The 288358-nt window shown below is 43.3% G+C and overlaps 4 protein-coding genes across 7 annotated transcripts; all 4 read right to left on the minus strand.

The window, feature by feature from the left end:
- Positions 1 to 4373: 4373 nt before the first annotated feature.
- On the minus strand, positions 4374 to 85334 carry LOC106582408 (kinesin heavy chain). Its single transcript, XM_082966902.1, is given in 25 exon segments — positions 4374 to 4524; positions 5533 to 5637; positions 6739 to 6811; positions 6935 to 6994; positions 7771 to 7872; positions 8015 to 8124; positions 8283 to 8536; positions 8539 to 8551; positions 8729 to 8817; positions 8820 to 8910; positions 9058 to 9201; positions 9515 to 9675; positions 9678 to 9708; positions 19201 to 19269; positions 19767 to 19945; positions 25548 to 25647; positions 29466 to 29590; positions 29737 to 29824; positions 30003 to 30058; positions 30156 to 30200; positions 33841 to 33949; positions 36093 to 36166; positions 36295 to 36382; positions 84859 to 84916; positions 84918 to 85334. Coding segments are annotated over 25 exon segments (2388 nt in total). The 5' UTR covers positions 84974 to 85334; the 3' UTR covers positions 4374 to 4416.
- Positions 85335 to 86348: 1014 nt separating this feature from the next.
- On the minus strand, positions 86349 to 98861 carry LOC106582412 (enhancer of polycomb homolog 2). 3 transcript variants are annotated; one of them, XM_014165506.3, is made up of 14 exons: positions 98441 to 98860; positions 97287 to 97446; positions 96815 to 96960; positions 94982 to 95188; positions 94247 to 94395; positions 92720 to 92855; positions 92261 to 92473; positions 92038 to 92145; positions 91720 to 91868; positions 91194 to 91519; positions 90493 to 90629; positions 90171 to 90321; positions 89697 to 89976; positions 86349 to 87639 (listed from the first exon to the last, which is right to left on the minus strand). In XM_014165506.3, the coding sequence occupies exons 1-14, from the start codon at positions 98591 to 98593 to the stop codon at positions 87567 to 87569; spliced, it is 2388 nt and encodes a 795-aa protein (XP_014020981.1). In that variant the 5' UTR covers positions 98594 to 98860; the 3' UTR covers positions 86349 to 87566. The 3 variants fall into 3 exon arrangements, with proteins under 3 accessions (XP_014020981.1, XP_014020982.1, XP_014020983.1); XM_014165507.3 differs by having other exon boundaries at positions 92062 to 92145; positions 98441 to 98859; XM_014165508.3 differs by lacking the exon at positions 86349 to 87639 and having other exon boundaries at positions 89788 to 90024; positions 98441 to 98861.
- Positions 98862 to 99249: 388 nt separating this feature from the next.
- LOC106582411 (methyl-CpG-binding domain protein 5) lies at positions 99250 to 150814 on the minus strand. 2 transcript variants are annotated; one of them, XM_014165504.3, is made up of 10 exons: positions 150455 to 150814; positions 138530 to 139217; positions 115551 to 115653; positions 115169 to 115349; positions 112197 to 114341; positions 106762 to 106997; positions 105595 to 106626; positions 104519 to 104595; positions 102197 to 102272; positions 99250 to 102027 (listed from the first exon to the last, which is right to left on the minus strand). In XM_014165504.3, the coding sequence occupies exons 2-10, from the start codon at positions 138637 to 138639 to the stop codon at positions 101965 to 101967; spliced, it is 4023 nt and encodes a 1340-aa protein (XP_014020979.2). In that variant the 5' UTR covers positions 138640 to 139217; positions 150455 to 150814; the 3' UTR covers positions 99250 to 101964. The 2 variants fall into 2 exon arrangements, 1 of the variants encoding a protein (XP_014020979.2); XR_006761225.2 differs by lacking the exon at positions 99250 to 102027 and having other exon boundaries at positions 102243 to 102272; positions 105827 to 106626.
- Positions 150815 to 155124: 4310 nt separating this feature from the next.
- LOC106582410 (activin receptor type-2A) lies at positions 155125 to 214218 on the minus strand. Its single transcript, XM_082967214.1, has 11 exons — positions 213028 to 214218; positions 191599 to 191821; positions 188576 to 188688; positions 185925 to 186079; positions 163988 to 164131; positions 163492 to 163635; positions 162973 to 163118; positions 162150 to 162264; positions 161668 to 161806; positions 160273 to 160403; positions 155125 to 158458 (listed from the first exon to the last, which is right to left on the minus strand). The coding sequence occupies exons 1-11, from the start codon at positions 213080 to 213082 to the stop codon at positions 158264 to 158266; spliced, it is 1560 nt and encodes a 519-aa protein (XP_082823340.1). The 5' UTR covers positions 213083 to 214218; the 3' UTR covers positions 155125 to 158263.
- Positions 214219 to 288358: the final 74140 nt, after the last annotated feature.

The raw sequence follows: 288358 nt of genomic DNA on the forward strand, positions 1-288358 counted from the left end.
CACTTGCAGTGCATTGTTGCCTCAGAAACACTTGCTTTACAAACCTATCAATCATACAAAGAGTTAGGCCTACTAACAGTGCCCAAAGACACTTGAGAGACAAAGAGAGAGAGGCGATCAGATAAATTAAATTAAAAACAGGAAATGACGTTTAGCTCAGTATTTTGACAGAAGACAGGAGTCATCATTCAGTCATCATGATAATACCTTAAGGACAGGTCAATCATATTTATAAGACATCAAATCAGGAACATAAATAAATTGATGACTTTCACCAGGAAGCAAGTATGAAGGGTAAAGAATGCCATATACCCTGTTCAAAGACACCGTAATAGAACACAACAGCATAATGTGGTGGGCTATTTGAGACTGCCTTTTTTTATACCTCGTACAAAGTTCAGCAAAACACTTGGCTTTGTGAACTAGAATGAAAGAAGCATCGATATGAACAAAGCATTGATATCAGCAAAGCATCGATATCAACAAAGCATCGATATCAGCAAAGCATCGATATCAGCAAAGCATCGATATCAGCAAAGCATCGATATCAGCAAAGCATTGAAATCAGCAAAGAATCGATATCAACAAAGCATCGATATCAACAAAGCATCGATATCAACAAAGCATCGATATCAACAAAGCATCGATATCAACAAAGCACTTCATTTGATACATTAGACAGAGCCTATATCTACATAAACATTTGTCTGACTATCACTTAGCACCGTGAATACAAGTGGATCACAAGTGGACAAGTGACATGGAGGAAATAGACCAGTGATAACAATGACAACCATTTATCATTTATAAACCATTCTGATTGTGTTACTTCTTTCGAAGGGAGAGCATAAATCCAAAAAGACCAAACATGAAATCCCTGATAAACCCTATAACTCAAATACTCCAGTTCAGACAACGCATACACTGCAAGATGTGCTGATTGGATGATCAGCATCATGGCAGAACCAACCAATCACAGGTCTCATCATCTCATCAACTTCGGAATACCACAGGTATTCAATCATCTTTTTGGTCCATGTTTCTATACCTTCATTTACAAAAGGTCAGTTATTCACAATGCACTCTGCTTTAAATAACAACCTGGTATGTGCAATGTTCTAGTCTAAAACACCAACATGAAATCCAGCAAAGGAAGGAATATAATAAGCATCTTTTAGTTCTAATTCCTCACGTTTGAATATTTTCCTAAGCTGTATGATCCCTCAGTTTTGGCTTCGTATCACCTCATTCCCGTATTTCGACTCGGTTTGCATGTGACACATATTAAAAGATTCAACTCCCCCTGAAACCTAAGAAGAAATTCAAGGTTCTCTCTCAACAATCTATGCACCAATGCTGTTTTAGACTGTTGCTACTGTAGCTTGACAATGATTAAACACATATTGGATACATAATCGGAATTCTAAAAGTTCACAATGAGATAGTTGTTCTGTATCTTACCCATGTTCTTCTCAAACACATATGAGAAACATACTGTATATATAGAGTAGATTAGTCATCTCTGATCATAAACTCTTCATGTTACTTCAGTGGTGTGTGATGTTGTCAAAGCAAATTTTCAAATGACTAACATCAATGTTGCATGAATAAAATGTCTAAAATAAATTGCCGATATCAAAGTTGTGTAAATAGTGAAATCAACAAAATTCACTATGAAATAAAGTGGTACTTTCAAAACACTAACATCTACTATTGAAAGTGATCCAGACAGCCATCAGTAACACTACGTGAGTTCTAAAACACACTACAATCCTAACAGTGTCTTTTAATCTTTAACAACGTCTGTGGCCATTCTAGTGTTTTTGAGGGTATTGGTGTCAGGCAGAAACCCCTAAACAACCATATTCAGTGTGAGCCTCCAAACCTTCTTTTCTCATAATTTCTATAGGAAAACCAGTCTGTTTCACAAGATACAACAATGAACGAGCATCAGAGAGAGAGGAACCTCAACAACATACAGTAGCTCATTACACAATTTCACTCAGGGAGAAAGAGAAAGAGAGAAAGAGAGAGAGAAAGAGCGAGAGAGAAACAGAGAGAGAGAGCGAGAGAAAGAGCGAGAGAGGAGAGAGAGAGAGAAAGAGTGAGAGAGAAAGAGCGAGAGAGAGAGAGAAAGAGAGAGAGAGAGAGAGAGAGAGAGAGAGCACCAGACACAGAGGTAAAGTAAGAGCGATTCAAGGAGGAGATAGAGATGAAAAGAACTTGTTCAGCATTAAGGAGCCTCTCTTTCCTCTTGGCTATGAGGAGAGGAGACCTTAATAAGGATATCTGGCGTACAGAGTGTTTGGGAATGAGGCGTCTGAAGTCCCAGTAAAGGCATGGTGGTGAGAGAAGGAGAGGAGGATTGTTCCCAGTGGTTAGAAAGACAGGTCCATGGAGAAAGAGAATATCAGAGACAGTCCCAGTGTGGGTTCAGGTCCAGAACGGAGAGAAGAGAATATCTGTACATCCAACAGGAAAAAACAGCTGCCACCTGCTGCTATTAAAAAACAAAAGAGAAACAGACTAAGGGAGACTCAGAAATATATTGTTTATGGGTCTATTGACTAATATTGCACTGTAAGTGTGAGTTAATGTCATAAGATTGGTGATGCACAGTATATCCGATAGCATGAGGTTATGAAAGGGACAAAAACACAGTTCTGATTTTATAGACATGTGCTGCCCCCTTTTGGACCAATACTGAACTTTACATTTGAGATTTAGAGGCTAAAGTGCCTCTGAACACTTTCCTGGGGACCCTAAGTGCTCCGAGACACCAATAGCGTTTGATGGCCGAGAGTACTTAGCACGTCTGGAGGTAATTTGACAAACGAGTGTGAACCGATTTTACATGTAGAATCGCATGAACAATGTTAGCCGTCTACAGCAGGTGCTCCATAAAACACAGCGTGCTGAACGATCGCCCGACGAATGCTAGATCCATATTCAGCGCGATGTGTACGAGACTTAATGCTCTTTAATATTTAAATCTCTTGTACTTGTTTCTAGAATAGAGCGAATGCTTTGGTCCTGACATGGCTATTGGCACCAACGCAGATGTCAGTGAGGCCTTTGGATTTCTCTGTAAAACTCAAACTGGTTCAAGCCTGAATTAAAGCCTTTGAAACTACATTAATTAATAGCTGGTTTCCTGACTGTCATTCATTTTTTCAAAAGGCCAACAGCACCAGAGTGGGCCAACTCCAGAGTCCAACATCAATCAGACCAATATGATTAATTCATGCTAAACGCATGACACAAAGAGACGTGGCCACACAGCTGGCCACAGGGTTCTAACACAGATATTTCTTCTAAGATGTGATTTGGCTGAATCAAGCGTTCAAGAGGTGTATTGTTTCAATCTGGTTGTTGAAAATGGAGCAGTGTGGGAAGTAGGACTTTGGAAACTTGGAAAGGTCATTGGAGTCTATCAGAGAGAAGTGAACTACTAAGCTTTCTGGAGCAATCGCTAAGCACACCCACCTGTTTGACCTCACTAAGTGTTAAGTTCATGTTTTAAGTATCCCTATATTTCTGTTATTACAGTGCTACCACTCTGTTATTAGTACGCCTGCGCAGTAGTCTCACTGGAGATGGACCTGGCCTGAGTGTGATGGCGACTATGTACTGTGGTAATACGGTGAAGCAAACGTTGTTAAACTGGAGCCTAGTCGTTGTGTCATTTTGAGTTAACATTGGTAGTAGAGGATGGTTAATAACTACAATATGCCACCACGCTTCGACGAGAAGAGGTCGTACGAAAGTTGGAAAAATTTACTTGGAATCTGGACACGGGTTACTAATCTGGACGATAAAAAGCAAGCACTCGCGGTGGTATTATTGCTTGAGGGAAGAGCGAGAGCTACAGCACTGGAAATATCCGTTGAGGATTTGAACAAGGGTGATGGTATGGGAACTGATCAGAGCACTGGATTCTGTGTTTCTTAAAGAAGAGGGAGACCGTGCCTACAAGGCATATTCAAACTTTGACAGTGTTACTAGAGACATTTCGGTTGCAATGACGGACTACATAATTGATTTCGAACAGAGGTACAACAGGATGCGCAAGTACAAGAAAGATTTTTGGTGAAAAGACGTCAGTCGGGCCAATAACATGGAATGCAAGTGAGTGACGCAGCATATTACACTGAGCAGCAGAGAAAAGGCACCAACAGGTCACGTTCTCAATACAACCAGACGAGGGCGTCATTGCCCGGCACAAATCCACTGGGCAGGTATGGAAGGAGATCAAAATGTCAAAATTTTTGATTTCTGGTTCCAACCGCTGTGTCTTTGTGAGACTCATAGTAGGTGAACGGATGATCTCCACATGTGTGGTTCCCACCGTGAAGCATGGAGGAGGTGGTGTGATGGTGTGGGGGTGCTTTGCTGGTGACACTGTCAGTGATTTATTTAGAATTCAAGGCACACTGCCTTGAATTTTACCCTCTCGGCAGTGGCCCACAGACGCTTCTCCAGCTTGGGAAGCTCGCAGTGCAGGTCGGCGTTATCACGCACCAACTGGAGAGACGAGTCACGGGGGATATGAAGTTCTGTTATGTGTTTTAAGTTTCAAGTTTTATTGTCACATATGCAGGTACAGTGAAATGCCTTTCTTGCCAGCTCTTTCCAAACAATGCAGTAATCAATATCAGAAGTACTATAAAATCAAGTAGAACAAAAACACACGAGAACTAGAAATAAAAAAAAAACATTTACCATATTTCCAATGTGTAGAGATACTGGAGTGATAGAGGTAGGTATGTATAGGGGTAAGGTGACTAGGCATCAGGATTTATGATGAACAGAGTAGCAGCAGCATATATGAGGATTGAATGTGAGTGTGTATGCTTGTGTATATAGTATGTATGAATGTATGTGTAACGGGTGTCGTAAGGATCAGACCAAAACGCAGCGGGAACGTGTATACTCATCTTTTTAATGTGAAGAAGGAAAAACAAACAAATCACGTACACAATACAAACGAACGACACTAACAGTCCAATCAGGTGCTCAGACACTAAACAGGAGACAACTACCCACAAATACCATAGAACAAACACCCCTCTTAAATAAGACCTTCAATTAGAAGCAACGAGAGGCAGCTGCTTGCAATTGAAGGTCAACCCCATTAACTAAACATAGACATAGAACGACTAGAACTAACATAGAAATAAACTAACAAGAACATAGCCCAAAAACCCCGGAACACTCTAAACAAACACCCCTCTTACATAATAACATAACCCAACAATCCCCGAACCACATAAAACAAACACCCCCTGCCACGTCCTGACCAAACTACAATAACAAATAACCCCTTTACTGGTCAGTATGTATGTATGTATGTATGTATGTATGTATGTATGTATGTATGTGTGTGTGTGTGTGTGTGTGTGTGTGTGTGTGTGTGTGTGTGTGTGTGTGTGTGTGTGTGTGTGTGTGTGTGTGTGTGTGTGTGTGTGTGTGTGTGCGTGTGCGTGTACGTGTGCGTGTGTGTGCGTGTGCGTGTGTGTGTGTATGTCGTACCTGTTTGTGGACCTTGGTGAGCTGCTCCAGGTTGTTCTCCAGGAAGGTAATCCTCTGTCTCTGAGCCAGACTACCCACAGCCTCATCATTATCCATCTCTGCACTCTGATTGGACAGAAACAGGGAAGTGACTTCACACAACATACTTACTAACTGAATTCCTTGCATAACATAGGCTATGAACAAACCCCATCCAAGCAATTGCTTCACACAACTTACACATGAATAAATGTCAACATTCCCACATGGGACTTTAGTGTGAGAACAGACACATGAAGTTATTTCCTAAAGGAAACAACAGCCCAACACAAATCAGTAACAGCAAACGCAGTGTCATCAAATACAGCCTGCGGCACTTTACACTGTGAGACCAGAGTGATGTCACCTTTCTCAGCAGGGAGGGACACACCACAACTGCTAACATTTACAATACATGTCTGAAAAAGTGGTTTCTAAGGTCTACTTGTTTTGTGGTTTGCCTTCCTCTTCTGGTCTTAGATAATGATAACACTGAACCAAACAACATCCTGTTAGTTGTCAGCTGGTTTTAGATAGTGATAACACTGAACCAAACAACATCCTGTTAGTTGTCAGCTGGTTTTAGATAGTGATAACACTGAACCAAACAACAGCCTGTTAGTTGTCAGCTGGTTTTAGATAGTGATGACACTGAACCAAACAACATCCTGTTAGTTGTCAGCTGGTTTTAGATAGTGATGACACTGAACCAAACAACAGCCTGTTAGTTGTCAGCTGGTTTTAGATAGTGATGACACTGAACCAAACAACAGCCTGTTAGTTGTCAGCTGGTTTTAGATAGTGATGACACTGAACCAAACAACAGCCTGTTAGTTGTCAGCTGGTTTTAGATAGTGATGACACTGAACCAAACAATATCCTGTTAGTTGTCAGCTGGTTTTAGATAGTGATAACACTGAACCAAACAACGGCCTGTTAGTTGTCAGCTGGTTTTAGATAGTGATGACACTGAACCAAACAATATCCTGTTAGTTGTCAGCTGGTTTTAGATAGTGATAACACTGAACCAAACAACAGCCTGTTAGTTGTCAGCATAGACGCTGGATGATATAAGGCATACAGCATGCCCACAAATGGGTGACTATGTGATAGTTTACAGAGTGGAAACATTGTAGCTGAGATTTACGGACATTTCTCCCCCAAATAGCCTATCCTTCCTGTACTTACCATGCTGATGCGGCAGGTCAGCTCTTGGATGAAGAGCCTGCACAGGTTGTGCAGAGGTCTGAAGCTCCTTGGCCTGGAGGAAGGGGCAAATCTCTCATCGTCAATGAGTTCAACATCTATCAACACCTGAGATGTATTTAAAAAAAAGCCAGCACAAGTAAGTCAGATTAACTACATTATGTTAACTCCACTCAGCACAGTGTCTTCTAGACCCTTCAGAACCTCCTTGGCCTGCTCTCGCTTCTCATTGATGAAGCTACAGCAGAGACATGCAGAGGACTGATGAGGATCTGACCATGTTATGACCATGCTATGGCCCATCTATACAGTCTAAGCCTGGGGGGTTGAGGGAGGGATGGGGTGCTGCTAAACTGACATATGGAATTGTTTTAATAAGGTCATACCAAGGACCATTTAGCTATTGGATGTTGAATTGTAAAACCCCTTGAAGTATAAAAAAAAAATGGTTTGATGAAACATTGAATTTGGCCGTACTGCTATTAGCCCATACAAACACACTGAATAACACATTCACTACATGGAACAACAGACAGTCCCCCAAAACATCTAAAGGAAGTTCGTCCTGAAGTGTCTGTTCTATATCTGAGAAATATAAAAAAGATCAGGAAACTATTCCTTTTTGTTATACTTCAGCCGAGTCCCAAGACGCGTGTGGGGGTTGTAGAGAACCCTGTCGTGTTCGTGAGAGTCATGCCTTTCCATAGAGGGGTCATAATAGTTTTGTAGGCCAAACCGTTCAGATGCTACAGTGAGAAGACTGATTTTCGGGATGACAAACACTGCTTTAGCTCTGCCACCTTTCACTGCAGATACGGAAGTGGTGGATTGAGACACATCCAATCCCCAGTTTAAAATGGATTTTGATGGATATTTTTTTCTTATGCCAATTAGATTTCTGTGGGGCTGCAGAAATCAACCCTAGGGGTTTATGACCATGTTATGATTATGCTATGACCATTTCTGAGGAGAACCAAACAGAGCTGTGGCAGATACTGTAATAAATAGACTTGCACAAGTTTCTGCAGTTGCTCGTCCTTCTGCTGCTCCTCAGCCTTCAGTTTGTCATAGTCTGACTGCAGCTTCCTCTGTTCCAGCTGAAGGCCCTGGTTCAGACTAGAGGAGAGCAGATGGGTTGTATACAGTAGAGTACAAATCAATGCTATACTGTACATGGCGTAATTATCTCCTGGGACTGTGTTCACTACCTGAAATGAGACTTGAAAAAGACCTGCAAATGAAATAAAATCTCTCTTACTCCTTGAGCTCCTCCAAGACCCTCTGCTTGTGGTCGATCTCATCTCTCCGACGGGACAGCTGCTTCTGATGGACCTCTCTATGGTTCTCCATCTGTTCCTCTAGGGTCTTCTATAGAGTGCAGAAGGGAACACAGGGTCAAGGGTCAAGTTGAATTGATTTACCTTTCACAGGAATTTGAAGAGTGGGGGAAAAAAGAAAGGGGGATAAAGGGGGAGGGATGGAAGGAGGGGAGAGAGGGAGGATGAGAGAGATAGAGAGATCTTTACCTTCATCACTACTGCATCCTGCAGTTTGGTCAGGTGCTCCTTCTGTTTATCCATCACATGCACCTCCTTCATTTTGTCTGTGGAGACAAAGCAAGCGACATTGTTTGTTTTGTTCATGTGACATAATGATTGATGACAGGCTTGTTTGTGTTTGGGGGTCTCTCTGCGTTTCTCAGCCTGTGTGTGTAGAGTCTGAACCTCCTCCACGAGGGAGCCCTGGGTCTCCTCTAGCTGTCTCTTCTTCTGCTCTACGTGATCTTAGCCTGGTGCTGCATGGAGGACCCCATCAGGCAGGGACAGGGTTAACAGCTGAGGAAAAGAATGCTGACACTGTCTCTCTTTCCAACCAAGCTGCATGAACACAATAGTCTACTGAATAAAGGAAAATATTCCATACTATTTTTTTCAAGATATCGAAATGGATGTTAAATCCACTTCCTGGTTACCTGGGCGATGAGTAACTGACAGGAGGCCAGCTCCTTCTCATTGGCCTGCATCCTGCGGGAGGTGTCGGCCAGGGAGCTCTCCAGCTGCGGTTCACCAGAGACTTTACCTCTGATTTCATCTTACTGATGTAGAGACGAGCCATGGTGAACTCCTCCTCAATGACCTCATTCACCTCCATCATCTGAAGAGCAGAGAGATCAGGACTGAGTGTGTGTGTGTGTGTGTGTATGATTACCTGTTACAAACAGTTTATGTCTGTCTAAATAACAGTGTGTATATGTGTGTATGATTCTAATTGCGTAATTGTTTAATTGTATGTCCTTATAGCCTTGAGGTCACTGGTGCCGATGATGCCTCCTATCTCACTGAGGTCTCGGAGCAGTAGACTGAGAATCTCTACTGCTCTCTTCTTATGATGACTACTGAGCTCCTGTAGACTGGTCAGCTCCCTCTGTAACCGCGCCAGAGTGGTCTGAGACACATTGACGGATTTAAAAGTGGACAGATGAGTGGACCTACAGAGTACTTAGATTATGACCCCAGCCCTACCTTTTCCACAAATCCTCTCAGCTGTACACAACAGCAATCTTTACTCCTACACATAACTTGTCGTATGTCCTCCTCACTGCGCCCTCCTCACCTGTCCAAAGTGACTTCCAAACCTGTCAACCTTGACAGTGACACATCAATGTAAACAGTATATTCACTTTATGTGGGCCATGCGGAAATCAAACCTATAACCAGAACTATTAGAACCCATCTCGTTTCCTCCCAGAGTGACTCACAGTCTTCTGGTTGAGCTGGTTGTTGGAGCGGTTCTCGTTCTCCCCCTCCTGGCTCTTGTGGTCGTAGTTAACAGCCAGTTCTTCCAGGGCCTGCAGAACCTCCTTTACCTCTTCCTTGGCCGCCTCGTTCTCCCTCTGCAGACGGGACAGGTCCTCCTGGAGTTCTCATAGTCCTTACGGGTCGAAGCCAGCAGCTGGATGTACAGGAAGGTGAGTAAATAACACACACACACAAATACATACAGGCGAACACATACAGGCGAACACACACAGGCGAATACAAACAGGTGAATACACACAGGTGAATACACACAGGTGAATACACACACACGTGAATACACACACACGTGAATACACACAGGTGAATACACACACGTGAACACACACAAGTGAATACACACAGGTGAATACACACAGGTGAATACACACAGGTGAACACATACAGGTGAACACACACATGTGAACACACACAGGTGAACACACACAGGTGAACACACACAGGTGAACACACACAGGTGAACATACACATGTGAACACACACAGGTGAATACACACAGGTGAACACACACAGGTGAACATACAGGTGAATACATACAGGTGAATACATACAGGTGAATACACACAGGTGAACACACACAGGTGAACACACACATGTGAACACACACAGGTGAACACACACATGTGAACACACACAGGTGAACATACAGGTGAATACATACAGGTGAATACACACAGGTGAATACACACAGGTGAATACACACACACGTGAATACACACACACGTGAATACACACAGGTGAATACACACACGTGAACACACACAAGTGAATACACACAGGTGAATACACACAGGTGAATACACACAGGTGAACACACACAGGTGAACACACACAGGTGAACACACACATGTGAACACACACAGGTGAACACACACAGGTGAACACACACAGGTGAACACACACGTGAATACACACAGGTGAACACACACAGGTGAACATACAGGTGAATACATACAGGTGAACACACACATGTGAACACACACAGGTGAATACATACAGATGAATACACACAGGTGAACGAACACACACAGGTGAACACACACACAGGTGAACACACACAGGTGAACACACACAGGTGAATACACACAGGTGAATACACACAGGTGAACACACACAGGTGAATACACACAGGTGAACACACACAGGTGAATACACACAGATGAACACATACAGGTGAATACACACCGGTGAATACACACAGGTGAATACATACAGGTGAACATACACAGGTGAACGAACACACACAGGTGAACACACACAGGTGAACACACACAGTTGAATACACACAGGTGAACACACAGGTGAACGAACACAGGTGAACGAACACACACAGGTGAACGAATACACACAGGTGAACGAACACACACAGGTGAACGAACACACACAGGTGAACACACAGGTGAATACATACAGGTGAACACACACAGGTGAACGAACACACACAGGTGAACGAACACACACAGGTGAACACACAGGTGAATACACACACGTGAACACACACAGGTGAACACACAGGTGAATACATACAGGTGAATACACACAGGTGAACGAACACAGGTGAATACACACAGGTGAACACACACAGGTGAATACACACAGGTGAACACACACAGGTGAACACACACAGGTGAACACACACAGGTGAACACACAGGTGAACACACAGGTGAATACACACAGGTGAATGAACACACGCAGGTGAACGAACACACACAGGTGAACACACACAGGTGAACACACACAGGTGAACACACAGGTGAATACACAGGTGAACACACAGGTGAATACACAGGTGAATACATGTACAGACACATTCTGCTTAAATTAAATAAAACACCCAGCAATGTGCTTCGACTCCCCAACAAAACACCAGAATACCAGCATCTTATTGTCTCTGGCACAAGAACAGGTTTTAGAAATCCACATCTCAGAATGAAAGCACTTTACAGGAGGACAAGATGCAGAATGGCTTAAAAGCTATTGTTTCTCTCAGCAGTTAGATCGTGCCCTGCTCCACCTTTCAATACCTTGACTATTTGCCAACTGAGAGGAATAGATGTGTTACCATGGAAATGTTCTCATTCAAATCACTTTCTATAACTGCTGCTTATCAGGTAATCAGTGCTTTAAAAACCATTTAGGAAAGGTAATCACTGCTTTAAAAAACATGAATGAAAGGTAATCACTGCTTTAAAAAACATTAAAGAAAGGTAATCACTGCTTTAAAAACCATTAAGGAATGGTAATCACTGCTTTAAAAACCATTAAATAAAGGTCATCACTGCTTTAAAAAACATTAAAGAAAGGTCATCACTGCTTTAAAAACCATTAAGGAAAGGTAATCACTGCTTTAAAAACCATTAAGGAAAGGTAATCACTGCTTTAAAAACCATTAAGGAAAGGTAACCACTGCTTTATAAAAACCATTAAGGAAAGGTAACCACTGCTTTAAAAACCATTAAGGAAAGGTAACCACTGCTTTATAAAAACCATTAAGGAAAGGTAACCACTGCTTTAAAAAACATTAAGGAAAGGTAATCACTGCTTTATAAAAACCATTAAGGAAAGGTAACCACTGCTTTATAAAAACCATTAAGGAAAGGTAATCACTGCTTTAAAAAACATTAAGGAAAGGTAATCACTGCTTTATAAAAACCATTAAGGAAAGGTAACCACTGCTTTAAAAAACATTAAGGAAAGGTAATCACTGCTTTATAAAAACCATTAAGGAAAGGTAACCACTGCTTTAAAAAACATTAAGGAAAGGTAATCACTGCTTTAAAAACCATTAAGGAAAGGTAATCACTGCTTTATAAAAACCATTAAGGAAAGGTAACCACTGCTTTATAAAAACCATTAAGGAAAGGTAACCACTGCTTTAAAAACCATTAAGGAAAGGTAATCACTGCTTTAAAAAACATTAAGGAAAGGTAACCACTGCTTTATAAAAACCATTAAGGAAAGGTAACCACTGCTTTATAAAAACCATTAAGGAAAGGTAACCACTGCTTTAAAAAACATTAAGGAAAGGTAATCACTGCTTTATAAAAACCATTAAGGAAAGGTAACCACTGCTTTAAAAAACATTAAGGAAAGGTAATCACTGCTTTATAAAAACCATTAAGGAAAGGTAACCACTGCTTTAAAAAACATTAAGGAAAGGTAACCACTGCTTTATAAAAACCATTAAGGAAAAGTAACCACTGCTTTATAAAAACCATTAAGGAAAGGTAACCACTGCTTTATAAAAACCATTAAGGAAAGGTAATCACTGCTTTATAAAAACCATTAAGGAAAGGTAACCACTGCTTTATAAAAACCATTAAGGAAAGGTAACCACTGCTTTATAAAAACCATTAAGGAAAGGTAACCACTGCTTTATAAAAACCATTAAGGAAAGGTAACCACTGCTTTATAAAAACCATTAAGGAAAGGTAATCACTGCTTTATAAAAACCATTAAGGAAAGGTAACCACTGCTTTAAAAAACATTAAGGAAAGGTAACCACTGCTTTATAAAAACCACTAAGGAAAGGTAACCACTGCTTTAAAAAACATTAAGGAAAGGTAATCACTGCTTTATAAAAACCATTAAGGAAAGGTAACCACTGCTTTATAAAAACCATTAAGGAAAGGTAACCACTGCTTTATAAAAACCATTAAGGAAAGGTAACCACTGCTTTATAAAAACCATTAAGGAAAGGTAACCACTGCTTTATAAAAACCATTAAGGAAAGGTAATCACTGCTTTATAAAAACCATTAAGGAAAGGTAATCACTGCTTTATAAAAACCATTAAGGAAAGGTAACCACTGCTTTATAAAAACCATTAAGGAAAGGTAATCACTGCTTTAAAAACCATTAAGGAAAGGTAATCACTGCTTTATAAAAACCATTAAGGAAAGGTAACCACTGCTTTATAAAAACCATTAAGGAAAGGTAACCACTGCTTTAAAAAACATTAAGGAAAGGTAATCACTGCTTTAAAAACCATTAAGGAAAGGTAATCACTGCTTTATAAAAACCATTAAGGAAAGGTAACCACTGCTTTATAAAAACCATTAAGGAAAGGTAACCACTGCTTTAAAAACCATTAAGGAAAGGTAATCACTGCTTTATAAAAACCATTAAGGAAAGGTAACCACTGCTTTATAAAAACCATTAAGGAAAGGTAACCACTGCTTTATAAAAACCATTAAGGAAAGGTAATCACTGCTTTATAAAAACCATTAAGGAAAGGTAATCACTGCTTTATAAAAACCATTAAGGAAAGGTAATCACTGCTTTATAAAAACCATTAAATAAAGGTAATCACTGCTTTATAAAAACCATTAAGGAAAGGTAATCACTGCTTTAAAAACCATTAAGGAAAGGTAATCACTGCTTTATAAAAACCATTAAGGAAAGGTAATCACTGCTTTAAAAAACATTAAGGAAAGGTAACCACTGCTTTAAAAAACATTAAGGAAAGGTAATCACTGCTTTATAAAAACCATTAAGGAAAGGTAACCACTGCTTTAAAAACCATTAAGGAAAGGTAACCACTGCTTTATAAAAACCATTAAGGAAAGGTAACCACTGCTTTATAAAAACCATTAAGGAAAGGTAACCACTGCTTTAAAAAACATTAAGGAAAGGTAATCACTGCTTTAAAAACCATTAAGGAAAGGTAATCACTGCTTTATAAAAACCATTAAGGAAAGGTAACCACTGCTTTATAAAAACCATTAAGGAAAGGTAACCACTGCTTTAAAAAACATTAAGGAAAGGTAACCACTGCTTTATAAAAACCATTAAGGAAAGGTAATCACTGCTTTATAAAAACCATTAAGGAAAGGTAACCACTGCTTTATAAAAACCATTAAGGAAAGGTAACCACTGCTTTAAAAACCATTAAGGAAAGGTAACCACTGCTTTATAAAAACCATTAAGGAAAGGTAACCACTGCTTTATAAAAACCATTAAGGAAAGGTAACCACTGCTTTATAAAAACCATTAAGGAAAGGTAATCACTGCTTTAAAAACCATTAAGGAAAGGTAACCACTGCTTTATAAAAACCATTAAGGAAAGGTAATCACTGCTTTATAAAAACCATTAAGGAAAGGTAACCACTGCTTTAAAAACCATTAAGGAAAGGTAATCACTGCTTTATAAAAACCATTAAGGAAAGGTAACCACTGCTTTATAAAAACCATTAAGGAAAGGTAACCACTGCTTTATAAAAACCATTAAGGAAAGGTAACCACTGCTTTAAAAACCATTAAGGAAAGGTAATCACTGCTTTATAAAAACCATTAAGGAAAGGTAACCACTGCTTTATAAAAACCATTAAGGAAAGGTAACCACTGCTTTAAAAAACATTTGTATTTTTTATGGATCCCCATTAGCTACTGCCAAGGCAACAGCTACTCTTCCTGTGGTCCAGCACAATTAAGGCAGTTATACAATTTTAATAACATTATAATACATTCACAACAGATTTCACAACACATTAAGTGTGTTCCCTCAGACCCCTACTCTACTACCACATACAGTACCAGTCAAAACTTTGGACACACATTGTAGAATAATAGTGAAGACATCAAAACTGTGAAATAACATATATGGAATCATATAGTAACCAAAAAAGTGTAAAATAAATCAAAATATAGACATCTGCCCTGGGCATTTCTGATTCTACCTGGATTATGTTGGAGAAGCTTGCATTAAAGAACACCGTCTGTGTTCTGCTAGACAGGTAACTCTTTATCCACAATATAGCAGGGGGTGTAAAGCCGTAACACATACGTTTTTCCAGCAGCAGATTATGATCGATAATGTCAAAAGCCACACTGAAGTCCAACAAAACAGCCCCCCCAATCTTTTTATCATCAATTTCTCTCAGCCAATCATCAGTCATTTGGGAAAGGTATGCATTGCTTTAAAAAAAACATTAAGGAAAGGTAATTGCAGATTTAAAAACCATTAAGGAAAGAACACTTGTATCTGATATCACTCACAGAGTAGGCAGCTTACTGAGTGACTAATTCTACTACTACATCATGTTCATAGCTTGCACTTTGCCAGAAGAAACAAAGCTCTACCAGATTTATATCTAATGCAGATACATTTCTGACCACTAGATGGCAATAAACACAAACTAAAAAGTTTTGCACTCTAAAAACATGTACAGTGCATTCGGAATGTTTTCAGACCCCTTGACTTTTTCCACATTTTGTTAAGTTATAACCTTATTCTAAAATGTATTAAATATTTTTTTCCCCCTCATCAATCTACACGAAATACCCCATAATGACAAAGGAAAAACTGTTCTTTAGATTTTTTACAAACAAACTGAAATATCACATTTACATAAGTATTCTGACCCTTTACTCAGTACTTTGTTGAAGCACCTTTGGCAGCGATAACAGCCTAGAGTATTCTTGGGTATGACACTACAAGCTTGGCACACCTGTATTTGGGGAGTTTCTCCCATTCCTCTCTGCAGATCCTCTCAAGCTCTGTCAGGTTGGATGGGGAGCGTCACTGCAAAGCTATTTTTAGGTCTCTCCAGAGATGTTCGATTGGGTTCATGTCCGGGCTCTGCCTGGGCCACTCAAGGACATTCAGAGACTTGTCCCGAAGCCACTCCTGCATTGTCTTGGCTGTGTGCTTAGGGTTGTTGTCCCGTTGGAAGGTGAACCTTCGCCCCCAGTCTGAGGTCCTGAGTGCTCTGGAGCAGGTTTTCATCTCTCTGTACTTTGCTCCGTTCATCTTTCCCTCGATCCTGACTAGCCTCCCAGTCCCTGCCGCTGAAAAACATCCCCACAGCATGATGCTGCCACCACCATACTTCACCGTAGGGATGGTCCCAGGTTTCCTCCAGACGTGACACTTGGCATTCAGGCCAAAGACTTCAATCTTGGTTTCATCAGAGCAGAGAATCTTGTTTCTCATGGTCTGAGAGTCCTTTAGGTGCCTTTTGGCAAACTTCAAGAGGGCTGTCATGTGCCTTTTACTGAGGAGTGGCTTCCGTCTGGCCACTCTACCATAAAGGCCTGATTGGTGGAGTGCTGCAGAGATGGTTGTTCTTCTGGAAGTTTCTCCCATCTCCACAGAGGAACTCTGGAGCTCTGACAGCGTGACCATCGGGTTCTTGGTCACCTCCCTTGGTCAACTCCCCCGATTGCTCAGTTTGGCTGGTTGGCCAGCTCTAGGAAGAGTCTTGGTGGTTTGAAACTTCTTCCATTTAAGAATGATGGAGGCCACTTTGTTCTTGGGGACCTTCAATGCGGCAGACATTTTTTGGTACCCTTCCCCAGCTCTACAGACAATTCCTTCGACCTTATGGCTTGGTTTTTGCTCTGACATGCACTGTCAACTGTGGGACCTTATATAGACAGGTGTGTGCCTTTTCAAATAATGTCCAATCAATTGCATTTACCACAGGTGGACTCCAAACAAGTTGTAGAAACATCTCAAGGATGATCAATGGAAACAGGATGCACCTGAGCTCAATTTCGAATCTCATATTAAAGGGTCTGAATACTTATGTATTTATTTTTTTACACATTTGCAAACATTTCTGAAAACCTGTTTTCGACATTGTCATTTGTCATTATTTAGAGTAAGGCTGTAAAGTAACAAAATGTGGAAAAAAAATTCAAGGGGTCTGAATACTTTCCGAATGCCTTTGCTCAATGCACTAATTAAATGCAATGAAAACCTTGAATCTCATCAAGTTATACCATGTCAATCTATGATTATTACGGAATGTAGATGAAGAAGATGTGTTGTATAGGGTTGGATGAGCTCACCTCATCTAGATGAAGGAGATGTGTTGTATAGGGTTGGATGAGCTCACCTCATCTAGATGAAGGAGATGTGTTGTATAGGGTTGGATGAGCTCACCTCATCTAGATGAAGGAGATGTGTTGTATAGGGTTGGATGAGCTCACCTCATCTAGATGAAGGAGATGTGTTGTATAGGGTTGGATGAGCTCACCTCATCTAGATGAAGGAGATGTGTTGTATAGGGTTGGATGAGCTCACCTCATCTAGATGAAGGAGATGTGTTGTATAGGGTTGGATGAGCTCACCTCATCTAGATGAAGGAGATGTGTTGTATAGGGTTGGATGAGCTCACCTCATCTAGATGAAGTAGATGTGTTGTATAGGGTTGGATGAGCTCACCTCATCTAGATGAAGGAGATGTGTTGTATAGGGTTGGATGAGCTCACCTCATCTAGATGAAGGAGATGTGTTGTATAGGGTTGGATGAGCTCACCTCATCTAGATGAAGGAGATGTGTTGTATAGGGTTGGATGAGCTCACCTCATCTAGATGAAGTAGATGTGTTGTATAGGGTTGGATGAGCTCACCTCATCTAGATGAAGGAGATGTGTTGTATAGGGTTGGATGAGCTCACCTCATCTAGATGAAGGAGATGTGTTGTATAGGGTTGGATGAGCTCACCTCATCTAGATGAAGGAGATGTGTTGTATAGGGTTGGATGAGCTCACCTCATCTAGATGAAGGAGATGTGTTGTATAGGGTTGGATGAGCTCACCTCATCTAGATGAAGGAGATGTGTTGTATAGGGTTGGATGAGCTCACCTCATCTAGATGAAGGAGATGTGTTGTATAGGGTTGGATGAGCTCACCTCATCTAGATGAAGTAGATGTGTTGTATAGGGTTGGATGAGCTCACCTCATCTAGATGAAGGAGATGTGTTGTATAGGGTTGGATGAGCTCACCTCATCTAGATGAAGGAGATGTGTTGTATAGGGTTGGATGAGCTCACCTCATCTAGATGAAGGAGATGTGTTGTATAGGGTTGGATGAGCTCACCTCATCTAGATGAAGTAGATGTGTTGTATAGGGTTGGATGAGCTCACCTCATCTAGATGAAGGAGATGTGTTGTATAGGGTTGGATGAGCTCACCTCATCTAGATGAAGGAGATGTGTTGTATAGGGTTGGATGAGCTCACCTCATCTAGATGAAGGAGATGTGTTGTATAGGGTTGGATGAGCTCACCTCATCTAGATGAAGGAGATGTGTTGTATAGGGTTGGATGAGCTCACCTCATCTAGATGAAGGAGATGTGTTGTATAGGGTTGGATGAGCTCACCTCATCTAGATGAAGGAGATGTGTTGTATAGGGTTGGATGAGCTCACCTCATCTAGATGAAGGAGATGTGTTGTATAGGGTTGGATGAGCTCACCTCATCTAGATGAAGGAGATGTGTTGTATAGGGTTGGATGAGCTCACCTCATCTAGATGAAGGAGATGTGTTGTATAGGGTTGGATGAGCTCACCTCATCTAGATGAAGGAGATGTGTTGTATAGGGTTGGATGAGCTCACCTCATCTAGATGAAGGAGATGTGTTGTATAGGGTTGGATGAGCTCACCTCATCTAGATGAAGGAGATGTGTTGTATAGGGTTGGATGAGCTCACCTCATCTAGATGAAGGAGATGTGTTGTATAGGGTTGGATAAGCTCACCTCATCTAGATGAAGGAGATGTGTTGTATAGGGTTGGATGAGCTCACCTCATCTAGATGAAGGAGATGTGTTGTATAGGGTTGGATGAGCTCACCTCATCTAGATGAAGTAGATCTGTTGTATAGGGTTGGATAAGCTGACCTCATCTTGATCGATCATCTGCTCCTTGAACTTCTCTGCCCACTGGCTGTGTTGGTTGATCTCATCATCCTGAGATAGGAGCAAAGAAGAAAGATATGTTTCAATAGAAAAATGTTGCATTCATGTTTGGATTTACCAAGACTCTGTAATCCACTTTTTTGGGGGCAGCTAGCAGGGCTATGGCTTTTACTGTGAGAGGGATTTGTGTTTACACCAATATGTTCATTTTCCCAACAGTTAATTGGTTAGACCATTATGACCATGGCAAACAAACCTAATAATCCCTCATTAAGTTAATGGTTGGGTGATTAAAACAGATTTAATATAATTCCTACAGAATTATGCATATATGCTATTGTATAGTATTTGCATATGATTAAATACATTAACTGTGGTTAATTATATCTATAAAACATCAACCACAGACACAGCCCCTTTCCAGTCATCCATGACCATGAACCTTCATCCCAGAGGGAATCATCCTGCTATATGTGCTCTTGGAATGATCGGAAACTGGGAACATTCGGAAAGGGAAGCTCCATCCCTTCCTACCCAGCCACACCCACCTTGTCATCCAGCTGCTGGTATATGTCGGTGATGAGCCCCTCGTATCGGGTCTTCTCCTCGTCCAATAGCGGGACATGGGGCGGGGCTATGGTGTTGATCATGGGTGTGGCCGTGGTGTCACCACTACTGTCTTTCTTCTCCTTACTGCTCAGCTGCTCCTCCACTGGAACAGCCTCACCTGGGATAGAGAGGGAGGGTTGAGACGGAGGGAGGGAGGGATGGAGGGAGGGAGGGAGCGGGGGAGGAGAGACGGGGGGAGAAATGGAATGACAGAGGCAGGAGGGAGACAGGAGGGAGGAAGGGGGAGAGGGAGGAGGGAGGGAGGGAGGGAGCGGGGGAGGAGAGATGGGGAGAAATGGAATGACAGAGGCAGGAGGGAGACAGGAGGGAGGAAGGGGGAGAGGGAGGAGGGAGGGAGGGAGGGAGCGGGGAAGGAGAGATGGGGAGAAATGGAATGACAGAGGCAGGAGGGAGACAGGAGGGAGGAAGGGGGAGAGGGAGGAGGGAGGAGAGAGGGAGGGAGCGGGGGAGGAGAGATGGGGAGAAATGGAATGACAGAGGCAGGAGGGAGACAGGAGGGAGGAAGAGGGAGAGGGAGGAGGGAGGAGAGAGGGAGGGAGCGGGGGAGGAGAGACGGGGGAGAAATGGAATGACAGAGGCAGGAGGGAGACAGGAGGGAGGAAGGGGGGGGGAGGGAGGGAGGGAGGGAGGGAGGGGGAGGGAGGGAGGGAGGGGGAGGGAGGGAGGGAGGGAGGGAGGGAGGGAGGGGAGGGGGAGCGGGGGAGGAGAGACGGGGGGAGAAATGGAATGACAGAGGCAGGAGGGAGACAGGGGGAGGAAGGGTGAGAGGGAGGAGGGAGGAGAGAGGGAGGGAGGGAGCGGGGGAGAGGAGAGGGAGGGAGGGAGGGAGCGGGGGAGGAGAGACGGGGGGAGAAATAGAATGACAGAGGCAGGAGGGAGACGGGGGAGGAGGGGGGGAGGAGGAGGGGGGGGAGGGAGGGGAGGGGGAGGGAGGGAGGGAGGGAGGGGAGGGAGGGAGGGAGGGAGGGAGGGAGGGAGGGAGGGAGGGAGGGAGGGAGGGAGGGGGCAGCAGTGGTTAGAGTGATGGACCTCAACCAAACATGTAAGTTGTGGGTTATGGAGAGGGGCAGCAGGGACAGCACTGACAGATTTTAGCTCACTAAATGTGCCTACACATCCTTATCACATTCATCAAGTGAGTGTGTGAGAAAATGCACTAAATAAACTGTACAGAAACCTAGTTCAGAGGAGAACAATATCTGCTATCTGTGTCTACGATCCTTCCATTCCGTCTTTCATGATTTGTTAGTTGTATTGAAAAGCGCTATACAAATAAAGTTATTATTATTATAAATACAACACATCCTAGCACAAACCACTAACATTTCTACAGGATCCAGGGATATATTGGGACATGATTATGAGGCAACTTCTTAGGGATCGTAAATCATGCAGCGTGTTATGTCAAGATCACAGATTTTAGAGAAACAACAAATGTCGGTACATATAAGTGTTTAATATCGGCTGAAAGCTTCAATTCTTGTTAATATAACTGCACTGTCCAATTTACAGTAGCTATTAATGCGATAAAAAAAATGACATGTTATTGTTTGAGGAGAGCTCCTAACAACAAAACACTTTTTTCAACGCGATAGGTTTGATAAATTCACCTCTGAAGGTGAATTTTGCTCTGATTTATCATCCAAAGGGTCCCAGAGATAACATGAAGTGTCGTTTTGTTAGATAAAATCATTTTTCATATCCTAAAAAGGTCCATATAGCACGCGCAATCGATTTTGTATTTCCACTCGTTCAATTTGCAAAGAAAGGAATCTGTGAAAATCGCACCCTAAATGTTGTTTGAACGAGTCAAATCACGTTCATCTCTATTCCTCAGAGATCCTAGAAGGTAACAAGACTTCACTATTTCATTAGGGGTGTAGTATATCCTATAGGACACCATATTTGGTCAGAGAGCGACGCCTTCATGGCACACAGATGACGCGGGTGGCCATCACTTGAAGGACTGTATCTTTGACAAAAAAGCACCAATCGGGGTCAAACAAAGCTAGCTAGATAGCCGGAAACCCCGTCTCGGTCGCAAAATGTAGGCGCTAACCTTTTGCGACAGCATGCCTTTTCCTTTTGGACACAACGTATAAGAATATTCAGAGTTATGAAGTTATGAAAACTGGTTGTTTTGCAAATGTTGAAATTATAATATGGCTACTAATACTTGAAAAGCTAAATCAAAGTCCAAGTATACAGATTTTACGATATTCTTGCCGAAAAAAATGGAATATGAATGCGAATGTCCCCTTCACGATTTGTCCAAATGTACCTGGGGACTTGGTATTCTTGTTCACTCATTTTTCAAGTTATCCATCTGAAACTTTGCACATACACTGCTGCCATCTTGTGGACACTATCGGAATTACAACCAGATTGATGGCTATAACTATGACCTTTTTCTTGCATTTCACAGATGGTGGTAGAAAAATACCGGTTGGTTTTTTCTTTGTATTATTTTCGACCAGATCTATTGTGTTATATTCTCCTACATTCAATTCACATTTCCACAAACTCGAAAGTGTTTCCTTTCAAATGGTACCAATAATATGCATATCGTTGCTTCAGGGCCTGAGCTACCGGCAGTTAGATATGGGTATGTCATTTAGGCAAAAATTGAAAGAAAGGGGGCTATCCCTAATAACCTCCGACCGTGTCGACCAGCCAAACACCACCACACTCTGAAATAATCAACACCACACATAATCGTCTCAGTGCTGGGCAGCTCTCATGTAGACCCTGAGATAAGACAGGAAAGCAAGGGATGGGGTTGTGGGGAGGAGGGTGGAGGTAGAGTTACGAGAGGACAGAGAGAGTGGGGAGGAAGGGGGGAGGTAGAGTTACCAGAGGACAGAGAGAGTGGGGAGGAAGGGGGAGGTAGAGTTACCAGAGGACAGAGAGAGTGGGGAGGAAGGGGGGAGGTAGAGTTACCAGAGGACAGAGAGAGAGTGGGGAGGAAGGGGGGAGGTAGAGTTACCAGAGGACAGAGAGAGTGGGGAGGAAGGGGGGAGGTAGAGTTACCAGAGGACAGAGAGAGTGGGGAGGAAGGGGGGAGGTAGAGTTACCAGAGGACAGAGAGAGTGGGGAGGAAGGGGGGAGGTAGAGTTACCAGAGGACAGAGAGAGTGGGGAGGAGGGTGGAGGTAGAGTTACCAGAGGACAGAGAGAGTGGGGAGGAAGGGGGGAGGTAGAGTTACCAGAGGACAGAGAGAGTGGGGAGGAAGGGGGAGGTAGAGTTACCAGAGGACAGAGAGAGTGGGGAGGAAGGGGGGAGGTAGAGTTACCAGAGGACAGAGAGAGAGTGGGGAGGAAGGGGGGAGGTAGAGTTACCAGAGGACAGAGAGAGTGGGGAGGAAGGGGGGAGGTAGAGTTACCAGAGGACAGAGAGAGTGGGGAGGAAGGGGGAGGTAGAGTTACCAGAGGACAGAGAGAGTGGGGAGGAAGGGGGGAGGTAGAGTTACCAGAGGACAGAGAGAGTGGGGAGGAAGGGGGAGGTAGAGTTACCAGAGGACAGAGAGAGTGGGGAGGAAGGGGGGAGGTAGAGTTACCAGAGGACAGAGAGAGTGGGGAGGAAGGGGGAGGTAGAGTTACCAGAGGACAGAGAGAGTGGGGAGGAAGGGGGGAGGTAGAGTTACCAGAGGACAGAGAGAGTGGGGAGGAGGGGGGAGGTAGAGTTACCAGAGGACAGAGAGAGTGGGGAGGAAGGGGGAGGTAGAGTTACCAGAGGACAGAGAGAGTGGGGAGGAAGGGGGAGGTAGAGTTACCAGAGGACAGAGATCGCGGTGTCTGTATCTGTAGCTGTGTCTGTAGCTGTTACTGTGTCGGTGTCTGTAGATGTGTCTGTGTATATAGCTGTGTCTGTAACTATCTGTGTCTGTAGCATTGTCTGTAACTGTGTCTGTAACTGTGTCTGTGTATGTGGCTGTGTATGTTGCTGTGTCTGTAGCTGTGTATGTAGCTGTGTCTGTAGCCGTGTCTGTAACTATCTGTGTATGTAGCTGTGTCTGTATGTAGCTATGTCTGTAGCTTTGTCTGTAACTGTGCCTGTAGCTAATGGTCTTCACATGTGGAAGGGGTAAACAGGGGTAAACAGTGTCCCCCATTTGGGAGAATCAACAATCTGTTTGCATTATTATACATTATCTTGCAATGCAAATTGGAGATACTTATATATATAGTGTATGTGGACAACCCTTCAAATGCGTGGATTCGGCTGTTGCTGACAGGTGTATAAAATCGAGCACACACCATGCAATCTCCATAGACAAACATTGTCAGTAGAATGGCCTTACTGAATTATTTTTCTTTGAAGAGCTCAGTGACTTTCAACGTGGCACCGTCACCTTTCCAACAAATCAGTTCTTCACATTTCTGCCCTGCTAGAGCTGCACCGGTGAAGTATAAGTTCTGTTATTGTGAAGTGGAAATGTCTACGAGCAGTGGAAACGCATTTTCTGGAGGGATGAATCACGCTTCACAATCTGGCAGTCTGATGAACGAATCTGGGTTTGGCGGATGCCAGGAGAATGCTACCTGACCCAATGCATAGTGCCAACTGTAAAGTTTGGTGGAGGAGGAATAATGGTCTGGGGCTGTTTTACATGGTTCGGGTTAGGCCCCTTAGTTCCAGTGAAGGGAAATATTAACCCTACAGCATACAAGACATTCTAGATGATTCTGTGTTTCCAACTTTGTGGCAACAGTTTGGGGATGGCCTGTTTCAGCATGACAATGCCCCAGTCCACAAAGCGAGGTCCATACAGAAATGGTTTGTCGGTGTGGAAGCACTTGACTGGCCTGCACAAAGCCCTGACCTCAACTCCATCGAACACCTTTGGGAGGAATTGGAACACCGACGGTGAGCCAGGCCTAATTGCCCAACATCAGTGACCTCAAATAATGCTCATGACTGAATGGAAGCAAGTTCCTGCAGCAATGTTCCAATATCAAGTTGAAGCCTTCCCAGAAGAGAGGAGGTTGTTATAGCAGCAAAGGGGGAGACTAGCTCCAAATTAATGCCCATGATTTTGGAATGAGATGCTCGACGAGCAGGTGTCCACATACTTTTGACGATGTAGTGTATATGTTTCATTTATATCAAGCACAATCTCAAAAATACAAAAGCACTGTATAAAAGGAGGCAAGTCTGCACAGCAGGTTGCTGGCTGACTAATGAGTACTGAGAGGAGGGTCGTGATCATGGCTACAAATCCAGCATCCAGAAAGTATATCATGATGAACATACTGTTGTTGAAAACAACTAAATATGTCAGTTTGTTTGACAGACAACCTCCATCCAGGTCAGAACAGAACCCAGCCCAAACTGAGATGACAAATTGCCTGTTGCTTAAAATCCCAACATCAACTGACCTATTTATTCTAACAAGGATTTTATTTGGAAAAAACAAAGCTTGCAAAGGGGGAATAATCAGTGAGTAAATGAGAAAACTGGAAACAGAATGAGTGAACGGATGAGTAGTTTGGGAAAACATGTCCAGTCCCCATCCTACCTTATTAGTGAAGCCTATTCTACACGTGTTCAGTGACCAGGATGAACAAAACCCCTCTGGGTCATCCACAGGTCTTCTATATGACTTTCATTAAAGCAATTTCATCAACTGAAAACAAAGTTTCATCAGTAACAATGTTGGTTTATCTAGACACATGCCCTACAACCCCATGGCCTCTAACTGTCAGTGAAGACCTTAGCGTTCATAGGACAGGAGAAGAAGGTGGGAGATGTGTGGAAACAGTTTCTGATGCTCCCAGAGAAGGTTGTGTAGTAGAGTAACTGGGTTCACAATATATTCAATTGGTTTGCGTAAATTATCATTATTTACTGTGTATGCCTTGCAGTCGAGATGTACTCATAAGAATTCTAGTCTCGTTAGACCATAATTGCTACAGCTCCTCCGCTTTCGTTCGTGCTCTCTCTGTCTCTCTATATTTTTCTGAAGCTACTGTCTGTCTCTATCTCTATTTTTCTCACTCCTGTTCTCTCTCTCTCTCTCTCTCTCCTCCAGTCCTCTACTCTCAACAAAATAGGAAAAATGCCAAGGGGGTGAATACTTTCGCAAGCCACTGTATATATAAACTCAGCAAAAAATGAAACGTCCTCTCACTGTCAACTGCGTTTATTTTCAGCAAACTTAACATGTGTAAATATTTGTTTGAACATAACAAGATTCAACAACTGAGACATAAACTGAACAAGTTCCACAGACATGTGATTAACAGAAATTGAATGTGTCCCTGAACAAAGGGGGGGTCAAAATCAAAAGTAACAGTCAGTATCTGGTGTGGCCACCAGCTGCATTAAGTGCTGCAGTGCATCTCCTCCTCATGGACTGCACCAGATTTGCCAGTTCTTGCTGTGAGATGTTACCCCACTCTTCCACCAAGGTACCTGCAAGTTCCCGGACATTTTGGGGGGGAATGGCCCTAGCCCTCACCCTCCAATCAAACAGGTCCCAGACGTGCTCAATGGGTCTGAGATCCGGGCTCTTCGCTGGCCATGGCAGAACACTGACATTCCTGTCTTGCAGGAAATCACGCACAGAATGAGCAGTATGGCTGGTGGCATTGTCATGCTGCAGGGTCATGTCAGGATGAGCCTGCAGGAAGGGTACCACATGAGGGAGGAGGATGTCTTCCCTGTAACGCACAGCGTTGAGATTGCCTGCAATGACAACAAGCTCAGTCCGATGATGCTGTGACACACCGCCCCAGACCATGATGGACCCTCCACCTCCAAATCGATCCCGCTCCAGAGTACAGGCCTCGGTGTAACACTCATTCCTTCGACGATAAACGCAAATCCGACCATCACCTTTGGTGAGACAAAACCGCGACTCGTCAGTGAAGAGCACTTTTTGTCAGTCCTGTCTGGTCCAGTGACGGCGAGTTTGTGCCCATAGGCGACGTTGTTGCCGGTGGTGTCTGGTGAGGACCTGCCTTACAACAGGCCTACAAGCCCTCAGTCTAGCCTCTCTCAGCCTACTGCGGACAGTCTGGGCACTGATGGAGGGATTGTGCGTTCCTGGTGTAACTCAGACAGTTGTTGTTGCCATGCTGTCATTAATTGTTTATGGTTCATTGAACAAGCATCGGAAACAGTGTTTAAACCCTTTTCAATGAAGATCTGTGAAGTTATTTGGATTTTTACGAAATATCTTTGAAAGACAGGGTCCTGAAAAAGGGACGTTTCTTTTTTTGCTGAGTTTATATACACTGAGTATACCAAACATTTGGAAAACCTTCCTAATATTGAAAACTCAATTCGTCGGGGCATGGACTCTACAAGGTGTCGAAGCATTGCACAGGGATGCTGGCCCATGTTGACTCCAATGCTTCCCACAGATGTGTGAAGTTGGCTTGATGTCTTTTGGGTGATGGACCGTTCTTGATACACACGGGAAACTGTTGAGCGTGAAAAACCCACTAGCGTTGTAGTTCTTGCCATAAATCGGTGCGCCTGGCACCTACTACCATACCCCGTTCAAAGGCACCTAAATCTTTTGTCTTGCCCCCTCTGAATGGCACACATACACAATCCATGTAACAATTGTCTCAAGGCTTAAAAATCCTTCTTTAACCTTCAGCTACACTGGTTGAAGTGGATTTAACAAGTGACATCAATAAGGGATCATATCTTTCACCTGGATTCACCTGTTCAGTCGATGTCATGGAAATAACAGGTGTTCTTAATGTTTTGTATACTCAGTATATATTTGTATTTATTATGGATCCCCATTAACTGTTGCCAAGGTAGTAGCTACTCTTCCTGGGGTCCAGAAACATTAAGGCAGATATATACAATCAAAAATATTACATGACATTACATTTCATAACACTTTTCACAACACATTGTGTGCCCTCAGGCCACTACTCTGCTACCACATATCTACAATACAAAATCCATGTGTGTGTAGAGTACATGTGTTAGCATGTGTACGTGTGTATCTCTTCACAGTCCCTGCTGTTCCATAAGGTGTATTTTTATCATTTTTTTCAATCTGATTCTACTGCTTGCATCAGTTATCTGATGTGGAATAGAGTTCCATGTAGTCATGGCTCTATATAGTACTGTGTGCCTCCCATAGTCTGTTCTGGACTTGGGATTTTAAAGAGACCTCTGGTGGCATGTCTTGTGGGGTATGCATGGGTGTAAAGATGATTCGTTGAAAAATATGATTTATTGAAGAGAGAGAAGGAGAGGCAGGGGAGAGAGAGAGAGAGAGAGAGAGAGAGAGAGAGAGAGAGAGAGAGAGAGAGAGAGAAAAGGAGAGGCAGGGGAGAGAGAGAGAAAAGGAGAGGCACGGGAGAGAGAGAGAAAAGGAGAGGCACGGGAGAGAGAGAGAAAGGGAGAGGCACGGGAGAGAGAGAGAAAAGGAGAGGCACGGGAGAGAGAGAAAAGGAGAGGCACGGGAGAGAGAGAAAAGGAGAGGCGGGGAGAGAGAGAGAGCAGGAGAGGCAGGGGAGAGAGAGAAGGAGAGGCAGGGGAGAGAGGTGAGGAAAGGAAGAGGAGGGAGAGAAGGAGAGGCAGGAGTGAGAGAGAGAGAGAGAAGGAGAGGCAGGAGAGAGAGAGAGAGAGAGAGAGAAGGAGAGGCAGGGGAGAGAGAGAGAGAGGAGAGGCAGGGGGAGAGAGAGAGAAGGAGCGGTAGGGGAGAGAGGTGAGGAAAGGAAGAAGAGAGTGAGAAGTGGGGTGGGAGGGAAGAGAGGAAGGGAAGACCAAGTGAGTGAAGGAGATGAGAGGGATGAGAGGGATGAGAGGCAGAGAGGGAGGGTAGTAAGAGGGAAGACCACTCACCTTCACATTCCCAGCCAAATCCACCAGGTAGACTTCTCACCTTCTCACTACAAGCCAGATCCACCAGGTAGACTTCGCACCTTCTCACTACAAGCCAGATCCACCAGGTAGACTTCTCACCTTCTCAATACCTGCCAGATCCACCAGGTAGACTTCTCACCTTCTCAATACCTGCCAGATCCACCAGGTAGACTTCTCACCTTCTCAATACCTGCCAGATCCACCAGGTAGACTTCTCACCTTCTCAATACCTGCCAGATCCACCAGGTAGACTTCTCACCTTCTCAATACCTGCCAGATCCACCAGGTAGACTTCTCACCTTCTCAATACCTGCCAGATCCACCAGGTAGACTTCTCACCTTCTCAATACCTGCCAGATCCACCAGGTAGACTTCTCACCTTCTCAATACCTGCCAGATCCACCAGGTAGACTTCTCACCTTCTCAATACCTGCCAGATCCACCAGGTAGACTTCTCACCTTCTCAATACCTGCCAGATCCACCAGGTAGACTTCTCACCTTCTCAATACCTGCCAGATCCACCAGGTAGACTTCTCACCTTATCAATACCTGCCAGATCCACCAGGTAGACTTCTCACCTTCTCAATACCTGCCAGATCCACCAGGTAGACTTCTCACCTTCTCAATACCTGCCAGATCCACCAGGTAGACTTCTCACCTTCTCAATACCTGCCAGATCCACCAGGTAGACTTCTCACCTTATCAATACCTGCCAGATCCACCAGGTAGACTTCTCACCTTCTCAATACCTGCCAGATCCACCAGGTAGACTTCTCACCTTCTCAATACCTGCCAGATCCACCAGGTAAAGTTTTCCTGACAGCTTCTGTTCTGTCTCTCTGTGCTCCTGCTTGATGTTGATCAGGAAGATGCTGTGACTGCGAGAACTGTGCTCATTCATGTCTGTGTGGACGAATAAACAGCAGCACAACATTTGAGTGGTAGCAAAGAAAATGGGCAGTCTTTTGCTGAATCACTGGATATCAAATGTAGTTAAAATGTATTTATTCATTAAATGTGTGATTCCAGAGGAAAAGAGAAGCACTTACTTGTAACAGCCACGTGACGATTGGACTTTCCCTCATCGATGACATCCATAACCTCTTCTGGACTGGACACAAAGCGTTCCGTACAGACCTGTGTGTGAAAGTGGGAATGTGTGTGAAGCTGAGGTAAATGTTGCATCAGAACCACAATATTGTGGGGTATTTACCTGAAATATTATTTACTGTGCTTAGTGAATGAACAATAATATTATCAACAATTGAAATCATTTCTGTTTATAGCACTTTAGTAACAGAGATTGGATACCCACCTTAACATAGGGCACCTTGTTTTTGTCCTCATGCACCGCCAGGTTGGTCTTTGACACTGAAAAAGAAAAAAGGCAGAAAATATTTAAATCAGAATTGTCCACCTCACTTTTCAGAAATCCAAACTTTATTAAAACTAGAAAGTCTTTACTCACCATCCAATAAGTCTCTGATTTTGTCTAAGTAGATGTCAAAGTAGTAGACGTATAAAGACAGAACATACACTATATATACAAAAGTATGTGGACACCACTTCAAAATTAGTGGAGTCGGCTATTTCAGCCACACCTGTTGCTGACAGGTGTATAAAATTGAGCACACAGCCATGCGCTCTCCATAGACAAACATTGGCAAAATAATGGCCTTACTGAGGAGCTCAGTGCCTTTCAACGTGGCGCCATCATAGGATGCCACCCTTCTTCAAATTTCTGCACTGCTAGGGCTGCCCTAGTCAACTGTAAGTGCGGTTATTGTGATGTGGAAATGTCTAGGAGCAACAATGGCTCAGCCGCGAAGTGGTAGGCAACACAAGCTCACAGAATGGGACAGCCAAGTGCTGAAGCATGTAGCGCGTAAAAATTGTCTGTCCTCGGTTGCAACACTCTCTACCGAATTTCAAACTGCCTCTGGAAGCAGTGCCAGAACAAGATGTGTTCGTCGGGGGCTTCATGAAATGGGTTTCCATGGCTGAGCAGCCATACACAAGCCCAAGATCACCATGCGCAATGCCAAGTGTCGGCTGGAGTGGTGTAAAGATCGCCGCCATTGGACTCTGGAGCAGTGGAAACGCATTCTCTGGAGTGATGAATCATGCTTCACCATCTGGCAGTCTGACGGACGAATATGGTTTTGGCAGATGCCAGGAGAACGTTACCTGCCTGAATGCATAGTGCCAACGGTAAAGTTTGGTGGAGGAGGAACAATGTTCTGGGGCTGTTTTTCATGGTTTGGGCTAGGCCCCTTAGTTCCAGTGAAAGGAATTCTTAAAGCCACAGCAGACAATGACATTCTAGATGATTCTGTGCTTCCAACTGTGCTTCCAACTTTGTGGGGAAGGCCCTTTCCTGTTTCAGCATGACAATGCCCCACTGCACAAAGCGAGGTCCATACAGAAATGGTTTGTCGAGATTGGTGTGGAAGAACTTTACTGGCCTGCACAGAGCCCTGACCTCAACCCCATCAAAGACCTTTGGGATAAATTGGAACTCCGACTGCGAGCCAGGCCTAATCACCCAACATCAGTGCCCAACCTCACTAATGCTCTTATAGCTGAATGGAAGCAAGTCCCTGCAGCATTGTTCCAACATCTAATGGAAAGCCTTCCCAGAAGAGTGGAGGCTGTTATAGCAGCAAAGGGGGACCAACTCTATATTAATGCCCATGATTTTGGAAAGTGATGTTTGACAAGCAGGTGTCTACATAATTTTTGGTCATGTAGTGTATATCACACACTGCATATAAAAAACCGTTAATAAACCGGACTATGACAGCATTACTCCTGTGCCAGTCTTGTCCTTGGTGAAGTACTCACTATTCTAACAGATGAGCACTCGGGTTCCTAGGCTTTTGTGTTGTGACCTTCCATTTGGGTTACTTGAGGACCACACAGCCCACAGTCACCAGTTGGATGTGTCACTACTGTGACCATATGGTACTTGTAACCTACTCCAGCAGAGCAAGCACCATAGTGGACGCCTGGCTCTGTGGGTCCTGTCACTAACACTAGCACAGTAAAGAGCACTGGACTATCCCTCAGCCACCACAGCACCTGTTCCATTCACATTGTATATGGTACACAGAATGCACTGCTCTTACACTTTCATAACATCTTATTATACATTCTCATATATTGACAAATCCTGCAAAATGATATCTTAACATAGACTATTTGCTGTGAAGGCAAGCTAACCTAAATTACATGGACACTGAGCACCTAGCCAGGGTTCCAGAGGGGCCATGGTGTGTCTGTTATCTTAATGTGGAACCTAGCCAGGGTTCCAGAGGGGCCATAGTGTGTCTGTTATCTTGATGTGGAACCTAGCCAGGGTTCCAGAGGGGCCATAGTGTGTCTGTTATCTTAATGTGGAACCTAGCCAGGGTTCCAGAGGGGCCATGGTGTGTCTGTTATCTTAATGTGGAACCTAGCCAGGGTTCCAGAGGGGCCATAGTGTGTCTGTTATCTTGATGTGGAACCTAGCCAGGGTTCCAGAGGGGCCATAGTGTGTCTGTTATCTTGATGTGGAACCTAGCCAGGGTTCCAGAGGGGCCATAGTGTGTCTGTTATCTTAATGTGGAACCTAGCCAGGGTTCCAGAGGGGCCATAGTGTGTCTGTTATCTTGATGTGGAACCTAGCCAGGGTTCCAGAGGGGCCATGGTGTGTCTGTTATCTTAATGTGGAACCTAGCCAGGGTTCCAGAGGGGCCATGGTGTGTCTGTTATCTTAATGTGGAACCTAGCCAGGGTTCCAGAGGGGCCATGGTGTGTCTGTTATCTTAATGTGGAACCTAGCCAGGGTTCCAGAGGGGCCATAGTGTGTCTGTTATCTTGATGTGGAACCTAGCCAGGGTTCCAGAGGGGCCATGGTGTGTCTGTTATCTTAATGTGGAACCTAGCCAGGGTTCCAGAGGGGCCATAGTGTGTCTGTTATCTTAATGTGGAACCTAGCCAGGGTTCCAGAGGGGCCATGGTGTGTCTGTTATCTTGATGTGGAACCTAGCCAGGGTTCCAGAGGGGCCATAGTGTGTCTGTTACCTTAATGTGGAACCTAGCCAGGGTTCCAGAGGGGCCATGGTGTGTCTGTTATCTTAATGTGGAACCTAGCCAGGGTTCCAGAGGGGCCATAGTGTGTCTGTTATCTTGATGTGGAACCTAGCCAGGGTTCCAGAGGGGCCATAGTGTGTCTGTTATCTTGATGTGGAACCTAGCCAGGGTTCCAGAGGGGCCATAGTGTGTCTGTTATCTTAATGTGGAACCTAGCCAGGGTTCCAGAGGGGCCATAGTGTGTCTGTTATCTTGATGTGGAACCTAGCCAGGGTTCCAGAGGGGCCATGGTGTGTCTGTTATCTTAATGTGGAACCTAGCCAGGGTTCCAGAGGGGCCATGGTGTGTCTGTTATCTTAATGTGGAACCTAGCCAGGGTTCCAGAGGGGCCATGGTGTGTCTGTTATCTTAATGTGGAACCTAGCCAGGGTTCCAGAGGGGCCATGGTGTGTCTGTTATCTTAATGTGGAACCTAGCCAGGGTTCCAGAGGGGCCATGGTGTGTCTGTTATCTTAATGTGGAACCTAGCCAGGGTTCCAGAGGGGCCATGGTGTATCTGTTACCTTAATGTGGAACCTAGCCAGGGTTCCAGAGGGGCCATGGTGTGTCTGTTACCTTAATGTGGAACCTAGCCAGGGTTCCAGAGGGGCCATAGTGTGTCTGTTACCTTAATGTGGAACCTAGCCAGGGTTCCAGAGGGGCCATGGTGTGTCTGTTATCTTAATGTGGAACCTAGCCAGGGTTCCAGAGGGGCCATGGTGTGTCTGTTATCTTGATGTGGAACCTAGCCAGGGTTCCAGAGGGGCCATGGTGTGTCTGTTACCTTAATGTGGAACCTAGCCAGGGTTCCAGAGGGGCCATAGTGTGTCTGTTACCTTAATGTGGAACCTAGCCAGGGTTCCAGAGGGGCCATGGTGTGTCTGTTATCTTAATGTGGAACCTAGCCAGGGTTCCAGAGGGGCCATAGTGTGTCTGTTATCTTAATGTGGAACCTAGCCAGGGTTCCAGAGGGGCCATAGTGTGTCTGTTACCTTAATGTGGAACCTAGCCAGGGTTCCAGAGGGGCCATGGTGTGTCTGTTACCTTGATGTGGAACTCCAGGTTCTCGTCCATGGAGTAGATGTGGTCAAAGATGTCCCTGCTGATACGGGGGATAATACCCATCTGCTGGGAGTCATGTAGCTTGCCCTGGGAAAAAACACACTCCTGATCAAATAAACAAGATAGACGACAACATTTAGCATTCCCAAAAGTTGAAATGGCAAGTAGCAATACAGATTCATTACAGAGGGAAAAAGCACTCACCATTTCTCCTCAAACAAAGGCCTTAACCCTCTTAGCTTTCATAAGGCCTGGGTCCTCATATTGATCAGAAATACACATGCTACCTCAAGGGGGTTTCATTCCTTTGCCAGCCTGAACTTCCTTTACTTTAGTCCCCTCATCCCCCACCTCAATTTCATTCAGTCTTACCTCTCCTTATCCAGCCCAAACATAATAAAAATAATATTGACTTGACAATAAAAATGTAATGGACTATCACAGTCTGTCATTCGCCTCAGGGCTGATGCCATTCATATGGTAATATGATGCTGGCTAGGTAGACGAGGATAGGGAGATGTATAATAGCATCATAGATTAAGCACATAACAAGGATAGTTTTACATTCTGGTCAGGCTGGCAGCGTGGAAGCTAATCATACTGCCACCATCGCTTCCCCGCCCTTCCATTAGCTGCTGAGGAATAATGGAATAAATGTTTTCCAATTTTATCCTGAGGCTTGCTGAAGGCTCTCTGGGCTGTTTCCAGGGCAACGGCTGCAGCTGAATAGGAGGCTATTGTATGTATGTGTAATCGCATGGTGGCACATCATGTGAACCGTGGCGGAGTAACACCTCACTGCTATTTTGGCGTGCCGTCTGGCATAGGCAGTCAGCCTAAATAAAGGTATGCCAGTAAGGAAGACGCAGCAGGAGGGAAGGACTGTTGGGAATGTTCCCATTCAAGGAGAACCAGAAATGTTCTTCCACAACACAAGCATGAGAGAGATTTTTGCTGAAAAGTCTGTTGTTGGTGATTTATTGTATATGCATACTGACTGGCACCTCCCTTTAAATGAAGCAAACATGTTTGACAATCTCAAGTGTCTGCCGCCTGAGTAACTACAGCACAATTTTGATCCGCCTGTAAAAAACATGTTTCTGCAACACTATGTTAAATAGTCTAAAACTCGCTTTTGAAATCATGTTAGGATTATGACTGAGGTAATCATCTTAAAGGGATAGTTCATGCAAAATATATATATATATATATGTGTGTTATATATGTGTGTTAAATTACCCTTACCTTGAGTTGTGTCTTAAGGCCCATGGTGACAGAATCCACAATAATCCATTATTTACTTCTGGCTACAGCCTGGATTTAGCATATTAGCATCGTCAGATTTCATGAATGGAAACAGCCGAACCGATGTAAGCAAACCTGCACTGCAAGACGAAACTTCTTCAAAAACGCTTCAAACTAAGTTTGGTAGAGTCAATACTCGCGAAGAACCTGTCCAGGTGTTCTTCCACGCGAGAAACATTTTAAATGCTCTGATACTTCCTATGGTTTACAGGTTTCTATGTTTATCTGGAAAGCAATCCACGTCTAAGTGCCTGCCCCAGGAGGACATCATCAATGGAAGACACATACAGATGCCCTGTGCTGTTGCTACGTGAGGTAATAATTTCAGTTCTGAGGAACTAAGTTCCAGCAATTATTTTAGCAGTATAAACGTTTTAAAAAATCCCTGCTAACTCCACTAACTACCGAATTTAGTGTGTTTCTGATGAAGTCTCGGCTTGCAGTGCAGCTTTGCTAACATCGGTCCGGCTGTTGCCATTCATGAAATCTGACGATGCTAGCATGCCAACTCTAGGCTGTAGACAGAAGTATATAATGGATTATTGTGGATTCTGTCACCATGGGCCTTCAAACACAAATCAAGGTAAAGGTAATTTAATCCAAATATAGATTTTGCATGAACTATTCCTTTAAACTCCAGTCACTACCAGCTCAGCCAATGGGTCACTAGATCACCTACAGATGCAGGTAGCGAGGCCAAAAGTTAAACCTGATTCTAGTCTGTACCTCTGGCTCCTCTTTAAACGGTTTTATGTCCCATGAGCCTCTCCTTTGTACTGCCTTGTAAAAATGGCTGCTAATGGTTATACTTGCACAGTAGCTTCACTGAAGCCTAATGTCTGCTATCCTTAATCTAATCTCTAAAAGAATCTCTTTGGTTCCAGCACAAATCCCAGTGAGGCATCAAAATGTCCTTCTGACTTACCTCCATGGTCTGGGTCTTTCCTGTTGAGGTCTGGCCATAGGCAAAGATTGTTCCATTGTACCCGCCCAGCACATCTCCAAAATGCAGAAACTGGGGTTACGGCTTTCATAATAGCTCTGGAGCTGAGTTGATATGATGATGAAATGACGGTGGGGAGGAGAGGAGGTCAGATAAAGAGACTGCAGGACAGAGTGTCTCTGACCTTTGACGATCTGCTTGGCACAGGCATCGTAGACTTGCTCCTGGGCTGTGTTGGGTGGCAGGACTCGGTCAAACACATAGGGCTTACTCTGCAAGGGACGAAATAAAGCAACTGTCAATAGTCTAATTTCACCGTTAGTCCATTCCTGAGGAACCGTTGTGAGTTATTTTCAGCAACAAAACTGAATGTAAGAACATGAATAAAGCCTAAACATTTTCCACCTCAGACATTTTGTCACTGTTGAATCTTTTGACTGCAAGCAGGGTGTGACAATCTGACAAGGTGAGAAAATAGAGTCCGTATTACATCAAGCAAGGTTCCATGACTGTGGTGACCTTGTTCCCTCCAGATCTCTTTCAGAGTAAGTGTGTCTAGGAGGTGTCACACTAAACCAGTCTCCTCCTGCTCTGAGGTACAGCCGGAGCAACTCTAAACGGACCTCAGATCAGTTATTCAGTCTGTCTAGGAGGTGTCACACTAAACCAGTCTCCTCCTGCTCTGAGGTACAGCCGGAGCAACTCTAAACTGACCTCAGATCAGTTATTCAGTCTGTCTAGGAGGTGTCACACTAAACCAGTCTCCTCCTGCTCTGAGGTACAGCCGGAGCAACTCTAAACTGACCTCAGATCAGTTATTCAGACTGTCTAGGTGTCACACTAAACCAGTCTCCTTCTGCTCTGAGGTACAGCCGGAGCAACTCTAAACTGACCTCAGATCAGTTATTCTGTCTGTCTAGGAGGTGTCACACTAAACCAGTCTCCTCCTGCTCTGAGGTACAGCCGGAGCAACTCTAAACTGACCTCAGATCAGTTATTCAGTCTGTCTAGGTGTCACACTAAACCAGTCTCCTCCTGCTCTGAGGTACAGCCGGAGCAACTCTAAACTGACCTCAGATCAGTTATTCAGTCTGTCTAGGTGTCACACTAAACCAGTCTCCTCCTGCTCTGAGGTACAGCTGGAGCAACTCTAAACGGACCTCAGATCAGTTATCCTGTCACAACAGTACGCCTGTCTGATTATTCACTTAGTATAGGACAGATAACCTGTCTCGTTACACTGTGGCTGTTACGGATACAGGTATCCTGTGTGTATTTGTTTTCTCTCCTTCTGCCCTAGTCACAGGTGGCAGTCATCAGTCGCCAATCAGTCGCCAATCTGAAGACACACCTGCTCCTTTTCTCTTACCCAATCACATCCCCTTTCCCTTGGTTTAAAATAAACCCAATCAGTTGTCTCTGGAGCTATCTCTCTTTTGTTTTTGTGCCTACATCTCACATTGTCTGTTATCGTGTGAGTATGTATTGCTGTGGTGTATGGCTGTTTGTTTGTTGGCGGGAAAAGAAAAGGGGACACCAAGCCAAGTCGCCCTTGTGCATACATTACCTGTAGGAAAACTTTGTCTAAGTACCCTAGTTAGAACTGGGCGGACCACCCACTGTATTTTATTGGTTAGTTGGCTAGCTGTTCTTGAAGCAGGCAAGACTAGCTTCGTTTTTTTTCTTTAAATAGTTATTTCCTTGGGTCCAGCTCAGCCCCTTTACCCCCCTCCCCACATTACCGTGTGTTTAAAAAATACGGTAAATAAATCTACCGTCAAGTGTTTGACGGTAGATTTAGGTTGTCTGTTTTTAGTTCTCACTGTTCTTTTTTTACTGTCATGATTTGCATGAGATATGTTACAGGTCTCGTTTCCATCCCCCCTGGACTGCAGGGCCAAAGGGATTCGTAACAGTGGGCCTGGAGGTTACTTTGGAGACAGAGACAACCACAGATTTTCTGTTAATAGCATCCTGGGATGGGCTTGAATGAAGCAGGCCCACAAACAGTTACACAGGAAAACAAAGGATGGAGAGGAGACATTTTCAAGACAAGATTTGTATTTATGGATCCCCATTTCCTGGGGTCCAGCAAAATTAAGGCAGTTATACAATTTTCAAAGCACACGAAATGTGTGTCCTCAGGCCGCTACACCACTACCACATATCTACAACAAAATCCATGTGTACGTGTGTGTATAGTGCTATCGTGTGTGTGTGTGTATGCATGTCTCTGCCTATGTTAGTTTTGCTTCATTTACATTTAAGTCATTTAGCAGACGCTCTTATCCAGAGCGACTTACAAATTGGAGAGTTCCTGCTGTTCCATAAGGCGTATTTTTATGTTTTTTAAATCTAATTTTACTGCTTGCATCTGTTACCTGATGTGGAATAGAGTTCCATGTAGTCATGGCTCTATATAGTACTGTGTGCCTCCCATAGTCTGTTCTGGACTTGGGGACTGTGAAGAGACCTCTAGTGGCATGTCTTGTGGGGTATGCATGGGTGTCTGAGCTGTGTGCTAGTAGTTTAAACAGGCAGCTCAGTGCTTTCAACAAGTCAATACCTCTCACAAATACAAGTAGTGAAGTCAGTCACTCCTCTACTTTGAGATGGTGGGTTATGAGTGTTTTAGAACTTGTGTGTAGGAGCGTGTGTAGTTGTGTATGTCTCTCATCCCTCTTGGAGACAGGCCCCCACCAGACACTACTCTATACTGCTGTAGGAGTGAAATATTACTTCCCACTTTGTTGTTGTCCTGCTAGTCTAATCTAAAAAGAAATATATCTGGGACAGTTGACATTCGGTCAGTGTCACGTTCGTAGTTAGAAGGAGACCAAGGCGCAGCGTTTCACATCATTTAATAAATGAAACTCAAACAAAAAAGCACAAATGAAATGTGACAAATGGCGTGCTCACAGACAACTAACCAAAAAACAAGATCCCACAACACCCAGTGGGAAAATGCTGCCTAATTATGATCCCCAATCAGAGACAACGAATGACAGCTGCCTCTGATTGGGAACCATATCAGGCCAACATAGAAATACAAAAACAGATGTTCCCATCTGAGTCACACCCTGACCTAACCAAACAGAGAATAATAAGGATCTCTAAGGTCATGGCGTGACAGTCAGACTGATTTCAAACCCATGTAATTACCTTAGTTTAACAAAGGAGATGATTTGAAAAGCAGCAGAATTGATGGATCTTAAAATGGGAGGTTCCTCCTGGCTAAGAGTGGGTTTACTCACCCTGGGGCTTTGGAGTGAGGTGGGGGTGGGATTCATTCAACTGAAGGTCATATGCATTTTCCCCGTCAAGCAACAGAGTTTCTAGCTATCCTCCAGAGTCATGTTCATCAAAGCCCTTGAATAAGTACAGTGCATTCGGAAAGTATTCAGACCACTTGACTTTTCCTCCCTCATCAATCTACACACAGTACTCCATAATGACGAAGCAAAAACATTTAAAAATAAATAAATAAAACCGAAATATCAAATTTACGTAAGTATTCAGACCCTTTACTCAGTACTTTGTTGAAGCACCTTTGGCAGCGATTACAGCCTTGAGTCTTCTTGGGTATGACGCTACAAGCTTGGCACACCTGTATTTGGGGAGTTTCTCCCATTCTTCTCTGCAGATCCTCTCAAGCTCTGTCTGGTTGGATAGTGAGTATCGCTGCTCAGCTATTTTCAGGTCTCTCCAGAGATGTTCGATCAGGTTCAAGTCCGGGCTCTGGCTGGGCCATTCAAGGACATTCAGAGACTTGTTACATTTACGTCATTTAGCAGACGCTCTTATCCAGAGCGACTTACAGTAGTGAATGCATACATTTCATACATTTTTTTTTTCTGTGCTGGCCCCCCGTGGGAATCGAACCCACAATCCTGGTGTTGCAAACACCATGCTCTACCAACTGAGCTACAGGGAATGTCCCAAAGCCACTCCTGCGTTGTCTTGGCTGTGTGCTTAGGGTCGTTGTCCTGTTGGAAGTTGAACCGTCACCCCCAGTCTGAGGTCCTGAGTGCTCTGGAGAAGGTTTTCGTCAAGGAGCTCTCTGTACTTTGCTCCGTTCATCTTTCCCTCGATCCTGACTAGTCTCCCACATCATAATGCTGCCACCAACATGCTTCACCGTTGAGATGGTCCCATGTTTCCTCCAGACGTGACGCTTGGCATTCAGGCCAAAGAGTTCAATCTTGGCTTCATCACACCAGAGAATCTTGTTTATCATGGTCTGAGAGTCCTTTTGGCAAACTCAAAGCGGGCTGTCATGTGCCTTTTTACTGAGGAGTTCCTTCCGTCTGGCCACACTAACAAAAAGGCCTGATTGATGGAATGTTGCAGAGATGGTTGTCCTTCTGGAAGGTTTTCCCATTTCCACAGAGGAACTCTGGAGTTCTGTCAGTGACCATCGGGTTCTTGGTCACCTCCCCGACTAAGGCCCTTCTCCCCCAAATGCTCAGTTTGGCTGGGCAGCCAGTTCTAGGGGTTAGTCTTGGTGGTTCCAAACTTCTTCTATTTAAGAATGATGGAGGCCACAGTGTTCTTGGAGACCTTCAATGCTGCAGCCCATTTTTGGGACCCTACCCCAGATCTGTGTCTCGACACAATCCTACCTCGGAGCTCTACGGACAATTCCTTCGACCTCATGGCTTGGTTTTTGCTCTGACATGCACTGTCAACTGTGGGACCTTATATAGACAGGTGTGTGCCTTTTCAAATCATGTCCAATCCACTGAATTTACCACAGGTGGACTTCAATCAAGTTGTAGAAACATCAAGGATAATCAATGGAAACAGGATGCACCTGAGCTGAATTTCGAGTCTCATAGCAAACGGTCTGAATAGTTACGTAAATAAGGTATCTGTTTTTTTATATTTAATACATTTGCAAACATTTCTAAAAACCTGTTTGCACTTTGTCATTATGGGGTATTGTGTGTAGATTGATGAGGAAAATGTTTTATTTCATCCATTTTAGAATAAGGCTGTAGCGTAACAAAAGGAGAAGGGGCCCGAATACTTTCCAGCAGTGACCATGTAGCTAGAATGCTAACATACTCTAGTCTAGTTTATATTGTTTTGTCAGCATAGTAGTTTAAATTAATAGAAAGTTGGTAAACAGAATGACAAACAAATTAGATGTTGGACAACTGGAGACAACACACCCTAAAAATTGACTGAAATGAAATACAGTAGAATTCCACAGAATAACTTATGCCTGTAGGGAGAGATTGGCTGGTGTGACGGCTTTCACATTCTCCACTGTGTCACAGTAGTTTGTGAAGACTACACCCTACACTACTACGCCTAATTCCCCCGTGGCCGGCTACAGCCAGGGAGCCAATAGGAACGTCAGGGCTGCTTTACTGTGATGAAACACTTATTTGAGCTGCGCTGTCACGCTACCCAGATAGGAGCGTGAAATGTCTTAATGAGTTCAGAACGCTCTCCTCCTGTCTACCTACACTCGGGGGAGGCCAGTGCTCCATACAGTTGAACAGTAACACATGGAATTGAAAGTTCACAGACCCCAGTATTTAGTGCTGGCCCTCAACTTCACATGACTGTCTGTTCATGTTGGGCAATAGCTCTATGTACCTTGGTTTCAGGGGGCATTGTTGTACGATGTTTATTTATGGGTCTCAAACTCCATCTGTAACTGCAACACTGATCCACAACATTGAGCCATAAAAGTATTTTATCTCTGCCTGTCTTTGTTCTGGACCAGCTTTCTGACAGAGGAGCGATTTTTCTTTTATAGCGCAGGCAAGGGGTCAAGGACCCCAACAGTGGGAGAGAGAGAAAGCTGTTCTAACAAGGACCCGGTCACCACGGAAACTTACTCCCAAATCGAGAGTCTTGTGCTGATTGGATGTCGGCCAGCTGTTGAGTGATGCAGACTTATCTCTCTCACCTTGCTCTCCCACTCTTCCCCTCTCTACCCCCCCCCCCCCCCCTCCCTCTCTGTGACAGGAAGGCTGTCTGCTGTGTCTCAATCTCTTGTTCAGTCGAGACCAAGATCTTCCCAGCATTGTTAAGGTACTGCTTTGTGTCCTATGACGGTTCTAATGCTACAACAACTGTCAAAGAGACAAGGTTGCCACTCTCAACCATTCCAACTGTGAAAGAGACAAGGTTGTCACTCTCAACCATTCCAACTGTCAGAGACAAGGTTGTCACTCTCAACCATTCCAACTGTCAAAGAGACAAGGTTGTCACTCTCAACCATTCCAACTGTGAAAGAGACAAGGTTGTCACTCTCAACCATTCCAACTGTGAAAGAGACAAGGTTGTCACTCTCAACCATTCCAACTGTCAGAGACAAGGTTGTCACTCTCAACCATTCCAACTGTCAAAGAGACAAGGTTGTCACTCTCAACCATTCCAACTGTGAAAGAGACAAGGTTGTCACTCTCAACCATTCCAACTGTCAGAGACAAGGTTGTCACTCTCAACCATTCCAACTGTCAGAGAGACAAGGTTGTCACTCTCAACCATTCCAACTGTCAGAGACAAGGTTGTCACTCTCAACCATTCCAACTGTCAGAGAGACAAGGTTGTCACTCTCAACCATTCCAACTGTCAGAGAGACAAGGTTGTCACTCTCAACCATTCCAACTGTCAGAGACAAGGTTGTCACTCTCAACCATTCCAACTGTCAAAGACAAGGTTGTCACTCTTAACCATTCCAACTGTCAGAGACAAGGTTGTCACTCTTAACCATTCCAACTGTGAAAGAGACAAGGTTGTCACTCTTAACCATTCCAACTGTCAGAGACAAGGTTGTCACTCTTAACCATTCCAACTGTGAAAGAGACAAGGTTGTCACTCTCAACCATTCCAACTGTCAGAGAGACAAGGTTGTCACTCTCAACCATTCCAACTGTGAAAGAGACAACGTTGTCACTCTCAACCATTCCAACTGTCAGAGAGACAAGGTTGTCACTCTCAACCATTCCAACTGTCAGAGAGACAAGGTTGTCACTCTCAACCATTCCAACTGTCAAAGAGACAAGGTTGTCACTCTCAACCATTCCAACTGTCAGAGACAAGGTTGTCACTCTCAACCATTCCAACTGTCAGAGAGACAAGGTTGTCACTCTCAACCATTCCAACTGTCAGAGACAAGGTTGTCACTCTCAACCATTCCAACTGTGAGAGACAAGGTTGTCACTCTCAACCATTCCAACTGTGAAAGAGACAAGGTTGTCACTCTCAACCATTCCAACTGTCAAAGACAAGGTTGTCACTCTCAACCATTCCAACTGTCAGAGAGACAAGGTTGTCACTCTCAACCATTCCAACTGTCAAAGAGACAAGGTTGTCACTCTCAACCATTCCAACTGTGAGAGACAAGGTTGTCACTCTCAACCATTCCAACTGTCAAAGACAAGGTTGTCACTCTCAACCATTCCAACTGTCAAAGACAAGGTTGTCACTCTCAACCATTCCAACTGTCAAAGACAAGGTTGTCACTCTCAACCATTCCAACTGTCAGAGAGACAAGGTTGTCACTCTCAACCATTCCAACTGTCAGAGACAAGGTTGTCACTCTCAACCATTCCAACTGTCAGAGACAAGGTTGTCACTCTCAACCATTCCAACTGTCAGAGAGACAAGGTTGTCACTCTCAACCATTCCAACTGTCAGAGAGACAAGGTTGTCACTCTCAACCATTCCAACTGTCAGAGAGACAAGGTTGTCACTCTCAACCATTCCAACTGTCAGAGAGACAAGGTTGCCACTCTCAACCATTCCAACTGTGAAAGAGACAAGGTTGTCACTCTCAACCATTCCAACTGTCAGAGAGACAAGGTTGTCACTCTCAACCATTCCAACTGTCAAAGAGACAAGGTTGTCACTCTCAACCATTCCAACTGTCAGAGACAAGGTTGTCACTCTCAACCATTCCAACTGTGAAAGAGACAAGGTTGCCACTCTCAACCATTCCAACTGTGAAAGAGACAAGGTTGTCACTCTCAACCATTCCAACTGTCAGAGACAAGGTTGTCACTCTCAACCATTCCAACTGTCAAAGAGACAAGGTTGTCACTCTCAACCATTCCAACTGTGAAAGAGACAAGGTTGTCACTCTCAACCATTCCAACTGTGAAAGAGACAAGGTTGTCACTCTCAACCATTCCAACTGTCAGAGACAAGGTTGTCACTCTCAACCATTCCAACTGTCAAAGAGACAAGGTTGTCACTCTCAACCATTCCAACTGTGAAAGAGACAAGGTTGTCACTCTCAACCATTCCAACTGTCAGAGACAAGGTTGTCACTCTCAACCATTCCAACTGTCAGAGAGACAAGGTTGTCACTCTCAACCATTCCAACTGTCAGAGACAAGGTTGTCACTCTCAACCATTCCAACTGTCAGAGAGACAAGGTTGTCACTCTCAACCATTCCAACTGTCAGAGAGACAAGGTTGTCACTCTCAACCATTCCAACTGTCAGAGACAAGGTTGTCACTCTCAACCATTCCAACTGTCAAAGACAAGGTTGTCACTCTTAACCATTCCAACTGTCAGAGACAAGGTTGTCACTCTTAACCATTCCAACTGTGAAAGAGACAAGGTTGTCACTCTTAACCATTCCAACTGTCAGAGACAAGGTTGTCACTCTTAACCATTCCAACTGTGAAAGAGACAAGGTTGTCACTCTCAACCATTCCAACTGTCAGAGAGACAAGGTTGTCACTCTCAACCATTCCAACTGTGAAAGAGACAACGTTGTCACTCTCAACCATTCCAACTGTCAGAGAGACAAGGTTGTCACTCTCAACCATTCCAACTGTCAGAGAGACAAGGTTGTCACTCTCAACCATTCCAACTGTCAAAGAGACAAGGTTGTCACTCTCAACCATTCCAACTGTCAGAGACAAGGTTGTCACTCTCAACCATTCCAACTGTCAGAGAGACAAGGTTGTCACTCTCAACCATTCCAACTGTCAAAGAGACAAGGTTGTCACTCTCAACCATTCCAACTGTCAAAGAGACAAGGTTGTCACTCTCAACCATTCCAACTGTCAAAGAGACAAGGTTGTCACTCTCAACCATTCCAACTGTCAGAGAGACAAGGTTGTCACTCTCAACCATTCCAACTGTCAGAGAGACAAGGTTGTCACTCTCAACCATTCCAACTGTCAGAGAGACAAGGTTGTCACTCTCAACCATTCCAACTGTCAGAGACAAGGTTGTCACTCTCAACCATTCCAACTGTCAGAGACAAGGTTGTCACTCTCAACCATTCCAACTGTCAGAGAGACAAGGTTGTCACTCTCAACCATTCCAACTGTCAGAGAGACAAGGTTGTCACTCTCAACCATTCCAACTGTCAGAGAGACAAGGTTGTCACTCTCAACCATTCCAACTGTCAGAGAGACAAGGTTGCCACTCTCAACCATTCCAACTGTGAAAGAGACAAGGTTGTCACTCTCAACCATTCCAACTGTCAGAGAGACAAGGTTGTCACTCTCAACCATTCCAACTGTCAAAGAGACAAGGTTGTCACTCTCAACCATTCCAACTGTCAGAGACAAGGTTGTCACTCTCAACCATTCCAACTGTGAAAGAGACAAGGTTGCCACTCTCAACCATTCCAACTGTGAAAGAGACAAGGTTGTCACTCTCAACCATTCCAACTGTCAGAGACAAGGTTGTCACTCTCAACCATTCCAACTGTCAAAGAGACAAGGTTGTCACTCTCAACCATTCCAACTGTGAAAGAGACAAGGTTGTCACTCTCAACCATTCCAACTGTGAAAGAGACAAGGTTGTCACTCTCAACCATTCCAACTGTCAGAGACAAGGTTGTCACTCTCAACCATTCCAACTGTCAAAGAGACAAGGTTGTCACTCTCAACCATTCCAACTGTCAGAGACAAGGTTGTCACTCTCAACCATTCCAACTGTGAAAGAGACAAGGTTGCCACTCTCAACCATTCCAACTGTGAAAGAGACAAGGTTGTCACTCTCAACCATTCCAACTGTCAGAGACAAGGTTGTCACTCTCAACCATTCCAACTGTCAAAGAGACAAGGTTGTCACTCTCAACCATTCCAACTGTGAAAGAGACAAGGTTGTCACTCTCAACCATTCCAACTGTGAAAGAGACAAGGTTGTCACTCTCAACCATTCCAACTGTCAGAGACAAGGTTGTCACTCTCAACCATTCCAACTGTCAGAGAGACAAGGTTGTCACTCTCAACCATTCCAACTGTCAGAGACAAGGTTGTCACTCTCAACCATTCCAACTGTCAGAGAGACAAGGTTGTCACTCTCAACCATTCCAACTGTCAGAGAGACAAGGTTGTCACTCTCAACCATTCCAACTGTCAGAGACAAGGTTGTCACTCTCAACCATTCCAACTGTCAGAGACAAGGTTGTCACTCTTAACCATTCCAACTGTCAGAGACAAGGTTGTCACTCTTAACCATTCCAACTGTGAAAGAGACAAGGTTGTCACTCTCAACCATTCCAACTGTCAGAGAGACAAGGTTGTCACTCTCAACCATTCCAACTGTGAAAGAGACAACGTTGTCACTCTCAACCATTCCAACTGTCAGAGAGACAAGGTTGTCACTCTCAACCATTCCAACTGTCAGAGAGACAAGGTTGTCACTCTCAACCATTCCAACTGTCAAAGAGACAAGGTTGTCACTCTCAACCATTCCAACTGTCAGAGACAAGGTTGTCACTCTCAACCATTCCAACTGTCAGAGAGACAAGGTTGTCACTCTCAACCATTCCAACTGTCAAAGAGACAAGGTTGTCACTCTCAACCATTCCAACTGTCAAAGAGACAAGGTTGTCACTCTCAACCATTCCAACTGTCAAAGAGACAAGGTTGTCACTCTCAACCATTCCAACTGTCAGAGAGACAAGGTTGTCACTCTCAACCATTCCAACTGTCAGAGAGACAAGGTTGTCACTCTCAACCATTCCAACTGTCAGAGAGACAAGGTTGTCACTCTCAACCATTCCAACTGTCAGAGACAAGGTTGTCACTCTCAACCATTCCAACTGTCAGAGACAAGGTTGTCACTCTCAACCATTCCAACTGTCAGAGAGACAAGGTTGTCACTCTCAACCATTCCAACTGTCAGAGAGACAAGGTTGTCACTCTCAACCATTCCAACTGTCAGAGAGACAAGGTTGTCACTCTCAACCATTCCAACTGTCAGAGAGACAAGGTTGCCACTCTCAACCATTCCAACTGTGAAAGAGACAAGGTTGTCACTCTCAACCATTACAACTGTCAGAGAGACAAGGTTGTCACTCTCAACCATTCCAACTGTCAAAGAGACAAGGTTGTCACTCTCAACCATTCCAACTGTCAGAGACAAGGTTGTCACTCTCAACCATTCCAACTGTGAAAGAGACAAGGTTGCCACTCTCAACCATTCCAACTGTGAAAGAGACAAGGTTGTCACTCTCAACCATTCCAACTGTCAGAGACAAGGTTGTCACTCTCAACCATTCCAACTGTCAAAGAGACAAGGTTGTCACTCTCAACCATTCCAACTGTGAAAGAGACAAGGTTGTCACTCTCAACCATTCCAACTGTGAAAGAGACAAGGTTGTCACTCTCAACCATTCCAACTGTCAGAGACAAGGTTGTCACTCTCAACCATTCCAACTGTCAAAGAGACAAGGTTGTCACTCTCAACCATTCCAACTGTGAAAGAGACAAGGTTGTCACTCTCAACCATTCCAACTGTCAGAGAGACAAGGTTGTCACTCTCAACCATTCCAACTGTCAGAGACAAGGTTGTCACTCTCAACCATTCCAACTGTCAGAGAGACAAGGTTGTCACTCTCAACCATTCCAACTGTCAGAGAGACAAGGTTGTCACTCTCAACCATTCCAACTGTCAGAGACAAGGTTGTCACTCTCAACCATTCCAACTGTCAAAGACAAGGTTGTCACTCTTAACCATTCCAACTGTCAGAGACAAGGTTGTCACTCTTAACCATTCCAACTGTGAAAGAGACAAGGTTGTCACTCTTAACCATTCCAACTGTCAGAGACAAGGTTGTCACTCTTAACCATTCCAACTGTGAAAGAGACAAGGTTGTCACTCTCAACCATTCCAACTGTCAGAGAGACAAGGTTGTCACTCTCAACCATTCCAACTGTGAAAGAGACAACGTTGTCACTCTCAACCATTCCAACTGTCAGAGAGACAAGGTTGTCACTCTCAACCATTCCAACTGTCAGAGAGACAAGGTTGTCACTCTCAACCATTCCAACTGTCAAAGAGACAAGGTTGTCACTCTCAACCATTCCAACTGTCAGAGACAAGGTTGTCACTCTCAACCATTCCAACTGTCAGAGAGACAAGGTTGTCACTCTCAACCATTCCAACTGTCAAAGAGACAAGGTTGTCACTCTCAACCATTCCAACTGTCAAAGAGACAAGGTTGTCACTCTCAACCATTCCAACTGTCAAAGAGACAAGGTTGTCACTCTCAACCATTCCAACTGTCAGAGAGACAAGGTTGTCACTCTCAACCATTCCAACTGTCAGAGAGACAAGGTTGTCACTCTCAACCATTCCAACTGTCAGAGAGACAAGGTTGTCACTCTCAACCATTCCAACTGTCAGAGACAAGGTTGTCACTCTCAACCATTCCAACTGTCAGAGACAAGGTTGTCACTCTCAACCATTCCAACTGTCAGAGAGACAAGGTTGTCACTCTCAACCATTCCAACTGTCAAAGAGACAAGGTTGTCACTCTCAACCATTCCAACTGTCAAAGAGACAAGGTTGTCACTCTCAACCATTCCAACTGTCAAAGAGACAAGGTTGTCACTCTCAACCATTCCAACTGTCAAAGACAAGGTTGTCACTCTCAACCATTCCAACTGTCAAAGAGACAAGGTTGTCACTCTCAACCATTCCAACTGTCAGAGACAAGGTTGTCACTCTCAACCATTCCAACTGTCAGAGACAAGGTTGTCACTCTCAACCATTCCAACTGTCAAAGAGACAAGGTTGTCACTCTCAACCATTCCAACTGTGAGAGACAAGGTTGTCACTCTCAACCATTCCAACTGTCAGAGAGACAAGGTTGTCACTCTCAACCATTCCAACTGTCAGAGACAAGGTTGTCACTCTCAACCATTCCAACTGTCAAAGACAAGGTTGTCACTCTCAACCATTCCAACTGTCAAGAGACAAGGTTGTCACTCTCAACCATTCCAACTGTCAGAGAGACAAGGTTGTCACTCTCAACCATTCCAACTGTCAGAGACAAGGTTGTCACTCTCAACCATTCCAACTGTCAGAGACAAGGTTGTCACTCTCAACCATTCCAACTGTCAGAGAGACAAGGTTGTCACTCTCAACCATTCCAACTGTCAGAGAGACAAGGTTGTCACTCTCAACCATTCCAACTGTCAGAGAGACAAGGTTGTCACTCTCAACCATTCCAACTGTCAGAGAGACAAGGTTGTCACTCTCAACCATTCCAACTGTGAAAGAGACAAGGTTGTCACTCTCAACCATTCCAACTGTCAGAGAGACAAGGTTGTCACTCTCAACCATTCCAACTGTCAAAGAGACAAGGTTGTCACTCTCAACCATTCCAACTGTCAGAGACAAGGTTGTCACTCTCAACCATTCCAACTGTGAAAGAGACAAGGTTGTCACTCTCAACCATTCCAACTGTCAGAGAGACAAGGTTGTCACTCTCAACCATTCCAACTGTCAAAGAGACAAGGTTGTCACTCTCAACCATTCCAACTGTCAGAGACAAGGTTGTCACTCTCAACCATTCCAACTGTCAGAGACAAGGTTGTCACTCTCAACCATTCCAACTGTCAGAGAGACAAGGTTGTCACTCTCAACCATTCCAACTGTCAGAGACAAGGTTGTCACTCTCAACCATTCCAACTGTCAAAGAGACAAGGTTGTCACTCTCAACCATTCCAACTGTGAAAGAGACAAGGTTGTCACTCTCAACCATTCCAACTGTCAGAGACAAGGTTGTCACTCTCAACCATTCCAACTGTCAAAGAGACAAGGTTGTCACTCTCAACCATTCCAACTGTCAAAGAGACAAGGTTGTCACTCTCAACCATTCCAACTGTGAAAGAGACAAGGTTGTCACTCTCAACCATTCCAACTGTCAGAGACAAGGTTGTCACTCTCAACCATTCCAACTGTCAAAGAGACAAGGTTGTCACTCTCAACCATTCCAACTGTCAGAGACAAGGTTGTCACTCTCAACCATTCCAACTGTCAGAGAGACAAGGTTGTCACTCTCAACCATTCCAACTGTCAAAGAGACAAGGTTGTCACTCTCAACCATTCCAACTGTCAAAGAGACAAGGTTGTCACTCTCAACCATTCCAACTGTCAAAGAGACAAGGTTGTCACTCTCAACCATTCCAACTGTCAGAGAGACAAGGTTGTCACTCTCAACCATTCCAACTGTCAGAGAGACAAGGTTGTCACTCTCAACCATTCCAACTGTCAGAGAGACAAGGTTGTCACTCTCAACCATTCCAACTGTCAGAGACAAGGTTGTCACTCTCAACCATTCCAACTGTCAGAGACAAGGTTGTCACTCTCAACCATTCCAACTGTCAGAGAGACAAGGTTGTCACTCTCAACCATTCCAACTGTCAAAGAGACAAGGTTGTCACTCTCAACCATTCCAACTGTCAAAGAGACAAGGTTGTCACTCTCAACCATTCCAACTGTCAAAGAGACAAGGTTGTCACTCTCAACCATTCCAACTGTCAAGAGACAAGGTTGTCACTCTCAACCATTCCAACTGTCAAAGAGACAAGGTTGTCACTCTCAACCATTCCAACTGTCAGAGACAAGGTTGTCACTCTCAACCATTCCAACTGTCAGAGACAAGGTTGTCACTCTCAACCATTCCAACTGTCAAAGAGACAAGGTTGTCACTCTCAACCATTCCAACTGTGAGAGACAAGGTTGTCACTCTCAACCATTCCAACTGTCAGAGAGACAAGGTTGTCACTCTCAACCATTCCAACTGTCAGAGACAAGGTTGTCACTCTCAACCATTCCAACTGTCAAAGACAAGGTTGTCACTCTCAACCATTCCAACTGTCAAGAGACAAGGTTGTCACTCTCAACCATTCCAACTGTCAGAGAGACAAGGTTGTCACTCTCAACCATTCCAACTGTCAGAGACAAGGTTGTCACTCTCAACCATTCCAACTGTCAGAGACAAGGTTGTCACTCTCAACCATTCCAACTGTCAGAGAGACAAGGTTGTCACTCTCAACCATTCCAACTGTCAGAGAGACAAGGTTGTCACTCTCAACCATTCCAACTGTCAGAGAGACAAGGTTGTCACTCTCAACCATTCCAACTGTCAGAGAGACAAGGTTGCCACTCTCAACCATTCCAACTGTGAAAGAGACAAGGTTGTCACTCTCAACCATTCCAACTGTCAGAGAGACAAGGTTGTCACTCTCAACCATTCCAACTGTCAAAGAGACAAGGTTGTCACTCTCAACCATTCCAACTGTCAGAGACAAGGTTGTCACTCTCAACCATTCCAACTGTGAAAGAGACAAGGTTGTCACTCTCAACCATTCCAACTGTCAGAGAGACAAGGTTGTCACTCTCAACCATTCCAACTGTCAAAGAGACAAGGTTGTCACTCTCAACCATTCCAACTGTCAGAGACAAGGTTGTCACTCTCAACCATTCCAACTGTCAGAGACAAGGTTGTCACTCTCAACCATTCCAACTGTCAGAGAGACAAGGTTGTCACTCTCAACCATTCCAACTGTCAGAGACAAGGTTGTCACTCTCAACCATTCCAACTGTCAAAGAGACAAGGTTGTCACTCTCAACCATTCCAACTGTGAAAGAGACAAGGTTGTCACTCTCAACCATTCCAACTGTCAGAGACAAGGTTGTCACTCTCAACCATTCCAACTGTCAAAGAGACAAGGTTGTCACTCTCAACCATTCCAACTGTCAGAGACAAGGTTGTCACTCTCAACCATTCCAACTGTCAGAGAGACAAGGTTGTCACTCTCAACCATTCCAACTGTCAGAGAGACAAGGTTGTCACTCTCAACCATTCCAACTGTCAAAGAGACAAGGTTGTCACTCTCAACCATTCCAACTGTCAAAGAGACAAGGTTGTCACTCTCAACCATTCCAACTGTCAGAGACAAGGTTGTCACTCTCAACCATTCCAACTGTCAGAGAGACAAGGTTGTCACTCTCAACCATTCCAACTGTCAGAGAGACAAGGTTGTCACTCTCAACCATTCCAACTGTGAAAGAGACAAGGTTGTCACTCTCAACCATTCCAACTGTCAAAGAGACAAGGTTGTCACTCTCAACCATTCCAACTGTCAGAGACAAGGTTGTCACTCTCAACCATTCCAACTGTCAAAGAGACAAGGTTGTCACTCTCAACCATTCCAACTGTCAAAGAGACAAGGTTGTCACTCTCAACCATTCCAACTGTCAAAGACAAGGTTGTCACTCTCAACCATTCCAACTGTCAAAGAGACAAGGTTGTCACTCTCAACCATTCCAACTGTGAAAGAGACAAGGTTGTCACTCTCAACCATTCCAACTGTCAAAGACAAGGTTGTCACTCTCAACCATTCCAACTGTCAAAGACAAGGTTGTCACTCTCAACCATTCCAACTGTCAGAGAGACAAGGTTGTCACTCTCAACCATTCCAACTGTCAGAGACAAGGTTGTCACTCTCAACCATTCCAACTGTCAGAGACAAGGTTGTCACTCTCAACCATTCCAACTGTCAGAGAGACAAGGTTGTCACTCTCAACCATTCCAACTGTCAGAGAGACAAGGTTGTCACTCTCAACCATTCCAACTGTCAGAGAGACAAGGTTGTCACTCTCAACCATTCCAACTGTCAGAGAGACAAGGTTGCCACTCTCAACCATTCCAACTGTGAAAGAGACAAGGTTGTCACTCTCAACCATTCCAACTGTCAGAGAGACAAGGTTGTCACTCTCAACCATTCCAACTGTCAAAGAGACAAGGTTGTCACTCTCAACCATTCCAACTGTCAGAGACAAGGTTGTCACTCTCAACCATTCCAACTGTGAAAGAGACAAGGTTGCCACTCTCAACCATTCCAACTGTGAAAGAGACAAGGTTGTCACTCTCAACCATTCCAACTGTCAGAGAGACAAGGTTGTCACTCTCAACCATTCCAACTGTCAAAGAGACAAGGTTGTCACTCTCAACCATTCCAACTGTCAGAGACAAGGTTGTCACTCTCAACCATTCCAACTGTCAGAGACAAGGTTGTCACTCTCAACCATTCCAACTGTCAGAGAGACAAGGTTGTCACTCTCAACCATTCCAACTGTCAGAGACAAGGTTGTCACTCTCAACCATTCCAACTGTCAAAGAGACAAGGTTGTCACTCTCAACCATTCCAACTGTGAAAGAGACAAGGTTGTCACTCTCAACCATTCCAACTGTCAGAGAGACAAGGTTGTCACTCTCAACCATTCCAACTGTCAGAGAGACAAGGTTGTCACTCTCAACCATTCCAACTGTCAAAGAGACAAGGTTGTCACTCTCAACCATTCCAACTGTCAAAGAGACAAGGTTGTCACTCTCAACCATTCCAACTGTCAAAGAGACAAGGTTGTCACTCTCAACCATTCCAACTGTCAAAGACAAGGTTGTCACTCTCAACCATTCCAACTGTCAAAGAGACAAGGTTGTCACTCTCAACCATTCCAACTGTCAGAGACAAGGTTGTCACTCTCAACCATTCCAACTGTCAGAGACAAGGTTGTCACTCTCAACCATTCCAACTGTCAGAGACAAGGTTGTCACTCTCAACCATTCCAACTGTCAAAGAGACAAGGTTGTCACTCTCAACCATTCCAACTGTGAGAGACAAGGTTGTCACTCTCAACCATTCCAACTGTCAGAGAGACAAGGTTGTCACTCTCAACCATTCCAACTGTCAGAGACAAGGTTGTCACTCTCAACCATTCCAACTGTCAAAGACAAGGTTGTCACTCTCAACCATTCCAACTGTCAAAGACAAGGTTGTCACTCTCAACCATTCCAACTGTCAGAGAGACAAGGTTGTCACTCTCAACCATTCCAACTGTCAGAGACAAGGTTGTCACTCTCAACCATTCCAACTGTCAGAGACAAGGTTGTCACTCTCAACCATTCCAACTGTCAGAGAGACAAGGTTGTCACTCTCAACCATTCCAACTGTCAGAGAGACAAGGTTGTCACTCTCAACCATTCCAACTGTCAGAGAGACAAGGTTGTCACTCTCAACCATTCCAACTGTCAGAGAGACAAGGTTGCCACTCTCAACCATTCCAACTGTGAAAGAGACAAGGTTGTCACTCTCAACCATTCCAACTGTCAGAGAGACAAGGTTGTCACTCTCAACCATTCCAACTGTCAAAGAGACAAGGTTGTCACTCTCAACCATTCCAACTGTCAGAGACAAGGTTGTCACTCTCAACCATTCCAACTGTGAAAGAGACAAGGTTGTCACTCTCAACCATTCCAACTGTCAGAGAGACAAGGTTGTCACTCTCAACCATTCCAACTGTCAAAGAGACAAGGTTGTCACTCTCAACCATTCCAACTGTCAGAGACAAGGTTGTCACTCTCAACCATTCCAACTGTCAGAGACAAGGTTGTCACTCTCAACCATTCCAACTGTCAGAGAGACAAGGTTGTCACTCTCAACCATTCCAACTGTCAGAGACAAGGTTGTCACTCTCAACCATTCCAACTGTCAAAGAGACAAGGTTGTCACTCTCAACCATTCCAACTGTGAAAGAGACAAGGTTGTCACTCTCAACCATTCCAACTGTCAGAGACAAGGTTGTCACTCTCAACCATTCCAACTGTCAAAGAGACAAGGTTGTCACTCTCAACCATTCCAACTGTCAGAGACAAGGTTGTCACTCTCAACCATTCCAACTGTCAGAGAGACAAGGTTGTCACTCTCAACCATTCCAACTGTCAGAGAGACAAGGTTGTCACTCTCAACCATTCCAACTGTCAAAGAGACAAGGTTGTCACTCTCAACCATTCCAACTGTCAAAGAGACAAGGTTGTCACTCTCAACCATTCCAACTGTCAGAGACAAGGTTGTCACTCTCAACCATTCCAACTGTCAGAGAGACAAGGTTGTCACTCTCAACCATTCCAACTGTCAGAGAGACAAGGTTGTCACTCTCAACCATTCCAACTGTGAAAGAGACAAGGTTGTCACTCTCAACCATTCCAACTGTCAAAGAGACAAGGTTGTCACTCTCAACCATTCCAACTGTCAGAGACAAGGTTGTCACTCTCAACCATTCCAACTGTCAAAGAGACAAGGTTGTCACTCTCAACCATTCCAACTGTCAAAGAGACAAGGTTGTCACTCTCAACCATTCCAACTGTCAAAGACAAGGTTGTCACTCTCAACCATTCCAACTGTCAAAGAGACAAGGTTGTCACTCTCAACCATTCCAACTGTGAAAGAGACAAGGTTGTCACTCTCAACCATTCCAACTGTCAAAGACAAGGTTGTCACTCTCAACCATTCCAACTGTCAAAGACAAGGTTGTCACTCTCAACCATTCCAACTGTCAGAGAGACAAGGTTGTCACTCTCAACCATTCCAACTGTCAGAGACAAGGTTGTCACTCTCAACCATTCCAACTGTCAGAGACAAGGTTGTCACTCTCAACCATTCCAACTGTCAGAGAGACAAGGTTGTCACTCTCAACCATTCCAACTGTCAGAGAGACAAGGTTGTCACTCTCAACCATTCCAACTGTCAGAGAGACAAGGTTGTCACTCTCAACCATTCCAACTGTCAGAGAGACAAGGTTGTCACTCTCAACCATTCCAACTGTGAAAGAGACAAGGTTGTCACTCTCAACCATTCCAACTGTCAGAGAGACAAGGTTGTCACTCTCAACCATTCCAACTGTCAAAGAGACAAGGTTGTCACTCTCAACCATTCCAACTGTCAGAGACAAGGTTGTCACTCTCAACCATTCCAACTGTGAAAGAGACAAGGTTGCCACTCTCAACCATTCCAACTGTGAAAGAGACAAGGTTGTCACTCTCAACCATTCCAACTGTCAGAGAGACAAGGTTGTCACTCTCAACCATTCCAACTGTCAAAGAGACAAGGTTGTCACTCTCAACCATTCCAACTGTCAGAGACAAGGTTGTCACTCTCAACCATTCCAACTGTCAGAGACAAGGTTGTCACTCTCAACCATTCCAACTGTCAGAGAGACAAGGTTGTCACTCTCAACCATTCCAACTGTCAGAGACAAGGTTGTCACTCTCAACCATTCCAACTGTCAAAGAGACAAGGTTGTCACTCTCAACCATTCCAACTGTGAAAGAGACAAGGTTGTCACTCTCAACCATTCCAACTGTCAGAGACAAGGTTGTCACTCTCAACCATTCCAACTGTCAAAGAGACAAGGTTGTCACTCTCAACCATTCCAACTGTCAGAGACAAGGTTGTCACTCTCAACCATTCCAACTGTCAGAGAGACAAGGTTGTCACTCTCAACCATTCCAACTGTCAGAGAGACAAGGTTGTCACTCTCAACCATTCCAACTGTCAAAGAGACAAGGTTGTCACTCTCAACCATTCCAACTGTCAAAGAGACAAGGTTGTCACTCTCAACCATTCCAACTGTCAGAGACAAGGTTGTCACTCTCAACCATTCCAACTGTCAGAGAGACAAGGTTGTCACTCTCAACCATTCCAACTGTCAGAGAGACAAGGTTGTCACTCTCAACCATTCCAACTGTGAAAGAGACAAGGTTGTCACTCTCAACCATTCCAACTGTCAAAGAGACAAGGTTGTCACTCTCAACCATTCCAACTGTCAGAGACAAGGTTGTCACTCTCAACCATTCCAACTGTCAAAGAGACAAGGTTGTCACTCTCAACCATTCCAACTGTCAAGAGACAAGGTTGTCACTCTCAACCATTCCAACTGTCAAAGAGACAAGGTTGTCACTCTCAACCATTCCAACTGTCAGAGACAAGGTTGTCACTCTCAACCATTCCAACTGTCAGAGAGACAAGGTTGTCACTCTCAACCATTCCAACTGTCAAAGAGACAAGGTTGTCACTCTCAACCATTCCAACTGTCAAGAGACAAGGTTGTCACTCTCAACCATTCCAACTGTCAAAGAGACAAGGTTGTCACTCTCAACCATTCCAACTGTCAAAGAGACAAGGTTGTCACTCTCAACCATTCCAACTGTCAAGAGACAAGGTTGTCACTCTCAACCATTCCAACTGTCAAAGAGACAAGGTTGTCACTCTCAACCATTCCAACTGTCAGAGACAAGGTTGTCACTCTCAACCATTCCAACTGTGAAAGAGACAAGGTTGTCACTCTCAACCATTCCAACTGTGAGAGACAAGGTTGTCACTCTCAACCATTCCAACTGTCAGAGAGACAAGGTTGTCACTCTCAACCATTCCAACTGTCAGAGACAAGGTTGTCACTCTCAACCATTCCAACTGTCAGAGACAAGGTTGTCACTCTCAACCATTCCAACTGTCAGAGACAAGGTTGTCACTCTCAACCATTCCAACTGTCAGAGAGACAAGGTTGTCACTCTCAACCATTCCAACTGTCAGAGACAAGGTTGTCACTCTCAACCATTCCAACTGTCAGAGAGACAAGGTTGTCACTCTCAACCATTCCAACTGTCAGAGACAAGGTTGTCACTCTCAACCATTCCAACTGTCAGAGACAAGGTTGTCACTCTCAACCATTCCAACTGTCAAAGAGACAAGGTTGTCACTCTCAACCATTCCAACTGTCAGAGAGACAAGGTTGTCACTCTCAACCATTCCAACTGTCAGAGACAAGGTTGTCACTCTCAACCATTCCAACTGTCAGAGACAAGGTTGTCACTCTCAACCATTCCAACTGTCAGAGACAAGGTTGTCACTCTCAACCATTCCAACTGTCAGAGAGACAAGGTTGTCACTCTCAACCATTCCAACTGTGAAAGAGACAAGGTTGTCACTCTCAACCATTCCAACTGTCAGAGAGACAAGGTTGTCACTCTCAACCATTCCAACTGTCAGAGACAAGGTTGTCACTCTCAACCATTCCAACTGTCAGAGACAAGGTTGTCACTCTCAACCATTCCAACTGTGAAAGAGACAAGGTTGTCACTCTCAACCATTCCAACTGTCAGAGAGACAAGGTTGTCACTCTCAACCATTCCAACTGTCAGAGACAAGGTTGTCACTCTCAACCATTCCAACTGTCAGAGAGACAAGGTTGTCACTCTCAACCATTCCAACTGTCAGAGACAAGGTTGTCACTCTCAACCATTCCAACTGTCAGAGAGACAAGGTTGTCACTCTCAACCATTCCAACTGTCAGAGAGACAAGGTTGTCACTCTCAACCATTCCAACTGTCAGAGACAAGGTTGTCACTCTCAACCATTCCAACTGTCAAGAGACAAGGTTGTCACTCTCAACCATTCCAACTGTCAGAGACAAGGTTGTCACTCTCAACCATTCCAACTGTGAAAGAGACAAGGTTGTCACTCTCAACCATTCCAACTGTCAGAGACAAGGTTGTCACTCTCAACCATTCCAACTGTCAAAGAGACAAGGTTGTCACTCTCAACCATTCCAACTGTCAAAGAGACAAGGTTGTCACTCTCAACCATTCCAACTGTCAGAGAGACAAGGTTGTCACTCTCAACCATTCCAACTGTCAGAGAGACAAGGTTGTCACTCTCAACCATTCCAACTGTCAGAGACAAGGTTGTCACTCTCAACCATTCCAACTGTCAGAGACAAGGTTGTCACTCTCAACCATTCCAACTGTCAGAGAGACAAGGTTGTCACTCTCAACCATTCCAACTGTCAAAGAGACAAGGTTGTCACTCTCAACCATTCCAACTGTCAAGAGACAAGGTTGTCACTCTCAACCATTCCAACTGTCAAAGAGACAAGGTTGTCACTCTCAACCATTCCAACTGTCAAGAGACAAGGTTGTCACTCTCAACCATTCCAACTGTCAAAGAGACAAGGTTGTCACTCTCAACCATTCCAACTGTCAGAGACAAGGTTGTCACTCTCAACCATTCCAACTGTCAGAGACAAGGTTGTCACTCTCAACCATTCCAACTGTCAGAGACAAGGTTGTCACTCTCAACCATTCCAACTGTCAAAGAGACAAGGTTGTCACTCTCAACCATTCCAACTGTCAGAGACAAGGTTGTCACTCTCAACCATTCCAACTGTCAGAGAGACAAGGTTGTCACTCTCAACCATTCCAACTGTCAGAGACAAGGTTGTCACTCTCAACCATTCCAACTGTCAAGAGACAAGGTTGTCACTCTCAACCATTCCAACTGTCAGAGAGACAAGGTTGTCACTCTCAACCATTCCAACTGTCAGAGACAAGGTTGTCACTCTCAACCATTCCAACTGTCAGAGACAAGGTTGTCACTCTCAACCATTCCAACTGTCAGAGAGACAAGGTTGTCACTCTCAACCATTCCAACTGTCAGAGAGACAAGGTTGTCACTCTCAACCATTCCAACTGTCAGAGAGACAAGGTTGTCACTCTCAACCATTCCAACTGTCAGAGAGACAAGGTTGTCACTCTCAACCATTCCAACTGTGAAAGAGACAAGGTTGTCACTCTCAACCATTCCAACTGTCAGAGAGACAAGGTTGTCACTCTCAACCATTCCAACTGTCAAAGAGACAAGGTTGTCACTCTCAACCATTCCAACTGTCAGAGACAAGGTTGTCACTCTCAACCATTCCAACTGTGAAAGAGACAAGGTTGTCACTCTCAACCATTCCAACTGTGAAAGAGACAAGGTTGTCACTCTCAACCATTCCAACTGTCAGAGAGACAAGGTTGTCACTCTCAACCATTCCAACTGTCAAAGAGACAAGGTTGTCACTCTCAACCATTCCAACTGTCAGAGACAAGGTTGTCACTCTCAACCATTCCAACTGTCAGAGACAAGGTTGTCACTCTCAACCATTCCAACTGTCAGAGAGACAAGGTTGTCACTCTCAACCATTCCAACTGTCAGAGACAAGGTTGTCACTCTCAACCATTCCAACTGTCAAAGAGACAAGGTTGTCACTCTCAACCATTCCAACTGTGAAAGAGACAAGGTTGTCACTCTCAACCATTCCAACTGTCAGAGACAAGGTTGTCACTCTCAACCATTCCAACTGTCAAAGAGACAAGGTTGTCACTCTCAACCATTCCAACTGTCAGAGACAAGGTTGTCACTCTCAACCATTCCAACTGTCAGAGAGACAAGGTTGTCACTCTCAACCATTCCAACTGTCAGAGAGACAAGGTTGTCACTCTCAACCATTCCAACTGTCAAGAGACAAGGTTGTCACTCTCAACCATTCCAACTGTCAAAGAGACAAGGTTGTCACTCTCAACCATTCCAACTGTCAGAGACAAGGTTGTCACTCTCAACCATTCCAACTGTCAGAGAGACAAGGTTGTCACTCTCAACCATTCCAACTGTCAGAGAGACAAGGTTGTCACTCTCAACCATTCCAACTGTGAAAGAGACAAGGTTGTCACTCTCAACCATTCCAACTGTCAAAGAGACAAGGTTGTCACTCTCAACCATTCCAACTGTCAGAGACAAGGTTGTCACTCTCAACCATTCCAACTGTCAAAGAGACAAGGTTGTCACTCTCAACCATTCCAACTGTCAAAGAGACAAGGTTGTCACTCTCAACCATTCCAACTGTCAAAGACAAGGTTGTCACTCTCAACCATTCCAACTGTCAAAGAGACAAGGTTGTCACTCTCAACCATTCCAACTGTCAGAGACAAGGTTGTCACTCTCAACCATTCCAACTGTCAGAGAGACAAGGTTGTCACTCTCAACCATTCCAACTGTCAAAGAGACAAGGTTGTCACTCTCAACCATTCCAACTGTCAAGAGACAAGGTTGTCACTCTCAACCATTCCAACTGTCAAAGAGACAAGGTTGTCACTCTCAACCATTCCAACTGTCAAAGAGACAAGGTTGTCACTCTCAACCATTCCAACTGTCAAGAGACAAGGTTGTCACTCTCAACCATTCCAACTGTCAAAGAGACAAGGTTGTCACTCTCAACCATTCCAACTGTCAGAGACAAGGTTGTCACTCTCAACCATTCCAACTGTGAAAGAGACAAGGTTGTCACTCTCAACCATTCCAACTGTGAGAGACAAGGTTGTCACTCTCAACCATTCCAACTGTCAGAGAGACAAGGTTGTCACTCTCAACCATTCCAACTGTCAGAGACAAGGTTGTCACTCTCAACCATTCCAACTGTCAGAGACAAGGTTGTCACTCTCAACCATTCCAACTGTCAGAGACAAGGTTGTCACTCTCAACCATTCCAACTGTCAGAGAGACAAGGTTGTCACTCTCAACCATTCCAACTGTCAGAGACAAGGTTGTCACTCTCAACCATTCCAACTGTCAGAGAGACAAGGTTGTCACTCTCAACCATTCCAACTGTCAGAGACAAGGTTGTCACTCTCAACCATTCCAACTGTCAGAGACAAGGTTGTCACTCTCAACCATTCCAACTGTCAAGAGACAAGGTTGTCACTCTCAACCATTCCAACTGTCAGAGAGACAAGGTTGTCACTCTCAACCATTCCAACTGTCAGAGACAAGGTTGTCACTCTCAACCATTCCAACTGTCAGAGACAAGGTTGTCACTCTCAACCATTCCAACTGTCAGAGACAAGGTTGTCACTCTCAACCATTCCAACTGTCAGAGAGACAAGGTTGTCACTCTCAACCATTCCAACTGTGAAAGAGACAAGGTTGTCACTCTCAACCATTCCAACTGTTAGAGACAAGGTTGTCACTCTTAACCATTCCAACTGTCAGAGACAAGGTTGTCACTCTCAACCATTCCAACTGTGAAAGAGACAAGGTTGTCACTCTTAACCATTCCAACTGTCAGAGACAAGGTTGTCACTCTCAACCATTCCAACTGTCAAAGAGACAAGGTTGTCACTCTCAACCATTCCAACTGTCAAAGAGACAAGGTTGTCACTCTCAACCATTCCAACTGTCAGAGAGACAAGGTTGTCACTCTCAACCATTCCAACTGTCAGAGAGACAAGGTTGTCACTCTCAACCATTCCAACTGTCAGAGACAAGGTTGTCACTCTCAACCATTCCAACTGTCAGAGACAAGGTTGTCACTCTCAACCATTCCAACTGTCAGAGAGACAAGGTTGTCACTCTCAACCATTCCAACTGTCAAAGAGACAAGGTTGTCACTCTCAACCATTCCAACTGTCAAAGAGACAAGGTTGTCACTCTCAACCATTCCAACTGTCAAAGAGACAAGGTTGTCACTCTCAACCATTCCAACTGTCAAGAGACAAGGTTGTCACTCTCAACCATTCCAACTGTCAAAGAGACAAGGTTGTCACTCTCAACCATTCCAACTGTCAGAGACAAGGTTGTCACTCTCAACCATTCCAACTGTCAGAGACAAGGTTGTCACTCTCAACCATTCCAACTGTCAGAGACAAGGTTGTCACTCTCAACCATTCCAACTGTCAAAGAGACAAGGTTGTCACTCTCAACCATTCCAACTGTCGAGAGACAAGGTTGTCACTCTCAACCATTCCAACTGTCAGAGAGACAAGGTTGTCACTCTCAACCATTCCAACTGTCAGAGACAAGGTTGTCACTCTCAACCATTCCAACTGTCAAGAGACAAGGTTGTCACTCTCAACCATTCCAACTGTCAGAGAGACAAGGTTGTCACTCTCAACCATTCCAACTGTCAGAGACAAGGTTGTCACTCTCAACCATTCCAACTGTCAGAGACAAGGTTGTCACTCTCAACCATTCCAACTGTCAGAGAGACAAGGTTGTCACTCTCAACCATTCCAACTGTCAGAGAGACAAGGTTGTCACTCTCAACCATTCCAACTGTCAGAGAGACAAGGTTGTCACTCTCAACCATTCCAACTGTCAGAGAGACAAGGTTGTCACTCTCAACCATTCCAACTGTGAAAGAGACAAGGTTGTCACTCTCAACCATTCCAACTGTCAGAGAGACAAGGTTGTCACTCTCAACCATTCCAACTGTCAGAGACAAGGTTGTCACTCTCAACCATTCCAACTGTCAGAGAGACAAGGTTGTCACTCTCAACCATTCCAACTGTCAGAGACAAGGTTGTCACTCTCAACCATTCCAACTGTCAGAGAGACAAGGTTGTCACTCTCAACCATTCCAACTGTCAGAGACAAGGTTGTCACTCTCAACCATTCCAACTGTCAGAGACAAGGTTGTCACTCTCAACCATTCCAACTGTCAAAGAGACAAGGTTGTCACTCTCAACCATTCCAACTGTCAGAGAGACAAGGTTGTCACTCTCAACCATTCCAACTGTCAGAGACAAGGTTGTCACTCTCAACCATTCCAACTGTCAGAGACAAGGTTGTCACTCTCAACCATTCCAACTGTCAGAGACAAGGTTGTCACTCTCAACCATTCCAACTGTCAGAGAGACAAGGTTGTCACTCTCAACCATTCCAACTGTGAAAGAGACAAGGTTGTCACTCTCAACCATTCCAACTGTCTAGAGACAAGGTTGTCACTCTTAACCATTCCAACTGTCAGAGACAAGGTTGTCACTCTCAACCATTCCAACTGTGAAAGAGACAAGGTTGTCACTCTCAACCATTCCAACTGTCAGAGACAAGGTTGTCACTCTCAACCATTCCAACTGTCAAAGAGACAAGGTTGTCACTCTCAACCATTCCAACTGTCAAAGAGACAAGGTTGTCACTCTCAACCATTCCAACTGTCAGAGAGACAAGGTTGTCACTCTCAACCATTCCAACTGTCAGAGAGACAAGGTTGTCACTCTCAACCATTCCAACTGTCAGAGACAAGGTTGTCACTCTCAACCATTCCAACTGTCAGAGACAAGGTTGTCACTCTCAACCATTCCAACTGTCAGAGAGACAAGGTTGTCACTCTCAACCATTCCAACTGTCAAAGAGACAAGGTTGTCACTCTCAACCATTCCAACTGTCAAAGAGACAAGGTTGTCACTCTCAACCATTCCAACTGTCAAAGAGACAAGGTTGTCACTCTCAACCATTCCAACTGTCAAAGACAAGGTTGTCACTCTCAACCATTCCAACTGTCAAAGAGACAAGGTTGTCACTCTCAACCATTCCAACTGTCAGAGACAAGGTTGTCACTCTCAACCATTCCAACTGTCAGAGACAAGGTTGTCACTCTCAACCATTCCAACTGTCAGAGACAAGGTTGTCACTCTCAACCATTCCAACTGTCAAAGAGACAAGGTTGTCACTCTCAACCATTCCAACTGTGAGAGACAAGGTTGTCACTCTCAACCATTCCAACTGTCAGAGAGACAAGGTTGTCACTCTCAACCATTCCAACTGTCAGAGACAAGGTTGTCACTCTCAACCATTCCAACTGTCAAAGACAAGGTTGTCACTCTCAACCATTCCAACTGTCAGAGAGACAAGGTTGTCACTCTCAACCATTCCAACTGTCAGAGACAAGGTTGTCACTCTCAACCATTCCAACTGTCAGAGACAAGGTTGTCACTCTCAACCATTCCAACTGTCAGAGAGACAAGGTTGTCACTCTCAACCATTCCAACTGTCAGAGAGACAAGGTTGTCACTCTCAACCATTCCAACTGTCAGAGAGACAAGGTTGTCACTCTCAACCATTCCAACTGTCAGAGAGACAAGGTTGCCACTCTCAACCATTCCAACTGTGAAAGAGACAAGGTTGTCACTCTCAACCATTCCAACTGTCAGAGAGACAAGGTTGTCACTCTCAACCATTCCAACTGTCAAAGAGACAAGGTTGTCACTCTCAACCATTCCAACTGTCAGAGACAAGGTTGTCACTCTCAACCATTCCAACTGTGAAAGAGACAAGGTTGCCACTCTCAACCATTCCAACTGTGAAAGAGACAAGGTTGTCACTCTCAACCATTCCAACTGTCAGAGAGACAAGGTTGTCACTCTCAACCATTCCAACTGTCAAAGAGACAAGGTTGTCACTCTCAACCATTCCAACTGTCAGAGACAAGGTTGTCACTCTCAACCATTCCAACTGTCAGAGACAAGGTTGTCACTCTCAACCATTCCAACTGTCAGAGAGACAAGGTTGTCACTCTCAACCATTCCAACTGTCAGAGACAAGGTTGTCACTCTCAACCATTCCAACTGTCAAAGAGACAAGGTTGTCACTCTCAACCATTCCAACTGTGAAAGAGACAAGGTTGTCACTCTCAACCATTCCAACTGTCAGAGACAAGGTTGTCACTCTCAACCATTCCAACTGTCAAAGAGACAAGGTTGTCACTCTCAACCATTCCAACTGTCAGAGACAAGGTTGTCACTCTCAACCATTCCAACTGTCAGAGAGACAAGGTTGTCACTCTCAACCATTCCAACTGTCAGAGAGACAAGGTTGTCACTCTCAACCATTCCAACTGTCAAAGAGACAAGGTTGTCACTCTCAACCATTCCAACTGTCAAAGAGACAAGGTTGTCACTCTCAACCATTCCAACTGTCAGAGACAAGGTTGTCACTCTCAACCATTCCAACTGTCAGAGAGACAAGGTTGTCACTCTCAACCATTCCAACTGTCAGAGAGACAAGGTTGTCACTCTCAACCATTCCAACTGTGCAAGAGACAAGGTTGTCACTCTCAACCATTCCAACTGTCAAAGAGACAAGGTTGTCACTCTCAACCATTCCAACTGTCAGAGACAAGGTTGTCACTCTCAACCATTCCAACTGTCAAAGAGACAAGGTTGTCACTCTCAACCATTCCAACTGTCAAAGAGACAAGGTTGTCACTCTCAACCATTCCAACTGTCAAAGACAAGGTTGTCACTCTCAACCATTCCAACTGTCAAAGAGACAAGGTTGTCACTCTCAACCATTCCAACTGTCAGAGACAAGGTTGTCACTCTCAACCATTCCAACTGTCAGAGAGACAAGGTTGTCACTCTCAACCATTCCAACTGTCAAAGAGACAAGGTTGTCACTCTCAACCATTCCAACTGTCAAGAGACAAGGTTGTCACTCTCAACCATTCCAACTGTCAAAGAGACAAGGTTGTCACTCTCAACCATTCCAACTGTCAAAGAGACAAGGTTGTCACTCTCAACCATTCCAACTGTCAAGAGACAAGGTTGTCACTCTCAACCATTCCAACTGTCAAAGAGACAAGGTTGTCACTCTCAACCATTCCAACTGTCAGAGACAAGGTTGTCACTCTCAACCATTCCAACTGTGAAAGAGACAAGGTTGTCACTCTCAACCATTCCAACTGTCGAGAGACAAGGTTGTCACTCTCAACCATTCCAACTGTCAGAGAGACAAGGTTGTCACTCTCAACCATTCCAACTGTCAGAGACAAGGTTGTCACTCTCAACCATTCCAACTGTCAGAGACAAGGTTGTCACTCTCAACCATTCCAACTGTCAGAGACAAGGTTGTCACTCTCAACCATTCCAACTGTCAGAGAGACAAGGTTGTCACTCTCAACCATTCCAACTGTCAGAGACAAGGTTGTCACTCTCAACCATTCCAACTGTCAGAGAGACAAGGTTGTCACTCTCAACCATTCCAACTGTCAGAGACAAGGTTGTCACTCTCAACCATTCCAACTGTCAGAGACAAGGTTGTCACTCTCAACCATTCCAACTGTCAAAGAGACAAGGTTGTCACTCTCAACCATTCCAACTGTCAGAGAGACAAGGTTGTCACTCTCAACCATTCCAACTGTCAGAGACAAGGTTGTCACTCTCAACCATTCCAACTGTCAGAGACAAGGTTGTCACTCTCAACCATTCCAACTGTCAGAGACAAGGTTGTCACTCTCAACCATTCCAACTGTCAGAGAGACAAGGTTGTCACTCTCAACCATTCCAACTGTGCAAGAGACAAGGTTGTCACTCTCAACCATTCCAACTGTCAGAGAGACAAGGTTGTCACTCTCAACCATTCCAACTGTCAGAGACAAGGTTGTCACTCTCAACCATTCCAACTGTCAGAGACAAGGTTGTCACTCTCAACCATTCCAACTGTGAAAGAGACAAGGTTGTCACTCTCAACCATTCCAACTGTCAGAGAGACAAGGTTGTCACTCTCAACCATTCCAACTGTCAGAGACAAGGTTGTCACTCTCAACCATTCCAACTGTCAGAGAGACAAGGTTGTCACTCTCAACCATTCCAACTGTCAGAGAGACAAGGTTGTCACTCTCAACCATTCCAACTGTCAGAGACAAGGTTGTCACTCTCAACCATTCCAACTGTCAGAGACAAGGTTGTCACTCTCAACCATTCCAACTGTCAGAGACAAGGTTGTCACTCTCAACCATTCCAACTGTCAGAGAGACAAGGTTGTCACTCTCAACCATTCCAACTGTCAGAGAGACAAGGTTGTCACTCTCAACCATTCCAACTGTCAGAGACAAGGTTGTCACTCTCAACCATTCCAACTGTCAGAGACAAGGTTGTCACTCTCAACCATTCCAACTGTCAGAGAGACAAGGTTGTCACTCTCAACCATTCCAACTGTCAGAGAGACAAGGTTGTCACTCTCAACCATTCCAACTGTCAGAGAGACAAGGTTGTCACTCTCAACCATTCCAACTGTCAAGAGACAAGGTTGTCACTCTCAACCATTCCAACTGTCAGAGACAAGGTTGTCACTCTCAACCATTCCAACTGTCAGAGAGACAAGGTTGTCACTCTCAACCATTCCAACTGTCAGAGAGACAAGGTTGTCACTCTCAACCATTCCAACTGTGAAAGAGACAAGGTTGTCACTCTCAACCATTCCAACTGTGAAAGAGACAAGGTTGTCACTCTCAACCATTCCAACTGTGAAAGAGACAAGGTTGTCACTCTCAACCATTCCAACTGTCAGAGACAAGGTTGTCACTCTCAACCATTCCAACTGTCAGAGAGACAAGGTTGTCACTCTCAACCATTCCAACTGTCAGAGAGACAAGGTTGTCACTCTCAACCATTCCAACTGTCAGAGAGACAAGGTTGTCACTCTCAACCATTCCAACTGTCAAAGAGACAAGGTTGTCACTCTCAACCATTCCAACTGTCAGAGAGACAAGGTTGTCACTCTCAACCATTCCAACTGTCAGAGACAAGGTTGTCACTCTCAACCATTCCAACTGTCAAAGAGACAAGGTTGTCACTCTCAACCATTCCAACTGTCAGAGAGACAAGGTTGTCACTCTCAACCATTCCAACTGTCAGAGACAAGGTTGTCACTCTCAACCATTCCAACTGTCAAAGAGACAAGGTTGTCACTCTCAACCATTCCAACTGTCAGAGACAAGGTTGTCACTCTCAACCATTCCAACTGTCAAAGAGACAAGGTTGTCACTCTCAACCATTCCAACTGTCAAAGACAAGGTTGTCACTCTCAACCATTCCAACTGTCAGAGAGACAAGGTTGTCACTCTCAACCATTCCAACTGTCAGAGAGACAAGGTTGTCACTCTCAACCATTCCAACTGTCAGAGACAAGGTTGTCACTCTCAACCATTCCAACTGTCAGAGAGACAAGGTTGTCACTCTCAACCATTCCAACTGTCAAGAGACAAGGTTGTCACTCTCAACCATTCCAACTGTCAAAGAGACAAGGTTGTCACTCTCAACCATTCCAACTGTCAGAGAGACAAGGTTGTCACTCTCAACCATTCCAACTGTCAGAGAGACAAGGTTGTCACTCTCAACCATTCCAACTGTCAAGAGACAAGGTTGTCACTCTCAACCATTCCAACTGTGAAGAGAGACAAGGTTGTCACTCTCAACCATTCCAACTGTGAAAGAGACAAGGTTGTCACTCTCAACCATTCCAACTGTCAAAGAGACAAGGTTGTCACTCTCAACCATTCCAACTGTCAGAGACAAGGTTGTCACTCTCAACCATTCCAACTGTCAGAGAGACAAGGTTGTCACTCTCAACCATTCCAACTGTCAGAGAGACAAGGTTGTCACTCTCAACCATTCCAACTGTCAGAGACAAGGTTGTCACTCTCAACCATTCCAACTGTCAGAGACAAGGTTGTCACTCTCAACCATTCCAACTGTCAGAGACAAGGTTGTCACTCTCAACCATTCCAACTGTCAGAGACAAGGTTGTCACTCTCAACCATTCCAACTGTCAAAGAGACAAGGTTGTCACTCTCAACCATTCCAACTGTCAGAGACAAGGTTGTCACTCTCAACCATTCCAACTGTCAAAGAGACAAGGTTGTCACTCTCAACCATTCCAACTGTCAGAGAGACAAGGTTGTCACTCTCAACCATTCCAACTGTCAAAGAGACAAGGTTGTCACTCTCAACCATTCCAACTGTCAGAGACAAGGTTGTCACTCTCAACCATTCCAACTGTCAGAGACAAGGTTGTCACTCTCAACCATTCCAACTGTCAAGAGACAAGGTTGTCACTCTCAACCATTCCAACTGTCAGAGACAAGGTTGTCACTCTCAACCATTCCAACTGTCAGAGACAAGGTTGTCACTCTCAACCATTCCAACTGTCAAGAGACAAGGTTGTCACTCTCAACCATTCCAACTGTCAGAGAGACAAGGTTGTCACTCTCAACCATTCCAACTGTCAAAGAGACAAGGTTGTCACTCTCAACCATTCCAACTGTCAAGAGACAAGGTTGTCACTCTCAACCATTCCAACTGTCAGAGAGACAAGGTTGTCACTCTCAACCATTCCAACTGTCAAAGAGACAAGGTTGTCACTCTCAACCATTCCAACTGTCAAGAGACAAGGTTGTCACTCTCAACCATTCCAACTGTCAGAGAGACAAGGTTGTCACTCTCAACCATTCCAACTGTCAGAGACAAGGTTGTCACTCTCAACCATTCCAACTGTCAAAGAGACAAGGTTGTCACTCTCAACCATTCCACCTGTCAGAGACAAGGTTGTCACTCTCAACCATTCCACCTGTCAGAGACAAGGTTGTCACTCTCAACCATTCCAACTGTCAGAGAGACAAGGTTGTCACTCTCAACCATTCCAACTGTCAAAGAGACAAGGTTGTCACTCTCAACCATTCCAACTGTCAGAGAGACAAGGTTGTCACTCTCAACCATTCCAACTGTCAAAGAGACAAGGTTGTCACTCTCAACCATTCCAACTGTCAGAGAGACAAGGTTGTCACTCTCAACCATTCCAACTGTCAGAGACAAGGTTGTCACTCTCAACCATTCCAACTGTCAGAGAGACAAGGTTGTCACTCTCAACCATTCCAACTGTCAGAGAGACAAGGTTGTCACTCTCAACCATTCCAACTGTCAGAGAGACAAGGTTGTCACTCTCAACCATTCCAACTGTGAAAGAGACAAGGTTGTCACTCTCAACCATTCCAACTGTCAGAGAGACAAGGTTGTCACTCTCAACCATTCCAACTGTCAAAGAGACAAGGTTGTCACTCTCAACCATTCCAACTGTCAGAGAGACAAGGTTGTCACTCTCAACCATTCCAACTGTCAGAGACAAGGTTGTCACTCTCAACCATTCCAACTGTCAGAGACAAGGTTGTCACTCTCAACCATTCCAACTGTCAGAGACAAGGTTGTCACTCTCAACCATTCCAACTGTCAGAGACAAGGTTGTCACTCTCAACCATTCCAACTGTCAGAGAGACAAGGTTGTCACTCTCAACCATTCCAACTGTCAAAGAGACAAGGTTGTCACTCTCAACCATTCCAACTGTCAGAGACAAGGTTGTCACTCTCAACCATTCCAACTGTCAGAGAGACAAGGTTGTCACTCTCAACCATTCCAACTGTCAGAGAGACAAGGTTGTCACTCTCAACCATTCCAACTGTCAGAGAGACAAGGTTGTCACTCTCAACCATTCCAACTGTGAAAGAGACAAGGTTGTCACTCTCAACCATTCCAACTGTCAAAGAGACAAGGTTGTCACTCTCAACCATTCCAACTGTCAGAGAGACAAGGTTGTCACTCTCAACCATTCCAACTGTCAAAGAGACAAGGTTGTCACTCTCAACCATTCCAACTGTGAAAGAGACAAGGTTGTCACTCTCAACCATTCCAACTGTCAGAGACAAGGTTGTCACTCTCAACCATTCCAACTGTCAGAGAGACAAGGTTGTCACTCTCAACCATTCCAACTGTCAGAGACAAGGTTGTCACTCTCAACCATTCCAACTGTCAGAGAGACAAGGTTGTCACTCTCAACCATTCCAACTGTCAAAGAGACAAGGTTGTCACTCTCAACCATTCCAACTGTTAGAGACAAGGTTGTCACTCTCAACCATTCCAACTGTCAGAGACAAGGTTGTCACTCTCAACCATTCCAACTGTCAAAGAGACAAGGTTGCCACTCTCAACCATTCCAACTGTCAGAGACAAGGTTGTCACTCTCAACCATTCCAACTGTCAAAGAGACAAGGTTGTCACTCTCAACCATTCCAACTGTCAGAGAGACAAGGTTGTCACTCTCAACCATTCCAACTGTCAGAGAGACAAGGTTGTCACTCTCAACCATTCCAACTGTCAGAGAGACAAGGTTGTCACTCTCAACCATTCCAACTGTGAAAGAGACAAGGTTGTCACTCTCAACCATTCCAACTGTCAGAGAGACAAGGTTGTCACTCTCAACCATTCCAACTGTCAGAGAGACAAGGTTGTCACTCTCAACCATTCCAACTGTCAAGAGACAAGGTTGTCACTCTCAACCATTCCAACTGTCAGAGAGACAAGGTTGTCACTCTCAACCATTCCAACTGTCAGAGACAAGGTTGTCACTCTCAACCATTCCAACTGTCAAAGAGACAAGGTTGTCACTCTCAACCATTCCAACTGTCAGAGACAAGGTTGTCACTCTCAACCATTCCAACTGTCAGAGAGACAAGGTTGTCACTCTCAACCATTCCAACTGTCAAAGAGACAAGGTTGTCACTCTCAACCATTCCAACTGTCAGAGACAAGGTTGTCACTCTCAACCATTCCAACTGTCAGAGACAAGGTTGTCACTCTCAACCATTCCAACTGTCAGAGAGACAAGGTTGTCACTCTCAACCATTCCACCTGTCAGAGAGACAAGGTTGTCACTCTCAACCATTCCAACTGTGAAAGAGACAAGGTTGTCACTCTCAACCATTCCAACTGTCAAAGAGACAAGGTTGTCACTCTCAACCATTCCAACTGTCAGAGAGACAAGGTTGTCACTCTCAACCATTCCAACTGTCAGAGAGACAAGGTTGTCACTCTCAACCATTCCAACTGTCAGAGACAAGGTTGTCACTCTCAACCATTCCAACTGTGAAAGAGACAAGGTTGTCACTCTCAACCATTCCAACTGTCAAAGAGACAAGGTTGTCACTCTCAACCATTCCAACTGTGAAAGAGACAAGGTTGTCACTCTCAACCATTCCAACTGTCAGAGACAAGGTTGTCACTCTCAACCATTCCAACTGTCAGAGAGACAAGGTTGTCACTCTCAACCATTCCAACTGTCAAAGAGACAAGGTTGTCACTCTCAACCATTCCAACTGTCAGAGAGACAAGGTTGTCACTCTCAACCATTCCAACTGTCAGAGAGACAAGGTTGTCACTCTCAACCATTCCAACTGTCAGAGAGACAAGGTTGTCACTCTCAACCATTCCAACTGTCAGAGAGACAAGGTTGTCACTCTCAACCATTCCAACTGTCAGAGAGACAAGGTTGTCACTCTCAACCATTCCAACTGTGAAAGAGACAAGGTTGTCACTCTCAACCATTCCAACTGTCAGAGAGACAAGGTTGTCACTCTCAACCATTCCAACTGTCAGAGAGACAAGGTTGTCACTCTCAACCATTCCAACTGTCAGAGAGACAAGGTTGTCACTCTCAACCATTCCAACTGTCAAAGAGACAAGGTTGTCACTCTCAACCATTCCAACTGTGAAAGAGACAAGGTTGTCACTCTCAACCATTCCAACTGTCAGAGAGACAAGGTTGTCACTCTCAACCATTCCAACTGTCAGAGAGACAAGGTTGTCACTCTCAACCATTCCAACTGTCAGAGAGACAAGGTTGTCACTCTCAACCATTCCAACTGTCAAAGAGACAAGGTTGTCACTCTCAACCATTCCAACTGTCAGAGACAAGGTTGTCACTCTCAACCATTCCAACTGTCAAAGAGACAAGGTTGTCACTCTCAACCATTCCAACTGTCAGAGAGACAAGGTTGTCACTCTCAACCATTCCAACTGTCAGAGAGACAAGGTTGTCACTCTCAACCATTCCAACTGTCAGAGAGACAAGGTTGTCACTCTCAACCATTCCAACTGTCAGAGAGACAAGGTTGTCACTCTCAACCATTCCAACTGTCAAAGAGACAAGGTTGTCACTCTCAACCATTCCAACTGTCAGAGACAAGGTTGTCACTCTCAACCATTCCAACTGTCAGAGACAAGGTTGTCACTCTCAACCATTCCAACTGTCAGAGAGACAAGGTTGTCACTCTCAACCATTCCAACTGTCAGAGAGACAAGGTTGTCACTCTCAACCATTCCAACTGTCAGAGAGACAAGGTTGTCACTCTCAACCATTCCAACTGTCAGAGAGACAAGGTTGTCACTCTCAACCATTCCAACTGTGAAAGAGACAAGGTTGTCACTCTCAACCATTCCAACTGTCAAAGAGACAAGGTTGTCACTCTCAACCATTCCAACTGTCAGAGAGACAAGGTTGTCACTCTCAACCATTCCAACTGTCAAAGAGACAAGGTTGTCACTCTCAACCATTCCAACTGTGAAAGAGACAAGGTTGTCACTCTCAACCATTCCAACTGTCAGAGACAAGGTTGTCACTCTCAACCATTCCAACTGTCAGAGAGACAAGGTTGTCACTCTCAACCATTCCAACTGTCAGAGACAAGGTTGTCACTCTCAACCATTCCAACTGTCAGAGAGACAAGGTTGTCACTCTCAACCATTCCAACTGTCAAAGAGACAAGGTTGTCACTCTCAACCATTCCAACTGTTAGAGACAAGGTTGTCACTCTCAACCATTCCAACTGTCAGAGACAAGGTTGTCACTCTCAACCATTCCAACTGTCAAAGAGACAAGGTTGCCACTCTCAACCATTCCAACTGTCAGAGACAAGGTTGTCACTCTCAACCATTCCAACTGTCAAAGAGACAAGGTTGCCACTCTCAACCATTCCAACTGTCAGAGACAAGGTTGTCACTCTCAACCATTCCAACTGTCAAAGAGACAAGGTTGTCACTCTCAACCATTCCAACTGTCAGAGAGACAAGGTTGTCACTCTCAACCATTCCAACTGTCAGAGAGACAAGGTTGTCACTCTCAACCATTCCAACTGTCAGAGAGACAAGGTTGTCACTCTCAACCATTCCAACTGTGAAAGAGACAAGGTTGCCACTCTCAACCATTCCAACTGTGAAAGAGACAAGGTTGCCACTCTCAACCATTCCAACTGTCAGAGAGACAAGGTTGTCACTCTCAACCATTCCAACTGTCAGAGAGACAAGGTTGTCACTCTCAACCATTCCAACTGTCAAAGACAAGGTTGTCACTCTCAACCATTCCACCTGTCAGAGACAAGGTTGTCACTCTCAACCATTCCAACTGTCAAAGAGACAAGGTTGTCACTCTCAACCATTCCAACTGTCAGAGACAAGGTTGTCACTCTCAACCATTCCAACTGTCAGAGAGACAAGGTTGTCACTCTCAACCATTCCAACTGTCAAAGAGACAAGGTTGTCACTCTCAACCATTCCAACTGTTAGAGACAAGGTTGTCACTCTCAACCATTCCAACTGTCAGAGACAAGGTTGTCACTCTCAACCATTCCAACTGTCAGAGAGACAAGGTTGTCACTCTCAACCATTCCACCTGTCAGAGAGACAAGGTTGTCACTCTCAACCATTCCAACTGTGAAAGAGACAAGGTTGTCACTCTCAACCATTCCAACTGTCAAAGAGACAAGGTTGTCACTCTCAACCATTCCAACTGTCAGAGAGACAAGGTTGTCACTCTCAACCATTCCAACTGTCAGAGAGACAAGGTTGTCACTCTCAACCATTCCAACTGTCAGAGACAAGGTTGTCACTCTCAACCATTCCAACTGTGAAAGAGACAAGGTTGTCACTCTCAACCATTCCAACTGTCAAAGAGACAAGGTTGTCACTCTCAACCATTCCAACTGTGAAAGAGACAAGGTTGTCACTCTCAACCATTCCAACTGTCAGAGACAAGGTTGTCACTCTCAACCATTCCAACTGTCAGAGAGACAAGGTTGTCACTCTCAACCATTCCAACTGTCAAAGAGACAAGGTTGTCACTCTCAACCATTCCAACTGTTAGAGAGACAAGGTTGTCACTCTCAACCATTCCAACTGTCAGAGAGACAAGGTTGTCACTCTCAACCATTCCAACTGTCAGAGAGACAAGGTTGTCACTCTCAACCATTCCAACTGTCAGAGAGACAAGGTTGTCACTCTCAACCATTCCAACTGTCAGAGAGACAAGGTTGTCACTCTCAACCATTCCAACTGTGAAAGAGACAAGGTTGTCACTCTCAACCATTCCAACTGTCAGAGAGACAAGGTTGTCACTCTCAACCATTCCAACTGTCAGAGAGACAAGGTTGTCACTCTCAACCATTCCAACTGTCAGAGAGACAAGGTTGTCACTCTCAACCATTCCAACTGTCAAAGAGACAAGGTTGTCACTCTCAACCATTCCAACTGTGAAAGAGACAAGGTTGTCACTCTCAACCATTCCAACTGTCAGAGAGACAAGGTTGTCACTCTCAACCATTCCAACTGTCAGAGAGACAAGGTTGTCACTCTCAACCATTCCAACTGTCAGAGAGACAAGGTTGTCACTCTCAACCATTCCAACTGTCAAAGAGACAAGGTTGTCACTCTCAACCATTCCAACTGTCAGAGACAAGGTTGTCACTCTCAACCATTCCAACTGTCAAAGAGACAAGGTTGTCACTCTCAACCATTCCAACTGTCAGAGAGACAAGGTTGTCACTCTCAACCATTCCAACTGTCAGAGAGACAAGGTTGTCACTCTCAACCATTCCAACTGTCAGAGAGACAAGGTTGTCACTCTCAACCATTCCAACTGTCAGAGAGACAAGGTTGTCACTCTCAACCATTCCAACTGTCAAAGAGACAAGGTTGTCACTCTCAACCATTCCAACTGTCAGAGACAAGGTTGTCACTCTCAACCATTCCAACTGTCAGAGACAAGGTTGTCACTCTCAACCATTCCAACTGTCAGAGAGACAAGGTTGTCACTCTCAACCATTCCAACTGTCAGAGAGACAAGGTTGTCACTCTCAACCATTCCAACTGTCAGAGAGACAAGGTTGTCACTCTCAACCATTCCAACTGTCAGAGAGACAAGGTTGTCACTCTCAACCATTCCAACTGTGAAAGAGACAAGGTTGTCACTCTCAACCATTCCAACTGTCAAAGAGACAAGGTTGTCACTCTCAACCATTCCAACTGTCAGAGAGACAAGGTTGTCACTCTCAACCATTCCAACTGTCAAAGAGACAAGGTTGTCACTCTCAACCATTCCAACTGTGAAAGAGACAAGGTTGTCACTCTCAACCATTCCAACTGTCAGAGACAAGGTTGTCACTCTCAACCATTCCAACTGTCAGAGAGACAAGGTTGTCACTCTCAACCATTCCAACTGTCAGAGACAAGGTTGTCACTCTCAACCATTCCAACTGTCAGAGAGACAAGGTTGTCACTCTCAACCATTCCAACTGTCAAAGAGACAAGGTTGTCACTCTCAACCATTCCAACTGTTAGAGACAAGGTTGTCACTCTCAACCATTCCAACTGTCAGAGACAAGGTTGTCACTCTCAACCATTCCAACTGTCAAAGAGACAAGGTTGCCACTCTCAACCATTCCAACTGTCAGAGACAAGGTTGTCACTCTCAACCATTCCAACTGTCAAAGAGACAAGGTTGCCACTCTCAACCATTCCAACTGTCAGAGACAAGGTTGTCACTCTCAACCATTCCAACTGTCAAAGAGACAAGGTTGTCACTCTCAACCATTCCAACTGTCAGAGAGACAAGGTTGTCACTCTCAACCATTCCAACTGTCAGAGAGACAAGGTTGTCACTCTCAACCATTCCAACTGTCAGAGAGACAAGGTTGTCACTCTCAACCATTCCAACTGTGAAAGAGACAAGGTTGCCACTCTCAACCATTCCAACTGTGAAAGAGACAAGGTTGCCACTCTCAACCATTCCAACTGTCAGAGAGACAAGGTTGTCACTCTCAACCATTCCAACTGTCAGAGAGACAAGGTTGTCACTCTCAACCATTCCAACTGTCAAAGACAAGGTTGTCACTCTCAACCATTCCACCTGTCAGAGACAAGGTTGTCACTCTCAACCATTCCAACTGTCAAAGAGACAAGGTTGTCACTCTCAACCATTCCAACTGTCAGAGACAAGGTTGTCACTCTCAACCATTCCAACTGTCAGAGAGACAAGGTTGTCACTCTCAACCATTCCAACTGTCAAAGAGACAAGGTTGTCACTCTCAACCATTCCAACTGTCAGAGACAAGGTTGTCACTCTCAACCATTCCAACTGTCAGAGACAAGGTTGTCACTCTCAACCATTCCAACTGTCAGAGAGACAAGGTTGTCACTCTCAACCATTCCACCTGTCAGAGAGACAAGGTTGTCACTCTCAACCATTCCAACTGTGAAAGAGACAAGGTTGTCACTCTCAACCATTCCAACTGTCAAAGAGACAAGGTTGTCACTCTCAACCATTCCAACTGTCAGAGAGACAAGGTTGTCACTCTCAACCATTCCAACTGTCAGAGAGACAAGGTTGTCACTCTCAACCATTCCAACTGTCAGAGACAAGGTTGTCACTCTCAACCATTCCAACTGTCAGAGACAAGGTTGTCACTCTCAACCATTCCAACTGTCAGAGACAAGGTTGTCACTCTCAACCATTCCAACTGTCAAAGAGACAAGGTTGTCACTCTCAACCATTCCAACTGTCAAAGAGACAAGGTTGTCACTCTCAACCATTCCAACTGTCAAAGAGACAAGGTTGTCACTCTCAACCATTCCAACTGTTAGAGACAAGGTTGTCACTCTCAACCATTCCAACTGTGAAAGAGACAAGGTTGTCACTCTCAACCATTCCAACTGTCAGAGAGACAAGGTTGTCACTCTCAACCATTCCAACTGTCAGAGAGACAAGGTTGTCACTCTCAACCATTCCAACTGTCAGAGAGACAAGGTTGTCACTCTCAACCATTCCAACTGTCAGAGAGACAAGGTTGTCACTCTCAACCATTCCAACTGTGAAAGAGACAAGGTTGTCACTCTCAACCATTCCAACTGTCAGAGAGACAAGGTTGTCACTCTCAACCATTCCAACTGTCAGAGACAAGGTTGTCACTCTCAACCATTCCAACTGTCAGAGAGACAAGGTTGTCACTCTCAACCATTCCAACTGTCAGAGACAAGGTTGTCACTCTCAACCATTCCAACTGTCAGAGAGACAAGGTTGTCACTCTCAACCATTCCAACTGTCAGAGAGACAAGGTTGTCACTCTCAACCATTCCAACTGTCAGAGAGACAAGGTTGTCACTCTCAACCATTCCAACTGTCAAAGAGACAAGGTTGTCACTCTCAACCATTCCAACTGTGAAAGAGACAAGGTTGTCACTCTCAACCATTCCAACTGTCAGAGAGACAAGGTTGTCACTCTCAACCATTCCAACTGTCAGAGAGACAAGGTTGTCACTCTCAACCATTCCAACTGTCAGAGAGACAAGGTTGTCACTCTCAACCATTCCAACTGTCAAAGAGACAAGGTTGTCACTCTCAACCATTCCAACTGTCAGAGACAAGGTTGTCACTCTCAACCATTCCAACTGTCAAAGAGACAAGGTTGTCACTCTCAACCATTCCAACTGTCAGAGAGACAAGGTTGTCACTCTCAACCATTCCAACTGTCAGAGAGACAAGGTTGTCACTCTCAACCATTCCAACTGTCAGAGAGACAAGGTTGTCACTCTCAACCATTCCAACTGTCAGAGAGACAAGGTTGTCACTCTCAACCATTCCAACTGTCAGAGAGACAAGGTTGTCACTCTCAACCATTCCAACTGTCAGAGAGACAAGGTTGTCACTCTCAACCATTCCAACTGTCAGAGAGACAAGGTTGTCACTCTCAACCATTCCAACTGTCAAAGAGACAAGGTTGTCACTCTCAACCATTCCAACTGTCAGAGACAAGGTTGTCACTCTCAACCATTCCAACTGTCAGAGACAAGGTTGTCACTCTCAACCATTCCAACTGTCAAAGAGACAAGGTTGCCACTCTCAACCATTCCAACTGTCAGAGACAAGGTTGTCACTCTCAACCATTCCAACTGTCAAAGAGACAAGGTTGTCACTCTCAACCATTCCAACTGTCAGAGAGACAAGGTTGTCACTCTCAACCATTCCAACTGTCAGAGAGACAAGGTTGTCACTCTCAACCATTCCAACTGTCAGAGAGACAAGGTTGTCACTCTCAACCATTCCAACTGTGAAAGAGACAAGGTTGCCACTCTCAACCATTCCAACTGTGAAAGAGACAAGGTTGCCACTCTCAACCATTCCAACTGTCAGAGAGACAAGGTTGTCACTCTCAACCATTCCAACTGTCAGAGAGACAAGGTTGTCACTCTCAACCATTCCAACTGTCAAAGACAAGGTTGTCACTCTCAACCATTCCACCTGTCAGAGACAAGGTTGTCACTCTCAACCATTCCAACTGTCAAAGAGACAAGGTTGTCACTCTCAACCATTCCAACTGTCAGAGACAAGGTTGTCACTCTCAACCATTCCAACTGTCAGAGAGACAAGGTTGTCACTCTCAACCATTCCAACTGTCAAAGAGACAAGGTTGTCACTCTCAACCATTCCAACTGTCAGAGACAAGGTTGTCACTCTCAACCATTCCAACTGTCAGAGACAAGGTTGTCACTCTCAACCATTCCAACTGTCAGAGAGACAAGGTTGTCACTCTCAACCATTCCACCTGTCAGAGAGACAAGGTTGTCACTCTCAACCATTCCAACTGTGAAAGAGACAAGGTTGTCACTCTCAACCATTCCAACTGTCAGAGACAAGGTTGTCACTCTCAACCATTCCAACTGTCAGAGACAAGGTTGTCATTCTCAACCATTCCAACTGTCAGAGACAAGGTTGTCACTCTCAACCATTCCAACTGTCAAAGAGACAAGGTTGTCACTCTCAACCATTCCAACTGTCAAAGAGACAAGGTTGTCACTCTCAACCATTCCAACTGTTAGAGACAAGGTTGTCACTCTCAACCATTCCAACTGTCAGAGAGACAAGGTTGTCACTCTCAACCATTCCAACTGTGAAAGAGACAAGGTTGTCACTCTCAACCATTCCAACTGTCAGAGAGACAAGGTTGTCACTCTCAACCATTCCAACTGTCAGAGAGACAAGGTTGTCACTCTCAACCATTCCAACTGTCAGAGAGACAAGGTTGTCACTCTCAACCATTCCAACTGTCAGAGAGACAAGGTTGTCACTCTCAACCATTCCAACTGTGAAAGAGACAAGGTTGTCACTCTCAACCATTCCAACTGTCAGAGAGACAAGGTTGTCACTCTCAACCATTCCAACTGTCAGAGACAAGGTTGTCACTCTCAACCATTCCAACTGTCAGAGAGACAAGGTTGTCACTCTCAACCATTCCAACTGTCAGAGACAAGGTTGTCACTCTCAACCATTCCAACTGTCAGAGAGACAAGGTTGTCACTCTCAACCATTCCAACTGTCAGAGAGACAAGGTTGTCACTCTCAACCATTCCAACTGTCAGAGAGACAAGGTTGTCACTCTCAACCATTCCAACTGTCAAAGAGACAAGGTTGTCACTCTCAACCATTCCAACTGTGAAAGAGACAAGGTTGTCACTCTCAACCATTCCAACTGTCAGAGAGACAAGGTTGTCACTCTCAACCATTCCAACTGTCAGAGAGACAAGGTTGTCACTCTCAACCATTCCAACTGTCAGAGAGACAAGGTTGTCACTCTCAACCATTCCAACTGTCAAAGAGACAAGGTTGTCACTCTCAACCATTCCAACTGTCAGAGACAAGGTTGTCACTCTCAACCATTCCAACTGTCAAAGAGACAAGGTTGTCACTCTCAACCATTCCAACTGTCAGAGAGACAAGGTTGTCACTCTCAACCATTCCAACTGTCAGAGAGACAAGGTTGTCACTCTCAACCATTCCAACTGTCAGAGAGACAAGGTTGTCACTCTCAACCATTCCAACTGTCAAAGAGACAAGGTTGTCACTCTCAACCATTCCAACTGTCAGAGACAAGGTTGTCACTCTCAACCATTCCAACTGTCAAAGAGACAAGGTTGTCACTCTCAACCATTCCAACTGTCAGAGACAAGGTTGTCACTCTCAACCATTCCAACTGTCAAAGAGACAAGGTTGTCACTCTCAACCATTCCAACTGTCAGAGACAAGGTTGTCACTCTCAACCATTCCAACTGTCAGAGAGACAAGGTTGTCACTCTCAACCATTCCAACTGTCAGAGAGACAAGGTTGTCCCTCTCAACCATTCCAACTGTCAGAGAGACAAGGTTGTCACTCTCAACCATTCCAACTGTCAGAGAGACAAGGTTGTCACTCTCAACCATTCCAACTGTCAGAGACAAGGTTGTCACTCTCAACCATTCCAACTGTCAGAGACAAGGTTGTCACTCTCAACCATTCCAACTGTCAGAGAGACAAGGTTGTCACTCTCAACCATTCCAACTGTCAGAGAGACAAGGTTGTCACTCTCAACCATTCCAACTGTCAGAGACAAGGTTGTCACTCTCAACCATTCCAACTGTCAGAGAGACAAGGTTGTCACTCTCAACCATTCCAACTGTCAGAGACAAGGTTGTCACTCTCAACCATTCCAACTGTCAAAGAGACAAGGTTGTCACTCTCAACCATTCCAACTGTCAGAGAGACAAGGTTGTCACTCTCAACCATTCCAACTGTCAGAGACAAGGTTGTCACTCTCAACCATTCCAACTGTCAAAGAGACAAGGTTGTCACTCTCAACCATTCCAACTGTCAGAGACAAGGTTGTCACTCTCAACCATTCCAACTGTCAGAGACAAGGTTGTCACTCTCAACCATTCCAACTGTCAGAGACAAGGTTGTCACTCTCAACCATTCCAACTGTCAGAGAGACAAGGTTGTCACTCTCAACCATTCAAATGTCTTTCTAAGAGAATGTTTTCAATATAGAGTGAAATAGTAACATGCCACGTCTCCTATAAAGGCACCTCAGGTCAATACACCCCATGTGTTCTAATTGACATGTAAGCATTACTCCAGCCTAGCATGAAAGACAAATGGGAAACCCATAGCAGTATGGCAGAAATATGCAAGATTTACAAATGTGACCACACACACACTATATCCTACAATCTCAATAAATGATGTGTGAACACAAACACGCAGCAAGCGCACACACACACACACACACACACACACACACACACACACACGGTCAAAATGCCATTTTCTCAATAATAGATGTGTTGTCCCAAAGGAAAGCCCAGACCTTCGCTCTGCTGGAGTGCCTGGTTTCCATCCCCGATGAAGGATTCAGTTCAGGCATTATTAAATCAACATGCTCTCATTGTGTGCTGTGGACATCACTATGGTGGAGGACTGCCTGACTAGGGACGTCTTTCAGCAGAATAAACCTTCTCTGCATCACCTGGGGAAAGTAAAGACAACATGCTCTTTTGGCAAACCTGATGCAGAGAGGGAGAGTTCATGTGTTGCTGTGGGAGAAAACCACGTCAGATGTACACCTGTACAGTGTGACCAGCCATATCAGCCTGTTCTTGGTCAGGGATAGCTAGTGTAAAAGCACATGCAGCAACTGTATGTCTGTGTGATTGTAATTGTTGATGATGATTCCAGCCAGTGACCTTCTGCTCCCCTATCAATCATTTCTAATGACCTCCAGCCTCCATCGTCATGGAGACAGAATTACCCAAGAGACTGTGCTCCTGCCCCTGTTTAGAGGGAACATTTATCAATAGTAAAGAAAGACACAGCACTATTTCACCCATATAAAACACACAGACTGGAACAGAACTGAAACAAGGCTGAACTTGTTTGCTTTAATACTGAAGAAAGTCTATCCCCTCAATAGCCTACACATTGTAGTCTCATGTCATTGTTTACAACAATGTATTTTAAACTATAACACATACAAATGAATCATTCATTCAGTTCAATATCCTCTGTATCTGTTTAATTAATTCATGTTCTTTTTATTTCTCATTTAATTTACAACCGGTGCGAAGCTGTTTGAGGCTTTGCAATTATATCAATGAAATCATCAGCTTCTTTCTGATAAGCAATTAGACTACTGTAGGTTACAAAATGGAAATTATACTGCAAATCAATACCTCTAAATGTCAGGGCAAGAATAAGAGGATTACATGGAGCATTGCTTTATTTTACATGATACTCTAGACTTCTAGTAAATATCTCATTTATGTATCTATCTGAATTAGTGGACCAGACAGAATAAGACTAGGCCTAAGTGTGTTTGAGTGGGTTACCTAACACTTCCCCCTTCCCCCACTTTACAAATGATCCATGCATTCACGGCTGTGCTTCCCTTTGTAGTCTGTAATAGTTTGCAAGCCCTGCCACATCTGACGAGTGTCGGGGCCGGTGTAGAAGGTGTATGCAACCATACCCCAACCTTCCCCTGGGCTAAGGCAAACACTGGTCAGGCCATATGCAACCATATGTGTGTGTGAGCAAATTACGAAGTGAGTGTTTGTGTTGGACTGTCAGTGTGCGTGAGTGTGTAGAGTCCTGTGAGTGGTGCACAGAGGGTAAAAATACAAATAAAGTACAAGGGTCAACTCAAGCTCACTTAGATATTGCTGTGAAGTTGTATGTGTGTGTTTGTTTGTTTGTATGTCACAAATGTAAACAATTTAACATTTGCTAAACACCACCACCGTTAGGCTATGGCAGCCTCTGCAGCCTCACTCTTCCCATGATATCAAAGTATTTTTTGAGGAGGCGCGAAAATGAAATACATTATTTGGTACAATTTTGATTATGGAAGATTGAATAGGCGTGCTTCAAACTATTTGCTTGGAATTATTTGTAGCTCTCGTCTTTATCTGTGCATGAGAGCGCATCCAACTCAGTTTCCCTACCAGAATACACGCGATAACGTCAAGTCGCGCACGCAATTCAGGAAACAAGCGCGGATGAGAGTCAGCTCACTGGACCGCAGTAAATTACTGGAGATGCTTCCATTGATAGCAGAGTTAAGGAATTATTGATTAAAATGTCGGTCCCTTTTGGCGTTTACACCATTATTATTCCAAACAATTGCCCATTAAGGCCCCAATGAATCACCACCTATGTCCATGATCAATTTACACATCACCGTTTCTTTTGCCAAACTGAATTTGTGAGTGAATATAAGCACCTGTGCACCATGGCTTTGTTTGTAGACTACACAATGAACATTAGGTCTATCAAATTGTTTTGCTCACCGTTATTACCACCGTATCTTCGTCCTTGAATTTCGGGATGTATTTGTCTCCTCTGTTGGTTCAAGGGCCTGAATCGGCACATCACTTTCACACCGCACTCAGCAGCATCCGCCATATCCACAGTACTACGTTGTATCCAACCAGATATCCAGAATAACTTTCTCTGCTTATCGTGAAGTTTACACCAGTTTTCTTCGAAGATGTGACGTTAACCACTCCTTTCCATTGTGGTTCGCTGAAATTCAATCTCGAGCGTCCATTCCTGTCAATTAAACAATCGGTGGTAGGCTGAATTCAAGTTTTAAAAAATAGCTTGATGAATGGTCTGTCTGTTATGGACTTGAGTTCAAGTTTCCCTTTTCGTGGTCAAATATTTGCTTCAGACTTCCAGTATTCCCGTATCCACCGACGGCGCCTTGCACCATAACCAGCATCCACCAATTTGAAGCTCGTCGCACTGATGCTGTCCAGTCAATCCCATCTAGGTCCAGCCAAGTGATGGGGATGCTGATGTTGCAGCTTATCACGTGCTTGCATCCCGAACATGACACCTATGCAATTTTGGGAGCAGTAGTGAAATCATATTGATAAACGATAAAATAAGTTATTTCCATTGATATTACTTTGCAAATTTTGTTATACACCTAGTCCCCTAATTTAACTCATCACCACATAAGACATTTCTGTGTAAAATAGAATTGATGGTCCAATATGATCCTTTAAGAAGGCACAGTGATGCCGAAACGTTGATGTTTTGCCCAATAAATTACTGGGAATTTCTACATGTTCAGCTATTTTTTTTCTATATAGCTTGCAGTTTATTCTTAGTTAGTCAGCACCTCTATACAAAATACTTTTCTCTGGGTGTGCACCAGCTCATGCTTCTTATTCGATAAATATGATCCTTTGAAAGCTAATCACTCAACCCAATGCTTCCCTCTAGTGGGTTTCCTATGAATGAGGGGGCCTCTGATGTTCCCAATGCTAATAATGGGTCCATTCAACCTGGTCTCATAGATGTAACATAGCTGGGTTAGGGGAAGGGTTAGCGAACCTGCTAAATAGTTGCAAAGTAGCTATAACTGTCCATGATGAAATTCGAAGATGTTAAGAGTTGTACACCTGACCAACCACCCTGCTTTTATTTTTGTCTCAAGTAACCATGTCTTATGTAAACATAAACCAAACGTATACGAATTTGAGCGTCCCAAATTTACCTCTACTATGTTACATCTAGTCTATGAGACCAGGCTGGTCCATGTCTTTAGTTGGCCTACCTTACATGACTAAAACCTCAGTCTTGATCTTGTTCGGAATACATTTCAGACTGCAGTGAAGGATAACTACTAAGCACAGTATAGAACATTCTGAAGACTATAGCAACAAATGTAGCATACAATCACTTTGAGTAAAACTTCACTTAAGGCTAAATACATAATTCACTTCGGTGAAGAAATAGCAAACAAGAGGAAAGAGTTAATATACTGATATATACTGATATGAATAGATATGTTTATTTCCCAGCACTTTTTTCTGAAACCCTCCAAGAACAAGTAACAGGGAAACATGTATGTCTGAAGAAATAGTGCATGAACACTAGATAATTATCTAAACATATTTCTAATATCTGTACAGGAATCACTACATCAACTACACTAATCTACAGGAGGTCAAGCACCGACCATCAGACATCGTTTCAACATGTTTCTTGCCCCTTCACCAAGGGAGAAAAAAAAAATCCCCAAAATATTGATCTGCACCCCCCCAATCCAAAGGGTTAGTCATTCAACAGAGTTGCCAAGTAATCTTCACGATTATACCGCGTAATACATTACAATGGTAAGATTCCTATGTACTCTTCATTGGCTCCCTACCTGTTTAAAAAGACAAATATACTTAAAAAAAAATAATGTTTTCCTGCTTTACATTTGCAGATAGATCTTAGGATGCATTTATTTGTCATTTCAAAGTCAATTTAAATAAATAGGTTTGTATGGCAAATGGCACATTTAAGATGTCTTCACTGTTTTTGGACAATTCTGCATCGAATGAAAAAATAAAAAACGGAATTAAAAAGACAAAATTCCTGTTACAACTGACAAAGTAACAGAAAATAAATTGTCTGAAGGGGAAAATACCATTACTAATCTAATGTTACTTACAAAAAGACCATATCTATTCAATTTGTGAAACCAAATCAAAAATCAGGATAATTTTTCCATCTTCAGAAAAAAAGCACAAGAATAAAATATGCTAGCAACACCGATGTCCACATTTTGTGGATTAATTTCCTCTTTAGAGATACAAAAATGTAAACATTGCAAAATAAATAGTGAAAACGAGTGATACAGGATCCGTGGTTCATGCTCATGATCCCAACAAACATGTATTTTTTTTGCTTTTCTACATGTACATTTTTTTTTGCATTTTCAAGTGCAAAAGCATGATGACAAATTCGCTAGAATTCAAGTAACAGAAAAAAAAACATACCAATGATACAAATATACTATTTTACAAGTTAGTGATATTCCCAATTTACAAAATGTACATTTATAATAGACAAATTTGTTATAATATTTTGATATGCTCGATTCTGTATAGGTCCTTGTATATGCTTGCCCTCTGGTGGCTGGGGCTTGCATTCTTCCTAGCGGAGGCGAGTTAGTTTGTCACATTCACCGGTCTGAGGGGAGGAGGAAGGGAGGAGGTTATGTCACCTCCATTGGTACTGTGGTCTCTGAAATACCGTTCAACGCAAGTCTCTCCGGTTCGTGATTATCCCTGAAAAAAATGAAGAAATAGTCATTCGTTATTCAGATAAAAAGCAAATTGGTACGCCTGGAAAATTAAAAACACAAGTTATGTATAGTACCAGTCAAATGTTTTTCTATATTTGTACTATTTTCTACATTGTAGAATAGTGAAGACATCAAAACTTTGAAATAACACATATGGAACCATATAGCAACCAACAAAAAAATGTGTTAAATCAAAATATTTTTGATTCTTAATTTTAAAAAAGGCACTCGCACATCTGAGCTAACTTTTTTGCAGGTGCATGGTAACAGTTGAATAAAATGAGAAAGAAGAACCCTGCACACTGCTCGACAGTATCACTGCTCTTTAATAAGCTTTACGTATCAGCGTCACGGCCTTCGTCAGGGCTTTTGTGAGTTTTTAAATTAGCACCCTTATGTAGACCTAGCCCCACCCACATCCGTTCCACACATCAAATGGGGTTAGAGTTGAGGAAAAATAAATACGTACTATCAAATATAACAATATGCATTTCATAAATATTCAAATAAAGTGTGTACATAAAACGTATTTAATAACGTCTGTAAAACCACAATGAGGACATGACCTACCAAGCAAGTTTTCATAAATCACAGTGTACCGCGCAAGAAAAATGTCAAAGTAAATCTGAAATAGGGGTATAATTCATGTTCAAATTTACAACATAACATACATAGGCATTTCATCATTAAGACCTTTAGGAAATAATGTCTAGAGGGTGAAAATCTAAAAATTATATTTTGCTCAGAGTATTATTACTATCACCTCCCCTGTCTGATATCATACATTTCTCTATGCCACAAAATCTTTAAAAAAAAAATATCACAGGCCACATTGACATTTAATAATTTAGATAACATGGGTGGTGGAGCACATAATGTCATTTATTTGGAACCGTTTTCCTGTATGTGGGTGGCAGAAATACACACTTCATATTGTTGCACTGTGCACAACCTCTGCATTTATAGCTGCCATTCGGGAAGAGGGCATAAAAGAGCCTGGCTGATTTTTTTGTGGCTGGCAGTTGGCATGGACCAATTTATCGTGGTGGATTCTTAAATTCAGCTGGCAAAGCTGAGTCAAATGATAAAATATGCCAGTGTTTCTTGACAGCATCTCCCACTTTTCACGAGTTCAAAGTATATGTGGTTGTGAACATTAGAGTTATTTAGCTCTAGTGGCTCTTTTTTGGTCAAACAGCCTTGAGGTGTATTTAGGTCATTGTCCTGTTGAAAAACAAATGATAGTTCCACTAAGCCCAAACCAGATGGGATGGCAGATCGCTGCAGAATGCTGTGGTAGACATGCTGGGTAAGTTTGCCTTATTCTAAATATATCACAGACAGTGTCACCAGCAAAGCACCCGCACACCACCTCTTCCATGCTTCACGGTGAGAACCACACATGCAGACATCATCCGTTCACTTACTCTGCATCTCACAAAGACAACAGTTGGAACCAAAAATCTCAAATTTGTACACAGACCAAAGGACAGACCGGTCTAATGTCCATTGCTCATGTTTCTTAGCCCAAGCAAGTCTCTTCTTATTGGTGGACCTTCATGTTTTAAAGTAATGATGGACTGTCGTTTCTCTTTGCTTATTTGAGCTGTTCTTGCCATAATATGGACTTGGTCTTTCACCAAATAGGGATATCTTCTGTATACCACCCCTACCTTGTCACAACACAACTGATTGGCTCAAACCCATTAGGAAAGAAATTCCACAAATTAACTTAACACACACCTGTTAATTGAAATGTATTCCAGGGGACTATCATGAAGCTGGTTGAGAGAATGCCAAGAGTATGCAAAGCAGTCATTAAGGCAAAGGGTGGCTACTTTGAAGAATCTCAAATATAAAATATATTTTTGATTTGTTTAACACTTTTTTGGTTACTACATAGTTTTGATGTCTTCACTATTATTCTACAATGTAGAAAACAGTAAAAAATAAACACCCTTGAATGAGTAGCTGTCCAAACTATTGACTGGTACTGTATATCAGCCATTCTAAACGAAAGAAGAAATTAAAAGGTCTTACCTGGCCATGCTGCCGATGGCAGGCGTCACCTTGGGCACGCGGTCCAGGCTGCTTGCGGCCATGGTGGCCAGCTTCAAGGCAGACGGTGAGGGCCGGGCATTGTGGTGGTGGTGGGCAGGGGAGACAGCGCTGCCGTGGCCCCGGTGATGGGGTAGAGACTGGGGTGTGGTCGAGTGGGAAGCAGGGAGCAGAGGGCCACCGCTGGAGGGGGTCCGACCTGACCTGTCCAACCCTGTGCCGCCCTGGGATGTGCTGGTGGAGTGAGGGGGTCTGGAGGTCCCTGCAGGAGAGGTGATATGACACCGTCAAACCTGAGTAGGCCTATTACCTGAATAAGCACATATCTTAAAATGTGAATTAATTAAGTGGGGTGGTCATTTAGCAATGACTCAATTCCTTTACAGAACCCAACAACAAAATAATATCTGAGAGTAGTCCATAGATTTCAAATGTATGATATATTCTGAAGCGGACCTAAAGGCTGGACGACCCCGTTGACGCTGGTGTTGTCTGGTTTGTTCTCATTGTTGACCTGGCCTGGAGCACTGATCACAGCTGACGCAGCAAAATGGGCACCGGCCGAGTCAAGAGTCTTTGATATGATACAGTCAGTGGAGCCAGCAGTCTACAACACAATATAATGACAGTCTTTAGAACAGAACACAGCCATAACAGTCATCCAAACACACACGGAGCTGTTTGAAACCTATCAACACATTAAATGAAAATGCATTCTGCCCCACCGACTGGACTGACGTCATTAGGAATGCTGTGTAAGGGGTGAAAGACTGTGTACCTGTGTGTTTTGTCGCTCGGGCAGTGAGAAATGCTGCTGGGGAGGAGGAGCTTTCAGCTGCAGTTGAGCCAGCTGCTGTTTCTGCATCTGGGCCAGAGCCTGCTGATGGACCTGGTATTGTTCCTCTGTGATGCCACCTGCAGATACAGGAGATCAAGGCCATCAGACTAAGAACAACAGAGATAAAAGAGAGACCAATACATATACTAAGGTGGTGTACACAGCAACGAGGGAGGGAAGACGAGCAGACAGTAATACAGCATCCTTGAAGGGAGGAGGAGATGAAGACTGCCTGCGGTGCCACTCCTTAACACTAGGGGTCAGAGAGAAGAAGCAGCCAAGGAAATTGCAAACAGAATCAGGAGAGAGGCCAGTTCCTTAATATGCAAGCTCCTAACATGCTACGGTTCAGTGGCAGTCTTTCCACTTCCCTGAACAAATAATTTCTGATTGGGAGTTGTGAATCAACATTTCCTGGCAGTTCTGAGAACAGTTTCTGTAGAGTAATGTGAGGAAGACCAGGGGGGCTGACAGGAAAACAAAAACCACAATGTGAAAATTAACAGAAAAACCAAATGTGTTCCACAAGCAGTACTATCACAATATAGCCAAGATAGAAACTGTATACAGTTAAATTATATTTGGTAGAGGCTTGAAAAGTGGAAGATGGACCTTCACTATGGTGTTGAGGAGGAGCTCACCTGAGCCACTGTTCTTGGTGTGGACAAACAGCCCTCCAGACAACCTGTTGTCCATGGAAGGTCTACCCGTCCTCCCTTCCCCACTGCCGTCACCCTGTGTGGACCTAGGTCTGAAAAAGCGCCACCTCAGGGCTTGAATGTTGCTCAGAAGGTCTGTCAGCGAGGATGCAGAGCCAGGCATAGTTCGATGGTTCTGTGAGGGTACCTGGTGGTCAGAGAGCTCTGGAACCGCAGAAAGGCCCTTGGGGAAGGAGGAGCTGAAGACGGCTGAGTCTAGCTGCTTCAGTACTCCATCCAGGTCTGACGATGCCCGATCCAACAGGACCCTGAGAGAAGAGGAGAAACATTCATTCTGATAAATCATAATGCGAGTTAACATTTATGAATAGACTTAAATCAAAGTCACGATAAATACCTAACCTACAATATACCTAACCTATAGCATAACTATCTGAACAGAAGACAGCGAAGACAAATATTTCTAAGGGGAATAAGTGGACGCAGTGAGAGGTATGCTGTGACGTACCTGCCACCTCGGCCCACCCTCCTACGGGCCAGTCCCACACAACGTTGGGGTACAGAGAGGGCGGTGAGGGATTGACGATGCCGCAGAGCATCCAGCCCTGCCAACTCAGGGTGATCCCACAGGAGCCCGGAGGTCTGGTCCAAACAGGGCTGAAGAGACAGAGGAAACCGTTACTCATTTAGGCTAGCTACCACAGTGATATACAGACAGGATCAAATACCACCTTAGCCACAGACTAGACCCAATAGCACAATATTACCACCGATACTAATAATGTGTGGAATTGCAAATTAATGTGAGAGAATATACTTTAATTACAGTTGTGATTGCAGTGAGACTCACAGCAAGGTAATGGCATCCTGCTTTCCTTCTGAAGGCAAACGTTCCATCTGGATCATTCTCCTCGTCCGGTTCTGATGGTGGAGACTGAAGGAGAAGACAAAACCAACACTATAAAATGCACACAACCTAAATATGTCATAACGCATGAACTTCTTCGATATGATATTATCATCAGAACCCTGTTCTCAGAGGTACTGACCAGTGGGTAGTCCTCCTCTCCAGAGCTGTGGAAGTCATACTGTTTAATATCGGCCTTGTTAACGATGTGCTGGCGCTTGGCAGGCCTTCCGGGGCGGCACAGAGGTTCCCGCCTGGTGTACTTTTTCTTTGGTCTGACAAAGTCAAAGGGATCCTCGTCCTTCACCGAGATGTGGTGGTACCCATGGTGCTGGAGACCACCTGACTTGTGCGTCTGAAAGAGAAAGACAGTGGAGTTAAAGGTCGTTAAAGTGTCAGAGCCACACAGACAAGATTTCTTCATAGTCAAATGATCAGAGTGAGAAGAGTTCATTGCTGCAATCAATTTCTTGAAATGTGATCAGTGTGCTGCAGGTTTCATCCTCCACCATCTCCCTATTCTGAACTGCTTGATGGTCAAATGTAAACCCCCCCCAGGTAAAAGAGGTAATGTTATGGCTGATAGAAACCCTAATATTACCTTGATTTTGATCTCAGCTTTGTGGTTATGGCGGTTCCCGTTGGTTACAGTGATTGGAACTGTGTAGACGGGCTTCTCAGCCAGAGGGGCTGTCACCTCACTGAGGACTTCACCCGTAAAGTCACCCATCTGATATCTACACGGAAACAACACATAAATAATAAGAATACATTCATTCAATATACAGGGGGGAATGTAAAATAAAATAGGCAGCTGTAACTTGACCATCATTCATATTGATTGACGGTATTCACCGTCAACATGAAAGAACAGGCTGAGACAAGCAAGCCTTTTCTTTCAGCACCGGAACTAGTAGTGTGTTACAGTGTTAGAAACTAGGTGACCTGCAGCCCGCTCCGACCACCCGGCATGACCTGCAGCCCGCTCCGACCACCCGGCATGACCTGCAGCCCGCTCCGACCACCCGGCATGACCTGCAGCCCGCTCCGACCACCCGGCATGACCTGCAGCCCGCTCCGACCACCCGGCATGACCTGCAGCCCGCTCCGACCACCCGGCATGACCTGCAGCCCGCTCCGACCACCCGGCATGACCTGCAGCCCGCTCCGACCACCCGGCATGACCTGCAGTCCGCTCCGACCACCCGGCATGACCTGCAGCCCGCTCCGACCACCCGGCATGACGTGCAGCCCGCTCCGACCACCCGGCATGACCTGCAGCCCGCTCCGACCACCCGGCATGACCTGCAGCCCGCTCCGACCACCCGGCATGACCTGCAGCCCGCTCCGACCACCCGGCATGACCTGCAGCCCGCTCCGACCACCCGGCATGACCTGCAGCCCGCTCCGACAATGACCACCCGGCATGGCCTGCAGCCCGCTCCGACAATGACCACCCGGCATGGCCTGCAGCCCGGTACGACAATGACCACCCGGCATGACCTGCAGCCCGGTCCGACAATGACCACTTGGCATGACCTGCAGCCCGCTCCGACAATGACCACTTGGCATGACCTGCAGCCCGCTCCGACAATGACCACTTGGCATGACCTGCAGCCTGCTCCGACAATGACCACTCGGCATGACCTGTAGCCTGCTCCGACAATGACCACTCGGCATGACCTGTAGCCTGCTCCGACAATGACCACTTGGCATGACCTGCAGCCCGCTCCGACAATGACCACTCGGCATGACCTGTAGCCCGCTCCGACAATGACCACTTGGCATGACCTGCAGCCCGCTCCGACAATGACCACTCGGCATGACCTGTAGCCCGCTCCGACAATGACCACTCGGCATGACCTGTAGCCCGCTCCGACAATGACCACTTGGCATGACCTGCAGCCCGCTCCGACAATGACCACTCGGCATGACCTGTAGCCCGCTCCGACAATGACCACTCGGCATGACCTGTAGCCTGCTCTTACACAGGAAGCCCTGCTGGGTTCCTCCATGCTCCCCTAGCAGGACACAGGCTACAGTCACACGCGCATTGTGAGAAACAGGGCACCAATAAGGCACAGACTACAATTTCACAACACCCCCCTCCAATGCTTTTAAGGCTCACCTTTTCTCCATCACCTCCAGGGTGAGGTGCAGCAGCTCTCTCTTGCTCTTCTCCCGCCGCTTGATCATCTCCAGGATGGTGACCGTCCGGCTGAACTCCCTCCTCAGCTTCAACATCTTCTCATAGGACGCCTCGTCATTCTTACGGTTCTAAACATCGAGAGACACGGTCAAACAACTATAACAACCCTCAGGATCATCAAGCATACACAGGGGACCTGAGTGAGTAAGGGTACAGAGAGACATGAAAATGCTTGGAGAGCACATTACAGGGGCGACAACATATTGTAGCTAACATGAAACAAATCACATGCAACATCATTCAATTAACAATGAAATAGTGCAAAGCTCCAAGCCTTGATAGAACAGAAACAATTTTTAAAAGTTTCCTTTGCAATGGGGCTCCTGAGTGGCGCAGCGGTCTGCGTCTCAGTGCTAGAGGCGTCACTACAGACCCTGGTTCGATTCCAGGCTGCATCACAACCGGACATGATTGGGAGTCCCGTAGGGCAGCACACAATTGGCCCAGTGTCGTCCGGGTTAGGGTTTGGCCGTCATTGTAAATAAGAATTTGTTATTAACTTAATTGCCTAGTAAAATAAATAAAATAAGAGTCGCTACAATGAAGGCCATCAAAGACTGAAAGAGCAGCAAATGATTGCCTAATACTGAAACTGCATATAATCTAAGTGCGAGGAGACACTTCAGTCCAAGCCATGTGATTCTAATTTCTCACCTTCCTGGTCTGCATCTTCTCTGTGCGTCGTCTGAAGGCCACGTAGGCGTCGTTGTTGGTGGAGCCGTCCCTCTTCTCAAACTTGATGAGGGGGATGAGCGACGGGCCCCGGCAGTTCTTCCTCTTCCTCACCCAGTAGTCGTACACTGCCTTCAGGAGGTAGTCATCCTCGTTCAGCAGCAGTTTGGCCTCTGTGATAGTGACCATCTGTGAGAAGACGTGAGATGAAAGTTTAGTTTATTACACCGTTTTCTTGATTATTTTCCAGAGCAAACGCCTCTTAACCTGTTAGGGCTAGGGGGCAGTATTGACACGGCTGGATAAAAAACATACCCGATTTAATCTGGTTACCACTCCTACCCAGTAACTAGAATATGCATATATTTATTACATATGGATAGAAAACACCCTAAATTTTCTAAAACTGTTTGAATGGTGTCTGTGAGTATAACAGAACTCAAATGGCAGGTCAAAACCTGAGAGATTCCTTTACAGGAAGTGGCCTGTCTGACCATTTCTTGAACTTCTTTTCCATCTCTATCATTTACTAAGGATCTCTGCTCTAACGTGACACTTCCCACGTCGTCCATAGGCGCTCAGAGCCCGGGAAAAAAACAGAATGTCGTCATTCCAGCCCCAGGCTGAAACACATTATCGCCTTTCTCAAGTGGCCGATCAAGGGACACTGGGCTTATGCGCGTGACCCCGACCGCCCCCGCCTTTGGGATTTTTTCCTCTGTTTGCCGAAAAGGAGATTCCCTGTCGGAATATTATCGCTTTTCTACGAGAAAAATGTCGTAAAAATTGATTTTAAACAGCGGTTGACATGCTTCGAAGTACGGTAATGGAATATTTAGAATTTTATTGTCACGAATTGCGCCATGCGCGTGACACTTCTTTACTATTTCGGATAGTGTCTGGAACGCACGAACAAAACGCCGCTATTCGGATATAACGATGGATTATTTTGGACCAAACCAACATTTGTTATTGAAGTAGCAGTCCTGGGTGTGCATTCTGACGAAGACAACAAAAGGTAATCAAACTTTTATAATAGTAAATATGATTATGGTGAGTGCTAAACTTGCCGGGTGTCTAAATAGCGAGCCCGTGATGCCTGGGCTATGTACTTAGAATATTGCAAAATGTGCTTTCACCAAAAAGCTATTTTAAAATCGGACATATCGAGTGCATAGAGGAGGTCTGTATCTATAATTCTTAAAATAATTGTTATGCTTTTTGTGAACGTTTATCGTGAGTAATTTAGTAAAATGTTAGCGAATTCCCCGGAAGTTTGCGGGGGGTATGCTAGTTCTGAACGTCACATGCTAATGTAAAAAGCTGGTTTTTGATATAAATATGAACTTGATTGAACAAAACATGCATGTATTGTATAACATAATGTCCTAGGGTTGTCATCTGATGAAGATCATCAAAGGTGAGTGCTGCATTTAGCTGTCTTCTGGGTTTTGGTGACATTATATGCTGGCTTGAAAAATGGGTGTCTGATTATTTCTGGCTTGGTACTCTGCTGACATAATCTAATGTTTTGCTTTCGTTGTAAAGCCTTTTTGAAATCGGACAGTGTGGTTAGATTAACGAGAGTCTTGTCTTTAAATGGCTGTAAAATAGTCATATGTTTGAGAAATTGAAGTAATAGGATTTTTAAGGTTCTGAAAATCGCGCCACAGGCTGGCAGTGGCTGTTACATAGGTGGGACGCTAGCCCATAGAGGTTAACGCAGCATTACAACCAGGTCAATCTTCTATTAACACAGAGAACCTCTTTTGATAACACAATTGCTGCTGGTCCAGACGGAGGGTGTTATGTTACCTGATTTGTGCTGGCTTTCTCCAATCTGTCCACCATGGTCTCAAACTGTATGGGTTTGATTTCCATCTTGCGGTTGAGTCTGTTGAGGAGGATCTCATCCTCTGAGTCCATGTCATAGTCTGGCTGCTCATTGTCCAGACCCAGGGCTGTGAGAGGAGGAAGAGAGGATATAATGAAGTTAGCAAAGGCTTTCTTGGTGCAAATGCTTTAGTGTAGGGCCTCTTTAACCAATTACAGTTGATCGGCTGCTGGACAGATTTCATCTTGTGAAAGTGTGGTAACAATTGACATCAATTGTCCTGTAACCTTGGCTAAAAAACAGAGTCATATGTACTAGCTAGCTGGTCAAAGAGTCACTATTCAGATTTGGCACGCAACCTTTCAGAAACTATTTGATAGCTTGTCGACATTTGTCCTCTGAGTCAATATGCGTGCGTGTGTGTGAGGCTGCTTCCAAGGAAATGCTACTGACGCTGGATGTGGAAGAGCTGTTTGGGGATCCTGAGCTCTCCTTTGTAGAGGCGGTCATAGTAAGTGATGTTGCTCTCCGCCTCAGGCACCGGGATGACCATGTTCTCCTTTTTCTCCCTGAAAACCGACTGAGCAGAGATGGCCCTCTGGAGATGGTGCTCCTGAGAGAGAGAGAGAGAAATATTCAATTTCTTTGAAACCCTATATTTGCACAATTCAGAAAGTGAGAGTGAGAAGAAGAGAGAGAAAGAACCAGATACAAGTGAGTAAGGGAGAGAAAGAATGATATCTTAATGTGTTTATTTTGTAACTGACCTGCTCTGTATTTTAAATTAAATAAATCCCATGTTTGCATAGCATGACTGCAAGAGGCTGCCTTTCATATACTGTTACAAACGGAGAGCAGACAAGACCGTTTTTGTCTGCAAATAACACTCTGTATGGCCTGGGTTCATTGGCAGCGCAGCTGCACAGGGAAACCAACAGCTGTTTGCAGTGATGAAACCTCCTGCAACAACTTGAAAGGTGTAGGACTCCTTTCATTGCTGTTTGACTGCAGGCAAAACTACATCTGCACTGATGTAACAAGAACACAGATCAAAGACAGAAGTAGGTAGCTACCCTACTAGTCTAACAAGTGGGCCACGGTTCTTTTACTGCGCCTATAGCCATCTGCCACCCGCACATCTCCTGTTAGTTACTTAGTAAAGACAGCTAGCTAGAGTTAACCCAAGTTAACTAACCGTTAACTCAAGTTAACAACTCGTATACAGTAGTTACTTTATTTAATTACCTACTTCAGACGTATATACAGTTGGATAAGAAACTCATTGCTAATGTTAGCTTAGCTAACTTGTTACGACAACGCACGCCTGTTTGTTATCAATAGCAACCAAGAACATTTACGTAAAATCATTTACGTCACTAGTCGAAGAAAGCGTCACCAATCACACAGAAGCCTCGTTATTTACGCTATGAGAGTATAAATTGGCGTAAAGACCACGATTTACTACGCAACGAGCGGGAAATGAAGGACCCTAAGCATAGACAGAACATACGCACAAGACGTTGCGTAAACGTATCAAGAATACAATCGCCCTGCTGTGCACCTGAAATATTTTTTTAAGAGACCTCAATTTTAAAACGTTTTCTTACCGATTCTTCTTCTTTTTCCATCCCCGTAGGCATTTGCGGCACAGCCCGGTTGATCGAAACGCAGTCATTTAGGTCTGGAAGGTCTTTGTTGCGGTATATGGGGAGAGGTTTGGCGGCGTCTAGCGCTCGCGCTCGGAACGATAGTTTACTCATTGTTGGCCCCTATCGCAATCACATTGAATGCGAAGAAAACATGTATCCCGCCCGAATTCGCTCAAAAACTCGGTATAAATCCACAAGGGACTCCGCTGTTTCCACAATAGAAGGATTCATTGGTTCTCATTCGGTCGAAATTCAATGTGAAAAGCCATTTCTGGTCGCGTTCACATGGATTTAGATGCTATTTTTCTCGGTTGATCCTCTCCCAGTGCCATGAAAAACATGGCGGACATGTCCACAGCGTCTGAGAAATCCCGACAGCCAGCGCGACACATCCGAAAAACATGGGCCCTGGTGTTGCGCGCGCATCTCATACAACACGCATGAAGAAATCATGTAACATGGTTTTAATGACTATGCATGCACCACACTTTGAATTTTGCCTGGTTAAGTATGACTTTTTAGTTGTGTTGGAAAAACATAACATGGGGATTGTTCACTTATCCCAAACACTCAGCCCAGTATACTCAATAACATTTCAGCCAATCATTTCAAAAGTTGCAAAGAGGGTAGTTGAACAATTTACAGATCAGTGTCCTTGAATATACAAAATATAACATTTTACACTGGCAATGTAAAACACAGATGTGTTCGGATTTGAAGTGAATTAGGGTAGGACTGGAAGAGACTATAAAAATCACAAACCACAATTGATAGAATACATCATTTTATTGCAAAATTAATGCAATACTATGTCAAATTTGTACATCCCTTTGGAACAAACACAATGGAAAGATTTTGAACGAAGCATAATAGCCACCTTCCACTGCCTGTAATTTCAGGCACACTTTTTAAAATGTGAAACATTTCTGCTGGAGAAGCAGAAAGGGGAGATGCTACAGCTGTTATGTATGCAGAAAGATATTAAAAACTATAAGAACCTCAAGTACAAAATATACTTCAATATTGGTGCCACATTATGTGACTGTTAAAATGCCAAATGACTTAAAATAAAAATACTTTACAAAAAATAAAAATATTTTCACACCATAAAACCAATGTGGGCCACTCAGCTTGTACCATACTGTACCGTATGTCCTGAAATAAAGATCACAAAATGACATGGAAAAAACATTCAATAAAAAGCTAATTCAAACAATTTTTTTTTTTTTTATAAGATGGCAAAACATTTATTCCATATAAACACAATCACTCAAGATCATTGCAGTAGACAAAGTTGAAAATGGACCTAAATAATTTTTATGCAATGTAACTCATAATACCTTAATGATAAATAGGCCTAGTATTAGGCCAAGTATTTTGAAATGGAATACAACATTTAACATGATTTACTTAGTCCATGAACTAGTGGTGAGCTCTTCATATTTTAGGAGTAAGAGTGCTAAATTAAATAATTATAAACAAGATAGATATAATGTTGATGACACTCGTATTAACACTTGGTCACCTAGCAATTACATTTTAGGATGCCCTGTTGTTCTGTTAGAATTGAATACAGATGACTTGATATTGTATTTTAAATACAACATTTTTGGACAAACTTATCAAGAACATTTCAGTTATACAATTTCAGATTTACCCAAGACTGATCAAATCAGAAGGTTCCCCTCCTGAGTCAGGGTATAAAGTACAGAAAATTAAGTTCACTCATTTAATATAAACATTTAAAAATGTCTTCAGGCCGTGGGTATATACTCAGTTGACACAAGTAAGAAAAAAAACACTATATGCACATACAAGCATCCAAAGACATTACACTTCATAAATAAACACAAATATATAAATTCATATTTAAAAACCACTGACAATGTTTATCCATATATAGGCTGTTAATTTGTTAAGAGAAAAATATAATACTATAAAGGCTTTTCAGAGTGTACAACTCTTAGTATTATTGCTAAGTAACCATTTTAATGCAATGTAACAAACTTACAAATAAATATGTGATTCATAAATAAATAATAAAGTACAAAAGCAACACAATGAAAATCAACTAAATTAAGGCCACCTATTCAATAGAGTATTAAAAAGGTAAATAATATAAACTAAGTCCCAACCTGTGATGGGGCATAGCTTTGGCAGCAGGGGTTATAGCATTGGATATAAGGCTCAAATCAAAGTTCACTCTCATACTTTCTTGGGTCGTTTAAACTTGCTTTTCAGAGCAAAGGAAACCAATGCGTATAATACTGATCTCTTCTGAACTGTAAATGTGCAGTTCATCCAATAAGGCATTTTGACACTTGAAAATGACACATTCAAGGGAAAGATAAACAAGAAAAAAAAACAGAGCAATGCTCAAATTACATGATTTGCACCATTTAAATATTAACTTAATTGTAAATTAAACACTAGTGACAGAACCATATATTATAACTGTTAATATTGAATACTTAAGTTTCAGAATGCATGTATACCACAAATGTGTTTATACTTTACAATAACTTACCCCTTTTTTAAATGAACACAAAACACTCACAATTAAAGTCATTTGGCAGATAACACAGAAAATCTGTATCAAAAATATTCAGAGAAAATACATTTTACTTTGGGAGTAAATATAATTTAACTTAGAAGCATTTTTCAGACTCCTTCCTTTGATGGCTTTTTCTTTTCTTGGATAAAAACATAAGAGAAAGTATTTGCATGTCTCTCTCTCTATGTTCAGATAAACCCACAGTATCTATCTTCAAATCTTCCAGTTTACTTTTCTTGGGACTCTGTATGCCTTTCCAGCAGGAGAAGAACATCCTTACTGAAAATAGTGTCTGTTGAAGTTCAAATGTTCCTAATCCTTCTGCGGTTTGATGCTTAAACAGCATGTTTCAATAGATCTGTAGAAAAATGCCTCTATGCTGCTTTTCTTTCAAAAAAAGAAATCTCTGGCCGCACTGTTTTGTGCAAAATAAAAACATAGGAGATCGACATGTACATTAGAAAATGAGCATTGGATCGACTCATCTATGATAATACTGAACAATATATACAATTAAATCACTGAATATAATGTACTGTTTTCCTTTGTCTATTGTACATCTAAAATGCATCAGAAATATTTGTACCAACAATTTCCTCATATGGAAAAGAATGAGATTCTATATAAGGACAAGCTAGCAGTGGATATATCATAGCGATTATTTTGCAGCTAGGTTCCTCCATCCTTTTTTGTACTTCTTTCACTGTCAGTGTCTTGGTGGTGGTCAAGGTGGAAGGGGTGTTGACTAATTGTAGCACCAATCCAGTTGGACTAAGTACCAAGCTGATTTAACAGAGTGGACAATGGTCGCGTCTAATGCACACACAGCTAACTAGCTAGCGGTTCCACATCGGCTACAATGAAACCCATTGGCTAGGTGGACCGCTACTCAGAAGGCCACTGAAGTAACGGATCCACACATTCACTGTCATCTGGAGATCTTCCTCCTCTTGGGTTTAGGGGTCTTGACTTGTCTGTCTCTCTGTGACATCTGGTGCGCCAAAGAAATTGGGAAATAAAAATGGAACACCATCTTTAAAGACTGTAGACTCACACACATTTGGGCACCCAAAGGTCATGTCTAGAGAGGTGTGTATATACAGTACACACAACCAAATACTATGAATCTACCCATCATGTTTAGACGTCAGAGTACTCACATTGCCTGTCATCTTATCCAGCTCGCTCATAGCCTCCTGTATAGCAGCTTCTAGGTGGTTATTCCGTTTTCCCCCACTGTAAGAAAGATAACATTTGTATTACTGTATCCTTATCTGAAAAAAAACTACAGGAACAGATTTTATATATATTTACATTTTTTATTTAACTAGGCAAATTCTTATTTACAATGACAGCCTAGGAACAGTGGGTTAACTGCCTTGTTCAGGGGCAGAACAACAGATTTTTACCTTGTCAGCTCGGGGATTTTGGTTACTGGCCCAACGCTCTAACCACTAGGCTACCTGCTGCCCCCTGGTTCTACTTCTATCCATCTATATCCAGTCAAAAGTTTGGACACACCAAAACATTCAAGAGTTTCTTTATTTGTACTATTTTCTACATCAAAACTATGAAATAACATATGAAATCTTGCAGTAATCAAAAGTGTTAAACATATCAAAATATATTTTATATTTGAGATTCTTCAAAGTAGCCACCTTTGCCTTGATGACAGCTTTGCATTCTTTCAACCAGCTTCACGAGGTAGTCACCTGAAATGCTTTCCCAACAGTCTTAAAGGAGTTCCCAAATATGCTGAGCACTTGTTGGCTGCTTTTCCTTCACTCTGCTGTCAAACTCATCCCAAATCATCTCAATTGGGTTGAGGTCAGGTGATTGTGGAGGCCAGGTCATCTGATGCAGCACTCCATCACTCTCCTTCTTGGTCAAATAGCCCTTACACAGCCTGGAGGGGTATTTTGGGTCATTGTCCTGTTGAAAAACAAATGATAGTGGGACTAAGCGCAAACCAGATGGGATGGTGTATCGCTGCAGAATGTTGTGGTAGACATGCTGGTTAAGTGTGCCTTGAATTGTAAATATATCACAGATAGTGTCACCAGCAAAGCACCCCCACACCTTCTCCTTCATGCTTCACAGTGGGAACCACATGCGGAGATCATCCGTTCACCTACTCTCACAAAGACACAGTGGTTGGAAACAAAAATAAAAATATGGACTCATCAGACCAAAGGACAGATTTCCACCGGTCTAATGTCCATTGCTTGTGTTTCTTGTCCCAAGCAAGTCTCTTCTTATTGGTTTTCTTTTGTAGTGGTTTCTTTGCAGCAATTCAACCACGAAGGCCTGATTCACGCAGTCTCCTCTGAACAGTTGATGTTGAGATGTGTGTTACGTGAACTCTGTGGTGCAGTTAATTGCAGATTTCTGAGGCTGTTAATTAATGAACTTATCCTCTGCAGCAGAGGTAACTCTGGGTCTTCCTTTCCTGTGGCGGTCCTCATGAGATCCAGGTTCATCATAGCGCTTTATGGTTTTTGCGACTGCACTTGAAGAAACATTCAAAGTTCTTCAAATTTCCGGATTGACTGACCTTTATGTCTTGACAGTCCATCATTACTTTGTTTCTCTTTGCTTATTTGAGCTGTTCTTGCCATAATATGGACTTGATCTTTTACCAAATAGGGATATCTTCTGTATACCCCCCTACCTTGTCACAACATAACTGATTGGCTCAAACGCATTAAGGAGGAAAGAAATTCCACAAATTAACTTAAGGCACACCTGTTAATTGAAATGCATTTCAGGTGACTACGTCATGAAGCTGGTTGAGAGAATGCCAAGAGTATGCAAAGCTGTCATCAAGGCAAAGGGTGGCTACTTTGAAGAATCTCAAATATAAAATATATTTTGATTTGTTTAACACTTTTTTCATTACTACATGATTCCATATGTGCTATTTCATAGTTGGGATGTCTTCACTATTATTCTACAATGTAGAAAATAGTAAAAATAAAGAAAAACCCTTGAATGAGTAGGTCTGTCAACTTTGGACTGGTACTGTATATGTTTTTTTATTAAATATACTCCAGTCTGAACTTAAATGACTAAAACCAGGTAGAAAGTGTGTAGAAGTAAGAATAAATATATATATATTTTTTTATATATACATCTACCCTCTGGACAATTTGTCTTAAATCACAGTATTTTCAATATTTATTAGCAGCGCTATTTAGCGGATTTGGTTGATTTTGTGGTCTCAAACCAGTGAGCTTAACATTCTTCATCAAGAATATGGGAAATTGCAATTATTGATAATGAAAAGGTGGGACTGTTGTTCTCGTTATGTAAATTGGTGCATTTACTATCAACATTGCATTAAACCTAGATTTCCAGATTTTTGGCATTTTGGCTAAACAAATAATAGCAATGTGAATATTGGAGCGAGACAGACAACCTGGTTCAATTTGCGTCCAGAGACAAAACCAGTTGAGAACCACTGATTAGGGTAAGTAACTTACTTTCTAGTTATTTTGTTTGCTTTGTGTAGTGTCTCCAGATCCTCTGTTAGTGTCCTCTGGAAATTGTCTGACTCTACCTGTGGGCAAGTAGAAAAAAACATTACCAAAACACCGACCGGGGGAATAAACCCAAAACTTTACCAAAGGATCATCTGCATTGAGAGTGTTAAGACAGCCAAGTGAAACCAAAAGAACATTACCCTGTTCTCAGGACAGGAGTTCTGAATGAGTTTGCAGAATGACTCATGTCAAAGCAATGACTTCATTTAACACTCAATAATCACAACAATTCAACTTCAATAAAGCCTTATTGTCTTATGACTAACTGGCAAGCTTCTTTAATTAAACACACGACAGAGAATTTAACAGTTTTCTAATTAAAAGAGGCAGCATTTTCTCCTACCCTTCCAAACTGCTTTCAATTTCTGATTTACTCAACACAAGGGGTCAGATTTATTCAAATAGTTGTCCACACATAGGCCTATAAAAAGGATGGGTGTGGCAAATTCATCCACCACTGCATATTATCTGTACGGTCAAACTAGGCAAGAAACCAAACTGAAATAACGCCTAGTCCAAATGTTAGCCTAAATTAACGTGTCACAAAAAATATAAAAGCACATTCCCCCAATCCCACATTGAAGAGCCTGGAGAGTAGTTTTGAAAATATCTAAAACAAAGCACAATAGGCTGTAAATAAATTCAAGCAATGGATGTCGACATAAGTGAAAATGGGGGCGAAACGACTAATTCTTTGGCATCACCGAGGCCGTTGGCAGTGCCACAGAGCAGAAATAGTTTTTGAATGCAGAACACCTGAGTTCTTCTCTTTCCCTGCCATGCTCCTTGTGAAGAATATAATATCCTTCAGGGACATGCCATGCCTAATATCAGCGCACTCCTCTCTTATACAAAGCATCATCAAAGGTATGGTGCACAACAGTAGTTGCAGCAAAAGTGTAATGTAAAATAGTGTTGAAACTGAGGGTGGAATTGTGACGGAGACCTCCACTTCCTTATGTGGTGTAGTCATGTGACCAATCAATCACACAACATTGACAATACAATAATCTCACTTTGCCCTGTATGCTGTTCACCATCCCAAGGGAGTACATGTGCCCCTCGCTTCCCATCTTGCCTGGCCATGGAGGGAAACCTTTGCCCTGGCCCCAGAGCAGCTCTCCCGGGTAGTGGGTCTGAGTTCTTGGCCTGTGGTGGAGCTGGAGCCCCTCACTGGAGGAGGGTGAGTCCCCAGGCCTCAGGTCCTCCTCGCCGCTCAGGCTCCCGTTCAGGTGCCCATTGTAATACCTGTTGTAGCAGTGACCGTTGAGTTGGCCGTCGAGTTGGCCGTTCAGATGTCCGTTGAAGAGGCTGTAGTCCTTGGTGAAGTGGCCCTCTGGTGGGGACAGGCTGGGGTGTCTGGGTCTTCCCGAGGTGTGGCCCCTACCGTTGCCATTCATATGGGCATACAGGCCACTGGGGACTTGCAGTGGTGTTTGATCCTGGGAGCCTAAGTGGGCCTGACCTTTGGGCCTTTCTGGGTAGGTGCCGTTTCTGCTCTGGGCTAAGGAAAGCTGTTGGAGGGGCTCGTCATCACGCCACAGACCAGCCTGCTCCTTGCCCTCCGCCTCCCCGTCCCATTGTCTTCTCTGGGCTCCACGTCGAGGCGAGCGGAATCTTGTAGGAGATTCCATGGCAACGGGGGAGAAGATGTTGTTCCGTTCAGGGGTCTTCTTGCGGGGCCGGCCCACCTTGGGATGGTGTCGGTGCTCCGGCACTGGCTCCTGATATGAGCGGAGCGGGCCGGTGTGGATGACAGAGTTGACCGCATGGGAGAGGTCAACAGGCTCACAGACAACAGTAGCAGCGAAGGTACTGCTACCACCCGTTGATGTAATGACATTAGACATGCTCTTGCTGGCCGTGCCCATCGCTTCCCTGTGGAAAGGATCAATAACTTGTCCCCCACCACTGTGAAGGCCCTGGGGAGACTGGTATTCTCGATGACCCTCCTGGAGACAAGGGGCACCGGGTTGGGACATGGACATCATCCCCGGTCGACTCATCATAGCTCTGTTGGGCAGTGGAATCCTCTCAGGCAAACCCCCCTGTAACAAAAAGAGAGGGAGAAGGGCTGTTATGTTGACAGTAATCAACAATAATCATCCTTAAAATACAACACTAATCCAAATACACAGAAGAGAAAATAAGGCTCAAACAGACCAGGAACACATCAGCCTGACCTGGAATCTCTGAAGGAGGCTGTTCATGGGGTTGGAGGAAGCACCACCAGGGAGAGGGGCAACAGGATGGGAGCCCTGGCTCTGTAACCTGTGGAGCTGCTGGCTCTGTATGGAGTGACGACCCGGACCCCGAACAAGCTGTTGCTGTGTATTGGCTTGGCTGCTCCTGATGAGAGACTGGAGACTCTCCTCTTGGGCCTGCCTCAGCTCACAGCTCAGAGAACTACTGACCTCAACTGTACAGGGAGGGAGAGAGAGAGGTGTGAGAGATTACAAAGAAACACAAGAGGGGTGAGAAAGTTGGGAGAATGAGGAGTGAAGTGAGGGATTAGGTGTGTAGAGGGAGATCTGATCATGAGTGAAGTGAGGGAGAGTCTAGGGAGATCTGATCATGAGGTCAACACCGCTCCAAGCTAACTGAGGCTTTTCAAAGATAAGCAAACACTGAAGTCTTGGAACTTGGCAAACTACAGACAACAACGGGAGACCTAACAGACTGACTCTGTGACGATCACAAAAAGCAGGGGATTCTCTGAGAGGAAGTAGTGAAGGGGGATCACTTGGGAATAGCACAATCACTCCAAATAAGACAATTACCTGTGGTAATTGGAAGAGGATGTGTTGAAATACAATGAGACAGTAAAAGAGAGTAGTGTGGTCGTAAAAACAAGCACAAAATGTACTCCCATTTACTTCCCTTGATTTGTGAGGACTTGATTGAACAAATACGAAAGAAAAAGGAAACCGACAAGACAAGTGAGAAAAGAAAACAATGTTGTTGAGATGAAAACCAAAGGGGTCAACTGGGGTTCATTTGGGCTTTTCCTGACTACACACTGACTTCAGACCAAATATAGGTGTTTTAGATAAGATGGCTACTGACTCTTAAATCAATCGTGATATAAAACCTGAACGTACACTTCTAGAACTCGAGCCATATGCCTAGATGGATATCCATACATTACCTGAAAACTGTCAGCAAGGGTATGGTGTAGAACAGGAGAAGTAGTCAACAATAGCAGTCAGTGACAACATTAGGAGTCTATTGCTATTGAAATAAAAAGGTTCATTTAACAAAAACAGATGACAAACCTCAACAAAGTAGCCAGTAGCCACCATGATCCGCTAACTTTGACGGTTTCGGAGGACATTTGCTGAATCCACAGAGCTTGGACAGGAAGTGAATGTGATCATATGTGTGGAGCTCCTGTATCGAAACAGAAATGCATCCATGTTTATGGATGTGTGGCACATCTCTCACTGTAAGGGCATTGGCTTGTCCAGGTGAAAGTGCTCCCTACTCTCTGGCAGATAGCTAGTGACTAGACACTACTATGAAAGTGTATAAAATACAAGATTCCACCTACTGTAATTAGCTTACGCTAAAGGGTTCATCTGTCTAGATACATTCGACTCCTGATAATTGCACATCAAAGGAAATGCAATTTCCCTTCAAGGGGAGTGCGTCTCACTTGTCCCAATTCAAATTCTTAATGTTCTCGTGCCACCGCCTGCTATCGGCATTAACAACAATCCCAAGCCGTTGCATACATCAGGAGTGGACTGTACGTCATTTAAATCAGACTAGGGCTAAGAGAATGTATCTAGACTAAATGCCATTACTAACCTTTACTTACTACGTATCACTTCAGAATAAAATGACAGAGACAATAAGTATATGGTGGCATAGCTGGTATCCTACTCATCCACCCAACTACCTACAACCATTAAGATTAGAGCTGGGATGATAAACCAAAAACGATCCACACCGACCATACCGATCACTTATCGCAGACATTTTTGCTGATGTCATTCATTGCAATAAGTAGCCTATACTAGAGAAATGTGAAGTTTGAAATAAGTTCTCTAATATCGGTGACTGTTAAAGAGACAATTGATGGCTACAACCCTCAAACTAGTAGTAGTAGTAGTAGTTTAAAGAAGAAGAATAATAATAATAAACAGTATGGTGCACATTGTTATAAACGTATCCTTTGGTTTATCATTATGGCATCAACTCAGGCAATTTAGAACCATATGGATTTTTGTCCATATCGCCCAGCTCTAATTAAGATCAAATCCCAATCTCAGTAATTCAGATTAAATATTACATTACTTGTTTACTAGAACCGCTGTTCTCATTTTCCATGACCCTCTCGCCCATCCTTCGCTCTCTAAGTGCAGGAATGTAGGTTACTAGAGGCTAGCTCCAGGACACAGAGACATTAGCCAAGAGGACGCACACAGCGAACCAGTGACGCGTGGCTAGTGGCGCTTCTTGGGCTCTCAGTCACAAACTGTCACCCTTGGCAATGCAGAGGCCTGGCTGCAGACCACAGAGGACATAGCAAGGAAGTGCATTCCACAACACTGAGGTCTCTCCACTCACTGTCTAAAGGCTGATTACAATGACACAGATAGAAACTAGGCCTACTGTTTACAGTAGAACAACTTCTAGCATAATACTTGATCATCTAACTTGGTGAGTCGTTATTGTTGTTTGGTCTTCTATCATTTCATACAATGAGAAACACACATGATCATAATAGCCAAGATGGGAGAGTTGGGTTTCAGGTCAAAGCACTGCTGAAAAGATGACTTAGTTGAGCTGAAAATGGGTTAAAGAAATTAGAGCCAAAACAAAAAAAAGCACGAACAATAAGGCCTGATGTGAGAAATACAAGTTGAAAAACATCAGAAATGTTTTATCTGCCTGCTTGTACAAAATGTTTGCCTTTAAAGAGGTCTTGCACAGGCTTAAAATACATCACTTTTATTTGGCTATGCAGCAGAAAATGTTTTGCAGTCAGCTCAATGTTGAAAGCTTCTAAAAGAGCACAAGTGACAAAGACGCCAACAAAATGAGACTGAACTGAATGAAAAGGACAAAGAGTTATGCAAAAATAATACAAAATAGTCGTTTTTTGTGATCATTGTAATAATGTAGGCTAATGTACACTACGTTCAAAAGATTGGGGTCACTTAGAAATGTCCTTGTATTTTTCCCATTAAAATAACAACAAATTGATCAGACATACAGTGTAGACATTATTAATGTTGTAAATGACTACTGTAGCTGGAAACGGCTGATTTTTTATGGAATATCTTCATAGGTGTACAGAGGCCCATTATCAGCAACCATCAGTCCTGTGTTCCAATGGCACGTTGTGTTAGCTAATCCAAGCTTATCATTTTAAAAGGCTCACTGATCATTAGAAAACCCTTTTTGCAATTATGTTAGCACAGCTAAAAACTGTTGTCCTGATTAAATAAGCAATACAACTGGCCTTCTTTAGACTAGTTGAGTATCTGGAGCATCAGCATTTGTGGGTTCGATAACAGGCTCAAAATGGCCAGAAACAAAGAACTTTCTTCTGAAACTCATCAGTCTATTCTTGTTCTGAGAAATGAAGGCTATTCCATGCGAGAAATTCCCAAGAACCTGAAGATCTCATACAACGATGTGTAATACTCCCTTCACAGAACAGCGCAAACAGGCTCTAACCAGAATAGAAAAAGGAGTGGGAGGCCCCGGTGCACAACTGAGCAAGAGGACAAGTACATTAGAGTGTCTAGTTTGAGAAACAGACGCCTCACAAGTCTTCAACTGGCAGCTTCATTAACCTCTTGGGGCTAGGTGGGACGCTAGCGTGCCACCCGTGGTGCACTCCATCAACAGCAGGTGCATTTCAAGAGCGGCAAATTTGAATCCAAATAAATGTCAAAATTCAAATTTTTCAAAAATACAACTATGTTACACCATTTGAAAGATAAACATCTCCTTAATCTAACCACGTTTTACGATTTCAAAAAGGTTTTATGGCGAAAGCATAAATTTAGAGTATGTTAGGACAGTACATTTACAAGAGTTGTGTGTAATGTTTTGTCAAGTCAAAGACAGGGTCACCAAAACCATAAAACCAGCTAAAATGATGCACTAACCTTTTACAATCTCCATCAGATGACACTCCTAGGACATTATGTTAGACAATGCATGCATTTTTAGTTCTATCAAGTTCATATTTATATCCAAAAACAGCGTTTTACTATGGCATTGATGTTGAGGAAATCGTTTCCCTCCAATAACCGGCAGTCAAGTCAGCGTAACAAATTAAATAATTAAAATTAGAAAACATTGGTAAAATATTATATTGTCATTTAAAGAATTATAGATTTACATCTCTTGAACGCAATCAACTTGCCAGATTTAAAAATAACCTTACTGGGAAATCACACTTTGCAATAATCTGAGCACTGCGCCCAGAAAAATACGCGTTGCGATACAGACTAGACGTCATGTTGGGGAGATCTAAAATCGAAAATACTATGTAAATAATTACCTTTGATTCTCTTCATCAGATGTCACTTCCAGGTATCACAGGTCCATAACGAATGTAGTTTTGTTCAAAAAAGCTCATCATTTATGTCCAAAAATCTCCGTCTCGTTAGCACATGATGTAAGCCTGCCGGACTTCTCGTCATGAACGAGGGGAAAAAATATATTTCCGTTCGTTCAAACATGTCAAACGTTGTATAGCATAAATCATTAGGGCCTTTTTTAACCAGAACATGAATAATATTCAAGGTGGACGAATGCATACTCTTTTATAACGTATTGGAACGAGGGTACCCAACATGAACTCGCGCGCAAGGTGTCTAATGGGCCATCATCGTTCCATGGCTCTTGTTCGGTCAGATCTCCCTCCAGAAGACTCAAAACACTTTGTAAAGGCTGGTGACATCTAGTGGAAGCAATAGGAAGTGCCAAAATATTCCTAAACCCCTGTGTTTTTCAATGGGATAGGTTTAAAGTCAATACAACACATCAGGTATCCACTTCCTGTCAGAAAATGTCTCAGGGTTTTGCCTGCCAAATGAGTTCTGTTATACTCACAGACACCATTCAAACAGTTTTGGAAACTTTAGAGTGTTTTCTATCCATATATAATAAGTATATGCATATTCTAGTTACTGGGTAGGATTAGTAACCAGATTAAATCGGGTACATTTTTTTTATCCAGACGTGCAAATGCTGCCCCCTAGACCCAACAGGTTAAATAGTACCCGCAAAACACCAATCTGCCGTTTCCAGCTACAATAGTCATTTACAACATTAAGAATGTCTACACTGTATTTCTGATCAATTTGATGTTATTTTAATGGACAACAAATGTGCTTTTCTTTCAAAAACAAGGACATTTCTAAGTGACCCCAAACTGTTGAACAGTAGTGTATATCCAATTATTTGCAATACTAGAACAAAAACTATACCAGTTCTCCATAAGGTTGCACAATAAATTACTGTCCTTCGCTTAACCACAAAAACGTGTAGGTAGAGACTATTGACTTAAAACATCATGATATAAATCTATGATTTTGCTACACACTTAGCATAAGAGGACAAAAGTCAACAAAATCAAGAAACAGCTGCTTACCTGACTTAGAGAGGGCTTGGACACTGCCATTGGACATCATGGGAGGCAATCCTGCCCTGCCTCTGAAGTGGGGGTTGCCTTGCACCTGGGATGGTTTCTGATAACGTCCAAACTGCTGCTGCGAGTTTGGGTTGTCCTGCATTGACCCCATGGCTGCATGTTGTCTACCACCGTAACCCAGCACACCAACGTTCCCAGCTGAGGCGGGATCCTGCATTACGTTCATTGGCCCGTTAAACTGCTCCATGTTTAGATCTTGGCCTGAAATCTGACCTTCGTTGTTCATGTTCTGGAAGAAAGGGACCAACGCTCTGCCCTGGAGCTGAGGCCCCCGCAAGCTCTGCTGCAAAGCTGACATATGAGGCAAAGCTTCCTCCAAGAAGGGAGATTTGCTGGATCGGGCTGGGCTGGGGCCCACGTGGCTTGGCCCATTATGGGCACTCTGGTGGCTCATGGACTGGAGTAGCTGGGCCATGGATGTGTTTGGGGGCAGGCTACCCTGCTGAAACATTCTCCTCAAAGGCTCTGGAAAGCTAGCCGAACTTGATCCTGAGCCACCCATTGGATGCTTGAGCACGTCGAAAGCCCTGTCATTGTTGACGCCACCACCGCTGACATCATTGGACAGTTTCCGCTTGCGATTCGCCTCTCTCTGCTGAGCCATACCCATGAGTTTGTCTCTTAATGCTGCTCTTCCGGTTTGAACCTCACTCGCCAACGGCCCAGGATTAGGTAGATATCGCTGGTTTAAAGTGCTGTGTCCATCTAGGTTCCCACCTCTGCCTCCACCAACCAGCCCTGGGTGTCCCAAGCCACTGTGAGCCTCTGCGCCTGCAGCCGCTGCGCTGTCGGGATGTTTGTTTTGATTCACTAGCTGTGCTTTGGCTGCGGCTGACAGAAGACTGCTGGCTGGGAAGGAAGCAGGATTCTGCTGATCTAGCATCTTGTTAAGGGGCATTCCTACTGAGTGATTCCTTTGAAGGACACTATCAGAACCAGGAGCTGGAGGGCACATGGAATTGGAAAGCCTGCTTAGACTACTGTTCATCCCCCCTGGCAGGTAGTTGGGGTTATCGTTCAAGTGATGGAGTTTGTCCATCTTATATGAACTTGGCGGCATTGCAGGTCGAGGGGACCCCAAAGAGGCCCGAGGGGACCTGGGAAGTGGCTTTGAACCCCCACAAGGAACCTGGAGCCCCGTGGGGTGAGCGAAGCTCCCATGTTCAGAAGATCCGGAGGAGCAACGTGAACGGTGGGGTGACTCCTCCACCCTGGCAAGGACAGGCCCAGCCATATGTACCGGGGACACAATAGGCGAGGACGAGACAGATGAAGGGGTAGGGTGGTGCTGGACCCTCTGGCCATGCCCAACATGTCCAGACTTCCCAGTTGGTAAAGGCAGGTTGCTGGGCAAAGGGACACTGGTAGGGGGGATGTTTACATTCATTGGTGGTACCTGAGAATGGGCACTGTGTTGGAGGCCAGATACATTTGACACTAAGGGACCCTGGCTTGGAGCCTTGCTTGGAATGGGGTCCAGGATACCAAGAGGGTCCATCTCAGAGGAGGGAGGGAGCTGAGACAGGGACAAGTGCGACTGTGGGTGTGGATGGCATGCAGGCTGGAGCTTATGTTGAAAGTTGTTGTGGGGGAAGCTGTAGAAGGGCTTCTGCATATTGGGGCTTTTGGCATTGACGGGTACATTAGTCCTTCCTGCTATGGCACACGAGGGCTGGGTGGCCGAAGGCGAGCCGTGGAACAGAACACTAGGTGGTGAGAGAGGTGTAAAACGATCACCGTTCATAAGGGCAGAGCCTGGGCTGCAAGCTCCATGAAAACCAAGCATGTTGGGCTCAGGACTCCCCAGAAGTTCAGTCCTTGGGGAGGGAGTCCCATCACCATAATGCTGCGAGCCACATGAGGTGGAGGAGGAGGGGCTGAGCAGGACACTGTGGCGGATACGATATGGTGACCGTTGTTGGCTACAGCGATCACTTCCCCCCAGTCTTGTCCTGCTGTAACCAGAGTACGGATCTCGCTGAGGAGAACCCAGTTCATGGTTATAGTACCGTAGACCAGGTATTGTCATCTTGTTGGGTGGACCATCGTACATATTGTTCTTTATTGCTGGATGACTCACCGTACCTGCAAAGCAGAGTAATATTGTTCATATTAGTAATCTCAGTTAGTAGTCATCCTAGTTTTGTCAAGTTGATATTACAGATCAAAATTGACATGATTCTGAGTGACACAATCAGCATTTTCCATTCTAAACTTACAAATATACAAACAGTGCTTAATTGACAACAGACACCTTATATTTACAGCAAACAGTTAGAAAACAGCAGATAAGCAGACTGAATGTTATGGAAATATAATCTAGCTGATATGTGTATGCATGTTCAGACAGTGTCACATTTTTGCTTGTCTTTTATAACACAATGCTGACAGGGCACAATGCAGCACAGCAGCTGTAAAAATGCTGCATGGAACAGAGCATTTCTGACAGAGCTGATCTCAATCTGTCATAAAGATATTGTCTTTCATTTTAATTTCTCCATGGCATATTGAAAAACTGAACAAAACTTGCTGAGAATGCACAGATGCTCACGTCATCATATCTAGTGACACCCATTGGAGGGTAAAAGCAATTGAATGGCAATCAAATGCTGTAAGATCTCAAAGCACTGGTGAGTATAGGCCTATTTCTAAACATGATCAGATATGAGATATTGAACTTCATTATCAACCAATAAGCTATATGAATGGTTGGATTGTTGTAAGTAAATAATAAAAATAACAACCATTTAGCAGATGCTTTTAACCAAAGTGACTTAGTCATGTATGCATACATTTCACGTATTTCTGGCCCCGGGAATCGAACCCACTATCGTGGCGTTGCAAGAGTCATGCTTTACCAACTGAGCTACAGAGGACCAGGAGGCAAGCGTGCCTCTCAAACCTCCACATACCAGTGCTACTACCATGACTAGCCAGAGCCAGTGAGGGGTGCAGTGACTCCATGTTCCTGTGCAGAGTTGCCGTGGCAATGATCTTCCTCTTGTGGATACACAGCTTGGTGACATCGGCGTCAGCTCGTGCATCCTCAGCCATCCTATGCTTGACAGCCGCCCCGGGGTCAAAGCTGAATATCTGAAGGGGGGGGTGAAAGATGTTAGCGTGTGTAAGTGGCTACTCCTATAACGTACGTGTCACCTCTCTCCTCCAACCCTGGCAACAGTTAGAAGTGTGTTAGTGTTCAGTAGCATGTGCAGTGTTTTCCCTTGAACTTTATGACCCAGCTACCAGGAGTGGCCCCATCACACACCCACAAACAACTCCTGGCTGGCTCACCTTGTGGATGGTGAGAGGACACTCCAGGCCACACTTGCAGGTCCCATCAGTCAGCAGGTAACTCTTCACCTGCTCCAGACAGGCTAGCACAGAGCCACTGGGACTGGAAAGTGGAAGAGGAGAAATTCTGTGACTGACCAACGTTAACGGCATACAGTAGCACAACCATACAGTAGCTACATAAAGACTGTCTGCATCAGAAATGGCCCCCTATTCCCTAAAGTGGTTCTGGTCAAAAGTAGTGCACTATACAGGGAATAGGGTACCATACGGGACAACCATACACATTCAATTATATCAAAATGGCCTGAATAAAGTAAATCAGTCACAGCAAAAAAAAGCAAAGCTCACAAAACATGGGAGGGCCACATTACCATGACAACGGCTCACCTCACAATGACAACGAGTGTCATCAGCTTAAAAGGCTTGTTTCCGGAGAGAAAAAAAAATCATTTACAAGCGTCACACCAAAAAAAAGATCTTAATGAAAGTAAGGGAGTGAAAAGCGGCTGACGCGTGGAGAATTATGGTGCCATAAAACACAGATCCCGACAGCGTTTCACAGTTTTTCAGAGGACACAATTTTCTCTGTATAATACAGTCACTGTTCTCAAACATGCTTCCCCTCAAGGCCATGTAGCACAGATCTACCCACCAGAAAGGGAATATACTTCATATGAAGAGGGAGGGTGGCAATATTGGACTCTGGAAGATGTTATGCTTGACTGGCCCTGGTATTGAAACGCTTCCCTTCACTACAGCTCATGGACAGACAATATTGATATAATAACCGTCATGTCAAAGAAAATTTGGAGTCACGCAATGTGGTGTATAGCCCTCCCCACGTCGACTCGGGAAACCACACAGTTTATTAGACTACAGAAAAAATAAGTTATTAACTTCACTGGGTGGTGAAAGTGCATGGTGATGAGCTTGATGTTGCTTTCCAATAAATATTGAGGGTCTTATTCTGGTGACATGATCATCGATGCTTGGCTGTCATTTGACAAATAAAAATATTATCGCTCTTATCCGTCATCGCATCATGTAGACTAGTCTACCCACACAGCCTACCTGCACTGTATCAAGGTGTTGGCTAGAGTGTAGGTGCCCAGACCAGAGCAGGCAGATACAATTAGAGTTGCAAAGGGTCCGAAACTTCCCTGTAAATTTACGGAATTTTTCCATGGGAAGTTAAGCCCAGGAATTTGGGGAATTTTGCTTAAATTCATCAAAAAAAGTTAGCTTATAACAGTGAACCTTTTTTGTGGGACACACATAAGGCAATTCTAGGTCTTGTAGCATATTTTGGTTAAACTATTCCCAATTCAATGGAATTGCAACCCTCTGCACGCACAGTGCATTCTTCCATCACATGTGCAGCTGATTCTCAAGATCTTGCACACTAATGAGATGCTATTGAGCCCACACTACTACACTGTCTGGGCCAAGGACGAAATGCTGTCTGGTAAGTTTTGATTACAATACTGGGTGGGGTGAATATATTTTATGGTAAGTTTTGATTACAATACTGGGTGGGGTGAATACATTTTATATGACCAACATGTTTTTTTGTTAACTAGTAAATAGTAGCCTACAGCAAAGTGTGTTTAAATCATTTCTAACTTGTTAAGAATTTCTGGTAGTTAGTTTTTGCTACCATGTGGGTTTCAGCTTGCTTGAGCCTGCTAACTGAGGAGTGTTAATTCACCAGTTTCCATAGATGTTTCATTTTAAAACATTTATCTTACAAAGGAGTTATCTGCTTAATTATTTATCTGTACATGGAATTGTATTTGGGTTTTTTGAAACTCATTTTTTCCTAATCTTTACAGAAAAAACACCATCTGATATGGAGACATTTCACTGCAGCTAATGTAGAAGGAAAAGCTGTGTACATTTGCAAATACTGTGCCAAATCATATGTGAAGAATGCAACAAAGATGCAGAATCATCTGGCCAAGTGCATAAAGTTCCCTCAGCGCTCACAACAAGCAACCTCTGATAAAAGTCCCTCTACTTTTAATCAAGGTGAAAATAATGAATCAGAGACCTTATCGATAGCAACAGCTCATGGTCCTCCTGGAATCAGAAGTTTATTTGACTCAATGGAGGAACGTAGTCAGAGAAATGCTGATGAATGTCTTGCTCGAGCTGTGTATGCAACTGGTTCACCTCTGATGCTCACAGGGAATGTGTATTGGAAGAGATTTCTGAATGTTCTCCGCCCAGCATACACCCCTCCAACCAGACATGCTTTATCTACTCATTTGCTGAATGCAGAGTTCAACAGAGTTCAAGTGAAGGTCAAGCAAATCATAGAGAAAGCAGACTATTGCAATCGTCTCTGATGGGTAGTCGAATGTTCATGGGAAAAGAATAATTAACTACATCTCCACCCCTCAACCTGTATTCTACAAGAGCACAGACAAGGAACAACAGGCACACCGGTCTCTACATTGCAAATGAGCTGAAGGCATCCATCAATGACCTTGGACCACTGAAGGTATTTGCACTGATGACAGACAATGCTGCGAACATGAAGGTTGCTTGGTCTAAAGCGGAGGAGTCCTACCCTCACATCACACCCATTGGCTGTGCTGGTCATGCATTGTATCTGCTCCTCAAGGACATCATGGCACTGAAAATAATGGAGAGACTCTACAAGAGAGCCAAGGAAATGGTTAGGTATGTGGGGGGTCATCAAGTTATAGCAGCAATCTACCTCACCAAGCAAAGTGAGAAGAATAAGAGCACTACATTGAAGCTGCCCAGAAACACCTGTTGGGGTGATGTTGTCATATTTGACAGTCTCCTGGAGGGGAAGGAGTCTCTCCAAGAAATGGCCATATCAGTCTGCCGATATGGACAGCCCCATCAAGATGACCCTCCTGGATGATGTATTTTGGGAGAGAGTAGTAAGCAGCCTGAAACTCCTGAAACCCATAGCAGTAGCAATTGCACGGACTGAGGGAGACAATGCCATACTGCCTGATGTAGACTCTGCTTGCAGATGTAAGTGAAGAAATCAGTACTGCCCTGCCCACTTCACTGTTGCTAAGCAGAGGAAACTGCAGTTCTGAAATACATCAAAACGCGTGAAGACTTCTGCCTGAAGCCCATACACGCCGCTGCATACGTTGGACCCCAAGTATACTGGCAAGAGCATCCTGTTTGGTGCAGGGCCTATGGTGTCATCACTATCATGTCTCGCCATCTTGGCCTGGATGAGGGCAAGGTTCTTGGCATTCTGGCGAAGTACACTTCCATGCAAGGGCTTTGGGATGGAGATGCAATATGGCAGTCGTGCCAACATATCTCATCAGCCACCTGGTGGAAGGGACTTTGTGAATCCTCAGAGCGCAACTGGTCCTTGTTTGGGAACACACACACACACACACACACACCAAAGCACGCAACAGGCTGACAAATACAAGGGTTGAAAATAGAGGTTGACCGATTAATCGGAATGGCCGATTAATTAGTGCCGATTTCAAGTTATGACAATCGGAAATCGGTATTTTTGGACGCCGCTTTTGTTTTTTTTATACCTTTATGTAACTAGGCAAGTCAGTTAAGAACACATTCTTATTTTCAATGACGGCCTAGGAACGGTGGGTTAACTGCCTTGTTCAGGGGCAGAACGACAGATTTTTACCTTGTCAGCTCGGGGATTCAATCTTGCAACCTTACGGTTAACTAGTCCAACGCTCTAACCACCTGCTTTACATTGCACTCCACGAGGAGCCTGCCTGTTACGCGAATGCAGTAAGAAGCCAAGGTAAGTTGCTAGCTAGCATTAAACTTATCTTATAAAAAACAATCATAATCACTAGTTAACTACACATGGTTGATGATATTACTAGTTTATCTAGCCTGTCCTGTGTTGCATATAATCGCTTAGGTACACGTTGCTCCAACCATTAACATCAATGCCTTTCTTAAAATCAATACACAAGTATATATTTTTTAAACCTGCATATTTAGTTAATATTGCCTGCTAACATGAATTTCTTTTAACTAGGGAAAATGTGTCACTTCTCTTGCAAACAGAGTCAGAGTAAATGCAGCAGTTTGGGCCGCCTGGCTCGTTGCGAACTATTTCTTCCTAACAAAGACAGCCGACTTCGCCAAACGGGGGCCGATTTAACAAAAGTGAATTTGCGAAAAAAGCACAATCGTTGCACGACTGTACCTAACCATAAACATCAATGGCTTTCTTAAAATCAATACACAGAAGTATATATTTTTAAACCTGCATATTTAGCTAAAAGAAATCCAGGTTAGCAGGCAATATTAACCAGGTGAAAGTGTGTCATTTTGCATTCATTGCACGCAGAGTCAGGGTATATGCAACAGGTTGGGCCGCCTGGCTCGTTGCGAACTAATTTGCCAGACTTTTACGTAATTATGACATAACATTGAAGATTGTGCGATGTAACAGGAATATTTAGACTTAGGGATGCCACCCGTTAGATAAAATACAGAACTGTTCCGTATTTCACAGAAAGGAAAAACGTTTTGTTTTCGAGATGATAGTTTCCGGATTCTACTATATTAATGACCAAAGGCTCGTATTTCTGTGTGTTATTATGTTATAATTAAGTCTATGATTTGATAGAGCAGTCTGACTGAGCGGTGGTAGGCAGCAGCAGGCTCGTAAGCATTCATTCAAACAGCACTTTCGTGCGTTTTGCCAGCAGCTCGTCGCTGTGCTTCAAGCATTGCGCTGTTTATGACTTCAAGCCTGTCAACTCCCAAGATTAGGCTGGTGTAGCCGATGTGAAATGGCTAGCTAGTTAGCGGGTGCGCGCTAATAGCGTTTCAAACGTCACTCGCTCTGAGACTTGGAGTAGTAGTTGTCATTATTTCAAATAAATAAAAATAAAAATATATATATATATATATATATATATAAAAAAAAATAATAATAAAAAAAATTATAATAATAATGTAACATTTTTTGGCCGATTAAAAATCGGTATCGGCTGTTTTGGTCCTCCAATAATCGGTGTTGAAAAATCATACATCGGCCGACCTCTAGTTGAAAAATTGGTGGCCATCTGGGAAAATTTGAGGCTTTTTGAGCCTGACAACGAGCCATCCTCAACAAGGTTGGAAAGTGACAGTGAAGATGAGGCCTCAGTCTGACGTTCAAGTGGTGGACATTGAGGAGTTCCAGGGAGAATACAAAAAACATCACATTTAAATGGCATTAACATTAATTTGCATATATTCCCGTGAATTCCCACGGAAAGTTTCCACCTCTGAATATTCCCCAAAACGTGCAACCCTAGATACAATTGCTATTTAACGCAAAAGTTGTCACGCCACTTGGTTCTGAAATCATCATCACCCACTAATTAACTTGTTTCAAAGTCATGCGCACAAGTACAGTGAAATGCCTATCTTGTTAGCTCTACACCCAACAATAGTACAGTAGTAAACAGGTAGAACAAAAATAAAACAATAAAAATGTTACATTTACATTTGAGTAATTTAGCAGACGCTCTTCTACAGAGGAACATTCAGTAGTCAGTGCATACATTTTCATACTGGTCCCCTGTGGAAATAGAACCCAAAACCCTGCCGTTGCTCAACCAACAGCTACACAGGAACATAAGCAAGCATACCATATACAGGGTCGATCAGTTCCAGTACCATATTCACAATGTGCAGGGATACTGGAGTGATAGATGTAGATGCACTATATATACAAAACCATGTGGACACCCCTTCAAATCAAATGAATTTAGAAAGCCCTTCTTACATCAGCTGATATCGCAAAGTGCTGTACAGAAACCCAGCCTAAAACCGCAAACAGCAAGCAATGCAGATGTAGAAGCAATGAGTGGATTAGGATATTTCAGCAATACCCGTTGCTGACAGGTGTATACAATCAAGCTCACAGCCATGCAATCTCCATAGACAAACACTGGCAGTAGAATGGCCTTACTGAAGAGCTCAGTGACACAACATGGCACCGTCATAGGATGCCACCTTTCCAACAAGTCAGTTCGTCAAATTTATGCTCTGCTCGAGCTGCCCCAGTCAACTGTAAGTGCTGTTACTGTGAAGTGGAAACGTCTAGGAGCAACAACGGCTCAGCCATGAAGTGGTAGGCCACACAACCTCACAAAACAAGTGCTTAAGTGCGTAGAGCGTAAATACTATCTGTCCTTGGTTGCAACACCCGCTACAGCATACAAGACATTTTAAAATGTTTACATTTTAGTCATTTAGCAGATGCTCTTATCCAGAGCGACTTACAGTAGTGAAAATATACATTTCATTTTCATTTCATGCATTTTTATTTATTTATTTTTTGTACTGGCCCCCCGTGGGAATCGAACCCACAACCCTGGCGTTGCACACACCATGCTGGCGTTGCAAACACCATGCTCTACCAACTGAGCCACAGGGAAGGCCATTTTAGATGATTCTGTGCTTCCAACTTTGTGGCAACATTTTGGAGAAGGCCCTTTCCTGTTTCAGCATGACAATGCCCCGTCCACAAAGCGAGGTCCATACAGAAAGTGTTTCTTGAGATTGGTGTGAAAGAACTTAACTGGCCTGCACAGAGCCCTGACCTCAACCCCATAGAACACCTTTGGGATGAACACTATACTGGAAACACTCAGTATGTTATTTTAACTAAAACGTAACCAATCTTTGTTAAACATAAATACCAAAATAGTTTTTTCATGGATTCTGCGACTTGGTTAGCTTTTAAAAGCTAGGACTGCTATTTCTTATCTCGGATACCCACTTAAAGTCGGCTTGAAAGAGCCACTAACTAAGCTAAGCTGCTAACGTTAGCCATCAAGCTAACGAAGTTAGTCCCAGATGAGTTTTCCAATGGAGCCCTCTCTGGAAAAGTAAATGAATGGTTCCAGCGCTGTATTCACTATGGTTTGATCAGGAAAAACTGGATCACTCAGAGTTCCATTGCAGCAAGGATTATAGGCTTGAGGTGGCTTCTTTAATCACGCAGGTAGCCAGTCAACGTAAGAAACTGGGGAAAATGCAGAGTGGAATGTTTACCTTTTCTACGCCGGTGGCTTGACGGCGTTCGCGCATGTTGGATGAATCTCCGTCTTGTTGTTTGTCATTATCCGACTGGCTGGTGTTGCCCGGAGTTCGTTCGCCAGGGGAGCCATCTCTGCCTCTCCTTCCACATCTGATAGAGTCGAAGGAGCACAGCAAGAGGAGCATGGCAATCAAAGATCGTCACGTCACGAGCCGCGGAAGCCGAAAACAGCAGCCCCCCGCAAAGCAGTCTACATTCCCAAAGAGAGGTCCGGAGCGGATACAAATATTGAATAGTTTCACTACGCTGTAGCCTGATCTTCCTACACCTTCGTCGCTGGGGGTACCCGTGTCTGCAGCCGCTGTGCCTACTCCTATTCCTACGATTTCGAAGTCGATGTTGGCAACCTTTCATCCCTGCACTGGATCAAGCGGGGCGTCTCCATCTGTCTGGAGACCTGCACCATCCTGTGAAAAGTGGGAGTGGGCAGATTTCCTTGTCCTTCTCGCCAGCTGTGATTTTGGGCAGCTCCAATGTAAGAAATGTGACTGTTCCTGGTGCAAAAACAGTGTTCTATCCCAGAGCTTGAGTAAATGACATTACTAAGCTGCTCCTGAATGTACTACGCCAGGACAGCGATTCTATCGTAGTTTCGGTGGGTTTTAATGACATTATGAAGGGCAGCTCTGAACAGTTGAAACTGGATTTCAAAGAGCTGATTGACTATCTGCTAGACACTAATAAAAGACCCATCATATCTGGCCCTGTGCCCTCCCTGAATCTTGGCATTGAACACTTTAGCAGGATTCCTTCTCTTCACAACTGTGATTACTGCAGCTCAATGGGTATAACTTTAGTTGACAATTTCAATACCTTTTGGAAACAAAACAATTTATAAGGAGGATGAGATCCACCCAAATCATTCAGGTTCCTGGATCCTTTCACAGCATTATAAGGCTGCGTTGAGACAATGACTTCAATGACCCCAGCTCAGTTAATCCCTTTCCATTGTGTCGCCGAGTCATCAAAATGCTTTAGCAAATGTACATTATACCAGGGGCATAGGTAGACAACGTAAGTAACCTAATTTATGTCCCTCTAACTGCCCTGAATGCCTCTGCTGATCCTACAGCTATTGTATGCAGCAATCACGTGTCTATGAATCAGATTTATGCTGTTAGCAATGAGCCGGTGTGCCCTAGCTGAAATTCCACTGTGTGCAACTCACTCTGCACTAACATAAATAACATGAGAATATCTACTTCTGCTAAACTTCCCAGTAAAGCTAAGAAAACAAGCAAGCATCCCAGAAAAGTGCTCAAAATAGCCCACGTTAACATATGTAGGTTAACCTGTTATGGCTAAGGGGCAGTATTTTCACAGCCGGATAAAAAAACGTACCCGATTTAATCTGATTATTACTCCTGCCCAGAAACTAGAATATGCATATAATTATTAGCTTTGGATAGAAAACACTCCAAAGTTTCTAAAACTGTTTGGAATGGTGTCTGTGAGTATAACAGAACTCATTTGGCAGGCCAAAACCTGAGAAGATTCCTTACAGGAAGTGCCCTGTCTGACCATTTCTTGCCCTTCTTGATTATCTCTATCCAATACAGGGGATCTCTGCTGTTACGTGACACTTCCTACGGCTCCCATGGGCTCTCAGAAGGCGGCAAAAAGCTGAATCGTGGCTTTGCAGGCTCTGGCTGAAAAACATTAGCGCGTTTGGATAGTGGCTGGTCACAGTACTGTGAGACTCAGGCGCGTGCACGAGGGGATCCCATGCTTTTATTTTCTCTCTCTTTGTACGTATACACGCTTTCCAGGTCGGAATATTATCGCTTTTTGAGAAAAATGGCATAAAAATTGATTTTAAACAGCGGTTGACATGCTTCGAAGTACAGTAATGGAATATTTAGAAATTTTTTGTCACGAAATGCGTCGTGCTCGTGACCCTTATTTACACTTCGGATAGTGTCTTGAACGCACGAACAAAACGCCGCTATTTGGATATAACAATGGATTATTTTGAACCAAACCAACATTTGTTATTGAAGTAGCAGTCCTGGGAGTGCATTCTGACGAAGAACACCAAAGGTAATCAAACTTTTCTAATAGTAAATCGGAGTTTGGTCAGGGCTAAACTTGGTGGGTGTCTAAATAGCTAGCCGTGATGGCTGGGCTATCTACTCAGAATATTGCAAAATGTGCTTTCACCGAAAAGCTATTTTAAAATCGGACACCTCGATTGCACAAAGGAGTTCTGTATCTATAATTCTTAAAATAATTATGTTTTTTTGGGAACGTTTATCGTGAGTAATTTAGTAAATTCACCGGAGGTTTGCGGGGGGTATGCTAGTTCTGAACGTCACATGCTAATGTAAAAAGCTGGTTTTTGATATAAATATGAACTTGATTGAACAAAACATGCATGTATTGTATAACATAATGTCCTAGGTGTGTCATCTGATGAAGATCATCAAAGGTTAGTGCTGCATTTAGCTGTGGTTTTGTTTTTTGTGACATTATATGCTAGCTTGAAAAATGGGTGTCTGATTATTTCTGGCTGGGTACTCTGCTGACATAATCTAATGTTTTGCTTTCGCTGTAAAGCCTTTTTGAAATCGGACAGTGTGGTTAGATAAAGGAGAGTCTTGTCTTTAAAATGCTGTAAAATAGTCATATGTTTGAAAAATTGAAGTTTTTGTATTTGAGGAATTTGTAATTCGCGCCACGCCTATCATTGGATATTGGAGCAGGTGTTCCGCTAGCGGAACGTCTAGATGTAAGAGGTTAAGAAACAAGGTACATGAAATTAATAACTTGCTAGTAATAAATGGCAATCATATTCTGACTATCTCCAGAATTCACTTAGACCAGTGGTTACTGAAATTTTTATAGTCCCGTACCCCTTCAAATATTCAACCTCCAGCTGCGTACCCCCTCTAGCACCAGGGTCAGCGCACAAATGTTTTTTTTTGCCATCATTGTAAGCCTGCCACACACACACTATACGATAAATTTATTAAACATAAGAATAAGTGTGAGTTTGTCACAACCCAGCTCATGGGAAGTGACAGAGCTCTTATAGGACCAGGGCACATACAATATAATAAATCATTTTGCTCTTTACTTAGCCATCTTACATATAAAAGCTTATTCGTTCATCAAAAATTGTGAATAACTCTCCACAGGTTAATCAGAAGAGTGTGCTTGAAAGGATGCACATAACTCTGCAATGTAGGGTTGTATTGGAGAGTCTCAGTCTTAAATCATTTTCCACACAGTCTGTGCCTGTATTTAGTTTTCATGCTAGTGAGGGCCGAGAATACACTCTCACATAGGTACGTGGTTGCAAAGGCCATCAGTGTCTTGACAGCCTGATTTGCCAAGTCAGGATACTCTGAGCGCAGCCAAATCCAGAAATCTGGCAGTGGCTTCTGATTAAATTAAATTTTCACAGAACCGCTTGTTGCAATTTCAATGAGGCTCTCTTGTTCAGATATTGATAAGTGGACTGGAGGCAGGGCATGAAAGGGATAACAAATCCAGTTGTTTGTGTCATCCGTTTCGGGAAAGTACCTGCATAATTGCGCACCCAACTCACTCAGGTGCTTCGCTATATCACATTTGACATTGTCCGTAAGCTTGAGTTCATTTGCACACAAAAAAAAATCATACAACGACGGAAAGACCTGTGTGTTGTCCTTGTTAACGCAAATAGAGAAGAGCTCCAACTTCTTAAACATAGCCTCAATTTTGTCCCGCACATTGAATATAGTTGTGGAGTCTCTAATCTTAGATCATTCAGACGAGAAAAAACATCACCCAGATATGATGAGTTTCTCACACGACTGGCCTCATGCAAGCGGTCAGACAAGTGACATTTATGGTCAGTAAAGAAAACTTTAAGCTCGTCTCTCAATTAAAAAACAAAACGTCAATACTTTTCCTCTTGATAACCAGCGCACATCTGTATGTTGTAAAAGCGTTACATGGTCGCTGCCCATATCATTGCATAGTGCAGAAAATACACGGGAGTTCAGGGGCCTTGTTTTAACATTTAACCCTTTTCAATGTAGTGTCCAAAACGTCTTTCAAGCTGTCAGGCATTCCCTTGACAGCAAGAGCCTCTCGGTGGATGCCGCAGTGTACCCAAGTGGCATCAGGAGCAACTGCTTGCACGTGCATTACCACTCCACTATGTCTCCCTGTCATGGTTAAAGACCATTTGATGTCACAAAGCTGTCCAGTACTCTCCTGTTGTCCTGGTTTGCAGAAGAGGATGTCTTCCTTAATTGACACCCCATAAATGTAAGGGACATATACCAGGAGCTGTGCCAGGCCCGCCACGTCTGTTGACTCATCCAGCTGTAACCCATATAATTCACTGGCTTGTATGCGAAGCAGTAATTGTTTCAAAACATCTCCTGCCATGTTACTGATGCGTCGTGAAACAGTGTTGTTTGATGACGACATTGTCTATATAGTTTTTTGAACCTTTCCCCGAGCATTGTCCCAGCCATATTCGCGGCAGCAGGAAGAATTAAGTCCTCCACAATAGCATGGGGATTGCCTGTCCAAGCCACTCGGTAGCTCACCATATAAGACGCTTCTAGCCCCTTCTTATTAACCTGTTATGGCTAGGGGGCAGTATTTTCACAGCCGGATAAAAAAACGTACCCGATTTAAACTGATTATTACTCCTGCCGAGAAACTAGAATATGCATATAATTATTAGCTTTGGATAGAAAACACTCCAAAGTTTCTAAAACTGTTTGAATGGTGTCTGTGAGTATAACAGAACTCATTTGGCAGGCCAAAACCTGAGAAGATTCCATGCAGGAAGTGGCCTGTCTGACAATTTCTTGCCCTTCTTGATTATCTCTATCCATTACAGAGGATCTCTGCTGTTACGTGACACTTCCTACGGCTCCCATGGGCTCTCAGAAGGCGGCAAAAAGCTGAATCGTGGCTTTGCAGGCTCTGGTTGAAAAAAAGTAGCACGTTTGGGTAGTGCCTGGTTACAGTACTGTGAGACTCAGGCGCGTGCCCGCGTCGACCCCATGCTATGTTTTCTTTCGTCTGTTTACCTAAACGCAGATTCCCGGTCGGAATATTATGGCTTTTTTACGAGAAAAATGGCATAAAAATTGATTTTAAACAGCGGTTGACATGCTTCGAAGTACGGTAATGGAATATTTAGAAATCTTTTGTAACGAATTGCGCCATGCTCGTGACCCTTATTTACACTTCGGATAGTGTCTTGAACGCACGAACAAAACGCCGCTATTTGGATATAACGATGGATTATTTTGGACCAAACCAACATTTGTTATTGAAGTAGCAGTCCTGGGAGTGCATTCTGACGAAGACAACAAAGGTAATCAAACTTTTGTAATAGTAAATCAGAGTTTGGTCAGGGCTAAACTTGGTCGGTGTCTAAATGGCTAGCCGTGATGGCTGGGCTATCTACTGAGAATATTGCAAAATGTGCTTTCACCGAAAAGCTATTTTAAAATCGGACATATCGAGTGCATAGAGGAGTTCTGTATCTATAATTCTTAAAATAATTATGTTTTTTTGTGAACGTTTATCGTGAGTAATTTAGTAAATTCACCGGATGTTTGCGGGGGGTATGCTAGTTCTGAACGTCACATGCTAATGTAAAAAAGCTGGTTTTTGATATAAATATGAACTTGATTGAACAAAACATGCATGCATTGTATAACAATGTCCTAAGGTTGTCATCTGATGAAGATCATCAAAGGTTAGTGCTGCATTTAGCTGTGGTTTAGTTTTTTGTGACATTATATGCTAGCTTGAAAAATGGGTGTCTGATTATTTCTGGCTGGGTACTCTGCTGACATAATCTAATGTTTTGCTTTCGCTGTAAAGCCTTTTTCAAATCGGACAGTGTGGTTAGATTAACGAGAGTCTTGTCTTTAAAATGCTGTAAAATAGTCATATGTTTGAAAAATTGAAGTTTTCGGATTTTAGAGGAGTTTGTATTTCGCGCCACGCCCATCATTGGATATTGGAGCCGGTGTTCCGCTAGCGGAACGTCTAGATGTAAGAGGTTAATGGTATCTGTTGTTTTTATACATGTCTTACTACTTGAAAGTCTTAATTCTCACTCCAAAAACTCCCGTGGCTTATTTTTGAAATTGGCATGTTTTGTTTCTAAATGTCTGCACAAGAGTGAAGGTTTCATCGAGTTGTGAGATAGTATTTTTGCACATATAACACACTGTGGCTGAGGAAAGGCACTACTCCCAATATAACTGAAACCCATTTCAATGTAGTTCTCATCATTTTGAACATAATGCTGCTGTTACCGTCTCTTATGACCGAAATTAACTTCTGGACATAAGAACAGAGATTATTCACCACGAACTGGAAGAAGCTTTTTCCTTTAACAAATCCAACGAGAAGGATATACTGCTCTCCCGGGAACAGGCACAGATCCCTGTCATTTGTATGAAGAAAAGACTGAGGAAGAGAGGACGTAGATCGAGCTGCCTTCTGAGAATCCATAGGCGATCGAGTAAACTCCCAATGCCTTCCGTTCTACTTGCTAACATGCAATCATGGGAAAATAAATTTGATGACCTACGATTATCCTACCAACGGGACATTAAGAACTGTAATAACTTATGTTTGAAAGAGTCATTGCTGAAAGACGACACGGATAATATAGAGCTGGCAGGATTTTCCATGCACCGGCAAAACAGATGCTACGTCTGGTAAGACGAGGGGTGGGGGTGTGTGTATTTTTGTCAATAACAGCGGGTGCGCAATGTCTAATATTAAAGAAGTCTCGAGGTATTGCTCGCCTGAGATAGAGCATCTTATGATGAGCTGTAGACCACACTATCTACCAAGAGAATCATCTATATTATTTGTAGCCGTCTATTTACCACCACAGACCGATGCTGGCACTAAGACCGCACTCAACCAACTCTATAAGGCCATAAGCAAACAAGAAAATGCTCATCCAGAAGCGGCGCTCCTAGTGGCCGGGGACTTTAATGGAGGTAAACTTACATTTGTTTTACTAGCAAGTCATATGTGCAACCAGAGTAGAGGTCGACCGATTAATCGGAATGGCCGATTAATTAGGGCCGATTTCAAGTTTTCATAACAATCGGTAATCGGTATTTTTGGTCAATGATTTGGCGATTTCTTTCTTTATTTTTTTAGACCTTTATTTAACTAGGCAAGTCAGATTAAGAACGCATTCTTATTTTCAATGACGGCCTAGGAATGGGGGTTAACTGCCTTGTTCAGGGGGGATTCGGGGATTCGTTTTTGCAACCTTCTGGTTACTAGTCCAACGCTCTAACCACCTGCCTTACATTGCACTCCACGAGGAGCCTGCATGGCAGGCTGACTACCTGTTACGCGAGGGCAGCAAGAAGCCAAGGTAAGTTGCTAGCTAGCATTAATCTTATAAAAAACTATCAATCTTACATAATCACTAGTTAAACTAGTAATATCATCAACCATGTGTAGTTATCTAACGTGTCCTGCGTTGCATATAATCAATGCAGTGCCTGTTAATTTCTCATCGAATCACAGCCTACTTCGACAAATGGGTGATGATTTAACCTCTATGGGCTAGGTGGGACGCTTGCGTCCCACCTACGTAACAGCCACTTGCAGCCTGTGGCGCGATTTTCAAAACCTTAAAAATCCTATTACTTCAATTTCTCAAACATATGACTATTTTACAGCTATTTAAAGACAAGACTCTCGTTAATCTAACCACACTGTCCGATTTCAAAAAGGCTTTACAACGAAAGCAAAACAGATTATGTCAGCAGAGTACCAAGCCAGAAATAATCAGACACCCATTTTTCAAGCCAGCATATAATGTCACCAAAACCCAGAAGACAGCTAAATGCAGCACTCACCTTTGATGATCTTCATCAGATGACAACCCTAGGACATTATGTTATACAATACATGCATGTTTTGTTCAATCAAGTTCATATTTATATCAAAAACCAGCTTTTTACATTAGCATGTGACGTTCAGAACTAGCATACCCCCCGCAAACTTCCGGGGAATTCGCTAACATTTTACTAAATTACTCACGATAAACGTTCACAAAAGCATAACAATTATTTTAAGAATTATAGATACAGACCTCCTCTATGCACTCGATATGTCCGATTTTAAAATAGCTTTTTGGTGAAAGCACATTTTGCAATATTCTAAGTACATAGCCCAGGCATCACGGGCTCGCTATTTAGACACCCGGCAAGTTTAGCACTCACCATAATCATATTTACTATTATAAAAGTTTGATTACCTTTTGTTGTCTTCGTCAGAATGCACACCCAGGACTGCTACTTCAATAACAAATGTTGGTTTGGTCCAAAATAATCCATCGTTATATCCGAATAGCGGCGTTTTGTTTGTGCGTTCCAGACACTATCCGAAATGGTAAAGAAGTGTCGCGCAATTCGTGACAATAAAATTCTAAATATTCCATTACCGTACTTCGAAGCATGTCAACCGCTGTTTAAAATCAATTTTTACGCCATTTTTCTCGTAGAAAAGCGATAATATTCCGACAGGGAATCTCCTTTTCGGCAAACAGAGGAAAAAATCACAAAGGCGGGGGCGGTCGGGTCACGCGCATAAGCCCAGAGTCCCTTGATCGGCCACTTGAGAAAGGCGATAATGTGTTTCAGCCTGGGGCTGGAATGACGACATTCTGTTTTTTCCCGGGCTCTGAGCGCCTATGGAAGACGTGGGAAGTGTCACGTTAGAGCAGAGATCCTTAGTAAAAGATAGAGATGGAAAAGAAGTTCAAGAAATGGTCAGACAGGCCACTTCCTGTAAAGGAATCTCTCAGGTTTTGACCTGCCATTTGAGTTCTGTTATACTCACAGACACCATTCAAACAGTTTTAGAAACTTTAGGGTGTTTTCTATCCATATGTAATAAGTATATGCATATTCTAGTTACTGGGTAGGAGTGGTAACCAGATTAAATCGGGTATGTTTTTTATCCAGCCGTGTCAATACTGCCCCCTAGCCCTAACAGGTTAACAAGCGCATTTGTGAAAAAAAGCACTGTCGTTGCACCAATGTACCTAACCATAAACATCAATGCCTTTCTTTAAAATCAACACACAAGTACATATTTTTAAACCTGCATATTTAGTTAATATTGCCTGCTAACATGAAATTGTGTCACCGCTCTTGCGTTCATTGCCTGGCTCGTTGCGAACTAATTTGCCAGAATTTTACATAATTATGACATATCATTGAAGGTTGTGCAATTTTACAGGAATATTTAGACTTAGGGATGCCAATAAAATAAACGTTTTGTTTTCGAGATGATAGGTCATTTAATATGGTCGAATCCGGAAACTAAGGCTCGTATTTCTGTGTGTTTATTATAATTAAGTCTATGATTTGATAGAGCAGTCTGACTGAGCGGTGGTAGGCACCAGCAGGCTTGTAAGCATTCATTCAAACAGCACTTTCGTGCATTTTGCCAGCAGCTCTTCACAATGCATTGCGCTGTTTATGACTTCAAGCCTATCAACTCCCAAGATTAGGCTGGTGTAACCGATGTGAAATGGCTAGCTAGTTAGCGGGTGCGCGCAAATAGCGTTTCAAATGTCACTCGCTCTGAGACTTGGAGTAGTTGTTCCCCTTGCTCTACATGGGTAACGCTGCTTCGAGGGTGGCTGTTGTCGATGTGTTCCTGGTTCGAGCCCAGGTAGGAGCGAGGAGAGGGACGGAAGCTATACTGTTACACTGGCAATACTAAAGTGCCTATAAGAACATCCAATAGTCAAAGGTATATGAAATACAAATCGTTTGGAGAGAAATAGTCCTATAATTACTATAATAACTACAACCTAAAACTTCTTAACTGGGAATATTGAAGACTCATGTTAAAAGGAACCACCAGCTTTCATATGTTCTCATGATCTGAGCAAGGAACTTAAACGTTAGCTTTCTTACATGGCACATATTGCACTTTTACTTTCTTCTCCAACACTTTGTTTTGCATTATTTAAACCAAATTGAACATGTTTCATTATTTATTTGAGGCTAAATTGATTTTATTTATGTATTATATTAAAGTTAAAATAAGTGTTCATTCAGTATTGTTGTAATTGTCATTATTACAAACCAAAAAAATACAAAAAAAAGAAAATACAATAAAAAAAAAAAGAAGTTGTCCGATTAATCGGTATCGGCTTTTTTTGGTCCTTCAATAAACGGTATCAGCATTGAAAAATCATAATCGGTCGACCTCTAAACCAGAGGAAAACAATTCTAGAACACCTTTACTCCACACACAGGGATGCATACAAAGCTCTCCCTCACCCTTCATTCGGCCAATCTGACCATAATTATATCCTCCTGATTTCTGCTTACAAGCAAAAACTAAAGCAGGTAGTACCAGTGACTCACTCAATACGGAAGTGGTCAGATGACGCGGATGCTACAGGACTGTTTTGCTAGCACAGACTGGAATATGTTCCAGGATTCATCCAATGGCATTGAGGAGTATACCACCTCAGTTATCGGCATCATCAATAAGTGCATCAACGACATCGTCCCCACAACGACCGTACGTACATATCCCAACAAGAAGCTATGGATGACAGGCAACATCCGCATCGAGCTAAAGGCTAGAGCTGCTGTTTCAAGGTGCAGGACACTAATCCGGACGCTTATAAGAAATCCTGCTATGTCATCAGACAAATCATCAAACAAGCAAAGCGTCAATACAGGATTATCATTGAATCCTACTACACCGGCTCTGACACTCATCGGATGTGGCAGGGCTTGAAAACTATTACGGACTACAAAGGGAAACCCAGACGCGAGCTGCCCAGTGACGCGAGCCTACCAGACGAGCTAAAGGCCTTTTTTGCTCGCTTTGAGGCAAGCAACACTGAAGCATGCATGGGAGCACCAGCTGTTCTTGATGACTGTGTGATAACACTCTCAGTAGCCGATGTGAGCAAGACCTATAACCTGTTAGGGCTAGGGGGCAGCATTGACACGGCTGGATAAAAAACATACCCGATTTAATCTGGTTACCACTCCTACTCAGTAACTAGAATATGCATATACTTATTACATATGGATAGAAAACACCCTAAATTTTCTAAAACTGTTTGAATGGTGTCTGTGAGTATAACAGAACTCAAATGGCAGGTCAAAACCTGAGAGATTCCTTTACAGGAAGTGGCCTGTCTGACCATTTCTGGAACTTCTTTGCCATCTCTATCATTTACTAAGGATCTCTGCTCTAACGTGACACTTCCCACGTCGTCCATAGGCTCTCATAGCCCGGGAAAAAAGAGAATGTCGTCATTCCAGCCCCAGGCTGAAACACATTATCGCCTTTCTCAAGTGGCCCATCAAGAGACACTAGCTTATGCGCGTGACCCCGACCGCCCCCGCCTTTGGGATTTTTTCCTCTGTTTGCCGAAAAGGAGATTCCCTGTCGGAATTTTATCGCTTTTCTACGAGAAAAATGACGTAAAAATTGATTTTAAACAGCGGTTGACATGCTTCGACGTACGGCAATGGAATACTTTGAATTTTATTGTCAGGAATTGCGCCAAGCGCGCGACACTTCTTTACTATTTCGGATAGTGTCTGGAACGCACGAACAAAACGCCGCTATTCGGATATAACGATGGATTATTTTGGACCAAACCAACATTTGTTATTGAAGTAGACGTCCTGGGTGTGCATTCTGACGAAGACAACAAAAGGTAATGACATTTTTATAATAGTAAATATGATTATGGTGAGTGCTAAACTTGCCGGGTGTCTAAATAGCGAGCCCGTGATGCTTGGGCTATGTACTTAGAATATTGCAAAATGTGCTTTCACCAAAAAGCTATTTTAAAATCGGACATATCGAGTGCATAGAGGAGGTCTGTATCTATAATTCTTAAAATAATTGTTATGCTTTTTGTGAACGTTTATCGTGAGTAATTTAGTCAAATGTTAGCGAATTCCCCGTAAGTTTGCGGGGGGTATGCTAGTTCTGAACGTCACATGCTAATGTAAAAAGCTGGTTTTTGATATAAATATGAACTTGATTGAACAAAACATGCATGTATTGTATAACATAATGTCCTAGGGTTGTCATCTGATGAAGATCATCAAAGGTGAGTGCTGCATTTAGCTGTCTTCTGGGTTTTGGTGACATTATATGCTGGCTTGAAAAATGGGTGTCTGATTATTTCTGGCTTGGTACTCTGCTGACATAATCTAATGTTTTGCTTTCGTTGTAAAGCCTTTTTGAAATCGGACAGTGTGGTTAGATTAACGAGAGTCTTATCTTTAAATGGCTGTAAAATAGTCATATGTTTGAGAAATTGAAGTAATAGGATTTTGAAGATTTTGAAAATCGCGCCACAGGCTGGCAGTGGATGTTACGTAGGTGGGACGAATTCGTCCCGCCGGTCCCATAGAGGTTAAACAGGTCAACATTCACAAAGCCGTGAGGCCAGATGGATTATCAGGACGTGTACTCAAAGCATGTGCGGACCAACTGACAAGTGTCTAAACTGACATTTTCAACCTCTCCCTGACTGAAACTGTAATACCTACAGTTGAAGTTGGAAGTTTACATACACTTAGGTTTTTGAATAACGCGCCACGGGATTACACTGGCTGTTACATAGGTGGGACGATTTGGTGCCACCTACCCTAGAGAGGTCAAGGTATTGGAGTGGCCATCACAGAGCCCTGACCTCAATCCCATAGAAAATGTGTAGGAAGAACTGAAAAGGTGTGCGCGAGCAAGGAGGCCTACAAACCTGACTCAGTTACACCAGCTCTGTCAGGAGGAAATGGGCCAAAATTCACCCAACTTCTTGTGGGAAGTTTGTGGAAGGCTACCCGAAACATTTGACCCAAGTTAAACAATTTAAAGGCAATGCTACCAAATACTAATTGAGTGTATGTAAACTTCTGTCCCACTGGGAATGTGATGAAATAAATAGAAGCTGAAATAAATAATTAGAATTATTATTCTGACATTTCACATTCTTATAATAAAAGTGGTGATCCTAACTGACCTAAAACTGGGAATTTTTACTTGGATTAAATGTCAGGAATTGTGAAAAACTGAGTTTAAATATATTTGGCTAAGGTGTATGTAAACTTCCCACTTCAGCATGTTTCAAGCAGACCACCACAGTCCCTGTGCCCAAGGAAGTGAAGGTAACCTGCCTAAACGATTACAGACCCGTGGCACTCACGTCGGTAGCCATGAAGTGCTTTGAAACAGGGCTGTAGTGGAGCGGGTCGAGAGATTCAAGATCCTTGATGTCCACATCACCAACGAACTATCATGGTCCAAAACACACCAAGACAGTCGTGAAGAGGGCACGACAAAACCTTTGCCCCCTCAGGAGACTGAAAAGATTTGGCATGGGTCCCCAGATCCTCAAAAAGTTCTACAGCCGCACCATGGAGAGCATCCTGACCGGCTGCATCACCGCCTGGTATGGAAACTGCTCAGCATCTGACCGTAAGGCGCTACAGAGGGTAGTGGGTACGGCCCAGTACATCACTTGGGCCAAGCTTCCTGCCATCCAGGACCTATATAATAGGCGGTGTCAAGAGGAAAGCCCATAAAATTATCAGAGACTCCAGTCACCCAAGCCATAGACTTTCTCTGCTACCGCACGGCAAGCAGTACCAGAGCGCCAAATCTAGGACCAAAAGGCTCCTTAACAGCTTCTACCCCCCCAAGCCATAAGACTGCTGAACAACTAATCAAATGGCCCCCGGACTATTACATTGACGCCCCCTCTCCAATTGTTTTGTACACTGCTGCTGCTCACTGTTTATTATCTATGCATAGCCACTTCACCCCTACCTACATGTACAAATTCTCTTAACTAACCTGTATTCCCGCACACTGACTCGGTACCGGTACCCCCTTTATATAGCCTCGTTAATGCTATTTTTATTACATTTTTTACTTTATTAGGTAAATATTTTTCTTAGCTCTTCTTGAACTGCACTGTTGGTTAAGGGCTTGTAAGGAAGCATTTCATGGTAAGGTATACACTTGTTGTATTCGGCGCATGTGACAAATATTTAGATATTTCCACCTTATTCCCATATTGTCCTTTTGCTTGTTTGATGACTCTGTAGAGGTCATCAATGGACTTCTTGTACTTGTTCCTGTCCTCAGCAGTAGCCTCAGGGTTGTGTGCTGCAGCCCTGTGTGCTAGCTTAGCACCAACCTCAGTGTTAATCTAGGGCTTTTGATTGGGGAAGCAGAACATCTGCACTGTGGGGACAATGTCGCTGATGCATTTCCTAATGAAGCCAATGACGGAGGTGGTTCGCTCGATGTTATCGGCGGATTCTCAAAACATATTCCAATCAGCACTAGCAAAGCAGTCCTGTAGCAAAATATCTGATTCTGGTGAGCTTCTGCTTGTAAACAGGAAGCAGGAGTACAGAGTCATGATCTGATTCGCCAAATGGTGAATGAGGGAGGGCCTTGTATGCATGCCTGTGGGTAGAATAACAGTGGTCTAGGAATTTATCACCCCTAGTCGCAAAGGAGACGTGTTGATGGAAGTTGGGCATCGCGTGTCTTAACGTGGAATTAAAAATCACCAGCAACCAGAAAAACAGCATCCAGATACATGTTTCCTGCTTGTTTATAGCCTGTACAGTTTGTTAAGTACCAGCTTGCTGTGTGTGTGTGTGTGTGTAAACTAGTTTGTTAAGTGCCAGCTTAACATACACAATGAATATATAAGACAACTTTGGATTTCATCCCATCTCAAAATCATATGGTTTTGACCGTTTTAAAGTTTAGTGATCTTCTCCTCTCACTTCGGCCATGCAGCACACCTAACAAAAGTGATTGCTGTCCTCGTTGTAAAATGATCACCTTTCTCCTGTATATCTAAAAATGACCATAAAGACTGATTTACTAAAGCAAAACCACCAAAACTATTGCTGATGGTGAACCTGAACAATCAAAATAAATGGTATTGTAGGTCCCATTCAGCAGGTAGCCTACAGCAAGATGAGAGTTGTCGCCGGTAACTTACTTTTATTCCGGTAAAACTTATTACAATGCTTATTACATGCTTAGTTCGACACTGAAGGAGAGGACCCATCAGTTGTTACAAAATATGAGGTCTTTTTAGAAGGTAGAAAGAAAGTACAAATATGAGCAGAACATTTGATTAAATCAGAGATTTGTAACGTTTGAATGGATTTTCTGACAGATGCTACATTTGGATCGGTTTGGGTTCCGCAGACTGATCATAACTTAATTTTTTATTTTTTCCCCAGAGGTTAGGTTGGACACTATTTTATAAAAAAAAAAATGTGTAACAGGTTTTAGTAACAGATTTGAACAACATGTTTTTAATTATATGTATTTTTTTATTTAACTAGGCAAGTCAGTTAAGAACAAATTCTTATTTACAGTGACGGCCTAACCCGGCCAAACCCTAACGACGCTGGGCCAATTCTGCGCTGCCCTATGGGACTCCCAATCACGGCCGGTTGTGATACAGCCTGGAATCGAACCAGGGTCTGTAGTGACGCCTCTAGCACGGATATGCAGTGCCTTAGACCGCTGCGTCACTCGGGAGACAAAAACACTTAAACATGTCAAATCGGGGACCGATGCGCATCAGTGAATCATTACATCCCTAATGACAAGCATCTCTGAGAATATGAAGTAAAAGGACAATCGAAAGGGTATAGTGGGCCTAATATGCAAATATATGTTTTTTTTTTTAAATATCCTGTATGAAGGAACCTGTTCAACAAACATATTTCAAATGGTTACAGACAATTACATGAAAATCTTCCTGTAGAAGGAAAGAAGTCATTAGCCTAAATTCTGACTGGGCAGATGGGCCCCAGGCTAGTTTAAATACAGGTAGAGTAGGTCTTACCTTATGTAGACAACCCCGCTGTGGGTGATCCTCCGCTGCCAACCTATAGGGACTTCAGCCGGGGGCTTCCCCTCAGAACACAGACCTTCATACTTCTTTGTTCTGTTCATTGTCCACTCCTTAAGTCCACACAACTACACCCTTGCGATGTGAGATATCACAAGTCTGTCAGAGAGCTCAGACTAGTGTGCGTCATCCTGGGGTCTCTCAGGAGTGAACTGACCAAGCAAGAGATGATGTGCTACAACAGCTTCGATGGTTGGAACTGCCAACTGCCAATCCCACCGTTGCCTGCCTCTTCTGGGACAGGTTCACTGTGGAACCAGACCTTTGAGGCCCTTTGTCCCCATCCTGTTTAATGTCGTCATGTTTAAATCACCATTTTCATCAATGTTTTTGTGAAGAGGCCATGGTAATGGTGGGAGAACCTGCCGACATTGAGATGGGTGACCTGAGGGAACTTGAAGCAGCGCTGCCCAGGCGACCTCTCTCACGGACCAATGTTTCACTTTCAGTTCACAGTAGCTGATATTGGATGGATCTGGTTATCAATGGTGATTAAGTGAGCTCTGGCTGATACTAACTGCCGCTGGTACCTTAAAACTCCTCATGTTGCAGGTTATGTCAGCATTACATCCTCCCAGAGAGGATCATGGATTAAAGCAGCCACTGTCCCATATATTCCAACCTGTAAAACAAGTAAAAAGTAACACCGTCAAATTTACTACAAAAAGCTTTTAAGAATATATTTATAGTCTAAATATATTTATAGTCTAAATACTCTCAATGAGTAGGAGCTCAGAGTATATCTAAATATTTCCCACACAAGACAGGTTTGCAGAGCTTTTACATAGCCCAAAATAATGTTAAATCCATTGTGCACGTTTAAAAATATTGTTTTTCCTCTAAGAAAGAAATCGCTCTTCAATGTAATTTGGACTAGTTGTAGAAGTCACTAGCGATAGTTAGCTGTATTTGGCTATATGCAGAGTGAATGGTCACAAAATCATGATGGATTGGATGCCATTGTTCCAGGCACTGACGTGACTCTGAATACTGCTAAGGCTTAATGATACTGAGTCGCCACGACAATGGGCCAGCCTACCTGCCTCCCATCCCCCTTTTTAATCAAGCCCTTCTCTGGCCAATACCTTAAGAGATCAGTAGTGGCAATAGGATGGGAATATTCCCCCTGTGTATCCACAGCCATTTCTAGGTGGGTGGATTTGGAGGACAAATATATTAGACTTTATAAGCTGTTTTTTCATTTTTGTTGTTTAATTTTAACCAGAGTCTTGCATTCTGTCATCTGAATGGTCAAATCTGTCTCCATCTCTAGTGAATTCTCTTGCTGAAATAGTGGGAGTGTAAAGGTGACAGTGGGCCTCCCAGGGGCTGAAACACTCGATAGCCCTGTGTGTCTCCTGGGCTGCGAGGTGTTCGTCTTCACCGCCAGGCCTGTCAGACCGACAACTTATCTGTAACTCTGGGGTGAAATAAAAACAGCAGCACTTTGATATTGCATTACAGAGTGTGAATCACGCTCGCTGTGCATTTTCTGTGACGGATGACTCATCCACACAGCCGAGCATGCACAGAAAACGCTGGTAATTAAAGCAAGGGTGCCTTCCTTTGCCTAGATACCAATACAAAATGGCTTGGTATTAAATCAGAGCACACACACACACACACACACACACACACACACACACACACACACACACACACACAGAATTGCTCCATGATTGAGAGCAGTGGTAGTGCCACTGCCACAGACACCCTTGGGATATGTCTGAAAGAGGACAAACGGAACAGCAAAGGCCAATATTCAAATCTGATTGTTAGCCTACCATCATTGTGCCATCCTTTATTTTCATAGTTGACTGAAAGCCTGCACAATGTCAAAATAATCACAAATATGGACTGTAGAACAAAACAAAAATCGAAGGTGTTTAATTTGAGGCTTTATCGTGTTTTACCTTCACAGTATGTGTGCCTAAAAGCCAGGCACATTTGTAGAGCATGATAGGCCTACTAGTCCCTCCCACATGATAAATCAGCCATAAAACACTACATGGCTCTCCAGTGTTCCGCCACTGCTCCATAGCTTGGAGGGGAACAGAGCGGGTTGAAAAATAGGCCAGGCTCTCTTGGATGCAAGGTAGCTGTTGCAAGGGGGGGGGGGGGGGGCTTCAGTGTTAGATTCAACAGCTTCAAATATTTTGGCAGTGTAGAGTTCCAGGGACACAGCATCTCTACTTCTGATATTGTGAACAAACAATCCAACTCCACGCCAGATGAGAAAAGAAAAGAAAACGATTGACCCAATGTATTAGAACGACATGTAAATGCAGCCTAAGTACCCATACAGTACAATAAAAAAATATTCCCTGGATAATAAAACGGAAAGCAGGCACACTGGGCCTTAGTGCTGGGCAATATGGCCAAAATATCATATCACTGTATTTTTGTCATTGACGGTATGAAGCTATTTGACGTTTCTGAATAATAACTTGCTTTATGAGTAGCGCATGACCCTAGGATGCCATCAAATTCATTCTAAGTGGTTTTAAAAATGGGCTTTCTCCATTCTGATTGCTTTATACTGTTCAAACAAACTACAACCAAAAATAGTAAGACATTACTGAAAGTGAAGTAGTCTTATTTGTAGAACAACGAAATCCTATTTTGTAGCCTCAAACTCTGGTACTCGATCAATGGTTGCCATTTCTATAGTTATTTGTTCAATTCCAGCCTTCACTTCCATAGTTTTCTTCAATTTCTTAATTTCCTGCACAAATTTGTTATTATTTAAACACTGTCAAGTGCATTTTGTCTTAGTACGCCTCTATAAAATAAAATAAAAGAATATCAGAATATTATCATCATCATCATCATCATCATCATCATCTTTGACCATGTACTTTCGGGTTAATTTGCAGATCTTAATAAAAAAGGGCAGTCGGACAATTTCTGGTGGTCTCTACTCCGAAGTTGTTGACTAGTTGTGCTAGCGTTTAGCTAGCAGTTCTCAGCTGTTAGCAGTTTCGTACTGGCGATAAAAATGAATTATTGCAAGAATTTGAGTAACTACGGAATCATTTAATTAAACAAATCAAACAAAATGACGTTAGAATGTAAAGTAAAAATCCACACCGGTGTGTGTATCAATACCGGTATAGTAAAATGCAGTAAACTAGCGATGTAACGATTAAAATGCTTAAGATGCAAGTGCATAGGTTCGAGGAACCCAAACCGATCCAAATGTAGCTTGCATCGGTCAGAACATTGATTCAAATGTTACAAAATCACTGATTTCACTCAAATGTTTTGCTCAATTTACTTTCTTTCTACCTTCCAAAAATACCTCATATTTTGTGATAACTGATGGGTCCTCTCCTTTAGTCTTGAACTAAGCAAGTAACTGTGTTGATAGTCATTTATATAAAAGTAATTGTGCATGCCGAACAACCCCAGGGAATATCAGTAGCCTAATGACAAATTGAAAACAGGCTTTTAGAAATGTATTAAAAATTAAAACCTGAAATACCTCATCTACATAAGTATTCAGACCATTTGTATTAAGACTCAAAATTGTGCTCAAGTGCATCCTGTTTCCATTGATCGTCGTTGAAATGTTTCTACTACTTGGGAGTCCAGCTGTGGTAAATTCAATTGATTGGACATGATTTGGAAAGGCACACACCCGTCTATAAAAAGGTCCCACAGTTGACAGTGCACGTCAGAGCAAAAACCAAGCCATGAGGTCAAAGGAATTGTCCGTAGAGCTCCGAGACAGGATTGTGTCGAGGCACAGAAGTGCAGTATTGAAGGGTCCCCAAGAACATCATTCTTCAATCATTCTTAAATGGAAGAAGTTTGGAACCACCAAGACTCTTCCTAGAGCTGGCCGACCGGCCAAACAGAGCAATCGGGGGCGAAAGGCCTCGGTTAGGAAGGTGACCAAGAACCAGATGGGCACTCTGACAGAGCTCCAGAGTTCCTCTGTGGAGCTGCGAGAACCTTCCAGAATGACAATAATCTCTGCAGCACTCCACCAATCAGGCCTTTACGGTAGAGTGGCCAGACAGAAGCCACTCCTCTGTAAAAGGCACATGACAGGCCACTTGGAGTTTAGAAAAAGGCACCTAGACTGTCAGACCATGTGAAACTAGATTCTCTGGTCTGATGAAACCAAGATTGAACTCTTTGGCCTAAATGCCAAACGTCACATCTAGAGGAAACCTGACACCATCCCTACAGTGAAGCATGGTGGTGGCAGCATCATGCTGTGTGAATGATTTTCAGCGGCAGGGACTGAGGGTCTAGTCAGGATCGAGGGAAAGGTGAACAGAGAAAAGTACAGAGAGCTCCTTGATGAAGAGCGCTCTGGACCTCAGACTGGGGCAAAGGGTCACCTTCCAACAGGACAACAACCCTAAGCACACAGCCAAGACAACGCAGGAGTGGCTTCGGGACAAGTCTTTGAATGTCCTTGAGTGGACCAGCCAGAGCCCGGACTTGAGCCTGATCGAACATCTCTGGAGAGACCTGAAAATAGCTTTGCAGCAACACTCCCCATCCAACCTGACAGAGCTTGAGAGGATCTGCAGAGAGGAATGGGAGGAACCCCCCAAATACAGGTGTGCCAAGCTTGTAGCGTCATACCCAAGAAGACTCAAGGCCTTAAATCGCTGCCAAAGGTGCTTCAACAAAATACTGAGTAAAAGGTCTGAATACTTATGGAAAATGTGATACGGTTTTTTAACTTCTTATAAATGTGCAAAAATTTGCAAAGACCTGTTTTTGCTTTGTCATTATGGGGTATTGTGTGTAGATTAAATCGTTCCCCCCCCCCCCCCTCAATCAATTTTTGAATAAGGCTGTAACGTAAAAATGTGGAAAAAGTCAAGGGGTCTGAATACTTTCCCGAATGCACTGTATATTCATTGGCTATCTAATAGTGGTAGTGAGGTGGTAGATGCCTAGTCTCACTTACGACTCAGCTCAGGTTAGGGCTGTGCGATATGGTCACATTCACGATATGCTGTATATCGCAATGTTTTGAATTCTGCTGCCACAGTTCTAAAACGTCTTTCTCCCTTGAGGTAAACAGTGTAGGCTAGTATAACTTCTTTGTCGGTGGTCTTGAAGGCCTTCCCAGCTCATACCTATCACACACAAACTAAAAATGTCCAGTAATGCATCAGGCTGTTGCATGAATTTATCCGGCGTGAGCCAGCACTGGAATTCAACCGTATGTTTTTATAAGCAGTTGTCATTTCAGCTTATCATTGTAAACTAAACACTGGAGCAGAGTTCTGATGCTACCCAATAGCGCTGGGCCGTATATTGTGCATCTCACAGAATGGACCAAAAAAAATAAATGAAACTTAGGATCTGTGTTTATTCTACAGTACTCTTGGGGGAAGACACAAAAAAAGCAGAGTTAAATAAACAAATAAAAAGCGTTATGGATGTTACATGAAATGGACAAGCTTTTTGGGGAGACTGAACATATTAGCAAAAGTCTGAGTCTTAGGTCAATACATGGATTGCCATTTCAAAGGCTTGGCTGAACACAAAAACAATTTAGAAAATATAGTAATTTCCATTATTAATTTAGAAAGTAAAAACAACTCACGGAGGTTACATCCTTCATTACAAATGTCTGAGAGTCTAAAATAGACATTCACATCTTAAAAAGGGAAACTCCAATGTTGACACAGTCCTGAAATGTTTTGTATGTCAGCAGTCAAGAAATTGGACAATCAAGAAGCAAAGTGTCACCGGTCAGTCCTAGGTGCCATCTCCGTTCTGATAGGATGGTTGAAGCGCACAATGATAGCAGTCTGCCCAGAGAAAGCCAAGTGAGCTAAAGAGCCAAACCTTTTAATTACATTCATATGAGACAGCCCTCCATCAAGACAGCAGAGCCCCCGTTTCATCAGTATCCATGTTATCTACACTGAGTGTACAAAACATTAGGAACACCTCTTTCCATGACAGACTAAGCAAGTGAATTCAGGTGAAAGCTATGATCCCTTATTGATGTCACTTGTTAAATCCACTTCAAATCAGTGTAAATGAAGTGGAAGAAACAGGTTAAAGAAGGATTTTTAAGCCTTGAGACAAATCAGACATGGATTGTGTATGTGTGCCATTCAGAGGGTGGACATCCAGCCAACTTCACACAACTGTGGGAAGATTTAGAGTCAACATGGGCCAGCATCTCTGTGGAACAATTGACACCTTGTAGAGTCCATACCCCAATGAATTGAGGCTGTTCTGAGGGCAAAAGAGATGCAGCTCAATATTTGGAAGATGTTCCTAATGTTTTGTACACTCAGTGTATAGTTCCAGTCGGTATTAGATAGAACGTTGCGGCCGTGCCCGTTTGGAAAACAACTTGTGGTTACCTAGGTTACCCCACCAGCTCACAGCAAAAACATGACCTTTTTCAAAACGCAATTTTCTTGTTGTCTGCTTGTTTCAGTCAATTACAAAACGACATTCAATAAAGATAGATAGATATAGATCTATCTCTCTATATAAATAAATAGTTTAACTAGGCAAGCCAGTTAAGAACAAATTCTTATTTACAATGACAGCCTAGGAACAGCGGGTTAACTGCCTTGTTCAGGGGCAGAACGAGAGATTTTTATCTTGTCAGGTCGGGGATTCAATCTAGCAACCTTTCGGTTACTGGCCCAATGCTCTAACCACTAAGAAAAGTAAAACATGTCTAATGATTACTTTTCAACATTGCCTGCTCCCGAGCATTCACACTACTTTAAAAAAAACGTAATATCGTAGGGCTTCCCTCATGCCCCTTTTAAAGACTGTGCTAGAAGCCACATGAGTGAGTGCTAGCAAAGACCAACAAAATTAACAAACGGAATATAAAGCTACAAGTTGTGAGTGGAGTTACAAACGGACTATACTAAAGTTAAATGTCTTACCTGTGTAGCCTATTTTGACACCGGGTCCCAACATTTTCCACACCAAATAGCCTGAAGCCACAGGGCTCATCTCGCAGGCTCTATTGAAGCAATAAGGCACAAAGGGGTGTGTCGTGCCTGGATACAGCCCTTAGCCGTGGTATAATGGCCATATACCACAAACCCCTGAGATGCCTTATTGCTATTATAAACTGGTTACAAACTTAATTAGAGCAGTAAAAATATATGTTTTGTCATACCTGTGGTATATACCACGGCTGTCAGCCAATCAACATTCAGTGCTCGAACCACCCATTTTATAATTCCCTACGTGGGACAACACAGCCGCTTTTTGGCATGTTTTGCTATTTCTGTATAAAAACTATATATAATTGGACGAAGTTGTCTCTTTTACAATGAGGGTGAATGGGAAAATGTTATGCCCCAATTTGTGGGTGTGATCGAGGACAACTCATTATTATGTAAATATCAATTCGGAGTATAGAAGAACATGGAGTGAGCACCTCTCCCTCCTTGCGTCTCAGCCATGGAGGATTCTCCCATAAATTGAATAGATTTCCCTGTGCTGTTCTATAATTGGAAAGGACCCCACATCCATAAATATGGGATTTATGAAACACGGGAAGTAATAAGTGGTCCGGCGGGATGTAAACTCAGCAAACAAAGAAAATGTTCTCACTGTTAACTGCATTTATTTTCAGCAAACTTAACATGTGTAAATATATTTGTATGAAAATAAGATTCAACAACTGAGACAAACTAAACAAGTTCCACAGACATGTGACTAAAATAATTGGAATAATGTGTCCCTGAACAAAGGGGGGGGTCAAAATCAAAAGTAAGTCCGTTTCTGGTGTGGCCACCAGCTGCATTAAGTACCGCAGTGCATCTCCTCCTCATGGACTGCACCAGATTTCCCCGTTTTTGCTGCGAGATGCTACCCCACTATTCCACCAAGGCACCTGCAAGTTCCCGGACATTTCTGGGGGGAATGGCCCTAGCCCTCACCCTCCGATCCAACAGCTCCCAGACGTGCTCAATGGGATTGAGATTCGGGCTCTTCGCTGGCCATGGCAGAACACTGACATTCCTGTCTTGCAGGAAATCACGCACAGAACAAGCAGTATGGCTGCATTGTCATGTCAGGATGAGCCTGCAGGAAGGGTACCACATGAGGGAGGAGGATGTCTTCCCTGTAACGCACAGCGTTGAGACTGCCTGCAATGACAAGCTCAGTCCGATGATGCTGTGACACACTGCGCCAGACCATGACGGACCCTTCACCTCCAAATTGATCCTTCTCCAGAGTACAGGCCTCGGTGTAAAGCTCATTCCTTCGACGATAAACGCGAATCCGACCATCACTCCTGGTGAGACAAAACCACGACTCGTCAGTGAAGAGCACTTTTTGCCAGTCCTGTCTGGTTCAGCGACGGTGGGTTGTTGCCAGTGATGTCTGGTGAGGACCTGCCTTACAACAGGCCTACAAGCCCTCAGTCCAGCCTCTCTCAGCCTATTGCGGACAGTCTGAGCACTGATGGAGGGACTGTGCGTTCCTGGTGTAACTCGGGCAGTTGTTTTTGCCATCCTGTACCTGTCCCGCAGGTGTGATGTTCGGATGTACCGATCCTGTGCAGGTGTTGTTACACGTGGTCTGCCACTGCGAGGACGATCACCTGTCCGTCCTGTCTCCCTGTAGCGCTGTCTTAGGCGTCTCACAGTACGAACATTGCAATTTATTGCCCTGGCCACATCTGCAGTCCTCATGCCTCCTTGCAGCATGCCTAAGGCACATTCATGCAGATGAGCAGGGACCCTGGGCATTTTTCAGAGAGTCAGTAGAAAGGCCTCTTTAGTGACCCAAGTTGTCATAACCGTGACCTTAATTGCCTACCGTCTGTAAGCTGTTAGTGTCTTAACGACCGTTCCACAGGTGCATGTTCATTAATTGTTTATGGTTCATTGAACAAGCATGGTAAACAGTGTTTAAACCCTTTACAATGAAGATCTGTGAAGTTATTTGGATTTTTGCAAATGATCTTTGAAAGACAGGGTCCTGAAAAAGGGACGTTTCTTTTTTTGCTGAGTTTATTGTGCTATGACAGCTCAAACCGACACCCATATAGTGGACTTCTAGTAGTTAGACAGACCCTGTACATTCATTATTTATCTTATTTCAGTATTCCATTAACGCGCAGTAGTTTATAAAGAATGGCCAGACCAGCTAGCCTAGCTACCAAAACTCCTTGCTCCGACCAAACGCCATGCCCACGGACATTCGTTTCTCCTCCGCAATGAGTCTGGATCTGAGTAACTAGCTAGAACGCTAACCTAACGCAGTAGGCATAGAAAGATGAGATCCCACTTCGGTATATTTTTCTTGCGACTCATCATAGGCTACTAGAACGCAAACGCATTCTAAGGGTTCTGATTGGTCCCAGAAACCGATGGGTTGGACCAGAGCCAAAAGGGTTGGGCCAAAGTTGCGTTTACTAAATGAATCATTGGCTTTGATACTCTGATTGGTTAGAGACGATCCAATCGCTGATGATCTTGTTTTGTACAACACCCCAGACATTTATTTTAACGTTCAGAAACGTCAATAATCATCGCTGTCATACAGGTTTTCGAAAAAATACACTGATATGCCCCTTGTCTTTCATATCAGCTAGAAAGAATCTTTCAAATAAAAAAAAGATGCACTCACTGCAGCAGTTTTGCACAGATCCACAAGCTGTGTGTGTGCCTTCAGTTAAGGAACTACACTTCCTCCCCAGTTACTTTTACATGCTGACCACACCACCCGCGTTGCATGCACGAGCTTTGCAAAATAAACATATTTTTCAATAATTTCATCCGAACTGCTCGGCTACGAGCTTCTGCATAACCATCAAGCATTTTAGATGCTAGTGTAACCGATGTGAAATGGATAGCTAGTTAGCGGGGTGCGCGCTAATAGCGTTTCAATCGGTGACGTCACTCGCTCTAAGACCTTGAAGTAGTTGTTCCCCTTGCTCTGCAAGGGTCGCGGCTCTTGTGGCGCGATGGGTAACGATGCTTCGTGGGTGTCAGTTGTTGATGTGTGCAGAGGGTGCCTGGTTCGGGGCGAGGAGAGGGACAGAAGCTATACTGTTACACTTGATGCACTGCAAGTCCCGCCTCTCCCATCTCCTCATAGTTTTTTTTATTTAACTAGGCAAGTCAGTTAATCACAGATTCTTATTTACAATAATGGCCTAGGAACAGTAAGTTAAATGCCTTGTTCAGGGGCAGAACGACAGATTTTTACCTTGTGAGCTCGGGGATTTGATCTAGCAGCCTTTCGGTTACTGGCCCAATGCTCTATCCACTAGGCTATGTGCATATAACCATGTGAGTGAAAGAAGGATGAAGCAGGGCCACACTCCAGTCCATTTGTTGGTGGTAATGCACCTTAAAGTTGGTTGCCAACTGCCATAGAAAATCCACAGAGGAAGAATGAACAAGGAGAAAAACGAACTAGAATTCCCCCTTTTTATCTGTGGATTAATTGTCAGAGTAGAGCGCAAACGATTTTGTATGACTCAACATGGGGTCAAAATTCTATAAAGATCCAGCTAATCCAGTCGGTTTTGATATTTTAACCTGGATGTCATGAAAGCTTTTGGTAGGGATAGACAAAATCAACACAGGCATGATGGCGCACACAGACGCATGCGCGTTACCGGTTTGGTCAGCATGTTACACACAGGTGTTCAGAGCAGGCTATATAGCCAATTACCACAGGTGGCCCGCCTATGGCTTCCCTTGTGGGGACACTAACCCTATGAAAGGTGTAGTCATTTAACCTTCTGTTTTTTTATTATTGTTTTTGGCTGATATCAAAGATATGTTCCTTATGTTTCCAAAAACGGGTGCAAGTGTCACGCTCTTAACAAAACTCCCCTGGTCAGAAGATACTATTGTCAATAGGCACTAAAGCAGTTAGCTTTCATGAATGGGGTAGCAACAGACCAGACACTAATGTATAACATTACTTTCAACTGAAATGAAAAGGAAAACCACAAAAATACCCAAGATGTTGGGAAACAAATAATGGATCTCTTGATGCAACATGGTCATTTTTTGTCCTTACCTTTATCATAAAAATAAGGTTTTGACAGTGGAGCAATACTCTATTCTCTCTCACAAATTAATATCTACTAAGATTTCATTCTCTGTCCTATGGGATGTTTGCTGGTGGCCTATGCAGAGGGTCTGATTAACATTGCAAACAGACCAGATGCTGAACAAGCATCTAAACCCATACGAACATCTGCAAAACCAACATTCTGTTATTAAGCATTACAGTACAACAACAAAAAATTACAAAAAAATACTGTTACGGATTGCCATCACTATCCACTATATAGGAGGGAACCAATTAGGCCAGGTACATTATTACTGTGCCATAGCCACACTCCTCTGAAACCACAGACAACACGGCATAAGTAGTTAACGTTACATATTGATGACATTATGTCGTGTGTGCGTGAGGTAGGCAGCACGCGCACTATTTTGAAAACCATGCGCGTTGTCGGGTGCTGATTTGACTGGCAAAATAATCTGCGTAGATAACTAACTGTTAGGGTAACTAACTTTCTTGCTAACTATAAAGCATGTAAATTGCAGGTGATAATTGCATGCTAATAGCATGCTATCTAGCTGGCTACCTAGCCTTACTTCAGCTTCCTACTGGTGGCTAGTTACGCGTACGAGCCTGCTGCTATTGACGATGCCATAACAAACACAGCAAGAGCAATTTCACAGCCAAGCGACACGGATGGAGAAGATAGCTACAACAGTAGTCCTGTATGATAAAATAATATTATTTTATTTTACATAGATTTTGGTGTTACTAGTCGCTAGCTAGCTATTTAGCTAGCCAGCTAGAGTTGCCTATAAATGTTTTCTTAAAATGTGTAAACTAATATAGCACTCTTACCTGTATAGCTTCCCATATCAGAAGACAAAAAACACGACACGGAGAATTTAGTTCAATAACAACATGAACCGAAGCCCTTCTTTGCAGAAATGTCAGTCGAGCCAGGGCCAAAATTGAGACAGACACCAGGCAGAGGTCTGTTGCTGAGAGGCTTGAGAGTCAGAAATAAGGTTTAGCATATCCAAAATACCATGCCCTCCATTTCAACAGTTAACATTTTGCTTTTCAGGATTACATGTAGAGAAATGTAAAAATAAAAAAGAAGCAGAGGTTCACGTTTGCTATTCCTTTGAAAATCTACATTAAAGCGCTCCCACGTACAAGTGCCACTGCTAGATTTCTCTCGAGCTTGTTGGGAATAGAAAGATGGGAGCGATGGATTGCGCATGCGCCACAGCTGGAGCCTGGAAAATCTGTCCCAGCATGCAACAGAATGTAAAAAGAACGCAAGGTTTAGAAAGGGAGACATGTTGAAACATTCTAGTATCTTCAAAATTATTGTGGTGGGTGCATACCATAATGCAGGCATATTCTGATTATTTAATATATTGTGATTATTTTATGTGTTTATAGTACACTACTGCTGGACAGTTCATAATGCATCCATTGAATGTATTTCATTTGAAGGATTTCCCACACAACTTTCATAGTAAATAATGTGTATACATTTGGATTCTTGTTATTTAGCCGACGCTCTTATGCAGAGCGATTTACAATTATTAATGCATTCATCTTAAAGGTCGACTTTGGGCACAAAAAACTGTCAACTCCGCCCCGTTCTCAATTTTCGAACATAAATGGAGTGTGTCATTCTGGTCACGCCGCGACCGACGTAGCAAAGTCGTTAACTAAACAAGCCACTTTAGCTAGCCAGTAATGGTGCTTTTAAGACAAATGGGAACTGAAGAAACATTTTTAAAACGTGGTCAAATCATGTTGTCAATGATATTCAGGCCGGAAAGTCGGAGCTGTAGAAAGATTCTCGACTTGAATTCGGAGTTGGAGGACCTTTCAAAATGATTTTTTCCCAGTCTGAGCTATTCTTTTCCGGAGTTCCGAGTTGTCTTGAACCCACTGAAGTCGGGGATTTACGAGTTCCGAGTTGTTTTGAACGCGGCATAACTCATCCAGAATGTGTTTGGAAATAGGCAAAAAATAGCACTTCTGTAGCCAAATGTCTTTTTCATAAATGTTTGTTTTTAAGCATTAAATGACCTGGTATGATGGTGCATTGATCAGTTAGTTATACAGTTTAAAGACGTTATTTTTACCGAAAGCTAACCTTTAAGATAACTAGGTGATAAAACCACATATCATAGTTATTACATTAGTACATTGTTCCTCAATAAAGAAGTTAATGCTAGTAGGCAAAAAAATGTGCACACGTATTTATTTATTATACATACATCTTAAGCGTATGTATTATCATACATCTTAAGTGTATCAAGCCCCAGCATGTTCAATTCACTGTAGGAGCCTTGCTGCTGCATCAGGATCATGCCTCCATCCCATAGTGAGAGAAAGGGAATCTTAGATGCAATGGGCTTTGCTGCCACCTAGTGAACAGATGGAGCTCTCCAGCTCCCTGTTGTGCTGAAATCTACAGAAAGACGTCTTGCTCCCAGACAAGTTAAACAACTTCTTTGCTCGCTTTGAGGACAATACAGTACCACTGACACCGCCACTACCAAAGCCTGTGGTGTCTCCTTCACCGTGGCCAAGGTGAGTAAAACATTTAAACGTGTTAACCCTCGCAAGGCTGCCAGTCCAGACTTAACCTTTAAGATAGCTAGTTCTATTTCCATCCAAAACATTCTGGATGATGTATGATAATACATACACTTAATTAAGATGTAATAGGCAAAAAATAGCACTTCTGTAGCCAAATTTATTTTTCATAAACGGAACAGTAGCGGAAAGTTCTTCAGCGTACACATCACGGCCAAACTTAAATGGTCCAAACACACAGACAGCGTGGTGAAGAGGGCACAACAGCGCCTCTTCAACCTCAGGAGGCTGAAGAAATTTGTCTTGTCACATAAAACACTCAAACTTTTACAGATGCACAATCGAGAGCATCCTGTTGGGCTGTATCACCAGCTGGTACGGCAATTGCTCCGCCCACAACCACACGGCTCTCCAGAGGGTAGTGAGGTCTGCACACCGCATCACCGGGGGCAAACTACCTGCCCTCCAGGACACCTACAGTGCCCAATGTCAGAGGAAGGCCAAAAAGATCATCAAGGACAACAACTACCCGAGCCACTGCCTGTTCACGCCGCTACCATCCAGAAGGTAAGGTCAGGACAGGTGCATCAAAGCTGGGATCAAGAGACTGAAAAACAGCTTCTATCTCAAAGCCATCGGACTGTTAAACAGCCATAACTTACAAAGAGGGGGTGCTGCCAACTTACAGACTCAAATCTCTGGCCACTTCAATACATTTAATAAAAGGTATCACTAGTCACTTTAAATAATGCCACCTTAATAATGTCTACATATCCTACATTACTCATCTCATGTGTCAGAAGTTGACATACACCTTAGCCAAATACATTTAAAACTCAGTTTTTCACAATTCCTGACATTTAATCCTAGTAACAATTCCCTGTCTTAGGTCAGTTAGGATCACCACTTTATTTTAAGAATGTGAAATGTCAGAAAAATAGTAGAGAATGATTTATTTCAGCTTTTATTTCTTTCATCACATTCCCAGTGGGTCAGAAGTTTACATACACTCAATTAGTATTTGGTATCATTGTCTTTAAATTGTTGAACTTGGGTCAAACGTTTTGGGTAGCCTTCCACAAGCTTCCCACAACAAGTTGGGTGAATTTTGGCCCATTCCTCCTGACAGAGCTGGTGTAACTGAGTCAGGTTTGTAGGCCTCCTTGCTCACACACACTTTTTCAGTTCTGCCCACAAATTTTCGAAAGGATTGAGGTCAAGGCTCTGTGATGGCCACTCCAATAACCTTAACTTTGTTGTCCTTAAGCCATTTTTTCACAATTTTGGAAGTTTGCTTGGGGTCATTGTCCATTTGGAAGACCCATTTGCGACCAAGCTTTAACTTCCTGACAGATGTCTTGAGATGTTGCTTCAATATATCCACATAATTTGCCTGCCTCATGATGCCATCTATTTTGTGAAGTGCATCAGTCCCTCCTGCAGCAAAGCACCCCCACAACATGATGCTGCCACCCTCGTGCTTCACGGTTGGGATGGTGTTCGTCGGCTTACAAGCCTCCCCCTTTTTCCTCCAAATATAACGATGGTCATTATGGCCAAACAGTTATATTTTTGTTTCATCAGACCAGAGGACATTTCTCCAAAAAGTACAATCTTTGTCCCCATGTGCAGTTGCATATCATAGTCTGGCTTTTTATGGCGTTTTTTGGAGCAGTGGCTTCTTCCTTGCTGAGCAGCCTTTCAGGTTATGTCGATATAGGATTTGTTTTACTGTGGATATAGATAATTTTGTACCTGTTTCCTCCAGCATCTTCACAAGGTCCTTTGCTGTTGTTCTGGGATTGATTTGCACTTTTCGCACCAAAGTACATTCATCTCTAGGAGACAGAACACGTCTCCTTCCTGAGCGGTATGACGGCTGCATGGTCCCATGGTGTTTATACTTGCGTACTACTGCTTGTACAGATGAACGTGGTACCTTCAGGTGTTTGGAAATTGCTCCCAAGGATAAACCAGACTTGTGGAGGTCAACAATTTTTTTTCTGAAGTCTTGGCTGATTTCTTTTGATTTCCCATGATGTCAAGCAAAGAGGCACTGAGTTTGAAGGTAGGCCTTGAAATACATCCACAGCTACACCCCCAATAGACTCAAATGATGTCAATTAGCCTATCAGAAGCTTCTAAAGCCATTACATAATTTTCTGGAATTTTCCAAGCTGTTTAAAGGCACAGTCAACTTAGTGTATGTAAACTTCTGACCCACTGGAATTGTGATACAGTGAATTATAAGTGAAATAATCTGTCTGTAAACAATTGTTGGAAAAATGACTTGTGTCATGCACAAAGTAGATGTCCTAACCGACTTGCCAAAACTATAGTTTGTTAACAAGAAATTTGTGGAGTGGTTGAAAAACGAGTTTTAATGACTCCAACCTAAGTGTATGTAAACTTCCGACTTCAACTGTAAATACTGTATTCTATACCATCTACTGCATCTTGCCTATGCTGCACGGCCATCGCTCATCCATATATTTATATGTACATATTCTTAGTAATCCCTTTACATTTGTGTGTATTAGGTAGTTGTTGTGAATTTGTTTGATTACTTGTTACTGCACTGTCGGAACTACAAGCACAAACATTTCGCTACACTCGCATTAACATCTGCTAACCATGTGTATGTGACCAATAAAATTTGATTTACTGTACTTCAGCACTGCATCAGAAATTCTGCCAGCCGGATAGATGAGGGACTGCATGAATCGGTCCAATTCTCAAAATCTATATCCTAAATCAGCAGCACAGTTGTGACATTCATTCAAAGCCATACGCACATTCATGGGTTTGCACAGGTGGTGGATAAACATTGGATGAATGTTGTTGCATATTTTTCATTGCTCCCAGGACAGTGCACCTGTGTTTTTCATGCTCAGAACACACTCCAACCCTGCAGTAGAGAGATTATAAACAGACCGTACACATTGTTCAGAGCAGTCACTATACTTTATTTTAGGGGGAGAAATGGCATAAAATGTCTTCTGTACAATATTTAACTATCACTTCCAACCAAGCCCTGAAACGGTTTTGTTAAATACTTGCAAAACAAAGGAAAAGATGTCATGTTTATTTCGATAGCAGGATGGCCATTTATGACTACGGTGAGAATATCGGCAGGTAACACAAACCTCAGTTACAGTGACACCAATTTTATTGTGATGACGAAAATAATGCGTCACCATAACATAGAAAATGTTAAATGACAAAAAAAAAAATCCATAGCTTGTCAAATCTCATATTCCCACAGCACTGTTAACTACACAAGTCTATGGTTACACCATACAATCTGCCTTCAACACTGATCAATGTTGTGGGAAAGTTGAGTTGACAGCTAGGATGTGTGTCTGATTGGTCTGAGGTAATGAATGAGCCAATCCAGGGAGTCTTTGCTAGCCTATATAATAACAATACTTTTTCCTTTGAAAGAGAAGTGAGCATTGTCTGGGCCTTGACATAAATTAATAAAACCATATTTTTTACAATACAATTACATATAAAATGAACATTAAATTCTTTTTTGGAATATTATTAACATGATAAAGGATTGTTTTCTTTTTCACCTTGAGACCATAAAAACAACCTCATGCTAAAATCACTATCTAAAACAACATTCATATGTACATACTGTGCATTTTCCATCCAGTCATCTGCTGTCATAGAGGGGTTTGGCTTATGTTAAGGGGTATACTACAATGTAGGCGACATGCAATGTGTGCCTCCTTAAGAACATGACGGTGTCATAGAAGTAGCTTGTTTGACATGAAAGAAACCTAGAAACCTTCTGAGGCCAGAGGGGGAGTATCTGTTTAGGGAGATAGAGTATCTGCACAGCAGTAGTGTTCCTAAAAAGATATTGTGGAACAAAATATGGATGCAAACAGATTGGATTTGACTTTCCTCTTTAGCGTCAGTGCTAAAAGATAATACAGACACAAAGTGTACATATCAAAATGGCAGCAGTTGCAAATCTGCCTCCCTCTGTTTTTGAAGATTGCTCTTCTGTTGGCTCCCCATGTCTACACTCCTGAATCAGAGTGGCTCCGGTTAGAGCGGAATAGCAAGAGTAGCATAGATGTCAGTCAGTCAGAGAATAAGAAACCCTGAGCTACACGGTGTTAGTCCTACAGATGCCGAGACCGCTTTAAATCCAGAACGTACATGTTGTTGCACTATTGAGTTGGCATACAGTTCTTGCCAGAGAGGATGTACTGGTTTTAAGTCAGAGAATAAACACAAACAGATGATTACATTGATTTAAAAACAAACGCTACATAGAGTGAAAGAAAGTTGGTGCCATGGCAAGAAGCAAACTGTCAGTTCCAACTTTGATTGCATACAGTTAAAACAGTAGAAGCATGGTGTTATTATATCCCTGAACGTCTCTCCTTAAGTGGTAGGATATAACAAAATCTGTCTGATGGAGAGAAGCACAGAATTGAGTCACCAGTGTTTTACTACAATTGGACTACTAATAGAACATATCTGGTTAGACTCTGAAAGCTACAATTGGCAATTTGAATCTGTTATGTGTTGTCTACAGTAGCACATAGCCAAAGTGGTGGACATGCTGTCAGTGATGAAGAATACAAGATTGAGGGGGAACACGTATCGATTTTTATCATGATGGCTACATTAGCAATGTAGAACACCTGACATGATCTGAATAACCCGTCTAAATGGACATCTACCTGAAAACCACAGAAGCCGTAAAGACCTCATGTATGCACCTCTCGACTAAGTTATCCAAAATAATGGCACGAGAATGAGTCAGAGCCTAAAAGCAGAGGGGGGGGTTGTCGTAGAGTAATGTATGCTTCCTGAGACGTATTGAAATACGGTGAAAATAGTAGACTACGAACAGAAAACACCACAAACATGGCAGGGAGAAAGAGCAATACAGTTACAGCGGATTGTAGACATTCGAGTTTAAAATCAAAAGGGGGTTTCAAACAACCGACACCAGCGTCACACTTTTACATAGAGGCTCAAAAACAAAACTAAAAAAGGCATGCGTTTTTAATATTATGTGGACACCGCAAACCTAAAAAGGGAAGTGCTTAAAAATATTTTTCCTCAAATATTTTCATATTTTCAGGGATGTTTAAAAAGTTCAAAACATTTTGGTAAAAACAACAATGCTCACAGTCACATTTGAATAGCAGGGGCAACATAGAAAATACACAAAAAAAATACACAAACAGAAATGAAGAAGGCAGAAACACTTGTTTGTGAATGGCCATTTTGTTGGCATACTCCATTATTTGAAAAAGCTTCAATACCAAACATGTCATCTGAATGTCAATGTCCTGTAGTGGTTTTAGTGTTACAAAGGAAAACATATTTATTTGTAGGATGTACAACTGAGGTATACCTTGTTGAGAGACTCAAGAGGTTGATGGTTATTTGTATAGAAATGCTGTGAAGCAGGTCCGGATAAATAACCTTGATTACGCTGTTCTCTCTCTCTCTCTCTCTCTCAAGCAGCGAAACACAGACATTCAGAAGCTGTTTCTTATTGGCATTACAGTAGTCATTCTGAGAAACACAAACAGAAAATGTGTTTAAAAACCAAGTTGCCCTTTTTTTTCTGCTGAAATGAAGTTAACTGTGTGTCTCGATTCTTCTTCTCTCCTGTTCCGCCTTTTCTTAGAAAAAAAACTGAAGTCAGTCCAGGAAGTACATTTTCCTTTATTTTACAAAAAAATTGTAATATCAACCAAAAGGTCAACTTTAAAATGACTTTGTCCATTGTCAAGGTGCTGGACAAAAATATTTGTTCAGTGAGGGGTCTAGATGATTGATTGTCCACCCTCCCCACCCCCCATCATGCCCTCCCATTTTAAAGGACCTGGGCATGAGGAAGTCTTTAGGTACACATGTAGCTAAATGCAATAGGAACCAGTTTAAAACTGGATCATTCTCCATGAACCCAGGTCCACTAAATGATTTTGGCGCCACTTTGGGTATAATCCCAGAGTTAGCAACAAACGTTGGAAAGAGTCCTGACCTTCTGCTTAGGGAGGCGAGTCTCTCTGGGTTCTGTTCTTCTGTTCATACGCCTAGTCATAGGCTGGATTCTTTGGGGGGGTAGTCCACGTTGGTCACCATGGTGACGACTGTGACTATCTCCTCGGGCGCGGTGATGTTGTTGAGGCGCTGCATCTGCACCATGCGCTCCTCCACACACCCTGCCGACAGGCGCGCCTCCGCCTCGTGGTCCCAGCACTCCTCGATGGTCTCACACAGCATGGTCAGACCCTGGGAGGGACAGAACACACACACACGGTTACCCTCGGCGACACAAGGGCACAATGACACACATGGAGCGAGGCCCGTGGTGCGTCATGGTGGACAGAGAGAGACCAGACACCATTAAGTTAACTAATCTACTGTTACAGATCCACAAGAGAGGAAACAGATCTGGTAGGAGACACTGAGAAACTGTGAGGAGGAGGCCACTCAGCAGACATATCAGACAGAAATGGCCACTATCTTCTGGACTGGGTGGAGAAATAAAAGTGTCTGCGTTGGGCTCGCGTTAGGATGCTCTGCAGACAGTAGAGATTCAGACAAACCATTTTAGCTAACCATAGTCAAGACATAAACAGATGAGGTAAACAGTGCCCTGGGTCATGGTAAAAATGTGCTTAACAAATCACATAATAAGGTGCATGGACGCACTCTGTGTGCAATAAGTGTTTAACATGATTTCTGAATGACTACCTCATCTCTGTACCCAACATATATCATTATCTGTAAGGTCCCTCAGTTGAGCAGTGAATTTAAACACAGATTCAACCACAAAGACCAGAGGTTTTTCAATTCCTCGCAAAGGGAAGGTTGGTAGATGGGTAAAAAAAAAAAGCTGACTTTGAGCATGGTGAAGTTATTAATTACACTTTGGATGGTGTACCAATACACCCAGTCACTAAAAATATACAGGTGTCCTTCCTAACTCAGTTACCGGAGGGGAAGGAAACCGCTGAGGGATTTTACCATGAGGCCCGCAAAACACCAGTCTCAACGTCAACAGTGAAGAGGTGACTCCGGGATGCTGGCCTTCTAGGCAGAGTTGAAAAGAAAAGCCATATCTCAGACTGGCCAATAAAAATAAAAGATTAAGATGGGCAAAAGAACACAGACACTGGACAGAGGAACTCTGCCTAGAAGGCCAGCATCCCTGAGTCGCCTCTTCACTGTTGATGTTGAGACTGGTGTTTTGCGGGTACTATTTAATGAAGCTGCCAGTTGAGGACTTGAGGCATCTGTTTCTCAAACTAGACACTCTAATGTACTTGTCCTCTTGCTCAGTTGTGCACAGGGGCCTCCCACTCCTCTTTCTATTCTGGTTAGAGCCAGTTTGCCCTCTTCTGTGAAGGGAGTAGTACACAGCGTTGTACGAGATCTTCAGATTCTTGGCAATTTCTTGCATGGAATAGCCTTCATTTCTCAGAACAAGAATAGAGAAGCGAGTTTCAGAAGAAAGTTCTTTGTTTCTGGCCATTTTTAGCCTGTAATTGGACCCACAAATGCTGATGCTCCAGATATTCAACTAGTTTTTTTTTATCAGCACAACAGTTTTCAGCTGTGCTAACATAATTGCAAAAGGGTTTAATAATCTACCGTTTCCAGCTACAATAGTCATTTACAACATTAACAATGTCTACACTGTACTTCTGATCAATTTGATGTTATTTTAATGGACAAAAAAAATATATATATATTTCGAAAACAAGGACATTTCTAAGTGACCCCAAACTTTTGAACGGTAGTGTATATTAGTGTTTTATTATTCATAAATCTTTGACAAATGTTCAAATTTTTCTTCCACTTTGACAGAGTACTGTGTAGATGGTTGACAATAAACTTTTTTTTTTACAATTAAATCAATTTTAATCCCACTTTGTAACACAACAAAGGGGTGTGAATACTTTCTGAAGGCACTGTCCTCCATCTCCTTACTGTTGCATGACAATGGGTATTTGGTCATTTGTGGTAGTCACGGTACTACCCCTTCAGTCAGGTCACAGTGGTTGATTGGTTAAGATACATGGTGTATATGTTCTACTCACAGTGTGTTTCTGCCAGCACTCCCTGAGTGTGGGCCTCAGCTTTTTGTGAACTACAACATCCTGCATGTCCTCCAGGGATGGGTGCTGGCCAATCTCCTCCTCAAACGGCAGCATGTACTCATCCACTGGGCCTGAAATAACACAGCAGACTGTTACCTCAACACCACAGTGATCCATTCCAACAAAGAGAAAACCTTCACAAAATGCAATCAATATACCAATCATTACTTTCAGCTAATAAAGAAAATAAAACAGTGGTCTAAACACAATCAGTGATCTCTGAGTTTTTCCCCCCAAGGTATTCAGAGCTGATGCTTTGTGTTGTCTAACAGCTCTTGACCAGTGGAGGTCTCCCTCTGGGCAGTGAGTTGCTCTGACCTGGCTCTAACCCAGAGTTGCCCTCCAGTGATAACCAGAGGTCATGCAGGGCGTTCCACATGCTGACCCCCGACACAACAACCCGGGTTAGGCCAGGTCAATACGGCTCCATGGAACCAGACAGACAGAATCCAGACGGAATTCCCTGGATAGACACCAGGACTATGGTAGTGCAGGAAAGGACCCCCCCCCTCCTGGAGAGATACTGTGTATGCTGGCTTCTGCTCCAGCCCTACACCTGATTTAGCTAATCAAGGTTCCGAGTAAAGCTGGAACACAATCCTGCGGTAGTGTAGCTCTCCAGAGAGTATGCTAGGAAGACAGGAAGAGGGTTGGCCACTCCTACTCTGCGTGGGCCACCCCTACCCTGCGTGGGCCACCCCTACCCTGCGTGGGCCACTCCTACTCTGCGTGGGCCACCCCTACCCTGCGTGGGCCACTCCTACCCTGCGTGGGCCACCCCTACTCTGCGTGGGCCACTCCTACTCTGCGTGGGCCACTCCTACTCTGCGTGGGCCACCCCTACTCTGCGTGGGCCACTCCTACTCTGCGTGGGCCACTCCTACTCTGCGTGGGCCACCCCTACTCTGCGTGGGCCACTCCTACCCTGCGTGGGCCACCCCTACCCTGCGTGGGCCACCCCTACTCTGCGTGGGCCACTCCTACTCTGCGTGGGCCACCCCTACTCTGCGTGGGCCACTCCTACTCTGCGTGGGCCACACCTACTCTGCGTGGGCCACCCCTACTCTGCGTGGGCCACTCCTACTCTGCGTGGGCCACTCCTACTCTGCGTGGGCCACCCCTACTCTGCGTGGGCCACTCCTACTCTGCGTGGGCCACCCCTACTCTGCGTGGGCCACTCCTACCCTGCGTGGGCCACCCCTACTCTGCGTGGGCCACTCCTACCCTGCGTGGGCCACCCCTACTCTGCGTGGGCCACTCCTACCCTGCGTGGGCCACTCCTACTCTGCGTGGACCACTACTACTCTATGGTCCTTCCAGGGAGTGTGTTCTTACCGTCAGCAGCCTTGCAGCGTGCGGCCAGCTCCCACAGCACCAGTCCCAGGGCATACATGTCTATCCTCAGGAACGAGTCCCGCTGGAAGTTGATGGCCCCCTCCAGCACCTCAGGGGCCATGTACCTCCGGGTGCCCACCTGGAATGAACAGACGCGCACACACACACACACACACACACACACACACACACACACACACACACACACACACACACACACACACACACACACACACACACACACACACACAGGTTAGAGATCAATCTCAATCGGTGGTCCTGCCTGTTTTGGATAATTTACATGCAATTGTCTCAATCTGACATCAGGGAATACAGAGTTCTGCTTGTGCTGAACAGATTGACGATGTTGATGTTTTTTTCTTTGTAACATGAACGTCGAGGTATGCTGACGTTTTTACAGTCATGTAGAACATCATGGACTACACCTTCCACAACCATTCCTCCCATCACTCATCACTCACCTGTCCGTGCGTGTCCCCAGCGGATTTCCCAGCCTCAAACCTCTGGGCCAGGCCAAAGTCAGCGATGCAGGCTGTCAGGTTGGACTTTAGAAGGATATTCTTACTCTTGATATCCCTGTGGATTACAGCAGAACAGAAACACACCAATGAGACAACAGACAGCGCGGGAGAGGAAAGATACCCATCATTTAACAGGATGAATGTTGTGTACTTTGACCTGTTCACCAGACGTCCTAACTGTCCCAGACCTGCTGTTTTCAACTCTCTAGAAAGAGCAGGAGCGGTAGAGATACTCTGAATGATCGGCTATGAAAAGCCAACTGACATTTACTCCTGAGGTGCTGACCTGTTGCACCCTCTACAACTACTATGATTATTATTATTTGACCATGCTGGTCATTTATGAACATTTGAACATCTTGGCCAAGTTCTGTTATAATCTCCACCCGGCACAGCCAGAAGATGACTGGCCACCCCTCATAGCCTGGTTCCTCTCTAGGTTTCTTCCTAGGTCCTGGCCTTTCTAGGGAGTTTTTCCTAGCCACCGTGCTTCTACACCCGCATTGCTTGCTGTTTGGGGTTTTAGGCTGGGTTTCTGTACAGCACTTTGAGATATCAGCTGATGTAAGAAGGGCTATATAAATACATTTGATTTGATTTGATTTACTTTCTGGAAGCAGAGTTAGATTTTTGGGGGGGGTAAGTGAAGGAAGGCAGTGGATTGAAAAGACCATCGAAGAGTAGGTCTTTAATGGCAGTGTAATGATAGAGGAACACAAACAGAGATAGGTGACCAGGGAGGATGGGAGAGCAGGGAGCTGACCTGTGGGCGATGGCTGGCTTGTGTCCGTCCTTCAGACCAGGGATGTCTTCATGGAGGTAGGCCAGGCCTCGAGCCGTGGTCTGGGCTATGTGGCACAGCTCGCTCCACGACAACACGTTGGCCTTCAAATAGTCTGTCAACGAGCCCTGGAAATTGAGGCAGACAACCAGTTAATATAACAGCACCTAGCAAATGTGGCTCACCTTGAAGTCAACATGCCACCATACCATCTGACATAATGCCAGCTGATTGTTCTACCTCTAACCACTAGAGGGCAGATATATTCAACACAGATAAAGACCATTCTAGTGTTTTCTGAAAAATAGGAAGGAACAGCTCTATCTAAGGTTGTCTAGTTAATAAATACTGGATCAGTGTTGCTACATAGACTTGCATTTTCACAACGACGCTTGATGTCTTGGGATAAATGTTAAATTCTAGCATGACTTCGTTGAATGAGTTGTGATTTAATTTGCTTTGTTTGTGCTGTGATCTTCTGACCAGCAGGGGGGGCTGTACCTTCTCGTGGTACGCTGTGATCAGCCACAGCTCTATGTCCATGTTGTTTCCCCTCTTCTCTGCTCCCAGGAAGTGGAGCAGGTTCTCATGCCTCATCCCGCTCAGGTTGTAGATCTCATACTCGTTCTGCCATGACTGCTTGTCCTGAGGACGCCAAACACACAGAAAACTGTTCAAGATGTACAATATCAACTGAGAATGGGTTTTGGATTCCTACTAGACATGAAAAGAAAAAAGAAAAAATATGATTGTTATTTAAAAATAGCATAATAATGTATGTTAGGTCATGTCAGTTGCTGCTCAGTGGTCAATCAAGGCCACTGTGGGCTTAGTGATTGGCCTCTAAAGTAGGGGGCTGGTCAGCCCAGGAGGATTACCTAGGGCCTGGAGCTTTAAGACTGATGACGCTCTCTTCTCCCTTCCAAAGAAGCAGAGAAAGCCTCCACACAGCCCTCTGTCCTGCTACTAGTGGTGGTTAGTGGTTACATTACTGTACCTGAATGGGGAATATTTTGACAGCCACGTAATCGTTGAGCAACTGAGCCTTCCACACGCAGCCGAAGCGCCCCCTGGCTTTGATCTCAATCAACTGCAGTGGCTTCTGTCCCAGGATGGGGGAGGGAGGCATGGGCCCCGGGTCCTGCAGAGGAGAAGAGAGAGAAACACACATCAAACTCACTGTTTGTTACACAGACACCAAGCATTAAATGGGACTGCAGTACATTGAAGTAGGATCCAAAATGGCTTCCATGTTGCAGGGCCAATGGTTGGGCTATGGGGAAAAGAGAAACTTTTAACCAGCTGCTGGGCTGGGTGCTATGAAGCTTTGACAGAAGGGGCTTATGGGGGCTAGGGAAGTGATGAGCATGTTAAACTTAAATCACCAACCCGTCTCCTCTCTGGACTACTGGATGAGGCCTGACCTACTTACCGTAGAGTAGCATGGAGGGACTGACTGACTGCTGCAGCACACCTGGTCTGGAGGGATATCTAGACCCGATTTACACTATAGGGCCAACCAGAACCATTCTGTTCTTTCCCGCTCGGCTTGGCCCAGGAGTTTACATTGCCTACTCTGAGCTGAGACCGCCACTTTTGACTGGTACTGTATACTGTAGGTACGGCTCTGATCTGCACTGGAGTCATGTAAAAGCATATGCTCTGCTCTAACTATAGATCATGTTTTATGGGCATGTCCATCATGTCCATCATAGCTCCAGACAGTAAGAAAAACAGACCTTTGCCTCGATACCATCAAGGAAGAGAACTACAGGATACCATCAAGGAAGAGAACTATAGGATACCATCAAGGAAGAGAACTATAGGATACCATCAAGGAAGAGAACTACAGGATACCATCAAGGAAGAGAACTATAGGATACCATCAAGGAAGAGAACTATAGGATACCATCAAGGAAGAGAACTATAGGATACCATCAAGGAAGAGAACTATAGGATACCATCAAGGAAGAGAACTATAGGATACCATCAAGGAAGAGAACTACAGGATACCATCAAGGAAGAGAACTACAGGATACCATCAAGGAAGAGAACTACAGGATACCATCAAGGAAGAGAACTACAGGATACCATCAAGGAAGAGAACTACAGGATACCATCAAGGAAGAGAACTACAGGATACCATCAAGGAAGAGAACTACAGGATACCATCAAGGAAGAGAACTACAGGATACCATCAAGGAAGAGAACTACAGGATACCATCAAGGAAGAGAACTACAAAGGCAGGATGATGCTGATGATGACAGACTGATTAAGAGGTGTTCTGGTCGCCGTAGTGACGGACCATGACCATTCTGTGTCTACAGACTGTTACAGGTCTATACAGATGTCCGATCTCAATTTAAACCAATTTTCTACAGCAGGAAAATATTTATGCAGCAACAGGGAATGTGAATTATTATGTGGATTATAATTCATGGACCATTTTTGTAGGGGTTGATACATTTTTCTTCACGACAAATTAAGTCTGAAATTTCAAAAGCAGAAATTAAACTTTTGAAGCGTTTTTAAAACTCAAATACACTAGAAGTTTGCGTTTCCTGGCTGCTTGCCTGCTTCAATGAGGGCCGCTATTGGTCCTCTAATGAATTAGTTGAATAGCAGGGAAGGTAGCCTCTTTAATGTCAGAGAATGTTTATCTTTCCCCATAGGTTGTACACATAATGGCCTGCATGCGTACAGCCAGAACAGGAAGGGAAGGATAGACAGATTAATGACGGCAAAGGAGGAACAGGAAGGAGGGAATGGGAATGAGTGAAGAGGGAAACCAAGTGAAAGAGGGCAGCATATAGGGCAGGATATATAGCCTGGGCCTAAAGCCTGCAGTCCAGACCTAGCCGCAGCCACACCCTGCACCTCTAGCTGTCTTCACAGTGTTCAAGGTCATGTTTACGTTGCCATTCTCTCAAGTGATCAATCATAGCACAGGCACTTGTAAAAATGAAAACAATGTCATTTTTATGGTCCAGCTGTCCCTGTAGGCTAGGACCGGGCTGAGAGGCCTAACATTTATCATCTGTGTGACACATTCTTTTGTCTTCAACAGGAGAATCAATATTGATGTTTGCAAGCTACTGAGAACGGTTATCCTTGTACTGACTTAGCTATACTGCAAACCAGCAGGCACTGAGTCGCTTCTGTTCAAAATGGTTATTATATTTAAGTAGCCTATAACTGTTGGTGTGTGTGTGTGTGTGTGTGTGTGTGTGTGTGTGGTTAGCCACCATTCTCCCACCCCACATTGATATAAGACACCATATCGATCATTTCACCATCACGTTCTTTGGCTGCATTCATAGCATGCTCAGACTCTTGCATTCCAACCAATAAGCCAACGGTCCATGCACTTCCCTCCTGCTGCTGAATCCCAAACAGGACAGTGGATTTAGCGTATATCCGTGCACATCAAAAAATGAAAATAACAGCGAGCAGTTTCAAACTCATATAGACATGAATGGTGCATCTGAGGTGGTGGGAGTCTCAAGCTTGAGGGATTTGATAAATCATATTCACAAGAGATGCAGAAACTGTGAACAGATCGTAACCAACTGCTGAATGAGAGAGACTTCTCTTACCTCTATCATAATATGAAAGGTGTGCTAGTTAAGGAAAGAGGTGGAAAGAAAACAACATTTCCAGCATGAGAGACAAAACAAATGGCAGCTGAGCTGATGACCTGTGGCCAGAGGATATGTTAACACCACTCCTGACCTAGGATCAGGGACACCAAGGGTCTGTCCTGAGAGTCAAACGTGGCTTCAACGGACCTCAACAACAAGAATGGGCCATTGTTACACAGCAACATCTGGAAAAAATAACCAGTCAACTGTGAGTTCCCCTGCTCACCTGCAGCCACGTTTTCAAGTCACGACAACATCTGACAGTCTATTAGCCTGCCCTGCTCTGCCCTGTCCTGTCCTGCTCTGCCCTGTCCTGTCCTGCTCTGCCCTGTCCTGTCCTGCTCTGCCCTGTCCTGTCCTGCCCTGTCTTGCCCTGTCCTGTCCTGCTCTGCCCTGACCTTCCCTGCTCTGCTCTGCCCTGTCCTTCCCTGCTCTGCCCTGTCCTGCTCTGCCCTGCTCTGCCCTGTCCTGCTCTGCCCTGTCCTGCTCTGCTCTGCCCTGTCCTGTCCTGCTCTGACCTGCCCTGCTCTGTCCTGCCCTGCTCTGCCCTGCCCTGTTCTGCCCTGCTCTGCCCTGTCCTGCTCTGCCCTGCCCTGTCCTGCCCTGTCCTGCCCTGCCTGAGAAAGCTCTCTCTTTCTCCCAGAACTGACTCTGACTCTAAACCCTGTTACAATACAATCCTATTGAATCTCCAGCCAATTCATTCCTGTTTCCACCATTCACACACCACTGACCGATGACGCAATAGGGCGAAGGGAGTGACTAACAAAACTCCTGGGCAAATCCTAACTAGTAATGGTGTGTGACACAATGGCAGTATGTTAAGCGTATGTGTGTGAGGAGAGAGGCTGCAGTCCGCCTGCTAACACCAGGTTTTCAAGCACAGCTCTGTGTGTATATTATAGTGTGTTCAGCCTGAGGACACTGTAAAAATGACAAGCTGACTGGAAGCATTTCAGCGGCTGCCAACAATTCCCTCAGAATTTAGCAATGGCTGTTACAGAGTGTTATTACGCTTCTGGTCCCTTCCCTCCCGACACACCGTCAAGCAAGTACACACAATTTCTTCACACGCACGCATACACACACACAGCTACATGCTACTGTAACATGTACAATTATTTGAGTGAGTGTGTGTGACTCAGTGAGCAAGTGATACATGTGTGTGAGTACTGATGTGTGTGACTACAGATGTGTGTGAGTACAGATGTGTGTGAGTACAGATGTCTGTGAGTACAGATGTGTAAGAGTACAGATGTCTGTGAGTACAGATGTCTGTGAGTACAGATGTCTGTGAGTACAGATGTCTGTGAAAGCCAGAGCCTGCTGAAGTAAGCAAGCCCATGAGAATGTCAGACAGTCCAGAATGTAGTAGAAATAAGAGTATAAAATGAAATCCCAGGCAGCGGTAACACCTGCGCCTGTGAAATAAAGCTGACCAAGGACTTAGAAGGACCCAGGTGACAGTAAGCAGAGTACGCCAAGACAGGTGCACTTTGTGTTGATTTGTCTGTCATTTCAGTGAGCCGTTGGTAGTGGAGGGAAAGGAAGGGTTGTAGCAGTGAAGCTGTATGACCTGTAGGCAGTGAGTGAGGAGAGACACTAAGGATGGTTAAAAGGCTGTGTGCCCTTTGTCTCTCTCCCTCCCTCTCTCTCTTTCCATCCCTCGCTCCATTTCCCTCCCTCCCTCCCTCCCTCTCTCTCTCTCTCTCTCTCTGCTGAAGGACATGCTTACTCAAAAGGTGCCTTTATAAGGCTGATGAATAATGAACTCCACTCCACCCCCCTCCCCTATACCGTCTTCTCCTCTCCTCTCCTCTCCACTCCACCCCCTTCTATCCTCTTCTACTCTCCTCTCTCCTTCCCCCCCCCTCTTTCCCCTCCTCTCCTCTTTTCCCCCTCTCTCCCGTCTTCTCCTCTTCCCCTGTGTGATAAATGGTAATATATGGTACCACAGTGTAAATGCATACCTTGACTTGTTTGGGAAGAATGGGTAGAATGAAAAGCACTTAATGTGCAGTAGCATATATTATATACCAGCATGACTGGAAAGCCTGTGCTATAAAATCAGGCAGCTGGCTGTAGATGGTCCAGCAGATAACAGCAGCTTCTTGGAGATAAGGGGTCGGCAATAGTGATGGGGGAAAAAAATGGAGTTCCATATCGGATTATATTATTTTTGACAATATATCGTATCGTTTCGACAATGTCGCAATATTATTTTTGCGCTAGCTGGCTGTAACTGCACCAAAACTCCAGTATTTTTCCTTCATAGTTTGTTCTCCATCTTCTTTTTAAATAGGGAGCAAATTAGTTTTCAGCACTTTTATTTCCATGACTGTTAGAAACTGGTTTTCTCATGGCTCTCTCTTGTCCCTCTGCAGCAGCCATATGGTGAGTAACGCTGATAATCACAATACATATCTAATCGGCACCTAAGTATCGTGATAATATCGTATCGTGAGGTCCCTGGCAATTCCCAGCCCTAGTCAGCAAAAGGCGGCCCGCAAGTGATTTTGTTTGGCTTTGTTTTACCAAAGTCAGTTTTGGTAAAAAGACCAAATCACCTGGAATTCATCAAAAAATGTGATTAATTTAGGAAATCTGTTCCCCAAGTATTCCCACGAAAAAGAAAAAAAAAATGTAATCAAGGTATGAAATGATTGTATTTGAAAATGACAATCTCCTTTTGAGCTTAGCTGTGGTCAATTTGCAATGTACAAACTATTATAATTCCGTTCTGGCCCCCTGACCATCCGCTCCGCGGCTGAATCTATTTGCTAGCCCTGCTGTAGATGGTCCAGCAGATAACAGCAGATGAAGAAGACACTGCTGAAACATGGTGGTGGCTAGGCAGCATTAACACTAAAACCGCTAAAGCAGTCATTTTAACTGCTCATTATTTTATTTCTGTGCCATTTTTTAAGTCATGCCCCCCTCCGTCCTTGATTTTTCTTAAAAAAGTCTATATAACACACTGTCGTTGTCCGAATCTTAATATCACAAACAGAACTGGAGTTATAACTAGTTTTAGGAGGGCATGTCATTTAAATGGTTTCCCCTGTTGCCTCTCCTTCTCTCGACAGTAGGGCCTGCTCCGCTCTTTCTCCCGACAGTAGGGCCTGCTCCTCTCCTTCAGACAGTAGGGCCTGCTCCTCTCCTTCTCCCGACAGTAGGGCCTGCTCCGCTCTTTCTCCCGACAGTAGGGCCTGCTCCTCTCCTTCTCCAGACAGTAGGGCCTGCTCCTCTCCTTCTTCAGACAGTAGGGCCTGCTCCTCTCCTTCTCCAGACAGTAGGGCCTGCTCCTCTCCTTCTCCCGACAGTAGGGCCTGCTCCTCTCCTTCTCCCGACAGTAGGGCCTGCTCCTCTCCTTCTCCAGACAGTAGAGCCTGCTCCGCTCTTTCTCCCGACAGTAGGGCCTGCTCCTCTCCTTCTCCCGACAGTAGGGCCTGCTCCTCTCCTTCTCCAGACAGTAGGGCCTGCTCCTCTCCTTCTCCAGACAGTAGGGCCTGCTCCTCTCCTTCTCCAGACAGTAGGGCCTGCTCCTCTCCTTCTTCAGACAGTAGGGCCTGCTCCTCTCCTTCTTCAGACAGTAGGGCCTGCTCCTCTCCTTCTTCAGACAGTAGGGCCTGCTCCTCTCCTTCTTCAGACAGTAGGGCCTGCTCCTCTCCTTCTTCAGACAGTAGGGCCTGCTCCTCTCCTTCTTCAGACAGTAGGGCCTGCTCCTCTCCTTCTCCAGACAGTAGGGCCTGCTCCTCTCCTTCTCCCGACAGTAGGGCCTGCTCCTCTCCTTCTCTCGACAGTAGGGCCTGCTCCGCTCTTTCTTCCGACAGTAGGGCCTGCTCCTCTCCTTCTTCAGACAGTAGGGCCTGTTCCTCTCCTTCTTCAGACAGTAGGGCCTGCTCCTCTCCTTCTCCAGACAGTAGGGCCTGCTCTGCTCTTTCTCCCGACAGTAGGGCCTGCTCCTCTCCTTCTCCAGACAGTAGGGCCTGCTCCTCTCCTTCGTCAGACAGTAGGGCCTGTTCCTCTCCTTCTCCAGACAGTAGGGCCTGCTCCTCTCCTTCTTCAGACAGTAGGGCCTGCTCCTCTCCTTCTTCAGACAGTAGGTCCTGCTCCTCTCCTTCTTCAGACAGTAGGGCCTGCTCCTCTCCTTCTTCAGACAGTAGGGCCTGCTCCTCTCCTTCTCCAGACAGTAGGGCCTGCTCCTCTCCTTCTTCAGACAGTAGGGCCTGCTCCTCTCCTTCGTCAGACAGTAGGGCCTGTTCCTCTCCTTCTCCAGACAGTAGGGCCTGTTCCTCTCCTTCTTCAGACAGTAGGGCCTGCTCCTCTCCTTCTTCAGACAGTAGGGCCTGCTACGCTCCTTCTTCAGACAGTAGGGCCTGTTCCTCTCCTTCTTCAGACAGTAGGGCCTGCTCCTCTCCTTCAGACAGTAGGGCCTGCTCCTCTCCTTTGTCAGACAGTATGGCCTGCTCCTCTCCTTCTTCAGACAGTAGGTCCTGTTCCTCTCCTTCTCCAGACAGTAGGCCTGCTACGCTGCTTCTTCAGACAGTAGGGCCTGTTCCTCTCCTTCTTCAGACAGTAGGGCCTGCTCCTCTCCTTCTTCAGACAGTAGGGCCTGCTCCTCTCCTTTGTCAGACAGTATGGCCTGTTCCTCTCCTTCTCCAGACAGTAGGGCCTGCTACGCTCCTTCTTCAGACAGTAGGGCCTGTTCCTCTCCTTCTCCAGACAGTAGGGCCTGCTCCTCTCCTTCTTCAGACAGTAGGGCCTGCTACGCTCCTTCTTCAGACAGTAGGGCCTGCTCCTCTCCTTCTTCAGACAGTAGGGCCTGCTCCTCTCCTTCTTCAGACAGTAGGGCCTGCTCCTCTCCTTCTTCAGACAGTATGGCCTGCTCCTCTCCTTCTTCAGACAGTAGGGCCTGCTCCTCTCCTTCTTCAGACAGTAGGGCCTGCTCCTCTCCTTCTCCAGACAGTAGGGCCTGCTCCTCTCCTTCTTCAGACAGTATGGCCTGCTCCTCTCCTTCTTCAGACAGTATGGCCTGCTCCTCTCCTTCTCCAGATAGTAGGGCCTGCTACGCTCCTTCTCCCTACAGTTGAAAGTGTAGTGCCCCAGCTTATAATCACCTCGATAATTGCCTCAAAACGGAACCGAAACAGATTTTACACATATTCAATAAATTAAGTATGATGGGGAATGATGCATAACTATGTACAGTTGAAGTCGGAAGTTTACATACACCTTAGGCAACTACATTTAAACTCCGTTTTTCACAATTCCTGACATTAAATCCTAGAAACAATTCCCTGTCTTAGGTCAGTTAAGATCACCACTTTATTTTAAGAATGTGAAATGTCAGAATAATAGTAGAGAGAATGATTTATTTCAGCTTTTATTTCTTTCATCACATTCCCAGTTGGTCAGAAGTTTACATACACTCAATTAGTATTTGGTAGCATTGTCTTTAAATTGTTTAACTTGGGTCAAATGTTTTGGGTAGCCTTCCACAAGCTTCCCACAATAAGTTGGGTGAATTTTGGCCTATTCCTCCTGACAGAGCTGGTGTAAATGTGTCAGGTTTGTAGGCCTCCTTGCTCGCACACACTTTTTCAATTCTGCCCACAAATTTTCTATAGGATTGACATCAGGGCTTTGTGATGGCCACTTTGTTGTCCTCAAGCCATTTTGCCCAACTTTGGAAGTACGCTTGGCGTCATTGTCCATTTGGAAGACCCATTTGCGACCAAGCTTTAACTTCCTGACTGATGTCTTGAGATGTTGCTTCAATATATCCACATAATTTTCCTGCCTCATGATGCCATCTATTTTGTGAAGTGCACTAGTCCCTCCTGCAGCAAAGCACCCCCACATCATGATGCTGCCACCCTCGTGCTTCAAGGTTGGGATGGTGTTCTTTGGCTTGCAAGCCTCACCCTTTTTCCTCCAAACATAACGACGGTCATTATGGCCAAACAGTTTTATTTTTGTTTCATCAGACCAGCGGACATTTCTCCAAAAAGTACAATCTTTGTCCCCATGTGCAGTTGCAAACTGTAGTCTGGCTTTTTAATGGTGGTTTTGGAGCAGTTGCTTCTTCCTTGCTGAGCGGCCTTTCAGGTTATGTCGATATAGGACTTGTTTCACTGTGGATATATATACTTTTGTACCGGTTTCCTCCAGCATCTTCACAAGGTCCTTTGCTGTTGTTCTGGGATTGATTTGCACTTTTGCACCAAAGTACGTTCATCTCTAGGAGACAGAACACGTCTCCTTCCTGAGCGGTATGACGGCTGCGTGGTCCCATGGTGTTTATACTTGCTTACTACTGCTTGTACAGATGAACGTGGTACCTTCAGGCGTTTGGAAATTGCTCCCAAGGATAAACCAGACTTGTGGAGGTCTAAAAAATGTTTCTTTTGAGGTCTTGGCTGATTTCTTTGAATTTTACCAGGATGTCAAGCAAAGAGGCACTGAGTTTGAAGGTAGGCCTTGAAATACATCCACAGGTACACCTCCAATTGACTCAAATGATGTAAATTAGCCTATCAGAAGCTTCTAAAGCCATGACATCATTTTCTGGAATTTTCCAAGCTTGTGTCATGCACAAAGTAGATGTCCTAACCGACTTGCCAAAACTATAGTTGGTTAACAAGAAATTTGTGGAGTGGTTGAAAAACGAGTTTTAATGACTTCAACCTAAGTGTATGTAAATGTCCGACTTAAACTGTGATTACCAATTGTGAATTAAGAACAGGACGGGCCATTATATTGTATTGATACACTGTAATTCTAATCTGTAAATGGTATGTACCCTATAACAGTCCACTGAATCCAAGCAGTCTTATCAGTCTACTCTGACCTACTTGGAGTAGGGTACACAGTGAGAGCGTGCATAATTGTACATGCTCAATGGCTTTCAAAATCTGCGAAAATACCCACATCGGCAGCAGGTGAGCAAGTTTCGGGAATGTGGTGATGAGGCTTGTGGAACCTTACATTGGCAAGGGGACAAATGTCACAGTGGACAATTTCTTCACTTCATCATCATTAACGAATAAGTTACTTGCAAAGAAAACAAATCTGTCTGACACCACGAACAAAGTGAATCGGAAGCTTCTCCCTCTGCAAAATAAGGCATCTGCACAGCCGTTGTAGTCCACAACGGTGCTGAAGAGTGACAAGATGACGGGAGAACTGGAGACTATTACGCACTACAACCAAACAAAGTTATGTCAAAGTGTGTCAAGCAAGTGAAAGGTATGAAAACTGTGTCAACTGTTAGGACAAGGGATAACTGCTAAGTCAACTGTTAGGACAAGGGATAACATATATATATATATATATATTTTTTATATAGCTTTTACCGTACTCTAACACATATGCTTTCTGTCTCATAGTTGTAACAAAAGGTATTCTACAAATAAAATGTATTGAACACTTGAGTTTGTGTTTTTATGCGTTTTTTTTTTTTTAATATAGCCTTGTAACATAAATTATATTGTAATATAATTAAAAAGTATTCTAAAATTAAACCTAGACCTTCATAAACACAACCAAATGATTATTTTTGCGACAGTATATATGAAATGTATTCATTACACTGTTAGAATGTTGCAGTCAGCTTGAAGGGGGTTCCGTAGAGGCCCAGTGGTTCTACTGTTAATGAAAATATGGCTTGTTATTGATCAAACTCAGGCATGTCTCATTGACCTGCGTGCAGCAAGCTTTTTTATAGCCATAAGGGAAGGGGGAGGAGCAGAGAGAGAAAGCGAGGGAGCAGAGAGAGCGAGAGCATGCATTATTTATCCACCCTCCCCCTCTCCTCTCCGAACGAGCAAACGCTTTCCTGTGCTTAGTGTTTTGTGGTGCGGGCGATGACAAGTGGGCGAGAACCACACACACACACACACATATATACACACACACACACACACACACACTTAATTGCCCTCTTCAATCCGCCTCTCATGATTATCAAGTACTGTACTTGCATAGGACGCCCATACTGAGAAAGGACCACTCATCCTAGCTAGGCCTAACCAGCCTTCCTTCTATCTGTCTCTTACAGACCCTGTTACACCGATTCTGAGCCAGGTTCATGTACAGCATGTCGACCGGTCTTCTAACTATTATAACACCAATGCAGGAGTGGACATTGGTTCTAAAATCAGCACTGATGTTCTTATGTCAGAGAAGAGGGTCTCTTTGTAGAGAGGTCGAGTGCCCTTTGGTTCAGGAGCCTCAAAAGGGGTCGACGTGACCTCTGAATTTATAGATAATCCACACCACATGATCCACATGATTAACAGTGGTAAACAGTGTTAAATAACACTAATATGTGAAAACAATATTTTGCTTGAACAACTATTTCATTTTGTCATTATAACAAGGTTGGTAGAAACATGTGGAAATGTGTTGCAGCTCAAGTCGACTACAAAACCCACAATACAAAGCTCTCTCTCTGTGCTGGCTGACTAGCTGGTTAGCTAGCAAACGTAACAACACACAATAATACCAAAGTCAATATCAGCATGTAAAGTAGCTAGCTAGCTGTAAAAGCACCTAAACAAACTGCACTACTAATTTAGGAGCCTCTCATCGAGATCAACTTGCAGTTCGTCTCAAGTGCAGAGTACGTTGCTATGGCAACACCAGCCCTTTCCCACATTTCCCTCAGACACACAGGGCACATTGCGAGATAGTACTTGAAGGAGAAACTGAGGTGAATAATTTGATACACGGTTTAGATTGAGCACATCTAAGCGAAATCTATACTTTGTCATGACAATATAAACGGATGAATGTGTTCTAGACAAGTATGACCATACCATCTATTAACTGATTTGGGGATCTTTTAAAAGAGTTAGTGTCCCCCCCCCCCATCTCCAGTAACAAGAACCACACGTCTGTGACCCGTTCCAACACGATTTCCTGACTTCACAGACTGACCAAAAAATGTCGATTTTACCCACTGATAGAACATACAGTACCAGTCAAAAGTTTAGACACACCTACTCATTCAAGGGTTTTTCTTTATTTGTACTATTTTATACATTGTAGAATAATAGTGAAGACATTCTCTCAACCAGCTTCATGAGGTAGTCACCTGGAATGCATTTAAATTAACAGGTGTGCCTTATTAAAAGTTCATTTGCTTGAGCCAATCAGTTGTGTTGCGACAAGGTAGGGATGGTATACAGAAGACAGCCCTATTTGGTGAAAGGCCAAGTCCATATTATGGGAAGAACAGCTCAAATAAGCAAAGAGAAACGACAGTCCATCATTACTTTAAGACATGAAGGTCAGTCAATCAGGAACAAAGTTTTCTTCAAGTGTAGTCGCAAAAAGTTACCTCTGCTGCAGAGGATAAGTTCATTAGAGTTACCAGCCACAGAAATTGCAGCCCAAATAAATGCTTCACAGAGTTCAAGTAGCAGACATATGTCAACATCAACTGTTCATAGGAACAGGCCTCCATGGTCGAATTGCTGCAAAGAAACCACTATTAAAGGACACCAATAAGAAGAAGGGACTTGCTTGGGACAAGAAACACGAGCAATGGACTTTAGACCGGTGGAAATCTGTCCTTTGGTCTGATGAGTCCAAATTCTAGATTTTTGGTTGCAACCACCGTATCTTTGTGAGACGCAGAGTAGGTGAACAGATGATCTCTGCATGTGTGGTTCTCACCGGGAAGCATGGAGGAGGTGTGATGGTGTGATGCTGCTTTGCTGGTGACACTGTGTGATTTATTTAGAATTCAAGGCACACTTAACCAGCATGGCTACCACAGCATTCTACCACAGCCATCCCATCTGGTTTGCGCTTAGTTTGACTGTCATGTGTTTTTCAACAGGACAATGACCCAACACACCTCCAGGCTGTGTAAGGGCTATTTGACCAAGAAGGACAGTGATGGAGTGCTGCATCAGATGACCTGGCCTCCACAATCACCCGACCTCAACCCAATTGAGATGGTTTGGGATGAGTTGTACCGCAGAGTGAAGGAAAAGCAGCCAACAAGTGCTCAGAATATGTGGGAAAAGCATTCCAGGTGAAGCCGGTTGAAAGAATGCCAAGAGTGTGCAAAGCTGTCATAAAGGCAAAAGGTGGCTACTTTTAAGAATCTAAAATATATTTTGATTTATTTAAAGCTTTTTTGGTTACTACATGGTATGTGCTATTTGATAGTTGGGATGTCTTCACTATTATTCTACAATGTAGAAAATAGTAAAAATAAAGAAAAACCCTTGAATGAGTAGGTGTGTCCAAACTTTTGACTGGTACTGCAGGCTTTCACTTAACTGACAGGAGTTTCATGATTTTTTTTCTGGAAGGTGGATTAGGGCATCACTTTAACTTGAGACTGTTGCAGCTGTGGCACAACCTCAGGAACATCAGAAGGGATGCCTGTCTGCCTATGTAGAAATAGTCAATAAAGATGATAAAAGAACAGCATGGCTCCTCACATCTACTTCCCAGCTCAAACTATGTCCAACATGATACACTGGCTTGATGCCAACCTGACCATCTGCCAAAGGTGTCCGTACATTCATGCCTACCGATCAAAACTAAAGGCCGTAAAGAGGGACGATAATGTTATGTTGTTATAAACTCAGCAAAAAAAGAAACGGCCTCTCACTGTCAACTGCATTTATTTTCAGAAAACGTAACGTGTAAATATTTGTATGAACATAAGGTTCAACAACTGAGACAAACTGAACAAGACATGTGACTAAAATAATTGGAATAATGTGTCCCTGAACAAAGGGGGGGTCAAAATCAAAAGTAACAGTCAGTATCTGGTGTGGCCACCAGCTGCATTAAGTACTGCAGTGCATCTCCTCCTCATGGACTGCACCAGATTTGCCAGTTCTTGCTGTGAGATGTTACCCCACTCTTCCACCAAGGCACCTGCAAGTTCCCGGACATTTCTGGGGGGAATGGCCCTAGCCCTCACCCTCCGATCCAACAGCTCCCAGATGTGCTCAATGGGATTGAGATCCGGGCTCTTCGCTGGCCATGGCAGAACACTGACATTCCTGTCTTGCAGGAAGTCACGCACAGAAAGAGTAGTATGGCTGGTGGCATTGTCATGCTGGAGGGTCATGTCAGGATGAGCCTGCAGGAAGGGTACCACATGAGGGATGAGGATGTCTTCCCTGTAACACACAGCTTTGAGATTGTCTGCAATGACAACAAGCTCAGTCCGATGATGCTGTGACACACTGCCCCAGACCATGACGGACCCTCCACCTCCAAATCGATCCCGCTCCAGATTACAGGCCTCGGTGTAACGTTCATTCCTTCGACGATAAACGTGCATCCGACCATCACTCCTGGTGAGACAAAACCGTGACTCGTCAGTGAAGAGCACCTTTTTCCAGTCCTGTGTGGTCCAGCGACGGTGGGTGTGTGCCCATGGGCAACGTTGTTGCCGGTGATGTCTGATGAGGACCTGTCTTGCAACAGGCCTACAAGTCCTCAGTCCAGCCTCTCTCAGCCTATTGCGGACAGTCTGAGCACTGATGGACTGTGCGTTCCTGGTGTAACTCGGGCAGTTGTTGTTGACATCCTGTACCTGTCCCGCAGGTGTGATGTTCGGATGTACCAATCATGTGCAGATGTTGTTACACGTGGTCTGCCACTGCGAGGACAATCAGCTGTCCGTCCTGTCTCCCTGTAGCGCTGTCTTAGGTGTCTCACAGTACGGACATTGCAATTTATTGCCCTGGCCACATCTGCAGTCCTCATGCCTCCTTGCAGCATGCATAAGGCACGTTCATGCAGATGAGGAGGGCCCTGGGCATCTTTCTTTTGGTGTTTTTCAGAGTCAGTAGAAAGGCCTCTTTAGTGTCCTAAGTTTTCATAACTGTGACCTTAATTGCCTACCGTCTGTAAGCTGTTAGTGTCTTAACGACCGTTCCACAGGTGCATGTTCATTTATTGTTTATGGTTCATTGAACAAGCATGGGAAACAGCATTAAAACCCTTTACAATGAAGATCTGTGAAGTTATTTGGATTTTCACGAATTATCTTTGAAAGACAGGGTCCTGAAAAAGGGAGTTTAATATAATTCCTCACCTTACTTTCAGGAATGTCTTACATTTTAAGACCAATATATCCATTCATGCTTCCGTTAGTTAAGGCAAGTGAAGACGTTCTACTAGGAAAATGTTCTTAGAATTCACTTCTTTGGGTGCGCCATTTACTAAAATGGCTGCCAAACTGACAAGTATTTGAGGCCTAACTTAGCTTTGGTACAGCCAGGCTTTCAAAAGTATGTGGACACCGGCTCGTAGAACATCTCATCCCAAAATCATGGGTATTAATATGGAGTTAGACCACTCTTCTGGGAAGGCTTTCCACTAGATGTTGGAACATTGCTGCAGAACATTGCTGCTGAAAAACAGCTTCTCTCAAGGCCATCAGACTGTTAAACAGCCATCACTAACATTGGGTGGCTGCTGCCAACATACTGACTCAAATCTCTAGCCACTTTAATAATTAAAAATTGGATGTAATAAATGTATCACTAGTCACTTTAAACAATGCCACTTTATATAATGTTTACATACCCTACATTACTCATCTCATATGTATATACTGTACTCTATACCATCTACTGCATCTTGCCTATGCTGTTCGACCATCGTTCATCCATATATTTATATGTACATATTCTTATTCATTCCTTTACACTTGTGTGTAAAAGATAGTTGTTGTGAAATTGTTAGATTACTTGTTAGATATTACTGCATGGTCGGAACTAGAAGCACAAGCATTTCTCTACACTCGCATTAACATCTGCTAACCATGTGTATGTGACCAATAGCGCAACTTCATTTTTATGCTGATGATACTGTTACTTACTGTTGTGCCTCGTCTCTTACAAAAGCTTCCCAGAACTTGCAAACTGCTTTTTATACTGTTCAACATACCTTGTCTCAATTGAAGCTTATCCTCAATACTGACAAAACTAAACTACTGGTGTTTTCTAAAGCAAGAAATAGACCCCTGAACCTTTCACCTATTACTACCTGTCAGGGCAAGGAGATTGAGGTTGTAACCTCATATAAATATCTTTGAATTTTGATTGATGATGGCCTCTCTTTTAAAATGCATTATTCAACAACTTACAAAAAAATTGAAGCTGAAATTGGGATTTTATTTTAGGAATAGGGCCTGTTTTTCTTTTGAAGCCAGAAGGAGGCTAGTATCAGCTACATTTATGCCTTTACTAGACTATGGGGATATTTTATATATGAATGCTTCCGCTCAGTGTTTGAGATCAATTGACACCCTTTACCATGGCACTTTGAGATTTATTTTAAACTGCAAAACCCTTACGCAACACTGCACTTTGTATACCAGGGTTGGCTGGCCTTCTCTAGTCACTCGTAGGCTCAGTCACTGGTATACTTTTATTTACAAAGCCATTTTGGGTTTACTACCTTTTTATTTGGGCATTTTTATTGTTCAGAAATGTGGTGGGTACTCTCTTCATTCGCTGGACTTTATCCTGCTAACTGTTCCAAATGTCCAAACTGAATTTGGTAAAAGGGCTTTTATGTACTCTGCACCATCGTCTTGGAACGCCTTACAAAATACTTTTAAACTGGAAGAACTTGTCCCGATTGGTGTTTTTTAAATCACTGATGAATGATCTTGAGACTGATTCCCTGACATGTCAATGTTTTTAATTTGCTGTTTTGATTTTGTTATACTCTTGTGAATTCTATGTTGTTTGTCTGTAATTTTTGTAATGACTTGGTGCTGCCTATCTTGGATGCTCTTGAAAAAGAGATTTTAAATCTCAATGAGCCTTTCCGGGTTAAATAAAGGTTAAATAAAATAAAAAATAGCATTTGATTTGATTTGGGAATTGATTCCATTCAGCCACAAGAGCATTAGGCCTGGCTCGCAGTCGGCACTCCAATTCATCCCAAAGGTGTTCGATGGAGTTGAGGTCATGGTTCAGTGAGGGCCAGTCAAGTTCTTCCACACCGACCCTCGACAAACCATTTCTCTATAGACCTCACTTTGTGCATGGGGGCATTCTCAAGCTGAAACAGGAAAGAGCCTTCCCCAAACTGTTGCCACAAAGTTGGAAGCACAGAATCATCTACAATGTAATTGTATGCTGTAGCGTTAAGATTTTGCTTCACTGGAACTCATGGGCCTAACCTGAACCATGAAAAACAGCTCGAGACCATTATTCCTCCTCCACCAAACTTTACAGTTGGCACTATGCATTGTGGCAGGTAGTGTTCTCCTGGCATCCGCCAAACCCAGATCTGTCCGTCGGACTGCCAGTTTTTCCTAGCCACCGTGCTTCTTTCACATGCATTGCTTGCTGTTTGGGGTTTTAGGCTGGGTTTCTGTACAGCACTTTGAGATATCAGCTGATGTACGAAGGGCTATATAAGTACATTTTATTTTATTTTATTTGAAGCGTGATTCATCACTCCAGAGAGCGTGTTTCCACTGCTCCAGACTCCAATGGTGGCGAGCTTTACACCACTCCAGCTGACGCTTGGCACTGCGAATGGTGATCTTAGGCTTGTGTGCGGATGCTCAGCCATGGAAACCCATTTCATGGGTAGTGAGTGTTGCAACCGAGGACAGATGATTTTTACGCACTGCGCTTTCAGCACTCGGCGGTTCTGTAAGCTTATGTGGCTGAGCCGTTGTTGCTCCTAGGCGTTTCCACTTCACAATAACAGCACTTACAGTTGACCGGGGAAGCTCTAGCAGGGCAGAAATTTGACTAACTGACTTGATGAAAAGGTGGCATCCTATGACGGTGCCACGTTTGAAAGTCACTGAGCTCTTCAGCAAGGCCATTCTACTGACAATGTTTGTCTATGGAGAGTGCATGGCTGTGTGCTAGATTTTATACACTTGTCAGCATCAGGTGTGGCTGAAGTAGCCAAATCCACTAATTTGAAGGGTTGTCCACATAGTTTTGTATATATAGTGTACTTTGCGAGCCTTCATCTGACGGTGTGTGTGTGTGTGTGTGTGTGTGTGTGTGTGTGTGTGTGTGTGTGTGTGTGTGTGTGTGTGTGTGTGTGTGTGTGTGTGTGTGTGTGTGTGTGGTGTGTGTGTGTGTGTGTGTGTGTGTGGTGTGTGCGCGTGTGTCAGATAGGCACAGTAAATGCTCCGTCTCATCCCATCAGAGTAAGGGAGATGCGTTTCCTGAACAAGCGGCATTTCTCAGAAAATTATTCTCAGGCTCCTTCTCTAAAGCCGACTCCAAACTCTCAGCCAACCAACAGCACAAGCTCAAGTACAGTAAGCATATACAACCCATAGCTACTGATCTGTCTTATACAGCAGTACTTCTCTCACAGTATGCCGTGATGGAGGAAAAGTTTATGAACAAAGCAGGCCACAGTAAAAACAAAGAGGTGTTGCGTCTACAGTGGCATATCTGCAGCCTCGGTACTAGTCTCTTTACATAATACACTCCCTGTACTCCATCCACTGAGGTGACTCCATGTCATGTGCCTTTCTGCCATCTTCAAATATGAACATTCTATCATTAATGGGCTCGAGGAGAACAGAGGGTTTGATCCTGATTCGATCACCCTCACAGCTATCCTCCAATCACAACGGTTATGCAAATATTGGAACTCTATCTGTTTTTTTCTCCACAGAACATGTTGGTATCTGGTTGCTAAGCAATTGTTTTTTGTTTGTCCAGAAGAAACAGTCTGTCAAAAGTTGCTAGCTCACATCTAAATTCTAAAACTAAACATACTGCAATACCAACCACAAAACATCTTAGTTTTAAGCCTCAAAATACAACAACTTGCCTTGCTAACAGCTAAATGTTTGTTTTTGACTTTGTTATAAATTGTAATTCTAGAATTTCCTTGCCCCCCAGCAGCCAAATCGAACGCTCTGCACCTTATTGTGACTTTTTATTGGTAACGACCTATAAAACGTCACAATACGTTCAATTTGGCTGCACTTGAAGAGCATAGTCAGAACCACACATTTCTGATTATTCTATGCAAAACAATTGTGGACATTTAGCTCTATCATCATAGTTATACAGCAAGTAACTGCATGCTTTTCATGATCAGTAAATACCAGCCTAACAATATTTAAGAAATAAGGCACAGGGGTGTGTGGTATATGGCCAATATTCCACAGCTAAGGTCTGTTCATAGTCACAACGCAAAGCACGACGCAACCCCCAAGGTGCCTTATTGCTATTATGAACTGGTCACCAACATAATTAGAGCAGTAAAAATACATGTTTTGTCATACCCGTGGTATACGGTCTGATATAACAACGGCTGTCAGCCAATCAGCATTCAGGACTCGAACCACCCAGTTTATAACTCTCATTATACCATGGCATTGTTGAATATTTGTTTTCTGATTGTCTTAAAGGGCATTTTAGAGCGTGCATTCTTTCCTTATAATGCACAGAATATCAGCACGGTATAATTCAACGGCTGTAGCTAGTTGACTCTTACATGTTCTATGTTGGAGCTGATTTTGAAAGCAAAATTCGAATAGATTTTTTTTGTTGGCATTGTTGAATTCGATTTTCATAATGGCAAACTAGGACTGATGGTTTGGTTAGCTAAACTAGCAAGTCGGTTTGTTTGGTTACCACGGCAACTACTGTATCTATCTAGTAAACTTGCTAGCTACTTCAGTGGATGTTGAAGTACCGGCAAATGAATACATTTCTAGCTGCAAATGTGTTAAATTACAACCTATAAAACGTCACAATACGGTGCAGAGCATTCGATTTGGCTGCTGGGGGCCAAGAAGACCCCAAGCTCCGCTAAAAACATTGACAACTACGTGCCGTTTTCAAGGGGGTTGTTAAATAAATGTTAACTATTTGGTTTTAATATCATCACCTCTTGAAGAGCGTAGTCAAAATGAAACATTTCTGATCATTCCACTTTTAGCTCTATCATCAGAGTTATACAGCAAGTAACCACATGCTTTGCATGGTCAGTAAACTGATGATGCAATTTCAGAAACGTGACAGTAGCCTATCCATTTGGCATGTAGCTAGCTAGTTAGCTAGCTAAGCAAACATGTATTACTTGCTTGCTTAGAGATTAGGCTTTTGGAAAGAGCTTGACATCGGTAAATCCTCATCCTGGTAAAGTTGTGAGTCAGACTACTGTCATCACCACTATAGATGACAAGCAAATATAGCCATCTAGTTTATCCCGCAAAAGTTAGCTTAGTAACTAGCCATATTGATGTGATCTGTTGTTAGCTAGCTAGCTAGCCAATTTGACGTGATCCATCAATCATGTCTTACAGCAGCAATCGTGATTAAACACTTAAAAACTGTTGAAAAGGGGATGTTAGGTAACTTCGCTAAGTTGGGCTACATTGAAGGGAGAAAAAAGTACATTCGGTCTTCTTACCACTATGCTATATGTTTAGCCAACTGTACAAAGTTTCTACCAGTACAGTAGCTTACAAAGTAAACATAATTAGCTAACAGTACATTGACAAATGCACCCTTCTGCTGCTTGACAGGCAGAGCCCACAAAGGATGGAAAATAACCTAAACCACTCCTATTTGTCAGGTATAGTTCACTTGTATTTTATATCACTCAGATATCCACTTAATGGTGGCCAATATTGAGAGATATCTTGAGGCTACCCTCATATATCAATTGATGTTATCTGATCATGAAAAGCATGCAGTCACACGCTGTATAACTCTGATAGAGCTAAATGTGCGCAATTGTTTTGCATGGAATAATCAGAAATGTGTAGTTCTGTCTATGCTCTTCAAGAGGGGATATTACAACCAAATAGTTCAGATGTATTTAACAATCCCTTGAAAACGGCACGCAGTTGTCAATGGTTTGAGCGGAGCTGGGAGTCTCCATGCCCACAGCAGGCAAATCGAACACTCTGCACCGTATTGTGACGTTTTATTGATAACGACTTATTGAACTTTGAGATTGCCAAAAGGCCAGTTTCTTTGGCAATGATAAGGAGTGGCATGTTAGCTAAAGAGAATGGTACTCAGACTAGCATATCTGTGGACACTAAATATAGTATATATCTCACTGGTCACCCCCAAAGCCAATTCTTCCTTTGGCTGCCTCTCCTTCCAGTTCAATGCTGCCAATGACTGGAACAAACTGCAAAAATCTCTGAAGCTGGAGACTCTTACCTCCCTCACTAGCTTTAAGCACCAGCTGTCAGAGCAGCTCACAGATCACTGCACCTGTACATAGCCCATCTGTAAATATCCCATCCAATCTACCTCATCCCCATACTGTTATTTATTTATCTTGCTCCTTTGCAACCCAGTATCTCAACTTGCACATTCATCTTCTGCACATTCTACCATTCCAGTGTTTAATTGCTATATTGTAATGACTTTGCCACCATGCCTATTTATTGCCTTACCTCTCTTATCCTACCTAATTTAAAGTTAAGTTTAAGTTCTCTCACGTCACCCCGCTCCTCCGCTCTCTCCACTGGCTTCCAGTTGAAGCTCGCATCCGCTACAAGACCATGGTGATTGCCTACGGAGCTGTGAAGGGAACGGCACCTCCATACCTTCAGGCTCTGATCAGGCCCTACACCCAAACAAGGGCACTGCGTTCATCCACCACTGGCCTGCTGGCCCCCCTACCTCTGAGGAAGCACAGTTCCCGCTCAGCCCAGTCAAAACTGTTCGCTGCTCTGGCACCCCAATGGTGGAACAAGCTCCCTCACGACGCCAGGACAGCGGAGTCAATCACCACCTTCCGGAGACACCTGAAACCCCACCTCTTTAAGGAATACCTAGGATAGGATAAAGTAATCCTTCTAACCCCCCCCCCCCCCCCCCCTAAAAGATTTAGATGCACTATTGTAAAGTGGTTGTTCCACTGGATATCATAAGGTGAATGCACCATTTTGTAAGTCGCTCTGGATAAGAGCGTCTGCTAAATGACTTAAATGTAAATGTAAATGTAATTTGCATATGCTGTATATAGATTTTTCTACTGTATTATTGACTGTATGTTTGTTCATTCCATGTGTAACTCTGTGTTGTTGTATGTGTTGAACTGCTTTGCTTTATCTTGGCTAGGTCGCAGTTGCAAATGAGAACTTGTTCTCAACTAGCCTTCCTGGTTAAATAAAGGTGAAATAAAAATAACTTGCTTGCATCATCCAACCAACACAGATCAAATGCTAGCTACAAGTGAAATTAAAATGAGAACAACACTCATTCATATACAGCATCTAGCCTATTAAAGTTAAAGAGGGTTTTGTTCATTAGTGCTGTGTGTTGTCATACCTGTGTGGGCACCAGGACTAGAGGGTATGCCAGCTTGTGATGGCGGTACATCCAGAACGAGAAGAGGATGATGGCAGTTATGCCTATGATGGGCACCAGTGAGTACATCAGAGTGGTGAAGACAGGAGGCTTCTGGGTAACCGGGTTCGACGTTGCTATGGAGGGAAAGAGAAGAGAGGGAGAGAGAAAGAGAGAGAGAATTAAATCAATCGATCTAGATTATACCAGGACAAAAGGACTATTATAGGATGTACTCCAAAAAAAGGAGCGCTGAAAGAGGATTTTGTAAAAATGACGGCACAATAACTTTGCCAAGAATGTGAAAAAGAATGAGTTATGTGTTGCAGTCTCTGTGTTCATAATATAGAGATGATATGGGCTCAACTTTAGCTGGCTGATGTCATTTTTATCGAATGCATTTCTATCTATCTAGCTAAAGCATGTTTGGTTCGCCGGCTCCCATCCTGGCACAGGCCCATTACAGAGCTTCATGAGAGAGAGAGATAAGACTGGATGGTGCCTCGTCGCCAAAGCAGCAGCCCCACCACATAATCACAACATCCACTCGTGTCACCTCTGAGGTGGATTCCCCTTCCTTCGCCTGCCAGCGTGACATCCAGTGTGTGTGTGTGTGTGTGTGTGTGTGTGTGTGTGTGTGTGTGTGTGTGTGTGAGAGAGAGAGACCTCGTGCCATTGCTTCTCTATGTGGGTGACCTCAGCTGAACTGGCATTAGGTAGCAAAAGAGGGGCACTGTTCATGATGCTGCCTGCCTGCCACAACCCCCCATGCAGTGCACCTCCTCCCACCCTCTACCCGTCGCTCCCCTCCCCCAGCTCCCTGCCCAGTGCTCCATTTTAGCTGCAAGCGGGATAAGAACCCGGATTAGCCTTTGAAATGAAAAACATAGCAGTCCCAAACCCCCATCCTCTCCACCCTGCCTCCTTTGCCTGCATCCTCCCCCCACCCCCAGGCAGGATCACCACACGGCACACGCCACGGAGTCACTCTGGTCAGCAGGTGACGCTCTCTCCCACTCTCTATCCACTCCTAGGGCCCTATAAAATCTGCATTACGGAGAACACGGCCGGAATCACGGAACCCAGATATTAAAACGGAATTCAACAATACTCCAAAATCTATTGAACTAAATGTACTGAAGACATGACCAAAATGCATCAGTGATTTAATTGTATTTTCCTGTAACTTTCTGAAATGGCACAGTTCTGTGTGTATGTGTACGGTTTCCCAAAAACCTAACTACAGAGTAGCCTATGCCTACCTGGCAGAATGATCTCATGATTATTTTCATCAATCCAGTGGCTATTTGTTCAGCAAACTCTGCAATCACATGAGTGCTACAGATACATTGCTATCCAAACAACAGTCTCTGGCTGGTGCACAGTTGAATCAAAGGGTAACTGCACCTAAAAATCTAAATGTATTACATTTTTCCCAAACCTGAAAAGTGGTCTCCGGATGTGGTTTAAGCATTGTTGTTGACTTAGAAAAACAACAAAATTGGACATTCTATTTAAACAGTGTGGCTTTAAGAGCAAAAACACTGAAAGAAATGGAAAACTGGAAAAACTAAACAGAGAAAAAGGAATTTATAGGACTCTACACTTCTGCATTGTCGCTCTCCAAAATAGGCCCTATTGCAAGGTTTAAAAAAAACGCAGCTGTGACTATGTGACTGTGTGTGACTATGTGACTGTATGTGACTATGTGCCTCTGTCACTCAATTCCATAGTCAGGCTCCGACCTAGCTTTTTGTTCCAAATATCCAGGGCATTCCACATCTAGTTAGTCGCTGCTGCAAATACATGTCCACGTTCAGTTGCATAAGCGGAGGGAATAAGGCCCATCCCCCACACCAACCCAACGCTTCAATACATCCTATTCTGTAACCTTTATCTGACTCCAATGCAAGAACACACTGATTTTCCCCATGAATTAACAGGACTATTCTGAAAAGGGCATTTCTGTTCATTGTTAAGCAACAATGGGACAACTGGAAAAGGAGTTTCCCAACCACAACATTAAGGCATTTTTGAACACTGATTAGATGTTTCTTTTCATTCTACTTTACTGAGGAGGTATTAAAAAAAACAAAAAACAGATCGTTTAAAAATGAGTGTTTTTACAACAATTACGAGAAGAATGTAGCCAGGACCAAGAAATTCCAGAACCAAGGTACATTAAGGAAGCTGATGTCAGTGTGCCCCTGCCCAGCTAGCTAAACCTCCTCTGACTGAGTCACTGCATTCCTCCTCCTGCTAAGAGGATGTTTAGCAGTGAGGCCCGTTAGCTCAACAGGGATAATGAGGACAGACCAGCCCCTTTAATCTGAAAAACACAGCAATCCCTGAGGAATGACACACAAGCAGCCACACAGGACACGGTTCGACACGCAATGGCACACACTTCCTGGACCTGGGCAAGTCACATAAAACCAGACCACAGCAGAACGTCAGCGTTACGTAATGTGAGAAAACTAACAGATTGGGTTATTTATTTTGTCTCGTGACGTTAATAGGACACAAAAAGTCGCATTTCGGATTTCAGCCTAACAAATTTTTCAGTTCATATGGTGTTACACACACGCAGACACATGCACACGTGTACGCACACAGACAAACCCAGAACTTACTCTGAACAGCTTGTGTGTTGTCAGGAGTGTAGACAAATTTCTCGTTACACATGTTTCCTTCACAGCAGCAGAAGAACACGTCAGGGCTTTCTTTCTTCTCCACACATTCAGTACTGAAAAACAAGAGAGGATGCGGTCAGTGTCACAATCATGTTGGAAAGACCACACTTTTGTAATTTATTTGGTTTCTTTGTGTTACAATTGTATACAAACAAAAAAAGCTTTTCTTTCAGAATTTCAGAACTATCCTTGAGTTTCAGACCGGAGCGATGCAGGTATAGGATGTAAAAAAACTCAAGTTCAAGTGCTTGGCCCTTATGATGCTGTAGTTTATGTTGTTGTAGGTACAGTATGTTACTTCCTGTAAACAAGTTTATTCTTTTTTGTGTTTCACCAAGTTGGGTGGGACGTAAAAAAATTAAGAATTCTACATTAACTGACAAAATTACATTCCATGGCAGTTAAACCACATGAAAGCAACACTCCGTTCTCTGAACAGCCCCGAATAGATAAACAAGCTTATTAGCCCAAGCAGAAACCCAACGAGCAATGTTCACTCCAAGAACAAGAAGAGAAAAGCAGTCAGACCGTTTGGCCGTTGTTTACACGTTACATGTAGAGCACGCACCTGCCGGTAAGCTGCCGCACGGCGCGGTCAGAGTCAGCGGCCGCACGGCGCGGTCAGAGTCAGCGGCCGCACGGCGCGGTCAGAGTCAGCTGCCGCACGGTCAGAGTCAGCGGCCGCACGGTCAGAGTTAGCGGCCGCACGGCACGGTCAGAGTCAGCGGCCGCACGGCACGGTCAGAGTCAGCGGCCGCACGGCGCGGTCAGAGTCAGCGGCCGCACGGCGCGGTCAGAGTCAGCGGCCGCACGGCGCGGTCAGAGTCAGCGGCCGCACGATCAGAGTCAGCGGCCGCACGGCGCGGTCAGAGTTAGCGGCCGCACGGAGCGGTCAGAGTTAGCTGCCACACGGCACGGTCAGAGCTACCTGTTGCTCTACATTTAGTAATAACATGGAAGCACGCCACACTTGAAAAATACATGGATCCGGTTGCTGCAGGTGGGAGCGGTTGCTGCAGTTGGGAGGTAAAGGGGTTCAACGGCATGTTAAGACAAGAGGACCAGGTAACTAAGCCTTCCTGGGCTCTGGTTCAACAGCATGTTAAGGAAAGAGCCGCCAGGTAACTCAGCCTTTCTGTGACTGGGCTCTCGCACGCTATAAAATTAAATGTTTCTGGTAATGCTAGGCTAGCTGACATGTTGAATGGATAGCTGAGAAGATATCACAATACAGTGGAATGGATTTGTGTGTATTGTTGCGAATTGTTAGATACTACAGCACTGTTGGAGCTAGCAACACAAGCATTTCTCTACACCTGCAATAACATTTGCTAAATATGTGTATGTGACAAATAAAATGTGATTTGATTTGGATGGAGAGCAAAGCTTAAAAGAAACAGCATGTTAACTGAAGAGGCTCAAAACACTTCAACATCAGCTGATATATGGACATAAGATCCTTAGTGAGGAAAAATAAAATCTCTCCGTCTCGGTCTGTTCTGGCTCAGAGGGCAATATGCAAACATCTAGGCATAGCTTGTTTCAAAAAAACATTGCAGGTCTTAAATCACTTGAGAAGAAGCTCTACTGCTTATCACAGTAGCGTAGCCGTTAGAACAAGTTGAGACGGCTGATGCTGCCATTTTAAAACAGTTGGCAAGGAACCAGAGCGGTGTTCAAATAACCATACTAACATACTGTATACTACATACTTAATGAGTATATACTACATACTATTAGTTCATTTTAGTATATTGTAAACAAACGGTATCCTTTCAGTTGAGAGTACTAGCGTGTCGCCTATCTACCGGAAGTGGATGCTGTTGCTATGCAACCTCTGGCTAGCTTGTTATCATAACAAATTACGACTTCGGTGTGTTCGTAAATTCAATCTGGAGTGCGCTCTGGGAGTTTGTAAATTCAGAGCGGTGTCAGATTTTCCGTTCGTAATTTAAGAGCGTATTGCTCTTGGAGCGCACGTCAATGGACGCTCTGGCCGAGGAGTAGGGTTGATCATTTTTTGCCGACGTTTACTGACATTGGCCATATTCAACAGGTGTTGAGCGTTCGTAAATTCATCAGTTATTCTGCACTCTGGCACACTCAGATGAGAGTACTCAGAAATCGGAGTAGATAGCCAGAGCGAATTAACAATGACCATTGAGAACGCTCAATGACTTTACCACTTAGCTAAGCTAAGAATGACATATAGTTAAAATACTGGCAAGTTCGATGTATTAGTAGGCAACTAACATTAGGTAGCTAGCTAACATACCGGTTCATACTGCTGTAATGATATACTGCGGTTCGTAAGGATAGCGTAGCTAACAAATTGTCAGCCAACGTAACTTATTTGAAAAGTCATTACTTTATTACATCGCTCAACATTTTCTTAACATTTGTCATAATTAGTTGAAGCAATGAAATTGTATCCGCTCTCGTCGGACTTCGGCTGCATATTCTCAGCCATTTGTTTTTACATCTGAAAACGTTGTGAAGCCATGCCCATTTTCTGAAGAATTGTATTATGCGCCCTAAAAGCAAGGAAATAGTGTCCACTGCTTGTATACTTCGTATTTTGGCGAATTTAGTACGACATCCAGAAACTTTTGACATACTAACTCTATCCATACTATGTTCAATAAGCATACTACATACTCAATTTACGTCACAAATAGTACGGTTAGTATGAGTATTGGAACACAGCTCAGGTTCATGATGATTTTTCTTGCACCCCATTCGACACCTTTAACATCATATTCATGGTACGACCAAGTCCTCACATAGAATGGAGATCCTATATAGGCCTATAAGAATAGTTTTCACTGATATACTGATAACATTTGTGACCCATTGCAACACACCAATGACACGGTGGAATGATTAAGTGTGTCATTGGTGTGTTGTAACAGATCACAAATGTTATACGAACCACCACAGAGCCCTGATGCAATAGGCCCTACCTGTCATAGCAGTTGTGATCATCCAGCCAACAGCCCTGCTTTACGATCTCTACGATTCCCGACACGTTCCTCCAAGTGGCGAAACAGTGTCTCCGCTTGTCCTTCTCCCCGGCACACGTCTCGATGCCACTGCGGTTCCCTCGGTTCTCCTGGATGGCAGCAGGGTTGGGGTTGTAGTTATAGTGGACACACTCCTGTGTTTCCATCCGACCCAGGATCGCCCCTGAGAAATAGAGATATGGAGACACTAGATCAGATTTTGAAGGTGAATGTTGAACAGAAGTCTTGTTTTACGGTAAATGGGTTGATGTAATAAATCATTTGAGAGAATCGATTTAATGGCGTTCAAAACACAGAAACAAGATCGAAAGAAACATAACAAATATGCCTACTGCGTCCTGCACATCAACAGAGTTCATGTTGGGCCAGCCCTGTCTACAGTGTGCCATCATACAGTATGTCCTATTTGTTTCATGTTCTTTTAATCTACTACTTATCTATTGCTCTCATGAAGCAATGCACGGATCATGTCCCTCTCTGCCCAGTGCAGGAGCATTCCAGGACAGAGGCATTAAGAACACTCCAGTGCTACAGTGATCAATAACACAGTCATTGCCCCCCTACAGTGTGAAGCCTTACCACATCCCTGTAATTAACCAGTGGTGACGAGTGTGTCCCTCTAGAGACCGACATAGTCTTCAAATGCTGTGTGGGAGAATCTGTGGCCCTGGCAGGCCTTAATATGACTTGTTAGTGATTATGTTTGATAGGTCCAGGAGGGTAATGGGGCAGAACAATCATTTAGCCCACCGGTCTAGGCCTGACAGTATGCTCGGAACTGTACAACCCACGCTACACGAGTCAATCAAACAATTGCCAATAATGTACTGTCATGCATATGGTCGACAATAGAATAGGTAGACTGTAGAACAGGTAGGTTGTAGAACAGGTAGGCTGTAGAACAGGTAGGATAAGGAACAGGGAGGCTGTGGAACAGGTAGGCTGTGGAACAAGACAGGTAGGAATTATGAGTTAACAAGTTTACGAGATTAATAACTGAATAATTGATTAAAAAAAAATGGAAATCAGTAAAATCGCTATAACTAACTGATAGGTCTACGGTAGACGTACCAATTCATTTTTGTGATTTTACTGACATCAATTTGTTTATTAATTATTACGTGATTAAAACTCATAAAATCTGATAGTCTACCATTACTTGTTACTTTTGTAAACTTTCATTATCCCTCCTCATGAGGGAGAGAAACTTAAAAATGTCTTAAAGTAACAGAATTACAAGGCAATATTTCTTAAAATTACAGAAGGTAAAAAGTTTTTTGTATCCGTTTATCCAGAAATCAAAGCCTTTACCTATACCTAACTTTTCAGATGGAAAATGGTTGAAAAATGAATCTATGCCTTCATTATCCCAAAAATATACACTCTTAGCTTTCATTTGACAGCCAATTTGATATGCTCCTACGAATTTTCCTTGTTGGTGCTCATGGGTCCTTTAAAGGGGAATGAGCTAGATCCTCTCAGACACCAAAAAGGCCAAACAAAAAATTATGTATCTTTTAAATTGAATCCTTGACACTTAATCTTATCTAAATAACTGGGGGAAAGGATATTGAATTTAAAGTACAAAACAGCCTGAGGGTACCATATTGTTTATGAAACAACATGAGATGGTTTTGTGGTTAACCCTGACAAAACCTCAAGAAGTAGGCCTAACACTGACCGACAAAAACAAGGCTTATTCAGCTAAAGGATGTGGTGGGTGTGGTTTGACAACTTATTATTGCTAAGACAGAGAACAGAGGCTCTGATACAACAATGAGCATGTAAAGACCTCTCTCTCTCTCTCTCTCTCTCTGAGTACCAAATAGAGGAGAACTAACAGTTCAGGCATAGAAAGCTTTCTATAAATAGGCTTGTCGACTTGATTTAGCTCAGAAGGTATAAAATGCTACTGTTTAGCCTACGTATCTAATCTAAGTCTATTCTTAACACATGTTGTCCTTGGGGTTAAAAATACAACACATCCTTAGTTTCAAATAATTTCTAATTTAAAAAGTACAGAGATATTTTGAGAGAGACAGGAGAGAGAGAGAGAGAGAGAGAGAGAGAGAAAAAGAGAGAGAGAGAGAAGGTATTGAAAAGACAGGGAGAGAAAGTGAGCGGGAGAGAGATATGTGACTAATTTCAGGAAACTAGGCATATGTTGTGCCTCACTAGTTCACAGGAGAGCCATTTGAACATAACTTTTTTTTTTTATCTAAATGTGTTTTTTGACAGAAATGCCTTCTGGAACATGTGAACTTTTATGTGCTTTAAAAACAAATAAAATTCTTAAAATTACGAGCCTAGTGGGTTTAGCCACAGAAAAAGCGGGCAACCTTCCCGCTAGCCATGACTGGCTGAGATAATGATGGGCTAGACATGCTGAGAGATGAGTTCGGATTGGTCTGCCATGTAGCATGCTTCTGTCTATAATATGAGCTGCTCAGTATGTGTAGGTAATCCTTTCTAACGCTGCTTTTTTTTCTCCGATATCATATAGTAGAAGTGCATAAGTGTTAATCTCCACTTTCTGGAGGACCGAATTTTGAAATCAGTGGAATTAGAGTATGATAGCTAAGGAGATTCTGCCGTTTATTGCAAATATGCACACGGAGTCAAAAAGAGAACACACAGAAGGCCATTGTATAAAACACCTGTCTCCAGATTACATCTTCAAACTAAGGGCAACCATGGCATCCATAACAGAGAGAGAGAAGCGACCATCCATGTATACGGGTAAGAGAGTCTAGCTAGCTACATTTTCAGATATTACATGTTTCTAATTTTGTCATAAAGTCATTTTCATTTCAAGTTAAAGTGTACTGTTAGCTAGCTAGCTAGCTAACGTTAGCTGGCTGGCTAGGTAGCTAACATTACGTGTATGATCTGTGTAGTAATATTATTCCTATTTCAGAGCCATTTGCATTGGTAGTTATGTTAGCTACTGTAACTTTGAACCTGGTTGGTTACCTACCTGCAGATTCATGCAGGGTAGTAACGTTATGAGTTGGGATTATGGTTCATTGTTTAGCTAGCTAGATGTCTTAACAAAAGACTCCACTATGCAAGTAACTATTTCAATAGAATTTTCATGATGTCACTGCAACAACTGTCGATAGACGTAGAGGGTAAATTCGCTCTGGCTATCTACTCCAATTTCAGAGCACTCTAGTCTGAGTGTGCCAGAGCACAGAATAACTGACATATTTATAAAGGCTCAACACACATTGAATATAGCCGGTGTCAGTAAACGTTGGCAAAAAAGCTTAACTACATTTTTTGCAAGCAGCACAGTTGCAGTCACCAATGCTCTAGATAACATAAAAACAGCCTAACCAGCTCTGCTAGGGTGAGTAAAATGGTCAGTGAGCGGTTCTCTCATTTGTGTCTGGAAGTAGCTAGCTAGCTAGCCAACGTTTGCCAGTTAGCTTGGGTGCTTGACTGCTGTTGTTAGGTCAGAACGCTCGGATCAACCCTCCTTTTCGGCCAGTGTCCACTCTGAACGTTCCGAGAGCGAAACGCTCTGAATTTACGAACGGACAATCTGACAATGCTCTGAGTTTATGAACACCCAGAGCACACTCTGGCACTCTAGATTACATTTACAAACACACCCATAGTATAAGCCAGCCTTTAGTCGTGAAATCTTTGGTTGTTTAGTACATAGCCTCACATGTGAATCCTTAAAGAGATGGGTGGGGCTAAAGCTTACATTACATTACATTTACATTTTAGTCATTTAGCAGACGCTCTTATCCAGAGCGACTTACAGTAGTGAATGCATACATTTCATTTCATGAATTTTTGTTGTTGTTGTACTGGCCCCCCGTGGGAATCAAACCCACAACCCTGGCGTTGCAAACACCATCCTCTACCAACTGAGCCACAGGGGAATACATGACATTTAAAAAATACAACTAATGATGTACAATAAAAACAACATTAAAGATGAATCATAGGTAAACTAACAATATTGTAGACTTGATGCTAAATACAGATTTTTTCAGCTTTAGTGTGTATTGTCACGTCCTGACCAGTAAAAGGGGTTATTTGTTATTGTAGTTTGGTCAGGGCTTAAAAGGGCGTGAACGATGCTGAATGGGTGTAAACAAAGAAGAGCTCTCCAGTAGGTATGAAAACATTCAAGGACCATTTCTCAAAAGTGAGGTTACAAGTTTATCAACTTTCAAAGCAGAATTACTTTCCCATTGTTCCTCAACTGTAGTGTATGATATACCATGTTCTAGCTCTGAGTCTCACAATTTATTCAATGTAAAAAACACAATCGAATTATTCTACATAAGACCGAATCGAGCCGGTCGGTCACATATATCTACCATATCACAGGAAGCAGGGAGTAAGGACCTACAGTGGTGACGTTTGGCACAGGGAGTCAGTGGAATGGTATCAAATTCATCAAACACATGGTTTCCAGGTGTTTGATGCCATTCCATTTGCTCCGTTCCGGCCATTATTATGAACTTTTCTATCCTCAGCAGCCTCCTGTGGTCAGGACCTACAGTCATGCTTGGCCCAGGGAGTCAGGACCTACAGTCATGCTTGGCCCAGGGAGTCAGGACCTACAGTCATGCTTGGCCCAGGGAGTCAGGACCTACAGTCATGTTTAGCCCAGGGAGTCAGGACCTACAGTCATGCTTGGCCCAGGGAGTCAGGACCTACAGTCATGTTTAGCCCAGGGAGTCAGGACCTACAGTCATGTTTAGCCCAGGGAGTCAGGACCTACAGTCATGCTTGGCCCAGGGAGTCAGGACCTACAGTCATGTTTAGCCCAGGGAGTCAGGACCTACAGTCATGCTTGGCCCAGGGAGTCAGGACCTACAGTCATGCTTGGCCCAGGGAGTCAGGACCTACAGTCATGCTTGGCCCAGGGAGTCAGGACCTACAGTCATGCTTGGCCCAGGGAGTCAGGACCTACAGTCATGCTTGGCCCAGGGAGTCAGGACCTACAGTCATGTTTGTGCTGACAAACAATTATGAGCGACAACACAGTGCCAGCTAAAAACCAGGGCTCGACATTAACACTTGTCCTGTTGTCCAGGACAAGTACATTTTTTTTTATAATTGTCTGACAAGAATATACTGTAGATTTAAGTTGTCCGAACGGAGAAGTAAAAAAAATTGAATCACACACAAATCACAATATCAAACAATTACTCCAGTCAGAATTGGATCAGAAGACAACACTGGAATAATATTAAAATCTCATGTTTCTCTTTTAACCTTTATTTAACTAGGCAAGTCAGTTAAGAACAAATTCCTATTTACAATGACGGCCTAGGAACAGTGGGTTAACTGCCTTGTTCAGGGGCAGAACGACAGATTTTTAACTTGTCAGCTCGGGGATTTGATCTAGCAACCTTTCAGTTACTGGCCCAACGCTCTAACCACTAGGCTACCTGCCACCTTGTCCAAACCGATGCTGACATGAAGGAGGCACCAGATAATGTAGCCAAACTTTGAGACTTTTAATTACATAAATATATGCTACTGAAGGATAATTTTAACATAAAAGCTTGATTCTGTGGACATACTCGAGGCACGTTTCGTTCAGATCAAGACTGGAGAGTAAAGGACAGTGCCTGTTGCGCACCGCACATCAACCACTTTGAATCTGAGCGGAGGCGGTCAGTATTTTTCTTTAACTATTTACCCATAAATGTAATTGTTTAAAACCATCTAACCTTTAAAGTAGCGGGAATTATTTTATAAACATAATATGCAATTTGTTCATGTTCTATTGGTTTTCAAATGAACTTTATTTTATTGTACAGCAGCCAAAGGCAATGGGACATCTTAGACAGTTATTCCCTAAAATGTCTTCATATGAATAAATAGGTCTAAACCTATGATGACAATAAGAACCTCATAGAGATCAGTGCTACTATGGGGAAGAAGATAGCACCTGACTGTATGCATTCAAAAATAGCCAACAAGAGGAAGTGTAGAAAAAATACCCAATTATCATACTTGAGTAAAAGTAAAGAAACCTTAATAGAAAATTACTCAAATAAAAGTGAAAGTCACCCGGGAAAATACTACTTGAGTAAAAGTCTAAAAGTATTTGCTTTTAAATATACTTAAGTATCAAAAGTAAAGGTATAAATTATTTCAAATTTCTTAAGTAAACCAGACAACCTAATTCTGTTTTTTTATTTATTTCCAGATAGCCTGGGGCACGCTTCAACACTTCAACATATAATTTACAAACGAAGCATGTGCTTAGTGAGTCGGACAGATCAGAGGCAGTAGGGATGTTCTCTTGATAAGTGTGTGAATCGGACCATTTTCCTGTCCTGCTAATCATTCAAAATGTAACAAGTACTTTTTTGGGTCTCAACATTTATGAAGTAAAAACTAGATCATTTTCTTTAGGAATGTAGTGAACTAAAAGTAGTCAAAAATATAAATAGTAGAGTACTGATTTTTTTAATTTAACCTTTATTTAACTTTATTTAACAGATACACCCCCACCCCCCCAAAAAACGACTTAAGTAAAAATACTTTAAGAACTACTTAAGTATTTTACACGACTAACAAGAGGCAACTTTGCTTACACTGAACACATCAGATCCATTTCTTCATTACTCATGGCCCTAGTCCAAGAACAGCCCTGATTTCCTCATTCATATTTATCCAAGTGTAAACAACGTTAAAACAAGAACAACATAATGGCTCATTAAAAAACAAATGGTGCTCTGCAGTCTGTGGCGGCATGGATGAAGAAAATTATTTTGGGAGGGAATTAATTAGCTAATTGCCCCTCAGTGGGGATAAATCCTGGGGATTATTTCCAAAGACACAAATCGCCCTCATCAGGATTACTGAGAATCTTTGGGAATTACTGTCACATCCACACATGGTGGAGGAGGAGGAGGAAGAGGAGGAAGACACAGCCCAAGATGCACATCATCTGTCAGAGTCCCTATGCCATGATTACAGATCTGGACCAGCAAATTGAAACAGACAAATTGACCCAGGCGCTTAACACAAATCACAAAGGGCCCTGTTCAAAAATCAATTTGTTTATTGACTAATGGGGGATAGTTGGATTGGGCAAGACCTGCAACAATGCTGTACAGACTGGGAGCCAACACAGAAAAAACATCTTCTCCATTAGACTTGACTATTCTCACTCAGCCCCTAGCCTAAACCTTCTTTTGAAATACATGGCCTGGAGACTGATTGGCAATCACGTCGGAGGCAGCAGGTAGCACTGGGCGGTATACCGTATTTTATGATATACCGGTATTGATGCAGGGACCGGTTAAGGTTTTTATTTGACGTTCTATACCGTTATTTGAATGTTTGGTTTGTTAAATGTGATACGCCATGTGTAATATCAATTTTCATAGTTTGTTTCGCTAATTGAGTCATCTCGCTCTGCGCCACTTTCCACACAGATTTAGCCACGCCCCCTGTCACTCAAGGAGCGCATTTGATGTTCCTCAACCAGAGACACTTGCGTTTAGTCTGCATGGTCAATGCAGCACATGCAACACTGTTGATGACAACAATGCTGTTTTCACTTTGCTTCTTAATATAAATCCACTAGCGTTCTATAATGACACTATTAGTTTCTGTTTCTTACATCAGCTAGTTTGTCTTTTCTTAGCAAGTTGCCCTAAATGTTGTGAGACGCTAATTGTTAGCCGACAATGCTAATAGCTAGCTAGCTAATAAATGTACTGAGTAAGAGCAAACGTAGCTAGCTAATACAGCCTGATAATACCAGTGATGGTGTAGACCTAAATCAGAATGTTGTTTGTGCAACAGTATCTTCTAAATCAAAGAGGAATATGCAAAGCAAGAATATGTTAGCTACATGAAGTATCTAAGAGAAAACATGCAATGTAGCCAAAGCTTATAGGGTCCCCTAGGAAACACGTACCAACACTTGAGTTCCTACCCTGTCACAATAACTCCTCCCTGGCATTTGAATTCGTTGTCATCTCAAACAACACTGTATTCAAAGTGCCCACTATTATATTCTAACTATAGAATTAGAATAGTCATTCTATTTCCATGATTCCAACAGTTTTGTTCTAATTCACAAGTCAAATCGCAATTGCAACATTCGGTTAAAAATAAGTCCTAGATTATTTGCCCATATCGTGCAGCCCTACTTGGCAGTGTGGAAATGATCTCAAATGAGCAGTGGTGTAAAGTACTTAAGTAAAAATACTTTCAAGTACTGCTTATGTAGGTTTTTTGGTATCTGTACTTTACTATTTTTGACAACTTTTACTTAACTACATTCCTAAAGAAAATACTGTACTTTTTACTCCATACATTTTCCCTGACACCTAAAAGTACTCTTTACATTTTGAATGCGTAGCAGGACAGGAAAATGGTCCAATTCAAGTACTTGTCAAGAGGACATCCCTGGTCATCTACTGCCTCTGATCTGGAGGACTAACTAAACACAAATTCCTTGTTTATGTCTGAGTGTTGGAGTGTGCCCCTAGCTATCTGTAAATTAAAAACAAAAACAAATGGTGCCATCTGGTTTGCTTAATATAAGGAATTTGAAATTATTTATACTTTTACTTTTGATACTTAAGTACATTTGATCAATTACATTTACTTTTGATATTTAAGAATATTTAAAACCAAATACTTTCAGACTTTCACTCACGTAGTATTTTACTGGGTGACTCAGTTTTTCTATTACTTTTTCTAGTAACTTTCTATTAACGTATCTTTACTTTTACTTAAGTATGACAATTGGGTACTTTTTCTATCACTGCAATTGAGTGCAGGAAATGCAGAAATGATAAAAGTGCTGAAATTTGTTTTGGTTGAAGTTGAATTGAACAGTATAAAACAATCAGAATGGAGGAAGACTCATTGAAATCACTTAGAATGTGTGTTGCCACCCTAGGAACACTCACTACTCATAAAGCAAATGTACAAATATATTATTAAAAAACTAAAAATACCGTCAAAATACCATCATACCGTCCAATTTTTTTTTAAATACTGTGATATAATATTTTGCCCATATCACCCAGCCCTAGCAGCAGGGTTACTTGGGGATACTCTATTGGTCCAAACATAAAACAATCTTTCGAAACCCTTACTGAAAACAACAGCAATGCACAGCAATACAATTGACCCTACGCTAAGCCTCGCACCTTTTGGTTACTGTTGCAACTTCTGACATTTTCCCGAAAAGCCCAATTCCCCATTCAACTAGTGGCGAAATCCCCTCGCAATGATCTCAAACTGTTTCTAATACACAATGAAATTTAACACAGACTACCTCTTGCTAGTCGGTATCCCCTTATCACGAAATTCTTCGGTATGTTGTGGTGGACCTGTCATTACAATTTCTTCATGGGAACCTGGTACAGTTACTATCCATTGGAGTACTGTGATTGGTTGCCCAACATTATGGGGCCCTACAGTAGGCATATTCTTTAGATGTGGTGGTGGCACAGACACAACCAAAATGGAGTAAGAACCCCAGCTCATCAAGCCTGTCTGTAGCAGACTCCTCTGATTATCTTGTCTAGTCCAGCGCGGGCCGGGACAGCCCGGATTTAGCGGAAGGGGAGAAGGGGGAGAGGGGGTGTTTTGAAAAGATGCCAAATGGGGAGAAAAGACACTTTCTTTTGTGCTCCATCTCCACAGGGTGTAACTGGCATGGATGCGAAACAAGTGCAGTTATAAATTTAGCTCGTACTTAAGAGTTTCGCACATGCAAACTCAGCAAAAAAAGAAACGTTCTCTCACTGTCAACTGCGTTTCTTTTCGCAAACTTAACATGTGTAAATATTTGTATGAACATAACAAGATTCAACAACTGAGACATAAACTGAACAAGTTCCACAGACATGTGACTAACAGAAATAGAATAATGTGTCCCTGAACAAAGGGTGGGGATCAAAATCAAAAGTAACAGTCAGTATCTGGTGTGGCCACCAGCTGCATTAAGTACTGCAGTGCATCTCCTCCTCATGGACTGCACCAGATTTGCCAGTTCTTACTGTGAGATGTTACCCCACTCTTCCACCAAGGCACCTGCAAGTTCCTGGACATTTCTAGGGGGAATGGACCTAGCCCTCACCCGCCGATCCAACAGGTTCCAGACGTGCTCAATGGGATTGAGATCCGGGCTCTTCGCTGGCCATGGCAGAACACTGGCATTCCTGTCTTGAAGGAAATCACGAACAGAACGAGCAGTATGGCTGGTGGCATTGTCATGCTGGAGGGTCACCCCTGGTGAGACAAAACCGCGACTCGCCAATGAAGAGCACTTCATGCCAGTCCTGTCTGGTCCTGCGACGGTGCGTTTATGCCCATAGGCGACGTTGTTGCGAGTGATGTCTGGTGAAGACCTGCCTTACAACAGGCCTACAAGCCCTCAGTCCAGCCTCTCTCAGACAGTCTGAGCACTGATGGAGGGTTTGTGCGTTCCTGGTGTAACTCGGGCAGTTGTTGTTGCCATTCTGTACCTGTCCCGCAGGTGTGATGTTCGGATGTACCGATCCTGTGCAGGTGTTGTAACACGTGGTCTGCCACTGCGAGGACAATCAGCTGTCCGTCCTCTCTCCAAGAAGCGCTGTCTTAGGCGTCTCACAGTACAGACATTGCAATTTATTGCCCTGGCCACATCTGCAGTCCTCATGCCTCCTTGCAGCATGCCTAAGGCACATTCACGCAAATGAGCAGGGACCTAGGGCATCTTTATTTTGGTGTTTTCAGAGTCAGTAGAAAGGCCTCTTTAGTGTCCTAAGTTGTCATAACCGTGACCTTAATTGCCTACCGTCTGGAAGCTGTTAGTGTCTTAACGACCGTTCCACAGGTGCATGTTCATTAATTGTTTATGGTTCACTGAACAAGCATGGGGAACAGTGTTTAAACCCTTTACAATGAAGATCTGTGAAGTTATTTGGATTTTTACAAATTATCTTTGAAAGACAGGGTCCTGAAAAAGGGATGTTTCTTTTTTTGCTGAGTTTATATAAGTTCAACCAACTATTGATATCAAATTGATAAACACAGCATCTAATGGATTACACTTTCATGGCTTTGATCACTTCAACAAACTATAAAATTAGACCCAGGCTATGTGACACTACGGGCGTTAGAGTACTAACAGTTCCAAACAAGTAGGCTCCATGGAAGTCTGTCGTAGTTGTGCATTCATTCCTCATCCAAGCTAAGTTTCAGTTAATATCATGGCATTTGTATGCAAAGCGCTCTGCTCATTTCTGAGAATTTAGATCTACTTGTTACTCCTGGTAACAAACGAGGGGCCAAATAGCTTTGTTCAAAGTAAACTAACAAAACAGGACTGTTTTCAGCTGAAAATGTGATTGTTTCCCCCTGATCTCTGTCAGAGCACATAATGTCTCACTTCTTCCAGTTGGAGTGATAAGCAGACAGGGCCTGAGACCCAAGAGCCTGCTTGGAGCTGGACGGACATTCCAGCCAGGATTAAGGGATCTGACTTCATCACTGTGTTTAGCTGTTTTACAGTACGAATGAATGGGCCTGCAGTCTGCAGTCTTTGTGTCTGACGAACAGCATTAGGACAACACAGGCGTTAGAATGTGCCATTTGTTTTCTGAGAGGGGGACCTTTTCCGTCTATTCAATTTCTAAGAAGTCAAGACAATTTTTACAAAAATATAAAAAAGCTTTGCTGAACAAACAATTGAAATGTCCATAGGGTACATAGAGTTAAGTGCCCTACTTTTAAGTCCCATCAAACTTCCTCTTGTGAATTGAGCCTGGAACTTCCAGCCCATAGAGCACTTCCACATAGAACCCTTCCCTGTGCATCTCCAATGGTTGTGTCACATTTAGTCCCAGTGTGTTATGGGGACTGCAGGTTGAGTCTGATGAGTGTTTAAAATGCCATGCTTTTTTAGGACAAATTCTCTATTCTAAACTACAGATGAGAACAGAATGTTCTCACTCTGACCTGAAGAACAACAGAATGTTCTCACTCTGACCTGAAGAACAACAGAATGTTCTCACTCTGACCTGAAGAACAACAGAATGTTCTCACTCTGACCTGAAGAACAACAGAATGTTCTCACTCTGACCTGAAGACCAACAGAATGTTCTCACTCTGACCTGAAGACCAACAGAATGTTCTCACTCTGACCTGAAGAACAACAGAATGTTCTCACTCTGACCTGAAGAACAACAGAATGTTCTCACTCTGACCTGAAGAACAACAGAATGTTCTCACTCTGACCTGAAGAACAACAGAATGTTCTCACTCTGACCTGAAGAACAACAGAATGTTCTCACTCTGACCTGAAGAACAACAGAATGTTCTCACTCAGACCTGAAGACCAACAGAATGTTCTCACTCTGACCTGAAGACCAACAGAATGTTCTCACTCTGACCTGAAGAACAACAGAATGTTCTCACTCTGACCTGAAGAACAACAGAATGTTCTCACTCTGACCTGAAGAACAACAGAATGTTCTCACTCTGACCTGAAGAACAACAGAATGTTCTCACTCTGACCTGAAGAACAACAGAATGTTCTCACTCTGACCTGAAGAACAACAGAATGTTCTCACTCTAATCTGAAGAACAACAGAATGTTCTCACTCTGACCTGAAGACCAACAGAATGTTCTCACTCTGACCTGAAGACCAACAGAATGTTCTCACTCTGACCTGAAGAACAACAGAATGTTCTCACTCTGACCTGAAGAACAACAGAATGTTCTCACTCTAATCTGAAGAACAACAGAATGTTCTCACTCTGACCTGAAGAACAACAGGAGCATACTTGAGGAAACAAGGCATTGTATTTCATTTCCAAGGCATTGTATTTGATTTGCCCTTTATAGTGAAGAATCTGGACTTCTCAGCTACAACTGATGAATGTAAATAATTCATACAATCATGGTGCTATGGCATACACCATCTTGGTTACTGTAATCCACCTCAGTGAGCACAGCAAGAGGGAAAAAAAGTATCATAATCCAATTTGAGGTCAAAGTATTTATCAGGTTATGGAACCTGCCTGAAAAGAAAGGTAAATAAACCAGTTGCAGAGGTCATCCTTGCACCTTTTTCATTTGTGAAATTTGCCATTGAGCACTGGCCCACAGAGCGCACTCCAAGAGTTCTGATAATGATCTGAGGAAACAACAAACAAGCCGTCCTGTACCGCTGTCTGCTATTTGCTATGGCAACTCCGTAGCGTGCTACGAGTGGGATGGGGGTTCGTTCGGGTTGACTGGGAGGCCAGGTCTTTTGTCGTTCAAGCATTCTTTTTGTAGATCACAAGCTGATATGTATGTGCAGATTTAGAGTTTTAAAACTTTTTTTTTTAAAGGAGAGAGCAAACAACCCCAGGTGTGCCTGTGGGTGGGTGCCCACCAAGTGCGAGGGCGCCCCGCGCTGCCTCGGACGAAAATTTTAAACGTGTATTTTTCCATATATTGACACATCCTATGTGTTTTAATCAAATCAACTATATTCACTGAGCTTATTAATGCTTTAAGCACACACTTTGATTAAATAATTAAGACACACAATTGACTAGAGGGAGTCCGACCAGCAATTGATTTGTTTGTGCCGGGCCAAGACTTGCTTCGCTGTGTAAAAAAAATATATATATTTTTATTTTATTTAAAAAGACAGTGAATGTGACTAGAACCCGTTCTCTCTCTCCTTCCTACTGCAGCGACTACCACAAATCATCAACGTGTATTATCGCGCTCTCCGTGTTGCTGAAGCTACAACATAATTACAGCCATTTCTGACTGAAAAGTTCCCTCATTTGTTTAGGAAAAACATTCCCTATTCCCTCAACTCTTGCTCTCTTTACGTGACATGTTTGCATTGCATAGACCAAAGACCTACTCGCATGGGACTAGTATTACTAGAGAACGTTGGTTATGTAATTATTACTCCAGAATGTCTGTTATTCCAGAGGACGATTCGGATGGGATTAGTTTTTTTCCAAACTGCCCCATGTAAATCTTTATTTTTTTTCCCAAAATAAATGGACAGTTATGACTGAAGCCTGGAGGTTTTTATTCTAGGTGTGAAGATACAGTATTTCAACACGTCCAGGTGATGTGGCCACAATGATAACTCCAGCTTGGTTCCCAAGTTTCTAAACCATACCAAACCATATTTCCTATAGTGTCAGTATAATATTCGAATTGAGGAAGTGTGATCATAATCATTAGGATATTATAGCCATCCACAGTACATCCTAAATGCCCCCCAGCCTATCAGATGTGAGCTAAACAGTGCAATTGCACTTGAGATGCATTTTAAGGCTACGGATGAGAAAGTTAACTTATCATTTCCAAACGTTTAGGTCAGTTGTATGCTGCAACAGCAAGGGTTGCATTAAATAGGCTCAATATTTTTTTACTTATGCATTTGGCAATATTCAATTCATAAACACAAAACATATAAACAAAATGATTCACTGTTAATGTAGATATATGAATGGCTAACATGTAACCTATATTTTATGTAACTAGGCAAGTCAGTTAAGAACAAATTCTTATTTACAATGACGGCCTACCCCGGCCGACGCTGGGCCAATTGTGCGCCGCCCTAGGGGACTCCCAATCACGGCCGGATGTGATATAGCCTGTATATAGCTTATGCGCAGCACTTAGTTCAATTTATCAAATCAGTTATAGTTTTCTTGCGCAAACCGCCAGCAACACCTTTCAAACTCAGACATTTCTATCAAAACACAGGGATGTCGATTCGCACGGGACTAGTATTATCAGACCTTGGAGTTTGCCCCCCAAAAAACGGTGGGTTATTCTGGCTGGAATTGTTACTCTCCTGCCATGTAAAAATTACTGACACGGCAGACTCGGACAGGACTAAAATGAAAGATTTGGTGTTTTGCGCTTGTGCACATAATTTCATTACCCGACCTCCCCCAGTAAATCTAATCCCATCCGAATAGGGCACAATAAGGCCTGACCTATAGCATATCATAATCACATCCATGAATTGGTTGTAACAAACTCTGAATATCGTAACACGTGACACCAAAATGGAAGCAGAGGACTTGACAAACTGGAAACAAGGGAATATTTACTGGTTGCTCTGGAGGTAAAGGGAAAGCCAGATGTGTGGAATAAATGTGACTAGTTGTGGAACATACTGGATATCAAGAAAAAGAAGGTAAGGAGCAAGCGCTGCGTGCATATTATGTGTTCCAAACAGGTGTTGTATAGATTACATCATCATTTTTATGACTGTTTGGAACAATGTAAAAAACGATAAATAAAGTATAAGCGCACCAGAGACTCTGTTGTAACGTTTTTTTTGTTTGTTAAGCCTTTATTACAGCAAAGACTAAAAACAGTCACATTCATTCATGAATGCAATTTACGACATGGAACGGTTTATTTTTTGTTTAAGCTAATCATTCAAGGCTCGCTTTATTTTATTCTAAAACTAAAATGCTTGATTGCATTTCAAATCATGAATGACTCGTATGCTGTGTGATGACATGAACGAATTAATGATTGATACAGTAGCCTATAGAAGTATTGAAATATAGGCCTAACTAAGTTATCGTATTAAGACTAAACAGGATGTGCTCTCAGGCCTACAGCTCAATGGTAGTTATACAAGGCTGCTATACCAAGCCTACTAATGATAGTAGGCTTATTATTATAATAATATCAAGATCAAGAAAAAGGAGCATTATTATTATTATAAATATTACTTTTCCGACAATTTGGAACCGTGTTAACACTAAATAAATTATAAATAATACCAGAGGTTATTTGAATGAAAAAAGTGTAAAGCCTTACGTTTATTACAGCAAACTGAAAGATTTAAAAACAAACAAATTTGTGAAATTGTTTACTTGACATGTCGTTGCGTGAGGCTTGGTGCTAACAGAATCAGTAGGCTATTAAACAAACACTCAAACAGACAGCAGAATCTGTCTTATTTCTGTAGATATATTGATTTATAAAGTCAGAAACATTTTAACAGTTAGGCTATTGATTGTAGACTAAATTAAGTTTTACTCCTCACTTTTCTTAGACAATAAGGCAAGGGCTGTTTTCCTGTCTCTGCTGCTGCCTCCGCCACATTGTTCAACACCCAAATGCTGGTTACCTTTGCTATTATGCACATAGCAACATGGTCTAGGACAAGGCACCACTTCAACATGATATTATTTTTGTTGCTACTGCTTGACTAAAGATATCTTGGTCGACCAAAAGCCTATCGACAAAGCAATCGTCCAGTCGACTAAATGGGGTCAGCCCTAATACAGAGGCAGAGAAACTTCCATCAGAGAGCCATTAATGAATCATGTTGAGGCAGGTCACACATAAATTATATTTGGCTAGCAACCATATGGGGGTGGAAGGATCTTTCAGTACTTAGGGTGAGGTACCGCACAGTCCACTGAGTTACACCTGACAGTAAAGGGTAGAAAGATGTGGGAAACAACCTAATATCACCCTATGGGGAGACGGACAAAGACCGTATGGAGCAAGTTCTTTGACCATCTTCTGTGGCCCAGTTAGTAGAGCATGGTGCTTGCAACGCCAGGGTTGTGGTTCGATTCCCACAGGGGACCAGTTTTTAAAAAGTATGAAAATTAATGCACTCACTACAATAAATCATTCTGGATAAGAGCATCTGCTAAATGACTAAAATGTCAATCTTAGAACACAGTTTCTACTGTAGTTTAGGCTATGTACCTTATTTTTAACATAGCTAGGCCTTGTCTTTTACTGTACCTTGTTATCCCAATTTCTACTGTAGCTAGTCTCTCTACTCAGTAATTGTAGCTCGATTCTGCTGCAGCTCATTTCTACTCTAGCTTGTTTCTGTCCGGTGGCCTTTGATCATTTGCTTGAAGGCAACAATAAATGGAATGTGGTGTTGCTTCAGTCCCTTTCTCAGGATGCAAAGTTAGGGGATCTTAATGAGGGGCGTTGTTGCCTAATGTGACCAGAGAACATTCTAATGGTTCTCTTGAGGGCCCCCTCTTGTAAAAGCCGCAAAGGGTAATGCAATAATTGTAGTAGAAGACAGGAACTGCTTAAAATTCAAGAGGGCAGGATTTTGGGGGTTTTGTTGTGCGATACAGAAGAACATTTACATGTGAAGCAGAGCCTATGAGCGAAATTGGCCTTTTGTGCATAGAAATGTGCATAGATAAACCAGCTGGTCCCAGCACTTCAGAGTATAACAACCAGTTACATTTCTATGCCTGTTGCTTGGTTGTTGGCGGATTAGTGCAAGGAGCTTGGTTGGGTAATCCTACAATGTGTTGAAAACATACGTATACATCAGGAAAACAACAGCAAGATATCCATAACAAAACATAGACAACCTCCCAAATACCAATTGTGTTTTTGCCAAAGACTAACAAGAACCAATTTGTTGTACCACTGAGAGATAAAAACCTACCTTAAAAACAACACACCATAACCATGTACATATCACTCTAATCCCCTATAATTGATGGGTTCAACAAATGCATTAGGGCTCTCCATCCAATCAGGCATCAGTATGGATTCTGTGTGATTGTACAAAAGGGGGATCTTTTTTTTTAAGGTTAAGTGTGTATTATCCTCCACCACATCCAAAAAATGAATAATTTTGTGACAGAAGTGGTGTCGCTCTCTAATGGTCTCCTGCTGAGCTGTCTGGATGAGCATTAATATGCTGGGGATGATGAGCAGTGAGCACTGCTGGGCTGCATACCAAATGACACACTATTCCCTATATAGTACACTACTTTTGACCAGGACCCATAAGGCTCTGGTCAAATGTAGTGCACCACAAAGGAAATAGGGTCCGATTTGGGACATAACCTGTATCCCCATCCAGATCCAGCTGTGTGTGACTGGGCCCTGGGACCATTGGCCTGAGTCTGACAAGCCTAGGGCCAAAGCAGGTAGACTAATGACCATAGACATGGCCCTTCTGGCAATCCTTTGAACACATAGCCTAGCCATTCTATTCCATGATATATATGTATGTACTGTATGTATGCATGTACACTACCGGTCAAAAATTTTAAAACACCTACTTATTCAAGGGTTTTTCTTTATTTTTACTATTTTCTACATTGTAGAATAATAGTGAAGACATCAAAACCATGAAATAACACATATGGAATCATGTAGTAACCCCCAAAAAAGTGTTCAACAAATCAAAATATATTTTATATTTGAGATTCTTCAAAGAGCCACCATTTGCCTTTATGACAGCTTTGCACACTCTTGGCATTCCTTTAACCAGCTTCACCTGGAATGCTTTTCCAACAGTCTTGAAGGAGTTCCCACATATTCTGAGCACTTGTTGGCTGCTTTTCCACTCTGCAGTCTGACTCATCCCAAACCATCTCAATTTGGTTGAACTCAGGGGAATGTGGAGGCCAGGTCATCTGATGCAGCACTCCATTACTCTCATTCTTGGTCAAATAGCCCTTACACAGCCTGGAGGTGTGTTGGGTCATTGTCCTGTTGAAAAACAAATGATAGTGGCACTAAGCCCAAACCAGATGGGATGGCGTATCTCTGTAGAATGCTGTGGTAGCCATGCTGGTTAAGTGTGCCTTGAATTCTAAATATATCACAGATAGTGTCACCAGCAAAGCACCCCCACTCCATCACGCCTCCTTCTCCATGCTTTATGGTGGGAACCACACATGCGGAGATCATCCATTCACCCACACCGCGTCTCTCAGACACAGCAGTTGGAACAAAAAAAACTCCAATTTGGACTCCAGACCAAAGGACAAATTTCCACCGGTGTAATGTCCATTGCTCGTGTTAACTTTTAAGAAGGAACACCTGTTAATTGAAATGCATTCCAGGTGACTATCTCATGGAGCTGGTTGAGAGAATGCCAAGAGCGTGCAGAGCTGTCATCAAGGCAAAGGGTGGCTACTTTGAAGAATCTCAACTATAAAATATATTTTGATTTGTTTTACACTTTTTTGCTTACTACATGATTCCATTCGTGTTATTTCATAGTTTTGATGTCTTCACTATTATTCTACAGTGTAGAAAATAGTAAAAATAAAGAAAAACCCTTGAATGAGTAGGTGCTCTAAAACCTTTGACCAGTAGTGTGAGAGTGAGAGAGAGGAGAAAGAGACAGGAGAAAGAGTAGAGAGAGAGAAAGCATGTGTGTACTCCCTCACTACATTTTAACAAAGATAACCCAAAAAATAAATGCAGGACTTAAATCTGGCAAACTGTCGTAAGATATAATCCTTCTTTTCCTTTCCCTCAAATGAAATGTAGAACCAGATTCACAAGATCAAGGGGAAGAGTAATTAACCTTGCTCCTAGGCATCCAACCAGCTCTAGTCCCCACAGAATTCAACCTCTGCAGAGAGCGGGCCTTCCTATCGACAGGCCACCCACATTCCAACCCGCTTTGATTATACTTTAGGCCAGGGCTGTGTTCAGTAGGACACAGCATTGTGGAGTGTTCAGATAGGAACAGGCTTATATTATGTGGAACAGAACAGATGTCAGCTGCTCTATTGGTGATATTTCTATCTACAAGGTGGTGAACGTTACGGCCCAGGCAGTCGAGTAATGGAACCTGCCACTTCCTCAAAATAACATCAACATACTGTAGCTCGGTCACGACGGTGTGCAACATACAGCTCAAGTAGCATTGAGGTGAGGTGTGTAACTGACAATCACCCTCTATTGAGGTCAAAGTTCTGCTTGGTGGAAATCCCATTCGTTAAAGTGAGCAGATTGCTTTAGTTCAATCTCCTTATGTGGCTTGGCTAGGCCCAGTTTAGTCAACCTGGCATCAGAGCCATACGAAACACATTGTACGTATTTCTGAGAACCTCCAAGACATATGACATGTACTAATGGTCTAGTTACTTTAGACAAACAAAAGTAGGGAGGTTGGTTCACCTAAACTGCTACATAACTTATCCTAACCTTTTTCATTAGTTCTCCTAATCACCAACGTAAATTCTCCCCATAATTCTTGTTTAGATGCAACAATCTACCTTTTCTGAGAGAAAGACGTATAATCATTTACATCATCCAACTCGTATGCCATTGTATGACCGGGTAAGACGTACGATACTATACATCCTCTAATTCGTATGATATTGTACAACTACTATTCCATTCATAATGTAAACTAATGTACACAATAAATGTACATTAACAGATTTAACAGATTTACGTACCAAATCCTACGAATTGCACTGAGACCTGACTGACCTCTGCCTGGTGAAAAGTAAATGGAGCTTTGACTCAGGAGATGACTTCGAGTCTTTGCCCCCCACCTCCCCCCTGCTCTGTGCAAATGGAATTTCTTGGAGTGTAGAGTGATAAGCACAGATGGAAGACTGTTTCTCAGGGCAGGCGCCAGCAGCACGTGCCTGGTTTCAAACAAAACCGCCACACACACTGAATCCTTGAGTCCCAACAAGCGATCTTTTAAACAGGAGATCAACTTGCTTTTTGTCCACTAACTGCTTTGGGATGTACCAACAAGAAACAAGTATTCGTGTTGATGTTTCATTTAAAGAAAACTAAGTGAATACTACTGTACAACAGACCATTACATAGGCCTAGGCATAATAATATGCAAATAACATGCAGTACAGTAGCTATACCTGAATGTATCAGAATGCACATATCTACATAAGAAAATATCTAGGCAGTACAACTGGGATTTCAGAGCCCAGATCACAATCACACCATAAAATAAGAATTTGTCCTTAACTGACTTGCCTAGTTAAATAAAAGTTAAAACAAAATAAAACAAAATAAAACAAATCTAGACTGAAATAACAACCACAACAGGGTCAACTATAGCCTCATCAGATATTCCATTTTTACATCACATAAATAGTCATAATGTAGTGGAGAGGATTCTCGATTGAATCATCTTCCTGCATAAAATATATAGCCGTCTTGACATTGCATGAAAAGCACACAACATATGCATAATTATAGGCCGACAGCTAGCTGTTCTCAATCAGATGCACACGTTGCCTCCTCTCTCCACATGAGGCCTACTCTACTCCTGTGTTGACTCTTCGCTTTCATCTCGCTATAGTGGCTAGACCGATGGCTATTGCTGTATTGGACTGGACAGACGATGACCACCAACATGATCTAATGTACAGTCAACTCTATTCAAAAAGCTGTTTAGTTTCAAGATGCTGTACATCCAATCGCGTTCCCGCGTCATATGACCCGCGGCAGCGAGCGCACATAACAGGGACAGTAGGATAGGCTATAACATTATCATAGGCCTACACTGTGATATGGATGTGTGTGAAATATTCTGACTATTGCATGCATGAACATGTGATCGCTGGTCGATATTTGAAGACTGCTTCCTATCGAATACCCACCTGAAGAACATGAGATCAAAAAGACGCCGAATGCCAGTTTCGTTGCTGGTCCCATTTTCGGTCAAATGTCAAATCCTTTATTTCCAGTAAATCCTGGTGCCACGAATCCTATGGGATTAGCGTCCAAAGTATCAGAGTACCTTTTTATAGCAAATGCATCAGGTGACTGACTGATTGAAAGAGCTGCAATGCCTGTAACATACAGCATACAAATTTCCACTTCAGAATCCTTAGTGTTTATTGTATTCTTCTGGCATGGGACATCGTTTGAAACACATGTAAAACAAAAATATATAACTATAAAGAAACTAAACTACTGCAAAAAAACAACAAAAAACGACGAATAGCTTGTTTGACTACTGGTTAATGTACTTGCTGCATGGTGTATCCATTCTGCACACAATAATGCAACATTGTCGCATTTTAGAAACAATGTCTAGCGCTAGACTATGTCCCAGCAAAAATAATCACAAACTCTTACTTTGTTGCAATTTTTCCGACTATCTAGCGATAATCTTTCATCTAGACAGCTATATTGCATCACCGTTAACATAAACCGGATTTGCATAGGTTTAAGATTGCCAACTGGTTACCTCACTAATTAAATCACAAATTCAATGAGTCGAGTTTGCGTAATTACATTTTACTGACCAAGTTTCACTCTTGCAAACATTACACCTTTCCAAAATCACGCGCGATCACATCCAAAGGAAAGTTGACGCCGGAGAAAACATTAACCAGCCATTCTACCGAAGGCTGTGTGTATTCCAAACGTTGTTTGTCCACAACATGCAAATAACGCAATATTGTCTCTAGCTGTCTTCAAAATCTGAATCTTGAATCACAGAAACTATATTTCGTATTTTAGATATGTCAATCGAGAAAGGATTGAAGTCGAGTTACACCGTTGAAGGCACATAGGAAACCCGTGAAGCTAGCCCGATACGTTAGCTACTGGCTGGCTTGGTCGGTATCGATTCAATCAATGTTCACTCGTGCGAACGGGAAGTGTGGCATACAAGAAAACAACGAATTAGAGAATTAAAATTAATCCTTTAGATGTAGTCTCTTTCGTCTAATATTGACGTTTTCCTTGAACGACTCGGTCATATAATTCTCATCACCTCTCCAAGTGCACAACTGTACTCAAGATGGCTGCTTGCACGGATTGTTTTTGATTTTTTTTTTTCATACTCATCTGTCACTACGCGGCTAAAGCTGTGACCGACATGAATAACGGCCAATAGAGAACGACAAATCCGCCAGAGCTTTACTGTTCCACCAATCCTGTGAGGCATTCTCTTGTCTTGTGCCCATGAATGAGAGGCAATAAACACGCCCAGGCGAGTGTACTGTGAGTAAAGGTATTGATGATGGGAGGGATGGCTGCAGATACGCTGATCAATAAAATTACTGGATTTTTTGTTGTTGTGAAAGGATAGGAACAGTAGTTTTGGTAATTGTTTCCTAGGAGACGCTAATTAGGGTCACATATGCAAAAACCTATAAAACCACGGACAACTCTAAACTGTCTAAGGCATCTTTGGGACGTCCCAACTCTGACGTCACGACATTGAAGTTGACATTAACACGGTGGTGGCTCGTTTTCCATCCAATTGGCGAGAGATTTTCATGCGAATATTCTAGAATCTGCATAAAGAAAATATATGTACATGTACATGGCATGTAGATTTAATAATAATTTAACTGGAGATAGAAAACATTCTGGTATTTTAGCCTATATTCATTAATATTGATCAACCAGTCTAATGAGCACATGGATGTATCAAGGGATTATGAAACCAATATACTGTATGAAACCTGTACTACTGAGGTGCTTTGGAATTCCCCGGATTAAAAATGTGGTTGTTTCAAATTCACATTTGAAGTGGAATTGAAACAAGTCCAACCTGACTGTCAACCTCTGGAAAGAAGATTTGTTTTTTCTAACTTTCTAGGTTATATTGAATTATGTAAAACAGGTCATTTAGATGCATTATGATGAAGTAAATTTGGATGTTAGTTAACAATTTGAGAAATAGAATATGCTGCACATTTGTGTAAACGTAATACTTTCCATGAGCTGCCTCTGGAATTAGGTAACCACACCTGACCTCATTTTTATTTGATCTTTATTTAACTAGGAAAGTCAGTTAAGAACAAATTCTTATTTACAATGACATCCTACCCAGACAAAACAGGGCCATTTGTGCACCACCCTATGGGACTCCCAATCACAGGCAGATGTGATACAGCCTGGATTTGAACCAGGGACTGTAGTGACGCCTCTAGCGCTGAGATGCAGTGCCTTAGACTGCTGCGCCACTTGGAAGCCCTATTTCTGTGAACATATAACCCAGGTCACTAAGTTGACCTAAAGAAAAGCGCTGGCGCTTATAACCTAAGCTTCAGTACGCATGTGGAAAATATCAAGGACATTAAGAGAGGATAGAAAGCCAGGATTTAGTCACATTTACTCACACCCAAGACCTGTCTCTCCAACCTACTTATGAGGCTATTACTCTAACTGCTAAATCACTTCAACACTCTCCTGAAATATGGGAAGTATTTGGTTGTGGGGTTCTATATATCACAGGAATACCAAGATGCCAGGCATTCTTCCCCTGGATGAGCTCATTAACTTTTAATCAGAGTTCTAAAAGTGCAAGAGATTATCCCAATGGATATCAAAGAGTTTGCGTGAGATGTCAGGCAGATGTCAGGAGACAGGCCATGCATCTGTTAGAGCGTGTCGTCCCTGTCAGGCTGCTAATGTCCTTGAGAGAGCGTACACGTGTCTTTCTTCCGTGAAGGTAATTACTGTACTATTTCCCAGGATTCAGTTCTGCCAAGTAGCCTAGGACCTATTGTACCCAGTACAAGGTTTAACTCACTCAAAATGACCACTGTGCTTTAACTATCTGGTCAATCTTATTTGAGTACTTAAAAGGCAACTCCCACATTTTAAATTACACTTTTGGGTTCATGTAAATTACAACTCTAACCAATGTAGTGCTAAACCACATACTTGCACAATGTAGGCATACTTCACCCTAGCTCTCGTGAATAGGTAATCACTTAAGCACTAGTAAACCATATTACACCCTGTCCTCTGAAATCACATTAATGTTGAGCCTTGGCACATGTTAAGGATAATAGCCCAGCTCCTTCACAGTAAGGCATATACAGTTGTCTTTTATCATCTTACTGTCAGTCCATATATACCAGTTTTTATCCTTGCACTATTTACAATGACTATTTAAATGATTGTTTGTGCACCATCCCTGCATGATTGAAACCTCCATTGCCCCAATAGGCATCATATTACCATTTCTATCTCTGTTTAACAGCTATATTTTAGACCTTTGCTAATGTAATGTTGTGCAGATATGAAACTGCATGTTAAATTGCACTGGCAAATGGCTGCCAGATGTATATGATCACTTATGACGTTGCTATGGTGAAATTAAGTTATCCATGCATACAGAACTTCGCGGGATGTTCATAGCAGAAACCCTCTTTTAATTTTGAATCATTGTCAGGGGACAAGCCATTGGAGGGAGGGAGCTGCAGTAGTCTCCCTCCAGCTACTTCACTTGCTATTTCATTAAAATTACAATAAAACCACAGCATATTTTGGATTATGACAGGTTATACAAGCATTATTGTGAGAAGGATTGTGCGCCATTCATTACAGTATCTGGCACTGGTTAATGTGGGTTGGCAATGCAATCTCCCTGTCACCATTGGAAATCAACACTAATTGAAGTTGAGAGGAGAGCTGAGGGGTTGGTGTGTGTGTGTGTGTGTGTGTGTGTGTGTGTGCACGTGCGCGCATGTGTGTGTGGCTGCTTGGTGACAGAGGGAGTAGAGGTGACGGCAGATTACCAGTGTGACCTGGGCAGCTATGACATTCCTCCCTGCTCCACTAATCTCATATCCTCCCTGACGTTACCTAGGCTGCAGTGTGTGAGTGTGTTCATGTTTTAATAGCCTACTTTCTAACTAAGGCAATGGCTGATGATAGTTACTAGTGCTACAGGGAGCCCATTATGAGGGCATCGGGTTTTAATGACATATAATGATCTATGCTACTAGTGGCTACAATGGCCTTGCCCAACTGAAAGGCACTTACTGCGAGGCCAATTCAATGTTGACTACTTACCATAATATTTTGCTAATCAACTTTCTTTATCAGAATTGTTTTGTCATTCCCTCTCCCACACTCTCTCCCTCTCCCACACCCTCTCCCTCTCTGACACCCTCTCTATCTCCCACACCCTCTGCCTCTCCCACACCCTCTCGCTCTCCCACACTCTCTCCCACATCCTCCCCTCACACTCTCACTCTCCCTCTCCCACACCATCTCCCTCTCCCACACCCTCTCCCATGCTCTTTCCCACACCCTCTCCCACAACCTCTCCCTCGCCCTCTCCCTCACCCTCTCCCTCTCCCACACCCTGTCATACACCCTCTCCCACACCCTCTCCCACTCTTCTCCCTCTCCCACACCCACTCCCTCGTCCACACCCACACCTTCTCTGACACCTTCTCCCACACCCATTCCCTCTCCCATACCCTCTCCCACATCCTCTTCCTCTCCCACACTCACACTCACACCCTCTCCCACTCCCACACCCTTTCCCTCTCCCACACCCTTTCCCTCTTCCTCTCCCACACCCTCATATCTTCCATATCTCACTGTGAAACAGGAAACCCAGAGGAATCAGATGGTGCAGCATACCTCATTAACCCTGCTAGAATAGGACGTCTCAATTCCTTTAGGAGGCCATTACTTACTGCAAGTAAATCCTTGTCATCCACCAGTACTCCCTAAATCAAGGATACCGACGTGATATAAGTTACTGTAAACTAGGTTTCTAAATTAACTTCTATGGCATACCAGTAATACAAATGCTGGATCTGTCACAGGCGTCGAAAGGATTAGACCAAGGCGCAGTGTGTTGAGTGCTCATTCTTTACTTTTAATGAGCAACACTTCACAATAAAAAAACAAACGACAGCCAACAGTTCCGTAAGGTACACAGACTATACGGAAAACAACCACCCACAAAACCCAAAGGAAAACAGGCTGCCTAAGTATGGCTTCCAATCAGAGGCAACAAAAGACACCTGCCTCTGATTGGAAACCATACTCGGCCAAACCTGGAAAACGAAACATAGAAAATGAAAACTAGAACACTTTCCCCCCAGAAACAAACAAACCCCCAAAACACACAAAACAACCCCCCTGCCACGCCCTGACCAACTACTATGGCACTGCCACGCCCTGACCAACTACTATGGCAAATGCCCCTTTCCACTGGTCAGGACGTGACAGGATCTGTAATTTATGACATTCTAATTTGATTCCTCTAGCAAAAACACAGGATGGAGTTTCGTAAACACAAACACTGCAGCCCCAATTTCCTACCACATCCTCTCTCTTCGCATGTTATGCAACCCACAGTGAACAGGACTCCACCAGGGATACACACACTCTACAGCCTGTGGGGAGTTATTCTGTTTGCTAGGGGGACCTATGAGACTTATTCTCCAGGCAAGCTTCGCTTCAGGGGATGTTGCAGAGGAATAGCATTTAAAATGAAAGCTTATGGTACAAGCTGTTCCTTCTAGTTCTCTTTGCCTTTATGTAACAATTGCGTGTTCTTCAACCACCATGCTCTCTGTATGGTCTCTGAGGTCCAGGATGCACAAGTTATGTTAGGACTGTCAACAAGGCAGTGTTACATACAAAACACAAAACAATGTCTCAACAAGTAAATGCTGACCCGCTTCAGCTTTTTAGTGTGTGTGCATGTAAGTGTGTGCGAAGGCATGCTCGCTCATGAGAGTGGGTGTATTAGTTGGTCGATGAGGACTGTCATAAATCCCAAAGTAAAGAAAAACCATAATAATATTTTCCACCTATAACTCTGATGCTGAGAAGGTGATCATATTCAGATCAATCTTTCCCATGGAAGCCATCCTGTTAACGTTAAGGAGGAGTGATGCTAACCTAACGTCAGTTCCCATCCGGCTCTGTTGATTTTGCCGCTCGCCCGTGGATTAAATAAAAAGCAGAGGGCTCCTGCCAAGTGGGGCAGCGGCCAAGGCCCGGCAGCTTGGCACAGAGGAGAAAAGGCAGTGCCATGGCGATGCATTCCTCACGCTAGGCATTCAACTGCTTGTCTAATACTCCTCTAGTACTGCATGGCTTCATCATTATCTGAAGTTCTATTGGAATTAAAACACCTGTAAGGGTTCGGAATTTGGCTATTGTGTTCTACCTGCTGTAGGGATTCTCCAGAAGTAGTAATGGTGTTGGTTAGTCAATAGAGCTCTGATAATGAATAGTCTCAAAACATATCAGTTTAATGTTGTATTTTGATAATCTAGTAATCGACATAGATGTGACAGTCGGTGTGTCCTTCATGAAATATGCAAAGGCTTTGTTGTGTTACGAATGGCTTTTGAATGTACTCTTATTAAATCATTCTAATCAGGATTTCAAAAGCTTTGTCCCTGTGTGAACATGTATGTTTGTATGCTTCGTGGGTAACCTCTACAGGTCTTTGACTGAAATTTCAAATGAAGTTTCAGATTGGGTTTGTGTCATAACTTCAACCTCCCGCAGCATTTATAGACAACAGTGGGTGGAGTAGTGGGTAGAGTGGTTGTGACAGTATGACATGGGTAAACTAAGGGATGTGTGTTGTATTTTGCCCTTGAAAGGTCATGCAGTCCACCCCTGCAGTGTTGCCGCCCCACACCTCACCATGCTTCCTGTTTTTCAGCGGATTGTGTGTTTATCTTTGCCATTGGTCATCAAATTTTCTGACAGGGGCGACTACCCACGCTGGGTGAAGGAGAGTTGATGTTTGTTCGGGCGCCGTGACACCCGCTAGACCCAACACTGCTAAACCCTTGTGATTTAAAGAAAGTTGTCCACCCACCTTCACCCCATGAACCCATCCATCGCTGGCCCTTGCTCTTTGTTGGAGCTAATGCCATCGCTGGCCCTTGCTCTTTGTTAGAGCTAATGCCACTGCTGCCTGATGCAGACATTTCATAACAGTAGGTTGTTTACTTTTACCATGAGTCTACTAGTAACTAAGAGTAGATAGTTGTCTATGTCCAAAAAATATTGTATAGGCCACAGAGACCTTGCCTACATCCTTCAAACTAACTAGATAATAAAATGGGAGGCTGGAAACAAAAGCTTTGTTAGGATTTAGAAATTAGGTTCACAGGTCAGTAGGACATTTCTGAAAATCAACAACAGTCAAACGTCAAATGGCAATAAACGTGTGCTAAACAAGTAGAGTAAGTAAATAGATTCCCATGTTTCTCTTCAGCTTCTCCATTTCTACCACCCCCCGCTCTTAACCCAGTTCAATGTGTATTTAAGTGAAAATGCCAGAGAAGCCGGTGTTTGGAGGAAATATTGACACGGGTGTTGTTAGGCCCGAGACCAAGTCAAGTGTGTTAGTCGAAAAGAAATGTGAGATAATGTCTAGATGCTTTTTATAGTGGAGATCAAGTTCATAAAGTGCCTGTCTGAGCTGATGAGACAGTGGATTGTGCAATCAGATGGAACAGATTAAACAGCCATTTTAACATCATAGATTTAGCCGGTGGTAACTTGTGGAATAGACACCGGCTGGAGTACAGTTTTAACCAATCAGCATTCAGGATTAGAAAAAGACATCACCACTGTCAAGAAGAGGAGATCTACATTAAAGTGTAAGTGATAAGTGTAAAGCTAACTTCAACCAGGCAGAAACATCCCACAGTTTTGTAATTTGAATTCAATTTCCTCTCTCTTGACTGGGAGATGAGATCCCTGCTGTGTCTTTCCACCGAGGTGCAGTTGCTGTGCCAGCCTGAGCCATGTGTGGGTGTGTGTATGAGTCTGTGTATTTTGTGTGTGTGTGTGTGTGTGTCTGTGTATTTTGTGTATATGTGTGGGTGGGTGCAGCTAATGGCCTTTCTCCAGTAATTAAAAAGCCACTTTATTTCATCAAGCACTTCATTGTTATTTGCGAGCGCTCTCCAATGTCTACCTCTGTGCTTGACTCTGGAGGGCAGGGGGAAAACAACAGTGGGTTCTGAAAAGTTTGAAACAGAGTACCACCTAACACAGTTACCACCCCATTAGAGGCCTGGTTTGTGTAGTAACGCCTAGAACGGTATCGTTTCTACTCTCTTCACCGCAATCACATACAACCTCTTTCTAGACTACAACCCTATGCTTTGTAACTTGGGAAGGCCAGCATGGTTCAGTTATGGGCTTTACTAGGCTACTGTATTAGATTAAGAGTAGGAGCCCTGTCCCCCTTCTCCTACTTTGGAGGGGTAAGTACAGTATATGTTAATAAGTGGTAAGTAACTAATATGTTAATTCGGGGTGAGTACAGCATATGCTTATTAAGGGTGAGTACATCATACGTTAATTCGGGGTGAGTACAGCGTATGTTAATTAAGGGAGAGTACAGCATATGTTAATTAGGGGTGGTAGAAGGGTTGGCAGTATTGTCACCCTCCCCCTAATCTGGTTAGGTAATGATATGGCAGTGGATCTGCTCAGTGAGGGCTACCTTGTGGTTAACCTGTCTGTCTGACATCTACATCAGTTTCATGGGATGGTGATCAGCTAGATAGCTTATTAGCAGGGTATTCTAATGTCAGAGGGGTTAATTGATTGATCAAATGAAATGACATGACAGCAGAGGATCAGAAGTCCGTATTGAGCCCCTACCTGTTCTTGATGATGACTCTATCTTTTTTTGCATACCTTTTTTGGATTATATTGTAGGTTATTATTTGTCCTTCGCAATGAGTAGAGGTTTACTCTGTGTGTTATTCAGGTTCACACATTCGCTCCAAGGTTCACTTCATACCCATGAATGTGGAGCTGTCCACAGGGCCAGTCCTCAGAGGACAGGAGCTAGCTAGCCCTGTCTATTATTAGGTGGAATTTGGACAACTTCTCTCCAGGCGCATCATGCAGAGAGAGCAGACTAATACGGCCCTCCTGACACCTGTTGAGAAGCACTCCTGGCCAAACAGCAGATTCCTTCAGATTTACACTGAGCTTTGGCAGGGGAGAGGTTTTCAATAAAACCACTAGGTTAAGCTGTTATGGAACCTTGTTAATTTCTCACATCAGATGAACCTATAAGATAGATGGTAGCATCTCCCACTTACAGCTGAACTTGTGATGACTGACTCAGTGACTGAGTGACTTTAGTGCAGTGACAACCCTTATGTCCTCGTGTGAACCAAGATACCAGCCTGTTGGGAGCTCCTGCACACTGGAAAGTCATTCTGGCGAGCTACACCATGTCTCTTTCAAGCGTAGCCAGCATCGGCTCCTCTTTCATCTTCCACCATCGATCACTAGACATTTTAGTGCTACTAAAATAGTAATTTCTCAGAGCCCTGCTTAAATCTGTAGCCCGGCGAACACAGAGGCCTGTCCCTTTAACGTCCATTTTGTCAACGTTATGATGGCGGATCTGATAAACTGGATATGATACACTGCATTATCAAAGAGCTGATAGAACATGTTCTGTTTGTGGTTAGAACATGTACAGAAGCCTGATAAGTGTTTGAGTGAGCTGTGTTACTTCTACTAAACACATACGCCTACTGGTAACCGACATGCAAAGCAGGTTGTGATTGCATATCTGTCTCTATTGTAGAAACAGAACACCTGAATTTCAAATACACATTAAAGAAGCTATTGTTAGAGGTGTGTGTAAAAGGGGTGCCAATCTAGATGTAATGGTGAGAAAAGGTGAGAAGTGAACATTGGGAAATTCAGGTCAACAGAGGTCATTTGAGGCGTTCTAATTCAGGGAATTTCCCTCACAATCCAGAAGTTGGGAATAGCTACTGGAGCCTACAGTGTATTTCAGCATCATCCTCCACCCATTGCAATAACTCCCGTCAATATCACCTGCTTATAGTGGCCACATTATTAATGCCTGTGTTAGCATGAAATAAAGTCCTCATGTACTAGCCTCTCGGTTAACTGCTAAACGACAGCACGGATTGCTCACTGACAGCTCTTTCATGTCCCGAATAAACACACCCACACTGCTACCATTTTTTACGATGGCCATCTCTTTTTACGAGTGGCTGATATCACATTCTCCATCGTCGTTATGTGATCAAATGGATACGTTTGGAGAGCGGTGGCGTCTGCAAATAGTTCCGTGATTAGATCACGATCAGAAATGAAAATGCAATGTGACACCTGGGGCCAAAGAGCCTATCACAGCTTTCCCCAACTGGCGGCCCGTGGGCCAAATTTGGCCTACGTGTGATTTTTTTTATTTTTATTGTTGAACATAAAAGACTGTGAAAAAACCAGCAAATCAGCTCCAAGTGATTTTAATTTTGTAAATCTGTTCCCACGTATTCCCACGCATAATAAAGAGACATGTGATTGTATAAATGTAAACAAGGTTTGAAATTATTATGTTTTAGACAAATATTATATCTGTTTGGGCTTCTAGCGGTCAATTTGAGTCTACAAATGGTTGTAATTATGTTCTGGCCTCCTGACCATCCTCTCAGGGCCTACCATGTCCTATTACCATGTGGGAGAGGGAGGCAGGGAATTTGAGGAGCTCCTCCGAAAACGTACTATACAGGGTAACAGTCACGATTAAGTCCGTGAGAATATTCTACCAAACTGAATCATTACTGCCTATCTATTTCATGGTGTATTCTATTCATAGTTTAGAACTGGAAGGATGTTGAAACAATAATAAGTAAACTCTTGTTGGGTTGCAGAGATATTTATTCTGTTCACATTTCCTCTTCCTTTTTCTGAAGGATTCACTAGGCTAACGTTAGACATTTTCTTGGGGAGCTGGCACTGTGCTGAAGATTCTCATCTTATTAGGGGTTCATTTCACACCAGTTGAAACCAGTTATAAAGATGCAGAGCAACAGGAACCAGATAGCTTTTATGCACTGTTTGTGTGAAATCATTTAGCCATCGCTGCTGAGGACAGGTTGGGGATTGTGGTTTCAAATCAGTGTTTATCCCTGGCTGTAGCCCGCTTAAACATGAATAGCCTGCTTAATGTATTTGAATATCCTCCCATTCAAATTTTCACAATTATTCAAGTGAGCCGAAGTTTGATATCTCTGACGTTGTTTTGAAACTGAAAGGGCACCGCGGCAACAGCTGCCATGGTGCTTTAAGGCGGTAGTAGCAGGCTGGTCTGATGGACAGGTCTCTTTGTGCTTTATCCCTGGGAACCCTTTTCATCATCCAGGACCAAAAGGCCCCTTCTTCACACAAAGCTAAGGCCCCAGCGCTGGACTCAATCCTTTCAATTGGGTCGACTCGAAAAGACCAATGCGACTTGCCGCTATAGTGAGCATTAGCATGTTTTTCACACTCATTCAGAGGCCTCTCGCAGAGCCTTTGTTTCAGAGCGTTGCACAGTGCGATCAAGTAAACAGCAGTGGCAGGACAACCATTCCATCTGCTAATGACCATTGACTTTCATAGTAAAGTCCTTGGCATGTCAAAATGATGGTAGTGAAAACTGCAAGGAAAGCTGTATGGCTCGATCAGACTAACAACGTCATTGCATCAATGCCACGTAATAAATTCTGCAGTCAAACTTTTCATTATGTAATCCAACAATTTTACTGGGTATGTGTGCAACAAAAGTTCAATATTCACCTTTTGCTACTATTTTTGTCTAGTCTACAAGACGTAGGATATATCCAACATATGCAACACACAGAAACACACTGCAACTGCCTCTGCAACACAATGCTGCAAGGCAAATGCAGCGTTCCATTGGAAATGAATGTAGGCTACTTCTGGTGTACCAAAACACGATGACGCTGTCTGTGTGATCCAGGTGTTAGTCTCAGGTCTCATCCACAAGGGTGCAATCACTGCATTAATATCATCAGTGGAAATATAATTGATTGTATAACCGTGTATTGTGTTTCACATTTTCCATATTTTAAATGTTTAGAAGGTCATACCTTTAAGCATCTGGCAAAATCATGCGAGAATCTATACTGAACAAAAATATAAACACAACATGCAACAATTTCAACTATTTTATTGAGTTACTGTTCATATAAGGAAATCAGTCATTTGAAATGAATTTATTAGGCCCTAATCTATGGATTTCACATGGTTGGGAATACAGAAATACATCTGTTGGTCACAGATACCTTAAAAAGAAGGTAGGGGCCTGGATAAAAGAAAACGGTCCGTATCTGGTGTGACCACCATTTGCCTCATGCAGCGCGACACATCTCCTTCACATAGAGTTGATCAGACTGTGGCCTGTGGAACGTTGTCCCACTCCTCTACAATGTCTGTGCGAAGTTTCTGGATATTTGCTAAAACATGAGGTGATGGAGGCGGATGAACGACAATGGGCCTCAGGATCTCGTCGCGGTGTCTCTATGCATTGAAATTGCAATAGATAAAGTGCAATTGTGTTCTTTGTCCGTAGTTTATGCCTGCCCATAACATAACCCCACCGTCACCATGGGACACTCTGTTCACAATGTTGACATCAGCAAACCGCTCACCCACACAACGCCATACAAGTAGTCTGCGGTTGTGTGGCCGGTTGGAAGTACTGCCAACATCTTTAAAGTGATGTTGGAGGCGGCTTATGGTGAAGAAATTAACATTCAATTCTCTGGCAACAACTCCGGTGGATATTTCTGCAGTCAGCATGCCAATTTCACAGTCCCTCAAAACTGCACATTTTAGAGTGGCTTTTTAAATGTCCCCAGCACAAGGTGCACCTGTGTAAAGCTGTCACCAAAGCAAAGGGTGGCTACTTTGAGGAATCACAAATATAAATTATATTTTGATTTGTTTAACACTTTTTTGGTTACTACATGATTCCATATGTGATATTTCATAGTTTTGATGTCTTCACTATTATTCTACAATGTAGAAAATAGTAAAAATAAAGAAAAACCCTTGAATGAGTAGGTGTGTCCAAACTTTATTTTTTTATTTATTTTTTTAACCTTTATTTAACCAGGTAGTCTAGTTGAGAACAAGTTCTCATTTACAACTGCAACCTGGCTAAAATAAAGCAAACAGTCAATAACACAATAGAAAAAAAGTCTATATAGAGTGTGTGCAAATGAGGTAAGATAAAGGAGGTAAGGAAATAAATAGTGGCGAAATAATAACAATTTAGCAATTAAAAACTGGAGTGATAGATGTGCAGAAGCTGAATGTGCAAGTAGAGATACTGGGGTGCAAAGGAGAAAAATAAATAAATAACAGTATGGGGATGAGGTAGTTGGATGGGCTATTTACCGATGGGCTATGTACAGGTGCAGTGGTCTGTGAGCTGCTCTGACAGCTGGTGCTTAAAGTTTGTGAGGGAGATATGAGTCTCCAGCTTCAGTGATTTTTTGCAGTTCGTTCCAGTCATTGGCAGCAGAGAACTGGAAGGAAAGGCGGCCAAAAGAGGAATTGGCTTTGGGGGTGACTGGCACTGTGTCACGTCTTAACCAGCAGAGGGAGTAGTTGTTTAGTATTTTCGTCAGGACGTGGCAGAGGGATGTTTGTTTTGTATGGTGGGGGTTTTGTGTGTGTTGTAGAGGGGTGTTTGATTTATGTGTTCCTGGGTTTTGGGTGTATGTTCTAGGTTGTATTTCTGCATTCGGTCTAGTTTAGGTTTTCTATGTTTAGGTTTGGGTGCTGGACTCTCAATTGTAGGCAGGTGTTTCTCGTTGCCTCTGATTGAGAGTCCTATATATGGGTAATTGTTTGGTGTAGTGTTTGTGGGAGATTGTTTCTTGTTTTGTGTGTGAGCATGACAAGACTGTTTTGTTGTTCGTGAGTTTTTTGTTATTTTGGTGTTCACTTTATTTTAAAATAAATACAAGATGAGCATCCACATTCCTGCTGCGTTTTGGTCCTCCATTCCCGACGACAACCGTTACACACTGTGTGTGTATATGTGTGTGTATATACTAAAATCACCAGGAATTCAGCTGAAAATGTTTAATTTAGCAAATCTGAAAAGGTATACTATTGAGAAGGAGACTACAGAAAAAGACTGTAATGAAACCATGTAGCCCGACAGCAGAGAAAGCGTTCTCTGAATAGAAGGATGACCTGATATGAAGACAATAGCATTAAGTGAAGGTCAAGTAACTTATGAGACACATATATTCTTTGGAAAAACATTATCCTTCAGGTTCCATAACAATGTTCTGTGTTCTTCACTCGATGATGGTGAGAGACACATACGCACACACACTGATTGCTGATACCGTGTTCTGCAAAGGGCATCCATCTAGATTGTATTCATACATTTGCAGATTCCACGTGTGAGCAGCTCATTAAATGAAGCCGATGAGGCGCAGTTTGGAGAGGCCTGGCCAAACATGTTTAGGAAACACATCATAGCCCTTTATGACCCCATATACACAGCAGAAAATTACTTTACAGCACTTTTACATTACAGTACAGCACTCAAACAAGTGTACCAGCAAGGCCAAGAACATCTGAGTTCCTTGACTGACCTAACCTACAAAACAAGCCTAATTTGACATTTCAATTAAATCATGCATTAATGACAATGTGCAATTTAACAATTTCTTTGTCAATAACATGTTCTTACTAGAGCAATTATATTGTTACTTCACAAGTACAAGAGCGACGTTGTCACTTAAAGTAGTGCCCCACATTGATCTGTCATTTCTATCTTTTTCCAGTTTTGAGCCAGCGCTTGGTGGAGAAGATGGCAGGGATGAGAGAGCAAGTGAGTTTTCAAAAGCATATGTTTGGGTAGTTAGTTAGTCTTGCGTCTCTGTGTTACTGATCCTCACATCTGATACAGAGGCAGATCTCTCAAAATAAAATGCCACAGCGTGCCACTAATCATAGCTTGTCATATAAATTCTAAAGACTATTGAGTTGAGGGTTCTTTCATCAGAGGCAGATGACTGTGGTAATGAGAATTGGAGCGATGAGAGGAGGTTACTGATTATCGTCACTTATGCTCACAAAGAGATAGAGTGACTGGTCATTAACATTGAGGACTGGCAATGATTGATCTCTCACAATGTTTACAATGGAGAGGAGAGGAGGGAGAGATATATAAAGAGGAGAGAGAGAGATGGAGAGAGAGAGAACCTAATGCAAAAATATACTGATCTGTACTCTGTAACAACCAGAAGAGGACTGGTCACCCCTCGGAGCCTAGTTCTCTGTAGGTTTCTTCCTATTTTCCTGTCTTCTATCTAAGGAGCTTCTGCATTGCTTGCTCTTTGGGATTTTAGGCCGGGTATCTGTAAATCACAATGACAACTGATGTAAAAAAAAAAAGCTTCATAAAATACATTTGACTGATTGATTGATTGATTGTACTGCAGCGCTTCTCAAACTCGATCTTGGGGACCCCAAAGGGTGCACCTTTTGTTTTTTGCCCTAACACTACACAGCTTGATGATTAGTTGATCATTTGAATCAGCTGTGTAGTGCTAGGGGCAAAAACCAAAACGTGCACCCCTTGGGGTCCCGAGGACCAGGTTTAGGAAACGCTGCAGTACTGTATGTACATTCTCCCCTCATCAGCTATCTATAGAAATGAATGAAACTCAACTAATGCCACAGTGTATGATGCCTTAGAAGTTGTTATTTAATAGGGCAAATATACACTAGAACAGAGCTATGCAATCACAAGCACCCTTGAAATGGATGCTATTTGATGCCTTGAATTTGAGATATTTATGTGCGAAACTGTGAATATATCTCAAATCAATAGGATACTCTATTACAGCCTGCCAGTGGCAAAGATACCAGAGTTATCTAACAATTGGCAGTAGGTTTCCAGTCATGGTGAGCATTTTATCATGAAGGTCATCAGCAACTGAAGGTAATGTGACAGAGATGCACCGCCTCATTTAGTAGCACTGCCCTAATTGTCTCCTCCTCTGATGTTTTCAGAGCTTTCTAGATGTTTGACATTGGCATTCTATTGTCGTGGACTGATGTTTTCAGAGCTTTCTACTGTCGTTGACGAAGGTTAGAGCAACACAACAGACAGACAAGAGAGGTAAAGAGGAGATTAAAATAGGCACATCAACTCAGAAAGAGAAGCAGACACAGTGAAAATGACCTTACATAGCCTGAGGACTACGAGTGAATGTTATTTAAACCTCCCCAAGGGCACTGAGGACATCTAATCAGTAATGACAATGGTAACCATTTTGAACATTTTAGTGTGATAGGGTTAGAATCATACATGCATGACAATTGAATCACATTGAAAGGGTCTGAACTACGTCAACATACTATACTGTGCGTCAGTGGCTTATTCAAAAGGAACAATCGGTAAAGAGAGGCTTATAGAATTAAGAGAGAGGACCGTGAAGCAAATTCAACATGTTGAATTTCACATTTTCACATTTAACACGTTCTGGCTGTCGTGCTGGGAGTTCTGACCTTCTGGGCACCTGCCAAAAGAGCTTGCCTGCCATTTTTAGATCCGTTTTTTTCTTTCTTTCTTTGTTTTTCAAGGACAGAACTACATCAATATATATATATATATATTTTTAAGGGCACTCATAGCCTACATATCAATAGCAATAATAAGTACGTTATTGCTATGTGCCCAAAATCTAACTCTAACAAACACCCAACAACTTAGCATAGGTCAGTAAGCTATCCCACAAAATTAACTTGGTCATCTTTGGTATTTTCTTTTTGGTATTTTATTAGGATCCCCATTAGCTGTTGCAAAAGCAGCAGCTGCTCTTTCTGGGGTCCACACAGAACATTAAACATGATACAGAATGACATAATACAGAACATTAAACATGACATAATACAGAACATTAATAGACAAGAACAGCTCAAGGACAGAACTACATACATTTTTTTGAAGGCACACGTAGCCTACATATCAATGCATACACACAAACTATTTAGTTCAAATAGGGGAGAGGCGTTGTGCCACGAGGTGTTGCTTAATCTGTTTTTTGAAAACAGGTTTGCTGTTTATTTGAGCAATATGAGATGGAACGGAGTTCCATGCAATAACGGCTCTATATAATACTGTACGCTTTCTTGAATTTGTTCTGGATTTGGGGACTGTGAAAAGACCCCTGGTGGCATGTCTGGTGGGGTAAGTGTGTGTGTCAGAGCTGTGTGTAAGTTAACTATGCAAACAATTTGGGATTTTCAACACATTAATGTTTCTTATAAAAAGAAGAAGTGATGCGGTCAGTCTCTCCTCAACTCTTAGCCAAGAGAGACTGGCATGCATAGTATTTATATTAGCCCCTGGATTACAATGAAGAGGAAGATGTGCTGCTCTGTTCTGGGCCAGCTGCAGCTTAACTAGGTCTTTCCTTGCAACACTGGACCACACAACTGGACAATAATCAAGATAAGACTAAACTAGAGCCTTCAGGACATGCTTTTTGGAATGTGGTGTCAAAAAAGCAGTACATATCTTTATTGCGGACAGACCTCTCCCCATCTTTACAACCATTGAATCTATATGTTTTGACCATGACCGTTTATAATCTAAGGTAACACCAAGTAATTTAGTCTCCTCACCTTGTTCAACAGCCACACCATACATTACCAGATTCAGCTGAGGTCTAGAGGTCTAGGGAATGATTTGTACCAAATACAATGCTCTTAGTTTTAGAGATGTTCATGACCAGTTTATTACTTGCCTCCCATTCCAAACCAGACTGCAACTCTTTGATAAGGGTTTCAGTGACTTCATTAGCTGTGGTTGCTGATGCGTATATGGTTGAATCTTCAGCATACATGGACACACATGCTTTGTTTAATGCCAGTGGCAGGTCATTGGTAAAAATAGAAAAGAGTAGAGGGCCTAGAGAGCTGCCCTGCGGTACACCACACTTTACATGTTTGACATTAGAGAAGCTTCCATTAAAGAAAACCCTTTGTGTTCTATTTGATAGATAGCTCTGAATCCACGATATGGCAGAGGTTTTTTCAACAGGTTATGGTCAATAATATCAAAGGCTGCACTGAAATCTAACAGTACAGCTCCCACATGAGTTTTCATGAGTCTCTTTTGATTTCAGCTGCAGTAAAGGATTAAAATCTGATTGTTTGTTGTGGAAAAATATAAACACAATCAGAATGGATACTTCCAGATGAATGAGGCAGATTATTTTACTCCCAAATATGAGCTTTCTGACAATCTGTGCCTACGATTACAGCCAAACTGCTAGTTGGCACAGTAGAGTGATAGTTATTTGGTACCAGTGCCCCCTGTATATAGCCTCGTTATTGTTATTCTTATTGTGTTTTTATAATTACTTTTTATTTTAGCCTACTTGGTAAATATTTTCTTATTGAACTGCACTGTTGGTTAAGGGCTTGTAAGTAAGCATTTCACGGTAAAGTCTACACTTGTTGTATTCGGCGCATGTGGCAAATAAAGTTTGATTTGATTTGATTCTCAACAATGCAATACAAAGTCCTTTTTATGACATTTACAATCCATACCCGTTGATAGTATGCTGAAATGGTTAGCATACATGTAAGTATCTAAATGTTGCAGCTACACTGGCATAGCCTAAGCATTTCCCTAAGAATATTGGCCCTAACTGGTTGTTTGGAAAGTGCTTATCTGCTGTAACGCCGGTGACTTGCTGTGTAATTAGTTTTCCAGGCGACACACAACCATTAGCGTGTGATTAGGAGGGATACTTGTTAAGTTGGTATAATTAAAAAGGCAATTTATGTGTAATTACTTTAATTAGGCGATTAGCTGATCATTTGCAATGTGAGAACATTGCAGTGATTTGAAGGGGCCATTTGCTCACAATAAATTCAGACCCATGTAGAACAACAAGTTACCCTCACGACAATAGCCAGTGATTATGTGAGAGATTATGGCTGTCAATTGAAATGGTTGAGAAGTAACTTGGTTATAATTACTTGCAGTATGTTGTAGCATTGAGTTGATTGATCTATAGGGATTGTGGTATAAAAAAAAAATCCATTTAATCTCCCCCACCTCAGGCCTCACAGAAAATGTACCGGGAGAGATGGGTCAGGAGGTGGGAAGTGTGTCGGTCGGGGCTGGATCTGAGCCTGGAGCTGAACAGGGAGAGATGGGTCAAGAGGTGGGAAGTGTGTCGGTCGAGGCTGGAACTGATCCTGGAGCTGAACAGGGAGAGATGGGTCAGGAGGTGGGAAGTGTGTCGGTCGGGGCTGGAACTGATCCTGGAGCTGAACAGGGAGAGATGGGTCAAGAGGTGGGAAGTGTGTCGGTCGGGGCTGGAACTGATCCTGGAGCTGAACAGGGAGAGATGGGTCAAGAGGTGGGAAGTGTGTCGGTCGGGGCTGGAACTGATCCTGGAGCTGAACAGGGAGAGATGGGTCAGGAGGTGGGAAGTGTGTCGGTCGGGGCTGGAACTGAGCCTGGAGCTGAACAGGGAGAGATGGGTCAGGAGGTGGGAAGTGTGTCGGTCGGGGCTGGATCTGATCCTGAACAGGGAGAGATGGGTCAAGAGGTGGGAAGTGTGTCGGTCGGGGCTGGAACTGATCCTGGAGCTGAACAGGGAGAGATGGGTCAGGAGGTGGGAAGTGTGTCGGTCGGGGCTGGAACTGATCCTGGAGCTGAACAGGGAGAGATGGGTCAAGAGGTGGGAAGTGTGTCGGTCGGGGCTGGAACTGACCCTTGAGCTGAACAGGGAGAGATGGGTCAAGAGGTGGTAGTGTCGGTACTAGAGACGGGGCAGAAGCTGCCAGTGCCAGGGAGAGAGAGTGGGGAGAGTGGGTTTCCACAAAAGCAGCAGAGGTGTGAGAGTTGGAGTGTTGTTAGCAGATACTAAATGCATGTCCAGCCTGGCGCACCGTGAGCACAGCTTCACAGGGTGGTCAAATTCACACTCACAGCTATTACTCTCTCTTTTTCTCTCATGCCGCTTCATCACTTGTTTCTATTCTCTCTAATGGCCTAAATCTTTCTCTTATGTCTGAAACTGTCTCAGTGACAGTGCATGGCCTATACAGGGTCACACCACTACACCCACCACAAATATGTTTCAGGCTTAACTGCAGAATGTCAAAACATGTAAGGACAACCCAAATGTAAGTAAAGAAATACCAGAATACCAATCAGACCAGGTCCCAAAGCTTTTGTTAGACAAGTATCAATCTAAATAGGCTTGATGTTTGGGCAGTTGTGCTGCACAGGCAGGTTTCCGCAGGGCAGAGGGATGTAGTTGCTGATGAATGAGTGTACATTGTGACAGGTTAGTAATCACTCTAGGCCAGCAGGACATCTGATCGATCCAGCACAACAAGGAATCTGTTGTGGGAGCCCTGCCTCCATCAGTAGTGGTATACTCCCCACTGCAGCCAAGCCAATCACTGTCATCATTTACATACAGTGGGTGAATGAAACATGAAGCGTGATGACTCATGTAGCTCTTATTATGTATATTCCATATTCTGTTTTAAAAAGCGGTTATATTTCCATAACAAGATTGTAATAAAATGTGTAGACAGGCAAGCCAAGTTGTATAGATAATATATACTGGACAAAAATATAAACGCAACATGCAACAATTTCAAATACTTTACTGAGTTAGAGTTCATATAAGGAAATCACTCAATTGAAATTAGGCCCTAATCTATGGATTTCAAATGACTGGGCAGGGACACAGCCATGGGTGGGCCTCGGCGGGCAAAGGCCCACCCACTGGGGAGCCAGGCCAAGCTAAGCCAATCAGAATGAGTTTTTCTCCACAAAAGGGCTTTATTACAGAGAGAAATACTCCTCAGTTTCATCAGCTGTCCGGGTGGCTGGTCTCAGACGATCCCGCAGCGGAACGACCTCATCCATTCATCTACAAACCTCTAACTAACACATTGGAATTACCCAGAGAGATAAAAACAAGCATATTTTGAGAGTATATTATGATTGATTACTGAGAGCACTGAGAAGAAATACTGAACAGTCAAAACATCTGCAACCTTTATACAACCCTGGGTTAATGCAGTTCATATATTGATCATTGTTTCAATCTATATTAATCAATTCTTGATTAGGGCATTTCAGTTTGTTTATTCAAAGGTCACTAGCAGGCCTACTATATTATTCCCTGTAACAAAACAACAGGGAGAAGTTACATCACATGAGACTATTGGCAATCCTCAGTGTGGTTTTCCAACATGGTGATAGATAAGGGCATTGTGTTTAAACACATTCCCTGCTGATGGCTGATGTGTCTCTGTCATCACCTGACCCCGTTTAATCCGCTGGGCTGGCCCAACATCTGACAATGCATTACAGTACGGTACAGCCAGTCCTGCTGCCCTACAGACTGACACAGCACTGGGACTAGGGCTCCATGTGCACCTCCCCCAACTCTATCTCTACCCTAGAGGAACATCCCTCTGACAGTTTGGGCTTTCCCCTTTACCAAAGGATGAGTTAATTGTGCTACTAACACTATACATACATTATGTGTGTAGGACCATAGATACTGTAGGATTTATTTTAATAAATATTTTATTCAAAGCAGCTACACAGTTCACAGGGACATATGTATTCAGTATGTGTGACCCATGAGGGAATCAAACACACAACCTTGAGGTTGTTGTCAACACCATGCTCTAAGCCACTGAGCCGCTGGAACCACAAAATGGACAATTTCTCCATACCATACCAATGACCTTGATTGCAAAAGCTACAGGGGGTTGACATATAGCTTTTCACAATAACACGTTAATCCAGTCTATGTCAACAAGAAATGACTCACTGAAGCCTCTGTCATGTGACTTGAGATTAATACACTTTTTCTGGATTCAAGGGAAAGGAAAGGGAAAGGGGCGATATCTAGTAAATTGTGCAACTGAATGCATTCAACTGAAATGTGTCTTCTGCATTTAACCCAACCCCTCTGAATCAGAGAGGTGAGGGGGGCTGCCTTAATTGACATCCACGTCATCGGTGCCCGGGGAACAGTGGGTTAACTGCCTTGCTCAAGGGCAGAATGACAGATTCTTACCTTGTCAGCTCGGGGATTCAATCCAGCAATGGATCCATTCAATGCATTTTAAACACGACAAACCTTTACTGAAAATAAAATAACTTTTGCCATTAGACATTGACACATACTTATTGCAGACCAGTACTCAATGATGATGCATGAGGATCATAACAGTTCTTTACATGTATGCCTCTCTATCTTCCTTTAACATTACTGCACATCTTTGTTCACAAAGAGACAGAAATTCATGAAATATTATATGACAGTACTCCTCTTTGAAGAAGAAACCACATTTCAGATTCCCTTATGTAAAGTACATTTTCAGGTCTAGGCGTATTTGCAGTGTTGATTAAATTGACTGTTTGAACAGGCCCACGCCTCTCCCAAATGGCGTTTTATGATTTATGTCAGTGTCCACATGAACGCCAATCAATTCACTGCTGGCTGACAGAGCCAATCATCCAGTTTCTCACCTGGGGGTGAAAGAGCTCTTGAACCAGATAATAAGTTTTACCTCCCTCTCTTATGACGAGGAGTCCTTTGAATAAATGTCAGAGCCACCTGAGAAAAGATAAGAAATAGCTGTTTTACAACCACAATGTAATCCACACACGCTAGATAAATTACATAGTGTGACTTTCCCATTTCCAATAAGCTATGAACTAGTCTGGGCTTGTTACTCTGAAAGGTTTGACTTGGATGTAATGAAAGAGGAATAGCTCCTTAAGGTCAATGGTTGGAATGAAACGGATAGGCCTAGTTGAAATTAAAAAGTTGAACACTGTTGTTTTGGGATGGTCATTGCTAATGTTATCCAATGGTGGTACCTGCAACACTGCTGACTCAGAAACACACTTTATCTGCATCTTTACCATGTTCTCTAATATAAAGTCTAATCTCTACCATATTGTCTAGTCTCTCCCATGTTGTCAAGTCTCTACCATGTTGTCAAGTCTCTACCATGTTATCTCTACCATATTGTCTAGTCTCTACCATATTGTCTAGTCTCTCCCATGTTGTCAAGTCTCTACAATGTTGTCTCTCCCATGTTGTCAAGTCTCTACCATGTTGTCAAGTCTCTACCATGTTATCTCTACCATATTGTCTAGTCTCTACCATATTGTCTAGTCTCTCCCATGTTGTCAAGTCTCTACAATGTTGTCTCTCCCATGTTGTCTAGTCTCTACCATGTTGTCTAGTCTCTACCATGTTGTCTAGTCTCTATCATGTTGTCTAGTCTCTACCATGTTGTCTAGTCTCTCCCATGTTGTCAAGTCTCTACAATGTTGTCTCTCCCATGTTGTCTAGTCTCTACCATGTTGTCTAGTCTCTACCATGTTGTCTAGTCTCTACCATGTTGTCTAGTCTCTACCATGTTGTCTAGTCTCTACCATGTTGTCTAGTCTCTACCATGTTGTCTAGTCTCTACCATGTTGTCTAGTCTCTACCATGTTGTCTAGTCTCTACCATGTTGTCTAGTCTCTACCATGTTGTCTAGTCTCTACCATGTTGTCTAGTCTCTACCATGTTGTCTAGTCTCTACCATGTTGTCTAGTCTCTCCATGTTGTCTAGTCTCTACCATGTTGTCTAGTCTCTACCATGTTGTCTAGTCTCTACCATGTTGTCTAGTCTCTACCATGTTGTCCAGTCTCTACAATGTTGTCTAGTCTCCCATGTTGTCTAGTCTCTCCCATGTTGTCTAGTCTCTACCATGTTGTCTCTACCATGTTGTCTAGTCTCTACCATGTTGTTCAGTCTCAACAATGTTCTCTCTCCCATGTTGTCTCTACCATGTTGTCTAGTCTCTACCATGTTGTCTCTCCCATGTTGTCTACTCCCATGTTGGCTAGTCTCTACCATGTTTTCCAGTCTCTACAATATTGTCTCTCCCATGTTGTCTCTACCATGTTGTCTAGTCTCTCCCATGTTGTCTAGTCTCTCCCATGTTGTCTAGTCTCTACCATGTTGTCTAGTCTCTACCATGTTGTCTAGTCTCTACCATGTTGTCTCTCCCATGCTGTCTAGTCTCTACCATATTGTCTAGTCTCTACCATGTTGTCTAGTCTCTACCATGTTGTCTCTACCATGTTGTCTAGTCTCTACCATGTTGTCTCTCACATGTTGTCTAGTCTCTACCATGTTGTCTAGTCTTTACCATGTTGTCCAGTCTCTACAATGTTGTCTCTACCATGTTGTCCAGTCTCTCCCATGTTGTCACTCCCATGTTGTCTAGTCTCTACCATGTTGTTCAGTCTCAACAATGTTGTCTCTCCCATGTTGTCTCTACCATGTTGTCTAGTCTCTACCATGTTGTCTAGTCTCTACCATGTTGTCCAGTCTCTCCCATGTTGTCACTCCCATGTTGTCTAGTCTCTACCATGTTGTTCAGTCTCAACAATGTTGTCTCTCCCATCTTGTCTCTACCATGTTGTCTAGTCTCTACCATGTTGCCTCTACCATGTTGTCTCTACCATATTTTCTTCCCATGTTGTCTAGGCTTTACCATGTCGTCTAGTCTCTACCATGTTGTCTAGTCTCTACCATGTTGCCTCTACCATGTTGTCTCTACCATATTTTCTTCCCATGTTGTCTAGGCTTTACCATGTTGTCTAGTCTCTCCCATGTTGTCTAGGCTTTACCATGTCGTCTAGTCTCTACCATGTTGTCTAGTCTCTACCATGTTGCCTCTACCATGTTGTCTCTACCATATTTTCTTCCCATGTTGTCTAGGCTTTACCATGTTGTCTAGTCTCTCCCATGTTGTCTAGGCTTTACCATGTCGTCTAGTCTCTAACACGTTGTCTCTACCATATTTTCTAGTTTCTACCATGTTGTCTGGTCTCTACCATGTTGTTTCTTCCATGTTGTTTAGTCTCTATCATGTTGTCTAGTTTATAACATGTTGGATAGTCATTACCATGTTTTCTCTCCCACATTGTTTGGTCTCAACCATGTTGTCACTCCCATGTTGTCTAGTCTCAACTATGTTGTCCAGTCTCTATCATGTTGTTTCTACTATGTTGTCTAGTCTCTCCCATGTTGTCTAGTTTCTAAAATGTTGTCTAGTCTCTACCATGTTGTCTAGTCTCTACCATGTTGTCCAGTTTCTACCATGTTGTCTTGTCTCTCCCATGTTGTCTAGTTTCTAAAATGTTGTCTAGTCTCTACCATGTTGTCTTTTTTTTTCTTCAACAAGCAGGACGCACAGGATGTACTTCGATCACCCGACAAGGCCAACATCCCCGTTGTTGGCAAGAGAAAGAGACGCAGGTACAGAGGACACAGAGCGGGTTGCCTCGTAAAGATCCGCAGACGGTGAGTGGGAAAGCTGCTGTTACCGTCAGTATTACTTGCCAACGTACAATTATTGGAAAATAAATTAGACAAGGTATGATCACGAATATCCTACCAATGGGACATCAGAAACTGTAACATCTTATGTTTCATGGAATTGTGGCTGAATGATGACATGGATTTTCGGCTAACGGGATATATGCTGCACCGGCTAGACAGAACAGCACACTCCGGTAAGACGAGGGGGGCGGTCTGTGCATATTTGTAAACAACAGTTGGTGCACGAAATCTAAGGAAGTCTCTAGATTTTGCTCGCCTGAAGTAGAGTATCTTATAATAAGCTGTAGACCACACTATTTGCCAAGATAGTTTTCATCTATACTTTTCGTGGCTGTTTATTTTCCACCACAGACAGATTCTGGTACGAAGACCGCACTCAGTCAGCTGTATAAGGAAATAAGCAAACAGGAAACCGCTCACCCAGAGGCGGTGTTCCTAGTGGCCGGGGACATTGATGCAGGGAAACTTAAATCAATTTTACCTAATTTCTATCAACATGTTAAATGTGCAACCAGAGGGAAAAAAATTATAGATCACCTGTACTCCACACACAGTGACGCATACAAGATCTCCCTTGCCCTCCATTTGGTAAATCTGACCACAATTCTATCCTCCTGATTCCTGCTTACAAGCAAAATTAAAGCAGGAAGCACCAGTGACTCGGTCTATAAAAAAGTGGTCAGATGAAGCAGATGCTAGACTACAGGACTGTTTTGCTAGCACAGACTGGAACATGTTCTGGGATTCTTCCGATGGCAGTGAGGAGTACACCACATCAGTCACTGGCTTTATCAATAAGTGCATCGAGGACGTCGTCCCCACAGTGACTATACGTACATACCCCAACCAGAAGCCACGGATTACAGGCAACATTCACAATGAGCTAAAGGATAGAGCTGCCGCTTTCAAGGTGCGGGACTCTAACCCGGAAGCTTATAAGAAATCCTGCTATGCCCTCCGACGAACCATCAAACAGACAAAGCGCCAATACAGGACTAAGATTGAATCGTACTACACCGGCTCCGACGCTCGTCTTATGTGGCAGGGCTTGCAAACTATTATAGACTACAAAGGGAATGACAGCTGCGAGCTGCCCAGTGACACGAGCCTACCAGATGAGCTAAATCACTTCTGCGCCAACTTCGAGAGAAAGCAACACTGAGGCATGCATGAGAGCATCAGCTGTTCCGGAATACTGTGTGATCACGCTCTCCGTAGCCGACGTGAGTAAGACCTTTAAACAGGTCAACATTCACAAGGCCGCGAGGCCAGACGGATTACCAGGACGTGTGCTCCGGGGATGTGCTGACCAACTGGCAGGTGTCTTCACTGACATTTTCAACATGTCCCTGATTGAGTCTGTAATACCAAGATGTTTCAAGCAGACCACAATAGTCCCTGTGCCCAAGAACACTAAGGCAACCTGCCCAAATGACTACAGACCCGTAGCACTCACTTCCGTAGCCATGAAGTGCTTTGAAAGGCTGGTCATGGCTCACATTAACACCATTATCCCAGAAACCCTAGACCCACTTCAATTTAAAATTTGGATGTAATAAATGTATCGCTAGTCACTTTAAACAATGCCATTTTATATAATGTTTACATACCCTACATTACTCATCTTATATGTATATACTGTACTTTATACCATATACTGCATCTTGCCTATGCTGTTCTGCCATCGCTCATCCATATAATTATATATACATATTCTTATGAATTCCTTTACACTTGTGTGTGTAAGGTAGTTGTTGTGAAATTGTTAGATTACTTATTAGATATTACTGCACGTCGGAACTAGAAGCACAAGCATTACACTCGCATTAACATCTGCTAACCATGTGTATGTGACCAATAACATTTGATTTGATTTAACTTGATGTTGTCTAGTCTCTACCATGTTGTCTCTCTATTGTTGTCTAGTTTCTACCATGTTGTATAGTCTCTACCATGTTGTCTCTCTATTGTTGTCTAGTTTCTACCATGTTGTATAGTCTCTACCATGTTGTCTAGTCTCTATCATGTTGTCTAGTCTCTATCATGTTGTCTAGTCTCTATCATGTTGTCTAGTCTCTACCATGTTGTCTCTCCCATGTTGTCTAGTCTCTCCCATGTTGTCTAGTCTCTATCATGTTGTCTAGTCTCTATCATGTTGTCTAGTCTCTACCATGTTGTCTCTCCCATGTTGTCTCTCCCATGTTGTCTAGTCTCTCCCATGTTGTCTAGTCTCTACCATGTTGTCTAGTCTCTACCATGTTGTCTAGTCTCTCCCATGTTGTCTCTCCCATGTTGTCTAGTCTCTACCATGTTGTCTCTCCCATGTTGTCCTAGTCTCTACCATGTTGTCTCTACCATGTTGCCCAGTCTCTACCATGTTGTCCTAGTCTCTTCCATGTATGTCTAGTCTCTCACCATGTTGTCTACTCGCCCATGTTGCCTACTCTCTACCATGTTGTCTAGTCTCCACCATGTTGTCTAGTTTCTACCATGTTGTCTAGTCTCTACCATGTTGTCTAGTCTCTACCATGTTGTCTCTCCCATGTTGTCTAGTCTCTCCCATGTTGTCTCTCCCATGTTGTCTAGTCTCTCCCATGTTGTCTCTCCCATGTTGTCTAGTTTCTCCCATGTTGTCTAGTCTCTACCATGTTGTCTAGTCACTACCATGTTGTCTAGTCTCTACCATGTTGTCTAGTCTCTACCATGTTGTCTCTCCCATGTTGTCTAGTCTCTACCATGTTGTCTAGTCTCTACCATGTTGTCTAGTCTCTACCATGTTGTCTAGTCTCTACCATGTTGTCTAGTCACTACCATGTTGTCTAGTCTCTACCATGTTGTCTCTCCCATGTTGTCTAGTCTTTACCATGTTGTCTCTCCCATGTTGTCTAGTCTCTACCATGTTGTCTCAGTCTCTCCCATGTTGTCTAGTCTCTACCATGTTGTCTAGTCTCTACCATGTTGTCTAGTCTCTCCCATGTTGTCTAGTCTCTCCCATGTTGTCTAGTCTCTCCCATGTTGTCTAGTCTCTACCATGTTGTCTAGTCTCTACCATGTTGTCTAGTCTCTCCCATGTTGTCTAGTCTCTCCCATGTTGTCTAGTCTCTATCATGTTGTCTAGTCTCTACCATGTTGTCTAGTCTCTACCATGTTGTCTAGTCTCTCCCATGTTGTCTAGTCTCTACCATGTTGTCTCTCACATGTTGTCTAGTCTCTACCATGTTGTCTAGTCTCTACCATGTTGTCCAGTCTCTACAATGTTGTCTCTACCATGTTGTCTAGTCTCTCCCATGTTGTCTAGTCTCTCCCATGTTGTCTACTCCCATGTTGTCTAGTCTCTACCATGTTGTCTCAGTCTCTCCCATGTTGTCTAGTCTCTCCATGTTGTCTCTACCATGTTGTCTAGTCTCTACCAGTCACTCCCATGTTGTCTAGTCTCTACCATGTTGTTCAGTCTCAACAATGTTGTCTCTCCCATGTTGTCTCTACCATGTTGTCTAGTCTCTACCATGTTGTCTAGTCTCTACCATGTTGTTCAGTCTCAACATGTTGTCTCTCCCATGTTGTCTAGTCTCTACCATGTTGTCTAGTCTCTCCCATGTTGTCTAGTCTCTACCATGTTGTCTAGTCTCTACCATGTTGTCTCAGTCTCTCCAATGTTGTCTAGTCTCTCCCATGTTGTCTCTCCCATGTTGTCTAGTCTCTACCATGTTGTTCAGTCTCTACCATGTTGTCTAGTCTCTACCATGTTGTTCAGTCTCAACAATGTTGTCTCTCCCATGTTGTCTCTACCATGTTGTCTAGTCTCTACCATGTTGTCTCTCCCATGTTGTCACTCCCATGTTGGCTAGTCTCTACCATGTTTTCCAGTCTCTACAATATTGTCTCTCCCATGTTGTCTCTACCATGTTGTCTAGTCTCTCCCATGTTGTCTAGTCTCTCCCATGTTGTCTAGTCTCTACCATGTTGTCTAGTCTCTACCATGTTGTCTAGTCTCTACCATGTTGTCTCTCCCATGCTGTCTAGTCTCTACCATATTGTCTAGTCTCTACCATGTTGTCTAGTCTCTACCATGTTGTCTCTCCCATGTTGTCTAGTCTCTACCATGTTGTCTCTCACATGTTGTCTAGTCTCTACCATGTTGTCTAGTCTTTACCATGTTGTCCAGTCTCTACAATGTTGTCTCTACCATGTTGTCTAGTCTCTACCATGTTGTCCAGTCTCTCCCATGTTGTCACTCCCATGTTGTCTAGTCTCTACCATGTTGTTCAGTCTCAACAATGTTGTCTCTCCCATGTTGTCTCTACCATGTTGTCTAGTCTCTACCATGTTGTCTAGTCTCTACCATGTTGTTCAGTCTCAACAATGTTGTCTCTCCCATCTTGTCTCTACCATGTTGTCTAGTCTCTACCATGTTGCCTCTACCATGTTGTCTCTACCATATTTTCTTCCCATGTTGTCTAGGCTTTACCATGTCGTCTAGTCTCTACCATGTTGTCTAGTCTCTACCATGTTGCCTCTACCATGTTGTCTCTACCATATTTTCTTCCCATGTTGTCTAGGCTTTACCATGTTGTCTAGTCTCTCCCATGTTGTCTAGGCTTTACCATGTCGTCTAGTCTCTACCATGTTGTCTAGTCTCTAACACGTTGTCTCTACCATATTTTCTAGTTTCTACCATGTTGTCTGGTCTCTACCATGTTGTTTCTTCCATGTTGTTTAGTCTCTATCATGTTGTCTAGTTTATAACATGTTGGATAGTCATTACCATGTTTTCTCTCCCACATTGTTTGGTCTCAACCATGTTGTCACTCCCATGTTGTCTAGTCTCAACTATGTTGTCCAGTCTCTATCATGTTGTTTCTACTATGTTGTCTAGTCTCTCCCATGTTGTCTAGTTTCTAAAATGTTGTCTAGTCTCTACCATGTTGTCTAGTCTCTACCATGTTGTCCAGTTTCTACCATGTTGTCTTGTCTCTCCCATGTTGTCTAGTTTCTAAAATGTTGTCTAGTCTCTACCATGTTGTCTTTTTTTTTCTTCAACAAGCAGGACGCACAGGATGTACTTCGATCACCCGACAAGGCCAACATCCCCGTTGTTGGCAAGAGAAAGAGACGCAGGTACAGAGGACACAGAGCGGGTTGCCTCGTAAAGATCCGCAGACGGTGAGTGGGAAAGCTGCTGTTACCGTCAGTATTACTTGCCAACGTACAATTATTGGAAAATAAATTAGACAAGGTATGATCACGAATATCCTACCAATGGGACATCAGAAACTGTAACATCTTATGTTTCATGGAATTGTGGCTGAATGATGACATGGATTTTCGGCTAACGGGATATATGCTGCACCGGCTAGACAGAACAGCACACTCCGGTAAGACGAGGGGGGCGGTCTGTGCATATTTGTAAACAACAGTTGGTGCACGAAATCTAAGGAAGTCTCTAGATTTTGCTCGCCTGAAGTAGAGTATCTTATAATAAGCTGTAGACCACACTATTTGCCAAGATAGTTTTCATCTATACTTTTCGTGGCTGTTTATTTTCCACCACAGACAGATTCTGGTACGAAGACCGCACTCAGTCAGCTGTATAAGGAAATAAGCAAACAGGAAACCGCTCACCCAGAGGCGGTGTTCCTAGTGGCCGGGGACATTGATGCAGGGAAACTTAAATAAATTTTACCAAATTTCTATCAACATGTTAAATGTGCAACCAGAGGGAAAAAAATTATAGATCACCTGTACTCCACACACAGTGACGCATACAAGATCTCCCTTGCCCTCCATTTGGTAAATCTGACCACAATTCTATCCTCCTGATTCCTGCTTACAAGCAAAATTAAAGCAGGAAGCACCAGTGACTCGGTCTATAAAAAAGTGGTCAGATGAAGCAGATGCTAGACTACAGGACTGTTTTGCTAGCACAGACTGGAACATGTTCTGGGATTCTTCCGATGGCAGTGAGGAGTACACCACATCAGTCACTGGCTTTATCAATAAGTGCATCGAGGACGTCGTCCCCACAGTGACTATACGTACATACCCCAACCAGAAGCCACGGATTACAGGCAACATTCACAATGAGCTAAAGGATAGAGCTGCCGCTTTCAAGGTGCGGGACTCTAACCCGGAAGCTTATAAGAAATCCTGCTATGCCCTCCGACGAACCATCAAACAGACAAAGCGCCAATACAGGACTAAGATTGAATCGTACTACACCGGCTCCGACGCTCGTCTTATGTGGCAGGGCTTGCAAACTATTATAGACTACAAAGGGAATGACAGCTGCGAGCTGCCCAGTGACACGAGCCTACCAGATGAGCTAAATCACTTCTGCGCCAACTTCGAGAGAAAGCAACACTGAGGCATGCATGAGAGCATCAGCTGTTCCGGAATACTGTGTGATCACGCTCTCCGTAGCCGACGTGAGTAAGACCTTTAAACAGGTCAACATTCACAAGGCCGCGAGGCCAGACGGATTACCAGGACGTGTGCTCCGGGGATGTGCTGACCAACTGGCAGGTGTCTTCACTGACATTTTCAACATGTCCCTGATTGAGTCTGTAATACCAAGATGTTTCAAGCAGACCACAATAGTCCCTGTGCCCAAGAACACTGAGGCAACCTGCCCAAATGACTACAGACCCGTAGCACTCACTTCCGTAGCCATGAAGTGCTTTGAAAGGCTGGTCATGGCTCACATTAACACCATTATCCCAGAAACCCTAGACCCACTTCAATTTAAAATTTGGATGTAATAAATGTATCGCTAGTCACTTTAAACAATGCCATTTTATATAATGTTTACATACCCTACATTACTCATCTTATATGTATATACTGTACTTTATACCATATACTGCATCTTGCCTATGCTGTTCTGCCATCGCTCATCCATATAATTATATATACATATTCTTATGAATTCCTTTACACTTGTGTGTGTAAGGTAGTTGTTGTGAAATTGTTAGATTACTTATTAGATATTACTGCACGTCGGAACTAGAAGCACAAGCATTACACTCGCATTAACATCTGCTAACCATGTGTATGTGACCAATAACATTTGATTTGATTTAACTTGATGTTGTCTAGTCTCTACCATGTTGTCTCTCTATTGTTGTCTAGTTTCTACCATGTTGTATAGTCTCTACCATGTTGTCTCTCTATTGTTGTCTAGTTTCTACCATGTTGTATAGTCTCTACCATGTTGTCTAGTCTCTATCATGTTGTCTAGTCTCTATCATGTTGTCTAGTCTCTATCATGTTGTCTAGTCTCTACCATGTTGTCTCTCCCATGTTGTCTAGTCTCTCCCATGTTGTCTAGTCTCTATCATGTTGTCTAGTCTCTATCATGTTGTCTAGTCTCTACCATGTTGTCTCTCCCATGTTGTCTCTCCCATGTTGTCTAGTCTCTCCCATGTTGTCTAGTCTCTACCATGTTGTCTAGTCTCTACCATGTTGTCTAGTCTCTCCCATGTTGTCTCTCCCATGTTGTCTAGTCTCTACCATGTTGTCTCTCCCATGTTGTCTAGTCTCTACCATGTTGTCTCTACCATATTGTCTAGTCTCTCCCATGTTGTCTAGTCGCTACCATGTTGTCTAGTCTCTACCATGTTGTCTAGTCTCTCCCATGTTGTCTAGTCTCTACCATGTTGTCTAGTCTCTACCATGTTGTCTAGTTTCTCCCATGTTGTCTAGTCTCTCCCATGTTGTCTAGTCTCTACCATGTTGTCTCTCCCATGTTGTCTAGTCTCTCCCATGTTGTCTCTCCCATGTTGTCTAGTCTCTCCCATGTTGTCTCTCCCATGTTGTCTAGTTTCTCCCATGTTGTCTAGTCTCTACCATGTTGTCTAGTCACTACCATGTTGTCTAGTCTCTACCATGTTGTCTAGTCTCTACCATGTTGTCTCTCCCATGTTGTCTAGTCTCTACCATGTTGTCTAGTCTCTACCATGTTGTCTAGTCTCTACCATGTTGTCTAGTCTCTACCATGTTGTCTAGTCACTACCATGTTGTCTAGTCTCTACCATGTTGTCTCTCCCATGTTGTCTAGTCTTTACCATGTTGTCTCTCCCATGTTGTCTAGTCTCTACCATGTTGTCTAGTCTCTACCATGTTGTCTCTCCCATGTTGTCTAGTCTCTACCATGTTGTCTAGTCTCTCCCATGTTGTCTAGTCTCTCCCATGTTGTCTAGTCTCTCCCATGTTGTCTAGTCTCTATCATGTTGTCTAGTCTATCCCATGTTGTCTAGTCTCTACCATGTTGTCTAGTCTCTCCCATGTTGTCTAGTCTCTCCCATGTTGTCTAGTCTCTATCATGTTGTCTAGTCTCTACCATGTTGTCTAGTCTCTACCATGTTGTCTAGTCTCTCCCATGTTGTCTAGTCTCTACCATGTTGTCTCTCCCATGTTGTCTAGTCTCTACCATGTTGTCTAGTCTCTCCCATATTGTCTAGTCTCTACCATGTTGTCTCTCCCATGTTGTCTAGTCTCTACCATGTTGTCTAGTCTCTCCCATGTTGTCTAGTCTCTACCATGTTGTCTAGTCTCTCCCATGTTGTCTAGTCTCTCCCATGTTGTCTAGTCTCTCCCATGTTGTCTCTACCATGTTGTCTAGTCTCTACCATGTTGTCTAGTCTCTCCCATGTTGTCTAGTCTCTACCATGTTGTCTAGTCTCTACCATGTTGTCTAGTCTCTACCATGTTGTCTAGTCTCTATCATGTTGTCTCTACCATGTTGTCTAGTCTCTACCATGTTGTCTCTCCCATGTTGTCTAGTCTCTCCCATGTTGTCTAGTCTCTCCCATGTTGTCTAGTCTCTACCATGTTGTCTAGTTTCTCCCATGTTGTCTAGTCTCTCCCATGTTGTCTAGTCTCTCCCATGTTGTCTCTACCATGTTGTCTAGTCTCTACCATGTTGTCTCTCCCATGTTGTCTAGTCTCTACCATGTTGTCTAGTCTCTCCCATGTTGTCTAGTCTCTACCATGTTGTCTAGTCTCTACCATGTTGTCTAGTCTCTCCCATGTTGTCTAGTCTCTCCCATGTTGTCTCTACCATGTTGTCTAGTCTCTACCATGTTGTTCAGTCTCAACAATGTTGTCTCTCCCATGTTGTCTCTACCATGTTGTCTAGTCTCTACCATGTTGTCTAGTCTCTACCATGTTGTTCAGTCTCAACAATGTTGTCTCTCCCATGTTGTCTCTACCATGTTGTCTAGTCTCTACCATGTTGTCTCTCCCATGTTGTCACTCCCATGTTGGCTAGTCTCTACCATGTTTTCCAGTCTCTACAATATTGTCTCTCCCATGTTGTCTCTACCATGTTGTCTAGTCTCTCCCATGTTGTCTAGTCTCTCCCATGTTGTCTAGTCTCTACCATGTTGTCTAGTCTTTACCATGTTGTCCAGTCTCTACAATGTTGTCTCTACCATGTTGTCTAGTCTCTACCATGTTGTCCAGTCTCTCCCATGTTGTCACTCCCATGTTGTCTAGTCTCTACCATGTTGTTCAGTCTCAACAATGTTGTCTCTCCCATGTTGTCTCTACCATGTTGTCTAGTCTCTACCATGTTGTCTAGTCTCTACCATGTTGTTCAGTCTCAACAATGTTGTCTCTCCCATCTTGTCTCTACCATGTTGTCTAGTCTCTACCATGTTGCCTCTACCATGTTGTCTCTACCATATTTTCTTCCCATGTTGTCTAGGCTTTACCATGTCGTCTAGTCTCTACCATGTTGTCTAGTCTCTACCATGTTGCCTCTACCATGTTGTCTCTACCATATTTTCTTCCCATGTTGTCTAGGCTTTACCATGTTGTCTAGTCTCTCCCATGTTGTCTAGGCTTTACCATGTCGTCTAGTCTCTACCATGTTGTCTAGTCTCTAACACGTTGTCTCTACCATATTTTCTAGTTTCTACCATGTTGTCTGGTCTCTACCATGTTGTTTCTTCCATGTTGTTTAGTCTCTATCATGTTGTCTAGTTTATAACATGTTGGATAGTCATTACCATGTTTTCTCTCCCACATTGTTTGGTCTCAACCATGTTGTCACTCCCATGTTGTCTAGTCTCAACTATGTTGTCCAGTCTCTATCATGTTGTTTCTACTATGTTGTCTAGTCTCTCCCATGTTGTCTAGTTTCTAAAATGTTGTCTAGTCTCTACCATGTTGTCTAGTCTCTACCATGTTGTCCAGTTTCTACCATGTTGTCTTGTCTCTCCCATGTTGTCTAGTTTCTAAAATGTTGTCTAGTCTCTACCATGTTGTCTTTTTTTTTCTTCAACAAGCAGGACGCACAGGATGTACTTCGATCACCCGACAAGGCCAACATCCCCGTTGTTGGCAAGAGAAAGAGACGCAGGTACAGAGGACACAGAGCGGGTTGCCTCGTAAAGATCCGCAGACGGTGAGTGGGAAAGCTGCTGTTACCGTCAGTATTACTTGCCAACGTACAATTATTGGAAAATAAATTAGACAAGGTATGATCACGAATATCCTACCAATGGGACATCAGAAACTGTAACATCTTATGTTTCATGGAATTGTGGCTGAATGATGACATGGATTTTCGGCTAACGGGATATATGCTGCACCGGCTAGACAGAACAGCACACTCCGGTAAGACGAGGGGGGCGGTCTGTGCATATTTGTAAACAACAGTTGGTGCACGAAATCTAAGGAAGTCTCTAGATTTTGCTCGCCTGAAGTAGAGTATCTTATAATAAGCTGTAGACCACACTATTTGCCAAGATAGTTTTCATCTATACTTTTCGTGGCTGTTTATTTTCCACCACAGACAGATTCTGGTACGAAGACCGCACTCAGTCAGCTGTATAAGGAAATAAGCAAACAGGAAACCGCTCACCCAGAGGCGGTGTTCCTAGTGGCCGGGGACATTGATGCAGGGAAACTTAAATAAATTTTACCAAATTTCTATCAACATGTTAAATGTGCAACCAGAGGGAAAAAAATTATAGATCACCTGTACTCCACACACAGTGACGCATACAAGATCTCCCTTGCCCTCCATTTGGTAAATCTGACCACAATTCTATCCTCCTGATTCCTGCTTACAAGCAAAATTAAAGCAGGAAGCACCAGTGACTCGGTCTATAAAAAAGTGGTCAGATGAAGCAGATGCTAGACTACAGGACTGTTTTGCTAGCACAGACTGGAACATGTTCTGGGATTCTTCCGATGGCAGTGAGGAGTACACCACATCAGTCACTGGCTTTATCAATAAGTGCATCGAGGACGTCGTCCCCACAGTGACTATACGTACATACCCCAACCAGAAGCCACGGATTACAGGCAACATTCACAATGAGCTAAAGGATAGAGCTGCCGCTTTCAAGGTGCGGGACTCTAACCCGGAAGCTTATAAGAAATCCTGCTATGCCCTCCGACGAACCATCAAACAGACAAAGCGCCAATACAGGACTAAGATTGAATCGTACTACACCGGCTCCGACGCTCGTCTTATGTGGCAGGGCTTGCAAACTATTATAGACTACAAAGGGAATGACAGCTGCGAGCTGCCCAGTGACACGAGCCTACCAGATGAGCTAAATCACTTCTGCGCCAACTTCGAGAGAAAGCAACACTGAGGCATGCATGAGAGCATCAGCTGTTCCGGAATACTGTGTGATCACGCTCTCCGTAGCCGACGTGAGTAAGACCTTTAAACAGGTCAACATTCACAAGGCCGCGAGGCCAGACGGATTACCAGGACGTGTGCTCCGGGGATGTGCTGACCAACTGGCAGGTGTCTTCACTGACATTTTCAACATGTCCCTGATTGAGTCTGTAATACCAAGATGTTTCAAGCAGACCACAATAGTCCCTGTGCCCAAGAACACTAAGGCAACCTGCCCAAATGACTACAGACCCGTAGCACTCACTTCCGTAGCCATGAAGTGCTTTGAAAGGCTGGTCATGGCTCACATTAACACCATTATCCCAGAAACCCTAGACCCACTTCAATTTAAAATTTGGATGTAATAAATGTATCGCTAGTCACTTTAAACAATGCCATTTTATATAATGTTTACATACCCTACATTACTCATCTTATATGTATATACTGTACTTTATACCATATACTGCATCTTGCCTATGCTGTTCTGCCATCGCTCATCCATATAATTATATATACATATTCTTATGAATTCCTTTACACTTGTGTGTGTAAGGTAGTTGTTGTGAAATTGTTAGATTACTTATTAGATATTACTGCACGTCGGAACTAGAAGCACAAGCATTACACTCGCATTAACATCTGCTAACCATGTGTATGTGACCAATAACATTTGATTTGATTTAACTTGATGTTGTCTAGTCTCTACCATGTTGTCTCTCTATTGTTGTCTAGTTTCTACCATGTTGTATAGTCTCTACCATGTTGTCTCTCTATTGTTGTCTAGTTTCTACCATGTTGTATAGTCTCTACCATGTTGTCTAGTCTCTATCATGTTGTCTAGTCTCTATCACGTTGTCTAGTCTCTATCATGTTGTCTAGTCTCTACCATGTTGTCTCTCCCATGTTGTCTAGTCTCTCCCATGTTGTCTAGTCTCTATCATGTTGTCTAGTCTCTATCATGTTGTCTAGTCTCTACCATGTTGTCTCTCCCATGTTGTCTCTCCCATGTTGTCTAGTCTCTCCCATGTTGTCTAGTCTCTACCATGTTGTCTAGTCTCTACCATGTTGTCTAGTCTCTCCCATGTTGTCTCTCCCATGTTGTCTAGTCTCTACCATGTTGTCTCTCCCATGTTGTCTAGTCTCTACCATGTTGTCTCTACCATATTGTCTAGTCTCTCCCATGTTGTCTAGTCGCTACCATGTTGTCTAGTCTCTACCATGTTGTCTAGTCTCTCCCATGTTGTCTAGTCTCTACCATGTTGTCTAGTCTCTACCATGTTGTCTAGTTTCTCCCATGTTGTCTAGTCTCTCCCATGTTGTCTAGTCTCTACCATGTTGTCTCTCCCATGTTGTCTAGTCTCTCCCATGTTGTCTCTCCCATGTTGTCTAGTCTCTCCCATGTTGTCTCTCCCATGTTGTCTAGTTTCTCCCATGTTGTCTAGTCTCTACCATGTTGTCTAGTCACTACCATGTTGTCTAGTCTCTACCATGTTGTCTAGTCTCTACCATGTTGTCTCTCCCATGTTGTCTAGTCTCTACCATGTTGTCTAGTCTCTACCATGTTGTCTAGTCTCTACCATGTTGTCTAGTCTCTACCATGTTGTCTAGTCACTACCATGTTGTCTAGTCTCTACCATGTTGTCTCTCCCATGTTGTCTAGTCTTTACCATGTTGTCTCTCCCATGTTGTCTAGTCTCTACCATGTTGTCTAGTCTCTACCATGTTGTCTCTCCCATGTTGTCTAGTCTCTACCATGTTGTCTAGTCTCTCCCATGTTGTCTAGTCTCTCCCATGTTGTCTAGTCTCTCCCATGTTGTCTAGTCTCTATCATGTTGTCTAGTCTATCCCATGTTGTCTAGTCTCTACCATGTTGTCTAGTCTCTCCCATGTTGTCTAGTCTCTCCCATGTTGTCTAGTCTCTATCATGTTGTCTAGTCTCTACCATGTTGTCTAGTCTCTACCATGTTGTCTAGTCTCTCCCATGTTGTCTAGTCTCTACCATGTTGTCTCTCCCATGTTGTCTAGTCTCTACCATGTTGTCTAGTCTCTCCCATATTGTCTAGTCTCTACCATGTTGTCTCTCCCATGTTGTCTAGTCTCTACCATGTTGTCTAGTCTCTCCCATGTTGTCTAGTCTCTACCATGTTGTCTAGTCTCTCCCATGTTGTCTAGTCTCTCCCATGTTGTCTCTACCATGTTGTCTAGTCTCTACCATGTTGTCTAGTCTCTCCCATGTTGTCTAGTCTCTACCATGTTGTCTAGTCTCTACCATGTTGTCTAGTCTCTACCATGTTGTCTAGTCTCTATCATGTTGTCTCTACCATGTTGTCTAGTCTCTACCATGTTGTCTCTCCCATGTTGTCTAGTCTCTCCCATGTTGTCTAGTCTCTCCCATGTTGTCTAGTCTCTACCATGTTGTCTAGTTTCTCCCATGTTGTCTAGTCTCTCCCATGTTGTCTAGTCTCTCCCATGTTGTCTCTACCATGTTGTCTAGTCTCTACCATGTTGTCTCTCCCATGTTGTCTAGTCTCTACCATGTTGTCTAGTCTCTCCCATGTTGTCTAGTCTCTACCATGTTGTCTAGTCTCTACCATGTTGTCTAGTCTCTCCCATGTTGTCTAGTCTCTCCCATGTTGTCTCTACCATGTTGTCTAGTCTCTACCATGTTGTTCAGTCTCAACAATGTTGTCTCTCCCATGTTGTCTCTACCATGTTGTCTAGTCTCTACCATGTTGTCTAGTCTCTACCATGTTGTTCAGTCTCAACAATGTTGTCTCTCCCATGTTGTCTCTACCATGTTGTCTAGTCTCTACCATGTTGTCTCTCCCATGTTGTCACTCCCATGTTGGCTAGTCTCTACCATGTTTTCCAGTCTCTACAATATTGTCTCTCCCATGTTGTCTCTACCATGTTGTCTAGTCTCTCCCATGTTGTCTAGTCTCTCCCATGTTGTCTAGTCTCTACCATGTTGTCTAGTCTCTACCATGTTGTCTAGTCTCTACCATGTTGTCTCTCCCATGCTGTCTAGTCTCTACCATATTGTCTAGTCTCTACCATGTTGTCTAGTCTCTACCATGTTGTCTCTCCCATGTTGTCTAGTCTCTACCATGTTGTCTCTCACATGTTGTCTAGTCTCTACCATGTTGTCTAGTCTTTACCATGTTGTCCAGTCTCTACAATGTTGTCTCTACCATGTTGTCTAGTCTCTACCATGTTGTCCAGTCTCTCCCATGTTGTCACTCCCATGTTGTCTAGTCTCTACCATGTTGTTCAGTCTCAACAATGTTGTCTCTCCCATGTTGTCTCTACCATGTTGTCTAGTCTCTACCATGTTGTCTAGTCTCTACCATGTTGTTCAGTCTCAACAATGTTGTCTCTCCCATCTTGTCTCTACCATGTTGTCTAGTCTCTACCATGTTGCCTCTACCATGTTGTCTCTACCATATTTTCTTCCCATGTTGTCTAGGCTTTACCATGTCGTCTAGTCTCTACCATGTTGTCTAGTCTCTACCATGTTGCCTCTACCATGTTGTCTCTACCATATTTTCTTCCCATGTTGTCTAGGCTTTACCATGTTGTCTAGTCTCTCCCATGTTGTCTAGGCTTTACCATGTCGTCTAGTCTCTACCATGTTGTCTAGTCTCTAACACGTTGTCTCTACCATATTTTCTAGTTTCTACCATGTTGTCTGGTCTCTACCATGTTGTTTCTTCCATGTTGTTTAGTCTCTATCATGTTGTCTAGTTTATAACATGTTGGATAGTCATTACCATGTTTTCTCTCCCACATTGTTTGGTCTCAACCATGTTGTCACTCCCATGTTGTCTAGTCTCAACTATGTTGTCCAGTCTCTATCATGTTGTTTCTACTATGTTGTCTAGTCTCTCCCATGTTGTCTAGTTTCTAAAATGTTGTCTAGTCTCTACCATGTTGTCTAGTCTCTACCATGTTGTCCAGTTTCTACCATGTTGTCTTGTCTCTCCCATGTTGTCTAGTTTCTAAAATGTTGTCTAGTCTCTACCATGTTGTCTTTTTTTTTCTTCAACAAGCAGGACGCACAGGATGTACTTCGATCACCCGACAAGGCCAACATCCCCGTTGTTGGCAAGAGAAAGAGACGCAGGTACAGAGGACACAGAGCGGGTTGCCTCGTAAAGATCCGCAGACGGTGAGTGGGAAAGCTGCTGTTACCGTCAGTATTACTTGCCAACGTACAATTATTGGAAAATAAATTAGACAAGGTATGATCACGAATATCCTACCAATGGGACATCAGAAACTGTAACATCTTATGTTTCATGGAATTGTGGCTGAATGATGACATGGATTTTCGGCTAACGGGATATATGCTGCACCGGCTAGACAGAACAGCACACTCCGGTAAGACGAGGGGGGCGGTCTGTGCATATTTGTAAACAACAGTTGGTGCACGAAATCTAAGGAAGTCTCTAGATTTTGCTCGCCTGAAGTAGAGTATCTTATAATAAGCTGTAGACCACACTATTTGCCAAGATAGTTTTCATCTATACTTTTCGTGGCTGTTTATTTTCCACCACAGACAGATTCTGGTACGAAGACCGCACTCAGTCAGCTGTATAAGGAAATAAGCAAACAGGAAACCGCTCACCCAGAGGCGGTGTTCCTAGTGGCCGGGGACATTGATGCAGGGAAACTTAAATAAATTTTACCAAATTTCTATCAACATGTTAAATGTGCAACCAGAGGGAAAAAAATTATAGATCACCTGTACTCCACACACAGTGACGCATACAAGATCTCCCTTGCCCTCCATTTGGTAAATCTGACCACAATTCTATCCTCCTGATTCCTGCTTACAAGCAAAATTAAAGCAGGAAGCACCAGTGACTCGGTCTATAAAAAAGTGGTCAGATGAAGCAGATGCTAGACTACAGGACTGTTTTGCTAGCACAGACTGGAACATGTTCTGGGATTCTTCCGATGGCAGTGAGGAGTACACCACATCAGTCACTGGCTTTATCAATAAGTGCATCGAGGACGTCGTCCCCACAGTGACTATACGTACATACCCCAACCAGAAGCCACGGATTACAGGCAACATTCACAATGAGCTAAAGGATAGAGCTGCCGCTTTCAAGGTGCGGGACTCTAACCCGGAAGCTTATAAGAAATCCTGCTATGCCCTCCGACGAACCATCAAACAGACAAAGCGCCAATACAGGACTAAGATTGAATCGTACTACACCGGCTCCGACGCTCGTCTTATGTGGCAGGGCTTGCAAACTATTATAGACTACAAAGGGAATGACAGCTGCGAGCTGCCCAGTGACACGAGCCTACCAGATGAGCTAAATCACTTCTGCGCCAACTTCGAGAGAAAGCAACACTGAGGCATGCATGAGAGCATCAGCTGTTCCGGAATACTGTGTGATCACGCTCTCCGTAGCCGACGTGAGTAAGACCTTTAAACAGGTCAACATTCACAAGGCCGCGAGGCCAGACGGATTACCAGGACGTGTGCTCCGGGGATGTGCTGACCAACTGGCAGGTGTCTTCACTGACATTTTCAACATGTCCCTGATTGAGTCTGTAATACCAAGATGTTTCAAGCAGACCACAATAGTCCCTGTGCCCAAGAACACTAAGGCAACCTGCCCAAATGACTACAGACCCGTAGCACTCACTTCCGTAGCCATGAAGTGCTTTGAAAGGCTGGTCATGGCTCACATTAACACCATTATCCCAGAAACCCTAGACCCACTTCAATTTAAAATTTGGATGTAATAAATGTATCGCTAGTCACTTTAAACAATGCCATTTTATATAATGTTTACATACCCTACATTACTCATCTTATATGTATATACTGTACTTTATACCATATACTGCATCTTGCCTATGCTGTTCTGCCATCGCTCATCCATATAATTATATATACATATTCTTATGAATTCCTTTACACTTGTGTGTGTAAGGTAGTTGTTGTGAAATTGTTAGATTACTTATTAGATATTACTGCACGTCGGAACTAGAAGCACAAGCATTACACTCGCATTAACATCTGCTAACCATGTGTATGTGACCAATAACATTTGATTTGATTTAACTTGATGTTGTCTAGTCTCTACCATGTTGTCTCTCTATTGTTGTCTAGTTTCTACCATGTTGTATAGTCTCTACCATGTTGTCTCTCTATTGTTGTCTAGTTTCTACCATGTTGTATAGTCTCTACCATGTTGTCTAGTCTCTATCATGTTGTCTAGTCTCTATCATGTTGTCTAGTCTCTATCATGTTGTCTAGTCTCTACCATGTTGTCTCTCCCATGTTGTCTAGTCTCTCCCATGTTGTCTAGTCTCTATCATGTTGTCTAGTCTCTATCATGTTGTCTAGTCTCTACCATGTTGTCTCTCCCATGTTGTCTCTCCCATGTTGTCTAGTCTCTCCCATGTTGTCTAGTCTCTACCATGTTGTCTAGTCTCTACCATGTTGTCTAGTCTCTCCCATGTTGTCTCTCCCATGTTGTCTAGTCTCTACCATGTTGTCTCTCCCATGTTGTCTAGTCTCTACCATGTTGTCTCTACCATATTGTCTAGTCTCTCCCATGTTGTCTAGTCGCTACCATGTTGTCTAGTCTCTACCATGTTGTCTAGTCTCTCCCATGTTGTCTAGTCTCTACCATGTTGTCTAGTCGCTACCATGTTGTCTAGTCTCTACCATGTTGTCTAGTCTCTACCATTTGTCTAGTTTCTCCCATGTTGTCTAGTCTCTCCGATGTTGTCTAGTCTCTACCATGTTGTCTCTCCCATGTTGTCTAGTCTCTCCCATGTTGTCTCTCCCATGTTGTCTAGTCTCTCCCATGTTGTCTCTCCCATGTTGTCTAGTTTCTCCCATGTTGTCTAGTCTCTACCATGTTGTCTAGTCACTACCATGTTGTCTAGTCTCTACCATGTTGTCTAGTCTCTACCATGTTGTCTCTCCCATGTTGTCTAGTCTCTACCATGTTGTCTAGTCTCTACCATGTTGTCTAGTCTCTACCATGTTGTCTAGTCTCTACCATGTTGTCTAGTCTCTACCATGTTGTCTAGTCTCTACCATGTTGTCTCTCCCATGTTGTCTAGTCTTTACCATGTTGTCTCTCCCATGTTGTCTAGTCTCTACCATGTTGTCTAGTCTCTACCATGTTGTCTCTCCCATGTTGTCTAGTCTCTACCATGTTGTCTAGTCTCTCCCATGTTGTCTAGTCTCTCCCATGTTGTCTAGTCTCTCCCATGTTGTCTAGTCTCTATCATGTTGTCTAGTCTATCCCATGTTGTCTAGTCTCTACCATGTTGTCTAGTCTCTCCCATGTTGTCTAGTCTGTCCCATGTTGTCTAGTCTCTATCATGTTGTCTAGTCTCTACCATGTTGTCTAGTCTCTACCATGTTGTCTAGTCTCTACCATGTTGTCTAGTCTCTCCCATGTTGTCTAGTCTCTACCATGTTGTCTCTCCCATGTTGTCTAGTCTCTACCATGTTGTCTAGTCTCTCCCATATTGTCTAGTCTCTACCATGTTGTCTCTCCCATGTTGTCTAGTCTCTACCATGTTGTCTAGTCTCTCCCATGTTGTCTAGTCTCTCCCATGTTGTCTAGTCTCTCCCATGTTGTCTCTACCATGTTGTCTAGTCTCTACCATGTTGTCTAGTCTCTCCCATGTTGTCTAGTCTCTACCATGTTGTCTAGTCTCTACCATGTTGTCTAGTCTCTACCATGTTGTCTAGTCTCTATCATGTTGTCTCTACCATGTTGTCTAGTCTCTACCATGTTGTCTCTCCCATGTTGTCTAGTCTCTACCATGTTGTCTAGTCTCTCCCATGTTGTCTAGTCTCTACCATGTTGTCTAGTTTCTCCCATGTTGTCTAGTCTCTCCCATGTTGTCTAGTCTCTCCCATGTTGTCTCTACCATGTTGTCTAGTCTCTACCATGTTGTCTCTCCCATGTTGTCTAGTCTCTACCATGTTGTCTAGTCTCTCCCATGTTGTCTAGTCTCTACCATGTTGTCTAGTCTCTACCATGTTGTCTAGTCTCTCCCATGTTGTCTAGTCTCTCCCATGTTGTCTCTACCATGTTGTCTAGTCTCTACCATGTTGTCTAGGCTCTACCATGTTGTCTGGTCTCTACCATGTTGTCTAGTCTCTACCATGTTGTCTAGTCTCTACCATGTTGTCTAGTCTCTACCATGTTGTCTAGTCTCTATCATGTTGTCTAGTCTCTACCATGTTGTCTAGTCTCTATCATGTTGTCTAGTCTCTACCATGTTGTCTAGTCTCTCCCATGTTGTCTAGTCTCTCCCATGTTGTCTCTACCATGTTGTCTAGTCTCTACCATGTTGTCTAGGCTCTACCATGTTGTCTGGTCTCTACCATGTTGTCTAGTCTCTACCATGTTGTCTAGTCTCTACCATGTTGTCTAGTCTCTATCATGTTGTCTAGTCTCTACCATGTTGTGTAGTCTCTATCATGTTGTCTAGTCTCTACCATGTTGTCTAGTTTTTACCATGTCGTCTAGTCTCTACCATGTTGTCTAGTCTCTCCCATGTTGTCTAGTCTCTATCATGTTGTCTAGTCTCTACCATGTTGTCTAGTCTTTACCATGTCGTCTAGTCTCTACCATGTTGTCTAGTCTCTACCATGTTGTCTAGTCTCTCCCATGTTGTCTAGTCTCTATCATGTTGTCTAGTCTCTACCATGTTGTCTAGTCTTTACCATGTCGTCTAGTCTTTACCAAGTCGTCTAGTCTCTACCATGTTGTCTAGTCTCTACCATATTTTCTAGTTTCTCACATGTTGTCTAGTTTTTCACATTTCCAGTCTCTACCATGTTGTTTCTACCATGTTTTCTAGTTTCTACCATGGTGTCTACTCTTAATATTTTGTCTAGTTTCTACCACGATGTCTAGTTTCTACAACGATGTCTAGTTTCTATCATGTTGCCTAGTCTCCACCATGTTGTCTAGTTTCTACCATGTTGTCTAGTTTCTAAATGTTTTTATTGTCTCTCCCATGTTGTCTAGTCTCTACCATGTTGTCTATTCGCTACCATGTTGTCTTTACCATGCTGTCTAGTCTCTCCCATGTTTTCTAGTTTCTACGATGTTGTCTTGTCCCCCCCGATTTGTCTAGTTTCTCCCATGTTGTCTTGTCCCCCCCGATTTGTCTAGTTTCTCCCATGTTGTCTATTCGCTACCATGTTGTCTAGTTTCTACCATGTTGTCTAGTCTCTACCATGTTGTCTAGTTTCTACCATGTTGTCTAGTCTCTATCATGTTGTCTAGTCTCTACCATGTTGTCTAGTCTCTCCCATGTTGTCTAGTCTCTACCATGTTGTCTAGTCTCTACCATGTTGTCTAGTCTCTACCATGTTGTCTAGTCTCTATCATGTTGTCTAGTCTCTACCATGTTGTCTAGTTTCTACCATGTTGTCTAGTCTCTACCATGTTGTCTAGTTTCTACCATGTTGTCTAGTCTCTACCATGTGGTCTAGTTTTTACCATGTTGGTTAGACACTACCTTGTTCTCTCTCCCATGTTGTCTGGTCTCTACCACATTGTCACTCCCATGTTGTCTAGTCTCTACCATGTTTTCCAGTCTCTACAATATTGTCTCTCCCATGTTGTCTCTACCATGTTGTCTAGTCTCTACCATGTTTTCTAGTCTCTACCATGTTGTCTAGACTCTACCATGTTGTCTAGTCTCTCCCATGTTTTCTAGTCTCTACCATGTTGTCTCTCCCATGTTGTCTAGTCTCTACCATGTTTTCTAGTCTCTACCATGTTGTCTAGACTCTACCATGTTGTCTAGTCTCTCCCATGTTGTCTAGTCTCTACCATGTTGTCTAGTCTCTACCATGTTGTCTAGACTCTACCATGTTGTCTAGTCTCTATCATGTTGTCTAGTCTCTACCATGTTGTCTAGTTTCTACCATGTTGTCTAGTCTCTACCATGTTGTCTAGTTTCTACCATGTTGTCTAGTCTCTACCATGTGGTCTAGTTTTTACCATGTTGGTTAGACACTACCTTGTTCTCTCTCCCATGTTGTCTGGTCTCTACCACATTGTCACTCCCATGTTGTCTAGTCTCTACCATGTTTTCCAGTCTCTACAATATTGTCTCTCCCATGTTGTCTCTACCATGTTGTCTAGTCTCTACCATGTTTTCTAGTCTCTACCATGTTGTCTAGACTCTACCATGTTGTCTAGTCTCTCCCATGTTGTCTAGTCTCTACCATGTTGTCTCTCCCATGTTGTCTAGTCTCTACCATGTTTTCTAGTCTCTACCATGTTGTCTAGACTCTACCATGTTGTCTAGTCTCTCCCATGTTGTCTAGTCTCTACCATGTTGTCTAGTCTCTACCATGTTGTCTCTCCCATGTTGTCTAGACTCTACCATGTTGTCTAGACTCTACCATGTTGTCTAGTCTCTCCCATGTTGTCTAGTCTCTACCATGTTGTCTTTCCCATGTTGTCTAGTCTCTACCATGTTTTCTAGTCTCTACCATGTTGTCTAGTCTCTACCACATTGTCTCTCCCATGATGTCTAATTTCGGCCATGTTGTCTAGTTTCTACCATGTTGTCTCTACCATGTTGGCTAGTTTCTTTCATGTTGCCTGGTCTCTACCATGTTGTCTTGTTTCTACCATGTTTTCTTGTCTCTACCATGTCTACCTTGTTTTCATGGACTTGCCGTTTTCATCATGGAGGAACATCTGACCATTTCAGCACAACACCACACCAACACCACACCGCACAGCTCAGAAGAAAACAAGTTTGCAGAGGCTGAATGGCAATTGCATAATGTGTCTATGAATAGTGTGTGGGCTGTAGGAAAGCGGCAGTGTGTTGCATGGATAATTGATGACTTTCAGAACAGCAGACTTATATGCAATGCGCTGCGTCAGGTTAAAGGGTACTCTACCTATCCCCCCTCTCTCATAAACACTTTGGGGTCAATCGGTGATGTATTTCTATCTAAAAGGTTTGTGGTCATACTGAGTAATCCCATCCCCAAATACTGTATATACAATTATTTTAATCCTTAAAACTTCTCTAGGATAGGGGGCAGTATTTTGACATCCGGATGAAAGGCATGCCCAAATTAAACTGCCTGCTTCTCGGGCCCAGAAGGTAGGATATGCATATTATTAGTAGATTTGGATAGAAAACACTCTGAAGTTTCTAAAACTGTTTGAATGATGTCTGTGAGTATAACAGAACTCATATGGCAGGCAAAAACCAGAGACAAAATCCAATCAGGAAGTGACTTGTCGTTTTTCTATCTAATCACTATCAAAACTACAGTGTTTGTGGGGTCATTTTGCACTTCCTAAGGCTTCCATTGGCTGTCAACAGCCTTTAGAAACTTGTTTCATGTGTCTCCTGTTACTGGGCAGAGAATAAGAGCTCAGTCAATCAGTGGACTGCCTGGGACCAGTGAGTTGTTTACTGCGCGGGCATGTTGGCGCGCCGCTCCTTCTTTTTCTTCTGTAATGAATATGTTATTTTCCGGTTGGAATATAATACAACGTTTTATGTTAAAAAGACCCTAAGGATTGATTGTAAACATTGTTTGACATGTTTCTACGAACGGTAATGGAACTATTTGACTTTTTGTCTCTGGCTTTACGTTCACACGTTATGTCTTTGGATTAGTGATCTGAATGCGCAAACAAAATGGAGGTATTTGGACATAAATATGGAGTATTTCGAACAAAAAGAGCATTTATTGTGGAAGTGGGAGTCCTGGGAGTGCATTCCAACGAAGATCAGCAAAGGTAAGAGAAGATTTATAATACTAATTCTGAGTTTAGTTGACTCCAGAACTTGGCGGGTAACTGTATAGCTTGCTTTGATGGCTGAGCTCTGTACTCAGAATATTGAAAAATGTGCTTTCGCCGTAAAGCTATTTTAAAATCTGACACAGCGGTTGCATTAAGGAGTAGTATATCTATAATTCTTTCAATAACTGTTGTAAAGTTTATCAACATTTATGATGAGTATTTTTGTAAATTGATGTGCTCATTCACCGGGTGTTTTGGTGGGAATACATTTTCTGAACATCACGCGCCAATGTAAAATGGGGTGTATGGATATAAATATGAACTTTATCAAGCAAAGCATACATGTATTTTGTAACATTGAGTCCTGGGAGTGTCATCTGATGAAGATCATCAAAGGTTAGTGATTCATTTTAGCTGTATTTCTGGTTTTTGTGATGCCTCTCCTTGCTTGGAAAATGGCTGTGTGGTTTTTCTTGTTTAGGCGCTGTCCTAACATAATCTAATGTTATGCTTTCGCTGTAAAGCCTTTTTGAAATCGGACACTGTGGTTGGATTAAGGAGGATCTTATCTTTAAAATGGTGTATAATACTTGTATGATTAGACTACTGCAATGCTCTACTTTCCAGGTACCTTGATAAAGCACTAAATAAACTTCAGTTAGTGCTAAACACGGGTGCTAGAATCTTGACTAGAACCAAAAAATTGTATCATTTTACTCCAGTGCTAGCCTCTCTACAATGGCTTCCTGTTAACCTGTTAGGGCTAGGGGGCAGTATTGACACGGCCGGATAAAAAACGTACCCGATTTAATCTGGTTACTACTCCTGCCCAGTAACTAGAATATGCATATAATTATTGGCTTTGGATAGAAAACACCCTAAAGTTTCTAAAACTGTTTCAATGGTGTCTGTGAGTATAACAGAACTCATATGGCAGGCCAAAACCTGAGAAGATTCCATGCAGGAAGTGGCCTGTCTGACAAGTTGTGTTTTATCTTGGCTCTTTTTATTGAAGACTGAGGATCTTTGCAATAACGTGACACTTCCTACGGCTCCCATAGGCTCTCAGAGCCCGGGAAAAAGCTGAACGATATCGAGGCAGGCTCTGGCTGAAACACATTATCGCTTTTGGCAAGTGTCCGATCAGAGTACTATGGGCTTAGGCGCGTGCCCAAGTCAACCGAATGCTTTATTTTCTTTCGTCTGTTTACCTAAACACAGATTCCCGGTCGGAATATTATCGCTTTTTTATGAGAAAAATGGCATAAAAATTGATTTTAAACAGCGGTTGACATGCTTCGAAGTACGGTAATGGAATATTTAGAATTTTTTTGTCACGAATTGCGCCATGCTCGTCACCCTTATTTACCCTTTCGGATAGTGTCTTGAACGCACGAACAAAACGCCGCTGTTTGGATATAACTATGGATTATTTTGAACCAAACCAACATTTGTTATTGAAGTAGAAGTCCTGGGAGTGCATTCTGACGAAGACAGCAAAGGTAATAACATTTTTCTTATAGTAAATCTGACTTTGGTGAGTGCTAAACTTGCCGGGTGTCTAAATAGCTAGCCCTGTGATGCCGGGCTATCTACTGAGAATATTGCAAAATGTGCTTTCACCGAAAAGCTATGTTAAAATCGGACATATCGAGTGCATAGAGGAGTTCTGTATCTATAATTCTTAAAATAATTGTTATTCTTTTTGTGAACGTTTATCGTGAGTAATTTAGTAAATTCACCGGCAGTGTTCGGTGGGAATGCTATTCACATGCTAGTCACATGCTAATGTAAAAAGCTGGTTTTTGATATAAATATGAACTTGATTGAACAAAACATGCATGTATTGTATAACATAATGTCCTAGGGTTGTCATCTGATGAAGATCATCAAAGGTTAGTGCTGCATTTAGCTGTGGTTTGGGTTAATGTGACATTATATGCTAGCTTGAAAAATGGGTGTCTGATTATTTCTGGCTGGGTACTCTGCTGACATAATCTAATGTTTTGCTTTCGTTGTAAAGCCTTTTGAAATCGGACAGTGTGGTTAGATTAACGAGAGTCTTGTCTTTAAAATGGTGTAAAATAGTCATATGTTTGAAAAATTGAAGTTTTTGCATTTTTAAGGTTTTTGAATAACGCGCCACGGGATTACACTGGCTGTTACGTAGGTGGGACGATTTGGTGCCACCTACCCTAGAGAGGTTAAGGCTAGGGCTGATTTCAAGATTTTACTGCTAACCTATAAAGCATTACATGGGCTTGCTCCTTCCTATCTTTCCGATTTGGTCCTGCCGTACATACCTACATGTACGTTACGGTCACAAGACGCAGGCCTCCTTACTGTCCCTAGAATTTCTAAGCAAACAGCTGGAGGCTTTTCACTATGGTCTGCCTATCCATGTGAGAGACGCAGACTTGACCTTTAAGTCTTTATTGAAGACTCATCTCTTCAGTTGGTCCGATGATTGAGTGTAGTCTGGCCCAGGGGTGTGAAGGTGAATGAAAAGGCACTGGATCGACGAACTGCCTGGCCGGACGAACTGCCTTGCTGTCTCTGCCTGGCCGGTTCCCCTCTCTCCACTGGGATTTTCTGCCTCTAACCCTATTACGGGGGCTGAGTCAGTGGCTTACTGGTGCTCTTACATGCTGTCCCTAGGAGGGTGCGTCACTTCAGTGGGTTGAGTCACTGATGTGATCTTCCTGTCCGGGTTGACGCCCCCTCGGGTTCGTGCCGTGCGGGAGGTCTTCGTGGGCTATACTCGGCCTTGTCCCAGGGTAGTAGGTTGGTGGTTGAAGATATCCCTCCAGTGGTCTGGGGCTGTGCCTTGGCAAAGTGGGTGGGGTCATATCCTGCCTGTTTGGCCCTGTCCGGGTGTATCGTCGGACAGGGCCACAGTGTCTCCAGACCCCTCCTGTCTCAGCCTCCAGTATTTATGGTGCAATAGTTTATGTGTCGGGGGCTAGGGTCAGTCTGTTATATCTGGAGTATTTCTCATGTCTTATCTGGTGTCCTGTGTGAATTTAAGAATGCTCCCTCTAATTCTCTCTTTCTTTTTCCCTTTTTCTCTCTCGCTCTTTCTCTCTCTTTGTCTTTCTCTCTCTCTTTCTCTCTCTCTTCTCTCAGAGGACCTGAGCCCTAGGACCATGCCTCAGGACTACCTGGCCTGATGGAACCCTGACCTCTTCACTGGACGTGCTACCTTGTCCTGGACCTGCTGTTTTGGACTCTCTCTCTACCGCACCTGCTGTCTCTAACTCTGAATGATCGGCTATGAAAAGCCAACTGACATTTACTCCTGAGGTGCCAGGTAGTTTTTCCTAGCCACCGTGCCTCTACATCTGCTTTGCTTGCTGTTTGGGGTTTTAGGCTGGGTTTCTGTACAGCACTTTGTGACATCGGCGATGTAAAAAGGGCTTTGTAAATACATTTGATTGATTGATTGACTCTGTGTGTAATAGTAGTGTTTAACATGATTTTTTTATGACTACCTCACCTCTAAGGTCCCTCAGACACAATTTCAACCACAAAGACCAGGGAGGTTTTCCAATGCCTCGCAAAGAAGGGCCCCTATTGATTGATGGGTAAACAAATGTAAAAGCAGTCATTGATTATCCCTGAATTCAGCCTGTAACACAACAAAATGTGGAATAATTCAAGGGGTATGAGTACTTTCTGAAGGCACTGTATACACTCAGTGGCCAGTTTATTAGGTGTACTCATCTAGTACCGGGTTGGACCACCCTTTGCCTCCAGAACATGGAAACTTTGCTCAATTGATATCAAGGGACCTAATATGTGCCCGGAAAACATTCCCCACACCATCACACCACCGCCACTAGCTTGTACCATTGACACGAGGCAGGATGGCCCATTGACTCATGCTGCTATTGGCAAATCCTGAATCTGCCATCAGCATGACGCAACAGGATTGGGATTCGTTGGACCAGTCAATGTTTTTCCACTCCTCGATTGTCCAGTGATGGTGATCGCGTGCCCACTGGAGACTCTTCTTGTTTTTAGCTGATAGGAGTGGAACCTATTGCGGTTGTCTACTGCAATAGCCCATCCGTGACAAGGACCGACGAGTTTTGCGTTCCGAGATGCCGTTCTACACACCACTGTTGTACAGCGACATTATTTGCCTGTTAGCTTGGACAATTCTAGCCATTCTCCTTTGACCTCTCATCAACAAGCTGTTTTCGTCCACAGGACTGCCGATGACTGGATGTTTTTCGTTTCTCGCACCATTCTCTGTAAACCCTAGTCACTGTCGTGTGTGAAAAGCCCAGGAGGCCGGATGTTTCTGAGGTACTGGAACCGGCACGCCTGAGGTCACTCGTTTTGCACATTCTAACATTCAATCGAACAGTAACTGAATACATTGATGCCCGTCTGCCTGTCTTATATAGCAAGCCACGGCCACGTTTTGGCGAACGAGGTTGTGTAACTAATAAACTGGCTGCTGGGTGTATATTTGGGGATGGGATCACTCAGTTTGCTTGACCTGACGAAGATCTGTGTTGGATGAAAAAACGTTGTCAGTAAAGGTGGTAATTAGGAGCAAATTCTGTCTGGATATTTCTGTCTGAAGTAATGGCTCCTGAGCTCTAAAAGCCTGCATGGACAAAGCATGGTATAAACCAGCATGGATAAAGCATGTTATAAACCAACATGGATAAAGCATGGTATAAAGCAACATGGATAAAGCATGTTATAAACCAACATGGATAAAGAATGTTATAAACCAACATGGATAAAGCATGGTATAAACCAACATGGATAAAGCATGGTATAAACCAACATGGATAAAGCATGACATAAACCAGCATGGATAAAGCATGGTATAAACCAGCATGGATAAAGCATGTTATCCTGTTGAGGACAGACGTTCTGCTAGCGGAACCCCGTTCCGCCTGCGGAACCCCTTGCCAACAGCCAATGGCATCGCACGGCGCGAAATACAAAACCAACTAAATTACCACAATTCAATTTTCTCAAACAATCAACTATTTCACCATTTTAAAGATAAGACTCTCGTTAATCTAACCACATTGTCCGATTTCAAACAGGCTTTACAGCGAAAGCAAAACATTCGATTATGTTAGGAGAGTACATAGACACAAATAATCACACAGCCATTTTCCAAGCAAGCATATATGTCACAAACCCAAACCACAGCTAAATGCAGCACTAACCTTTGATGATCTTCATCAGATGACACTCCTAGGACATTATGTTATTCAATACATGCATGTTTTGTTCAATCAAGTTCATATTTATATCAAAAACCAACCTTTTACATTAGCATGTGATGTTCAGAACTAGCATACCCACCGCAAACTTCCGTTGAATTTACTAAATTACTCATGATAAACGTTCACAAAATACATAACAATTATTTTAAGAATTATAGATACAGAACTCCTTTATGCAATCGCGGTGTCAGATTTTAAAATAGCTTTTCGGCGAAAGCACATTTTGCAATATTCTGAGTACATAGCTCGGCCATCACGGCTAGCTATTTTGACACCCACCAAGTTTGGGGCTCACTAAACTCAGAATTACTATTAGAAAAATGTTATTACCTTTGCTGTTCTTCGTCAGGATGCACTCCCAGGACTTCTACTTCAACAACAAATGTTGTTTTGGTTCCAAATAATCCATAGTTATATTCAAATAGCTCCGTTTTGTTCGTGCGTTCAGGTCACTATCCGAAGGGTGACGCGCGAGCGCATTTCGTGACAAAAAAATGCAAAATATTCCATTACCGTACTTAGAAGCATGTGAAACGCTGTTTAAATCAATTTTTATGCTATTTTTCTCGTAAAATAGCGATAATATTCTAACCGGGTGTAACAGTTGTCGTCTGGAATGGAGGACCAAAACGCAGTAGGAATGTGGATGCTCATCTTGTATTTTATTTTAAACCAAGAAAACACCAAAATAACAAAATGAAGAACGAACGATCAACAAAACAGTCTTGTCAGGCTCACACACGCAAAACAAGAAACAATCTCCCACAAACACTAAACCAAACACATACCCATATATAGGACTCCCAATCAGAGGCAACGAGAAAACACCTGCCTCCAATTGAGAGTCCAACCCCAATAAACCAGACATAGAAATACAAAAGACCAGAGACCACATAGAAATACAAACATAGAACATTACCCAAAAACCCGGAAATAATAAATCAAACGCCCTACTAAATAAACCACCACCCTGAACCACATAAAACAAATACCCTCTGCCACGTCCTGACCAAACTACAATAACAAATAACCCTTATACTGGTCAGGACGTGACAGTACCCCCCCCCCCTAAAGCTGCAGACCCCGGATGCACCTCATAAATAAACAAAAAACAAAAAAAACAACAACAAAAAAATCCCCCTAAACTAAAGGGAGGGAAGGGAGGGTGGCTGCCGTCACCGACGGCACTTGTGCTACACCCCCCCTCCCCAACCCACCTATACAGGAGGTGGTTCTGGCTCCGGCCTACTGTCCTCCAGAATGCAGACAGACTTGATTAGTTTCGGGCCGTAGGCAGACTCCCCTTGTTCCGGATCATAGGCAGACCTCTTCCTTTCCACACTGTAGGCAGACTCATTAAATACATAGTTAATCATTTTTAGTTCCGGATTGTCAAATGACTTACTTAGTTCCGGGTTGCTGATAGACTCCTTTGGTTCCGGGTCATAGGCAGACTCACCCGGTTCTGGGTCGCTGATGGACTCCCTTGGTTCCGGGTCATAGGCAGACTCACCCGGTTCTGGGTCGCTGATGGACTCCCTTGGTTCCGGGTCATAGGCAGACTCACCCGGTTCCGGGTCATAGGCAGACTCACCCGGTTCCGGATCATAGGCAGACTCACCCGGGTTCCGGGTCATTGGCAGACTCACCCGGTTCCGGGTCATAGGCAGACTCACCCGGTTCCGGGTCGCAGGCAGACCCCTTCGGTTCCGGGTCGCAGGCAGACCCCTTCGGTTCCGGGTCGCAGGCAGACCCCTTCGGTTCTGGGTTACAGGTAGATTCCCTCGGTCCCGGGTCGCAGGCCGACCCCCTCGGTTCCGGGTCACAGGCAGACTCCTTTGGTTCCGGGTCACAGGCAGACCCCCTCGGTTCCGGGTCGCAGGCAGACCCCCTCGGTTCCGGGTCGCAGGCAGACTCCCTCGGTTCCGGGTCGCAGGCAGATACTCTGGACTGCACACTGTTGCCAGATACTCTGGACTGCACACTGTTGCCGGATACTCTGGACTGCACACTGTTGCCGGATACTCTGGACTGCACACTGTTGCCGGATACTCTGGACTGCACACTGTTGCCGGATGCTCTGGACTGCACACTGTTGCCGAACTCTCGAGGCTGGGCTGACGCACTGGAAGTCTGATGCGTGGTACTGGTACTGGATGTGCCAGTCTGGGGACATGCACCTCAGGGCTAGTGCTGGAAGCCTGATGCGTGGTGCTGGTACTGGAGGTATCAGCCTGGGAACACGCACCTCAGGGCTAGTGCGGGGAGTGGGAACAGGCCGAGTCGGACTGGGCTGATGCACTGGAAGCCTGATGCGTGGTGCTGGTACTGGAGGTATCAGCCTGGGAACACGCACCTCAGGGCTAGTGTGGGGAGCGGGAACAGGCCGAGTGACACCGGGCAACGTTGTATTCATTTAAAGGCTGAAAGAAAAAAATGGAGTAGTCTCGTGACCTCGCATCTCCAGTGTCACTGTCCCCAGGCTGACCACTTACAAACTCTCCTGCTGTTCTTCACCCAGAGACAGCAGACACCCCATTCCACTTTCTGGCGGCTTTAGAGAGCCAATGGAAGCCTTATAAAATGTCACGTTACAGCACAGATGCTGTATTTTCAATAGAGATGCAACATAAGGACAACAAATTGTCAGACAGGGCACTTCCTGTATGGAATCTTCTCAGGTTTTGGCCTGCCATATGAGTTCTGTTATACTCACAGACACCATTCAAACAGTTTTAGAAACTTTAGAGTGTTTTCTATCCAAATCTACTAATTATATGCATATTCTAGTTTCTGGGCAGGAGTAGTAACCAGATTAAATCGGGTACATTTTTTATCCGGCCGTGAAAATACTGCCACCTATCCCAAAGAAGTAATACACCAACATGGATAAAGCATGGTATAAACCAGCATGGATAAAGCATGTTATAAACCAGCATGGATAAAGCATGGTATAAACCAGCATGGATAAAGCAAGGCATAAACCAGCATGGATGAAGCAAGGCATAAACCAGCATGGATAAAGAATGGTATAAATCAGCATGGATAAAGCATGGCATAAACCAGCATGGATAAAGCATGGCATAAACCAGCATGAATAAAGCATGGTATAAACCAGCATGGATAAAGCATGTTATAAACCAGCATGGATAAAGCTAGTTATAAACCAGCATGGATAAAGCATGTTATAAACCAGCATGGATAAAGCATGGTATAAACCAGCATGGATAAAGCATGGTATAAACCAGCATGGATAATACATGGTATAAACCAGCATGAATAAAGCATGGTATAAACCAGCATGGATAAAGCATGGTATAAACCATCATGGATAAAGCATGGTATAAACCAGCATGGATAAAGCAAGGCATAAACCAGCATGGATAATACATGTTATAAACCAGCATGGATAAAGCATGTTATCCTGTTGAGGACAGACGTTCTGCTAGCGGAACCCCGTTCCGCCTGCGGAACCCCTTGCCAACAGCCAATGGCATCGCACGGCGCGAAATACAAAACCAACTAAATTACCACAATTCAATTTTCTCAAACAATCAACTATTTCACCATTTTAAAGATAAGACTCTCGTTAATCTAACCACATTGTCCGATTTCAAACAGGCTTTACAGCGAAAGCAAAACATTCGATTATGTTAGCAGAGTACATAGACACAAATAATCACACAGCTATTTTCCAAGCAAGCATATATGTCACAAACCCAAACCACAGCTAAATGCAGCACTAACCTTTGATGATCTTCATCAGATGACACTCCTAGGACATTATGCTATTCAATACATGCATGTTTTGTTCAATCAAGTTCATATTTATATCAAAAACCAACCTTTTACATTAGCATGTGATGTTCAGAACTAGCATACCCACCACAAACTTCCGGTGAATTTACTAAATTACTCATGATAAACGTTCACAAAATACATAACAATTATTTTAAGAATTATAGATACTGAACTCCTTTATGCAATCGCGGTGTCAGATTTTAAAATAGCTTTTCGGCGAAAGCACATTTTGCAATATTCTGAGTACATAGCTCGGCCATCACGGCTAGCTATTTTGACACCCACCAAGTTTGGGGCTCACTAAACTCAGAATTACTATTAGAAAAATGTTATTACCTTTGCTGTTCTTCGTCAGGATGCACTCCCAGGACTTCTACTTCAACAACAAATGTTGTTTTGGTTCCAAATAATCCATAGTTATATTCAAATAGCTCCGTTTTGTTCGTGCGTTCAGGTCACTATCCGAAGGGTGACGCGCGAGCGCATTTCGTGACAAAAAAATGCAAAATATTCCATTACCGTACTTAGAAGCATGTGAAACGCTGTTTAAATCAATTTTTATGCTATTTTTCTCGTAAAATAGCGATAATATTCTAACCGGGTGTAACAGTTGTCGTCTGGAATGGAGGACCAAAACGCAGTAGGAATGTGGATGCTCATCTTGTATTTTATTTTAAACCAAGAAAACACCAAAATAACAAAATGAAGAACGAACGATCAACAAAACAGTCTTGTCAGGCTCACACACGCAAAACAAGAAACAATCTCCCACAAACACTAAACCAAACACATACCCATATATAGGACTCCCAATCAGAGGCAACGAGAAAACACCTGCCTCCAATTGAGAGTCCAACCCCAATAAACCAGACATAGAAATACAAAAGACCAGAGACCACATAGAAATACAAACATAGAACATTACCCAAAAACCCGGAAATAATAAATCAAACGCCCTACTAAATAAACCACCACCCTGAACCACATAAAACAAATACCCTCTGCCACGTCCTGACCAAACTACAATAACAAATAACCCTTATACTGGTCAGGACGTGACAGTACCCCCCCCCCCTAAAGCTGCAGACCCCGGATGCACCTCATAAATAAACAAAAAACAAAAAAAACAACAACAAAAAAATCCCCCTAAACTAAAGGGAGGGAAGGGAGGGTGGCTGCCGTCACCGACGGCACTTGTGCTACACCCCCCCTCCCCAACCCACCTATACAGGAGGTGGTTCTGGCTCCGGCCTACTGTCCTCCAGAATGCAGACAGACTTGATTAGTTTCGGGCCGTAGGCAGACTCCCCTTGTTCCGGATCGTAGGCAGACCTCTTCCTTTCCACACTGTAGGCAGACTCATTAAATACATAGTTAATCATTTTTAGTTCCGGATTGTCAAATGACTTACTTAGTTCCGGGTTGCTGATAGACTCCTTTGGTTCCGGGTCATAGGCAGACTCACCCGGTTCTGGGTCGCTGATGGACTCCCTTGGTTCCGGGTCATAGGCAGACTCACCCGGTTCTGGGTCGCTGATGGACTCCCTTGGTTCCGGGTCATAGGCAGACTCACCCGGTTCCGGGTCATAGGCAGACTCACCCGGTTCCGGATCATAGGCAGACTCACCCGGGTTCCGGGTCATTGGCAGACTCACCCGGTTCCGGGTCATAGGCAGACTCACCCGGTTCCGGGTCGCAGGCAGACCCCTTCGGTTCCGGGTCGCAGGCAGACCCCTTCGGTTCCGGGTCGCAGGCAGACCCCTTCGGTTCTGGGTTACAGGTAGATTCCCTCGGTCCCGGGTCGCAGGCCGACCCCCTCGGTTCCGGGTCACAGGCAGACTCCTTTGGTTCCGGGTCACAGGCAGACCCCCTCGGTTCCGGGTCGCAGGCAGACCCCCTCGGTTCCGGGTCGCAGGCAGACTCCCTCGGTTCCGGGTCGCAGGCAGATACTCTGGACTGCACACTGTTGCCAGATACTCTGGACTGCACACTGTTGCCGGATACTCTGGACTGCACACTGTTGCCGGATACTCTGGACTGCACACTGTTGCCGGATACTCTGGACTGCACACTGTTGCCGGATGCTCTGGACTGCACACTGTTGCCGAACTCTCGAGGCTGGGCTGACGCACTGGAAGTCTGATGCGTGGTACTGGTACTGGATGTGCCAGTCTGGGGACATGCACCTCAGGGCTAGTGCTGGAAGCCTGATGCGTGGTGCTGGTACTGGAGGTATCAGCCTGGGAACACGCACCTCAGGGCTAGTGCGGGGAGTGGGAACAGGCCGAGTCGGACTGGGCTGATGCACTGGAAGCCTGATGCGTGGTGCTGGTACTGGAGGTATCAGCCTGGGAACACGCACCTCAGGGCTAGTGTGGGGAGCGGGAACAGGCCGAGTGACACCGGGCAACGTTGTATTCATTTAAAGGCTGAAAGAAAAAAATGGAGTAGTCTCGTGACCTCGCATCTCCAGTGTCACTGTCCCCAGGCTGACCACTTACAAACTCTCCTGCTGTTCTTCACCCAGAGACAGCAGACACCCCATTCCACTTTCTGGCGGCTTTAGAGAGCCAATGGAAGCCTTATAAAATGTCACGTTACAGCACAGATGCTGTATTTTCAATAGAGATGCAACATAAGGACAACAAATTGTCAGACAGGGCACTTCCTGTATGGAATCTTCTCAGGTTTTGGCCTGCCATATGAGTTCTGTTATACTCACAGACACCATTCAAACAGTTTTAGAAACTTTAGAGTGTTTTCTATCCAAATCTACTAATTATATGCATATTCTAGTTTCTGGGCAGGAGTAGTAACCAGATTAAATCGGGTACATTTTTTATCCGGCCGTGAAAATACTGCCACCTATCCCAAAGAAGTAATACACCAACATGGATAAAGCATGGTATAAACCAGCATGGATAAAGCATGTTATAAACCAGCATGGATAAAGCATGGTATAAACCAGCATGGATAAAGCAAGGCATAAACCAGCATGGATGAAGCAAGGCATAAACCAGCATGGATAAAGAATGGTATAAATCAGCATGGATAAAGCATGGCATAAACCAGCATGGATAAAGCATGGCATAAACCAGCATGAATAAAGCATGGTATAAACCAGCATGGATAAAGCATGTTATAAACCAGCATGGATAAAGCTAGTTATAAACCAGCATGGATAAAGCATGTTATAAACCAGCATGGATAAAGCATGGTATAAACCAGCATGGATAAAGCATGGTATAAACCAGCATGGATAATACATGGTATAAACCAGCATGAATAAAGCATGGTATAAACCAGCATGGATAAAGCATGGTATAAACCATCATGGATAAAGCATGGTATAAACCAGCATGGATAAAGCAAGGCATAAACCAGCATGGATAATACATGGTATAAACCAGCATGAATAAAGCATGGTATAAACCAGCATGGATAATACATGGTATAAACCAGCATGAAAAAAGCATGGTATAAACCAGCATGGATAAAGCATGGTATAAACCAGCATGGATAAAGCATGGTATAAACCAGCATGGATAAAGCATGTTATAAATTCATGGATAAAGCATGGTATAAACCAGCATGGATAAAGCATGGTATAAACCAGCATGGATAAAGCATGGTATAAACCAGCATGGATAAAGCATGGTATAAACCAGCATGGATAAAGCATGGTAAAACCAGCATGGATAATACATGCTATAAACCAGCATGGGTAAAGCATGGTATAAACCAGCATGGATAAAGCATGACATAAACCAGCATGGATAAAGCATGGTATAAACCAGCATGGATAAAGCATGACATAAACCATCATTGATAAAGCATGGTATAAACCAGCATGGATAATACATGTTATAAACCAGCATGGATAATACATGTTATAAACCAGCATGGATAAAGCATGTTATCCTGTTGAGGACAGACGTTCTGCTAGCGGAACCCCGTTCCGCCTGCGGAACCCCTTGCCAACAGCCAATGGCATCGCACGGCGCGAAATACAAAACCAACTAAATTACCACAATTCAATTTTCTCAAACAATCAACTATTTCACCATTTTAAAGATAAGACTCTCGTTAATCTAACCACATTGTCCGATTTCAAACAGGCTTTACAGCGAAAGCAAAACATTCGATTATGTTAGGAGAGTACATAGACACAAATAATCACACAGCCATTTTCCAAGCAAGCATATATGTCACAAACCCAAACCACAGCTAAATGCAGCACTAACCTTTGATGATCTTCATCAGATGACACTCCTAGGACATTATGTTATTCAATACATGCATGTTTTGTTCAATCAAGTTCATATTTATATCAAAAACCAACCTTTTACATTAGCATGTGATGTTCAGAACTAGCATACCCACCACAAACTTCCGGTGAATTTACTAAATTACTCATGATAAACGTTCACAAAATACATAACAATTATTTTAAGAATTATAGATACAGAACTCCTTTATGCAATCGCGGTGTCAGATTTTAAAATAGCTTTTCGGCGAAAGCACATTTTGCAATATTCTGAGTACATAGCTCGGCCATCACGGCTAGCTATTTTGACACCCACCAAGTTTGGGGCTCACTAAACTCAGAATTACTATTAGAAAAATGTTATTACCTTTGCTGTTCTTCGTCAGGATGCACTCCCAGGACTTCTACTTCAACAACAAATGTTGTTTTGGTTCCAAATAATCCATAGTTATATTCAAATAGCTCCGTTTTGTTCGTGCGTTCAGGTCACTATCCGAAGGGTGACGCGCGAGCGCATTTCGTGACAAAAAAATGCAAAATATTCCATTACCGTACTTAGAAGCATGTGAAACGCTGTTTAAATCAATTTTTATGCTATTTTTCTCGTAAAAATAGCGATAATATTCTAACCGGGTGTAACAGTTGTCGTCTGGAATGGAGGACCAAAACGCAGTAGGAATGTGGATGCTCATCTTGTATTTTATTTTAAACCAAGAAAACACCAAAATAACAAAATGAAGAACGAACGATCAACAAAACAGTCTTGTCAGGCTCACACACGCAAAACAAGAAACAATCTCCCACAAACACTAAACCAAACACATACCCATATATAGGACTCCCAATCAGAGGCAACGAGAAAACACCTGCCTCCAATTGAGAGTCCAACCCCAATAAACCAGACATAGAAATACAAAAGACCAGAGACCACATAGAAATACAAACATAGAACATTACCCAAAAACCCGGAAATAATAAATCAAACGCCCTACTAAATAAACCACCACCCTGAACCACATAAAACAAATACCCTCTGCCACGTCCTGACCAAACTACAATAACAAATAACCCTTATACTGGTCAGGACGTGACAGTACCCCCCCCCCCTAAAGCTGCAGACCCCGGATGCACCTCATAAATAAACAAAAAACAAAAAAAACAACAACAAAAAAATCCCCCTAAACTAAAGGGAGGGAAGGGAGGGTGGCTGCCGTCACCGACGGCACTTGTGCTACACCCCCCCTCCCCAACCCACCTATACAGGAGGTGGTTCTGGCTCCGGCCTACTGTCCTCCAGAATGCAGACAGACTTGATTAGTTTCGGGCCGTAGGCAGACTCCCCTTGTTCCGGATCGTAGGCAGACCTCTTCCTTTCCACACTGTAGGCAGACTCATTAAATACATAGTTAATCATTTTTAGTTCCGGATTGTCAAATGACTTACTTAGTTCCGGGTTGCTGATAGACTCCTTTGGTTCCGGGTCATAGGCAGACTCACCCGGTTCTGGGTCGCTGATGGACTCCCTTGGTTCCGGGTCATAGGCAGACTCACCCGGTTCTGGGTCGCTGATGGACTCCCTTGGTTCCGGGTCATAGGCAGACTCACCCGGTTCCGGGTCATAGGCAGACTCACCCGGTTCCGGATCATAGGCAGACTCACCCGGGTTCCGGGTCATTGGCAGACTCACCCGGTTCCGGGTCATAGGCAGACTCACCCGGTTCCGGGTCGCAGGCAGACCCCTTCGGTTCCGGGTCGCAGGCAGACCCCTTCGGTTCCGGGTCGCAGGCAGACCCCTTCGGTTCTGGTTTACAGGTAGATTCCCTCGGTCCCGGGTCGCAGGCCGACCCCCTCGGTTCCGGGTCACAGGCAGACTCCTTTGGTTCCGGGTCACAGGCAGACCCCCTCGGTTCCGGGTCGCAGGCAGACCCCCTCGGTTCCGGGTCGCAGGCAGACTCCCTCGGTTCCGGGTCGCAGGCAGATACTCTGGACTGCACACTGTTGCCAGATACTCTGGACTGCACACTGTTGCCGGATACTCTGGACTGCACACTGTTGCCGGATACTCTGGACTGCACACTGTTGCCGGATACTCTGGACTGCACACTGTTGCCGGATGCTCTGGACTGCACACTGTTGCCGAACTCTCGAGGCTGGGCTGACGCACTGGAAGTCTGATGCGTGGTACTGGTACTGGATGTGCCAGTCTGGGGACATGCACCTCAGGGCTAGTGCTGGAAGCCTGATGCGTGGTGCTGGTACTGGAGGTATCAGCCTGGGAACACGCACCTCAGGGCTAGTGCGGGGAGTGGGAACAGGCCGAGTCGGACTGGGCTGATGCACTGGAAGCCTGATGCGTGGTGCTGGTACTGGAGGTATCAGCCTGGGAACACGCACCTCAGGGCTAGTGTGGGGAGCGGGAACAGGCCGAGTGACACCGGGCAACGTTGTATTCATTTAAAGGCTGAAAGAAAAAAATGGAGTAGTCTCGTGACCTCGCATCTCCAGTGTCACTGTTCCCAGGCTGACCACTTACAAACTCTCCTGCTGTTCTTCACCCAGAGACAGCAGACACCCCATTCCACTTTCTGGCGGCTTTAGAGAGCCAATGGAAGCCTTATAAAATGTCACGTTACAGCACAGATGCTGTATTTTCAATAGAGATGCAACATAAGGACAACAAATTGTCAGACAGGGCACTTCCTGTATGGAATCTTCTCAGGTTTTGGCCTGCCATATGAGTTCTGTTATACTCACAGACACCATTCAAACAGTTTTAGAAACTTTAGAGTGTTTTCTATCCAAATCTACTAATTATATGCATATTCTAGTTTCTGGGCAGGAGTAGTAACCAGATTAAATCGGGTACATTTTTTATCCGGCCGTGAAAATACTGCCACCTATCCCAAAGAAGTAATACACCAACATGGATAAAGCATGGTATAAACCAGCATGGATAAAGCATGTTATAAACCAGCATGGATAAAGCATGGTATAAACCAGCATGGATAAAGCAAGGCATAAACCAGCATGGATGAAGCAAGGCATAAACCAGCATGGATAAAGAATGGTATAAATCAGCATGGATAAAGCATGGCATAAACCAGCATGGATAAAGCATGGCATAAACCAGCATGAATAAAGCATGGTATAAACCAGCATGGATAAAGCATGTTATAAACCAGCATGGATAAAGCTAGTTATAAACCAGCATGGATAAAGCATGTTATAAACCAGCATGGATAAAGCATGGTATAAACCAGCATGGATAAAGCATGGTATAAACCAGCATGGATAATACATGGTATAAACCAGCATGAATAAAGCATGGTATAAACCAGCATGGATAAAGCATGGTATAAACCATCATGGATAAAGCATGGTATAAACCAGCATGGATAAAGCAAGGCATAAACCAGCATGGATAATACATGGTATAAACCAGCATGAATAAAGCATGGTATAAACCAGCATGGATAATACATGGTATAAACCAGCATGAAAAAAGCATGGTATAAACCAGCATGGATAAAGCATGGTATAAACCAGCATGGATAAAGCATGGTATAAACCAGCATGGATAAAGCATGTTATAAATTCATGGATAAAGCATGGTATAAACCAGCATGGATAAAGCATGGTATAAACCAGCATGGATAAAGCATGGTATAAACCAGCATGGATAAAGCATGGTATAAACCAGCATGGATAAAGCATGGTAAAACCAGCATGGATAATACATGCTATAAACCAGCATGGGTAAAGCATGGTATAAACCAGCATGGATAAAGCATGACATAAACCAGCATGGATAAAGCATGGTATAAACCAGCATGGATAAAGCATGACATAAACCATCATTGATAAAGCATGGTATAAACCAGCATGGATAATACATGTTATAAACCAGCATGGATAATACATGTTATAAACCAGCATGGATAAAGCATGTTATCCTGTTGAGGACAGACGTTCTGCTAGCGGAACCCCGTTCCGCCTGCGGAACCCCTTGCCAACAGCCAATGGCATCGCACGGCGCGAAATACAAAACCAACTAAATTACCACAATTCAATTTTCTCAAACAATCAACTATTTCACCATTTTAAAGATAAGACTCTCGTTAATCTAACCACATTGTCCGATTTCAAACAGGCTTTACAGCGAAAGCAAAACATTCGATTATGTTAGCAGAGTACATAGACACAAATAATCACACAGCTATTTTCCAAGCAAGCATATATGTCACAAACCCAAACCACAGCTAAATGCAGCACTAACCTTTGATGATCTTCATCAGATGACACTCCTAGGACATTATGCTATTCAATACATGCATGTTTTGTTCAATCAAGTTCATATTTATATCAAAAACCAACCTTTTACATTAGCATGTGATGTTCAGAACTAGCATACCCACCACAAACTTCCGGTGAATTTACTAAATTACTCATGATAAACGTTCACAAAATACATAACAATTATTTTAAGAATTATAGATACTGAACTCCTTTATGCAATCGCGGTGTCAGATTTTAAAATAGCTTTTCGGCGAAAGCACATTTTGCAATATTCTGAGTACATAGCTCGGCCATCACGGCTAGCTATTTTGACACCCACCAAGTTTGGGGCTCACTAAACTCAGAATTACTATTAGAAAAATGTTATTACCTTTGCTGTTCTTCGTCAGGATGCACTCCCAGGACTTCTACTTCAACAACAAATGTTGTTTTGGTTCCAAATAATCCATAGTTATATTCAAATAGCTCCGTTTTGTTCGTGCGTTCAGGTCACTATCCGAAGGGTGACGCGCGAGCGCATTTCGTGACAAAAAAATGCAAAATATTCCATTACCGTACTTAGAAGCATGTGAAACGCTGTTTAAATCAATTTTTATGCTATTTTTCTCGTAAAATAGCGATAATATTCTAACCGGGTGTAACAGTTGTCGTCTGGAATGGAGGACCAAAACGCAGTAGGAATGTGGATGCTCATCTTGTATTTTATTTTAAACCAAGAAAACACCAAAATAACAAAATGAAGAACGAACGATCAACAAAACAGTCTTGTCAGGCTCACACACGCAAAACAAGAAACAATCTCCCACAAACACTAAACCAAACACATACCCATATATAGGACTCCCAATCAGAGGCAACGAGAAAACACCTGCCTCCAATTGAGAGTCCAACCCCAATAAACCAGACATAGAAATACAAAAGACCAGAGACCACATAGAAATACAAACATAGAACATTACCCAAAAACCCGGAAATAATAAATCAAACGCCCTACTAAATAAACCACCACCCTGAACCACATAAAACAAATACCCTCTGCCACGTCCTGACCAAACTACAATAACAAATAACCCTTATACTGGTCAGGACGTGACAGTACCCCCCCCTAAAGGTGCAGACCCCGGATGCACCTCATAAATAAAAAAATAAAAAAAACAACAACAACAAAAATCCCCCTAAACTAAAGGGAGGGAAGGGAGGGTGGCTGCCGTCACCGACGGCACTTGTGCTACACCCCCCCTCCCCAACCCACCTATACAGAAGGTGGTTCTGGCTCTGGCCTACTGTCCTCCAGAATGCAGACAGACTTGATTAGTTTCGGGCCGTAGGCAGACTCCCCTTGTTCCGGATCGTAGGCAGACCTCTTCCTTTCCACACTGTAGGCAGACTCATTAAATACATAGTTAATCATTTTTAGTTCCGGATTGTCAAATGACTTACTTAGTTCCGGGTTGCTGATAGACTCCTTTGGTTCCGGGTCATAGGCAGACTCACCCGGTTCTGGGTCGCTGATGGACTCCCTTGGTTCCGGGTCATAGGCAGACTCACCCGGTTCTGGGTCGCTGATGGACTCCCTTGGTTCCAGGTCATAGGCAGACTCACCCGGTTCCGGGTCATAGGCAGACTCACCCGGTTCCGGATCATAGGCAGACTCACCCGGGTTCCGGGTCATTGGCAGACTCACCCGGTTCCGGGTCATAGGCAGACTCACCCGGTTCCGGGTCGCAGGCAGACCCCTTCGGTTCCGGGTCGCAGGCAGACCCCTTCGGTTCCGGGTCGCAGGCAGACCCCTTCGGTTCTGGGTTACAGGTAGATTCCCTCGGTCCCGGGTCGCAGGCCGACCCCCTCGGTTCCGGGTCACAGGCAGACTCCTTTGGTTCCGGGTCACAGGCAGACCCCCTCGGTTCCGGGTCGCAGGCAGACCCCCTCGGTTCCGGGTCGCAGGCAGACCCCCTCGGTTCCGGGTCGCAGGCAGACTCCCTCGGTTCCGGGTCGCAGGCAGATACTCTGGACTGCACACTGTTGCCGGATACTCTGGACTGCACACTGTTGCCGGATACTCTGGACTGCACACTGTTGCCGGATACTCTGGACTGCACACTGTTGCCGGATACTCTGGACTGCACACTGTTGCCGGATACTCTGGACTGCACACTGTTGCCGGATGCTCTGGACTGCACACTGTTGCCGAACTCTCGAGGCTGGGCTGACGCACTGGAAGTCTGATGCGTGGTACTGGTACTGGATGTGCCAGTCTGGGGACATGCACCTCAGGGCTAGTGCTGGAAGCCTGATGCGTGGTGCTGGTACTGGAGGTATCAGCCTGGGAACACGCACCTCAGGGCTAGTGCGGGGAGTGGGAACAGGCCGAGTCGGACTGGGCTGATGCACTGGAAGCCTGATGCGTGGTGCTGGTACTGGAGGTATCAGCCTGGGAACACGCACCTCAGGGCTAGTGTGGGGAGCGGGAACAGGCCGAGTGACACCGGGCAACGTTGTATTCATTTAAAGGCTGAAAGAAAAAAATGGAGTAGTCTCGTGACCTCGCATCTCCAGTGTCACTGTCCCCAGGCTGACCACTTACAAACTCTCCTGCTGTTCTTCACCCAGAGACAGCAGACACCCCATTCCACTTTCTGGCGGCTTTAGAGAGCCAATGGAAGCCTTATAAAATGTCACGTTACAGCACAGATGCTGTATTTTCAATAGAGATGCAACATAAGGACAACAAATTGTCAGACAGGGCACTTCCTGTATGGAATCTTCTCAGGTTTTGGCCTGCCATATGAGTTCTGTTATACTCACAGACACCATTCAAACAGTTTTAGAAACTTTAGAGTGTTTTCTATCCAAATCTACTAATTATATGCATATTCTAGTTTCTGGGCAGGAGTAGTAACCAGATTAAATCGGGTACATTTTTTATCCGGCCGTGAAAATACTGCCACCTATCCCAAAGAAGTAATACACCAACATGGATAAAGCATGGTATAAACCAGCATGGATAAAGCATGTTATAAACCAGCATGGATAAAGCATGGTATAAACCAGCATGGATAAAGCAAGGCATAAACCAGCATGGATGAAGCAAGGCATAAACCAGCATGGATAAAGAATGGTATAAATCAGCATGGATAAAGCATGGCATAAACCAGCATGGATAAAGCATGGCATAAACCAGCATGAATAAAGCATGGTATAAACCAGCATGGATAAAGCATGTTATAAACCAGCATGGATAAAGCTAGTTATAAACCAGCATGGATAAAGCATGTTATAAACCAGCATGGATAAAGCATGGTATAAACCAGCATGGATAAAGCATGGTATAAACCAGCATGGATAATACATGGTATAAACCAGCATGAATAAAGCATGGTATAAACCAGCATGGATAAAGCATGGTATAAACCATCATGGATAAAGCATGGTATAAACCAGCATGGATAAAGCAAGGCATAAACCAGCATGGATAATACATGGTATAAACCAGCATGAATAAAGCATGGTATAAACCAGCATGGATAATACATGGTATAAACCAGCATGAAAAAAGCATGGTATAAACCAGCATGGATAAAGCATGGTATAAACCAGCATGGATAAAGCATGGTATAAACCAGCATGGATAAAGCATGTTATAAATTCATGGATAAAGCATGGTATAAACCAGCATGGATAAAGCATGGTATAAACCAGCATGGATAAAGCATGGTATAAACCAGCATGGATAAAGCATGGTATAAACCAGCATGGATAAAGCATGGTAAAACCAGCATGGATAATACATGCTATAAACCAGCATGGGTAAAGCATGGTATAAACCAGCATGGATAAAGCATGACATAAACCAGCATGAATAAAGCATGGTATAAACCAGCATGGATAAAGCATGACATAAACCATCATTGATAAAGCATGGTATAAACCAGCATGGATAATACATGTTATAAACCAGCATGGATAATACATGTTATAAACCAGCATGGATAAAGCATGTTATCCTGTTGAGGACAGACGTTCTGCTAGCGGAACCCCGTTCCGCCTGCGGAACCCCTTGCCAACAGCCAATGGCATCGCACGGCGCGAAATACAAAACCAACTAAATTACCACAATTCAATTTTCTCAAACAATCAACTATTTCACCATTTTAAAGATAAGACTCTCGTTAATCTAACCACATTGTCCGATTTCAAACAGGCTTTACAGCGAAAGCAAAACATTCGATTATGTTAGGAGAGTACATAGACACAAATAATCACACAGCCATTTTCCAAGCAAGCATATATGTCACAAACCCAAACCACAGCTAAATGCAGCACTAACCTTTGATGATCTTTATCAGATGACACTCCTAGGACATTATGTTATTCAATACATGCATGTTTTGTTCAATCAAGTTCATATTTATATCAAAAACCAACCTTTTACATTAGCATGTGATGTTCAGAACTAGCATACCCACCACAAACTTCCGGTGAATTTACTAAATTACTCATGATAAACGTTCACAAAATACATAACAATTATTTTAAGAATTATAGATACAGAACTCCTTTATGCAATCGCGGTGTCAGATTTTAAAATAGCTTTTCGGCGAAAGCACATTTTGCAATATTCTGAGTACATAGCTCGGCCATCACGGCTAGCTATTTTGACACCCACCAAGTTTGGGGCTCACTAAACTCAGAATTACTATTAGAAAAATGTTATTACCTTTGCTGTTCTTCGTCAGGATGCACTCCCAGGACTTCTACTTCAACAACAAATGTTGTTTTGGTTCCAAATAATCCATAGTTATATTCAAATAGCTCCGTTTTGTTCGTGCGTTCAGGTCACTATCCGAAGGGTGACGCGCGAGCGCATTTCGTGACAAAAAAATGCAAAATATTCCATTACCGTACTTAGAAGCATGTGAAACGCTGTTTAAATCAATTTTTATGCTATTTTTCTCGTAAAAATAGCGATAATATTCTAACCGGGTGTAACAGTTGTCGTCTGGAATGGAGGACCAAAACGCAGTAGGAATGTGGATGCTCATCTTGTATTTTATTTTAAACCAAGAAAACACCAAAATAACAAAATGAAGAACGAACGATCAACAAAACAGTCTTGTCAGGCTCACACACGCAAAACAAGAAACAATCTCCCACAAACACTAAACCAAACACATACCCATATATAGGACTCCCAATCAGAGGCAACGAGAAAACACCTGCCTCCAATTGAGAGTCCAACCCCAATAAACCAGACATAGAAATACAAAAGACCAGAGACCACATAGAAATACAAACATAGAACATTACCCAAAAACCCGGAAATAATAAATCAAACGCCCTACTAAATAAACCACCACCCTGAACCACATAAAACAAATACCCTCTGCCACGTCCTGACCAAACTACAATAACAAATAACCCTTATACTGGTCAGGACGTGACAGTACCCCCCCTAAAGGTGCAGACCCCGGATGCACCTCATAAATAAATTTAAAAAAAAAAAACAACAACAAAAAAATCCCCCTAAACTAAAGGGAGGGAAGGGAGGGTGGCTGCCATCACCGACGGCACTTGTGCTACACCCCCCCTCCCCAACCCACCTATACAGAAGGTGGTTCTGGCTCCGGCCTACTGTCCTCCAGAATGCAGACAGACTTGATTAGTTTCGGGCCGTAGGCAGACTCCCCTTGTTCCGGATCGTAGGCAGACCTCTTCCTTTCCACACTGTAGGCAGACTCATTAAATACATAGTTAATCATTTTTAGTTCCGGATTGTCAAATGACTTACTTAGTTCCGGGTTGCTGATAGACTCCTTTGGTTCCGGGTCATAGGCAGACTCACCCGGTTCTGGGTCGCTGATGGACTCCCTTGGTTCCGGGTCATAGGCAGACTCACCCGGTTCTGGGTCGCTGATGGACTCCCTTGGTTCCAGGTCATAGGCAGACTCACCCGGTTCCGGGTCATAGGCAGACTCACCCGGTTCCGGATCATAGGCAGACTCACCCGGTTCCGGGTCATAGGCAGACTCACCCGGTTCCGGGTCGCAGGCAGACCCCTTCGGTTCCGGGTCGCAGGCAGACCCCTTCGGTTCCGGGTCGCAGGCAGACCCCTTCGGTTCTGGGTTACAGGTAGATTCCCTCGGTCCCGGGTCGCAAGCCGACCCCCTCGGTTCCGGGTCACAGGCAGACTCCTTTGGTTCCGGGTCACAGGCAGACCCCCTCGGTTCCGGGTCGCAGGCAGACCCCCTCGGTTCCGGGTCACAGGCAGACCCCCTCGGTTTCGGGTCGCAGGCAGACTCCCTCGGTTCCGGGTCGCAGGCAGATACTCTGGACTGCACACTGTTGCCGGATACTCTGGACTGCACACTGTTGCCGGATACTCTGGACTGCACACTGTTGCCGGATACTCTGGACTGCACACTGTTGCCGGATACTCTGGACTGCACACTGTTGCCGGATACTCTGGACTGCACACTGTTGCCGGATGCTCTGGACTGCACACTGTTGCCGAACTCTCGAGGCTGGGCTGACGCACTGGAAGTCTGATGCGTGGTACTGGTACTGGATGTGCCAGTCTGGGGACATGCACCTCAGGGCTAGTGCTGGAAGCCTGATGCGTGGTGCTGGTACTGGAGGTATCAGCCTGGGAACACGCACCTCAGGGCTAGTGCGGGGAGTGGGAACAGGCCGAGTCGGACTGGGCTGATGCACTGGAAGCCTGATGCGTGGTGCTGGTACTGGAGGTATCAGCCTGGGAACACGCACCTCAGGGCTAGTGCGGGGAGCGGGAACAGGCCGAGTGACACCGGGCAACGTTGTATTCATTCAAAGGCTGAAAGAAAAAAATGGAGTAGTCTCGTGACCTCGCATCTCCAGTGTCACTGTCCCCAGGCTGACCACTTACAAACTCTCCTGCTGTTCTTCACCCAGAGACAGCAGACACCCCATTCTACTTTCTGGCGGCTTTAGAGAGCCAATGGAAGCCTTATAAAATGTCACGTTACAGCACAGATGCTGTATTTTCAATAGAGATGCAACATAAGGACAACAAATTGTCAGACAGGGCACTTCCTGTATGGAATCTTCTCAGGTTTTGGCCTGCCATATGAGTTCTGTTATACTCACAGACACCATTCAAACAGTTTTAGAAACTTTAGAGTGTTTTCTATCCAGATCTACTAATTATATGCATATTCTAGTTTCTGGGCAGGAGTAGTAACCAGATTAAATCGGGTACATTTTTTATCCGGCTGTGAAAATACTGCCACCTATCCCAAAGAAGTAATACACCAACATGGATAAAGCATGGTATAAACCAGCATGGATAAAGCATGTTATAAACCAGCATGGATAAATCATGGTATAAACCAGCATGGATAAAGCAAGGCATAAACCAGCATGGATGAAGCAAGGCATAAACCAGCATGGATAAAGAATGGTATAAACCAGCATGGATAAAGCATGGCATAAACCAGCATGGATAAAGCATGGCATAAACCAGCATGGATAAAGCATGGTATAAACCAGCATGGATAAAGCATGTTATAAACCAGCATGGATAAAGCTAGTTATAAACCAGCATGGATAAAGCATGTTATAAACCAGCATGGATAAAGCATGGTATAAACCAGCATGGATAAAGCATGGTATAAACCAGCATGGATAAAGCATGTTATAAACCAGCATGGATAAAGCATGTTATAAACCAGCATGGATAAAGCTAGTTATAAACCAGCATGGATAAAGCATGTTATAAACCAGCATGGATAAAGCATGTTATAAACCAGCATGGATAAAGCATGTTATAAACCAGCATGGATAAAGCTAGTTATAATCCAGCATGGATAAAGCATGTTATAAACCAGCATGGATAAAGCATGGTATAAACCAGCATGGATAAAGCATGGTATAAACCAGCATGGATAATACATGGTATAAACCAGCATGAATAAAGCATGGTATAAACCAGCATGGATAAAGCATGGTATAAACCAGCATGGATAAAGCATGGTATAAACCAGCATGGATAAAGCAAGGCATAAACCAGCATGGATAATACATGGTATAAACCAGCATGAATAAAGCATGGTATAAAACAGCATGGATAATACATGGTATAAACCAGCATGAAAAAAGCATGGTATAAACCAGCATGGATAAAGCATGGTATAAACCAGCATGGATAAAGTATGGTATAAACCAGCATGGATAAAGCATGTTATAAACGCATGGATAAAGCATGGTATAAACCAGCATGGATAAAGCATGGTATAAACCAGCATGGATAAAGCATGGTATAAACCAGCATGGATAAAGCATGGTATAAACCAGCATGGATAAAGCATGGTATAAACTAGCATGGATAATACATGCTATAAACCAGCATGGGTAAAGCATGGTATAAACCAGCATGGATAAAGCATGACATAAACCAGCATGGATAAAGCATGGTATAAACCAGCATGGATAAAGCATGACATAAACCATCATTGATAAAGCATGGTATAAACCAGCATGGATAATACATGTTATAAACCAGCATGGATAATACATGTTATAAACCAGCATGGGTAAAGCATGGTATAAACCAGCATGGATAATACATGTTATAAACCAGCATGGATAATACATGCTATGAACCAGCATTGGTAAAGCATGGTATAAACCAGCATGGATAAAGCATGACATAAACCAGCATGGATAAAGCATGGTATAAACCAGCATGGATAAAGCATGTTATAAACCAGCATGGATAAAGCATAGTATAAACCAGCAATGATAAAGCATGGTATAAACCAGCATGGATGAAGCAAGGCATGAACCAGCATGGATAAAGAATGGTAGAAACCAGCATGGATAAAGCATGGCATAAACCAGCATGGATAAAGCATG

Source organism: Salmo salar, chromosome 21 (assembly GCF_965601325.2).
Source record: "Salmo salar chromosome 21, fSalSal1, whole genome shotgun sequence".
NCBI lineage: Eukaryota > Metazoa > Chordata > Actinopteri > Salmoniformes > Salmonidae > Salmo > Salmo salar.

What these genes read in the sequence shown, in the direction of transcription:
- LOC106582412 (XM_014165506.3), bottom strand. Translation starts at nt 98,593, where the DNA reads ATGAGTAAACTATCGTTCCGAGCGCGAGCGCTAGACGCCGCCAAACCT. An exon ending in AAGCTGAGATCAAAATCAAG is followed by an intron (nt 92,474 to 92,719) that starts GTAATATTAGGG and finishes TTTCTCTTTCAG; the next exon opens with ACGCACAAGTCAGGTGGTCT. An exon ending in CGGGGTCGTCCAGCCTTTAG is followed by an intron (nt 89,977 to 90,170) that starts GTCCGCTTCAGA and finishes CCTCTCCTGCAG; the next exon opens with GGACCTCCAGACCCCCTCAC.
- LOC106582411 (XM_014165504.3), bottom strand. Translation starts at nt 138,639, where the DNA reads ATGAACAGAACAAAGAAGTATGAAGGTCTGTGTTCTGAGGGGAAGCCC. An exon ending in CCAAGCCCTCTCTAAGTCAG is followed by an intron (nt 106,998 to 112,196) that starts GTAAGCAGCTGT and finishes CTCCCTGTACAG; the next exon opens with TTGAGGTCAGTAGTTCTCTG. An exon ending in TGAACAGCATACAGGGCAAA is followed by an intron (nt 104,596 to 105,594) that starts GTGAGATTATTG and finishes ACTTGCCCACAG; the next exon opens with GTAGAGTCAGACAATTTCCA.
- LOC106582410 (XM_082967214.1), bottom strand. Translation starts at nt 213,082, where the DNA reads ATGGGACCAGCAACGAAACTGGCATTCGGCGTCTTTTTGATCTCATGT. An exon ending in TTTGATCTCATGTTCTTCAG is followed by an intron (nt 191,822 to 213,027) that starts GTGGGTATTCGA and finishes TCTATTTCTCAG; the next exon opens with GGGCGATCCTGGGTCGGATG. An exon ending in AAGCCAGCCATCGCCCACAG is followed by an intron (nt 162,265 to 162,972) that starts GTCAGCTCCCTG and finishes TGTAATCCACAG; the next exon opens with GGATATCAAGAGTAAGAATA.